We start from the raw sequence: 288,358 nt of genomic DNA, 5'->3' as shown, positions 1-288,358 counted from the left end.
AGAAATGCAGATTCTCAGGCCCCACCCTAGACATGCTGAATCAAAAGCTCTGGGGGTGGAGCCAGCAAATCTGTGTTTTTAACAGGTCCTCTGGGAGATTCTCATGCCCACACAAGTTTGGGAATCACTGGACTAAGGGAAGTAGACCACCGGCCCACCCTGTGTTTTAGATCACTGGAAGATAGCCACCCAAGAGATTGGAACCGTGAGTTTGAATCCCAGCCATGCCGCTACCTCTTTCCAGGGCCCTGAAAGCTTCATTCAAACCATCTAGCTTTTCATTTCCTAAAAGCCACAAGAGCAGTGGTTGTTCCAGGCAGAACACTGCTCAGCATTGGAAGAAGGCACTGACGATTTAAAAGCGAGCACGTACATGTGTGCAGGGAAAGCTCACCATAGTTTATAGTCAACAATTCTTTTCTTTCCTTTCAAAACTACAGCAGTCGTGGATTCAGGACCCAGAGCATGTAGTCGTTTGTAACACATTTGGAATGACTGGGAGAAATGAGAAACAACGTGCAGCAAATTAATAAGGAAAAGATTATTCCATCTGGGGAGCTGGGCTCTGCACCTGCTAGCACGTCCCTCTCTCTGTGAAACAGAGCTATATTGGTCACAAATTAAATAAGCTTCCTGAATTAATCAGCTATTAACATCCAGCTGAGAAGTCCTAGGTTCACCCCTCCAGAATGACCAGATTGTAAACACAAAGGGCTTCTCCAGTGTTTGTGGCAAACCTTTCCCTGACTGTTGGAACTGTTTCTGGAAACGGGGACTGGAGAGTAATCTATTCCCACCCCCACCCCATCTCTGTGTGTATGTGTATGTCTGTGTGTGTGCACATTTCTGCACATGTTAGACTCTGCAAACAGCGTTTGAAGATTTTCTGTTTGTGGGCTGGGGTGGAGGTGTCCAAATATGTTAACCATCTATTGGGCAACGTGGAGACCTGAATTCTGGCAAGGCTGCCTTAGGAGCCAGGAGTCCTCGTAGCTCAGTTAACTAAGTGAAGCCTTTTTCTGGGTCCTGAATTTTAAAGCCCTCATCCGTCAGGAAGTGACTCAACTGGACCGTCTTGGAGGCAAATTCCAGCTCCAAGAATCTGTCATCCTGTTCTTCCTACTAAATCACTTGTGGTACAAAGAGATTAAAGAGGTATCTAAAGCACTTAAAGCCTGGGGAACAAATCTGAGGATTCACTGTCCATCCCCTGTCTCCATCATTGATGCCCTTACTGCTTGGCACGTACCACAAAATTGAAATCCAGAGGCACTTGGGTCCTGCATAGAAGTTGAAGCGGGGACATGCCCCAGGGAAGGTGTTCACTTCATATGTGACTATGAAAATGGTACCAAACTGCTTGACAATCAGGCAGAAAATGCCTTGGAGGTGGTGCCCAAATATTATTCAAGGGGTGAACTTTGTCTAAACTTAATTTCAGAAGCCAGACAATGATATTTGCCTATTTTATGTCACTCCGTATTCAATGGTACCTGGCCAAGAGAGACGCAGGGTGTTCTGTGGAGGCACAGTCAGGAAACCCTGGATCAACCCACAGCATCTTCGTCCTGCAGATCACTGTCGCAGAACTCTGAACAAACAGGGCTCGCATCTCAGTCCCTTTGCTGTCACCAACGACATGTTGCTCTCAGCTTGCATCATTGCTGCCCCAAACATTCTGGATGTGTCCTCTTTCTTGAGACAATGGCGGTGAAGACAAGAGTGTCACGTGATAAACCAGGGCAACACTATACCCAACAGCAGACTTCTTCGGAGCTGACCTTTAAGGAAGGTCATTCTGAGTAGAGCTTAGAAGACAAACTTCACTGGCACAGCGGAGTCTGGAATTCTTCATGCCAGCCTCCCAACTTTGGCTTATTCCCGGCCCAGGGGCCTTTAGGCCTGAATCTCTGAGAAGCCCCTATTTTCTTTCTAGTTCAATGTACTTCTGCTCCCAGTTTATGTCCATCCTCCCTTCCTAGTGACCCGAGGAGTCGTTTCTTCTGGAATCCAATGTCTCACCTCTTGGAGCATAGTATGAGACTTAAAAGTACAGATTCTGGAGCCTGACTGTTGGGGTCTGAATCCCAGCTTTGCTACTAGAGGCTGTGTATCTGTGGGCAAGTTACTTAACTTCTCTTCACCCCAGTTTCCTTCTAAACGACAGGGAAAAATTCTACCACCTACCTCAGAGGATTTTTGTGACGATCAAATGAGTGAATACACATAAAGCACTGAGAAAAATGACGGACCTGTGGGAAGGTGTCAAGATGTTTTTACAAGCTCTTATTCTATTGACTGGTGATGAACTGGGCTCACCTAGCATGGATATCAGAGATCCTTCTCTAACATTCTCTGATTCTTAGAGGAGATCCCATTTCATCGGTGTTTCATAAGCATCCAGGGCACTTTGTCTTTTCTGGAAGACTCAGAGAGGCAGCTCTTGGTTAGCCACTAACAATACTCCTTGGCCGTTGAGCTGTGGCCAATACACAAATGGAGGAGATATACTACAATAAAAGGCATTTTTCTAGACTGTCCAGTCCAAATAAAGCCCATTAGCCTTAAGTGTCCATTCCAGCTGAATGGAAAGGACTGAAGCCAGGGAGAAGTGGATGAACTCACATAGTCGGAAAGAGAAACAAGGAGCCACAGCCACATTTCTAAGAATAGCCATGGCACGTCAGGAAGATCCTATCTCACCATTCAGCCTCGTGTTACCCAGACCATTACACAATGCTAACGGTTAGTGCTCTCTCTATGCAAGCACTGTTCCAGGCACCTCTTGCAGATCTAGGTGGCAGTGTTAGCACTCGCATACTAGAGGTGAGGAAAGGAAGGCACAGAGGGGTCAACGGAGTTGCCCAAGGTCGCGGTACCAGTGAGTAGCAGAGCAGGGACTGGAATCCATGCAGTCTGGGTCTGGAGCCACTCTGCTAACTGCTGCAAAGTGGAAAGAGTGTAAAGAACAAGGAGGGAAACAGAAACAAAAGAAATGGAAAGTACCTATGTATCTAAGAAGATTCAGGCTTCCATCAGAAAGGAAGAACACTAATGGCACCTTCAATGTTTAGCTGTTTGGCTTTCAAGAGAACACTGGCTTTCTCTTTTAAGGGTTAACATGCACAGGCTCATGTTGCATGGAGGCCCTTCCAAAAGCGGACACAACACTGCTCTGCGCCGAACAATCTGAGGGCAGGGTTTCTAGAACTTTGTGCCAGCTGTTTCCAATACCTGGAAAGGGACAGCTGTCACCCCCCTCACCCTCATGGCAGATCAGAAGGGCTTCCTCTGAGTTGCCAGCATTGGATAGACAGCGTGTTCTGGAATCGCTTGCTAAACTCAGGAAGGCCCAGTCCTCCCCAGGTCAAAAATTTACAAAGTTATTCTGTGTTTTAGATTGGTGGAAGAGAAAAAAAGGTCAGGGACCTTGGCCCTGCTGTGTCTGGATGACAGGTCTTGGACGACAGGATGCAAAGGGCATGTGCCACCACCTCTTCACAGCTTTTGTGTATGGCAGACATGACTACTAAGTCCTTGCTGAGCTCAGTTTCAGCCTCAGAATCCTTCTTAAAATTGGGCTTTGTGTAGTCACTGCCAATTGAATGCAACTGACCCCAAAGATGAATTCGGTTTGCTGTCTTGGTTTCCCAGTTTCTCTAGAATAGATCTCAGAGGTAGTGGGATAGATCAGGCAACAAAGTAAAGTGCTGAGGACTGGACATGCCCATCAAGTTGGAGCAGAATTAGGGTGTGAAAGGGTAAAGAATGTTCTATAGACAAGTGCGTAGAGAGTGATATCCATGGGCTGCAGACGGATGATCCATATGTGAGAAGCCCAGTGAGGGGTGATTAGTGTAGGAAGTGGTTGAACACAGGGAAGAGAGTTTGGCCATAGGCAATACTATTACATTACCGAGGTATTTTGTACAAGATGCCATGGTAGATGTTTCACATGCTATCCAAAATACGTGTCAACCATGAGAGATGAGATTTAACAGATAAGGAAACTAACAATACACAAGCCTAAATCACTTGTCCCAAGGGTCACACAGTTAATAAAGGTTACATTCAGATTTGGAAGCCACATCTACATAATCCCAAGGTTCCCAATTTTTAAAAGTATTTTTTTTAATGTTTATTCATTTTTGAGAGAGAGAGAGTGAGCGAGCTAGGGGCAGAGAGAGAAGGTGACAGAGGATCCGAAGCCAGCTCTACGCTGAGAGCAGTGAGCCTGATGCGAGGCTTAGAACTCACCTGAGCTGAGCTGAAGTCAGATGCTCAACTGACTGAGCCACCCAGGTGCCCCACCCCCAATTTTTTTTAAATGAGAAAATTGTTTTATTTTCTTTCATTATTCATATGCTACCTAAAAATCTTAGTAAATTTACTGCTGCCTCTATATTCACAATCTGTTGGCATTCTAGTATAACCTTATATCTTCAGGCATTTTTCTCCTCGCTCCCAGCTTTACTGAGATATAATTGACCAATAACATTGTATAACTTTAAGATGCACAATGTGTTGATTTGATATACTTATATGTTGCAAAATGATTACCACCATAGCCTTAGCCAACACCTGCATCATCTCTCATAATTACCATTTCTAAGAACATTAAAGATCTGTTCTCTTAGCAACAGTTGAGGTAAACAATACAGCATTGTTACCTACAGTTGCCATGCTGTGCATCAGATTGCCCAGAACTTACTCATCTTAGACCTGGAAGTTTATATTCTTTGACCAGCATTTCTTCTTTCCCCCACCCCCTAGCCCCTGACAACCGCCATTCTAATCTCTAGTTCTAGGAGTTCAGCTTTTTAAGATTCCACATATAAGTGAGAGCATACAGTATATTTCTCTGACTTCCTTTCACTTAACAAAATACCCTCGCAAATGCCAAGGCCCCCAATCTTATCCACCAGACCAGTGGTTCTAGACCTTGATCTGTATACATTTGAATCACTTAAGGAATTTTTTAAAAATACCTATGCCCAGGTCCCACCCCAGATAAATTCAATAAGAATCTCTGGGAGTGGGGCCCTGGCATATGTTTTTCTTAAAGCTTTCTAGTAGTTCCGTTGACCAGCCAGGGTAGAATTACTGCCCAAACAGGAGATGTGCCAGCGGCTGCAAGAGGGCTGAGCCCACAGAGGAAGGTCAAGTGGCCCAGTGGTGTGGAGGACAGACCCCATAGACCAGAAGGCAGGCAGATTATCACCTGACCCACCCCCATGTAGCCTGCTTGGAGCCAGCGACAAGCTCCCACACATTGTTTCACTAAGACTTGGCTTGATCTGCTGGACTCCAAAGAACCTTATAAAGTTCAAGCAAAGAGAAAAAAAACAAGTAGTCCGTGTTGTTTGGAACGGTTTCTCTGTTTCCCAAAGTGACCGTTAGATTAACATGTGGCTTTGCCTTCCGCGCCTTCTAGTAGTTTTTCTCTCTCCCCTATCCCTACCTCCAGCTGCCAGGCAGCCAGTCTTGATTGACGGTTAGTAGGGAAAAATATCTCTGTCTCATGGCCCCTTCCTGGAGGCTTCTTTTAGCAGCAAAGCAGGACATGCCCGGCTTAGCCAGGCCACGGGGCTAATCGAAATTGGCAAATGCTCTGCGTCAGCAGACACCGGGGTGCTAATGCCCCAGGTCAGCTGGTTAGAGGGTGAGTGGGCAAGTGCCTGGCTTTTTCCTCATCTTTTCAGAACAGGAATCTGAGTCCCCGTAATCGCAAGGCTGTGGGACCAGAGGCTATTTTGGGCATTCCTTTATCCAATGGAAAGTTAGGGGTGGTGTCATCTGAAACTGCCAGGGGGCATCAGGTTTCACCCTTTTCCGGGACATGTACCTACAGGAAATGGAAGCTGTGTCAAGGAGACCAGATTGCGGGTGTCACAACGTCCCTTTGTTTTTATTTCTGTGTCATTTCTTTTCATCTGGTCCTTTCATTTTCAGCACACCTTGCCACCACTCCAGTTCAGGTCTTCATTAGATTCGTCTGGACTCTCCTACCACCCTTCTGGTGGGCTCTCTATCTCCAATCTGTTACCCCTTCCCCAGTCTACCCTCGTGTGATAGCAGAACGATCTCCCCTAAAAGTTCAACGGAAATAATGAATGTGAAAATGTTTCATAACACATTTTACAAGTAGCAACACCTACCTACACACAAGTTTGCTGACTTGGCAGGAGAAGGGGTGCAGTCCTTCCTCCCTGGTGAACACACAGGGGGATAATGTCCGGTGCTTTTGCAAAAGGATGAAATAGATTGAGAGGAACATTTTAGGGTAAAAAGACTATGAATTGGTGCACACAGTATTGGAACCTGCAAACAAGTCCCCGAAAGGCATCCAAGGTGGACTTGTCTGCTCTGCGATGGTCTCTCATCTTGATATTCCTGATGAGAAGTGTAGGTTGGAGGCCTAATCATGCCCGTCTCTCAAAGAACCCAGGACAAGAGTGGCTAGCTGATGTGCCAGACATCACTCAGTGAGTGCAGAGCAGGCCCAGAACACGCATTCGGAGGACACATGCTTTCCAGGGTACCACACTGACACAGATACCTTGATGTGGATGGTGGATGGATGCATGGATGAATGGATGGAGCATAGTTGCCTCCTTTTAACATGTTGAAAGGCTCTCCATTGCTGACAGAGATAGTCAGACTGGCCTTTGTGGCATTCTAGGATGTGATTTTAGATTATCTTCCTACTTTACTGTCCAGACAACCCCCAACACACCCTACACTGCACTCTCACACCACCCCACCCTCCTCCTCAAATACAGCTTGTACTCTTGCTCCTCTGTGCCTGTGTGCATTTCCTTTTCCCTCTCTGATTGTAGAAGCCCAACCTGACTGTAGCCTCTTGTAGGATTGCCAGATAAGATACGGGATATCCAGTTACATTTCAATTTCAGGGGGCACTTGGGTGGCTCAGTCGGTTAAGTGTCTGACTATTGATTTGGGCTCAGGTCATGATCTCATGGTTCGTGAGTTCAAGCCCCACATCAGGGTCCATGCTGACAGCTCGGAGCCTGTTTGAGATTCTCTCTCTGTCCCTCCCCTGCTCGCTCTGTCTGTCTTGCTCTCAAAAATAAATAAATAAAATTTAAGAAATTCAATTTCAGGTAAATAATAAATAATTGTTTAATATAAGTATATCCAAATACTACATGGGACATACTTATATTAAAAAATTATTTGTGGGGATGCCTAGGTGACTCAGTGGGTTAAGTGTTGACTTTGGCTCAGGTCATGATCTCATAGTTCATGGGTTCGAACCCTGCATCGGGCTCTGTGCTGACAGCTCAGAGCTTAAAGCCCGCTTTGGCTTCTGTGTTTCCCTCTCTCTCTGCCCCTCCCCCACTCATGCTCTGTCTCTCTTTCTCTCAAAAATAAATAAACATTAAAGAAGTTATTTGTGTTTATTTCAATTCAAATTTAACTCTGCATCTTATAATTTCATTTGACAAATGTGACAACACTACTCATAAGATGTTATCTTATATGTATCCTCTGGTTTTATCCTGCCCATCTCGAAGTGGGGTTTGGTGCTTCTTTGCATTTTCCATACAGAATTCACTGGTAAACAACGTGTATTTTATGGTTTCTTAGTAAACATAGAAGATGGGGTTCACATTCCATAATACCTAACATTTTGTCTAAAAAATATTCTTATTAAAAAATGGCCTCAGGGCACCTGGGTGGCTGAGTAGGTTAAGTGTCCAACTCTTGATTTCAGCTCAGGTCATGATCTCACAGTTTGTAAGTTTGAGCTCTGCATCCAGCTCTGTTCTGGCAGTTCAGAGCTTGCTTGGGATTCTTTCTCTCCCTCTCTCTGCCACTTCTCCCTCTCAAAGATAAATAAATAAGCATTAAAAAAAAAAAAAAATGGCCTCATGAGCCTCTGTTCTTGTTCAAAAAGTCACCAAGCATTCTTTTGACCTCTTTCCTATGTAGTATTCCACTCTGCTCCCACTCCTTATTATGCAGAGAAGCTTCCATTTTCCAAACCCAAGCAGTGGCCCAAGGCTCTTTCACACACTGTGGCGAACTTATGAAAGCAACATTTCAATGAAACATACCCTTCCATAAAAAGGAATTGTCTACTAAGAAGATAAAAATTGTTTATAGAATCTTTAAGATTCAATTCCATGAGGTCTTCAGGATTTTCCAAGGAAAACGGAATTGCTCCCTCTCCAGGTGGTAGTTACTTTATAAGTGACTCAGCCCCTTGTTTTACCCAATGCAATTTTAGCGCCATGGATATTTCATTCATGTGTGCACCCACTGCAGTCTGTCTAACCACATCCCAGAAAGCACTCAACAGGTATCCATTAAATTGCACGCCACAGTGTAACACTGCATTTTAAGTGAATTTAGCCCTATGTAGCCACACAAGGAATCTACCCAGCAACCAGGTAATGCTGCTGGACAGTCTAGTTGAGTGACTCTCCCTCCTAGTTACATGTGATACCTGGTGAGTTTCTTTTAAAAATCATTATGTTTAGGGGCACCTGGCTGGCTCAGTCAGTTAAGCGGCCGACTTTGGCTCGGGTCATGATCTCACAGTCCATGAGTTCAAGCCCCGCGTCAGGCTCTGTGCTAACATCTCAGAGCCTGGAGCCTGTTTCAGATTCTGTGTCTCCCTCTCTCTGACCCTCCCCCGTTCATGCCCTGTCTCTCTCTGTCTCAAAAATAAATAAACATTAAAAAAAAATTAAAAATCATTATGTCTAGGCACCATCCCAAGGAAAGTGAATTAGAATCTTTGGAGTTCAGGCATCCGTATTGTTTTCAAAGCTCCCAGGTGATTTTATTGGGCAGCAAGGTTGAAAATTAGGAGTGGTTGCTGGAGATGCTTCTCTGGGTCTGATGCATGACAGAGAACAGAGGATAGGATAATGTGAGGGAGAGTCACGGCTTTCTCTTTGTTGTTTTCCTGTTCATGTGTTTTATAGTTTACACAGTGCTTTCACACATGCATGGACACATACGCACATGCCACACCCACAACACAGTCTGGCCATCTAGCCTTCGCTGCACGTTCACTTTGTGAGTATGAGGGACATGGTGGCTACAGAAGTGCTATGTGGACGTGCAGTCAGTCTTGGTTTTGGTTGGGTTGGGAATTGCTCTGCTAGATCCCAATTCCACTTTCACCCTTTGGGGTTTTGGTCTCACCAAGAAATCAATAGCTGTGATACTTTTTGGGTACGAAAGGATGAAGAACTTGCTAATGAGGAATTGGCCAGCTTTCCACACCTCGATCCCCACCACTCGCCGACCTGAACCAACCAGAGAAAACACCAAGGAATGGTTTCTTTCTGGTTTGGATACATTCCACTTGAAGCTTTTCCAGGCATGTGAAGCAGAATTCCGTTCAGTGTATGTGACTGTAAAGAGATGGGTTCTTGAAATGGAGAGTTTGAAAAGTAAGGATGAGCATGAACAGAGAGAAAACATGGGCCTGGGAGTCAGCAGATTGGAATCCCTGACCTTGCTCTGCCCTTCCTTCTCTGTGATCTGGGCAAGTCCCCCTTACTTCTTTCAGCCTTGTCATGAATTCTACAAAAGGAAGACACTGAATTCGATGATCTGAAGCTTCCTTCCAGCTCTAAATGCTCCATGGATTCTAAGTCTTGAAGCAGCAATGAAAGCTCTGTTGTGACTCTATGAACCACTCTTAAGAAACAACATTCTTCCCCCAAGTCCTGCCTATGTATGTGTTCAGACAGTGCACTGAAATGAGCACTGGATGGGACACAGTTCCACCTTGAACTGGCTCCATGTTCTTGAGAAAGTTGTGCTCCCTCTGTGGGCCCTACTCTTCTTAGCTATAATCTGGTGTTCAAGTACATTCTCTCTATGATCCCTTTCGGCTCTGCCATTTTAGGAACATTGGGGCCCTAGTGACTGAGAGTTCATGTTACAGTGAATATAATATTCAAACATAGGAAAACATCCATAACATGAAGGAGAAATCTGAAATAAAGATGGAGAAGACATCAGTTGTCCAGGAACCAAATTATGAACAAAGGTGAAATGCAAGCAGAAAGAAGGAAGGGAGAGAAGGAGGGAAGAAGGAGGGAGGCAAAAAAAAAAAATCACAAATAAAATTTAAAGTCTAGATGTATTCAGTCAGGGGAAAATACCTATATTTGCGTTTTACTTAGATATGGAAATTATGTCACATTTCAGAAAGAAAACTCTTCAAATGAACAAATGTGTTGTTTGCAAAATCAGTTCCCTTTGCGGTTAAAAAAAAAAAAAGCCTTTTACTTCAGTAAACTAATGTAACTTTTTCAGAAAAGAACTAATTAGATACATAAGCCCATATTTTGTCAATTCTTACTAATTGACACAGGCGTAGGTTCTATTTTTGAGTTTTGTTCTTTTCCCATTTGGTCTTTTTAAGAACCATGTTAGGGATCTTCAACTTTAGATGCACATTATGGAGCTTCATACTTGAGGTCCCTGGTGATGTGGCTTCACTGAGGGTTTCAGTCCTCATCCCTCTCTGCTCTCCTGCACACACCCCAGGATCTACTGTTACTGAAACACCCACTGCCTGTTTCCCTTCTACCTTGCCCTTCCCACCCCAACCCTTTGCTTTTCCTTTCTCATTCCTGCCTCTGCATAAATAAATCCTTCAAGACTCAAATCAAACACCACTTCCTCTCCACAAAGCTTCTCCTACTTCCTGGGTTAGAAGCGATCTCTGTCTCACTTTGGTTCTACCTCCCTAGTGGCACATCGTGTCATCAACCCTGCAATAGTGCTTCTAGAATATGACTTTCTTGAGCGCAAGATTTTGCTTCTCAGGATAGCACACAGCACAGTGGGCATGAGGTCCAGCTGTTAGACCTGGATTTGAGTCCTGGTTCTGCTACTGGTTTCTGGGTGACCTTGGAGGGGTTACTCGATCTCTCAGCTTCGGTTTGCTTCCTCTATTAAAGGTGGATGGTACCTACTTCATAAGGTTGCCGGGACACTCAGTGAGAAAATATATGTGAAATGACACTTAATATAGCACTTACTGTATGCCAGACGTGGTAAGCACCTGATATTTATTAAATTCAGGAACCTTATAGCAACTATCATAAAGCTCCACTTTACACAAAGAACCTAAGGATCTTGCTCAAAGTCCTACAGTAGGTAGTCTGCCTCCATGATCCATGCACTTGGCCACTGTACTTAATTGCTTCTGTTCTGTAAATGTTACCTATTTTTATGAGTAAAATTCATTTCTTTATAGAGTCTAGTACACTGTTGGCATGGAGTAGATGCTCAAGAAATAGTTGAAGGAAGTGACTCAATATTTAATTTGAAGAAATTCACCTGGTTAGATGCATCTTGGCTGTTACGGGATTAGCTACTTGAATGAGGCACCTGTAGTGAGCTGACACATGCGTGATGAGCTTATACTTCTTTTCCGGTTTCCTTCCACCACCTCATTTTTACTATATCCATCAGGGGACCTAGGCTATATGGCACTGGCCTTTGGAAGGAAAGACTTCATTTTAAAAATTGTTCTCTTTCTAAGGAAGTGTCAATAATACTGAAGACATCAAAATGTTTCTTAGGAAGAATAATGACATAAAAGAATTACTATTTCACAGTGTGACCTTAGGCAAGTCATTTCCTGTCTCCTAGACGTAGTCTTCTCATCCATAGAGTGACAGGGCTAAGCATAGTGATCTTTAAGCTCCAACATTTCATGATTCCATGTCGTTACACATTTCTTTCTTCTTCTGATACCTCAATATGTGCCTTAAGCAGCCAGGATACAGAAATGTAAAAATTTGACCTATATAAGATATACTTGCCAAATGCAAAAACCAAAACAGAAGTAAAGGCATTTTCTTTCTTAAAGAGTTATTTCCATCGCTACTCATAAATTTGCATAGTGTTAGTAGTAATAGCAGCTCCTGTAAATTTAATACCTTTGCATTTACTCAGGGCTTTTTGAGATTTTCAAAGGCTTTCACTCTCATTGTTAAGAGGTCTCTCAACTATTGAAAAGCATTGCAACAAAAACAGGAAAGACCAATGCATAGAAAGCCTGAATCCCATGTGTATATCTAACACTTATTAGGCATCCATCATTTCTAAGTTCTGTAAAGAAACTTAGACGACACACCCTAGACTCAAGACTCGTGCCCCCGAAAGGGAAGACATGCAAATATACACAGCTACAAATTAAGAGTATGAAAGTCTTGTGCAAAGAATGGCTTGCCTAAAACATCTTGGGAACCAGGCAATAGGCCAGAAGGTCATTCTAGAATTTTTCTGCCTTAAAAATTGTAATCCTTTCCAAGTGCGTGGTGCCTCAGAGTTTCCAGAACCTTTCGTGTGCATTTCTTAATTTAATCCTTGGGGCAGACACACGTGCTGCCACCACCACATCCATGTCTTTGCAGAACTCTATTATTCTTAGTTGACAGATGGGGAAACTGTGATTCAGAACTACAAAAAGACTTGCCATAGGTCAAGAAATTTGTATAATGCTGACACGAGTCAAATCTTCTGACTCCAAATCCTGCTTTCTTGTCACTTTTCAAACTGTTTCTCTGAGGTCTCATGGAGATCAGAGGGTGGCTGGAGAACTCTGAGGTTTTGGTTACAGTCAGGGAGAATGGGAACAGATGGGCTTGGATGAGGCAGAAAAGCCCAGGTACCTGGAAGAAAGATGTTCTTTGGTTGCCTAGCTTAAACATTTTGAATTGGAAATGTATGTTTATCTCCATTTATAAACGAGGAGAGTCAGACTCAGAGTGATGAGTCCAGAATCACATAGCTAGTGGCAACCTCAAGATTTGAAACCAGGTGTGCCTTACTCTAAATATAATGACTAGACACATGAGTTTTGGTTTGAGCTCTGCTCTCCACAGAGATCTGGGGCCACCCAGCTCCCTAAACCTGTTCTCACTGTGAAATGAGGTTAATAATAACCACTGATATAATCTTATGTGAGATGAGTCCTGTGACACACACAATACAGTATTAGGCACCTAGGAAATGTTCAGCAACTATTTGCTATGGAGATTATTTGGCAGACCTCACTGCTTCTCTTCAGTACCATCCCTTACCTCCTCAATGCCTTCCCAGGAAGGTACAAATGGATGTGAGAAGATGGGGAAAAAATACAATCCAGTAGAATGAACATGAGTATAGCTGCCCAGCTCACATGGACCTCTGTGGACTGCCTTTGATCCATAGATGCAGACATGATGGATTGGGCAGAGCTGATTGGATCAGAGGTCAACACTGCTCTAGATGAAAATAACCAGGTTCTCCCTCTGGAAATTTGATACTGGGATTGGGGAAGGCATGATAAGTGTTGCATTTTTTTGGGAACTATTGCATGGAAACCTGAGAGTGATGGGGTGGCCATAGGAACTGAGGAGACAAAGACGAACATCCAACAGAGAGAGACAGGATGAAGCCAGTCTGCAGAAGAAGGCGGTAATAAAAAAGAGCTTCCTACCTCAGTCCATTCTTAAGACCCAGCTATGTGCCTGTCCTTCGGTTCCAATTCCATATCCTCCTGTTGTTCAAGCTGCTTGAGGAGTCCCACATTGCAGCAGCCACTGTGTCTCTGTGGTTCTGTTACTCTGCCCACACCGTGCAGGAGTCCAAACCCCCAAATCTCCTTGGAGTCATGAGGCTTGCTTCTTTAGGAAAGAGGACATTGAAGCTGCATACCCAAGCACCCAGAGGAACACTTAAGCCAGACTGTGCCTGGATTGAGGCTGTGTAATAAGCCTATTTCAAGTGATTTAGGCTTTAAGAACACCAGATAATATAAAAGACTGACACCCAAGATTTCAGGAGTCTGAACTGGACTGAGTCACATGCATCACTGAGATCCAGTCATGCCTAATGTGGGCAAGGTTTTCACAGAAAACTCAGTCTAAAGGAAGAAGACATTGGACAGACAGTCTTGGTGCAGCAATAAAGCCTTAGTCACCAAAGGAGAGGGGCAGATCCTAGCTCAGTATTGTGCCTCCCAGCCCATTTCCCTGCAACATCTCCCCTGGACCCTGTGGAGCAAAGTAAGGGTATGCATGGAGGCAGAGCAGTGCTGTGATAAACACCAACCAAGCTAAGACTCTCTAAAACAGAAGTTTAGTAGCCATGCCAAACATGAGAGAGAAGCATTTATTCTACCCACCTCGGCAAGGGAACCTGTACGACCTTGAGGCCTTGGTGTCAAGGTGGGAGACCACAGTGTTCAGCAAAAGTGGCTCACCAGGAGCTTTGACAGAACAAGGCAGATGCCATGCAAACTCAGAAGACAGATGTCTGGTACACACGCAACCCCTGCAGGCTCTCAGAAATAACTGAATAACTTTTAAAATAATACCAGAAGTACTGCAAGAGCTACTAAAGGTGGTGGGGAGCGGGAGCAGTAAAGCCTAGGTTAGAAAAGGCAATAACTCCTGGGACGTAAATATGCGTTCAGGCAACTGCAAAGATGGGGACCAGATGCCCTGAAGGAATTTAATGAGGCTGAAAATTCAGGCCAGTGATGTGAAGTGCAGATGGCTGCTGAGTTTCGGGACTGAGAGTCATTCAGCCTCTTAACCTTAATGCAAATGGTAACTTCAGTGATCTGCAAAGCAGGTTCTCCTCTCCTATTTGAAAATCACCACATACATTTCCATTAGGGATTCAGAGAGCAGAGAGGGTGCCAGCTAGGGTAGGAGAAAAGTGAGACTCCGCTTTTCTTCATATCCCATATGGCCATTGATATAATATTAATTCAGGGGGGCCTGGCAATATTAATCTTTAGGTGCCCTGGGGATTTGAGAATTCATGGACATCAGAAGGGGAAAGCAGATTCCGGGTGGGATGGAAAGGCAGAGTGGGATTTTGTGGTTGCGCAGCTTGGCCCCAGAGAGCCCCAAATTATGGTTCTACCACTTACTAAACATGTGATATAGAGCATGTTGATTCACTTTTCTGGTCTCCAGCTTTTTTTTCTGCAAAATCGAGATAACAATATGTAAAGCTGATAGTTATAAAATGTTTTTTAAAAAAATTTTTCCTGTTATAAATTAGCACTCTCTTTTAATTCCAATGTTGTTTCCCTTCCCGTTTCCTCTTTGAAAACTGTAATGCCCAGGGGACCGGACACATAACCTAGGCAAGTGTGGGGCTACCTTGAGACCAAGTCATATAGGAGAGGGTCTCCCTCATTCAAAGAGGCTTCTTTAGATCCAGCCTACTCTTGGTGTGCAAACACCAGCCATAGAATATCAAATGTGACTTTTAAAAAACTTTTTTTTAATGTTTATTTATTTTTTGAGAGAGACAGAGCATAACTCAGGGAGGGGCAGAAAGAGGGAGACACAGAATCTGAAGCAGGCTCCAGGTTCTGAGCTGTCAGCACAGAGCCCAACACAGGGCTAGAACCCATGAACTGTGAGATCATGACCTGAGCCGAAGTTGGATGCTTGACCAACTGGGCCACCCAGGCACCCATAAACATGATTTTTTAAAGAGAAATCAGCAATGTGGAGTTTCATGTGTAGTCTCATTTTAAATGTCTCAAATAATTCAATTTTCTTAAGTTTATTTATTTTGAGAGAGAGTTATGAGCCAGAGAGGGGCAGAGAAAGAGGGAGAGAGAGAATCCCAAGCAGGCTCCGAGCTGTCAGTGCGGAGCCCAATGAAGGGCTCAGTCTCACAAACCCTGATATCATGACCTGAACCAAAATCAATAGATGCTTAACCCACTGAACCATGCAGGCACACCTCAATTTTTTTTTTTTTTTAAACCCGTTATAGGGCAAATCCACAACAGGCTGCACTCAGCCCATGACTGCTGGCCCACCTTGAGAAAAGAGGTAACCAGCCTTAATCTCTCCTCAGAAACCAGTTCAAACCACCAAGGCATCTTTGGTTTCCCCCAAACAGAAAGCCATAATGAGGGAGAAGGGAAGACAAGACTCAGGGATTTTTCCAGTGGCTCTCTGTAAGAGCACTTGGTTATTCACTTTGGATCAAGGGCTCCCATGTCCCACCTGTAGCTCCCAGGAGTCCTAGGGGATGACACTTTCTCAGCTCCCATCTTCCTGTATTTGGACTCAGGTGCTATGAGGCTGAAGTCCCCATATGATGAGATTCTGTAGTCTAGGAAGTGTTCTAATGTCCTGGTTCTCTTCTGGGTGGCCTCATTGCTCCTGAGAGAATAGAATCGTGCCATTAGAGATCTTCCTCTATGCAAAGCTGAGGGATGTATTTACAAAGCTTGTTGGGGGATTGATTGATTTTGACATTATCTCTTAGGCTGCTCAAGCTCAAATGAGGAACAAATCATCTGGGGAATCAGGTAGAGGAGGAAATGTCACTGAGAGAGACAGCCACAAACAAATGCAGATGGAGGTCCCTTGAGAGACACTGGCGTCAGAGGAAGTCAACACATTACAATAAGGTCATGGCCTCGGTGGATTAAGAAGCTATCAAATTCACAAAGAACATGATAGTTAAACAAATCCTAGCACAGAGGGAACACTTCCAAGGGCTTTATCTTCAATGATCCGATAATTTAAAAATCATCTATGGCTAGCACTGCAGGCAGAATGAAAGGAGAGAATTCACATGGGTTAAACACCTACTGTATTCCATGCATTGTGGTTCCGTGTATTGTCTAGCTATGGGACGTGCACAAGGCACTCAACCGTGCTGAAGCTCAGTCTGCACCTGTGCTATAAGAATGATAATGTGCTGTCTTGTAGGATTATACTAGAAAATAAAGCAAAGTATATGGAAGCTGCTGATACTGGGCCTGGTACATATTAAGTATTCAATAAATCATCACTATCCGTATCTCCCTGATTCCTCCCAATAGCCCATGGATATTATCTGAATTTCATGATGAGAACTTCAAGTGCACAGAGGTTACTAGTCCAAACTGCTTGCCCAAATTCTTCCAGCTAATAAGTCAAAGACCAAGATTCCAATTCAGGGTTGCTTGCTTTTTTTTTTCTTTCCTACAAACTTGTTTTTCTGGTTTAGTGACATTAGCAAGTCAATATTCTAAATTTTTCTACCCAGTTATTTTTTTCTCTTGAACCAAAATGGAATGAGGCAACATTTAACACCTGACTAAGCCCCCCGAAGTCCCTTAGGTCATTGCCAATGCTTTCCCCCAACACCCCAAACAGTTTCACAATCTGACATGTGGGGTCAAGCCCTCTCTTGTGCCTTCTTCCCTGGATCTTGGTTTTGGGGTGTCTGTCCCAGGCCAGGTCATTCAGACACTATCCAGCTGTCATCCAACACAGGTTGCCTTCCCAACTGGGTCTGCACCCCTGCACTGGTTTCTCCCACTTTCTTGCTTCGTTCCTGAACTTTGTCCCATTTGTCCATGGTATTTCTGACATCTGGCATCCTGACATCTGCTCATGTTCTGACATCTGATTTGGCTTCTCCATCTTGACCCTCAATGTGGTTTTAATATAGCTCTTCTGTCCCTTTCTTGAAACCAGCTTGTGGAAACCAACTCACCGGAGCTGGCCAGGGCCCACAGCACAGGAAGCAAAGAACCATGCTGCAGTTTATAAATAAACCTGAGTGTTTAATATTCGTTAATCACCTGGTCAACCCAGTCAATTCACTTTTAGGAAGCAATGATTTAAAAAGTAACAAAAACATGCATGTGTGTGCATAATACAGCATTGCTTGTAATGACCAAACAGCAGGGTTTGAGTATCCATCAGTGGAACAAAACCCAATGTCATCAAATACAATGAGGTTAATCTGGAAAGATATTCATGCTATACTAAGTGAAAAAAGTAAGTTGCAACTCATACGTAAAGTCTAATCCTCCTTCCGTTAAAAAAAAAAAAAAAGACAGCTTATATGTACATAGTTATTTGTCTTTATAAGCAAAGAAAATTCTGAAAAGATATTCCCCAAGTAGCAACAGTGTGACTCTGGCTTAATTTTTAGAATATTAACTTACATTTATCCTCCCTGTGTTTCTTCCTCTCCTCCACTGTAAGCAGATGGTCAGGGCTTTTTGTGGCCTCTTGCCACAAAGGAGATTTTTGTCACAGGGCCAGAAGCCAAAGTTGTCTGCAAAACACTTCTGATCCTGGTCTGGAATTTTATAAAACCTAAACCCATTGAGAAGACTCTACTTGGTATCTTGGAGGAAAAGGAGAGAGAAGGGAAGTTCTTTGAAATGGAAATACCATAGAAGTCTGTGATCCTGGAGTACTCCCAGGAAGAGGAAGACCTCAGATGAACTGGTTTAGGGAGTTGGGAATTCTGAAGTCTCACCAAAGATTTTCCTGGCTTAAAAAGAGGCAGCAGAGGAGCCAGACCTGGAAGAGACCATGTGGTCTGAGACCATGAATGTCTCAGCAGTAAATATAGACTAAAGCCAATGGCTGAAGAGTCCCCAGGACTTGGTGATACATAAAACCCTGAGACATTCACCTAATCCTGAGGGTGATCAGGATTAATCCTGAGGGTGATTAGGATTAATAATGGCTGAGATTGAATTTCTAATGACCTGATAGGATGAAGAGAGTGTAGACTCAGAATTGGATTTAATTTATGTAAAATAAATAAAGTGCTATTTCTTGCACATCTGAGTTTGTAAAGTAAGATTCATGCTCACTACACATAATGGGAATGGAGAGTCAGAGGGCAGAACTTCACTTCTTATATCATGTAATTTTCAAGTGGTAGGATTTATGGATAGCTTTTATTTTCTTTTTTTGCCCTCCCGCCCCACCACCCCCAATATTTTTCTGTTTCTAATGTTTGTTAGGTCACCACACCCTCTCAGTCTGATGGCAACCTCTCCAGAGAGTTAGAGTGAATTGCCTAATCATCATTTCTGGTCCTAAGACATGGGTACTATTTATTCACTTAGACATCACTTGAAAGATCCACTTGCTGAAATGGTCTGTGACACTCTTCTGGGTCCTGAATTTCTGCTTCTCCTTGACTCTGAATTCCTCTATCTTCTCAGAAATGAGCCCTCATTCTACCACTTCTTCATCCATCTCCTGACTCAAGTTTTCCCCCAAATGTTTGTCAGATTATGAACTTACCTTCAAACTCATTTATTCTCCAGGTTTCCTGGATGAGATTCTTTTAAAATTTCTTTGGAGGGCTTCCCTCTTAAGAAGAGAAAATGACTCTGAAGTGAGTAGGAAGGAGAGAGGATGATGGCTGGGGACAGCTGTACACAGTCTGTAGTGGGCTCTGCTGTCAGAGTGCTACAGAAAAGATAACTCCCCATTGAAAAACGCAGTAATGCCATCTAAGCCCCCTGCATGGAAGAAAAAGGAAGAGGCTCTTTTCTGCACATCAGTCCTTGGGTCCTATCAATCCCTCTAGTTGTAGGACCCACTGCTCTCCAATATACAACCTCCCGACTATCAGGCCAGAACTCTGCACCGATCCCTGCAAGGGCACAGGTCCAATCTCCAGATCTTCATACAAATTGGTTGCCTTTCATGACGAACCACCTCCATCACGCTTTTTCTAGCTTAATTCTGTTTATCTCACAATGAAGCTTACTCTACCTCCTCCTGGCAATGGTCACCTTTTTTGAACCCAGATGTTACATATATATACCTGTATTAGGGTTCTCCAGTTAGGGTTTCCAGAGAAACACACACACACACACACACACACACACATATATATATATATATATATATATATATATATATATAAGTTTATATGCATGTGTATATTGTAGGGCAAGTCTGCACATTGAAAATTCATATAAGACTTGATGTTGCAGTCGTGAGTCCAAAACCCCCATCTAAAAACATACTTTCACAGCAAAATCTAGACTGGTGTTTGAACAGGGGCACAAAGCCTAGCCAAACTGACACCTAAAATTAACTATTACCATACCTCAACTATTATTTTATGTGTTTGAATTGTATCTCCTCAGTAGGATTTTAAGCTATTGGAGAGCAGGGAACAGAATGACATCATGAGTTCAGGCAGAGATGTGTCTATTGAAAGCTCCATATAGTAACCAGAGTCGGAAATACTGAATCTCAGAATCTTAATTCTGAATGTCAGAATCTCAAATACATTTCCTGTGACTGTGAACTTAATCACTGGGGGACAGAAAATGTGAGTTCTCCTTTTTTCTGCTGCAGACTTTTGGATGCTTGCTGTGGAAATGGGGTTTCCATTGGAGTTTAGTCCAACATGAAGAAAGGAAGCAACTCTCCACTAAGCCCAGAGTTAACAACTGTCATAAACAGTCAGTGGGGGTAGATAGTTGAAAGTTGTGATTTAAATGACATTCATAATTATCTTTGGATTTATTTAAGCCACAATAGCCATGATGGAGAGCTCACAGGTCCAGTTGGTGAACAGGTCAACAGTAGGTCAAACATTAATTGGGCCATTCTCCCTTCCCATACCTCACCTTCCAACACACACACACACACACACACACACACACACACTGATCTGACTGAATTTTTGCCTGAAAATTAACTGAAGGTTGACCAATTAATTATGAGTTAATCCTGAGAATCGATCTTTATGGAAGCTATTGGGAACTGAGTCAGAGAAAAGGATACCAAAAAGGAAGCAGACGGACAAACTTTTCTGCCTCACAGCCATGTTTCTGCTACCCTCCCCAGTTAACCACAACTCACAGTGACATTTCAAAAAGGGTCCCCCCTGCAGTTGACAGTGACCATACACACAACCCCATTTATAGACTATCTCTGGTGTGGTAAGAGTGAAATGTCTCCTAGCAGAATATCTTATTCTTTCCCTGTAGCCTGTCATATTCCAGAAAGATGGTACATGTAATATTATATTTGAATATTTAATGTAAAACACATACAAGTAGTACTTCATCTGCATGTATTATGTTCCTAGAAGTATATTTAGAATTTTAAGCTGTTCCAACTATTACACATTTTGCCAAATTTTAGTCATTGAGAGAGTTGTGTTTAAACATCTGTTGACTGCAGATGTTAAGCAGTGTGAAATAGTCTTTTAAGATGCCAAAATGCAATTAAAATCATAATATTTTTCTTAGGAACATATCATGCTACATCAATGGAAATTCAGAAAGATAACACTCGATGAACAATGAGTGGTAATAATTCTCTAAACAAATCAGCTGTGACTCACGGCAGGGGAGAATTAGCTTTTAACTAAATTATGTTAAATTAGCCATGCCAATTTGCCCAGCTCTTGAAGATAGTTACTTTTTTTTTTTTTTTTTTCCAAACCAAGCAGTGGTCAGGTGGAATAAAATGCAAGGAAAGATCTTTTTTGGCTTGAAGGAGAAGATAATTGGGTAACAAACCTTTCCCTTACTTTTAGCTGGACCACTGAACCAGAGGATGTCAGTATTTAAAACATAGAAATGCCAACTCTTCTCTTGAATGTTAATGTGGGGGTGTCTGGTTTATACCTGGGCTCAGGATTCAGAAGAAGGTATGTGGTACATGGAGCTTGGACAAGCCTCAGCCTGGACGGCTCCACCTCCGATTGTGGAAGAAACACATCTACAACATAAGCAGAGAGGATACTTCTGTGCTTCCCATGACTCAAATCTGCCTTACTTTGGTTGCTAGGTGGGAAGTAGGAGCATTACTGGAGCTTCTAGAAGAGAAGAGAGAGCTATCTCTTCAGTGTGAATTAAGCAGTGTCGAGAGGCCTCACAGTTCAAAATAGCTTTCTCCCCTGCCTGAAATTCTACGGCTAGAGTTTTTCTTTAGGTTTAAAACCTTGAAAGCTCTATAATGTTCCTGAGTAGAACAACAAAGCCATTAGCAGTCAATGTCTCTCTCTAACTTTTTTTTTTTTTCCCATTTCAATTTCAGGTCTAATTCTATGTGCTTCCTAAAAATACGTTTCATATTTTCATGAGGATTGGACCTTCATATGTAATTGGTTCAAACACCTTAATTTGTTGGCTAAATTAGTTGAAATTCTTTTCTAGACAAAAGTGAATTCATCAAATTGGGTGACCCATTATTTCTTAAATTCATCATTGGTTGAGAGCATGGGTTATGTGCCAAGCTCTATGCTAACTCCTGGGGCAACAGAGGTAACGCTTCATAATCCCTCTTTCTGGCACCGTGTCACTCTGCTGGGGACACAAGCACATCACCAGACCATTATTATGTGGTGTGATATGTAGTAGAGGAGGTAGACATAGGATGCTTTTGAGCACATCCTGGTAGTGTATTGATGATGATATCCTGGGCTTCAAATACAGCACATTGAAAAAGTATAATGAGGAGATGCTAAATTAGTAGACAGTATTCATGCAAAGTTCTACCATGTTTTTACTCCTATGCCAAGTGTTTGGTTTGAGTAAGAGTATTGGAGAAGAGAATAGAAGTTGGGAAGGAAGAAAACATCATCTTAGCCATCAAGGAGTTCCCAATTTAGTTGTAGGAAATAAGATGGAAATATTAGGAATTACTAAAAATTAAGGCAATCTACAAATTTACAGAGTATAAACACCAAGTTGTGCGGCAAACAGTAAGTGACACGAGAAAAGGAAAGGAATGATATAGAGTGGGATAGTCTCAAAAAAGGTCCTCCCCGGGAGATGGGCATGACATAGACAAGGAAGGGCTGGTCCAATTGACATTGGTAAAAGTGAAGGGCTCACGCTATCTATACAGTGCGGGTAGCAGGGACAAATGTCCAGAGTTGGCAATGAGGGGGAATGTTTTGTTGTTGTATGGGTGTTACAAGGGTGGATGTAAGGGATTATGCAATTAGGGACCAGAATAAGAGTCTGAAGTCCAGTTTTGTGCAGGGTCTTCAACTCATTATTGAGGGCCATGCACTGGGCTATATACTATAGATACAGGAATTAATAAATTCCTGCCATCTTGAATATTACAATCTAGTCCTAAAAAGAAACTTAGATTTCTTGGAGCCTCACTGTGTTGGTGTCTATGCCCGTTTCATTTCATCCTTCAAATGCTTTCCACTCAATGAAATCTCCCCAATCCGTTCAGCCAAAATAATTTGTGATGACAACAAAACCAGCTAACATTATTAAGTACCTCCTAGACCATTGTACTGTACTGAATAAACACTTCACATACTTATTCAAAATAAGTTATCATCTAAGTGTTTCAATGTAATAGGCACCATGTTATATTTTTTGCAAAGATTACATAATTTAATCCTTACAACAAACCTTAGATGTACTATGATTATCCCCATCATCTGTACAAGAAAAGTGAGGCTCTGAAGGGTTAAATGATTTACCCAAGGTCACCCTTAACTTTTTATGAAAGAGACGATGCTTAGAGAATGAAATGACCGCCACTGTATGCCTCCAGATGTGATAGAATATATAACACATGGCACCATCTATGAAGTAATGTTTGCCAAAAAAAAAGTTGAATGTAAATCTAGTTAGCTCTTTAGATCTAACTTCCAGTTTATTCAAAGTAGAGGGATAAAGAATCAAGATGAATGATGCCATAAAGAAGTAAACAGAAAAACTTTAAATTTGGGAGTGTGGGGACTGCAGGACAGTTGACCTGACTTATTCAATATGTATATTATATATAGAATAGTATAGTATAGTATAGTACGATATAATATAAGTATAATATGATGATAAATGATAGATAGATGATAGAAGAACTTGGTTTGGGTTGAGTTAATTTAATGTTTAAGCCTTGTTTGGTTCCTTACTTTAGTAAACCAATTTTTAAAAATATTTTTATGTTTATTTATTTTTGAAAGAGAGAGACAGAGCGCAAGCGGGAGAGGAGCAGAGAGAGAGGGACACACAGAATCCAAAACAGGCTCCAGGCTCTGAGCTGTCAGCACAGAGCCCAAGGCAGGGCTCAAACTCACGAGCTGTGAAATGATGACCTGAGCCAAAGTTGGACGTTTAACCGACTGAGCCACCCAGTGCCCCATCAAACCATTTCTTTTTTTCAGTGTTTATTTATTTTTGAGAGAGACAGTGCATGCAAATGGGGGAGGGGCAAAGGAAGAGGAGGACAGAGGATCTGAAGTGGGCTCTGTGCTGAGAGCAGCGAGCCTGATGTGGGGCTCGAACTCACAAATCATGAGATCATGACCTAAGCTGAAGTCAGTCACTCAACCCACTGAGCCACCCAAGCATCCCTTGAGCAAAACAATTTTAAAAAGACATTTTTGAGGAATGCCTGGTGGCTCAGTTCATTAAGGATCCAACTCTTGATTTCAGCTCAGTTCATGATCTCACAGGCCTTGTTGCTGCCAGTGCAGAACCTACTTAGGATTCTTTCTCTTCCTTTCCCTCTTTCTCTCTCTCAAAATAAATAAGCAAAAATAAAAATAAAGACATTTTTGAAAAGTGGGGCAGTTTGAATGTGGACTGGTTATTGGTGGTTACCAAGCAAATATTCTTAATTTTCTTGGGTGTGATCATGGCACTGAGATTATGGAAGAAAACACTAATTTTTTTGAGATGTGTACAAGTGAATTAGGAAATGATGAGATCTAGGATTTGCTTAAAAATATTTAGCAGAATAATTACAATAGGAAAGGATAAATGAGGCAAGAATGGCAAACGTTTGCTAGTTATTGAAGCTTGCCGACTGATATATGGGGAATCATTGTATTAGTCTCTCAATTCTTGTGTGTTTAAAATTTTTTTTTTAATTTTTTTTTTCAACGTTTATTTATTTTTTTTGGGACAGAGAGAGACAGAACATGAACGGGGGAGGGGCAGAGAGAGAGGGAGACACAGAATCGGAAACAGGCTCCAGGCTCTGAGCCATCAGCCCAGAGCCCGACGCGGGGCTCGAACTCACGCACCGCGAGATCGTGACCTGGCTGAAGTCGGACGCTTAACCGACTGCGCCACCCAGGCGCCCCTGATATAAAAATTCATTAAAAAAAAATACATGGCTTAGGGGCGCCTGGCAGTCTCAGTCGGTAGAGCATGTGACTCTTGATCTCAGGGTTGTGAGTTCAAGCCCCACATTGGGTGTAGAGATTACATAAAATTAAAAAATAAAATAAAATCTTAAAAAAAAAATACATGGCTTAAATAATCAATCAGGCTGAAAATGGATTCTCCTGTACCACTGGGCCCAGTTTCTTGCCGATAGTAGGTGCTCAATAAGCACATGCTTAAATACACGTCACAGGAATATGTGCTCCAAACCAGCAACCTCTCTTTTCTTCCAGAATGCTGCATGTTGCTTTTTAAATGAAATATCCTCCTTTTCTCTTTGCCTTCAGGGCTGCCCTTGATGTTAATTTTGATCAAAATTCACACAGATAAAATTTTAAAAGTGGGCCTTTGCAGTGCGGTTCACCTTGTGACTCCAGCTTGCTTGATTACAGAGAGCTTTGAATGCAGCCTGGGATTCTGACCTCATCTCTGAAATCACAAACAGCAGCCTCCACCTTTACATGGACGTGATTAAATCAATGCCTTAAGATCAGTTTCCAGCTCCTCCTCCCAGTGTACCTCCAAATCTGTCTTTCACGATGTTATTTCTTCTGTAGTAGGGTAAAAACACCCCTGAATTGTGACTGCAGAGGGATGGGGGCTGCAACAGGCAGAAAGACACTGCCCGTGCTAATCTCCCATTTTGAACATGGCCAGACACTTTTTCCATATCAAATCTGCAGAGAATTGCAAAAATGACGTCAACAAATATTTTTCCGGAAACTGATTTATTATACCAAATATGAAATTACTGATACTTTTCCAAGGGGGAAACAAGACAGTAAGCTCTGCATAGAGCCTGGTTATAATAAGATATTTGTTTCTCAATTCCAGAAGCTGGCGACTGAACTCCCAGAAATGAACTGGCACCAATTCCCATGAATGAAATGACTATGAATCATTTCATTCTTGAAAATTAAACAAAGATGTGACTTAACAGGTGATGAGTTGGGTGGATGTGCAATATTTCCACAAACGCTCAGCCACAATAGGTGCTCATATTATTGGTATGAATCGGAACCCTTTAAACATTTTTCCATCTGAGCCTTATGAGAGAGAGAGAAAAAAAAACCTGAGTGTATCTGTTTGAACATGCTCCACAAATTATTTTTGTGGAAGTCTGTCTTTCAGTGTTTCAGATGAGGTGATGCATAATTTTTATAGTATGGAATGTCCTGCGTAGCTTGGGCATCCTATTAGAAACAAATTTCTGTTTTTGAATAGTTCCCTCTCCTAAATGAGAAATAAAGGGAAAGAGGACCAGAATTAACAGTCACTTCTTGACTCTTACAGATCCAGAATTTCACTCACCCATCGCTTTGAGAAAGTACATCTGTGCTGTGAAATACAGTAGCCGCTGGCCACATGCAACGATTTTAAATGTTAATTAATTAAAATTATAAATTCAGTTTCTTGGTTGCACTAGCTACATTTCAAATAGTCAGTAGCTACCCATGGCTAGTGGGACCATATCGAATAGCCAAGATTTAGAACATTTCCACTGTTGCAAAGTGAGTGAGGAGGCATTGATATGGTTCCCATTTCCTCATTTTTTTCAAGTTAGAAGAGCAGCATTTGTCTCTGTAGCCCTCACAGAAGGATATCGTGGGATTAATAAGAAAACACCTGAAATTAGTTTCTCCAAAATTCATCCTAAAGCTCTGTAGACTCAGTTGAAATAGTATAAGATTTTGACTCTATAGGTCCTGAAATATTAAAAAAGAATGACCAAATTGAAGATTTTTAGCGTTTACTGGAATGGTTAAGTGATTTTTTTTTAATATTTGATAAAATATAGCATTTTGTTAAATCTCATTTGAAACTAGGGAATGGCCCAGTTTATCTATATACTTATATCTTTATCAGTATGTATCTCTATATACCACTGATTGGAAAAACCCTGACATGGGAAGATGTGCTTATGTAATACTTATAATCTTTTGTCTTGTGTGTTGTCCCTGAGAGCAAGGCATGGAATAAGATACCGGTAGCAAATGAGAGTTTCTTCTTATATGTGACATGACAGAATGACTCACTTGTTAGTAAGATGACCAAGGACAAGGAAAGGGACCCCGGAAGAGCTGACAGTAAAGTTACTTCCAGAGCTCTAACATTGGTGGATTATGTCTTTTTCCTTGAAAGCTTCCAAATCTAATGATATGATTTGGATGCACTGCTCTATCCAAAGTTGAAACCAATGTTAGATTAAGTAATGCCTGTTAGTGAATGAAGTTTAGTGAAAACATGCATCACTGTGGGGGAAAAGTATCCACCATGATTCATTCAGCAACGAATGCAGCATCCACTAGAACCAGTCACTGTTTAGGTGCTTAAGTATATTAGGAGAAATAGCTCTAAAGAGGTAACCAAATGAATAATTAATTATAACTGAAATAAGTATCTGTAAAGCTTCCTGTAAAAGCACATAACAGGAGGACCAAATATACTTTTGGGAGTCAGAAAAGGTTTTCCTAAAAACATGATGTTCAAGGTGACACCTGAAGGATGAGTAGGATTTATCAAGGTCAAGCGGTGTGGAAGGAATGTTTTGGGAGGCGAATATGTGGATGGACTCCCCAAAACCAGCAAATGCTTGAGCATTTGCTGTGTGGCAGGGTGTAGTAAGCAAGAAATAGGAGGGTGTGACATGGCTGGGAGGTAGGTGGACACCTGCTCATGGGGGACCTTACACACCGTGATGAATCAATAAGTTAATCAATGAAATATGCATTTATATAAATACTGTTATTGTTTGTATTTTAATGAATAGTTATTAATACAGAGTAAAAGGCATAATTATGCAGAAGCACATAGTTTGGGATGTTACTTAGTTACCCAGATCTATGAAAAGAAGGATTTCTTTTCATAGATGGAAATAAACAGTGTTTTCAAATTTGTGGAGGTAAGAAGGAATCCAGTGTTTTCTGGAAATAATTAAGAAGAAGGGCAAGAGAAAAAGCTAAATTGTAGATGAGGCCAGATTGTTGGAATTTTTTAATGGCAGGATAAGGTGAATGAATTTTATCTGTTATGTAGCAGAGAACCATTGAAGATTTTCATTAGGGAAGGAGCAAAATGAGAACTTTATTTAGGATGATCTAGCAAGTGGTAGTGAATGGTTGGGGAGAGGAAAATTTAAATGGATATTAGAACTTGAATTTGATGTTGCGGCCACAGGCAAATTATGTTAGAGTCTTGACATGAGGATAAAAACTTAAATGAGAAAAATTATTTAGTTGGTAAGTGGAATAAATCCGTTGCAGCAGTGACGTAAGGAAAGTTAAGAGTGTGTGTGTGTTGGGGAAGTGGGTAGGGGAGGGGATGTGGTTATGAAGACTCTGAAAGCCAATGAGAATGAGAAAACTAGGTCTTGGTGGCTTTTCCAGCCTCCATTTCCCTCTTTTCTGTTCAACAGCATCTAAATTTTCCTTTGGAGAACTGCCACCACCTCAGCTTCAAGAAATCTCCAGCTCCTGGTTTTAGTAACTGGCTCAAGAATACACAGGTAATCTTATTTGGGCCAATAAGAAACAAGGAGACATTTGCTGGGACTTCTCTAGGAAAGAAGCTTCTTCATGGTTCTCTAATGGCTATCAGAGGTAATGGTCTTCCTCCTTCTGAAGACAGTAAGAAAAGGATGGGGAGCCTGGAATGGCTGCAGCCTTTTTATAGAAGGATAGGGAACCAGGATGAGAATGAACCTGTCACAGGCAGGAGAGCAGAGGCAAATGAATCACAGAGAAGTGGGTCAATTCCTGATGACACTGAGAACCTCTACACTCCAGTTACAGGAGCCAATAAATTCGCTTTGCCAGTTTGTGCAGGGACTCTGTAGTGTGACACCACCATAATAAGGCTGAATGATAAGAGGAACAAAAATGAGTTCATTTCTACAAAAATAGAAAATTGATGGAGTGCCTGCCTGGCTCCATCGGTTAAGCGTCCAACTCCTGATTTCAGCTGAGGTCATGATCTCACGGTCATGGGATCAAGCTCCGCATCAGCCTCCAGACTGGGTGTGGAGCCTGCTTGAGATTCTCTGTCACTCCCTCCTTCTGCCCCTCCCCCTCAGGGTGCTCATGCGCTCTCTCTAAAAAAAATAAAAATAAATAATTGAAAATGGATGAGAATTATCACCAGGAAGGATTAATTTTATCTCAGCTGTATGATGACAATTGGCTTAATAATCAAAAGGATAGATTATAATCTATAAGTGATACAGTAGCACATAGCATTAAAGCCAAAGATCCTGCTCATAGCATGTGCTTCTGCTTATTTTCCCCAGAATTGTTGGTTGCGATAAAGAACCATGACTAATAAATGAAATTCAAAAATTTTAAGAATATTAAAAAATCAGTTAACATTTCCAGTCATTTTTGAACGTACACAAATTTATTTTTATAAAAATGGGATCCTATTCATGCATTGTACTATAACCCGAGTTTTGCACACGCCGATATGTAAGAGACACATTTCTACGTCAATAAATGATGAGTTACATCATCTTTTTACTAGCAGTTCCCCATACATGTTTTTAGAAAGCATGTCCTCTGGTGGTAAAGAGAGAGGATTTAACACCAAAGTGCGTGCTCAGATCCTGCCTCTGCCTCTTACCTCTCGAACGCTCTCTGGTTCCTCATTTCAGTTTTGCACTTTAAATGAAATCTGCCTCCACAGTCCTTAGTACAATGCCTGGCGGAGGGTGACACTTGGTAATGAGAGTTACTACCATCATTTTTAATATACTGTGTGCTGCAGGGGCCAAGGTAAGGAGATACAGAAAATATATATTAGACTCAAATATAAAATACAACTTGGGCCCTGTCTGTACACGATAGCAATGAATCAATGGGAGAAATAACAGGAGAAACCAAACATTATCCTGTTCCCTCATTACTAATTTGAAGGTCAACTAATGCTTGCAGCATAATCGTTATAAAATTTGAGCAATGAGATTCTTGAAACAACTGAACCCTCAAGCCTTTTATTTGACTCCTCCCCCCCGCCCCCCTTCTACAAATTAGGATGAACAGAAACAAAAGAGTGGAGTTTATGGTCTTTATGAAAAAGTGCTTTTCTCTGTGTCCTTAGGCAAAATGCCTTCAATTGACACAGGCTCCATCTGCACTCCAGGCAAAACTGCACGTTCTTCTTTTTTTAAATGTGTGTCTTTAAAATACCATTTGGCACCCACCCTACGAAGCTTAAAAATTAGCTTTTGAAAAAAATAAATCACCCAAAATGTTGCCTCGCGTGTAGAAGCAAGCAAATCGAATTCATGTAAATGATCCTTAAGAAATATCTTTAAGTCTGTATTCCAACAACTGCATTTTTAAAAATAAACAGTGATTTGCTTTTAAAATTCTAGGCTCCTTATATTTCCCTTCCTCTTTTAGAAAAGAACCTGAATTATTCAAATAGAGCTTGCATTAGAAATCCTAGTAAGTGAATACTCTTATTTGCATCATAGAAAAATTATAGAGTCATTATTTACTCTTCAGAATGATTTTCAAAAATTATTCAAAGTAAAATCCCTTTAAATAAAAAACTTACCAAGGAAATTTATTTTTTTAAGTTTATTTATTTATTTTGAGAGAGAGAGAGAGTGCAAGTAGAGGAGGGGCGGGGGGGGGGGGGAGGGAGAGAGAAAACATCCCAAGCAGGCTCAACACTGCCAGAATGGAGCCCAGTGCGGGGCCAGAACTCTTGAACCCTGAGATCATGACCTGAGAGGAAATCAAGAGTTGGACGCTTAACTGACTGAGCCACCCAGATGCTCCCCACCTATTTTTTTAAGTTAGAAAACTTACCAAAGAAATTCACAGTATGATTTAAATTTCATACAACTTTTCTGTAACTCATCTATTAGGTATAGTAATACAACAATGCACATGAAAAATTTAATATAACCGCCACTATATTCTCAGCAGTATATGTAAGTCTGGAAATATTTTGAGCTAAAATGACTTGGAAGTATCTCTAGCACAAACGACCATAGTGATACAAAGAAATTAATCTAACCCAGTGGAGATTGGCAAATGGTAATAGTAGGAGTCACCTTTCATTAGGCTGACAGATATTCCAAGACAGAGCTGTGTCTTATTCATATTTGTATTAGTGTTCTTTTCCCTATGACATGTTGAGTATTTGCATTCTAAAACTGCCATCTTGTGACTTATTCAGTAAATAATTGGATTAACTGGATGACTTTAGAAAAAATAAAGTGGGATCCCTACCACACTCTTTAATGTTTAAAAATGAATTCCACATGGATCAAAGATTTAAACACAAAAAACCATAGACTTCTATTTCAGCAACATGAGAGACTGGTTCTTGGAGACTTTTTCACGTTACAGAACACCTAAAGGTTTGAATTAAATTGTTAAAATATATTTTAATGCATGGATAAGCTTTCAGGAAGTTAAAGGAAAATATCAAAATCCTTGAGGCCAGAATCAACAGCAAAACAAAATAACCTACTATAAAAATTGCTTATTTCTGGAAGCCCAAAGCCTTGGTTTTTATTGGGCCAGACATGAGATGCAAAGTTGGAAGTGGCCAAAGCAGAATGAGAAAGTAAAGCAAAACTTCTAAAGAGGGAACCCCGCGTCCAAAGGTTGAATAAACTTGCAACAAGCAGAAAGTGTTCGCCTATTCAGACTTGACTCTAAATGGAGTCGAGAAAGAGAGAGTGTGGGGAAGGAAGGACACCTTATCTCAAATTCCTAACCACAGGCTGCCACTCATATTATTGGGAGAGATGAATTAACATTACTTGTGGAACAGCCCCCCTCCTCAAATTTTAGTCAAAAATGTAGTTCAAAATGATAAAGTGTAGTTATTGGACTACTTAATAACATTTTGTTTAAATAGTTATTGGGAGAATACTAAAGAAAATGTACACCTACCTTACACCATACACAAAATATCAGTTCCTGATGGATTGATGACATTTGAGAAAGGCAAAATTTTAAAACATTTACTAAACACATAGAATATATTTTTCAACTTGAAATGAGGAATGAGTTCTTAAACAAGGTATAAAATGTGCAAACCATGAAAGGAAATGTTGATAAATTTGATCATTAAAATTAAGAACAGTTTGTCAAAAAATACCATAAAGAAAGGAAACTGATAGCCCCTATATAAAAATTATGATGAGCTTGGAAAGGAGACTTCCAATAACTGCACAAGAGCCCTTTCTTCAACATGGATCTATCCACCTGTCTTCTTCAGGTAGGGTCATTCATTTGGTTATAAAGCCACTATATTCTTATCACCTTATTTAAAATATTGTCGGGGCGCCTGGGTGGCACAGTCGGTTAAGCGTCCGACTTCAGCCAGGTCACGATCTCGTGGTCCGTGAGTTCGAGCCCCGCGTCAGGCTCTGGGCTGATGGCTCGGAGCCTGGAGCCTGTTTCCGATTCTGTGTCTCCCTCTCTCTCTGCCCCTCCCCCGTTCATGCTCTGTCTCTCTCTGTCCCAAAATAAATAAACGTTGAAAAAAAATTTTTTTAAATATTGTCATTGGAGTTGCTATAAGTGGATCATATCTCGATTTCTTTTTTTTTTTAAGTTTATTTATTTTGAGAGGGAGAGACAGTGCAAGCAGGGGAGCAGCAGAAAGAGAGGGAGACAGAGAATCCCAAGCAGGCTCCGCAGTGTCAGCACAGAGCTTGATGCAGGGCTTGAACTCATGAAACTGTGAAATCATGACCTGAGCCGAAACCAGGAATTGGACACTTAACCGACTGAGCCACCCAGGCACCCCAAAGCATATCTGGATTTCAATGAAGTGTTGTTCTGTTCTAGTTTTCCACTGTTTTTTAGGGAATCCTTCCATGTGTTCATTCAACTGCTTATTTATTCATTTATTCATTGATTTTAATTAGTATACATTCACTGAGCATCTACTTTATGCTTAGCACAGCCCCAAGTCCTGAATATCCTCAAGAGAACTAGACTGGATTTTAAAAATTAACTTATTCATTCACTCAACAACTATCTATTGAGCAACAATAACATACCAGGCACTGGTATATTGAGTGTTGAGATGTAGCGGGGGAAAAAAAATGAAAGAATTTCCTGTCCTTGTGGAGTTTACTGTCTAGTGTTATCTATTAATGTCACATTAACATTAAAATCTAAAGCTCTCTACACCTACCCTTATTTGTTCACCCAAGAATTCCAATCCCTTGCATAACCTCCCCCCAAGCAATATATTTCTGATGGCTACCAACAGCATATTATTCACCCCACAATTCAGGATAGGCTGTCACTTACCACTGGCCTTTGTTCCACCATTCTAAGCCAACCACCAAGACGGAAGGCCTTAATTAGCCCAAGCTCTATTAATGTTATTATTAGAAACACAAATTTATATAGTATTAATAGCTACCATTTAGCATGTGGTGGGCACTAAGTCCCTAATATGCATCACTTAATTCTATGAGATGTTCTGTGTAGTCTTTAACTTTGAAATATATCAGGACAGATAGTAATGTGTGTGTATGTTTCAATCTACACCTTAGGGTAGTTAATTATCCTAGATAATTACCCTAATCAAAACCACTTTAGGGAGATTAATTAATATTCAAAGGACTCTTATCAGAAAAACACACTGAGGATGTCTAGTTAGCCTTTGAAAGACCCCATTAGAATCCCACATTTCAGAGGCAGTTACTACAGAACTACTTTAGTTCTTAGCTCTCATGATCTCTGGTTAACACCCAAATTTTATTAATCAGAATTAGTATAATGGATGTTAGAAATCATTTTTGTGGTTGAAATGAAGAGAGTTCCAGATGCTGGGTTGGCTAGTAGTACTCTCTCTCTCCATTGCTAAAACAGAATGAAAAAATCTAATCACTCAATAACCCAATTGCTTCAAAAAAAGATCCCTAGGTTTCGAGTTCTAAAGAGAAGATGATGTTAACCTGGCTCCTACTAAAAATTTAAGCAGAATTCTACCCTTAAAAATTATCATAGGGGCGCCTGGGTGGCGCAGTCCGTTAAGCGTCCGACTTCAGCCAGGTCACGATCTCGCGGTCCGTGAGTTCGAGCCCCGCGTCGGGCTCTGGGCTGATGGCTCAGAGCCTGGAGCCTGTTTCCGATTCTGTGTCTCCCTCTCTCTCTGCCCCTCCCCCGTTCATGTTCTGTCTCTCTCTGTCCCAAAAATAAAATAAATAAACGTTGAAAAAAAAAAATTATCATAGTCACCTAAACAGAATCACAGAGAGCTGAGATTTTGTCACATTTGCAAAAACGGTTTGTATGACTGATGCTTCCTTATCTGTGGCAGAATCTAAGAATTTGGCCGGACACTTTCTTTCATGCAAAGTAGCACCTGATAGATTTTGGAGGAGGAAACCTACAGCCCTCATCTACCTACCTACCTACCTACCTATCTACCTACCATGTAACTATTACAAGCTACATATTCAGTATCAAAAAGAGCCTAACAATAATAATCCCTGGAGGATTTGATATTTCTGAATAAGCAATAGGCTAAGTCCATTTGCCACAAAGTAGGTATTATGATCCCGTTTTAAAGAGGAGGAAACTAGTAAGGTTTGACATGTTGAATTACTTCATCAAGTTCTTGAAATTAGTAAGTGAAGGAAGTGGGATTTGAAAGGAAGGTCTGTGTGATTCCACAAGCTTTATACCAATCCCTTACCGATTATATTATCAGGAAACTCTGCTTTCATTATCGGACATACGGCCATCTGCTACACTCTAGCCTTTGAGACAAAGCTTGGCTTGCAAACCATGGCGAGTTGCACGCACAACCAGTGTGAGGTTGATCATTCAAAAATATATACTCATCCTATTGAACTTCCTGTCCACATTACCACCCCCTTGACTTTGGGCTTTTCCTGGCACGGAAAGGTTCACGGAAAGGTTCACTTTTGGTTTCACGGATGGACATGGAAGTCTTTTTTAGCTGTGTCTGACTCAGGAAGGAAGATGCAGGGCAACCTAGAATCCCACTAGTTCTCTAAAACACTTCTCTCCAAAGGATTCTGCATGGAATGCTGCAGAAAGAAAAACTGTATGAAGGGGACAGGTTGCTAATCTTATTAAAATAGTCAAATTGTTTGAACTCGGATGCTTGACAGCATATGAATATGCACTGATCAGTTTACAGCCATGTAATCCAATCCACATAATGTTCTGCCTAAAAGAGAGACTGCTCAGACCCACACTGATGGCAGCCCAGGCTGAGAAGTTGCCGCTAAGAGCAGTGAGATGCCTAGGCCAGTGGTCTCTAGGGTTTCATCCCTGCTGGGTAGCGTGGCTAGCTGATACCCATGTGTTGATATTCTGTACATGTTTATAGCCATGCCAGGATGACATTGCCATTCTGTTAACTCTACTGCTGCACAGCTGACTTATGTTCTATTCTCCACCCTTAAGTCTTTGAAGTCACCTGTACAAATAGCCCAAAAGCTCCCTGGCTGGTGCCTGATTGAGGGGAAGGACTCACTTACTTTGGTAATATAAGACTAAGACTAAGACTAAGACTAAGACTAAGGATAAGAATGCAATCATTTTTAGTGTTTATTACATGCCAGGTACTAAAGTAAGTGCTTTACATATAGTACTCTAGAAGAACTCACAGCAGCCCTTTGATCCGGGTATTATTTTTATTGTTTCTACCTTACGCATAAGGAAACTGAGGCTCAGGAAGTTTAAATAGCTTGGAGCCAGAAATTAATCTAAATCTGCTTGACATTTACTCCTTCTCTTAACCACCATTCTTGCAGGCAATCAACTCATAGCATATGAGACTCTTTTTTATTATAGTCACTCTGATTTCATGGGTTTGATGCCTCTTGTGAAGAAATAAGTAGTGATTTACCTCAATATGGTAAAGAGAGCATAGTATTTGGAATAAGGGGATCTGGAATCAATCCTGGGTCTATTATTGGCAAGCCATCTGATCTTGAACAGATTAATTTCCCATAGTCTGCTCCTCTTATCTGTAACATGGAAATGATACAAACATTATCAGTTATTGTGTGAATCAGATAAAATAACAGCTCCTTAAGTATCAGTTCCCTCCCTTCCCCGTATCACTCAGCTTATTATTGACTGTATTAAAATCTATATCTTGTAACTACTATTCCTCTTTGCCTTTTAGTTGACCTGGGTATCTTTTGACTTTCCACTTATTATAATATGCTGAGCCAATGTCTTTGGCTCTTGTCTCATTTGATAATGTTGGAGAAGTCTTAATCACACTGACAGCTGAAAGCCCTCTAGGAAGTGAAGAAACAGGAGGAAAACTATAAAATACAGATACAAGATACGTACACAGAGGTTATTTAGCACTGGGACAAATACCTCAAGAGCTTCTAAGCGTCCCTACTTTAGCACACAGAACTAATTATGTTTGTTCAAAAGTGCAGATAATAGTGTTTTAGAAAGCTATCCACTAACCATGCTCAAATTATAAAATAAAAAGATGTACTGTCTGGTAAAATAGACCTGTTATCTGACAACTCAATCATCCAGAAAAGCCTTCCAAAGTCTCTCTATCCATTTATTCAGTAATTATTGAGACATCTACCAGCTGCCAGACACTGGTCTTGGTGCTAAGACTACAATAGTGAACAAAATACACAACAAATTTTGCTTTTACAAAGCTCATACCCTTGGGAGGACTCAGGCAAGGGATAGGTCAAGTAAGTATGTATGTATGTATGTGTGTGTTTTCTCCTCAGCACTCTCTACTACACTACAGTACAGTGTAGTAGAGAGTGCTGAGGAGAAAAATGAAACTGGGAAAGAAACCAGGAAATCTTGGGGTTGAAGGCTAAAACTTTAGAGAGGGTGACCAAGGAAAGCCTTACCAGAGAGTGACTTTTGAGTAAAGGCATAAAGGAAGTGAAGGAGCTGGATCTGTTGATGTTTGGACAGCATCACCTTAGGATGAAGGAAGAGGAAATGTCCCCAAATGGGAGCGTATCTTGTTGCTTGTTGAAGACCAGCAAGACCAGGGGAGCAGAGTGAGAAAGGGGGACACAGTCAGAGTGGTACTGGGGCAGAGGGGAGAGACGGCTTAAAGTGGTAATGTGGGGGAGGGGGAGGAGATAGTGCAGATAGATTGGGCCTTGTAGGCCATATTAAGAATTTGGTTTTCATTCTGCATTAGATCATTGGAATTGCCACACTTGCAGGATCACTCTGCCTGCTTCTTGAGAATGGACTAGCAAGAGGGACAGGGCCCAAACCACAGAGACCAGTTAGGAAGGTATTTCAGTAAGCCAGGCAAGAGATGATGAGGCTTGGACCAGAGTGGGGGCAATGGGAGTGGTGAAAAGGGTTTGAAAAATAAACAAACAAATTGTCTTATTTTGGAACTGACAGAGTTTGATGACAGACTGGATGTATGGTCTGAGTGAAAGAGATGAGTCAAGGATGACACCAAAGTGTTTTGCCAAAGCAATGAAAGAGTAATACAATGATATCAAGACAAATGCCAAACTCTGTAGAATGGGAAACAGCAGGCTTCACAATCTCCTTCTGCTTTTCTCCCACCATTTTCTGTCTGTGCTCTGACCTGTTTCTAGTGTTCTGAACTCACCAATGCTCTTTCTTGCCTATAGGCCTCCACACAAGGCATTTCTTCCTCCTATAACATTTCTTATTCCCTTAATTCCATGAAAGAGGGGACATATCCTCAGCATGGGGTTGGTAGTGCTAAAAATGTAATTGATTGAATGAATATCTAAATATTCCAGGTAACTGGGGCACCTGACTGGCTGTCAGTAGAGCATGCCATGCTTAATCTCAGGGTCATGAGTTCAAGCCTCGCATTGGGGGTAGAGCTTACTTAAACAAAAACAAAAACAAAAATAAAAAACAAAAAAATGTGCTAAGTATTCCAAGTAACTGATGTTTGTCTCTAGGATCCATGGTGCTGGACAGAAGTTGGGCCAAGGCTGAGAAAGTTGAGGAAGCAGGAGTTGAATCACAAGGAGTTCTAGGGAAGTGGATGCCATAGTCACTAAAGGATCAGGGTGGATGGGGGTGGAGTAGAGGCTGGAGTGCTTCATTCAGATCCCCTTATCAGGGTTGACACATTCATTCCTCAGCTATTGAGGACTGAGCTTGTCACTGGAAATTGTCTCAGCCACAGGGAACTATGTCATCCAAGGTGATGCTTGCTCTCAGGGAGCAGCCTGTGTCCAGTGACAGCTGATGTGCGGACACAATGACTGGCTTTCTTGACTCAATTTGGGACAAGTCTGATGGGACTTCCCAACTACAAAATGTCCAATAGGATGGCTGAGGCCTGACTTGGACCCTCTTATAGGTCAGCTCCCCACCTCTTCCCCACATGACCTTCCTCATTTCCTCAAAGAGCACTATTCCTACCTAATAAACCTTCTCTGTGCAAGTCCCCATCTCAAAGTCTGGCTCCATAGACCTCCATCTTGAACAAGAAACATCTTTCCAAAGGACAGTTCCACAGTGGACTTCAGCAAGCAGGATCCCTCTGTGTTTCAGGAGCTCGGGGAGACACAGTGGCTTCAGAAGGCGAGACAACTCTGAGGCTGAGGCTCTGACCACTGGAAAGGTTCATTAGTGAAACTATGCAGTATAATTTCATAGAAGATTATTCTATCTGGAAGCTAACAGATGGCTCTGAAGCCAAATTCGGGACTCTAATTCAACAGAGAGATTCTGCTGATGTCACCAGCACTTGAGCTGTGTGTTCCAGTGTGGGCTTTTTAAGGGTTTTGGTTGTCTTTTTTTTTTTTCTCTTCCACAAACAGCCATAGAGCCTCGAGAGTTAATTCAGCCTTGTAGTCACTCCAAGGCCATCTGTTGTTCAAATTAAAATACATATTTTTAACTTTAACCTTTCAATCTCTAAAGTTTTAAACCTTTGCAATAGAAACAGTCACTTTGCAACAGCTTTTCAGCTTCCTGATTCAGTGACATCAATGAAAGGGTAATGTCAGTTTCAGGGACGTCAGTAAGGAACGTTGGCAGGACTGACATCGGTAAAGGGACATGGAGAATTTACCAGGCTATTTTCTGTTCTTGCATGACATGGTAATGTGCTGTGCTCTCATTAGCTGGAGTTAATAGAAACTCTGAATAGATTTCATGAAGGATAATTTAGGAATTCATATTTATTCTGAGACATAAATAAATAAAGAAGGATCTAGAAAAAAAATATACTGCAGATTTTAGGTTCCTTTGTTAGTTCCATTAAGCCTTTGGCATATTCTAGCATGGAAGCCAGAATAAAATGTGACCAAAATATTAATGTCTTTGTGAATGATTTGTTTCTTATTGAAAAAGTCATGTGTGCTCATTGGAGAAAATACAGAAAAGGCAGAAAACTCCAAAGATGCTAGTAATCCTGCTGTCCAGACATAAATTCCTTGTACATCTTGGTGTATTACATTTGTATTTTTAAAAGTTTAAATACCCCTTGAATGAGATGAGGGGGTGGTATTATAACCTGTGATATGTTGTCTTTGATATTTGAAGAAGCTGTTGTCAGTCCCTCACTAAGAGGGGCATATGCCTTGAATCTGTTTCATCTTTTTATCTTTTTTCCTCCCACCAAAGCTTAAGTGGAAGGCCATTCCATCCCCCTTATCTGTAACAAATAAATACATCTGCTAAAACTCCTTGAATCTACACAAATCAAAATGGTATATTACCATTCTCAGTTTTATTTAATTTAACCACCCTTTTTATTTATAACAGGTGCTATGTATTCTGCACTGTGCTGGGTGAAGTACAGGGATGAGGTGGGGTAGGGAGATACAAATATGAGGACCACACAGTTGCTAACTCTAGGAGCTCATGTGTGTTCATCTAGGCAACAAATATTTATTGGACACCTATTATATGGCAGGCTTCGTTCCAAGTATTAGCGATATAGTAAAGAACAATAAGGACAAGGTCCCTCCCTTTATGACACTTACCTTCTATTGGAGTAGACAAAAGAAATACATAAATAAATGAGATCATTTCAGGTAGTGTGTATTAATAGTGTTTTTTATTTTCTGTATCTTATCATCTTTTAGATTAATTTTTATTGAGGTATAATTGACGTACATTACCGTATTAGTTTCAGGTGTACAATGTAATGATTTGATATTTTATATATTGTGAAATAATCACCACAATAAATCTAGTTAACATCTGTCACCATATATAGTTACAAAATTTTTTTTCTTGTGATGAGAACCTTTAAGCTCCACTCTTAGCAACTGTCAAATATGCAATACAGTATTAACTATAGCCACCATGCTGTATATCCCCATGAATTATTTATTTTATCTTGAAGTTTGTGCCTTATCATGTAATGTTCTCACATGTCAAAAATCTTGCTGGCAGGGGAGATCTTACCTACCCAGGGCTAACCAATTCTTAGAGATGGCAGAGAGCTCAACTTGGAGCATGCCTTTCCCGTGCAAACCAGTGGACCCTGAGTGTCTTCCCTCCAACTACTCCCTCATCTAATTCTCACACACCAAGTCCATATTTCCTTGGTCACCCAGGGCCAGATAGAGACCACCCCTATAGCCCAAAGCCCGCTGGAACTATTCCAACTAGCCAATCCTAAACAGTTTTCTCTGCCCTGCCTCGAGTCTCCCAGAGAAACCCCAATGAAGACCCTGGCCAGGGCTCTCCCCTCTCTCCTGCTTCTGCCTCCTGACCCACACTGGAGATTTCCCCTGGGCCCTATGTGGTGCCACCTGCCCCCCTTCTCTCAGGAAATGAAAGTAGTACATTCTTCTTTCTTTTCTTTTTTTTTTTTTTTTAAATTTTTTTTTCAACGTTTATTCATTTTTGGGACAGAGAGAGACAGAGCATGAACGGGGGAGGGGCAGAGAGAGAGGGAGACACAGAATCGGAAACAGGCTCCAGGCTCTGAGCCATCAGCCCAGAGCCTGACGCGGGGCTCGAACTCACAGACCGCGAGATCGTGACCTGGCTGAAGTCGGACGCCTAACCGACTGCGCCACCCAGGCGCCCAGTACATTCTTCTTTCAATGTTGACCTCTCCCTGTTGTTCCTCAGTCATCTCCATAAGTTAAAGTCATTGAGGCACTGTGGTAGGTGCTACGAAGGCATTAAAATGGGAGTGCTATGGAGAAAAGCTGCCATTGGGAGGGACAGTAAGGAAATGCTTCTCTAATAAGGTGGCATTTTGGCTGAGACCTACTGGAAGGAACGAGCCATGCAAAGAATCCTAAACAGAAGTAATGGTAAGAGCAAATATCCTGAGGTCAGATGAGTTTTGTTTATCCAAAATACAGGGAGGCCTGGAGGGCTGGAGCAGAGTGAGCTGGGGCAGAGTGGGACAGGAAGAGGTGGGAGAGGTAAGTGGGCAGAGTTCATGAAGGGCCCTGCAAGAGGGCCAAACAACATATGCAAAGAGGCATTGCAGTATATTGTAAACACTGCGTAACATTTGCACTCCTCTCAGATACTGTGAATCCAAAGGTTTGGATCTCTGGTACAATTCCAGGAACTCTGGCACAGCAATGAGAGTGATGCTTCTGAGCGGATGCATTCCGTAGAGCCCCTTAGATTAAGCCCTGGCCTTGTTCTTACATTTCCTGTAAAGTGAGTCTTTGTAAATTGAAGGAGAACTACTTTTATCCAGCAATGTGGAGTGAAATTATATGTATCACAATGTGCATAAAGAGGGCAAGTACCAAGTTCAAGGTGCACATCCCTATGTGGGTAAAGATTGGGGGAGGGGGCGGTTCTTAATAAGTTCTTGTTGAAGCTCAGCTTGCCGACTGTTGGGTTCAGAACCTGCACACGAATCATGATTCACAAGCTGCAGCAGAATCCTCATTAGAATGACAACTAGGTGGCTTAGTCCTCACTGCTTTATAAAATCAGACACAAGGAGACATATTCACCTGTTTGGTTTGATGCAACATAACTGTGTTTTCATTTGTCTGCTAAGTCCATAAGAATAGTTAATTTAGAGGTTCAAAACCAGACTCTAAGTATTATAGGGAAAAATTTGTTTTAATTATATCCTTATATAATATAGTCCATATATAAATTTCCTAATATATTCCCCAAGACAATAGTCATCATAACAATCTATTAAATATTTATTTTGTATATGTTTATATTTATTCCACACCATATTTCAAAAAACTTACGAGATACCTTGAAGAACGTAAACGATTTAACATTATACAAAAGATTATAAAGAAGTGTTTACATAATGCAAAGAAAACTGAAGACAGGAAGTAAAATAGAAGCAGAGACAGGTTATGTTACCCAAAATATGTACTTTAAGGCTCCTTGACCTTACCAGACTTCATGTGCATCATCCCGTATGATTCTTGACATAACCCTACAAAGTGGAAAGGCTGGTTATTATTAACCCAATTTTACAGATGAGGGAACTGAGGTACAAATAGCTAAAATGATCTTCCCAGTAAAGATTGGCTGGGACCAGATCAGTGTCTCCACTTCTAGCCCAGTGCCCATTGCGGTTCCCGAGGCCCCAGGGCAGGGGAGATCCATGGAAAGTAGGGATGGCCCATTGGACTCTTTTTGTCCCCATCCTTGGGTATCATTCAAGTCCCTCCTGCTGTTCGCTGGTTGATGCTGTCCCCTGCTCCTTGGCCCTACCCCCACAGAGTCTCATTTACACTTGCCTCCCTGAATGGCATCAATCTTTCCATGTTATGAAAATCCCCCAATGCACTTTTGGGGTCCCTCGAAGGCTATTGGCCAAGTGAGGACAAGCTCATTGTATACACTGAGGCTTAGACATGTATATTAAGGCAAATCATGAACCAAAGGTGATAATATGAAATAATGATGTTTTGGTCTCAATAAAATAAAAGCCCTTCTCATAAGACTGTCTAAACACAGAGGGGGCTATGTGGGTGAGGGAGGCGTTGATCGGTGGTGAGCTCCCATCCCTGTGTGGCCCCTGCGTGGGCTCGATGCCCACTTGTCAGACAGAGATGGGCCTCTACTAGATGGATTTGATGCCTCTGTCCCTACTTCCAATCCTCCAGATTCCAAGGAATTCTAAGGGGATCTATGCTGATGGACCACTCTAGCCCTGCCTCTCTCCTCTCAGGCAAAGAGCCTGCTGGGAGTTAACACCTTCAATCAAAAGTGTGACTGCAGGAGGGACAGTTCCCCAGGCCTGCTGGGGCTTGAGTGGGGGAAACTGTTAACGCCCTTTAATTACACTGTGGAGAAGCCATGGATCCCATATAACTTTGTTTCCTTTTCAAGTTCATGTTTTGTTTGTTTTTTAATTAAAAACAAATTTTTTTCTGAATGTTTATTTATTTTTGAGAGAGAGAGAGAGAGCACAGGGGAGGGGCAGAGAGAGAGGGAGACAGAGGATCTGAAGCAGGCTCTGTGCTGATCACAGAGAGCCTGACACAGGGCTTGAACTCACAAACTGTGAGATCATGACCTGAGCCAAAGTCAGATGTTTAACTGACTGAGCCATCCAGGCGTTCTTTAGGTTGGTGTTTAAAGGTTTTTGCCTAACATCACTGAATTGTATCTCTATTTTTAAAAGTTTAAAAACATTTCTCAGTGAATTTGAATATCAGGAAACGTCTGAGCATTGAAAGCAGGCTTACACTTCAGTGCCTGCAGATTGCATGGTGCTTGTCCCCACCAAGCAGTGAGGCTGGAATAGGAAGTCAGGGAGAAGAGCCCATGCATCTCCCCAGAGGTGCCCATTCCAGTGTTTTTAAAGCAACATATGTGAATAGTGCTATTATTAAGATTATCGTGAAGAGTGGACAGAGGAAGCAGAGTGAATACAGGATCATGGAACACTTAGCCATGATTGCCAAAGGCTGACCCTGGTTTTGTGTCCCACAGCACCCCAGCCAAGGAGCTGACACTCCCTTGCATGCCCCCTCCAGAGTCATCTTGCCTCCAGCTTAGATGCCATGTGACCTGTGCTTAGACTACATGTGTCATACATCCCCTTTGTGCCAAGCTTGTGCTGGGCACTGCCTTGAAGGAGTTTATGGTCTTGTTGAAGGTGAAAAATATGAATGTATTTATTTATGCTGCGTCCTGTTCAGAAAAGGATTAAAGGCAGTTTATCTACAAACAGAAAGCATTACAACATGAACTGAGGCTAATACAAAATTGCAGACCATAAATGAATGAATGAACAAAATGTGGCATATACATACAATGAAATATTTTTCAACCTTAGAAAGGAAGGGAGGGGCGCCTGGGTGGCTCAGTCAGTTAAGCGTCTGACTCTTGATTTCTGCTCAGATCATGATCTCACAGTTTGCGGGTTCGAGCACTGTGTCGGGCTCTGTGCTGACAGCACGGAGCCTACTTGGGATTCCCAATCTCTCTCTCTCTCTCTCCCTCCCTCCCTCCCTATCTCTCTCTCTGCCCCTCCCCTGCTCTCTATCACACTCTCTCTCTGCCCTTCCCCCGCTCTCTATCACATTCTCTCTCTCTATCTCTCAAAATAAAATAAATAAACTTTAAAGAAGAAAAGAAAGGGAATTGTGACACATCCACACTAACAACATGGATGAACCTTGAAGATATTATGCTGAGTTAAAATTCAGACACAAAAGGACAAATATTATGATTCCACTTCTGTGGCATACCTAGAGTAATCAAATTCCCAGGGAAGAAGGTAGAATGATTATTGCCACTGGCTGCGGAGATGGGGAAATAGAAATGATTATTTAAAGGGTACAGAGTTTCAGTTTGGGAAGATGGTAAAGTTATGGAGATGAGTGGTGGTGGTGGTTATACAGCAATGTGGGTGTACTTCAGGCTACTGAACATATATTTGAAAAAGCTTAAAATGGTAAATTTTGGGTTATATATATATTTACTACAATAAAAGAAAAATACACTGGATTCCAAAGGCTTAGTACCAAAAAAAAAAAAAAAAAAACCTGCATTAGCTCTGGAAATGATAATATTTTGAACATGGCAAGTCAAATAAAACATATTATTAAAAACGTTTTTGAATACACACCCCAGACGAAGAACATAAAATCAAACACTTTCAGAGGGTGAGCAGGTAGCACACACATGTGAAATGACAAGTATTTACAATAGGGAGTGGGTGTGTTTGTAGCAACCAAGAGACATTCAGATTATGTTTTTCAGAAACCTCAACTAAACAAATAAAACACATCCTCAGCTTCAGTTACCTGAAGACAACAGTCAGTGATACTGACAGAAAATGTTACACAAGTGCTAAGAGGGTGTCATGCATTTGGCTTGGGTTTCCTAGCAGCCAGTGTGACAGGAGAAATGTAGCCAGTTACACAGTTTACAGGGGGGTGAGATAAAAACCAAGTAGTTATTCAGAAGCACATGTGCTACTGAAACTGAGATAGGAAAGAAATTTCTCCTGAACATCTCCTGGGAAAAAAACCCTGAAATGTAATGAATTATGCCCTTAGAGGTTGGGACAAGTCCCACAGGAATTTTCTCATCTCATTCCTCAGTGAGGTCCATATCCCACAAAAACTGTTCCACCAGTGGCCAGTGGTCCAGCAAAAGGCAAAGTAGCACTGAGTGAACGGCAGAGACCATGGCTCTCAGAGGAGGGTGAACCTGCTGAGGGGTCATCTAGGTTATGAAGGGCTTTCTAAAGGCATGGGGCAGGCACTGGAGCTTTGGGAAAAGTAGGATTTAGGTTCATGCCTGGCACATAGTGGATAGTCAGGAAATGTTTGTTGCGTGAGTGGGCCAAGAAGAAAAAATACAGGCATCTCATGGCCAAAGGAGTAGACAGAGCATTCTAGGGAGCAACCTGGCTGGAGGATATTAGTCTGGACTTTTTTGGTGGTAAGTGATAAAAACCTAACTTGACCTTGATTTGGCAAAAATAGAAATGTATGGAAAGCATATTGAAGTGTCTCACATAACTAAAATAAAGGGTTGAACATTGACCATAGTGGAGGCAGGCTGAAAGTGAGCCTCTGTGGTGGACATGAGAAATGCTGTCAAGATCACTTTCAAAGAAGGATGTATTGCCCCAGATGCTGGCTATGTGGTCATTAGACAGCCATCAGCTGCCAGCTACTTTAGGATTTGTCTCATCTATAGAGAGCTGCCTTGCCCAAGACCATTCCCTTCTCTGGAGACCCAGATCCGGTGACTGGTCACTGTGGAAGTTAAAGGTCAGGGCATCTCGGGCCATGCAGGACCATTTCAATGAGTCATGTCCACTACAGAGCTCTCTATGAGGTCATTCAAAGATTCATTAGACCTGCGTTGTTCAACTTCTCCCTCTACTCACCCCGTTTCCTTCCTTCCTTTCCACAAGTGTTTCCTAAGAAATATCCTTACCCCAAATTCCATCTCAGAGTTTTGTTCCATAGAACCCAACCTTTGACAGACTAAGAAACATGTCTTAAAAGGGCTCAAATGCCACCAGGATACTCTCTCTGTCTCTCATTCCTCCTCTCTGCATCTTTGCTTCTGTCTCCTCCACTCCAGATGGACCTTCTCCAAATATTGGAAGACCTGCAGAAGACATAAAGATGGTCAACAGACACATGAAAAGATGCTCAACATCATTCATCATCAGGGAAATGCAACTCAAAACCACAATGAGATGGATGCCTGGGTGGCTTAGTCAGTCAAGTGTCTGACTTTGGCTCAGGTCATGATCTCACAGTTCCTGGGTTCGAGGCTGGCCTCAGGCTCTGTGCTGATAGTGCAAAGCCTGCTTGGGATTCTCCCTTTCTCCCCCCCCCCCTCTCTCTCTGCCCCTCCCCACTCATGCTTTCTCTCTCTCTCTCAAAATTAATAAATAAACTTAAAATATATTTTTTATATATAATGAGATATCATCTCACAACTGTCAGAATGGCTAAAATCAAAACACAAGAAACAAGTGTTGGTGAGGATACGGAGAAAAAGAAACCTTTGTGTATTGTTGGTGGGAATGCAAACTGGTGCAGCCACTAAGGAAAACAGTATGGAGGTTCCTCAAAAAATTAAAAACAACAGAATTACCCTATGATCCAGTAATCACATTACCAGGTGTTTACCCAAAGAAAACAATGACACTAATTTGAAAAGATATACACACCCTTATGTTTATTGTAGCATTATTTACAATAGCCAAATTATGGAAGTAGCCCAGGTGTCCATGGATAGATGAATGGATAAGGAAGTTATTATTCAGCCATAAAAAAGAATGAAAGCTTGTCATTTGCAGCAACATAGTTAGAGCTGAGAGTATAATGCCAAGTGAAATAGGTCAGTCAGAGAAAGACAAATACCATATGATTTCACACATACGTGCAATTTAAGAAAAAAAACAAACAAGGAAAGAAAAGAGACAGAGAGAGAGAAACAAACCAAGAAACAGACTCTTAACTACAGAGAACAAACTGGTGGTCACCTGAGGGGAAGTGGGTGGGAGAATAGGTGAAATAAGTGATGGGGTTAAGAGTACATTTATCCTGGGGGTGCCTGGGTGGCTCAGTCATTTAGGCATCCAACTTCTGCTCAGGTCATGATCTCACTGTCAGTGGGTTCTAGCCTCGCGTGGGGCTCTGTGCTGACAGCTCAGAGCCTGAAGCCTGCTTCAAATTCTGTGTCTCCACCTCTCTGCCCCTCCCTTACTCTCACTCTGTCTCTCTCTCTCAAAAATAAATATTAAAAAAAAATTAAGGAAAAAAAATAGTACACTTATCCTGATGAGCACTGCGTAATATATGGAACTGTTGAATCACTAAGTGTACACCTGAAACTAATATAACACTGTGTGTTAACTACACTGGAATTAAAGTTAAAAACTTAATAAAAATGAAAAAGAAAATCTTAAACAAAAGATGTTGCTTTTAAATTTTAGAAAATGGGTGGGGCGCCTGGGTGGCGCAGTCGGTTAAGCGTCCGACTTCAGCCAGGTCACGATCTCGCGGTCCGGGAGTTCAAGCCCCGCGTCGGGCTCTGGGCTGATGGCTCAGAGCCTGGAGCATGTTTCCGATTCTGTGTCTCCCTCTCTCTCTGCCCCTCCCCCGTTCATGCTCTGTCTCTTTCTGTCCCCCCAAAAAATAAATAAACGTTGAAAAAAAAACTAAAAAAAAAAAATTTAGAAAATGGGAGACCTGAACATGAAGAGTTTCTCATAGTTTTTGCCACAGAAATGGACAGATTGTTATTGTTCAGTTTCTAAAAAAAAAAAAAAAAAAAAAAAATGTTTTAAATCTCAGAGCCCAGCTGGGGTCAGGTGACCACCCCCAAGCAAATCACCCCTGGCCTAGATGTCAATACATTGTAATTGGCTACGTTTGAGTCAAAACCTGTTTCTCAGAGATAGGATCATATCAGAACAAACATGGCAGCCCCCATAGGGCCATGGGTTTGCGGGGAGGATTGCTGAGCAAAAACCTTGATGATACCTTCTACATTTTAGGGAGTAGGAAGAATTGCCTTTGGAATATTAATTTGAGATTTTGAATGTTAGAAGAAATAAGACATCTTTATCTATTTGTTGATTTTTAAACACACTTAAAGCAACAAGACTCTTTCAAATAAAACAACTTGCGAATACCAACATAATATGTAGATAACAGTGGAACTGCTGATCTAAGAGGAAGTAGAATCCAGTCTTCTGATCTTCTCAAATTCCATCTCCCAGCATCCAATGAGTCACTCATTCATTCATTCATTTTATAGATTTTTTTACTGGATACTTATTCTGCCCCGGACAATGGCTGAGTAAAAATAAACAGCATATTTCTGGAACATACTATGTATGGTCCTTAGAACACAGTTTGAAACCCACTATTCTGGGCAATTCTGTGGAAGTAGGGACAAGGAGAATAAGGGATTGAGAAAATTAAAGGGATGCTTTAGAAATACAGATCTGGCAGTTGTAGATGTGGTCAGCTTGATTTGGTGAAGACTGGCAAGTTGATTAATTGGGAGACCATTGCAAGAGCAAAGACATGACATGCTGGTTCTAAACTAGAGAAAAAGCAGAGGAAATGAAAAAGAAGCATGGATATAAGAAATATAATGTAAGAAAAATTGATGAGTTTGGGTGACAACCTCTTAATGGATCTGGCTAGTATCTATTAATGCACAATATTAAAACAATCCTACATACATTTATAGGTACTAGATACCCCCTACTTTTCCCACTCAATCAAATGTGCAGTATATTCCAACCCATGTCACTTCACTCACATATTAATCATTCATACATTCTTGACAGCCCATTTCAGCCCTAGTCTTTCAGCACCCTGACCACACACACATATTTCTCATGGCTCCAAGTACAACACTGTCTCCTGACTGATAGCAGTCCTTGCCATTACTTATGTCTTCCTTGTATTCAACTGTAATCAATATTAAATTCCTGAACATTTGCAGATCAATTAATGTCAAATACTCCTTTAGACAAGACATTGTTCTCTAGTTTCTCAGGGGTTTATTTTGGGTTGTATGAAAAACCTGCAATCAATAGACCACCATCCATTCCTCTCCTTTCTTCTCCATCCTACATAATGGAAGCACCTTAAAGTCAAAAGACAATTGGAAAACTGGAAAAAAAAGATTCATAATTTATACCACAGACAAAGGGCTAGTATTTCTAATATATAAATAATTCTTAATAGGGGCACCAGAATGGCTCAGTCAGTTAAGGATCTGACTCTTGATTTCTGCTCAGGTCATAATCTCCAGTTCATGAGATCAAGCCCCACAACAGGCTCCATGCTGGGTGTGGAGCCTGTTTGAGATTCTGTCTTTCTGTCTCTCTGCCCACTCTGCCTCTTCCCTGCTCTCTCTCTTAAAAAAAAAAAAAAGAATTAATAATTGAGACACTAAGGATGAAAGTCAATAAAAAATTAGGAGGGGCAGCTGGGTGGCTCAGTCGGTGCATCCGACTTCAGCTCAGGTCATGATCTCGTGGTCCATGAGTTTGAACCCTGCATGGGGCTCTGTACTGACAGCTCAGAGCCTGGAGCCTTCTTTGGATTCTCTCTCTGCCCCTCCCTCACTCGTGCTCTGTCTCACTCTGTATCTCAAGAATAAATGTTAAAAAAATTTTTTTTTTAAATTAGGAAAAGACATGGACAGGCAATACACAAAAAAGAGATAATAAAAATAGCCTCAGACATTAGAAAAAATGCTCAAATTCACTCATAATTAGAAGAATACAAATTAAAACACTGAGATCTTATGTCCTACCTATTAGACCAGCAGAGTTTTAAAAATATGACAACATATTCTGTTGGTGATGCTGTAGGAAAAAAGTTATTTTTATTAATTGCTGGTGAAAATGCAAATTTGAACAACATTTCCAGATATAAATTTGGCAATATCTAACGAAACTACATACATATTTACCTTTCAACCCAGCAATCCCACTTCTAGGAGTCTTCCCTAAAGATACACTTTCAACAATGCAAAACTACATATACATAAGAATATTTTTTGTTTGTTTGTAGTTGTCAAATACTGGAAACCACCAAATGTCCATATACAAGAGAGTGATTGAAGACACTATGAAACATTCATACAATGAAATACTATGCAGCTATAAAAAAGTGAGAAAGATGTCTATGAACAAATATGGAGTAATTTCCAGGTCATATTGTTAAGTGCAAAAAAGCAAAGCCCAAAAGAGCATCTCTAAAATGCTATCATTTATGGAAGAAGAAGGAGATGTAAGAAAATATATACAGGTATCTGCCTATTAATATAAAAGGAATAAAGAAAACATAAACCAGAAACTAAATAGTAGTTATCTATAGGAAGTAAGTGGAAAAGAGGTAGGAACAGTGGGGAATGGGAACAGAGTAGAAGGGTTCAGTGATACTCTCAATGTATATCTTTTTGTACATCACTGACTTCTAGAACTGTGGTATTGTTTCACAAACCCTTCAACTACCCTCAAAATAAACAAATAGTTAAAATCAACCAGTATATGAGGAAAAGAGGACCCAGAATGGAATAGCTGTACTATAAATGAATAGCATAACCCCACTGAAATGCATGGGGAAGAAAAGAACCAACCCAAGGAAGTAAGGAACAATGTGTCTTGACAGAATACTGTGAGGCTGAAGAAAAAAAAAAGAGCTGTGTATAAATACTGTGATCTGGTTAGCAAAAGTGTTTCTCACAGGGGTGCAGACCAGCAATTCTGAAACTACTTTATGTAAACATTAGAAATGAACAATAGGGGATGCCTGGGTGGCTCAGTTGGTTAAGAGACCAACTCTTGATTTTGGCTCAGGTCATGATCTCACAGTTTGTGAGATCCAGCCCCTCCTCACACTCTGTGCTGAAAACACAGAGTCTGCTTGAGATTCTTGTTCTCTCTCTCTCTCTCTCTCTGCCCCTCCCCCACTTGCATGCTTATGCACAAGTACACACACACACACTCTCTCTCTCTCTCTCTCTCTCTCTCAAAATAAATAAATAAATAAATAAACTTAAAAAAAAAAAGGAATTGAACAGGGGCACCTGGGATGGCTCAGTTGGTTAAACATCTGACTCTTGGTTTTGGCTCAGGTCGTGATCTCATTCTTTGTGAGTTTGAGCCCCACGTCTGGGTCTTTCCTGAGGGTTTGAAGCCTGCGTGGGATTCTGTCTCTCCCCCTCTCTCTGCCCCTTCCTTGCTCTCTCTCTCTCTCTCTCTCTCAAAAATAAATAAATAAACGTTTTTTTTAAAAAAGGAATTGGACAAATAAATAGATAAATTGTGGGTAATAAAAGCTGAATTTCTTATTGTTGAAAAAAGAAATTATAAATAAATAAAGGAGGATGCTATAATGAATCTCATGGTTTTGGAGTGGAATCAGAGGTATCAGTATATATATGCATATATAGAGGTTCATATACATACATATATACACCTACATATATATATTTTTTAGCTCTGTCTGCTGGTAGCAATAATAGCTCAGCAATAATGAACACAATCAGTGCCCAGATCTTGGTCTCTAAACACCATCCTTCAATGAAAAGAACTCCAAGAAGTGGTTGCTTTAAGTAGGGACAGGGTAAACACAAGATGATCCTGGAAATTACCGTGGTGGCAAAAAGTAAGAAAATGCTGAAGATGGGAGCCTGTCAAAGAAAACAGGAGGCAACTGCAGGAGATCCTAATGGCCAAAACTGGAACAATTTGAACAATAAAATAAATAATGGTATCATAAGATTAAAATAAATACCCATGTGTCTATGCTGATATAATATATCATCATGTAAAGAAATGGGGGGAAAATAAAATAAATGGGGGAATGCAATAGCTCTTTCTCACAGCAGATTCTAATTAATAAATCTAGAAGAAAAGAGGGAAGTAAAGAATCATCGTTAGACAAACATAACAAATTGTTGCAAGGAAGATATGCTGATGGAAGCTAAGATTATTGGGCACAAGTTTGAGGAGGAATAGGATTTGCATAATCTGAAAGTATCTCTCCCAAAATATTTATCAATTACGAAGGGAGAAGTGATAACTTTACAATGAAGAAACTGGTCAGAAACCAACTTAACCAAGTGATCAAGGTAATAAGATCACCAGCAATTAGACACATCAACCTCACGAACCCCTTGATATGATGTGCTGAGGCAGATACAAGAGCATTTCCTTAATATTCTAGCCAAAAATGCATAGCATCAATCTAATCATGAAAAAAATGTCAGACCCAAAGTGAGAGAAAGTCCATGAAGTATCTGACCAATGTTTATCAAAAACTTTAAGGTCAGAAAAGACAAGGAAAGACTGAGGAACTCTTATAACTTAGAAAAGAGTGAGTAGAAACAACAGCTAAATACAATGTGGGATCATCCTTAGGATCCTAGTACAAAAAAAAAAAAAAGAAAGAAAAAAGACATTCTTGGGGAAAATAGTAAAATTCAAATAAGGTCTGCAGTTTAGTTGCCTATATTATGCCAATGGTAATATCATGTTCTCCAGCCTTCTACTATGGTTATATAAGATGGTTATCTTAAGGGATGTGGGGTGGGGGGATAAAAGGAAACTGTACTGTTTTTGAAACTCTTTTATAAGTTTAAAATTGGCTTAAAATAAGCAGTCTTTTTAAAAAGACCTTCATGTGAGATAGAGGGCCCTTTAGGTCTTAAGGTGTGAGGAATCCCCAGCGGGGCAGGTCTCCCAATTCTTGAAAGTCTGTGGCCTTTTGTGCCTTTGTGCATACACAGAGCTCCAGCATGAGCCTGCCACAGTGTTGAAAATAATTACAGAGCTCTGGGGCTCCCCTTTGCCATTCTGCCTCTGCACTGACCTTGAATAATAAGAAGAATCTCATAGTCCACTACTAATTCCTAATGAATGACCATCTGACCTGAGCTGAAATTTCATGGTAGAAAGATTTTACTAAGGAAATGTGAAAAATAGGGCATGCTGAGCCTGTTTTTTTTTAAGTTAAAAAAAATGCATTGCAGCATTATTTATAATAGTTAATGTGTGGGGGGAGAAAAGTGTCCAAAACTAGGGGATTGGTTAATAACTTTTGTTATAGTCACACTTTGGAATGCCAAAGAGCAATGAATAGTAATGTTGTAGACTATTCAATGAAATTCCATATCATGTGCACAAAAAGTTACATGAATAGAGTTAAAAAATAACATGCAGATTTAAAAGATAACTTATCTATGTATCAATTTACTTATAGAGAAATTCAAAGGGGGAAAATTTGGAAAAATGTTGTCTAAAATGTTAACAGGAGTCACCACTGATGGGTGAAATTATCAGCAATGTTTCCCTTCATTTTTTTTTTTTTTTTTGGCATTTTCTAACATGTCCAGAATGAACGAACATATATCCCTTTCTAATTTATGAAAATGTTTTAAAAATAAAGGAAGGAGACTTCTGGTTTTAACCTGGTGGAGGAAGGACATCTGTGCCCCTTCTCTTCTCCGAAATCACCCTGCAACAACAAACAGAAGGAAAACAGAAATGTGAGCTCCATCTTTGGCAAAACTAGGAAACAACTAGCAATCTGAACCCCAGGTGAGGAAGGAGCTGCTCAGTGCAGAGGCTGCCAGGGATGCCCATGGGAAGGCAGTGCCCAGACCCACCTGCAAACACGGAGCTCAGGCAGAACCCGCAGACGCTGGTTACCCTAGGACATGGGAGACCCTGAGAAGAGAGACCACCAATTCCATGTTTGAACAACGGTAGCGGAATGCACAGGCTTGTAATGGAAGCTTCTTTGGTCCTCATTTGTCACCCCAGACAAGTGGGGAAGCTGGGGTTGAAAGCAGCACCACACAAACATGACCTCCTAACAGGGAGCAATCCGTTGGTGAGGTGAGGCAAGGTGGAAAAGACCTGGAACTGCCATTCTGCCACCTTCCATTAGCCCTGAAAAAAACAAAGGCAAAAATGGTTCTCTCCACACCCATATACCCACACTCACTCATGCAACCCTGCATTATAAGTTTTATTACTGTGCCAGTTAAGATTAAACTCAGCTATATAACAGAAAACCCCAAAAGTTTAACATCATAATAGATGTTTATTTTTCACTCATTTAAAAGGATTTTTTTTGTAATTTTTTTAAATGTTTTTATTTGTTTTTGAGAGAGTGAGAGAGAGACCAAGACAGAGACAGGATGTGAGCAGGGGAAGGGCAGAGAGAGAGGGAGACACAGAATCCAAAGCAGACTCCAGGCTCTGAGCTGTCAGCACAGAGCCTTATGCAGGGCTGGAACTCATGAACCGTGAGATCATGACTTGAGCCAAAGTCAGAGGTTGACTGACTGAGCTACCCAGGCCCCTAAAATAATTTTTAAAGTTCTTTTTAAAAGAAATTTTCTTTTAAAGAATTTTAAATTTTTAAAATAAGATTTGTATGGTAGCTTCATGGTATCGTCAGAGAACCCAGCTCCTTATTTTCTGTGCTGCTTCTCTCTGTACATGGTTTCCACCTTCAAGCTTACTTCATAGTTTAAGATGGCTTCCGGGGCTCTAGTCTTAACATCCATATTCCAGACTGAAAGGGTAAGAAGTAATCCCTCCTCCCCCATATCCAAGGAGCTTACCCAGAAACCACACTCAACACTTTTGCTTTACGTATTGGTGGATAGAGTTAGTCACATAGCCATAACTAGCTAAAATGAAAGGTGGGAAGTTTAGGGTTTTAGCTGAACACGATGATGAATAGAATCTGGTTTCTGTTGTTACAGAAGAAAAAAGAAATGGATGTTGGAGAATGAGCTATGAACTGGAGAGAATTCTTTATAACTCAGAAATACAATCTTGTTCTGTCTCTATGAATTTCCTACAAATAGCTAGTTCAGGAAGAAATTGTTTCACTCAAAGATAAATAGCAATTAAAAAGGAACCAGTACATAAAGATATTACAAGAGAAAGGAGAAAAGAAACAGAAAAAAAAAACAAAAACCAAATGGCAGTGAAAAACATTTACTTCCCCCCCCAAATGTTGCCACCATAAAATTATGATCAAACATATTGGCATATACCCTAAGAATTTAATAAAATTTCTAACACTCTCAAAGCAGAATACAAGAGCCAAGGAAGAAAGGAATAGATATTACTGAGAATATTGTAAGTCACACAGAAGACAAGGCTTTAAAAAATGAACAAAATGAAATAAATACGAAAAAAGCACTACAGAAGTCAAAGTTAAATGAAAAGCTACATAACTGGTATCCTTGGATTATAGGTGTTCAATTCTGTATACAATCAAAATAGATAAGAACGAAAGAAAGAAGAAAAGAATCAAGTATAGAGTGTTCCAAGAAAATTAATGCAAAACAATTGACGCCAAGATATAGAATACTCGATTTCAAAGATAGAATTTCAGCATTCAGGCAAAAAGGCCAGGTCATTAATGTGGATGAAGGAAGGGTGAATGGGAACCACGATGGCCTCTGAAATCTTCACAGCATCTTTTAACATTAGAAGTTAGAGGAGCAATGCCTAAAAATGCCTTGCAGTCCAAGAATTTTAGAACTAGCTAAACCAGAAATCAGAAAACTTTTTCAATGAAGAACCCAAGTAGTAAACATCTTCCGTGGTGTGGGTCACACACTGTGTTGCGATTCTGCTCTTGTGTTTGACAGCAGACAGAGACAATCCCTAAGTGGGTGGTCAGGACAGTGTTTCACTAAAACGCTTTTTACAAAAGCAGGCAGTTGGCCAAAAATGACCCATGGGCCAGTTCTGCTGCCCCTGAGCTCAACTATCACCTAGGTGTCAAAGCAAAAGGAAACTATTTCTGAGGTGGTGAGGTCTTCAGGGATATATGCCCATAATCTGGCGTTAGAAGACAAACTTCAGTGGGCAAAAAAGATAAATGAAGAGATTGAAGGAAAAATACTGGCAAGTAGTTAAAAAGCTAAAATATGTTCTACTACCTGGAGAACAACGAAGACGACGACGACGACAACAACAACAACAGCCCGGCATACCTTCCGGCTCCGTTGGCAGCAAGTTCTTTAGAAGCCCTGTGACGTGAAAGGATAATTCAAGAAACCAAGACATCTGTTGGAAGCCATAAAAATTATGATCAGTTCTAAATAAAGAAAGTGATGTCACATTCACAGAGCCCTTTTAAAAACATCTCACAATTCACAGGAATATTTGGATTGTTAACCCACAGTGACAGCTGAAGTAAAAGGGCCTTGGTTTCTCAGAAGAAAAATGAAGTAGTTGAATTAAACCAGAGGTTCTCAGTCCTGACTACTCATGAAAATCACCTGAGGCATTTTCCCCCCTGAATGCTTGTGCCTGGGTCCCATCCCAGACCAGTTAAATTAGAATGTCTGGAAAGAGGAAAGACAAAGGTGTTTGTTTGTTTTTTTTTTTAAGCTCCACAAATATTCAGATATGGAGCTGCATTGGAGGACCCCTGGATTAGATATTTTTGAGGTCTGTATCAGTTCAGATATTCTATGATTATATATATGTAGATGTAAAGAATTATTTCAAACTTAGAGATTTAGAAATTGCTATATAACAGAAGTTAAAATATGTAGTCCATTTTGGATGTGTGTTTCTATAACGGAACCTCACAGTCCACACTGGTCCCAAGTAACTGGTCCAAGTAACAGAGGCTTCTCAAGAGAACCTAAAGAACTAATGCCATTCTAATGTAAAGAAGCTGGTAATTACTCATGAATGAAGAAAGAAGTATAAAACTCCAACTGACAGTGTAATCAAATCCTTATTTTGTGTGCGTGTGCCCCTATCCCTGTAAAGGAACTAATAAATGTCAAATGCTCCTTCTTTTTGAAAGCCCAAGGGCCTTGGATGATGTTGGTTTGCTTTCTTAAAAATTTTATTAAATTTAGAAATTTTAATTCCAGTATAATTAGAACACAGTGTTATATTAGTTTCAGGTATACAGTATCATGATTCAACATTTCTTTGCATTACTCAGTGCTCACCATGATAAGTGTACTCTTAACCCCTTCACCTATTTCACCCCTCCCCCCCACCCATCTCCCCTCTGGTAACTTTCTGTTTGTTCTCTATAGTTAAGAGTCTTTTCTTTGGTTTCTCTCTCTCTCTCTCTCTCTTTTCCCCTTTGTTCATTTGTTTTCTTTCTTAAATTCCATATATGAGTGAAATCATACGGTATTTGTCTTTCTCTGACTGACTGATTTCACTTGGCATTATATTCTCTAGCTCTGTCTATGTTGTCGCAAATGGCAAGATTTTGTTCTTTTAATGGCTGAATAATATTCCATTGCATGCATATATATATATATATATATATATATACATATATGAAATGGAATATTATTATACTCTGTATATATATGCACATCTTCTTTACCCACTCATCTATCGATGGACAGTGTTTGTTTGCTTTTATAGAGCTTTTCAATAAGTGTGGTCCTTAACCTATTTCTTGAATAACTCACTTCCAAAAATTAGCAAAGTCAAAGAGAGATTTAAGCATGTCAAGAAAAATAAATGAGTCTCAATTTTTAGAAAAAAAAATTTCATAGATAAACCAATCACTAATAATTAGGGTGACAACAGTTCCAGTCTGCCCAGGACAATCTTAATATATACCTGTTATTCCAGGTATATATATATATATATATATATATATATATATATATATATATTATTCCAGGTATATATTTAAATATAATTATTTTAAAAATTAAAAAAAAGAATTTTTTTTTGAAGGAAAGAGACAGAGCATGAACAGGGAAAGAACAGAGAGAGAGGGAGACACAGAATCTGAAGCAGGCTCCAGGCTCTGAGCTGTCAGCACAGAGCCCAGCATGGGGCTCAAACTCACAAACTGTGAGATCATGACCTGAGCTGAAGTCAGATGCTTCACCAACTGAGCCACCCAGGAACTCCCAGAATAATTATTAACAGTGCTTAATTTCACACTCAAACATTTCCTAGTATAAGCAATACATTGTATGATAACTCTACCACTGATGTTCATAATAATAAATGAGCCATAGATCTTCATTATAGCAGATGCAAAGACCTGTGCTTAAAAATATATTAATTATTAAATTGTACCCTCAAAAGAGGGGACAGAATCTGTAGCATGTGTGTGTAATTGGGACTCAGGCTGTGGTGTGGGAGGTAGAGCTTAACATGTAGTCGAATCACAATTAATAATTTCACAAGAGGATGTCATGAGACATTTAAAGATAAATACTGGAAAGCCAGACTGGAGTTGTTGAGGATGGGATTGGAAGAGTTTGGTTGGGTATCAGACAGAACTTGCTAAGATGCAAAGAGAAAAGCAGGTCTGAAGACCAGGGTCCTGGGGACTGAACCTGGTCAGGAACAGTACGGGGAAGGAGTCCCAAACAGGAAGGGCTTGGTATATGACAACTTTGTTAAGGAACTGCCTACTGTTTCCTCCAGCTTTATCAACCTCATCTCACCACCAGGGCGTCTTAAAGCACTAAGTTTTTTTTTCACACTCAAGTGAAGATAACATTTGTATGAAAAAAAAAGTAAAATAATGTCTATTCTTGCAAAGATTTCCTTAATTCAGATCTGTAATTCAAACTGTTCAATTATTTAAAAAAAACAACAACAATTTTTCAAATGAGGAAATCTGGCTTTCAAAGAAAACTAATCAGATAGTTTGCTAAGATAATTATCCCAAACTGGTGTTATTTCATCTTCTAAGATGTTCATGCATTATATAGAAAATTAGGATCTGCAGAAAACTCAAGGATTAAGTGTCAGATCAGTCAAATCAATTCTGCCAGTCAATGGAGTGTCACTGTCACATCTCCTTTATAGCCAAGAAGGACTACATGACAGCAGCTGAAAAGTGAGGTATAACATTTATTCATTCCACAAACATATAGTCAGCATCTACTATGTACAGGACACTATGCTTACCTGGAAAGTAATGGGGGTTGTGAAAACGTGAAAAATTGACTACAACAACCATAAGTGTTTTTATAAGGGTAATGGCAAGGCATCTAATGGGATCTTTGAATGTTCATTTTAAGAATGATTCATTGCTTATGGCTCCCATAGAAGAGGTAGCCTTAACCACCAAGTGGACCCCACAGGGGCAAAGAGCAGTGAACAACCTGTTCAAAAAAGCTCAACTTTACTTCTTATCCTAGAGTTTTTGCTTAAGCTAATTTAAACTGATTTCTGTTAGTTTCAAATAAAGAACCTTGACTAAAATGGATAACAAAGGCAAATTTGGTATTTTAATGTAAGAAAGGAAGTATAACTCCTAGGTATTCCTGACATTTGGTAGAATTCCTATCAATAATATTGCAACCAAAGGGAACATCTTCTTGGAAAGAAATGGATCAAATACAAAATGAAGGGAAGAATCCCAGGGACAAATAAAGTATAAGATTAGTGGGAGTTCTCAAACTGTACAACATGAGCATAGTGAAGACAGCTTGGGTGAGGACAAAACGGGAATGAAACAGAACTGATAGGGAAACATGCTACAGCTTATTTAATCAATAGAAGTTATAGAGAGTTAGTGCCTTCCTGAAATATCCTAGCAACTTTATGTATTAAAACTCCTAAACTTACGTGTTGAATTTGGACATTCATCCATGAACCTTTGAATAAACACTTCAAGCTATCACTCAGTGGCATCGCCTGTTGGTTGACAGCTTAGTGTCAGCCATGTAGCCACCTTTGTCCTTACTACAGTGTTTGTGCAATTATTTGAGTATTCTACTACATACCCTTTTGTGATTATTTTCTAAAATGTGAGTGGGAAATAGAAAGATTAATATCAATGCTACTACTGAGTAATATATTTCTCCTAAGCTTATTACAACTAAAGCCAAGATTGAAGTCATTAGTTGTGTCAAAAGTAGTGGATTCTTTGCCATCAATTGTGCTCACTGGGATTAAGCTGTCCATTGATGCTTATTTTAAAGGAAAATAATAATATTAAAGAAAATTTATTAGAAAGCAGAACTAGCCTCAACTTTTTTCTCTAAAAGTTGTGATATAATTAAGGATTTTTTAAATTATTATTCTGGAAACAGAGTCCTCCACTGAAATACCTAGTCTACTATTTAATACCTGTACATTTGATTTCCTGCAAGTCTTCGGGAACTATCATATACTAAAATATTGGAGTGCCTCTGTGACGAAATTGGCACAGAGACAAGCTACACGTTGACAGAAAATCTCAACTCTCTTGACATCTACTAGAAGTCTTTTAGAGCTCAAAGTAAAGTGGTTAAAAATTGTTTTACTTACCTTATTGAATATCAGCTCTGAAATAATAGAAGCTGCAGGAAAAAGACTATTTTGGACCAACTTCTCTCTCTGACAAGGAGGAACTGAATGGTTACCGCGTCATCTTGGCATTTGTAATGAGGAAAGGAAATATACTGCAGAGGCTGATATGTGCTGAAGATTTTAAGAAAGCAGATGTCAAGAACTTCAAAGAAAGGAAGGAGTTATAGCACAGGAGTTATAGGAAAGGGGTGGTAAGAGCTCAGACTACAGACTCAAGAAAAATGTAGGTTTGAATCCTAGGTGTGCCACTTAGCAGTCGTGTGACATTAAGCAAGATAGTCAACCTTTCTGAATCTCAGTTCTCCTTGCAGAGTGAGGGTAGTAAGGAAGAGCTACAAACTGCCTGGGAAAGTTACTTAACCTCTCTAACCTTGTTTAAAACACACACACACACACATACAGGGATAGTAATTATGTATGCCGCATAGGTTTGTTGGGAGAGTTGACTATGAAAGGTCACATAAGGGGCATCTGGGTGGCTCACTTGGTTAAACGTCTGACTTAGGCTCAGGTTTTAATCTTGTGGTTTGCAAGTTCGAGCCCCCCATTTGGGGTCTGTGCTGACAGCTCGGAGCCTGGAGGCTGCTTTGGATTCTGTGTCTCCCTCTCCCCCTGCCCCTTCCCTACTCATTCTCTCTCTCTCTCAAAAATAAAAATAAACATTAAAAAAAAAAAAAAAAAAGAAAAGTCACATAAAATACCTAACACTGTTTGGTAAATAGTAAGCATTTTTTAAATGCATGCACACACATTATATACATATTTTATGGTCTCTAAAATTCTAAGAGAGAAGTGAGGGACTCATGAAAGAAACTATGAATAGAAGATGGATTGAATGAAGATATAACTAAGAATCAACACCAAGGACAACCACAGGCCTCTAAGAGCTGAGTTTTAAAAGGATAACACTCGAAAAGAAAGAAATGAAGTAATGTATCCTAAGACAAGACTTTTTTTTTTTTAAGAAGTTTTTCTGTTTATTTATTTATTTATTTATTTATTTTTTTAAATTTTTTTCAACGTTTATTTATTTTTGGGACAGAGAGAGACAGAGCATGAACGGGGGAGGGGCAGAGAGAGAGGGAGACACAGAATCGGAAACAGGCTCCAGGCTCTGAGCCATCAGCCCAGAGCCGGACGCGGGGCTCGAACTCACGGACCACGAGATCGTGACCTGGCTGAAGTCGGACGCTTAACCGACTGCGCCACCCAGGCGCCCCTCTATTTATTTTTGAGGCAATGCGAGAGACAGAGTGCAAGCAGTACAGGGGCAGACAGAGGGAGGCACAGAATTCGAAGCAGGCTCCAGGCTCTGAGCTGTCAGCACAGAGCCCGACACGGGGCTCAAACCCACGAACGGTGAGATCATGACCTGAGCCAAAGTTGGATGCTCCAACCGACTGAGCCACTCAGGTGCCCTTTCAGACAAGACTTCTTCAGCCACATTTTGTGGGAAGAAGAGGAGGCACAGAATACATGTACTCTTTGGGGACTATTGTGCAAAGTTACCAAGTGAAAAAGAGAAGGCAGAGCTACATCATGTCTATTCGAGGTCTACATTTCCCAGCAAGAAGAATGGTCCACAGCTGGAAAAAAAAGAGGAAGCCAGGCAAAGACAGTATGTACCAAAAGATGGGTTAGAAGAGAGAAAGGGAAGACAGAGTTACCACGTTACATGGATTTAAATCTCCAGATCCATAGACGAGGTGGTGTCTCAGATTTTTTCCAAGATCATAAATGCAATTGCTTGACATAAAAAGATTTGTTATAGCAATGAAGATCTGAAATTATTCTAAAAGAAACATTGATATGGAGACAGAGAGATGCTCATTTAAATAAACTGGCCATCCAAATCTTTATAGATTTTATTGGGCTTTATAAATCATACATAGTTTTTATTTTGATGCCTTCTTGTATAGAATATTTAATTATTTAAGCCAAATAAGATGCTGCTAAGGCAGGTCAACCATTAGTAGACATCATCCATTATAAAAATCTGCTTCATCCTTTTGAAGACTGACAAGTAGCTCAATGAAACCAATTCTTAATCATCCAACAAGGATTTGAGCATTTATTATGTGCAAAGAAAGTGAAGTTGATCTCCTCTTTTTGAGCATTTATTATGTGTGCAGAAAGTAAAGTTGATCTCTTCTTTCTATAGAGTGAGGAGGAAGATAATCATGTGAAAAGGTTACAGTTCAAAACATAGTTTGACATACCAAACACAGGTACAAGCAAACTGTTACAGGAACACAAAGAGAGCAAACAATAATTCTGAGTTGAGAGCTCAGAGAGAAGACTGTAGGCAGGGCTGCTACTAAAAACACATAACAATTTATATGATACCACCAATCAGAATGGATCTCTGACAAATCAGAATAGACTCAGGTAGGAAGTATCCACTATAATGACACTGGCAGGTGCCAGTTGAAAACTAGTTGTGGTTAGAGGGAAAGTCTCATAAATGCTAATCCTCAGAAGATTTGTGGAATTTTGACAGATGTAGAATGACAAAACAAACAAACAAACAAACCCTCTAATCTAGAGGAAGAGAATAAACATTGGACAACAAAAATGGATTGCATAATATGTAACCAAGAATTTCAAGTTCATTGGTAAACTGGTGTGGCTGATCAGTATGATTTGTGGAATGATGTAGAAGATATGGCTAGAAAAGTCTTTGAGGCTCATCTATAGCTTAAATACCAGAAACAAGAGGCTGGAATTTAATTCTATGATAACCAGAACGACAGCTACAATTTATTGAGCACACCCTATGCAACAGAAACTTTATATGCATTATCTCATTTTGTTCTTCCAATAACCCTATGAGATACAGTTATGACCTCTACTTTAAAAACTAGGCCTTAAGTTCACACAGCTGGTTAAGGATTAGAATTTAGATCCAAATTCAAAGCCACAGAATGACTAAACTATAATCCTTGATTGTGGAGAAAATGGCAACAGTGAACATTTTTTGAGAAGGAGACAGAATGAAAACTGAGTATCTGGAAGATAGAATATAGTGGCAGTAGATTTCCAGGAGAAGTGAGAAACTAAAGTTGGGAAGTTTAGTTAAAAAGTTGTTAGTTCAGGGGGCACCTGGGTGGCTCTGTTGGTTACACTTCTGACTTTTGATTTTGGCTCAGGTCATGATCCCACAGTTTGTGGGTTCAAGGTCCACGTTGGACTCTGTGCTGACAGTGCAGAGCCTGCTTGGGATTCTCTTTCTCCCTCTCTCTCTGCCCACCCCCACCCCAAATAAATAAATAAACTTAAAAAAATACATTTTTAAAAAGATTCTCTCTAAAAAAAAGTTGTTAGTTCAGAGATTAGGGGCCTAAATGAGACATGAGAACAATAAAGAAAAAAGGATAGATTAAAAAACATTGGAAGGGAAGAATTAAGAGAAATTAATGTATTAGTTTTCTATGCTGCATAACAAGTTAACACAAACTTAGTCACTTAAAGCAACATACATGATCTCACAGTTTCTGTGGATTATGAGTCTGCACACAGTTTAGCTAGCTAGGTCTCTGCTCAAGGTCACACAAGGCTACAGTTAAGGTGTCAGTTGGGCTATGGTCTTATCTGGAGTTTGACTGGGGAAGAATCTACTTACAAGCCCATGTTAGCAGACTTCATTTCTTTGTAGTTGTATGACCAAGTCTCCCCATTTTCTTGGTAGCTGTCATTAGGGAACACCTTTCAGTTACTAGAGATCACTCTCATATTCTTGCTCCGTACTTCCTCCTCTCAAACACTGCAGCTTACATCTTTAAGGCCAGCAAGGTAATCTCTGATGCTTCAAGTCACTGGGGTCAAGGAAGCCTAAATACCTTTTTTTGAGTGACTCATCTGATAACCTAGAGAATCCCCTTTTGATTAATTCAAAATCAACTGAATCACACTTGCAAAATCCCTTTATCTTTGCCACATAGAGTAACCTAATCAGTGGAATGACATCCATCAGGTTGTAGACACAATCAAAGTGGAGACATTATACAGGAGGTGTTACATCAGGGGTTGGGAGCCTGGAGGCTGCTTTCGAGTTCTGCCTACTATATCTAACAGATGGTTCGATACAAAGAGGAGGCAAAGATGACCCAAAATTTTTAGCCTGAGTATTTAAGATGATGTCCATTAATTGAGATATGACATAGAATAGGAAAAGAAGTTTAATGACAAAGATCATGAATCTTGCTTGGGACTTCTCACCTTGAGGTAGGTACATCCATTTTTTAAAAAAAGATGGCATCAGTTCATTTCAATGGTATTTAATGTTTTATTAAATGGGGTGGAGAAGAGGAGCTTCTTACATCTGGAAGCCATTCTATCATAAAGTACACAATTTTTAAAAATGTTACAAATAGCCATGAACTTGAGAAACATTTAGCAAGTTATTATGTTTTAGATTCACGTCTTCCTTTTATCCCAGCAACCAGTCACAGTGATTTTTTTTTTTTTTTAATTTGGGTTGTTTTGATAAATGTTCCTTTCAGGCTCTGTTATTCCTGAGAAATAGCCAAACATCTTTTCTCCCCCATGAATGTTTATCTTAAAATATATCCAGTAATAGCTGAATGAGTTGTTAAGCAAGTAGATAAATGAAATACCCAAAATAACCAAGGAAATATCAGAGTTAGTGCTAATAGAAGTCAGAATAAATAATCTAAACTCTCATTTTAAACTATCTGAATTATCCCATGGCTTTGGGGTTAATACAGATTACATGTTCCCTGGCACACAGTGAAATGCAGAATATTGTTGATTGGTATGTTGTGGAAGAGAAATAGTTACTGGGTTTCTTCCTAATGCCAAGCCCTATACTAGAATTTTTACATATGCTATCTCATTTTATTCTAACAACTCTGAAATAGGTATATATTAGCCTTATTTAAAAAAAAATAATGTTTATTTATTTTTGAGAAAGAGAGAAAGACAGAGTGCAAGCTGGGGAGGGGCAGAGAAAGAGGGAGACAGAGAATCCAAAGCAGCCTCCAGGCTCAGAGCTATCAGCACAGAGCCCGATGCAGGGCTCAAACTCGTGAACTGTGACATCATGCCCTGAGCTGAAGTTGGACGCTTAACTGACTGAAACACCCAGGAGCCACTAGCCTTATTTTTTTTTTTTTAACAGATAAGGCAGTTGAGGCTGAGAAATTAAACATTGCACCCAAGCTAGGAAGTGGGAATAGCCAAATTTCAGACCCAGATTTATTTAATTCTTTAAGAATACTTACCTACTTTTTCCGCTATTAATCTTTATGCAGTTTTCAGATTAGCTGTACCTTCTTCTAAGAAACCTTCCCTGACCACTCTTGGATCTTCCAAGACTACAATGGTTGCAATTCCCACCATGCTGTCCCCTACAACCAAGAGCAAAGTTCTTGATATGTATGACAGCACAGATAGGATTCAAATTCCACCTTTACATTTGCTAAGTGCCTAAACTTGCAAAACTGACTTGGCCTCAGGCTTTTCACTGGTAAAATAGAAATAATATTAGTACCTGGCTCAAGGGGTGGTTAAGAAAATGACCTATGAACATAAATCCTTATCGTCGTTGTCATCATCATCATCGTCATCATTATTTGTTATTCCATTTACTACCCTGGGTTGCAGTTGCCTCTTTACTTTTCTGTATTCCACACTAGATTGTAAAATCATCCCTAGGACAGTGGCTACATCTTGTTAGCATAATTTCCCCAGAGCCTAGTACAGTGCCTATCTGGCACATGGCTGGTACTTAAAAACTTCTGCTGAGGGAGAGAGGGCAGAGGAATGGTGGAGGGCAGGAAGGAAGGGAGGGAAGGAGGGAAAAAGGGAGGGAGGAAGGGAGGGAGGAAGAAGGGTGGAAAGAGAAAGAGGAAGAAATGAGGAAAGGGAGAAAGGGGAAAAAAAAGGAAGAAAGATAGGAGACTGCTCATTACATAGGTGTTCTTGCTTTTCATTGGTCCAGCCCTAATAAAGGCATGAACTCTCAGGTTTGTTGTGGTATTATTCACAACAGTCAAGATATGGAAACAACCTAAGTGTCCATCAACAAATGAATAGAGAAAGGAGATTATATGTATGTGTATATATGTGTGTGTGTGTGTGTGTGTGTATATATATATATATATATATATATATATATATAAAATCACTCAGCCATGAGAAAGAAAGAAATAATCCTGTCATTTGTGACAACATGGATGAAACTTGAGGACATTATGCTAAGTGAAATAAGTCTGACAGAGAAAGACAAATAATTACTAAATACTATATGATATCACTTATATGTGGAATCTAAAAAAGATGAAATCATAAAAACAGAGTGGTGGTTATCAGGGGTGGAGGGGCAGGTAAGAATGGAAATATTGGTCAAAAAGTGCAAACTTCCAGTTACAAGGTAAATATGTTCTGAGAATCTAATGTGCAGCATGATGATTATAATTAACAAAACAGTAAAACCTTGGTTTGCAAGCATAGTTCATTCCAGAAACATGCTTGCAATCCAAAGCACTTGTATATCAAAGTGAATTTCTCCATAAGAAATAATGGAAACTCAGATGATTCATTCCACAACCCAAAAATATTCATATAGAAATGATTATCATACTGTAATCTAATACAAAATAATAAATAAAATGTAAAGAAAAATAAACAAATTAACCTGCACTTACCTTTGAAAACCTTCATGGCTGGTGTGAGGAGAACAAGAGAGAGGAGGGTCACTGTGTAGAACAACTTTCACTATCACTAACAGAAGCATTGCTATCTATTGGCTCAAAGGAATCTTTTTCTGCATGGAGGCCATTGTATATGCTCACACAGATGTTGACTATAGCACAGTATTAATAAGTTCTTGTCATATACTGTATTTAACATAACTGACAATAAGGCAGCAGAGGAAAGGGTCTATATGCAGCCTGACCTAGAATGAAGCAAAGCATTCCTGAGCTTACTCTTGTATGGAAAAGCAAAGGACTGTCCACAGGTGCTTTGAAGTGACAAAAAATACACCAGTGCCCGTTGTGGGCATCTTCAAACATTCTGAAAAATCACTGATTTCTGCCAAACACCATGGCATGAGACTGAGTATCTGAGCATGGGAGACGATCACCCACAATTCCACAGTGAGAGACAGAGAGAGAGAGACAGAGAAGAACCGTTGACTCAGTTGTGATCACGTGACATTCGGCATCATGTACTACTCGTACTGCAAGACATTGTTCATTTATGAAGTTAAAATTTATTAGAAATGTTTGCTCATTGGGGTGCCTGAGTGGCTTAATCAGTGAAGTGTCTGACGTCGGCTCAGGTCATGATCTCCTGGTTCATGGGTTCAAGCCTCGTCTTGGGCTCTGTGCTGACAGTCTAGAGCATGGAGCTTGCTTTGGATACTGTGTCTCCTTCTTTCTCTGCCCCTCCCCCACTCACTCTCTGTCTCTGTCTCTCTCTCTTTCTCTCTCTCTCAAAAATAAATAAACATTTGGGGCGCCTGGGTGGCTCAGTTGGTTGGGCGGCCGACTTCGGCTCAAGTCATGATCTCATGGTCCGTGAGTTCGAGCCCCGCGTTGGGCTCTGTGCTGACGGCTCAGAGCCTGGAGCCTGTTTCGGATTCTGTGTCTCCCTCTCTCTGACCCTCCCCCATTCATGCTCTGTCTCTCTCTGTCTCAAAAATAAATAAACATTAAAAAAAATTTTTTTAAATAAATAAACATTAAAAAAAGAATAAAAGAAACGTTTGCTCATCTTGCAGAACACTTGCAGAGCAAGTTACTCCCAATCCAAGGTTTTATTGTACTGTATTATATACTTGAAAGTTGCTAAGACAGTAGATCTTAAATGTTCTTACCACAAAAAAAGAAATGGTAATTATGTGACATAATAGAGGTGCTGACTAACACTGTAGTGGTAATTATTTTGCAATATACAAGTGTATCGGTTGACTGATTTGACCGGTTTTATACCTTAAACTTATATAATGTTATATTTCAAATATATCTAAATAAAACTGGAAAAAAATTAAGGCATGACTGTGTATATATATATACATATATATATATATACAGATAAAAAAAAATATATATATATATACACACACATATATATTTAGGTAAAAATAAGCTACTACTTCCCTTGAATTATACTTAAGGATCAGAAGCCTTAGAAAGTAGAGTTTGTTATGACATCCTAATGCCAAGTATGATCTGAAAATCCTAATAGTTAAATTCTGCCTGGAAAAGGTCAAAGCCCAGGCATTCTCTTAACAAGTGAGCGTTCTCCCTCCTTGGGAGAAAAGATAGCCACCCTTACCCTTCAGCCTGAGAGTAGTGCACTAAATGTGAATGCCCTGCCTGTAGCTTCAAAGCCGCCCAAAGGACAGTAGCCAATTCCCAGCCGCCACCAACTCCAAGGCTACTATGAAAAATGCCCTGGCTCCTACTATTTCTTTAATGTCAAATAACCTAATTTTTGTATGTAGATATAATTAGATATATTTGACAGAAAACATTGTGTAAGTTTAAGGTACATAACGTGTTGATTTGATACATTTATATATTGCAGCATGATTACCACCTTAGCCTTAACCAACACCTCTATCACGTAATATAATTATCATTTCTTTTTGTGGTGAGAACATTTAAGGTCTAGGTTCTCAGCAACTTTGAAGTATATAACACAGTATTGCTGACTATAACCACTATGCTGTGCATCAGATCTTTAGAACTTATTCATCTTCCAACTGCAAATTTGTACCCTTTGACCATCATCTTCCCAAGTCCCCCACTGCCCAGCCCCTGGTGACCAGCATTCTACTCTCTGTTTCTATGTGTTTGACCTCCCACTTTTTATTTGATCTATCCCAGCTACACCTGTTTCTTTGTCACCTTCAGCTCCCAGCAGGCCAGTGCCTGTTTTTATTCCTTTGATGGAAAGAGCATATTTTTACTTGTATATGTGTATGTGTATGTATGTATATGTGTATGACTTGTACCTATTTAAAGCCCTGCATGCAAGTGAGAACAAAATATCCAAATGAGCATATTTAATTAACATAGTTTCAACCAGTTTGGGCATTTATGGGCCATGGTAAAAACAGGATTGTTTCTTTAACTGACTGAGCCACTCAGGAGCCCTAAAACAGGATTGTTCATATTTTTCCCATTTCTTACAATAAAGTCAAAACCATAGGTAAAAATGCAAATTAGGCAAAAGCAAGCCCAGGAAAGAGGGATGAAATACAAAGATGAACGGCCCTATTCATTTGTGATGCAAAAAAATCCATTATTAGAAGCAAATCTCCTCGGCAGCCTTGTGCATGCTGCATAATTCACAGAGCGCAACTGTACTTAGGAAGTGATGGTTAAATATTGAAAATCTGATTGGAAGACGGCGGTGGCTTCCTGCTCTTTCCTGTAATTGCCTTGTCTGAGTTTTCTCATGAACAATGTATCACTGGAATTTTTGACTATGATAGACTGTACCTTCCTGAGAGCTCTGCCCTGAAGGCCAGGGCTCCAGCTCCACGGGAGTTGTCTGATGGAGGACTTCACATACATCCCCTGCACCTGTCACCTCCCTTCCCTTGTCCAGCCCCAGGTGGTGCATGGAAGTGATGAGCCTCTCCTGAGCCTGCCCCCCTCCACCCGACTGCCTCTTGCACATTACAGCCGCCTAATGAGTTGAAGAGACAGAGCCGGCCCAAGCTTCTTATTACAATCACATTCCATTTTCTTCAAATAAACCCTGCTCGGAACAAAAGCGGGGCCTTCTGGACACAGCCTTTGTTGTGGATGTTTAATCATAACGTTTTGGTGGGACTCAGAATATTATGATGACTGCTTTCAAGCAATTTGTGATATACATGCTTAGCTGATGATGTAACTGCACAATTCTGCTGTGCTTTTTGCTTCGTGGCTTCATGCAGCATAGTTTACTGTGACAGTATACTCTACAAATGCAAACAGATGTGTTTCCCATGACCTTAACCCTGACAAGTAAAGAGATGTTTTATGTATTTCCCAGTTAACATTTTTGAGAGCTTCAAAATGCAGTCTCTTAAGGTCTCTTTGTACTTGTGTATCTTATACTTTTAACTATTTTGGGTATTTTAGGAATGTGATAACACTAATAAGATACTAGGGCAAGAGAAATAATAAAAAGCATACAGGCTCCAGCCTTTAAAAAGTTTGTTTTAAATGCATTGGTTTCGGGGTGCCTGGGTGGCTCAGTCGGTTGAGCAACTGACTTTGGCTCAGGTCATGATCTCGCGGTCTGGTCTGTGAGTTCGAGCCCCGCGTCAGACTCTGTGCTGAAAACTCAGATTCTGGAGCCTGCTTTGGATTCTCTCTCTCTCTCTCTCTCTCTCTCTCTCTCTCCCTCTCTCTGCCCCTCTGCCACTAGTGTTCTGTCTCTCAAAAATAAATAAATGTAAACCCATTGGTTTCCCTTACACTTAGCTCTCAATAAACTAACTAATATGATAATAAAAAGTTCTTTGGAGCATTAAATCTTAACACAAAAATATTCAAAGGAAAGACATCTAAAATAATGTGATGTCTGGGGGCGCCTGGGTGGCTCAGTCGGTTGAGCGACTGATTTCGGCTCAGGTCATGGCACAGCTCATGAGTTCGAGCCCCGCGTTGGGCTCTGTGCTGACAGCTCAGAGCCTGGAGCCTGCTTCTGCTTCTGTGTCTCCCTCTCTCTCTGCCCCTAACCCACTCGCAGTCTGTCTCTGTCTCTGTCAAAAATAAATAAACATTAAAAAAATTTTTTGAAATAATGTGATGTCTGAGTATAGATATGAAAACCTAGCAAGAAGTATTCACAATATGTTATGAGATCACTCTATAACAGGCAAGTGGGATTTGTCCCAAGAGAGTTGATATATAAAATCTACTGAAACCATCCCGCCTCACATGCCATAATTCTCCCATGTTATTTCTTTTGTGTTTTGTTCTCCTAGGGTCAAAGACACACAAAAAAGCTGAGAAGCTGGAAGTGCCTCTTATTTGCGCTTACTTATTTATGTCTATAGCCATTTTTCCAATGGATCGTTACTACTGCATGAGAGCATTGGCTTTGAAGTCCGACAGGCTTGAAACTGGAACATTTAAAAATTTTTGTTACAACAGATCTTTAAAATTATAGCTTCTTATTTTGAATAGTTTTTGGCTCACAAAAAAAATTCTAGAAATAATACAGAGAAATTTCATGTACCTCACCCAGTTTCCTGTAATGATACTATCTTACATAATCACAGTGCATTGTCAAAACCAAGAAATGGACCTGGGTACAATACTATTCTCAAGTACAGACCTTATTTGGATTTCACAAGTTCTGGCATGGACATTTTGTGGGATGTTTGTGTGTGTGTGTGTGTGTGTGTGTGTGTGTGTGTGTAGTTCTGTAGTTGGTGTAACCATCACCCTAGTCAAGATAAAGAACTGGTCTATCACTACAAAGAAATTCCTTCAGGTTACACCTTAACAGTTCCATCCTACTCCCAAACCTAACTCCTGGCTACCATTGATCTGTTCACCATTATGATTTTATCTCTTCAAGAATATTATGTGAATGGAATATACCAGATAATAACCCTTTGGACTGGTTTCTTTTCCTCAGCATAATTCCTTTGATATGCATCTAAATCATTATGTGTGTCAACAGTTAATTTGATTACTGAGTAGTTACTCCACAGTGTGGATTTACTGTAGTTTGCTTATCCATTCACCTGTTGTAGGACATTTGGGCTGCCTCCAGTTTTTGACTATAACAAAGAAAGCTGAGATGAATATTGGTGTACAGGTTTTTAGTGTTAACATAACTCCTCATTTCTCTAAGATAAATACCCATGACAGAGATTGCTGGGTCATAGGGTATGTGTATATTTCATTGTATAAGAAACTGATAAACTATTTTCTAAAGTGGCTAAACCATTTTACATTCCTCGCCAGCACAATGGCACTATTGATATTTTTAATTTTTGTTATTTTATATGTGTGTAATATGTAAATCCTGCATCTTTAATTTGTATTTCCCTGCAGGCTTGTGTGTTCATTTACCATCGGTATGACCTCTTTAGACATGTGTCTATTCAAGCCCTTTGTCCATATTCTAATTGTATTGTTTGGTTTCTTATGGTTCAGTTTAGCGAGTTCTTCATTATCCTAAAGACAAGTTCATTATGAAATAGTGATCTGAAAATATTTTCTTCCAATCTGTGGCTTATTTTTTTATTCATCCTTTTAGCGGGGATTTTACTAAAAGCAACAGATTTTCATTTTGATGAAGTCTGATGTATCCATTTTGTTTCCTCATTAGTGCAGGGCAGGGATGGAAGTCAGGGTTGCAGGCAGAGGCTCTGCCAGAGAAGCACACCCCCTCATTACTTCAGGACGGGATTTGTCACAGACTGAATGTGTCCACTCCTTCATATACCGAAGCCCTAATCCCCAGTGTGATTTTATCTGGAAATAGGGCCTAGAAAGAGGTAAGTAAGGGTAAATGAGGTCCTAAAGATAAGGTCCTAATCTGACAGGACTAGGAAGAGACATATAAGAAAAGGAAGAGACACCTTTGTGGAGAAAAAGTCACGTGGAGATGCAGTGAAAAAGCAGCCCATCCACAAGCTTGAGATCTCACCAGAAACCAATCCAAAGGCAGCCTGAACTCAGATTTCAGCTTCCAGAACCGTGAGAAAATAATTTTCTGTTGTTTAAGCCCCCGGTCTGCTGTCTTCTGCTATGGCAGCTCGAACTGACTAATCGAGAGCAGAAATAACCCTTCTGCAGGGGAGGGTCCCCACCCCCTTACTGCAAAGAGGATGGGTAACAGGGTTCTGCCCCATGAACTCGATCCCTGCAATGCCTGTCAGGGTGAAGGAGGGGCTCATGGTCTGAGCCCTATGAGCCCTATGAGGTATGGATAAAAGTTTCTGTCCCACCTGGCTGTACTTTTCACAAAGAACTTTTCACATTCTGTGTTTAGAGAGCCAAGGCTCCTCTTGTGGCTAATTTTTGGTCTTCACCTCTTTTCAAGTGGTAGGCTTCTCTAGTGTCAGGGCAAATAGGAGGCAAGAAAAAATAAAATAAAACAGGGAATTCACTTCCCGCTAATTACTCAAGCCCTGAGGCTCCTAGTCTATCCACCTTCTCTTTTCCATTTTTTGGACATATGTATTTTGATCAGGTTTCTTTTTTGTTGTTGTGATTAGTGGGAGGAGCAAAATGGGATGTTTCCTTAATCCTGTCTAGAACTGTAAACTACAACTGATTTTTTAAAAAATAAAATTGAAAATAAGATTTTAAGAGTGTAACAGCAGCATTCTCAGGGGTTATGTTTTCTTGATTGGGGGACATACCCAGGATTTATTGAGTCAGTCTGATATAGAAAACACTACTTGGTAGGCACAGTTCTTGTCTCTCTCTCTCTTTTTTTTAAATGTTTATTTATTTTTGAGAGAGCGAGGCAGAGTGTGAGCAGGAGGTGGGGGGCAGAGAGAGGGAGACACAGAATCTGAAGCAGGTTCCAGGTTCCGAGCTGTCAACACAGAGTCCAACACAGGACTTGAACTCATGGACTGTGAAATTATGACCTGAGCCAAAGTCGGATGCGTAACCAACTGAGCCACCCCGGTGCCCTGTCAGTTTTTATGTGACCTGGGGCAAATCACCTCACCTGTCCATGTCTCAATCTCTTCATCCCTCAAAGACATGATTTGACTTGATCTGGGTTAGTAAATAGCTTTCACCTCTTGAGCCAACAGAATGAAATAAGAAAGCTTTTGAGAAGTACTCTAAGACCATGAATAAGCTTGGTGAGAAGGAACACGATATTTTATTAGGAATGTCTGCCTTATGCACAAGATAAGATCATGGTAGCATACCTGCTTTATTTTTATACTTAAACTAGAAGACTTCTAAGAACTTTTCTACTTCAAAAATTCTATAATTCTAATACAAAAAGGAAATTAACTTCAATGTCTGGACATTTTAAATGAAGGTAAAAGAGATAAAAATTATCTTGTGAGAAGGGAAGATAAACCATATTAGGAATGCAGGATGAAATTATTGAGAAAAAAGATTATCTGGGTTTCCTGACAGCCACAGCAAAAAGGGAAATTTATTGATTATCTAGATCTCACCTTTTCTCTTTGCTTCTTTTTTTACCTCTTTTTTTCTACTTTCAGATGAACTGATAAAATTTTTTATATTCTCTTTTTTTTCCTCTATGAATTTGGAAGTGGAGAGAGTATTTCTGTCCTTTTTAGTAGCTGTTCTTAAATTTAAAATATATATACTTTATGTTTCAAGAGGAGTGTAAAGTTGCTCAGCATTAGGACCTCTATCCTCCTCTCAAACAGGACAGAGATGTTGATACACTGAATATTCAGAGAAGGCTCCATCTCCTTTTCTGTTATTCTTGTTCAGAGATTTTGTTTCATGTTTTTGGATACCTTGACACTTACTTTTTCGGTTTCTTTGCTCAGTTTTGCATCTTGCATCACAGTTAAAATTTCTTCTTGCTGGGGCGCCTGGGTGGCTCAGTCGGTTAAGCGTCTGACTTCAGCTCGGGTCACGATCTCGCGGTCCGTGGGTTCAAGCCCCGCATCGGGCTCTGGGCTGATGATGGCCCAGAGCCTGGAGCCTGCTTCCGATTCTGTGTCTCCCTCTCTCTCTGACCCTCCCCCGTTCATGCTCTGCCTCTCTCTGTCTCAAAAATAAATAAACGTTAAAAAAAAAATTAAAAAAAAAAGTCTTCTTGCTAAAGTATGTTCTTTATAATTTTTTAAGTGATAGTTTGTGAGTGAAAAATTCTCTTAGTCTTATATGTAGGAAAATGTTTTTATTTTAATGAGAGTATGTTTTTTGAGAGTATGTTTTAATGAGAGTAATGTTTTTTTTTAATGAGAGTATGTCACACTAGTAGTGATCACAAGTTAGGACTGGCAATCAAACTCACAGAACACAATAGGATTGAATGTGTCATTATATTTATTCACATTTATAGAAGGATAGAAGTCAAGAAAAATAGTATTTTTCCCAGGGGGAAGCCCTAAAGCTATATATGTACACAGCTTCTTATTTCTCCCCTTACCTACCCAGGATGCGTGCAACAAATAGGAATAACTTCAATATGTATGTGATTTGATTTAGCACAGAGAAGCCACTGCTTTAACCCTTTTATATTGTTCCTGTCACGTAAGGCCAAGGCTTGTATGTCTACCTATAGCATCTCAGTGAAGAACTCTCACTAATCAGAAATTTCACGGTAAATAAGACAGATTGTTGTCTCTTACATGTAACATTCCACATTTGTGTAAACTCAGACTGTGTCCAAGGAAATTATGCTGTGAGAAGGAAGAACTGAAGTCTTCTGTATTCCCAGGAAAGCATTTATATGTTTAGGTTCTGGGCCTGATCTCACAGGTGGTTTAGCAAGGCATAGAATTCTAGATTGAGAGTGATTTCCTGTCAGCGATTGGTAGATACTGCTCCATTGTCAACTAGTATCTATAGTTGCTGCTGTGAAGTCAGCTGTCTGCCTAATGGTCATTCCTATAAGAATCTGATTTTTCTAATAGATTTTCATATTTTCTTCTTATTTTTAATTTCATGAGGATGCATCTAAGTATTCGTTTATTTTTATTTATCCTTCTTAAGACAAGGGTTACATTTTTAATCTGAGGATTTGCGTCATCAACTCTAAAAAGTGCTTAGCGAATGTCTCTTCAACTGTTGCTTCTCTTCTTTCCTGTATTCTAACTTTTTGGAGCTTCTGCTAGACCTAAATTTTACCACCTCAATCCATCCTCCAATTCTCCAAACTGCTTTCTTCAGTTCTACTTTATTATTTACTAATTCTCTCTTTGATTGTGTCTTTTATAACGTTTATACAAACTTACCTCCAGAATCTCTAGTAGCTTATTTCTAGATCTGCTAGTTATTGCTTTTTTTCCTACATGTTTTGTTCCATATTTTCTTATTCTTTATTATGAATGTTTTCTTTCCTTTACCTTGTTGGTGAAAGTCTAAATACCTTACCAAATCTAAAAACTTTTTCAGATTGTTCAACTATTTTCACTTCATCTGAAAAAGACTTTCACTAGTTTATTTTGGTAGCTATCTTTTCTTAGCATTTTTTCTTTGTAAATTGTGTAAATTAAATTATATTTTCAGATTTATCTTGAGTAGGAGGAAGGTTTGTCAATCATTTATGGGTTTCTTCCTCTATCCAGTCTCTCTCCTTTCTTTCCTTTCCTGTTGTTTTTTAGTTGTCTTCATCCAATTCAGACAGCCTCCCAAGCTAAAGTTAAATCTTATTTTGTTATATCAGATATCCTGTCCCATAAGGATAGGCTAATGTGGCAGGAATCATGACATTGGAGCTCTAGTCACTGGTTAATATCCTGGCTTCAAAGTTATATCTGGATCTTCCCTCGGATATTCAGTAATAGTAGACAGAAGTTTTGGGTTTTTTAAAAGCTTTCTTTAATGGAATGGTACTGCACCCCATGCTCTAAATTCAAACAATAATCCCAGTTCTGATCCCCACTTGCTTGGCACCTTTAGAACCTGTCACCCCATGGGAACTGAAAACTAGTGGCCTCTGCCTCTTTATAGTGCCAGAGCCTAGCAGACCCTCAGCTACAGTCCCACTTATTGCTTTGCATTCCCGTTTGCTTTTTCGCCCAAAGAAACATTGATTTTGGTCTTTAGATTATTTTTATCTTTTAAATTTTCTCTTTTATTATTTTTTCTATAATAACTGTTACCCAAAGAAGGGGGTAGCTCAAATGTTGAAACTTTGTCTTGAACAGAATTACAGTAGACCTCATTAGACAATATAAAATGTATTCCACTTCCTTAGAAACATTTTTTTTAAAGATACATTTAGTAAGACAATGGAAATATACTTTTAGAGGTGGTTCTTCCCAAGTAGACATTTCTTTACCATTCCTGCACAAAACCAGATAGCATATTACTTAAATGTCATTCAATGATGACATTTCTAATGGTATTAGAGTTGTAGTCTAAATTTTTAAACTTGGTTTAAGGTTAAAATGTAGAGACTGAATGGTTAGCTTCAAATATCCCTCAAATATCACTCTTCTCAGCTAAGCTTTTTGACAGGGCTGAATTTCAGTCAGTCCAAGATTGAGCTCTTTAGAGGAAGTGAAGACATTGTGTTGATTGAAAAGAGATCCATATGCTTTAGGCATATGTTTTAAACTGTCAGGTGGCAAGGCTGACATTCTGTTATAAAAATTCAGGAGCCTGACTTGTATTCTCACCCCAGCAGAAGGCCTTCTCACCCCCCAAAGTGAGCCATAGTAGTGCCTGTGAAAAAGCTAAACTTTTTATTTAAAAAGAGCTTCAAATCCTCTCAAAGTCTTGGTAGAAACCTCACTTGAGGTTTTCGATAGCACAGGAGGAATTTTCTAGGACCCAGAAGGAAAATATTGAATAAAGAAGACCTTAGTTCAGAGGGACTTTTAAAAGGAAGGGACACACATGTCCTCTTTTTTTTCAAAGGTGAATTCAAAAAGGAACCTCCATGTGCCCACCTTACACTTAGTTCTGAGGATGGAGTGATGATGGTGAATTGGTTCCTATCCCTGAAGGATTAGAACAAGACTAGAGGCAGAGATAGAAGCCAGGAAATGACTAGTCATCATGAGACGTAAAAAGACCAAGCTAAGGCAGTAAGAATGTAGAAGAGATAAGGAAGGTTTAAAATGTATTTAAGAAACAGAATTCTGATCTATTGGAGAGTAAGGATACAAAAAGATTTTTATAATTCCAGAATGATTCTTACATCTTTTTTTGCTTATTGACAGAGGTGACTGATAGGACCTTCAATCAGCCCAAAAATATGGGAGGAAAAGAAGGAAAAGGAGAAATAAGGCAAACAGTTCAGCTTCTAGATAGATTGAACTTTAAGTGTTTGGGAGACATCCAGATGGAATAATCTAGGGGGCAGTGTATATGCAGTAGGTTTCAGGACAGAAACTATAAATTTGGGAGTCATCAGCATATAAGGATATAGAATGAACAGAGAAAGAACTCTAAAGGGGACATCAGGACAAAGTTATCACTTTTTATTCCATCAAAAACTTCTCAGTTGGGATAAATGGATAAAAATCAGAGTTGGCATTTTTTAATATCATTAAGCCACAGAACACCCACCACCCTTTTTTACCTTTGTTGTATCTTGAAATCGGCTCAGCACATTTCAAGTGCTGACAAAATTACCAAGTAACCTGAGAAGTTGGATTCGGAACTGCATTCAATCTCTGAAATACGTTAACTGCTAGCAAACAGCTCAGTCTGAGAGAGAGATCATGGAATCCCACAGAGTTTCAGTCCATGATATCAAAAGAGAATGCAAATCCAAGTAAGCAGTATCTTTCATATGTGGACCAAAAAAGGAGATATGGGGAGGTTCTCCAACTGCTTCATAGACAGTCATCAGGAGGTAGCAGGGCCCCAGGGATCAGGCAAAAATAGGAGAGCAGATTAAGAGACGATTCAGGTAGGAGTATCAACAATGGGAAGAATCAGGAACAAGACAGACAATGTATTATCAGAACTGTGGTACCTGGAGCTTTGGGGCTGGATCTCAGAGAAAAGGAATTAAAACACCTTGTAAAATACTTCCTCAATAGTACTCAAATCCATGACCTCTTTTCATTTTCGCTGTTGCTGTTTTGGTTCAGGCCACCATCGCCTCTTGCCTGAATTACTGAAACAGCCTCTTACTGGATCATTCTTCCTCCGGTTTTGCTCTCTCATCTTGAGCCCACTCTTATCACTGCAACTGGAGTGACCCTTTAAAAATATAAATCTGGGGCACCTGGGTGGCTCAGTCAGTTAAGCATCCGACTTTGGCTCAGGTCATGATCTCACACTCCGTGAGTTCAAGCCCTGCATCAGGCTCTGTGCTGACAGCTCAGAGCCTGGAGCCTGCTTCAGATTCTGTGTCCCCCCCTCTCTGTCCCTCCCCCGCTCAGGCTCTGTCCTCTGTGTCTCAAAAATAAATAAAAACATAAAAAAAAATTTTAAGTACAAATCTGATCATATCACACCCACCTTCCATTTTAAAACCATTCCTTGTAACCCTATTTCTCATGCAATAAAGTCTGAATCCGTAATGTGACCTTAAGTTTTTTTATGAACTGGTCCCCATTCACTTCTTAATTCTGTTTATTACCACATGTCGCCAAATATTCAGTGGTCCAGACAAACTAAATAATGAGCAGTTCTCTAAACTTTACCTCTCCTCCAGGTCTTTGTAAACTGCTGCTTCCCCTGCCTAGAATACTTTTCAATTTCTTCATTTGTGGATGCCTTCCCTCCTTACATCTCAGCTGACATATCACATCCATGCAAATCAGAACAAGTTGAGGGCCTTAGCCACATGCTCCCAGAGCATCACATATTTTCTGTCATACATTGTCCTGTACTGTTGTAATTCTCTCTGGCTAGCTCCTCTATGCATTACAAGTTCCAGGACAGTAAGGGCTGTTTGTTTATCATTTGATCCTCAGCACTTATGCTGTATTCTTAAAAATGGTCGGCAGCTATTTGTTGGTTGGATATTTCATTTTCTTTTTCTTTCTTTAAGTTTTAAATATTTATTTATTTTTTAATTTTTTGACACTTACTCATTTTTGAGACACAGAGAGAGACAGAGTGCAAGTGGGCATGGAACAGAGAGAGAGGGAGACACAGAATCCGAAGCAGGCTCCAGGCTTTGAGCTGTCAGCACAGAGCCCGATGCAGGGCTCAAACTTGTGAACTGTGAGATCATGATCTGAGCCGAAGTCAGATGCTTAACCAACTGAGCCACCCTGGAGCCCCTTAAATATTTGTTAAATACTTCTTTATTTTGAGAGAGAAAGAGAGCATGAGCAGGGGAGGGGAGAGACAGAGGGGAAGACAGAGAATGCCAAGCAGGCTCCATGCTTCAGAGCAGAGCCTGATGCAGGGCTTCATCTCACGACCCTGGGATCAGGACCTGAGCTGAAATCAAGAGTTGGAAGCTTAACTGACTGAGCCACCCAAGCACCCCAAATACTTCATCTTCCCACTGAACTACAGAATCACGGTTATGGTTGGAAAGGTATCCTCTCCATTACAGCTGATTTAGTACAGTGACTGAGGTGGAGCTAGGATGGTAACAGTCAGGAGCTCCAGCTGAAGAGAAAGGAAGACTGCCCAAACCCTAGTGTCTTTGTATCCTGTTCTTTACTGTATAGGTTTCAGGAAAAAACAAGTTCGTGTCTGCCTATAGAGGGCTTATATTATCTTGTATGAGGGACCTCTCTTTTCTAGTTCGTAATCTGTGGGATTTGACATGACAGTCAAACTCTAAGGTTGGTCCTTGACCCCCACATGATCAATTAGAATATGCTATTCCCTACATTCTATCAATACTCACATGACCTTAGATGGGCCAAGGAGAGCCTTCCACGGGACTTTCACTGGAGCAAAAATGAAATCTTTCTGCAGACAGTGTAAATTAGTACAAAGAAGGCTACAATTGTGATCTACCTAAATAGAGTAATAGATGACTTGTGACATAAATAAACAATGAAACCATTTAAAATAATGAGATCTCTGGTTGATTGTTCAGTGACTGATGTTACATCATTTTATAAGTTTATTTGTTTATTTTGAGAGAGAGAGAGAGAGAGAGAGAGCAAGTGAACATCCCAAGCAGGCTCTGCCCTGTCAGTGCAGAGCCTGACACAGGGCTTGAAGTCATGAACCGTGATATCGTGACCTGAGCTGAAATCAAGAATGAGGCATTCAACTGCCTGAGCCACCCAGGCACCCCTGAAGTTATATATGTTTATGCACATACTGTATTACACAGATGTATATGTATATGTCATTCAAATTCTGTTTATGTAGATAGAGTTAAGTAACAGAAAAGCTATGAGCATGATTGTATTAATACTATTTCTGGCTCATACATAGAGTACATATAACAAAGTTACCAGACATAAGACTGAATAGCACAGTTTCTAGAAAAATTATCCTTGTATTTTTAGGGTGTGGTTGTTAGGTAGACTTCATAAAGCAAGACCACTACTTAGCAGTGAGAAATAGCATTTCTCCCCCAAGGGAAATGATGTTTCCACTAGGCAGAAGTTAATCTCCAGGCAGGAAATACGGCAGGCCTTAGGATCAGATAAAGGGTTGACAAACTTTTTCTGTAAAGATCCAGATAGTAAATATTTTTGGCTCTCTGGGCCATACTGCCTCTGTCACAGCCTTTCAGTTCTGCCGCTGTAGTGCGAAAGCAGTCATAGACAATATGTAAATAAATGAGTGTGGCTGTGTTCCAGTAAAATTTTATTTACAAAAACAGACGGACAATGGGTTTGGCCCCTGAGTCATAGTTTGCAGACGCAGGACCATGCGAATAAAAGCCTTTCTTTCTGTGAGACCAGTTGGACTGGAATGCTGCATGCGGAGACACTCAGAGGAGTTCCACTGCTGAGAGTAAGCTGTCCTTTACAGGGAGAAGGCAGGATTCTGTGGCTGTGGAAGTGCGGAAGATGATGGCCAGAGGGGAGGGCAAGCTTACAGATGTGATAAGACCACCCTCCAGCTGCAGGAGCTGATGCTGGTCTTCTACTAGAACTAGAAAGCAAGCTATTTACACCTGACAGTAGCCGTGCTGACAGGACCGGTGGGAGATGGGAGCAGTGGGAATGCATAAAGACTGTGGTGGGGTCACAGAAGGTGGCAATGAGCAAAGATGGGCTCAGAAGAGCTGTAAACCATGAGCCAAGCAGGGCAGGAAACAGCACAACGATGAAGATGAAAAGCTCAAGCAGGAAGAACCCCAGAGACCTATTCTGTGCCCATGGAAACAGTCAGAAATAGCTGGATGACACTCTGAGGGGGCCAACGTTCAAGCCCTAACAATCTGTAGAGCGAAAGGAGTTGCAATTGTATTTGCTGTCCCTGGCTAATGAGGCCAGAGACAGTGGGGCTATTTACTTATATAATAGCCAATAGCTTCTAGGAATTCAGGAGTACTTTGAATTGAATTGGAGTCTCATTCATCACAACAACATCTATATTCATTTGGAAAATACTAGTACATAAACATGCAAAACACGTTTTTATTCAGACTGAGATTAGCATGCAGATTCATGGATTTACGGCACCCATCTCCTCCCCAACCCCCACCACCAGGGGTTCAAAGGTTGGTGCCATTTGGGGTAACAAAAGTCCAAAGAAGAGAGAGTGCTGATGCTATTTAGGAAGGAACCTGCACATCTAGCTGAAGAACTAGAAAACAAGCCCTCGATGCCCTTCAGGATCTGCCCTGCTACACATTTAGCTTCATCTCACAACAATGTCCGTGTGGCTTTCTTTGCTCCAGCCTTACTGGCCTGCTTTTGGTTCTCAGGGAGCACCTTTTCCTCTTCTTCCTCAGGGCCTTGCAAGTGCTATTCCTTCTGCCTGGAACACTCTTCCTTATCCCCACTTTCACCTTTGCTTAGTATACTCTGAGGCATCCTCCAGACCAGGAAATGCCATCTTATGTTCCAGTGGCATCATGGCATAAGAAAGCCCTGGTCTGTAGGTCAGGGCAACTTTTTTCTAGTCCTCAATCAACCTCTATTTAGCTGTGTATTTTGGGTTACTTTATCGTCTCTGAAAATTAACTGACGTGTTAGGAAAACAGCTAGAAGTGTCACCTGTACCTAACCCAAAGAGCAGTCAAAGAATTCTAGGAGAAAACAGTGAAGAGTGCTTTGAAGAGTAGAAGGCGCTGTATTTGGAAACCTCCACAAGGACCTTTCTAGTGCTCAGCCCAAAGCTCCCTCTCAGGCTGTTCCTCACATGCTCTTTTCCTCTTCACAATAGGTGCCAGAGATTCAACTTGCTTTCCTCTCCTGTGATGACTGCCACTGACCATGGGTAGACACAGAAAAATGTTCACCTTTAGCCCAGAAGGCTGACCTATGGCCTGTGTAGTTCTGATAAGGACCAAATACAGACAAAATATGATTACTACATTCTTTTTTTTTTTTAATTTATTTATTTTGAGAGACACAGAGATAGTGCAAGTGGGGTAGGGGCAGAGAGAGAAAGAGAGAATCCCAAGCAGGCTCCAAACAGTCACCACAGAGCCCAATGTGGGGCTCAAACCCATGAAGCTGTGAGATCGTGACCTGAGCTGAAACCAAGAGTTGGACGTTTCACCTACTGAGTCACCCAGGTGCCCCTCGTTGCTATGTTCTTAGAGGGTCTCATGACTTCCTGTATATCTCAACAATAGTTAATATCAAGCTGAATAATAAGCACCAGAGAAACTTTATGAAAGTAGTTTTTACCAGTAGAAATTAGAAGACAGATATGATCTAATACTCCTTGCACATCCCCTCCCCCTTAAGCACTAAGCAGATATACAGCAAAAGTGCAACTCTTTCTGCCCTGGGCTACTTAAACCTACGACGTTGCAGCGTACGTCTCATGAATTCTTTCTTGACCATTGTACATGACAACCTACAACCCTGCCATTCACTCAATCCCTTGGAATCATGTTGCTCCAAGGCTGGTTGCTGTCCCTACCCATGATTGTATTTGATGACTGAAACACACAAATTGTTTGACTGATAACTACCTCTGAAAGCCAAAATAGCGAACTTGGTGTTACCAGTCCCAGAGCTGTGGCAATATTTTATATTTCTCCCATCTGCAGTTCATTTCAGAGTAACTGAAACAATCTTGCGCTTCCGTCTTCTAGCTTTCTTCTCAAAGGTGAAGTTCAACAAAACTTCCTTCTCTTTTTGACCCTGATGTTAGCAAAATCCCCGAGAACTCTTCCTCCAGGATGTTCCTCTTTGTTGACAGAGAATGTCATCTGAGAAGAAAGGTTGTCCCCATCTCTTAGGTACAGTTTAGAACCTGGAAGGCTCTAGCCTGGGTGATTCCATGGAGCCTTGGCCCACGTGGGAAATACCTGAAAGGAGAGAGAAAATACACAGCTCATGTGCTGGCACTCCCTGTGCCAATACCTCCATGCACATGGCTAAAGGAGCACAGTGCTCTTTCCAGCTGATCCCAGCCTGAACTCAGAGTTCTACTCAGGCCAATGCTCAAGACAGCCATCATCAATCAAGAGCTGGCAAGTGAGATAAAGCCAATTAGTTGTAAATACCAGGGAGGCAGAACCTTTCTCCCAAGGTTCAGTCTTAAAGTACTCAAGCAACCTTTTATATACAGCCTTCTGTTGTGCCAGAATTGGAAAGTGGCCTTCATTCTGTAAATTTATATGTACTTGGGCTCCCTGTGATGGTGTTCAGTTCAGATTGGTAGGCTGTTTTAAGAAAATATTATTAAATGGAGAAATTCTGTTTTGGGTGAAAATTTATAGGCTGAAATGGTCCGTATGAGGTGATTTTGTCCTTTCTCCAAGGCAATCGTCCACTTTATTTTCTATGTTTGCTGTTTAGGTGCTAGGAACCAAGGTTTTTGCAGCCACCATTGGAGGCCAACACAATTCCTTTCCCATATTTTTCCTTGCTGGTAGAATCAGATTTCACTTGGTATTCCTAGGGCTTTATTTGGTCTTTGGGGCAATGTGTCCATTCTGATTACTTGGTGCTATGCTTTATCTGATGTTGAATATTTTGAATATCACTCTGTAGTTGTCCACCCTCTGTATGGTCCTGTGTTCAGAGAAGGAGCCCCCCTCACTGCCAGAAGTGAATTGCAGTTTTTCTAAGCCAAAGTGACCTCATTCCCCTTGCCAGTGATTGGTTTAGGCATTCACATGTAGCCCCATGTAGTAAGTCTAGTGGGAAAGCTTCTGGGAAAATGTCTTTAGTATTAAAAAGAGAAGTCCAAAGGGCTTCACAATAAAGTTGGCAGATTAGATACATATATTCCCCACTGGCCCTTTCCAAATCCCCAATAAAAAGACAGTAAATGAAAATTCCTTTAAGGCATAGTCTGTAAGAACAAAGAAACTAAGAGAGCAAAGAAGACAAAATTTTTAAAGCTAAAATTTTTAAATGTAAGAACTGACTTAGCAGACCCAAGAATGCTGAATCCTAAGCCATCAGTGCAGAAAGTTGAAAGAAAAAAAAATTTCACAAGAATACCCCAAAGTGGGGCGCCTGGGTGGCGCAGTCGGTTAAGCGTCCGACTTCAGCCAGGTCACGATCTCGCGGTCAGTGAGTTCGAGCCCCGCGTCAGGCTCTGGGCTGATGGCTCAGAGCCTGGAGCCTGTTTCCGATTCTGTGTCTCCCTCTCTCTCTGCCCCTCCCCCGTTCATACTCTGTCTCTCTCTGTCCCAAAAATAAATAAACGTTGAAAAAAAAAGAATACCCCAAAGTATCAGAAAGAAGAAATTCTAGTCATGGGGTAAAGACCAGGCTGAACACAAAAGGATTTTTTAAAAATCTGTTAAAGTGGGGGGCGGGGGTGGGCACGGAAAGAGACTTACAGCCCCCCTCTGCACATGTAGTAATTTCCTCTCCCCACACTAAGAAGTCACATTGCAGAAGGAATCAGGGGATCTCTTGCTTTAGGAACACTGAGCAAAGCTGAGGATAGGTTGGCATACTGAAAACAAGGAGACTGAGTAAAATTCCACACACGGCACGTTAAGATCCTCAGACCTCTTCCATAAGTTGGGTTCCCAAAATGCTGGCACTCAGGATTATTCCCTTTAGGCAGGAGACTGGAGGATTCTTCTTTGGGTAATCTGTTCAACTAAGGGGGGAAAAAATCAATGATCATGTTATCAAGGTTTGCTCCAGTAAGTCTACCCAGCCTGATCACAAGGCAGTGCAGGTGACAGTTGACAATGCCCACACTGTGTAAAGTGTTTCTAGTTAGCTTTTGAGTGGTCCTTTCTTCATTAAGATTAGGCTGCAAAGGATCATCAGACATTTGAGGAAGGCTCTGACATGAAGGGCAGAGTCCAGACAGAATATAGAAATACAGAATATAGAATTCTATATAGAATTCCGTATAGAATATAGAAAATCAATTTGGAAGACACAGCTCTGATACAGGGAGAAAAAATTTCAAAGAACTATCACTGATGTCCTCAGAGAGATAAGAGTACATTTTGCATCTGTAAAATAAGAACAAGATGGGTTTTTGTTTGTTTGTTTGCCTTTTTTGTTTCATTTTTACCAAAGAGGTACGGAAGACAGTCAAAGGACAGGAAAGATCTCTTGAAAGTTAAAAATAAGACAGATGAAAAGTTTCAATAAAAGGGTTAGATGACAAAGCTGAGGAAATCTTCCTAAAAATAGAGAAAAAAGTTAAAAAAATAATAATAGATGGGGGGGCAATAGAGCAAAAAAGATCCAACATCCAAGTAATCAATTTTTTAGAAAAGAGAAAGAAAACCTATAGGGGTAGATATTAATGCAAGAATTTTTTTAGAAGGTCCCAGTACTTAAGGTCATAAGTTTCCAGACTGAAGGGTTTTACTGAGTGCCAAACAATAATAAAAAAAGGGGGGGTTCACACCAAGGCACATCATTATGAAATTTCAAAACACTGGAGACAAAGAGAGTCTATTATAAAGGTGAGGAAAACCTCAATTACATACTAAGGATCAAGAATCAGAATGACACTTGACTTCTCTACAGTAATACAGGAAGCTGGGAAGTTGCCTTCAAACCTCTGAGTGAAAATTACTTCCAAACTATAATCTATACTCAGCGAAACTATCAAATATTAGGATAAAATTAAGATGTTTTCAGGGCGCCTGGGTGGCTCAGTCGATTAAGCGTCTGACTTCGGCTCAGGTCATGGTCTCACGGTTCGTGAGCTCAAGCCCCGCATCCGGCTCTGTGCTGACAGCTCAGGGCCTGGAGCCTGCTTCAATTCTGTGTCTCCTTCTCTCTCTCCTCACACTATATGTCTCTCATAAATGAATAAATGTTAAAAAAAAATTTTTTTTTAATTAAGATGTTTTCAACTATCAATGTCTCAAAAAATTTGTTTCCCATGTACCCCTTCTCAGAAAGGGACTGCAGAATTTAGTCCACCAAAACAAGGGAATAAACCAAGAAAAGTGAAAACAAGAAATCTGGGAAGCAGGGGCTTCAACATAACAAACAGACCCAGGAAACTCCAGGATGACAGAGGAGACTTCAGGGTACCTCCTGAGCAGCAAGCCTTAGGTATCACAGAACCTGCTTGGGATTCTCTCTCTCTCTCCCTATGCCCCTTCCTTGCTCACTCACACGCTCTCTCTCTCTCTCTCTCTCTCTCAAAATAAATAAGTAAACCTTAAAAAAAAACCCTATAGCACCATTCTTTAAGAAAAAACATAAAAATAAATAAATTGCTTTCATTTGAATTTTCTGTTCCTTGTGTCCACAATCATCCAGTTGATATGGAGACTCAAGCTTCTTCAAAAAAGAAAGGCTAGGGTTCTTGACCCCAGTCTGAAAACCCATCACCAATTTACATAGCTCCCTCATTAGTCACATGAACATTTTACTCACTTTCTCTCTCCTGAATCTAGACAATCTTCTGTCTTCCACCACAGCTTCTTCTGGTCACTCACTTGCCTGCTACTTTTTAAGCTAATGACTGGTCACCGCCCTTCTCTATTTCATGGCTGCTTTTCAACTTCCGCTCCCACTGTTAAAATGCATATTGTCTAGTGATTTCTTGAGAAAGGAAATAGGATAGGTCCAGCTCATATTTTAAGGCCAGGCCACATGGTGTCTCTGATGTTTCTTATCGGTTCCCTGCAGTTACAATTCCTATCCTTGGTCCACCCAGCAGGTGTTGGGAGAAGAAGAGAGGCACTGGGGTCATGGTGATATATGAATGGCTCCCTAGACCCATCTACCACCTCACCAGAAGATTACTGAGGGTAGGAAGAAGACACGTCTTTTTAGAATGGGCTATGGAATAGATTGATTTAGTTAATTTCAGATAACTGGTTGCCCTTTTGAAATATCAAAGAGAGAGAGAGAGGGAGGGTGGGAGAGAGAAAGAGAGAAAGAGAATACACCAACTCCTTTAATGGCCCATTCCTTCTATACTACCTCACAAGAAAGGCATTTTGAAGCCTAACCACATCCTCTTGCTACAATCCTTTTCTCTTGCGGCCTCATTGGAAATGAGATATGGCAGCTTCTCACCCCTTCTCTGGTATCCATTCTGGAAATATTATACTCCTGGGGTAGTCTCATCTCCAGGGAAGAGAGATCTCATTTCTTTACATTGTCATTTTAAGGACTAAAGAAAAAATATCTCATTCATCACATTTATAAAACTTATCTCCACAAAATGAATGTGTTGATCAGTTTTTGTTCAACAGTAATGAAGATATTATGCAAATACCAAAGGCATTATTTTAACTTATGGCATTTTTATTCATAGACTGTGTACTGAATACAGTTTAAATATGCAAATCTTTTATCCTTCCATTGATCACAAAATACAGAGTCATTTTCTGTGGGGAGCCGGAAATTCCTGATGAGTAATAGAATAATATGTAAGGTATGCATATAGACTCATAGTACATTTTATATATATATATATATATATATATATATATATACACACACACACACACACACACACACACACACACACACACACAAAACTCATATGCCTTTAAGTTCATATAAATGTTATGGTAACTTAATGTATGTATATCTATTCTAGATAATGTTATTCTACCTTATGTAGAATAACATAAGGGAAGCTTGAGTATGTGTAAATAGATATCTTGGGAGAGGGAGAGAAGAAAGTGGAATCTTTAAATACAGGTATTAATCTGTTCTAAAGACATATTAGCATTTTATTTAATGTTTATTTTTGAGAGACAGAGAGACAGACCATAAACAGGGGAGGGGCAGAGAGAAAGAGGGAAACACAGAATCCGAAACAGGCTCCAAGCTCTAAGCTGTCAGCACAGAGCCTGATGCCGGGCTTGAACTCACAGACCACAAGATCATGGCCTAACCTGAAGTCAGACGCTTAACTGACAGACACCCAGGTGCCCCCATATTAGCATTATATCTTAAATATACATTTTAATAAACCTTTAATACTAACCCTGTGGCAGCCCAGCAAAAATATAATATTGGCCTGGCAGTGGGGTCACGGCTTAGCCAAGAATTTCATTATAAGAGCTAGAAATGTTGTGCCAACTCTATTTTTTAAAATCTTAGATTCCTTTGGAGTAAATGAAAGGAAATTACTTCTGGATAGTCTAATTTAAGTGCTCTGGAGTGGAGCCCAGGCCAGGCACATACATTTTTTTTTTTTTTTAAGTTCTGTAGCTGATTTTACAGTCCAGCCAGGGCTGCAGACCACTGGGACTCGTTAGTGAGCTTCTGGGTCTACCCAGGAATTTTACTTCCAGGGAAGAGGTAACTGAATTACAATCCCATAAACAATTAAAAAAAAAAAAGTAATGACTGGAACAGAAACTTTTTTGAGAGTTGCAACCATAATTCCTCACAAATGAGTTTTATAGAATATTTTCTGTTCATGTGCATTTCTAAGTGCACGTACACTAAATATCTAAGTTACAGCAACAATTGATACAAGGAATATAATGTGCACTCCTTGCCCCGTCACGCCCTTCCTGACTATGGAGTCCACAAGTAAATCTGCAACAAACAAATGAGGTAGGCATTTTTCAGCTTTATTTTGACATTTTTATCTAGCAATTTTTTATAAAGGGATGGATGAATAAAAAACACTGGAAGCACAGCCTCCAACATCATAAATTCTCAGGGGCAGGAAGATGAGAGATCCTACTACTTCCTTTTTCTAAGCTTAAGTCATCTCTCAGAACATTATAATCCCCTCATCATCGTAGAGAAATTCAATCAGCGGCTTACTCATGCTGCTCCCTGAGTCTAAGACACTTTTGCTTCTGTAACTGCTTTCTCCCTGTCCTTTCTGCCTTCCAGTCTCCCCTCCTCCCACTGACCTAGTCTGCTGTGGACATTGATGCCACTTGACAATGCCTGTGCCCTGCCCCCCATTCTCCCAGTATAATGTGCCTCTCCATTTATATCTTTAGTATTGTCTCATCAGTTACCCCAGTTGAGCTCAGGCCTCTGCATTCAACTGTAAATATCTCTACAATTCCCACTGAGGGGCCTGGCCATATCATCTGAAACCACATAAAGATCAATTTACAAATGACAGGAACTATTTGTGTCCAAAAATGTTGGCTTGTATTGTCTTTAACCATTTCCTAAAGAAAAGAGCTATACTCCTAATCTAATTAACAATAAAAGTAAAATCTAGCACTTATTAAACAGTTCATTTACTAAGCCTGGCACTACAGGAAGTGCATATGTATTCTCTTCAGCACTCACATATTACCTATTTTTCACGTGAGGGAATTGAGACTTAGAGAGGTCAAGGAACTTATTTAAGGTTATACCACAGGTAGGTAACTAAATGAATTCAAGCAGAGATACATCATCTAACTTAAAGACCCCCCAGCCAAGCTTCTTGATTATGTTCCTAAACTTAGTCTTGAAGGCCATCCATTCTCCCCTCTAATTTATCTTCCAGCCAAACTCCAGCCAAATTATCCTACTTCCTGTTCTCCCCAAACACCATCTGGAATTATGGCAAGGGAACAATCTCTTTCACTAGAGTAAACGACAGAAACTTTCAGAGTTTTACTAGAGAATTGTAGAAGGATAGTGTCCAGGTCAGAGGATAATAAAGTATCTGTTCAGAGGTATCTGCTCACCCCAATGTTTTTCTGCCAGAGGCCTTGTTTTGTTTTCAATTTCTTAAAAACATTTATTTATTTTTGAGAGAGAGAGTGCAAGCAGGGTAGAGGCAGAAAGAGAAGGAGACACAGAATCCGAAGCAGGCTCCAGGATCTGAGCTGTCAGCACAGAGCCTGACATGGGGCTCCAACTCACAGACCACAAGATTATGACCTGAGCTAAAGTTAGACGCTTAACCGAGCCACCCAGGTGCCCAGGCCTTGTTTTGTTTTCAAAGGCAGTCCAGGGGTGCCTGGGTGACTCAGTTGGTTGAGCGGTTGAGTGTCTGAATTTGGCTTAAGCCATGGTCTCAGTTTGTGAGTTCAAGCCCCGCATTGGGCTCTCTGCTGTCAGCACAGAGCCTGCTTCATTCAGATCCTCTGTCCCCTTCTCTCTCTGCCCCTCCCCAGCTCGTTCTCTCTCTCTCTCTCAAAAGTAAACATTTAAAAAAAGGCAGTCTGTTTCTTTATACCTCTTCTTTCTGTTTATACCAAGTCTACACATCTCTCAAGACCATAGTCATACCCTCTGCATGATGTATTGGCAGCCCATTTACCACCAGGGAAGGTAATTCCCCTTTTCCCATAATTTCTGGTTTACCAACTACACAAATGCATTTAGAAAGGGACCAGATATGAGGTTGTGAGTATTTGCTATATGTGTACTCTACTTGTGGTGGTCAATAGGTTTATGTTAACAGGAGGATTTGGGAGCCAGCAAAATATGGGAAGCAGATTAAGCATAACCTTGGTCAAGTGACTTCATTTCCGACCCTCGGTTTCCATAATCTTTCAAATGAAGAGGCTAGGCTAAATCAACTCAGTTCTTATTCCTTGCACAGTATTTATAGCTTCCATTGTCTGCAACACTGCTCAATTAGCAGGGCTGAAATGACTTACTAATTTTGAGTCTTGCAACAAAAAAGGTGTATCAAAACCCTAAACACACATAACTACTAATCGGCTTCAAGTTTTGCCAGAAATGAAAAACTTCATTGAAATTCTGATTTACCTTGGCTTAGTGATTTGACATGAGAATAATCTTCACACAAACCTTACTCAATAATCCAAATCCAGGGGCACCTGGATGGCTCAGCCGGTTAAGCATCCAATTTCAGCTCAGGCCATGATCTCACATTCAAGCCTCACATTGGGCTCTGTGCTGACAGCTCAGAGCCTGGAGCCTGCTTCAAATTCTGTGTCTCCCTCTCTTTGCCCCTCCCCTGTTCGTATTCTGTCTCTCTCTCTTAAAAACAAATTTAAAAAAAAAAAAAAAATATATATATATATATATATATAAAGAATCCAAATCCAGATAAGCTAAAGCTTTGTGAAAGTACTTTTGTTCCTCTCATTTACTCCTACAACTAGGTCCCTCTGGCTCTTGCCCCCACCACAACCCTAAAAGGGCTTCTACAAAATCACCAGTGACCTCCCAGTGGCCAAACACAATGTCTTTTCAAACCCTGTCTTCTACTTGCCATGCCATGGGGATTTCCACCTCTTCCTTTCTTACTGAACTCTCTTGGCCTGCATGACCCATTTCTCTCCACTAGTGCCTTATTTCTCCTGCTAATCTCCTTCATGAGTTTTTTCTCATATTTTCCTGTAAATATTAGTGTCCCTGGGCTCTATCCTCAGTCCTTGTCTCAATCTATGCATTCTCCCCGAGTGATCTCATCTAAACCCCTAATTTCCTAAACAGAATTTCTCACCTTCCATTCCCTCTTGCATTTCACATGTGTATGTAACAAACATCTATACCAGAAATATCCCACAAATACATTAAGGCCAATATATACAGAACTAAATCATTATATTTCCTCCAAAAGATATGTTCCAATTTCATTAATATGTACATGCATATAGGGGTGCCTGGGTGGCTCAGCCAGTTAAGCATCCAACTCTTAATTTTGGCTCTGGTCATGATCTCATGGTTCGTGATTTAGAGCCCCAGGTCAGGCTCTGTGCTGACAGCTCTCTCTCTCTCTCTCTCTCTCAAAAATAAACATTAAAAAAATACATGTACATGCATATAACCTAATCATGTCCTCCATCACCATGTTCTCTTTTTCTCCCTTTTCTGTAGGTGACAGATGAATATAGGCAATCTAGGAAATAAATGCAACCAAAGAAACAAATGCAACCCAGAAAACCTTATTTCAAGTTCCCACTCCTTAAATCCTTCACACTAAAAATTCCTCAAGTAATTATTTTACTTTATTTTTAAATTAACATATATAATTGCCTTTTCGTATACAATTCTATGAGTTTTAACACATGTATAGATCTACGTAACTACTTACCTCCACAATAAAAGTATAAAACAGTTCCATATTTTGCTCCAAAACATTTTCCTTATGTTATCCCTTTGTAGTGAGTCACTTTCCTTACTCCTTAGCCCTGAAATAACTGACCTTTTCCTTGTCACTATAGTTCTGTTTTTTATAGAATGGCGTATGAATAAAATTATATAGTATGTAAACTCTTGAAAACAGCTTCTTTAAGCAGGTATGATGTCTTTTAGATTAATCCAAATTATTTTGTGTACAAATAATTCATTCCTTTTATTGCTGAATAGTATTTTTTTTTAATGGCTATTTATTTATTTTGAGAGAGAGAGAGAGAGAGAGAGACAGCAGGGGAGGGGCAGAGAGAGAGAGAGAGAGAGAGAGAGAGAATCCCAAGCAGGCTCCACACTGCTAGTGCAGAGCCCGATGTGGGGCTCAAACTCATGAACCAGGTCACGATCATGACCTGAACCGAAATCAAGGGTCAGATGCTTAACCAACTGAGCCAACCAGGCACCCCTGAATAGTATTTTGTTGTACAGATGCAACATTGTTTGTTTATACATTCACCCTTTGAAGGACATTTGGGTGTTTCCAGTTCTTGGTGATGATGAATAGAACTTCTATAAATATTCATGGACAGATTTTTACGTGAATGTAAGTTCACATTTCTCTAGGGCAAATTACCTAGGAACGGGATTGCTGGGTCATATGCTATATATATGTTTAACTTTGTAAGAAACCACCAAACTGGTATCTGGAGTAGCTATTTTCCTTGCTACCAACAATGTATTGAGTTTCAGTTGCTTTACATCTTCACCAGTACCGATCAATATATATTTTTTTTAATTTTGCCCACTCTGATAGATGTGCCATAGTATCTCATTGTGGTTTTAATCCACATTTCCCAAATGGCTAATGAACTTTTTTTTATATGCATATTTGCCATCCTTTTGTAGAAATTGTTTGGGAGATTTTAGTTCCTTTGTTCTCCCGTATAAATTTTAGAATTAACTTTTATATACCTTCAGACATCTGTTGGAATTTTTATTTGAATTGAGTTAAATCTATACAGAAATTTGAGAATTAAATTTTTGCTATGCTGAGCCTCCCAATTCATAAACACAGTGTTTTTTTTTTTTTTTTAAATGGGTAGTTTTCTTACAGTTCAATTATGAAGAGTCCTTTTTATATTCTAGATACACACCCTTTTTTGGGTATGTAATTCGCAAATATTTTCTCCCAGTCTGTAGCTTGTCTTTTCTTTCTCAAAATAGTGCCTTTTGATAGAGCAAAAGTTTTTCATTTTGCTCAAATAGAATTCACCAATCTTTTATGGATTGTGCTTTTAGTATCACAACTCTTTGTCTAACTCCAGGTCACAAAGATTTTTCTGCCTATTTTTCTCTTTAAAATGTCACACATTTTATTTACTATTTTTTAAAATTATTTTTATTTTTTTAGAGAGAGAGCAGAGGAGAGGGGCAGAGGGAGAGAGAGAGAGAGAGAATCTTAAGCAGGCTCAGTTGGTTGAGTGTCTTACTCCTGATTTTGGCTCAGGTCAGATCCTAGGGTCATGGGATCGAGCCCCACATTGGCTGAGCTGAAATCAAGAGTCAGACACGCAACTGACTGAGCCACCCAGGTGCACCTCCATATAAATTTTAAAATCAGCTTTTGTGTGTCTATAAAAATAATGATGAGATTTGATCTGCAGATGAATTTGGGGAGAGTTACATCTTTGCTATGCTGATTCTTTCAAATCATAAAATAGTACATCTTTTCACTTATTTAGGTCTTTTTAAATTTATTTTATTACTTGTCATTTATTTTTGTAGTTTCAGCATACAGACTCTGTTCATGTATTTTTAGATTTACACCTAAGTATTTATTTGGAGCTAATGTAATTTTTAAAATTTTGTTCATTGCTAGTATAAAGAAATACATTTTGTTCTTGTATGTTGGCCTTGTATCCTGCAACCTCATTAAACTTACTAGTTTGAAAGCTCTGTCATGGATTCCTTGAGATTTTCTGCATAGATAATCATGGCATCTGAAAATATGTTTGCTTTTTATTTCTTTGTCTTACTGTACTATACAAGCTGGAAAATCCAATACAATGTTGAGTGGTGAAAGTGGATATCCCTGCCTTTTTCCCAAATTTATGGAAAAAGCATTCAGTCTTTCACCATTAAATATGATGTTAGCTACGTGTCTTATAGATATCCTTTACTGGGTTAAGAAAAATTTCGATTCCAAGTTTGTTAAGAGTCTTTCTCATGAATCAATGTTGAATTTTGCCAAATACTTTTTCTGCAACAATTGATACCATTATGTGATCTTTTTTTTTTTTTACATTGTTAATATGATGGATTCCATTTACTGATTTTCCAGTATTGTACCAATCTCACATTCCCACTACAATCTCCACTTGGTCATGGTATATTATTATTATTATTTTTACATATTGAAATATTCAACCCCTTAATATTTTATTGAGTTTTATTATATTTCTGGTCATGAGCCATATTTGGCTTATAGTGGTTGTTTTATTTTTCTAGTGCTATCTTTGTCTTGGTTTGGTATTTGGGAAATGCTGGCTTCATGAATTGGGAATGCCCTTTCCTCTTCTAATTTCTGGAAGAGATTGTGTAGAATAAGTGTTAATTCTTCTTTAAATATTTGGTAGAATTTGCCAAGGCAACCATCTGTGCCTAGAGATTGCTTTTTTGGAAACTTTTAACTGCAAATTCCATTTCTTTGTTACAGAATTATTGCGTTATCTATTACATCTTGGGTGAGTTTGGGTAGTGTGTTGTTTACAAGGAATTATTCTATTTCAATCTGTTTTCAATTAATATCTTTTTAATGTCTATGGCATTTATAGTGATATCCCCTCTTTCATTCCTAATATTGGTAATTTATGGCTTATCTCTTTTTTCTTTGTCAGTATTGCTAAAGGCTTATCAATATTATTAATTTCAAACAATCAGCTTTTGTTTTTACTGATTTTCTCCATTGTTTTCTCTTTTCATTCCATTGATCTCTACTGTTATCTTTATTGTTTCCTTCTTTATACTTGCTTTGGGTTTATTTTACTCGTATTTTTCCAGTTTTTATTTTTTTTTTAATTAGTTTTTTTTTTTTTTTTTTTTTGAGAGAGAGAGCATGCTAGTGAGAGAGAGAGGCAGAGGGAGAGAGTGAGAATCTTAAGCAGACTCCATTCCCAGCACAAAGCCCAATGTGGGGCTTGATCCCATAACTCTGGGATCATTACCTGAGCCAAAACCAAGAGTCGGATGTTTAGCCAACTGAGCCACCCAGGCACCCTTAGTTTTTCTTTTAATGGAAGCTTAGGTTATTTGTTTGAGACCTCCCTTCTTTTCTCAGACAAGCATCTAATTCTACGGATTTTTAAAAAATTTTTATGGAAAACTCTGTGTGGTAGAAAAATACTCAGACCTGGCATTTGGATGCATCAGATTTAATTTGAATGCAAGACAATAATTAATGAATCCATCACCCCATTTCAGAGAAGGGAACAAATGATTCCAATGTCAACTCTCCAGATGGTTCAGTGCAGAATTCATCACAGGGTAATAACAGGCAAGAGCTGTCAGGGAGCAAAGAATAGACAAAGCATCCTATGCAACAGAGTAGAAGCCTCTTATGCAAGACTCTTGATCTTTTCTACCAAAAGGCACCCTGACAGCTTTATGCATTTTCTGAAGTCACATATGCACCTACTTTTATGCCTCTTCTGCTTGGAAACACCAATATGCATTGTGGAAGTGTCCATGGAATGTTGTTTATAATATACTCAATTGCACCCAATGTGATTCATTCAATAAATATTGATAGATTTTTCTGTTGTGAGGGAAAAAATTCATTTAAGCTCTGTATTTTAACGAATTTAGGGGAGAACACAGTATATACAGATGAAATCTACATCAATCAGTAACAGCTATCATTTATTTAGAACATACTGTGTGCCAAACATTGCATATGCTGTATACTTTACATACACTTAATCTTAATTATCCTATAAGGTATAGAAAATTTGGACGATGGTTTCATGGGAATAATATAGGTTTGGGAAACAGAAACCAAATTTGAATCTCTGCTCTCTCTCTTAACATGACTTAAGCCAGTTATTTAAACTCCCTGAACTTCAGGGTTTTTTTTTTTTTTTTTTTAATTAAAAATGGGGATAAGTTGTTGTGAGGATTAAATGTGATAATATATGAAAAGAGCTTGGTTGGGTAGGGAAAGTAGGGGGTTGGATGTCTAAAACGTTGGCTTCTAACCCAATATCAGCACATATTAGCTATGAGAACTTCAGCAAATTACTTACCCTCTCTGAGTTTTGATCTCATATGTAAAATACGGCATGAATATATGATGGATGAAGGCAGATACATCATCTTCCCCTTCACCACCACAAAACCCCTCTTGTAGGTGTCCCCTTCTCAATGTCAGCAACTCCATCCATCCTCTCAGTTGCTCAGATCAAACAACTTGAGATAATTTTTGACTCTCCCCATAATTCATAATCTGAAAGCAAATCCCATGAGTTCTACCTTCAAATCTATTTAGATGTCTTCTACCTCTCCTACCTCCTCCCTGCAAGTCATGGTCTGAGCCACCTGTCCTACTGTCATCATTTCCTGATTTTCTCACTTCCTACCTTAATCACCACTAGTATCACAGCAGCCAGGATGACCCTTTTAAAGACACATCAGATCAAATTCTCCAACAGCTTCCCATCTCGGAGTAAAAGTCAGTGTTTACAGTGGCGTAAAAGGTCCTTTCAAAGCTCTCCCACCCCTGCTACTCATCCTAACCCTCCTCAGCTGCCCTACAATCTCTTCTCCTACGTGCTTCCTGCACCTGCTCTCCTCCAGGTCCACCAGTCTCCATGCTATTCTGGGAACTCTCAAGGTTCTCTTCCACCTGAGTGACCTTATACTTTCCATTTCTTCCACTTGGTAAGTTCTTTAGCCAAATAGCCTGAAGCCTCCCTACCTCACCTCCGTTGTCTTTGCCCAAATTTCATCTTCTTAGCAAAGCCTTCCCTCCCCACTCCATTTAAAACTCCAACAGCTCTCCAACTCTCCAGGCAGCACTCTACCCCCTTACCCTAGTTATCTTTCTCTATAACAGTGCTTTATTGTACTTACCTACATTTTGATGTTGCTGCCTCACACACCCCCACACATGAGAACTCCATGAGAGAAGGTATTTTTGGTTGTTCTGTTCATTGTTGCATCCCCAATCCTGGAATGGTATCCAGCACATGGTATTCTCTCTCACCCTCTCTTGCTCTTCTGCCCTACCTTATTCTTCTCTACTCTCCCTTATCCTCTCCTCTCTCCCTTCCTCTTCCCTCCCTCTCTCTTCCTTCTCCTCTCCTCTCTCCCCCCCTAAAATATCTATGTACTATACATATCATGACAGAGTTTCTGGATTCATGGAATCCTAGAGAAAGTGGTATAAAGCCAATCTTAGTTTCCTTAGCTTGTTAGAAACAACCCCACCCCCCCTTCATTGAGGGAGAACATAGGATTAGTGGTTTATGTTATATATGTGTACCGGCAACCTATCATGTATCAGGTACTACTTTAAGATAAATAAGAAATAATCTGAGTCCTCAACTCACTCACTAACTGTTTAGTTTGAGAAAGGATCAAGTAAACATGTAAGAAATAAGAGAAAGGTATTCACACACAAAAAAAATATTTTACTTAGTGAGGAGGGAATTGTGAGAGGTTTAAAAATAGGTCTGATGTGGTCAAGACAAACCGGCAATAACAATCAATTAGAAGACTAATGGCACAGTGTGTTTGGTGCAGAAGTTTTGATCCATCTAGGGGGCTGATCAAGATGATTCAAGTGTTCCTTTGACAATGAGTCATCCATAATCTCATGACTGCTTTTGCCTGTGTTTGTGGTTATGAAATGATCCTCACGCTACAATTCCTAATATTAGAAGATTCTGTTCCAACCAGTACAAATTGTTAGGCCAGGGAGTGGGTGTTTATAGTGTGGCATATTTGCTCTCCAGCGGGCAGGGGTTACAGTGAACTCAGCATTTACTGAATAAGAAACACATACTAGAACCTTCACTGATATGCTGAATGGGACTAAACAAGAGGTGCTTGGGGGCACATTCAGGGAAACTCAAAGAGCTGGATGGAGGAATGGAGAAGGAGAATAGTAACAACTGAAGTGTTCCTGTATTAAGAAAACAAAATTGCCCTTCTGAGTAAACATTTAGCAAACTGGCAGATTCATAACTCCAGCATGCAGAGGGCTGAACATGCCAATAGCAATGGCAAAAGGAAGCCTTGAGGACATACCTCCAATTTCCAAACTTTATTTCATTAGCAGAAACTTCTGGAGTGCTGCTTCAGGCCCTGGAGGTCTAACTGTGCAAGGTCGAGGGTGGAACCTTAGACACAGAGAGACATCTGAAGGAAAACACCACACGTCTCTGGGGGACACTTGGGTGGCTCAGTCAGAGAAGCGTCTGACTCTTGATTCTAGTTCAGGTCATGATCTCATGGTCATGGGATCAAGCCCTGCATCAGGCTCTGTGCTGGGCATGGAGCCTGCTTAGGATTCTCTCTCTCTCTCTTTGTCCCTCTGCCCCTCCCCTACTCACGTGGGCACGTGTGCTCCCTCTCTGTCTCTGTCTCTCTCATAAATACATAAATAAATAAATAAATAAGCAAGCTTTTTGGGAATTTGGTGATAACGGTATGGGATTTGGTGATGTCACATAGGTTATCTCATCTAATCCTCACAGCATCCCTCACAGAGATAAGTGCTATCATTTTCTGATTTGATAAAATAGAAAACTGGGACTCAGAGATAAAGTGACTTTACCAAGAGGCAGAAATGGGACTTGAATTTTGGTCTTTTCACTCCCAATCCTATACTCATCTTCTCCTACTTGCTGTGATGAAATTCTGGAAAACTGTTTGGAAAGTTCTGGTCTAGAGCAGTGTTTCTCAACTTCAGTTGCATTTTGAAAGCACCTGGGGATATCTACAAACCCGGATATCTGGTTGCCAACACTAGAGATTTCTACTTAATTGGTCTGGGGTGCAATCTGGACAATGGGGTTTTTTGTTAGTTTGTTTAAAGTAATCTCTACACCCAACACGGGGCTTGAACTCATAACCCTGAGATCAAGAGTCACATGCTCTACTGACTGAGCAGTTGGGCACCCCTGGACAATGGGGTTTTTTTATCCCACCCCCCCCCCCACCCAGTGACTCTTCAGGATTCCCAATTCTGAATTGAGAACAACTATGGGGAAATTATTTTGAATTACAGATTCCCTGAGCTCCAACCTAGGCTTATTGAATTAGAGTCCCACAGGTAAGTTGGGGTAATTGTGTTATTTTATAATCTTCTCAGGTTGTTCTAGTAAGTAACCAGATTTGGGGACTACGGGGTTGAATAATACCTGAAGATCCAGGTATTAGTCCTACCTCTGTCCTTGTTCGTGCTCTAATAGGGAACTAATTTATCGTCACTGCATCTCTGTTGTTTCTTCATCCTAAAATGAGGCTGTTGACATTTGTTCCATCAATCTCTTTGGAATGTTCAAAGGAAAAGTTATGAATGTTTTAAAAGTTGGAACACATCCTACACTTGTAAAGTATTACTATCATTACTCCCCACTGGTGGCCCTGGCTTTTATCTCTAATACTGACTGCCTTCCGAACAAGCCACTTCAGTAGGAGAAGGATTTTAGCCTTCCCTTCCTTTTCTCTCTTTTGCCCTCTTTACAACTCACAAGGAGGCAATGTATGGCTGAGAAAAAGGGTCACTGCAGATTCTCTTTCCCATCAGAGGAAATAATACAGAGGGGAAGCTTGCCCCAGTGAGGGGAAATGGAGAGACAAGGGATTGTATAGCCCCAACTGCAAGCACTTGTCAGAGATACTAATGCAACTAAAAGACTGAAACATTAGCCAATATGCTTTCCCAGCACTCCAATTCAGAAATGAGACTGCCTATTACCAATAACATCTCATCCAATCAGGAGTGGGCAGCTTCTCCACCCGGGCAACGCCAGGGCTTTCTGCATCTAACTCTACGATGGGAACATTAGGAGATACATGGAGGAAGAGAACACATTATACAGATGCTTTCCCAGTGCAGATCTGACCTGTAGTTCCAACAGTTGATACTGCCCCAATTTGCAGGAGGATGACACAAGGGGACTGATGGCCTTCTTAGAGGTTTGAACCCTGTCAACCCTGGAGAAGACTCTGCAAATTACTAACACCTGGGGGTCACCCCTACAGATTGTGACTTAAATGTTTTCAGGTGGCATCATGTAGTAATCTCCAGGGAGGCTGCAATAGGAAGCCAGTATTGAGACTCCAAAGAGAAAGGGATGACAGAGTAAGAGGGACCACTCTGTATCCATTGGCCCTTCCTCTCCCCTAGCAGCTCTTCTGTGGTCTTGCTGCCAACCCACTGCCATCCTGACCTTGACAGAGTATCCATCCTCACTTAAAGCTCTGGGCCAAGTGTCTCAAGTCATGAGAGTGATTCAGCCATGATTTTTTAAAAGACTAAATTTTGAGAGAGAACCAAAGTAAAATGACCAAAAAACACAAGAAATAAATAGGGTTACATGTAAAAAGTTTTGACCATAATCTCTGTCAACTATAGCACTTACTAGCAGCCTGTTCCCGCCAAAAACCCCGATGACCACAACAACCCACTAGCCCATCGTTGCCAAGAGAGTAGTTCCCAGAATATAAATAGGTATTTCAGCCTCTGTGTGTGTGTGTGTACGTGTGCACACACACACACACACACACACACACAGAATACTAGGTTAGAAAATACATATGTGAGACCATTTTTTTCAAGTTATCCCTCAGAAAAAAAAGAATTGTTATATATGCCAATTCTTACAGTCTTTTCTATTACTGGGCTCTCTAATAATTGTTTCAGTTTATTTATTTAATTTTTTAATATTTATTTATTTTTGAGAGAGACAGAGCACGAGTGGGGGAGGGGCAGAGAGAGAGGGAGACACAGAATCTGAAGCAGGCTCCAGGCTCTGAGCTGTCAGCACAGAGCCCGCCACAGGGCTTGAACCCACGGACCACGAGATCATGACCTGAGCCGAAGTCAGATGCTCAACCGACTGAGCCACCCAGGCACCCCTATTTTAGTTTAAACAACAATGTACTGCTTAGGATAGACCCATTAGCTGAATCAATGTGAATTTGAAGTATCTAATTTATAGAGGTTACCTGACAAAACCATTGAATAGAAGGCAAGTAAATTTAACAAAATTTAGTAATTATTCCTGAGACTACAACCTCGCAATTTTAATTGTTTCAAGAAAACATCTTTTCAAGATAATTTAATATAATAAAACAGTCACAAATACATACCTAGAGGGTGAATATTTTAAAAAAAACACCAAACATCCTGGTATTACTCAATTGGGCACTTGAAGCTGGGAATGAATTTTCTGTAGCCAATGATACACATTCAAAATGTGCTGTGCCTCAAACTAGCCAGGAGATAAGTGCTCTAGAAAGCTGTTAGAAGGCCATAACACAATCGGGGTAATGAGGAAAACACTGATGCCTTTCTCATAAAGTGTGAGCGGGAAAAAACTTAAGAAATTTTAGTTCAAGAAAGGAGTAGTACTTCTAAATATGTATATTTTTCTATAATATGTCATTATGAATACCTCTGTTCATTTAAATTTAGAAATTAAATATTATAAGTAAGCATTTTACTATTTCACTCATGTCTGAAGTTGTTATATGTACGCACCCCCAAATATTTTAAAATTTAAAAAAAAAGTTTTTTATTTTGAGAGAGAGAGAGGGTGCAGGCAAGAGAGGATCTTAAGCAGGCTCCCATGCTCAGCACAGAGCTTGATTGAGGGGCTCAATCCCATGACCCTGGGATCACGATCCGAGCTGAAATCAAAAGTCAGACGCTTAACTGACTGAGACACCCAGGCACCCCTGAGACTCCACATCTTTTAAAAAACTTTTTTCATGGCAGGGCAACTGGGTGGCTCAGTTGGTTGAGCATCTGACTCTTGATTTTGGTTCAGGACATGATCTCATGGATTGTGAGTTCAAGTCCCATGTCAGGCTCTGCACTGATGGCACGAAGCCTGCTTGGATTCTCTCCCTCTGCTCCTTCTTGCTTCTCTCTCTCTCTCTCTCTTCCTCTCTCAAAATAAATAAACACTAAAAAAAAACTTTTTTCATGGGGAATATGAAGGAATCACCCATGATCAAGTATGAATAGGAGAAGAGTTGATTCTCACAGTACTTTTAGAGCCTTAAATATCTCACAGTCATGTGGCTTCCTAAAGTGGGAAACCAATATAACATGGTGTATTTCCCATTCTTATTTGACCCTGTTAATGTAATCTACATGAGACTAGAATTCTACATAATACATATGGGGAAACACTGCTCTTGCCCAAAAGGATCCAACCCACTTCAAAAATAGCTTCCTTTCGGGGCGCCTGGGTGGCGCAGTCGGTTAAGTGTCTGACTTCAGCCAGGTCACGATCTCGCGGTCCGTGAGTTCGAGCCCCGCGTCGGGCTCTGGGCTGATGGCTCAGAGCCTGGAGCCTGTTTCTGATTCTGTGTCTCCCTCTCTCTCTGCCTCTCCCCCATTCATGCTCTGTCTCTCTCTGTCCCAAAAATAAATAAACGTTGAAAAAAAAAAATAGCTTCCTTTCCTTTAATCTCTGAGTTAAATACCTCCATGTGTGAGTGCTATCTTACCCACCCACCAACCACACTGAAGCTCTCTCCTGGTAAGCTAGTACATTTAATCCAAGAGAAACTTTTCACTTTGTTCTTCTCTGGGTCCTGCCACTCATTGGGGTTCCAACCTTATTGAATGATTGACGTGACAAATGAGCTCACTGTTCAGGTGTGATACTAACCCCTAAAATAGAGAACACTCTGGTCATTTTCAAACTCAACAGTATGATAGTGCCTTAGCATACAACATCCAAACTTACTATGTGGTAAGTTCTATACTAAGCTCTTAACATATGCTTGTCACTGATGCCCACGAGATTGGTACTGTAATCTCCATTTTGTAACTAATGAAACTAGGGATTAAAGTTGAAATGACTTGCCCCAAATCACATAACTAGTAAATGGCCCAGCCCAATTACTTAGCCCACTATGACACTAAATTTCTCAATCTTTAATTCCTCAGAGTTTATTCTAAGCAATTTGAGATCAAGGCAGTCAAGCTCCATATTCTGGGGTTACACCTTGAACTCTAAGCGAATGGCTTTTATACAGTAGCTCCAGCTGGTGGCAGACCAAAGGAAATAAAATGGATTTGTAAAAGGCCTACCTAATATTAACCCAGAACTTCAAAAAGTCAAATAATTGACTAGAAATGGTTTCTGTAAACATTTTTTATATTATTTTTAAAATGATTGTTCTATTATATTTGTTAACTTTTCTATGAAAAAAATCCTGGGAATTATTTCCCCAAGGAGGAGCTATTGGTATGGTAGGAAAAAAAGAAGCTGACCTAGGTTTGAATCTCAGTCTCCACATGACTTTTGGTAAGATATCTAAGCACTTCCTGTCTAAAAAATGGGGATAATTATATCTTCCTTTTAGAGCCATTATAATATAAGTATAAATATAAATCAGATAATGTCCTTTGTAAAGGCAGGCACATAGTATTTGTCCAGCAAATTATAGTTTCCTCCCTCGCTGAAAAAACAATTGTAAAGGGTCCATCTGTTCATCTGCCCTTTAGCTTCTTGGTGTGGGTACCATTGGCAAGTTTCCACTAGGGAGTGATCACACTGTGCTCAGAGTGGTATTTTATTTTCAAGTGGCTCAGATTTGGCTGAAAAAGGTAACACTAACTATAAGGGAGTTCTAAATCCTGCCTGGGCCTTACCTTGGGCAATGATGATACAACTTTCCTGCCTGTGAAGAGGCAGATATATGTACTGATAGAACTTCAGTGATAAAACTGCAAACCACAGCATAGTCTACACTTAGTGCACTTTGGTCAGTGTGCATGCTGGTAGTTCCTCAGCCACCGGGAAATTTTTCTATCCAGAGAATCCTTTAATTCAAAGAACAATCATGGATACTCTTTACATACTCTATTAAAGCCACATAATGCAATTTGAGGTCTTTGATGCAAGTCATAATTATAGCTGTTACATCTTCATACAATGGCATATGCAGGAACACTAATATTTTATTTTCTCTTTATATCTTGATTATAAATTATTAATAAAATATCTGTATAACATTTTTTCAGATTATATATATATTTTAAATATAACTAAATCTTTACTACTTTGCAGATGGAGGGACACCTTTAAAAAAAAGTCAGACAGGGGTGCCTGGGTGTGTCAGTTAAGCGTCTGACTTCAGCTCAGGTCATGATCTCACAGTTCATGGGTTCAAGCCCCTGTGCTGACAGCTCAGGGCCTGAAGCCTGCTTCAGATTCTGTCTCCCTCTCTCTCTGCCCTTTCCCTGCTAACACTCTGTCTCTCTCTCTCTCAGAAATGAATAAACATTAACAAAATAAAAAAAAAATCAGACAGTAGAGTTTGTCAATGTGGGGGATGTGACTATAATTTTGGAAAGGTTAAATGTTTCAAAATGCAAATGCTATAAACAGGAACAGATAGCACACGTATGTTTACATCCTGATGATGCAACTCACTAGTCTCAATTACTTGTCAATAAAGTAAGGATAATTTTATATATCTGTGGAGTTGACACAAAGATTAAATAAAATGACCTGTGTAAAGAGCCTAGCAGGAAACCCAGCACAACACAGGCACTCGATAAATATTAGTTCTTTTTGCTTTTTCCTGTATAAAGATGGGCTTCACTAGCAGATTCTCATTGCACAGAAGTGGTTTAAATATTCTTTGGGGACAGAGAAGGCAGCTTTTAGCAGGCAGCTTTAAACCCTCAGAAACCTAGAGTGAACACCAACCAAAAATAAAATAAATTAAGAGTCAGTGTGAAAATTATAAACATAGACATATTCAGTTATTTTTCGTAAAGCTTGTAGAAAACATTTAAAATATGTAAATGAAAAAGAAGGAGGTGAGGAGCTGTCACAACTCAGACAACAGTTCTGTGGCTTTGAAGAGTTTATGCTCATCTTTTTGCCTTGGTTTATCCACCTTCCTCACAGAGATAAAATAGAGAAAACAAAGGAATATACTAAAAGGCTCAACGTTCATCTCCTCAAAGCTCATCTTTATGACATAAAAGCAGCTATTTGTAAGGCAATGCTTAGAATTCCTGTTGCGATGTAATTAGAATGAATTACGTCCTCTTGTCCTCTGTTTATTGAAAAGCAAGGGGAAATCACAGTCTGAATGGTGGCCATTTGGATGGAAATGCCTGATCACCAAAAGACTTACAATGTTGCCTTTTATTTCGCAGCAGGGGCAGCCAAATTCAACCTAAATCCCAATGAACATAAATAACATACATAATAATTGAATGAACTACCCAAAATAAAATTTTCTTATATTGATTCATTGTCAGTCATTTTCTTGGGACTTGGAACTGGGTCTTCAACTCACTGGGACCAACAGTTTTCCTTGAAACACAAGGTAGGCTATCCCATGTTAACTAGCTAACAAAAAGCAATAAGGAAATGATGTTAACCATGGCCTACATTTGTAGAAAGAAAGCACTTTTATAGCCATGATTGCATTTGATTGTCAGTAATTCAGACGTGGCAAGACAGGTCCTTCTTATTATCCCCATTTTATTTATAAGGAAAGGACACCAGTTCTCTATGGGGATGGGGCAGTATATAACAAGTGCACGTTTTTAGCCAAGTGGGAAGTGGCTGATATATGACAGCAGTGACATCCACCTGCATGCCACTTCCATGGGTTCCTGGGCTCGAGCCTGGGATGTTTGTAGTTAGTTACTAGAATATAAGCAACGTGATTCATTCTGGCACCATTTAAACTTTAAGTTCAGCTCAGGTGCACCAAAGGAGAATGTGCCACCAACTTGATTTATTTGGGTGAATATAAAAGCAGATTACCCAAGGCTTAAAAAGAAAAAAAGAAAAAGAAAAAAAAAAAAAAAAAAACACCGAAATGGGCTGTCTTTCTTACCCCACCCTTAGGGAGTGTTGGCTAGAAGAACTTACCTATTGTGTTAGATAGCGTGAAAGAGGGGAAAAACAGACTGGGGCAACCCAAAGTCAAAATCAACAACCTTTGTGAATCTGAGCCATGGACTCTTTGCCTAAAGGGGAAGAGGGAGGAACCAAGTTTCCACCCTCTTAATGCAGAAATGACAACAATTGTTGATAGAAAAAGGAAAATCTTTTCCTCTCCTCCCTCCCCAGGAAAAGCATCATTAAGTAACAACACAAGGGTGCCACTCCAAACCCCATGTCCTAATTAGAAACCAAAAATGACATGCTTTATAAAAAATATGCATGTTTCAGATCCAAAATAACAAGAAGGAGAGTGTCTCCAACCCTGGGTGTAATGTGATTACATGCAATAATTAACAATGAATCTGTAACCAGTCTTGTTGGCTCTGTTCAGATGCCAAGGATGGGAGTCCAGTGGATCATCAGTTATGGGTGTAGATCACTAATCTAAAGGCACTGAAACTTGTGGGTGATGAATGATGGATTTCAAATGGTTGCAGTGACTTAAAGGAAAAGAACAAGGCTTTTGAGACTGAAAAACAGCCAGACACCTGGGTTGTTTCCTGAGTGCCAAATGTCATCCCTCTCTGGTCCACAGACCTCTTTGGGACAGAATCAAACTGAAGGCCAGCATATGCAGCACAGCCGAGACCCAGCCCAGCACTTAACTCTCTGCCAGGCTGAGATAAGCCCTGAGGACATCTGTCCCAGCCAGGAAAGGAGGAGTGCCAGAAAGTCTGAATTCAGCCTGCCGTCCTGTGTTTGCTGGGACTTGCAGCATTGGTATTGACAGAGAGAATTTTGATGCTGGATGGCAAATTCCTGTAGAACTTGGCTTTGAACAAGGCCAAGCAGAAAGATGTCCTTAATGAAGGATTTGGATGATAGATTATGGTTCCATGGTGATCAAACCATTTCAGCCATTCCCACACAGAGGGATCACATCACTATCAATGGAAGCAGGCCAGCCCTAGGCCAAATTAAAAAGTAGGACAAATTGGTGGTCCTAGGACAATAGGACAAGTAGGACAATAGGTCTTGGTGTGCTCAAAGCTGGGTGTCCCTACGCGCCTCCCTTCTTTCAACATGCCCCACCTTCTTTGCCTTCTCCCTACTTTCCACTCCAGCAAGGTCCAAACCCTCCTCACTGCCTCTGGTTATCCAAAGATCCCTCTCAGTAAACCGATTATCTAAAGGGAGGCCTTGCCTCACCCCAACAAACATTGTTTAAGTCTTAACTATGGGACAAGCAAAATATGATATATAAGAAAGACAAATATATGAAAAATGCTCCTGAGCCTCAATGAGAACAGCCTTATAAATTCACTCAACAACATGTACTGAGTTTCCTACCGTGAGCAGGAGATAGTGTGTATAGCTAGGCACGCAGGGGGATATGGGGATGATGAATATGCATTTTCTCCCCTCAGAAATCCCTTAAGAGACAAGATAGGTAGAGCCCAGTCACTGTCAAAGCTTCTAACTGCTCTCTCTTCTTCTGCTCCTATCTCCTGGAATAATAAAAACAATAATATAATTACTATAAAATAATATAATATAATATAATATAATATATATGTGTGTATATAGTATAATACACATATACACATACACACACATATATATAGTACAGTATAATACTATATATATAGCATAATAAATATAATATAATATAATATAATATAAATCTACCCACCACTCAGGAAGCAGAGTTTTCTTTGTAAAACATAAATCAGATCATGCCATGTCTACTTTAAAACTTCCCAACTGCTTCTCAGGGCACATAAAATAGAATGCAAACTCCTTCTCCATGACCAGCATAATCCTTGCCTACCTTTCCCTCATACTCACTGCAGACACATTGACTGCTTTTCTGTTCTTCAGACATTCCTGCCTCAGGGCTTTTAGCTTTGTAGTACCCTCTGACTGAAATGCTCTTCTAGATTGTGTGTGGCTGGCCTCATTTCATCACTCAGGACTCAGTTTAAATGCCCCTTTTCAGAGATGCTTTTACTGACAAGTCTAAGGAGCACTTCCCCAGTTCCTCCACAGCTATTTTCTTTTCTTCATGACAAATGTCACCAGCTGAAACTATATTATTTTTTTTAATTTGTCTAACAGAAAACTCAAACTTCAGAAATCCCAAATCAATCTGCTGATCTGCCATCTGGAAACCTGCTCTACTCACTGTCTTCCTTGTCTCTCATAAAAAGTAGCTCCACTCTTGGGGCACCTGGGTGGCTCAGTTAGTTAAGCATCTGACTTTGGATCAGGTCATGATCTCATGGTTTGTGAGTTTGAGCCCCACATTGGGCTCTCTGCTGTCAGCACAGAGTCTGCTTCAGATCCTCTGTCCCCCCCTCTCTCGGCCCCTCCCCTGCTCATGCTCTCCCCTCAAAAATAAAAAAATAAACATAAAAAAAAAAAGAAGTAGCTCTCCTCTTCCAGTTATTCTGGTGGCACATATAAAAACCTAGGATCACCCTGGGCTCCTTCTTTCCTTGACAATCCATCTGGAAACCCTGTTCATTCTATCTTCACTTGTTATATTTCTTACACTATAACTCCTTTATTTAAAAATTTTTTTTTCAACGTTTATTTTATTTTTGGGACAGAGAGAGACAGAGCATGAACGGGGGAGGGGCAGAGAGAGAGGAAGACACAGAATCGGAAACAGGCTCCAGGCTCTGAGCCATCAGCCCAGAGCCCGACACAGGGCTCGAACTCACGGACCGCGAGATCGTGACCTGGCTGAAGTCGGACGCTTAACCGACTGCGCCACCCAGGCGCCCCTATAACTCCTTTATTATCTCTCTCTCTTTTCACCTGCATTAACCTCCTTCCTGAGTTTTCTGCTTCCTCCTTTCTCCCATTTAGTCTATTTTCAATACCGCAGCCAGATTAACCTTTTTAAGATGGTTCAGGGGAGAGCATGGAAAGCAGACATGAAGACTACAAATATGAACAATCTTTAGAGGAGTTCTGCTCTAGAAATGATAAGAAAAATGGGAAGGTAGCTGGGAGGAAGCATGGCATCAAGGGGAGTATTTCGCTATGAGAAATATAGCATGTTTATATGCTGATGGAAATAAACTGATAAAGAAGAAGACCACCTCTCTAAAATAGCTGGACTAAACTTGCTTGAGTAATCTCCTTGAGTAGATGTGAGGTTCTGGGACCTAGTGCATAAGAGGAGAGATGTGCCTTAGATAGGAACATGAACAGTTGTTCATGCAAGATGGAACATGGGTATTAATAGAGGTAGGTTGGTAGAAGTGATGGAAGCACTATGTGGAAGGTCTCTTCTGTTTGCTTCCATTTTCTCAGTGAAAAAGAATCAAGGTCAATCAGCTGAAAATGATGAAGGAAGAAAAGGTGTTGAAAGTTCTAGGAGACTGAAGAAAATATTAAATAAGAATCAATAGATTAGGGAAAGAGTTAGAATTGTTGAGTCCACTTGAGTGTAGTGAGTTTCAAGGAAGGTCATTTTGGGTATTTTCTTCCAGCCAAGTTCAGCAAACAGAAAACAGGTGCAGAGGAACAAAGAAGTGAGAGAAGCTCCAGGGTGTTAACGGGTGTGATAAGTGAATGATTATTAGAATAGACAATAAAATCTAGGATGGATAAAGAGGTATGTAAGGACATGTGGGGTAGGAAGGACAATGAAAAGATGGTAAGACAAATTCATTGTCTGGTCAACAAATGTTAAAGTCAGAGTGCCAGAGACATTGCACTGGAAAGATATGGTCTGGATGTGGTCCTAGAGTACAATGCTTACGATTATGGATGGGTAGCTGTTACTGACAAAGATAAGGTCTACAGTAGGGAGTGAGTGGCCCAACTGTGGGGATAAGTAGCTGAGGTTGGGAGAGAAGGAGATCATTAGAGAAGAAGAGGCCAAGGAAGTCAGATGCCAGAATACTGAAATGATCATCAATATGGAGCTTGAAATTGCCAAGAATTGTGACAAGCATTTTGTTGGAAAGAGTGAGGTTGAGTTTGGAGCTTAAATCCTAAAGAAATGTGGAAGAGTGACTCAAAGTCAACAGACGACTGCCATAATAATGAATTGCTGGTAGTAAGGTTGTAAGCTTCATGCCAAAGTGCTTTAAGAAAGAAAAGAACTTGATCTGGTAGATGCAGTGGAAACCAGAGATATCCTCCCCATCCCAGGTCCAGAATTCTATTCCAAATTCACATTCCAGTTATAGGTTTTTGATGCCATGAGAGTGATCCTCTGTTTCCAAAGAAGCTAGTGTGATTAGAAGCTTCATGCTTTCATTCAAAGGAAACACTCACTACTTGCTGAGACTAGAGGCATTGCACACCACCAGTGTGGGAAAGATGTTTTGGAAAAGGGTCTTTAAACCATCCCTGGGCATTGTCCCATATATACAGCTGTTCCTGTAGAAAACCTTCAGATCAACAGCAACAACAATAAAAACACATAAAAATCAACCTATTAATCATTTATTAATGATTACAAGAATAAAATTTTACCTGATACTCTCAATGAGGGATGTTCATGTCAAATGAATTGAAAACCAGCAGGATGAGTCAGTGGTTAAAATCTGTAGAAGTGCTCTTAATGATTTTTACAATTGTTTCCTTAATAATGGAATCTTAATAAGCAGGTCGATGTTAAATTAATAACATGCAGGCATTCTAAAAAGCATACTGAAACATGATTTTAGCTCATTCACTCAAGGCTTAAAGCCATACTCTGGGTTTTTTTCTTCCTGATAGAATATCATCTATCAGAAGGAAAATTTTAAACTACAAGATGAAGTTTAAAACATAAAATTAATAAGAAGGAAAGGTGTAGTTTTAACAATAGGCATGCAAAGGCGTTGTAGGCCCAGAGCTACAATCTTTCTGCCACCTACTGACCTCAGTCCACTTCATTCAATGAATGATCACTGAGCATGGGGAATATGCCAGATACGTTGCTACCTACTGAAGAATTGGAGAAGAATAAAATATTATCCATACCCTTCCAGCAAATCTAAGGGTAAGAGGGTTCATCTAAGGGCTCATTATCTGATTGGAGAAAATAAACACTTGAGTAAACACAATACGATATTGGTAATTTGTGTAAAGTGCGGCACAAAGAATGGAACATTTGAAGAGGAAGAAGAAATTTACTAAATGGAGAAGAAAAGCACTTTGCCAGGTGGAAAGAAGGGCAGGTAAGCGTGGAATATTTGGGAAGCATGAGCAGTCCTGGGGGCAGGGCTTATAGGACCTGAAAGGAGGGTATGGGAAGTAAAATTACTTACTATGAAGCTTCCAAATCCTTTGCCCCACTTCTAGCCATGATTGCCCCTTTCTCACTGCCCTCCTCCTCTCAACATCCTGTCAACCAAAATATAGTCCTCTTCCCCAAAAAATCCAAATACAAGTATGTTGTGATGTCTGAAAACATAACTGCAGATTTAGAGGCCAGCAGGAAGAATCTCACAGTATAACATTCAATGATGCACTATCTCTCACCCCCTTACCCTTCCTCACCTCCTTACTACCCATCCCACAGAAGTCCACACCATCATCACCACACCTGGTCCAAGTACAGAGAATTTCTCCTTTCTTCTCTGAGGTTCTGGTGCTTTCCAACAATCAGAGCTTAACGACAGACAACACCCAAACAAATATGACTCTCTCCCTGAAAGGAATTTTCTTACTATCTGCTTAAATAATCAAAGCTTCTCCCTTGGACTATAGTTCTAAAATAGAGTTCTAATCTAGTGCTTCAATTTTTAAAATCCTTTGGTGGCTCACTCTAGCCCAAAAAATAAATCCAAGCATCCAGGAGCCTCTACAGTCCACCTCAACCAAAATGTTAGGCTCCATTTTCTGCCACACTTTCCCCATCCCCAGATGCACAACCTCCACCCCACTGAAGCCCTCCTCATTTCCTAAATAAGACATACATTTTCTTCCTGCATGGCTCTATTCACATAGCCCTTTCTCTGGCATTTCTGTTCCCCACTTACCCAATTGTTAAAATTCTAATCATCCCTGTGAAAATGTTTCCTCCTGGCTGAAGCTAGGTTTATCAACCTTGGTGCTACTGGCATTTTGTGATGTATAATTATTTCTTGGAGGGTGGGGAGCTGTCCTGTGCAACATGAGGTGTTTAGCAGCATCCCTGGTCTCTACCCACTAGATGTCAGTAGCAACTCTCACCCCCAACCCACTATCTGACAATTAAAAATGTCTCCAGACATTGTCAAATGTTCTCTTGGCTTCAAAATCACCCCGGGTTGAGAACCACTGCTCTTTAAAGCTTTCTCTGGTTACTCCAATGAGAAATCGTTGCACCCCACTCTACTCCACACCACTTTAGTGAAACCCTTGCAACTAAAGCAACAACAAGAGTATCAACAATAACAACAGTTAGCACTATCTCTGTTTTGTTCCTATGATTGCTTATATGTCTGTTCTCTTTTGTAGATCTGTGAGCTGAGACCAGAGTATCTTCCCTGTATCTCTAGGACCCAGCACAATGTCTTACTATAGTGTGTAATCATGACAAATTTGCTGAGTCAATGTGGTAATGCTGTTGTCATTGTTTGTCTTCTGACTAGCCATTTGGTGACCACATCACTTGCAAGATTGAGAAGCTAATAATTCCAATGGTGTTTCGCAAGATTCTGTCTATACCTGGCAAGTGATAAAAAGCATTAAGAACAATGGATCCTGGAAAGTTTGTTTTTTGTTATTTAATATTTACATTTTGGAATGGTTTATAGTTGAGTAAAGATTAATTTTCAGATTCAGTTTAGGTTAGCAAAGTAATGTGGTTCGTTTCAGTATTTTAGTTTGAGTAAGTTTGCACACTGCAAGATTTTCTTTTTAAGTTTAAGATGTAAATATAAAGTGGTGGTCCAAACCATAAAACATAGTACTTCAATAGATGCTGGTGCATAGCAGTCTGAATTGATTCACTTATATAGGTTTCATTCGCCCAAATCACTTGGAAGTTCCTTGGGGGTAGGAACACATCCAGCATTTCTCCTATCCCTATAGCACATGCTAAGTGGATACTTTTGAGTTGACTGGCGGAAATTTTCCAATGGGGGTAAGTAAATGTATTGACCTAGAACACCCTAAGAACTAAGTCTTGAGATAAGTTTTAGCAGCTATGATAAGGTATGGCAAAGATTCCTAGAGGACTATGTCAGCATCCATTTCCCTCTTCTTCTCGAGGGATAGAGTTGAGATTTTTGTAGCTTGGCACTTTGTTGTTCAAAATGAAAGACTTTATTTACTGGTTCCACTGCAGCAAGATGGAGCCATGTAACTGAGTTCTGACCAATGACATATAGGTCAAAATATTACGTGGGACCTCTTGGAAAGCTGACTTAAAATATGCTGACTTGAGCAGAACCTGGATGACTTAGTTGGCTGAGCAGCCAACTCTTGGTATTGACTCTGGTCATGATCTCGTGGTCAGGGGAATCACTGAGCATGGAGCCTGCTTGGGATCCTCTCTCCCTCTCTCTCTGCCTCTCCCCTGCTTGTGTGTGCATGCCCATACTCTCTCCCTAGAGAAAGAAAATAAATAAATAAACAAATAAATAAACTTTAAGAAGAAAAAGATGCTGACTTGATTGGGAAGGGTGATTGTTACTTTTATGCAAAAACTTACTCTTTTTTTCTGGCTTGCAACTCACACATAATAACTGGAAGTCCTGCAGTTTTCTTAAATTGTGAGTAAATTCGATGATCAAAGCCATCGAGGATGGTGGTACATAATGACAGAAGCTGGGATCTCTAATGAAACTGTGGAGCTGTCACACTTGCCCCAGATTATCTATCTCTGGATTTCTTTTACTTATAAATTATTATTTATAATAATATTGTTTTGGGCTTTCATGCTTTAAATTTTTTTAATGTTTATTCATTTTTGAGAGAGAGAGAGAGAGAGAGAGAGAGAGAGAGAGAGAGAGAGACAGCATGAGTCGGGGAGAGGCAGAGATAGAGAGGGAGACACAGAATCCCAAGCAGGCTCCAGGCTCTGAGCTGTCAGCACATAGCCCGACGTGCTGCTCAAACTCATAGAATGCAAGATCATGACCTGAGCCGAAGTGGACACTTAAACAACTGAGCCACCCAGGTGCCCCTGGACTTTCATGTTTTTATGAAGCTGCATCCAATATTGACTGATACATAAATACTTCATTGTAATTCAACAATATTTTTGAATGACTCATATGTGCTAGGTCAGTAGTTCTCAACAAAAGAGCACATCACAATACCTTCATAATTTTCAGAAAATGAAAATGTTCATGTCATACTCAAGACTTTCTGAATCAAAATTCACATGGTGGACTTTGGCATGAATAAAATTAAATATATACACACACTATTATATATGTCAACAAATTATATAAATATATGAATATAGATAGTTGTATGTAATATATAATTATATATAATATATATTACATTTAGTATACATTATATATATGTAACATATGTATGTGTATATATACACATATATAGTTTTTCATACTATTCCCTTATATTCCTTTTTATTTCTGTAAGGTTGGTAGTAATTCTTGACTTTAGTAGTTTGAATTTTCACTCATTATTTCCTGGTCAGTTAGACTAAAGTTTTGCCAACTTTGTTGATCTTTTCAAGAAACCCAGTTTTAGTTTCATTGATTTTCTTACTTGTTTTTATGTCTATTCTTTTTTTCTATTCTATACTGGTTTTTGTTCTTTAATTCTATTTCTCACTTGAAATGTTATTTTTCCTTCTTTCTACTTGCTTTGGGTTAGTTTACTCCTTCTTGAGTGTCTTAAGATAAAAGTTTAGGTTATTGATTTGAGGTCTTTCTTCTTTTCCAATATAGGCATTTTTTAGCTATAAATTTCCCTCTAAACACTGCTTTAGCTGCATCATGAATGTAATTTTAAAGTTCTGCAGAGAATTCTTGTGTATATACTTGGTGAGAATATGCTGTACTTTTTCACAATCACAAAATTTTGGAGGCTGTGTGTGTGTGTGTGTGTGTGTGTTTCCAATTTCCAATGTGATGCTAAACTTTTGAGTAGACAAAGCTTTTCTTACAAAGCAAAATGCCTTGGCTTGGGTTTGGTTGGATTTGCAGAAATGCCCTTGCTTGTAGCTCAAAGATTCCTTTCACAGCCTAATGTAAAAAGCAAGGGCATGTTTGTTTTTACTTGATTTTCTCTGTGAAGTGAAGATTTCCTAGGCTATATGGGCCCTTCTTAAAGGGCCCTTTCAGTTGGAAGTTTCCTTCACTGTCTGTATTTCTACTAAGCATATTTTTTGGCAGCCCTGACACAATGTTTGTGTCCTGTGAGTAGAGGTCAGCTAGGAGTGAAAACTTCCTGTGCTACCATCAGTGCTTTCCCTTGGTCTGTGTACTTTGCTATTTGCCATGCTTTGTCCACAATTTGGCAGCACTATTACCCACTCTACGTGACAAATGACATCATTGCTATAATGAGAATTCCAAGCAGCACCACTGGATCAAAGCCCATCTGTGTGCCTGCTCCCACACTTGACAAAACAAATTCCAAATTCATTCAGCATGCCGGTGCCATTTAGTCACTGTGACATATCCCAAATTTTGGACTCTGTGCAAAAACCAATCTGTGCCCACAAAATTAATCATGGAACACATTTTATGACGTTTGACAACAACTTAAAAGGTTCTCATCTCTGGCAGGTGGCTCTGCCAATCTGCAAGTATGTGCATGACAAATTCTGAACAATATATTATGTGGCTGAAAATATATCATGCAGGATGCACACCCTGGAGAGAACCAGAGTGAGTCCAAACAATCCTGAGGTCTCAGGGACACATAAGCCAGACTGCTGTCTTGTGAAGGAAGGATGATGGCCCCAGGTACACACAGAAAGCCAAAGAAAAGGCAACAGCTCGTGTGCCAGTAAATGCTGAGAACATTGGCACAATCTCCTGTGTTGGCAGGACCAAGAGTTTGAGATGGCTAATTTAAGCGACAAGATCCTGGCAAACAGATTTATTTAGGGCAAGGGTGCGTCAGAAAGATGCCAGAAAAATACATCAATCTGTGCCTTTACATGTACTGTGGAGTGATGATGAAACAGTTGACATTAAAAAAGTAAACCCTTACACTTTAATATAATCCGCAGCTCATCTTCACAACAAGTAGGGTTTACTTTAGATCTCTGGTACTCCAGGATGGGGTTTTATGTTCTCATCTGAGATCTTCAACCAAGAGAATTTCTCTTCAACAGGTGTTCTTGAAGAGATCTTCCCATATGGCTGGGTTGAATTGATTAGATTCATGTTTTTATATATTGTTTAATTTATTTAAAAATGTAGGCTATTTGGCATTTGACAATATCATTCCCTTCAAATTAAGGAAGCCAATTATCTAAAATTTTACTTTACTGAGGAGCATATGACAGGATCTCCATTAGAAAAAGAAAATTCAGACTTTAATTGTTCTGATAGAACCCTTTGCTTAAGAGTAATATTTTACTCTGTAATAAGACATAATAACTGTTTTAAATATCTATCCTGTATAGTGGTGCATATTTGTGCACTAAAATGATAAAATAGCAATAAAACAGTAAGATGCAAAAAAAGAAAAACCCAAAAAGCAAAATGTTCCACTTGGGGGTGTCTGGCTTCCTCATATTACTTTCCATTTTCCACTTTCCTTCTCTAGACAGCTTCCTACCCCCAATTTTCCCCACCTACTCCCTTTTTTTTTCTCTTACTGGATGCTGGCTTAGTACATTGTATTTGCAACATCTTGGGTTAGGAGAGCTTTCACAACCTGACAGCCTACTTAGGACTTTCATTCCTCATTCGAAGACAAAATTTGCCTAATTTAGCTTTCATGGGGATTTGTCTCAGAGTTCCTATTCTGAGTCTTCCTTTCCATCTCCGAGTCAGGAAGTAATATGAGGAAGCAAAAGGTGAAGAGTTCTTCCATAGGAAGAACAATTCTTGATTAGGAAGCGAGTCCTAATAACCTGGTGAGTCAATAACCTGATGGAGGCATAAAACTAAAAGCAGCACTTCCTTATTTGTGCTCACAACTGCCTCCTTTGAGACTTAGGGCAGCAATCTGTCCCCTCTTCTGGAAAATGAAGGAGCTGGACTCTAGTCTCTCTCAACTCCAGTAGTCAGGGATTTGTGACTGATGGAGTGATGTTTGAGGGGATCTCTCCTTACACAAAAACTGATTCTTCTCTTTTGTGCATTGAATACAAATGGGTTAATTGGCTCATAGTTTCCCTTCTCAGTAGCTCCTAAAACTTTTTTTCTTCCTTTTCTCTGCTTAAATAATGATCTGTAACTGTTCTGATTCCCAATTCTTAGAATGTGACTTTTTAATCTTTCTATTTTCTCTGAAAACTTTTAGGATCTTCTACTTACCGCTGGAATTTTGAAATTTTATGATGATTATGTATGTTAAGAAAGTACCAAGGACAAGGAAAGGATCACTCAAAAGGAGCAAACAATCTATAGTCTCAGTTACTGAGAATTGTTCCTGTTCCTGCCAGTCAAAATAGAATCACATAATTTATGGGGAAGGGGTAAAGAACTTAGAAGGGTATTGACTCAGTAGTGGGACATAATTAGCCATACACAAAGGCTGAACTGGTTCTACCTAACAAAGCTTAAAATGAAGCCTCAAAGGACAATTTTTTTTCAAGTATCCCATCTGCATTTCAAAAAAAATTTCAAAAATATTCATAGGGATACAAAAATATCAAGCACCCAAAAAAGTAAATTTCACAATGCCTGGCATGATTCTATATCTATATCTATATCTATATCTATATCTATATCTATATCTATATCTATATATCACGGGTCATGCGAGAAACAGGAAATTATGATCTGCAATGAAGAGAAAAATCAATCTATAGAAACAGTGCCAGAAATAGCACAGATGGTAGAATTAAGATAAAAACATTAAAATTGTCAACATAATAGCATTCTACATGTCCAAGAAGCTGTGGGAAAGGTTGGGCATGGTAAATAAGGACATGGAAGATTTAGAAACACACACACACCTCCTTAAATCTAACTGCCACAAATAAAAACTATAGCCTCTGAGATGAAAAGTGAACTATTGGGATTAAAAGAATATTAGATTTCAAAAAAAGGAAACACAGGGAAAGGCTTGAAAAAAACAAAATGAATAGAGCACTAGGGAGCTGTAAGACAGCATTAGGCAATAGAACGTACATGAAAGTGGGGTCATCAAAGGAGAGGAGCTGGAGGATAGGGGAAGAGAAAATATTTGAAGAAATAAGGGCAATGTCTGCATTTGTCTTGTTATGGTATTCTCAGTGCCTAGCAAAACACCTGGTAGGTATTAGACATTTAGCAAACATTGAAAATATTTGTGGCATAACCATAAGTAAAAGAGAAGCACATGAGTGTTATTGCAGGGTATAAGGACCATCAGGGACCAAGGGACAACAGTTTGAAAAAAGGGAAGCTTATTAGGGGCACCTGGGTGGCTCAGTCAGTTAAGTGTCCGACTTCGGCTCAGGTCATGATCTCTCAGTCTGTGAGTTAGAGCCCTGCGTAGGGCTCTGTGCTGACAGTTCAGAGCCTGGAGCCTGCTTCCGATTCTGGGTCTCCCTCTCTCTCTGTCCCTCCCCTGCTTGCTCTCTGTCTCTCAAAAAACAAAAAACAAAAAACAAAACAAAAACAAAAACAAAAAAAAAACAAACAAACAAAAAAAAGGGAAGCTTAGAAGTGGCACTTCTTTAGCAGACCTGGGGATGGGTTCAATTTGAAGGTGTATATGGTTTGAAGAATTGGAGGAGATGAACAAGGATATTCCACATGAGAACAACATGAATGAAGACTTGGAAGCAAGAATAAACATGGTTCTGAATATATCACCTCAACTAGAGAGGCGGTTGCACTTGAGGAATAATGAGAAATGAAGTTAAATGGGTAACTTAAGGGTCAGAGTATGCAAGCCTTTAGAAATAGGAAATGGTGGGGGAGAAACAATTGAAAGTTTCTAAACAGAAACTTTTGCTAATGAAATCAGGGTTCAAGGGGGAAAAAGTATAATCATGACATTCATGATGGCTTAGAAAAAATACTAGAGTGGAAAGAGTGGGCTGAGGACAATCAGGAAGTTAAAACGTTCCTATCATGAGGTGTTTAAACTGTATACGAAACCATCTAACACAGTATCAGCAGAGACTAGTGCTTGAATGAATGTCAGTGGAATCTATATACTGGACAAATTAATATTCCATTTAAATTAAGTACTAAAATTTTTCTTGGTTCATTAATTTTCAGAAGTGGCCCTAAGAAATCTGTAATGCATTAAGCAAATTTGCTTCATATCTCATTTACATAAGATTTTGGGTCATCTTTTTAAAATTGTTCTCTGCGGTGCAATTGTTCCTTGTTCTCTTGCTTACCCAGGTGTTTCATGTTTTTTGTACTTTCCATCCTTAACTCTCACACAGGTTGGCAGGGGAGGCTCGTGCCTTGATTTTTGAAGTTAAAACGATGCCGCCACAAAAAGAGACTGTATTCCGTTACCTATTTGTCACAGAATCCCAGAACTTAAGAGTGGAAAAGACCTCGGAGATAGGTAGGACCCGTCATCGCACAGATAGGGAAACTGAGGACGAAAGGGGTTAAGGGAGCATTCCAGACTCAGAACCATTAATGGTCAAGCCCGGAGAAAAATCCAGACTTTCACTTGGAGCCAAGGGTTCTAAGCGAGTGGGACAAGGCTTGAATCTGAGGCAGGGAGCAAGAATCGGGAAAGCCGCTTTTTCCACCTTCCGAAGCCGGGGCATTCGCTACCCTCGGGACCGCGGAAGACGCTGCGTAAGACTAACCTTGAGGGCATAGAGCCTAGGTAGCCTCCACCACTCTCTAAGCCACAGGTCCTACTCTCGCGATACTGGCAGGCCGTTTCCCTGCCAGCTCCTGCTAAGCCCCGCCCCTCCACCGCAGCCCTATGTTGTCATTTCCTGTGGGTCTGCAGGCAAAGGGAGAAGATGGCGGCGCTGGGGGAACCTGTGCGGCTGGAGAGGGGTGAGTGCGGCCGAAGCCGGGACCGAGGTGGGCGGAGGGGGTGGAGGAGTGCCGTGTAGCCGGAGGGGAGGAGGGGCGACCCAGGCTCCGAGATCCGGATCCAGGTGCCCCTCGCGCCAAAGTCGCTGCTCCTGGCCCCTGGGAGGGCGCTTGCGGTCCCCTGACTGATACTCAGACCCCTGCTCTCTTCACATGGACTGTGCCGGGGCACAGCACAGTTAAATACCAGCTGTCCGCCTTCGTAGACACACGCCGCAGACGCGCTCCCTAGGTGCGCACGGCAGACCCGGCGGCCTGAGACAAGTCAACTCCAGAAGCAAACATCACACGCCCAGTTCGGAGAGACTACATGCACTGCCCTTACTTATGCGCGCACAAATCCGGTGTCCCCGCTCTCACCCCCACACATTGCAGACATCCCGGACACACAGCGCATTCACCACAGAGTCGTCCTTATTTATGCACAAACTCCGTCATTACTTTAACCACAACCTCACTTGTGTTTGTTTTGGGCTGTTTCCTGGCTTTGGTGCCCCTCCCAGGTACCGAGAAGGTGCTTTAAATACCATCCTACTGATTTGGTCCTCGGAAGAATGTTATATAACTATTTGGAATAGTGAGCGTTAGGTTGTAAAATACTTGAACGTATAGTCTTATTCCATCTTTACAAACCTTACAACTGCTAACTGTGGCTGCTTGCTTGCATTTTAGAGCAGACTGTCAAGGAAAGTAAAATCTGTTCTGCTGAGTAATTAGATACCGAAGAGCCAGTGAAAATATATGACTGTGCTCCTGTCAGGGTCCCGTTACAGAGTTTCAGCATTCCACCCTTCCCTTCCCAAAACCTTTATTTCAAGGCAATTGCAAGCATGCTTTTGACACATCAGTATTAGATGTCATTGGTAAGTCAAAAACAAACAACATTTTGAGTGCTGGTGGTAAACAAAATATAGGGTGGAGATTGTAGATATCTTCCGAGTATTAACTCTTGCGGTTACAGCCTGAATATTAAGTAACTTCCGCTCCAAAAAGGAAATATATTTTTGGAATTATTGTATTTAGAGAAACCTCTTTCCTCATTCCTTCACACAAATAAATGCTCACTTAACATTATTTTTTCCTGATGGTGTTCACTATTTGTAAGCCTCTTTATAAATGACATTGCTTCCCTCCAGCCCACCAGACCATTAATTAAAGCATCATTTTTGACAGAGGAGTAGCTACTCTGGGAAGAATTACTAAGTTAGGCTTAAGACTGTGACATCTCCCTCCTGAGCACAATGACACTGTGCTTTGTAGATGGGAACAAATCTGTTCGTTGTTAACAGGAGTAGGTGTTTTTTTTTTTTTTTTTTTTTTTTTGAAAGCCAGTCGTAGGATTCTAACATGTTGGCGGTCTTTTGTGTTTTTAAGTGCAGCACAAAATGTGAAACTTCACCTCTGGCATTTAGGTTTGGTAGTCATGGCTTTTTTTGCTTTTTCAGAGTTCTTTACAGTTCCACAGTAGAATGCTCAGCAACTTAGTAGGATGAATTACTAGAGGTTGCCATTTAGCTGGAGAAGAAAGATTACATCAGCTGTTTCTTATTTAGGATTCTCTTTAGCAAATTCTATTAACAAACACTTCCAATAACCCTACAATTTAAAATTAGTGCATATGATCAAGATTGTGAATGTTTTCTAAATCATCCAAATATGATTCAGTGGAATAGCTTTGAGCACATGTTAGGTACAGTTTAGGTTCAGTAAAGAGTTTTTTTCATTTTGTTTCAATTTTTTGTTAATTGGAAATATTTATATAGCTTACATATTGTAACTCTGTAAGTCAAAATAATCAATGAACCAAAAGCTCCCATTCATCAGTCATTCATTCTAGTGGTGCAATAATCAGAAGGGGGAAAGTCTGATTCCATTGCATTTGATTAATATCAGTTTAAGCTTTTATGATCTGAAGTTGAAAAATCTACTTCTTTCTTCACTATATTTATTGCTAGTTTTGTAGTATTATACACAAAGAAGGCCATATTCTATAAAGAAAAAGTTCCAGACTTGTGGTATAATATAAAGTTCAGAACTTCTTCCACTTTATTTTTTTTAAAATTTTTTTTTTTTTCAACGTTTATTTATTTTTGGGACAGAGAGAGACAGAGCATGAATGGGGGAGGGGCAGAGAGAGAGGGAGACACAGAATCGGAAACAGGCTCCAGGCTCTGAGCCATCAGCCCAGAGCCTGACGCGGGGCTCGAACTCACGGACTGCGAGATGGTGACCTGGCTGAAGTCGGACGCTCAACCGACTGCGCCACCCAGGCGCCCCAGAACTTCTTCCATTTTAAAAGGAGGCAAAGAATAATAAAATAATAGGTACTGTAGCCCTCTGGGGTACAAAAACAGTTAAGAAAAAAAAAGTCAAAATACAGAAAATTACAGTGTTTTAACATGACTCGGAATCTTACAAAATATCTTAATTCATAAAATACATTTCCCAATATGCCTAATATATTTGTACAAACATGTACCACCTCTTAAGATTTCTTAGGATTAATTGGTGCCAAGGGAACATAATATTTATGCTTGCTACATACCAGACCCTTTTCCATGCTTTTTTTGGTTTAGTTGTAAAGTAATTCTTATAAGGAAGGTACTGTTACTTCCATTTTACAGTGGAGAAACTGAGACATGCACATTAAGTAACATGCCCAAGATCACACAGCTAATATTGAGACCAGATTGGCAAAACTTTTTATTTTTCTGTTTTGTAAATGTATGTATTTGGTTGAACTTGTCTTTTTTTTTTTTTTTTTTTTAATTTTTTTTCAACGTTTTTATTTATTTTTGGGACAGAGAGAGACAGAGCATGAACGGGGGAGGGGCAGAGAGAGAGGGAGACACAGAATCGGAAACAGGCTCCAGGCTCTGAGCCATCAGCCCAGAGCCCGACGCGGGGCTCGAACTCCCGGACCGCGAGATCGTGACCTGGCTGAAGTCGGACGCTTAACCGACTGCGCCACCCAGGGGCCCCTGGTTGAACTTGTCTTAATTAAAACAGTGTGTTAATGATCCTGAGTTGAAAAGAGGCCACAGTTAATTTATTCCTTTGTACCATTGTTACTGTGTCCCTGCCACTAAGTGCATCTGTTATTGAAAGTTCATATCTACTTATAAAGTGTGATTTTCTTTGGAAAATGAAAAAGGATTTCACTAGCACACAGTGTTTTGTACTACTCAAAGCTTTGATTACTAATCATGATAGGTAACTTTTTTTGACTAACTACTTTCAGATAGAACTGTCTGCTTTTTGAAGCAGTACAATGTTCATGTGTCTATCACATTTGAACCCATCTTTTCCTGTGACATTTAGAATTTTATATTCAGTTTTCCTGTCTCTCAAAGATACTATTTTCCAGATCTTGCATGTGTGCAACATTAATATTTGATCCTAATCTACATAAAAGCATTCTCAGATTTTACATTCCCTCTCTTATATGTGTATTCATGTAACCCCCACCCCCAACACACACACAAGCTCACACTCTTACACATTTTTCCCCTCCATATTCTACATATTTCTAGTTAATCCTTGAGGATTGAATCCTGTTACAAGGCATTTAGAGAATATTCAGAGAAAATATGTGTGTGTGTTTAATTCTAGATATTTGTAGAGCGATTGAATTGTTGGAAAAACTGCAAAGGAGTGGAGAGGTCCCACCACAGAAACTTCAGGCTTTACAAAGAGTCCTTCAAAGTGAATTCTGCAATGCTGTAAGAGAGGTGAGTGAATGGGATTAAATTTACTAAAAACGTGAGTTAATTAGGTAAGATAGTACTCTGAAATTTGGGTTTAGAAGTTTTTAAGAAAACAAACTTTAGAAAAATACTAGAACTGGGGCACCTGGGTGGCTCAGTTGGTTATGCATCCGACTCGTGATTTCAGCTCAAGTCATGATCTCATGGTTTGTGAATTCGAGCCCCACGTTGGGCTCTGTGCTGACAGCATGGAGCCTGCTTGGGATTCTCTCTCACTCTCTCTCTGCCCCTCCCCTGCTTACACTTTCTTTCTCTCAAAATAAATAAATAAATTTAAAAATCCTTCGATCTTATTTAAAAAAAGGAGAAAAAAAAAATTAGACCCTATCTCTCTCTTTCTTGAAAAAAGTATATTGTTAAGTATATTAAAAAAAAGCATATATGTTAAGTATAACATACAATGTTATATTAGTTTCAGGTGTACAGCATATTATCCACCAGTTCTATTTATTATTCAGTGCTCATCACAATAAGTGTAGTCACCATCTGTCATCAAACATGTTGTTACAATACTAAGACTATATACCCTATGCTATACTTCATGTCTATGACTTATTTTATAACTGAAATTTTGTACCTCTTCATTTGTGGGGATTTTGAGTAGAAAAACATTTTACTGGATGCCTGAGTGGCTCAGTTGGTTGTACGTCTGACTTCAGCTCAGGTCATGATCTCATGGCTTAGGAGTTTGAGCCCCGCATCGGCTCTGTACTGACAGCTCAGAGGCTGCAGCCTGCTTCAGATTCTGTGTCTTCCTCTCTCTCTGCCCTTCCCCTGCTCGCACTCAGTGTCTGTCTGTCTGTCTCTCACTCACCTCACTCCCTCTCTCAAAAATAAACATTAAAAAAATATATTAATAATAATATTTTACCGGGATGCATAACTTTGCCTAAAACTTTAACACACTCCTTAACTTGACTTAGAACTCAAACGTGGTATATTCTGAGATTTTAAATCATGATGATAACTTTGGGTTTCACAGGTATATGAACATGTCTATGAGACTGTGGACATCAGTAGCAGTCCTGAAGTGAGAGCTAATGCAACTGCAAAGGTAGTTGTTGTTGTTGTTTTTTCCATTTACTAAAAGAGACTTCATTATAAATGAGAGGTTTAGGGGCACCTGGGTGGCTCAGTTAAGTGTCCGATTCTGTCTCCCTCTCTCTGCGCCTTCCCCACTCGTGTGTGCCCGTACTCTCACTCGCTCTCTCAAAAATAAAATAAAAAAACATAAGTGAAAGGTTTAAAATGTGTAGTTACTAGATATTTGATAGGCTAATTTTGAAAACTAACATGTAGTATTTTTTGAGCCACACTAAACTTCTCAAGTACTAAGACAAGACATTTTTTTATTGGCTTTACAGGAGATATTTTATCATGCAGTTTAGATAATGCATTAAAAATACACTTGCAGGGGCGTCTGGGTGGCTCTGTTGGTTAAATGTCCTACTTCGGCTCAGGTCATGATCTCGCAGTTTGTGAGTTCAAGCCCTGCGTCAGGCTCTGTGCTGACAGCTCAGAGCCTGGAGCCTGCTTCGGATTCTGTGTCTCCCTCCCCTCTGCCCCTCCCCTGTTCATGCTCTCTCAATAATAAATAAATGTTAAAAAAGTTTAAAAAAAACCACACTTGCACACAAATAATAATATACCTGTTGGTGCGCCTGGGTGGCTCAGTCAGTTAAGCGTCCAACTCTTGGTTTTGACTCCGGTCATGATCTCATAGTTCATGAGTTCGAGTCCACCTTAGGCTCTGCTCTGACAGGAGCCTGCTTGGAATTCTCTCTCTTCCTTGCTCTCTGCCCCTCCCGCATGTCTCTGTCTCTGAAAATGAATAAATATTAAAAAAATATACATGTAATACATATTTGTTATATATGATATGCATATATCATGTAAATTTTCAAAAAAATTCTGAGGTATATATTATCCTGACTTTATTGGTGAGGAAGCATTATATTAGGTTATTTTTCTCAAATCACACAAATAGTAAATGGTAGAACTGGGTACTCCCCTAGGTTGCTCTTTGCTTTTCTCCTTTGCCTGAACTCTGCAAATATGGGGTAATGTCACTAATAGGTTAGCTCTTCAGAGCTGCATATGGCAAGTTTTATGTGCTTTTCTGCACCAGTGGTTTCCTCCAATATTTCCAGAATTGACCTCAGTGTCCATCATATCTTGTTTGAATAAACTAGTATCAGCAGTAAGTGACTTATACTAGAATTAGTCATTAGTAGGTAATTTTGCCTTGATAATTACCGATCCATAAAAGAAAATACTGGATTCTCTGTTGAATGTAAACACTTAAACATGTGAGTATAGTTTGGAAGAGTATAAAAAAGACATGGAAACTTGGCTTGAAATTCTAGAGTTACATGACCTCACGACTTCCTGAATTTCTGAGCCTTAGTTCTATTTGTAAAATGGGGCTTCTTTCAGAGCTTGGAACCTAATGGTATTCAACAAATCTTGATTTCCTTCCTCTGCCCCTTCCCATTTTTGCTCATGCACCTTGATCTAGTTACGAAAAATGGTACCAGATTACTTAATTACCTGCTTTTAAAAGCAGAAAGAGGGGCGCCTGGGTGGCGCAGTCGGTTAAGCGTCCGACTTCAGCCAGGTCACGATCTCGCGGTCCCTGAGTTCGAGCCCCGCGTCAGGCTCTGGGCTGATGGCTCAGAGCCTGGAGCCTGTTTCCGATTCTGTGTCTCCCTCTCTCTCTGCCCCTCCCCCGTTCATGCTCTGTCTCTCTCTGTCCCAAAAATAAATAAACGTTGGAAAAAAAAAAAAAAATCAGAAAGAAACCAAAAATCTCAACTTTGTGTTAGAATTAGTGTAGGTTAGTCTAAATTTGAAAGTTTTAAAGAAGATGTGATGTGACTCTGTTTTCATCTTCTGTGGGGTTTTAGGAGTAACTGGGTAGTTGACTAAAGCAACAAAAAAAGTTCACGTTCGTTATATGTATCCTTCTTTTTCTCAATATTGAATTATTTCTTTAATTAGTTATTTAGTATATAGTACAGATAGTAACAGCAGCCCAAATGATTGCATATAAGGACACCTACCTCCTTACAGGTTATTATGTAGATAGGTTGTGCCTTGCACAGACTCCTAAAGCAGCCAGGTTATCCAGCCCAAAGCCCAGGGCTGCTGGCATGCCAGGGAAGGGGTTTTTTCTGTAACATGCACCAGTGTTCATCTGCCAAGCAAGCCCGCACGCCAGTTGCTGCAGAGAAGTTCTGGGTGCTGGATGGACTGAGTGGCCTGAACAGTCTTAACACCTCCTGCGTAGGCCCAGGGTATGCTTTCTGGTCATCATCACCCCATCCACTCAGCTTACCTTCTCTTTCAAACTGCCAGTGAACTTGTGAGCATTCAAACATCAAAAGCGTGTACCTCAAAAGTAGTTTTTAAAAAGAGACAAAAGAACTGAAGCAAACAAAGATCATATTTGTAACTATGTGAAATTCTTTTCGAGGCTACTGTCGCTGCATTTGCTGCCAGCGAAGGACATTCTCATCCTCGAGTTGTTGAACTACCAAAAACAGAAGAAGGCCTTGGATTCAATATTATGGGAGGCAAAGAACAAAACTCTCCAATCTATATCTCTCGAATAATTCCAGGTGGAATTGCTGATAGACATGGGGGTCTCAAGCGAGGAGATCAACTTCTTTCTGTTAATGGAGTGGTATGGATGAATTTTATTTCTACTTGTAGTAATGCATTGTAACCACATGGGGGTATATTTGAGTTACAGAAACCAAAGATGTTGAGGGGAAAACCAAAGCCGCTTTGTAGTTTAGAAATCCCTTGAGGGAATCCTGGGCAGTACTATTTAGTACAGTGATACTTTTTAAAGCACTTTAAGTGTGTTTTGCTTCTTTTCCAATGTAAATTAGCAACGCTTAGTGTGATTTTTATGAAGTAATTAAGCTCTTTAGTAGTTACGGCAGTACATTAAATTAGAGAAGTCCGCCCTCATTTTCGTACAGAATGCCAGCTGCTTAATTTACTTGGGACCTAGTGAGGTAATAGGGCATATATATTGGGATCGGGAACAATTATTTGGAACTTAAAACCCAGTTGCTGGATTTGATTTGGCAGAGGATTTCACACCGATTAAAATGATAGAACCAGGTTATTTTGTAGGCTTATAGTGTTGTGATGATACAACATTAAAATTCTTTTTACTTTTATGTTTTTTAAACATTTTTGCATTTTGAGCTGCTTACAAAACCTGGATACTAATTGTGTGTATGTCTGTTTTTCCCCAGAGTGTTGAAGGAGAACATCACGAAAAAGCTGTGGAACTGCTGAAAGCAGCTCAAGGAAAGGTTAAGTTAGTAGTACGGTACACACCCAAGGTCCTCGAAGAGATGGAGTCGCGCTTTGAAAAAATGAGGTCAGCAAAACGCAGGCAACAGACCTAATGCAATTCAGAACTTTATATTCCATTTTGCTTTTAGCTAGAAAAGTTTTACTTGTGACCTACTGATGGCCGCAGTGCCAACGATTGTAAAAAACAAACAGAAACTTCCCATGAGATCCTCCTTGCCATTTTATAAACACCTATTTTAACATCGTTTATGGTTCCAGAGATGCATACACTTTTTTCTGACAAGAAAAAGTGAAAGGTGATGAGGGCAATTCTGTCCTGCTGTTTTTACAGGCCTTTTTCAAATGCAGATTTTGTCATAAAGTTGTTATAGATTTTTAAAACTGCTTTTTTAATATTAAAATGTACTTTTACATTCTCAATCTTTTTTTAGAAAAAAAAGTTTTCTTCATTTGGCTGCTTATTTAAAAATAACAATTCTCCAATTCTTTTTTTGCTTACTCTATTTTTTTTAACCTGTAAAATTTCTTTACGGTTTTCCAAGAAATTAAACATAACAGTCTCAGCTACAGCAGTTCATTACACTATCAGTGTTAACACCACTGCTGCATTTTGTACTTTGAACACATGCATAATATATATAATCAATGGTAAATCATAACTCAACAGTGGAAATTTTTTACTTTTATTTAAACATAATGTATAATGAATATTCATTTATACTGATTTATAAAAGTTTTTAAACACTGAAACAATCATTGCTAAAATATATATTCTTTCATAATATTTGAGCAGTGAGGCAAGAGGATGTAATTTGATTGTTGGCATTACTGATCACATCTTTTTATGTTCAACAATATATCATAAATTACAAATGCAAAAACAGGTTCAGGTTTCATTTTTTTGCAAATTTTTTTAATGCTATTCATTCTTATTTAAATATATTTCTTATATTTTGGTTTTTCCATTCCTAGGGATGAGCCAGTTAGATTGTGTTGGGAAGTAGCAGAAGCAAAGACGAAAAAGTAATACCTTTAACCTCACTAGCCTCAAGAGTTACACACTCTTTACTAGCTCACCTTAAAGAGGTGATTTTAGATAGGAAGAAGATAGAAGGATATACTTAAAATATAGAGAAATTATGAGGCGATATATTCATAAGAATCTGCAGGCTCTTAGTCAAAATGAGTAGGAACTCATTCATACTGAAATGGTTGAATTTAGAGATGTGATCTTTGAAATGATGGGAATTCTGAGAGATACTTTCATTCGTCCACTGGATGTCACTCTTACTGAAAGGCAGCTACTAGTGTAGGACTATGACTGAGGTCTTTTTAAAGGTGGAAATTAAGAGTTGAGGTTCATTTTCAGTCACAATTTACAGGAACATTTGTACAATTTTTAAGAATTTTATGTGACAGATGCTAAAAAGAAGATAATGGGTTGAAATATATAAGGAATTTAGCCTAATTACTGACCCTGTGTAAAAAGTGGGCATTTTGTAACATTCCTTCAGGAAGAATAGAAATGGATACCTTTTCCTGCATGTTTGTGAGCACTGTGAGTCTTACAAGATTATTCCAGTTTTCAATAATTTTCAGAATAAAAGTCAATCAACATTGTTATTTATCATTTAGGTATTGAACACTGGATTGCATGGTCGAATGTGTCTTTAGTCCATTACAAAACGTGCTTGTATTGGTAGGATCATGTTGTTAAATTGTGTATTTTCAAAATTAATTGATGTTTTTAAAATGTTGAGACCAAAGTAGAGTAGAATTATGAATTTATTTTAATTTAATTGTACAGTTATTAGAGGTATTTGTTGTAGAGCTTTACATATTAAAAAGAGATATTGGTGCATATAAAAACAGTAATATTATTATGCTCGTATTCTTGCATTACAGGGTAAGTAAATCCTGACGAAATCTTATTTTTAGTATAGCTACAGCTGTAGTAGCTTGCAAGGGCGTGTCAACATTTCATTATAAATTATAGCTTCCTGGTTCAGTATCTCCGCTGTTTCAGAACTTTCAGCCAAGTTCAGTCTTTTTTGGTGTTGAAACTTAGTAAGTTGAGTAAGCTATTTTTTTCTCTTCTACAGTAATCCACAATCTGTTCTTTGTGTGGGTTGGCACTTATTTATAATTCTTAAAATAAGGATAGCTTAAAGGAGCCAAATACAGTAGTTTGCTTGCTACTGTTGAGCATGAGTAGCAGTAGTTTGTTTTCGTTAATGCAGTTTTCAGAGTGTATCCCAGAATTTTAAATCTCGACCATAGAAAAATTCGGTCATTTGGTGGCAGAGATGTACAGTACTGGTCTCATATATAGTGAGGAGATGAAGGGAGTTGTCATCTTATAAATAAATGTATGACTCATGAACATAACTAGGCACATAGTAAGTATATAATAGGTGTTTGATTTGTAAATTATAAACTACTCAATTTCCATTTATTTTCTTGGTATTTCAAAATGGGTTGAGTCAGTGATTCTCAGCCTTAGCCGCACGTTAGAACCCCTGCAGAGCTTTAAAAACTATTAGTATATGAGTCCCATTCTGTATCAAGTTAGAGGAGAATCTCTGAGGGTGGGGCCAGATACTTATTTTTTTAAAGCTTTCCAGTTGGTTCTAAAGGACATCTGGGTAGAGAACCACTTGTTTTCCCCTTTATAAAATGCTCGAATCACACTGCTGTCGTGAAGTTAAATTCTAATGGGAAAAACACAGTTAAGTGCATAATATATTTGGAAGTATCAGAATAGAAAGAATTTACAGCTACTGACTGTTAAGTAGTGGCAAATATAATAATCGGTTATCTTTTTTAGTAATTTCTTTAGGAATAAAAGGTACCTGGTATTCATTATTTGGGAAGTGATTATAGTTTACCTTTTATCTTTTTTTTTTTTTTTTAATCTGCCAGTAGTTTAAATGTAAGATTTTAATGTCTGTCATCTTTCTGCCCCCTTTGCATTTAAAACTTACAGAAATGAATGTGTATTAGTTGAGAAAGCATGTTTAAAAACTGCAGATGAGAAATACTGTCATTGGTTATTATGTGCTGTTTTAATATGGCCACTTTATCCATTAGTATACTAGATTATAATGGCCTAGTTCTTTGGAGGTTGAGAATTCAGATGTGTTTTTAAAATCATTGTCTTCCTCTACTAAATTTTTTAGTTATTTTGTTCAAGTACTTAAGTAGTTTGGCTCAAGTACTTTGTTTACAATTAAAATGGATATTATAGCATTTAGTAGAAGAAATGGCTATGGCTTATCTGAAAAGAATGTCAGCATGACTTGGTGTAGACTTAAAAGAATACATGTTGTGAATATTTTATAATGTGGAATGATCACTGAAATATCAAGGACTCTGGTATTGTATTTCCTGAATAAATGTATGTTTATGACTTTTCTAACTTACATTTTGTTGTCTCTCCTAACAATCTGGTTTTACACTTTTTATTGTCCAAAATTTCACTAATTGTGTTTCTTCAACAGCTATTGCAGTTCTGTAATGGTTAAATAGTGGAAAAAACCCAAATTGCTTGTTCATTAATTTTCAAGAACTTGCAAACTAATTTGTAGTTGGACATAGTTTTTAAAAATATTATCAAACAGTATGCTTCTACTTTAATTCCTGACTGTGAAGCAAAGAAAAATACCCACAATGGATTTAACACTTTTTCAGTAGATGACTTCATTTATTACCAACTTAATTCTGATTCTAAGATATATTTGAAATAAACTTGTATTATATTCTTGTTATTTGGATTTGAAAAAAAATTGGTATAACTACACAATAAATGTGTTTCTGAAAACTCTGTATAAAATAACTTAAATAAGGTAAAAACACAATCTGTGGTGGTTACTGGAGTGAAACTTTGAATTCCTATATTTTGCTTTGTCTTTCATAAAATATAACTATAGAAAAAATTCTCTTGTGTTATTTTGGGAGAGGCAATTTGACGTGTGATTGACAGCACAGCATCTGCAGGCCAGCTATCCTAAGTGTGAATCCTAGATCCACCATTACTATGTAATCTTACATAAGTTACTCCTCTATGCCTTGGTACTCTCATCTGTCATGTGTAATAAGATCTTAGTAATTGTTAGGTCATTATCCATAAAACTCTTATTTAGAAAGGTGCCTGGCATAGTAAGTGCTACTTTTGTTTGCTATTATTTGCACGTAAAAGCTTCAGGGACCTTATTAGCTGAAGGAAGACATGTGGCCACATAATTAAAATTGCAACTTCTTATTTTTGATCCCTAGGAAACAGATAAATTATGCTTGAAAACTTTATAAGGAATAAGACTCAAGGAATTTTCAGATTTCTGTCCACTGGATCAAAGAAACTAATGAGATTCTAAAATTTGTCGTGTTTTGGGGTCAGAGGGTTGAGGCCACGTTGAGAATGAAAATCATACAGAGTTCAAGTAAGTGATTTGTTCAATCAGAAAAGCAATTTGTAGGAAGGATATGAGCTAGCTCTAGAGACAGTGGATTGCTGGAATGGGTGTCAGACAAATATAAGGCATGATTCATCATGAATTTTTTAAATGCGTGAAAATGTACCAAGCCACAAGGAGTACAACAAAAAGCATTTATTGTTAGCACTCAGTTTCTTCAAAATATTTGTAAGCCGGAATACCCATTCTCTGAATCTTTACATTCTGGTTTTGTTACATTCACTATCGTTAATCATTCTGATTTTAATTAAAGAAGTGGTGACCCAGTTTTTTGTACATTTTATATATTTGGTGGCAGATAACCTCTACATGCTGGAATTTTTAAGACTTACTTTATATAGTAAGCAAAAGGTAAATTCATACAGAACCCATTTGTAAATTGTATTCCTTCAATTTTAATTTTTTTTAAAGAGGGCAGTGCTTGATGTCAACAAGGTATGTGTGAGATCTCTCCTGAATCTTATCAATTACAGAAGTATATTTTGGACAGTCAAGATTTAGTCCTTTAAAAATTGTGTGTGTGTGTGTGTGTGTGTGTGTGTGTGTGTGTGTGTGTTTAATGTTTTCTCTACGGAAGGAAGTGTGGATGAATTCTAATTTGTTAAGAGTCTCCAGAATTGAAACCAACATGATAAAAAGAAAATTTAGCTATTGGCTGCTGCTAAGCTCCCCTTATTTGGCCCTTATTTGGCAGTTATGGAAAGTAATTCTAATCAGAGGATAACAAAAACCCAAACTTTAATTTTGTTTTTTATTTGGCAAAAAATGGAATCTGAAAGCATGAAATAGGGGCAGATTTTTATTTCTGGTATCTCTTACTTGACCTAGATTTGAGCCCAGAGTTTAGATGCTATCCAAGTTTGACTTTGGGTTTTAAGGTGTTATAGACTGAATTGTGTGCCTCCCAAAAAAGATACCTTGGAGCCTAACCCCTGTACCTCAGAATGTGACCTTTTTTGGAGATGGAGTCTTTACAGAGTTAATTCAGTTAAAGTGAAGTCATTAGGATGGAACCTAATCCAAAATGGCGAGTGTTCTCATTAAAAAAGAGAGAAATTTGAATACAGACACACAGGGAGAACACCATGGGAAAATGAATGGGGTGATGCTTCTACAGACCAAAGAACACCAAAAAAAGCCGGCAAACCACCAGAAGCAAAGAGAAAGGCATCAACAGATTCTCCCTCACAGTCCTTAGAAGGAAACAAACCTGTGGACGTGTTGATCTTGGATTTTAGTCTACATAACTGTGAGAACAAATTTCTCTTATTTAAGCCACATAGTTTGTAGTACTTTATTACAGCAGCCCTAGAAAACGAATACGCAAGAGAATCCTTTGTTTTGGTGGCTTCACCACCAAAAATAGGTACAGAAGCAAAATTAAATGTGACTTCTCCCATGTGTGATAAAAAGGTGTCGAAGTGGTTTTGACTAAAAGAGAATGAGATTCCTCACCTTTGAGGGTGAGGGGAATGCTGAGTTCTTTGTTTTCTGTATTTGAAACACTTCCTTAGACTCATATGCAGCTGTTATTGAGCTTGTATATCCAAATGGCCACCTGGCCTTAACTGACCCCTCCGAACTTCGCTTTTTCCTTAGTTTAAGCTTGCCAGTTGTTACCTGGCTGCATCTTTCTCAATTGAAGGACTTTGCAGGAGTTGGCAGTGGCAGGAGAAGATTTAGCACTGAGGAGGGACTTTGTGCACCAGCCCTTGCTCCAAGTGGAATGTGAAGAGAATTTGCCCTTGGCCTGCGGTATTTCACCCTGTGAAGATTTGTGCTGGCTTCCTTAGTGTCTATGTGCCTGATACGAAGCATAAATTCAGCCCGAACCCATTGTGTTGCTCTCTCCTGAAAACTCTTTACTTTGCTTGGGACAGACTCTAAAAATTTTGCCATTATTGAAAAGGTTCTGCATAATCCATTCCCTACTTCCTCTCAAGCCTCATCTCATCCCACTGCTCCACTTGCTGTACCCCACACCAAATACCCCTTGCTGGAAGGTTCTCCCTCTGGGTCTCCCACTCACTACTGCTCCTCAGGTGTACACTGAAGCCACCACCTCTGTTGAGGCTTCTGTTCACTCCATCTAAAGATAGGTTCCTCATCCTCTTAATACAGCCACACCTTGTTTATATTCACTTAATTTTGTTTCTCCCATTAGAATTTAAGTCCCGTGACAGCAAGAAGGATCACAACTGCGTCTTTACATTTGTACCGCTATCACGTAGCACGGTGATTTGTTCTACCTTGTTGAATTAGCTTACTTTCCGCAATTCCACAGGTGGATCAAGAACTTACACTGGAACTATATAAAAGCAACGGTTTGCCAGCTGATCTTGATGTTAAAACAAATAGTCCAGGAAGGACCAAGATACTAAAGGGATAGTATCTTCATCAATCTTTTATTACCTCAGTCCATTTAACATGCTGGGTCCCATTTGTAGAGGACAACAAATGTTGTTTACTCCTCAATCTTCACTCTTCGTGTGTCTCCAAACATGAGCAGCCTTTCCACTCGCTGCTCCCTCTGTTTGGAATCTCCTTTACCCTCCACTGATACGTATTTGTCTATTTTGTCAGCTCCCTCTCTCCCTGACATCATAAATAACTTGAGGGCAGGCAGGACTTTGTTTTGTTCACTACTGTATATCCAGAGGTGAGAACAGTGTCTAGCATATAGAAGACAATGTTGAGAGAAAAAAAAATGGAAGAATGCTATTTTAGTAAGTGAGGACAGGAAAGGTCTCTGAGGAGATGACATTTGAAGAGAAACCTGAATGGTGTGAACAGCAAGCCACCCCTGTGACTATCTGGGGAGGTGGATTTTTGACAGAGCCCAATAAATAGTATCTCTCTTCCCCACTATGGTTCTGAATATGGCAGGAAGTAAAACAAATGAGTTGGCAATTGGGGACCAAAATGTCCCCTTTATTAATTTTCCATACTACAAATGTTATTGAATGTCTGCCACGTGCCAATCATGTTCTAGGGGACAGGGATACAGAGAACAAAATGAAGCCCTTGTTTCATGGAGCTTCCTTTCTATTAGAGACTGGGCAGGTACACACATCTTAATCTTGAGAAACAAGTATGCTTCCTCAAGTTAGCCAGACTGACCCACCTAGTCTGGACCATGACTCAGTTCTCATCTTTCCATCCTGCAGTGGCAGAGTCTGCTCACTCCCTAGATGGATATGGGCCGAGCCAAGACATAAATGCTGCTGCTTCCCAGATGACAAACCGATCCTCACTCCATCTCCCATAGAGTGGGTGCTTCCATAAGTAGAAGCAGAAGGAGCCACTGAGATTTAAGACCTAGAAAGTGTGGTATCCCCAGAGCAAAATAGAATCATGAACATAGAAATAATTTTATGAGAAGAATGGTTGGAAACAAAATTTTTAAATTTTTTAAAATTTGAAAATATTGGCAAAATAGGAATTTTATTATAACTATTTTCATTTTAAAACTTATTAAGGAGGGAAGGGGTCAACAGCACACACACACACCTTTCCCACCTCCCTCTTTCTGTAAATGCATAGAACCTCAAGGGTTAATTACTGTAGATGATCTTTTTCTCCTACCTTTTTATATTTTGCCACAAGATGGCACCAAAGTGCTGTTGTTTCTATTTTAGAAATTTCTAGCAGTTCTTGCTAAAGATCAAACCAAAGACATAAAAATGTATCTGATCTGGCTCTCGGGTTGGGGAACAGGTGGAAATATGAGAAGACCAGCACCCCTAGAGAGGGCATGGAGACTCCACGCCCTTTCTCCATATGGTGCCCTCTGCATGCCTTCTGTCTGGCTGTTCCTGAGTTCTGTAATCTAGCCCGGCCTCAACACTCCCCTTGCTGAGGTCTTCTGCCTCCAGACCACCCTGATGTTTTTCATTGTGACCCTGTGTGTCGTGCGATAACTCCCTCTCCGGAACCTAACTGCTGTTGTAGCCATGTGATTGCCTGAGGATGAAGCCAATACTGGAAAGAGCACAGAGAAGAAATGGAAAGAACCTCAGGTACTTGATGACATCGCTGAGTGGCTAAATCAACCTGCCCTGAGGCCTGACCTCTCTGCAGACTTTGTGCAGTGAGATAATAACCTCTTTTATTGTTTTGGGGGGGGGGGGGGGGGGGAATGTACCTAATCTTTTCTTTTAAATTCAAAATTAATATTTAAATGTATTTCATAAAATGTAAAGCTTTGTAAATGTGGAAACTCTTTCCAACACACCCTAAAAGAAAACAAAACAAACCTATGCAAATTACCAAATTATACAAATATCTACCCTACCATTCAGTATATATGTTGCCAGGGATTGTGTGGACGGAGGATTCATTTAGTATTACTTTAGGGCTTCTACTAAGTATGAACAACTGTAGTTGACTGGAAATTATCTTTGGCTTTCTGCCTCTTGGTTATCTTCACCCGAGCCCAAACAGGATGTTTGATCAAGAGAAAAGTCCTTTCATAGAGGACATGGCACGTTCCTTAAATAAACCAACGACCATCTGAGGCATTGAGATTATCTTGCTTTGTCTGATACTAAATTTATGAAAAATTTTCTCTTTTCTATAAAAATTAAAAACACTAATTAAACCAATTCTAGAGTGGAAAGAGGAATTGACCTAGATATTAGTTCTAGATGTGCCACTTACTACATATGGCTAATTTAGCTGTCCTCTGTGGGTCTGATTTCTCACTGTTAAATGAGGAGATTTAACATATGCTCTCCAAATTTCTTTCTATTTCTGAGTATTTTAAAGTATCAAGGAGAAAGAGTTTGTCTCCACAGTCGATGGGACTTTCTAACAGCCCGAACTGCTCAAAGATGGACTCAGCTACCAGTGAGGATGTAAATATACTAACCCTTGATGTATCCAAGAGTGACAGGCATGTGTTACACATTCTTCAGCTTCAGGCAGGTGATTGCCTTCGGGTCCTTTCTAATCCCAAACTTTCTAAATTCCATAAATTAAATTGGATTGGAAGCTGCTTGAAGGGTGGGACCCCCTGTCATACCTTCTTTTGTGAGGTTGCCAGGAAACATACCTCTGACTGTAGGGAGGCTAACTGACTGACAGTCCTACTGGAATATCCTTCACCACATTTTTCCCAGGCTGGACCTAGTCAGTGACTGAGTACAACAGCAAAGGCACTAAGGCAAGTGTGCTCAGGAGACATGGGACTCTTCTAATGGTGATTTTCTCTTGGGGTCTCCCCATTGGTCTTGCCAAACCTTGGAAGAACGCTACTTTTGTCTAAGACTCACCCAGTCTCTTGTCCTTCCTTCTCTCCTGACCTGGAGTCAAACCTGCATCTCAGTTTCATGGCTTTAAATATCTCCCTCCGTCCCCTCCCCCATTTTCCCTCGGAAACATTTCCCCTAATAAATCTCTTGTGTGAGCAATCCTGTTATCGGTGTTTGCTTCTCAAAGGATCCAAACTTGCACAGTCTCCTAGCAGAGAGTCATAAATTTGGGTGGAGACTACATCAGAACTAGGAACTTTTTAAATCTTGAGAATCCAGGGCCTCATCCCAGACCTACGATAGAAGAACCAGTGGAGGTGGAATTTCTATTTTTAAAATCTTCCCCAGGTGATTTACATGTTAGACTGACGTGCATTAATCTCACCTTTTTGTTCCCTAGCAGGGTAGATTCTGAGGGGTAGGTACATGGTAAAAATTCCTCCGAAAAAAAATCCAGAAAATGTTGAAAAGCTTGACAAGTTTGTGCTATTTTGGTATAAAAGGAGCAAACTGGCAAAGTTACTATGTTTCTTTATCACCTCCAGGTCCTCCATTTGTTCCTTCATATTGCAAAAATTTTAAACTTTCCTCATTGTGTTCTATGAACTGAATTTGTATATTTCAACACCAACATGAGACCAAAAAAAAAGAAAGAGAGAGAGAGAGTTTAGTAAATAGTACCAGATTTTGCCAACCAGACTCCAAGAAGAGCATTTTTGACATCACCCTAACTTTCAACACCGTTGATCTAGTTTCTGTGGTTTTCTTTGCTCCTTTTTCAGGTAATCTTGACAATTACAGATGGTTGGTAGTTTGCCTGTGTTTTTAAAAGCATTGCCTCTGATTTTTTTTTTATTTCAAAAAAATTTTTAAAATCATTTTCAAAACCCCTAGGATTGTTAAAGTTTTCACCGCGACTGCCACTCCTTATTTTGAAGACAGTCATGGTAACCATCACTAGACAAAAAGAAAGGTTTTGAAATTACCTAGGAGGTGTTTAATAGTGTCTTTCTTGATACACAATATTAGGTGTGCAGGTCAGGAAAAAAAGAAACTACAGAATATGATACCTTCTCTCTCTGTCTACCCATAGCTTGTCTTTGAGTCTGAATTCTCTTATGGCCGTCTTCTGTAGATCTTTTTTAAGTTTATTTATTTATTTTGAGAGAAAGAGGAAGCATGAATTGGGGAGGGGCAGAGAAAGAGAAAGAGAGAGAATCCCAAGCAGGCTCTGCACTGTGAATACAGAGCCTGATGTGGGGCTTAAACTCATGAACCACGAGATCATGACCAGAGCCAAAGTCAGGCAGTTAACCAACTGAGCCACCAGGTGCCCCTTTCTCTAGGTTTCTTTTCAAATACATTCATGCAGACAAAGAAAAGCTTCCCAGGCTATGTCAGGGTCCATAGCAGAGCTACCCCCAAGTTCTGGTCTTGTGTAAGCACGTTTTATGGGACGCAGACATGTTGCATGAAGTTCTTTGAAATATTGTTTCATGCTAGAGTCTTCTTAAAACATTCAAAGTTTTATCTGGAATTCTGAGAGAGTAAAAAGGAACCCAATTCTGTGACTGAACTTTGTGTTAATTCTTTGGTCTGAACAAATTCTCAGTGTGACTAGGAGATAATCTTTCTGGATTTCCATTCTGGTTTTTTTTTGTTTTTGTTTTTTTTTTTTTTTTTTTACTTTTACTTTTCTATCTGTTGCATTGTCTGGCTTCTGTCATGGGTATTTACCTTTGCCTAGTTGTGTTCCTCTTTGTAGTTTATGCGCTTAGGCCTTGGGATCCACGTGTGGTTCTGTCATTCAGAAATTGTTCCCTTGAGGGTCATTCACCTCTTGGGTTAGATTTGAAAGGGAAATTCAGGATAAGCAAATTAGATTTAGAAAGGATTGGGCATGGATAAGAAAACATTTCTGGTATTTATTGAAATGTTTTGAAATTTGGGATCAATATGGGTCTTCAGAACTACCAGAAAGGACCTCTGACCCCAGGATATGCAACCAGGCCAAGAAACTAAGAACTCTTTGGCGATGTCCTGAAAAGGGGTGACTTCCAGAATGGCCGTCAGTCAGTCACACGGGAAGCCTTATGCCGGTCCTCACATCCCAAGATCTATCAGTTCTGTACATGTGGCAGTAGAGGAAAGGGGGTCAGAAGCCCACATTTGGTCACAAGTGCAACTTAAAAGGATGTTTTTAATTTGTCAACAATTTTACATTGTTGTTTTTGTGCTTCAAAATGGTTGCTATTTTAAATTATCCCTAAAAACTAGGTCCTGTGCACAAGAGGACCACTCTAGGGACCTTGAAACACAGAAGAAAAGGACAAGTGGGTGAAAGCACCTATTTGAGACCAAGGTAGAAAGATTGTAAGCCTCTGAGCCAGTGTGGGAGCTCCTCCATCCTAAGGCCCCAGATGCAAATGTGGAAGAATCAGAGCATAGAAACAATAGCATTTATCTCGAGGATTCAAACTGGATACATACCAGATATCTGATGGGTGTGATATGTTTTCTTTATCCCCTGAATTGCTCACAGTTTGAAATGTTCACATATGTATACACACATAAAGATACCCATTTGTATGTTTGTGTGTATATATAAACACATATATATATTTAATATACATATTCAGCTTCTAACTTTGGTGGTTTGGCACCCTTGCTTTTATAAAGTCGGTAGCTATTTTTCATCAGTCATGTGATTGTCTTAGGTCAAAAATATTTGGGGTGCCTTTTTGATGGAGAATTAGATAAACCCTAAGTGCCCCAGGACTCTTTCTGGCATTCATTCCAGAAAGAGGGTCATTTTTTTTGCCTTGCAATTTGTTCTTTTTAGCTCATTCTGCAATATAATCATCAGCACGAGCTCACTCCAGAGACCAGAAATTATAAAGTGCTTGATCTCAATTTGCAAGAAAAGATGGTCACCTTTGAGGTATGTCCCTGTGAATTTTACATAATCCTACAAATGGTTTTCAAAAATAATATGATCTCAATAAGGGATTAGCACCTATAAAACAGGGCTGGTAAACTATGGCCCATGGGCCAGAACTAGTCCAACATCTATTTTTGCCCAAAAAGTTTTATTGGAACACAGCTATGTCTATTTGTTTATGTATTATTTATGGTGACTTTTATGCTACAATGACAGAGTTGAATAGTTGTGACAGAGACCATATGGCTGACAAAGCCCAAAGTATTTACTATCTGGCCCTAAACAATAAAAGCAGATACGAAGGACCCAATAGAAAACAAACAGGCAAAGGAAATGAATAGGCAATGTACCGAAGAACACACTGGAACATTCAATAAATGCATGAAAAGATGCAGCTGTAATCAGGGGAATTCAAATTTAAAGTACACTGAGATTGCATTTCATATGCATCAGATCTGCAAATATTTAAGTCTTACAACATCAGGTGTTGGTAGGATATAGAGTAATGGGAATTTTTATTCTCTGCTGCCAGAAGCACAAGTAGGTACAATCACGTTTGAAAGCAATTTGACAACATCCGATAATGGTGAGTGCATATCATCCACCCCTACACACACACACACATGCACACATATATAAAGGAAATGCATATTGGAGAAACTCTTGCAGGTATGAACAAAGGATACAAGAATATTCATGGTAGCGTTGTTAGAAAAAATAGAAATAAGCTTAATATTAACAATAGAATAGATATATACTGAGTACATTCTTTAAACGGAACACTGTATAGTAATAAAAATGAACTCATAATAGCCACATATTTCATAAAGATCACAGGCTGCATGAAAAAAAGCAAGTTGTACAGGAGTACAGAATGATATTTATATTTGCAAAACAATGCTATATGTTATTTAGGGATACACACATAAGAAAAGTATGAAAATGCTGAAAATATTCATGGGAATTAACTACAAAGTTTAGGAAAGTAGCTGACTTCTCAGGTGGAAAAAGATTGGAGAGAGATACAGAGGGAGCTTTGAATATATTTGTAACATTTTGTTTCTGTTTTTCTTTAATATTTATTTTAATGTTTGTTTGTTTGTTTATTTATTTTGAGAGAGAGAATGTGCAAGCAGGGGAGGGGCAGATAGAGAGGGGTACAGAGGATCTGAGATGGGCCCTGTGCTGACAGCAGACAACTTGATGTGGGGCTTGAACTCACGAAGCAGAATGACCTGAGCCAAAGTCAGATGCTTAACCAACTGAGCTACCCAGGTGCCCCATGTAAGATTTTGTTTCTTAAGCTGATTGCTGTGAATTCTGATTTTTGTTCTTTTTGTAAATTAGAAGTAATTCACAAAAAAAATGAAATTCAATCATTATAGCATTATGGGGGAATCCCCACAATCTCCCTGTTTTTATTTCTGTAATGGGGCACCTTCGCCCAGCAGGCAGAGCCTCTGTATACCCTTATACAGTCTCCATATTTGGGCAAAAATCAATCAATCAATCAATCAATCAATCAGTATAATATACAATTCTCATTTTAAAGCAGCAAAAGAAAGTGAAATCTTGGCAAGAAAAATTCTGTCATCTTTCCATGTTGTTATAAAAGAGCAATCTTGGGGCGCCTGGGTGGCTCAGTCAGTTGAGTGTCCTGCTTCGGCTCAGGTCATAATCTCACGGTTCGTGAGTTCGAGCCCCGCGTCAGGCTGTGTGCTGACAGCTCAGAGCCTGGAGCCTGCTTCAGATTCTGTGTCTCCCAATCTCTCTGCCCCTAACCCACTCTCATTCTGTCTCTGTCTCTCTCAAAAATAAATAAAAATAAAAAAATAAATAAAAGAGCGATCTTAAGAGAATCAACTAAAGAAACCAAATTTACAATTTTGCCTCACTTCACTTGCTCCTGAGAGCTGCTAGAAAATAATGGAAATGATTTAGACAATGGGCACCAATTTAGGGAAGGCTCCAAGGGCATCAGACAAGGACACAGGAGCCCAGGTTGTTCTGTGACGATCTTAGGCAGAGTACAATACCAGAGAGCTTCAGATTTCTTATCTATAAAACCAGAGGGTTGTCCATCTGTCTTTACGTTCTCTTTTAGACCCACAATTAGAGGAAATATGTCATTCCTAAAATCTTGAAGTCAAGGCATGTTTATATTTATTGACTTTCTAGCATATAAATAAATTTATTGTATATTAGTCGCGTGTCCAACTGGGCATTATTTTTTAAAGATAAACTCTCAAATGCAAAGATGATAGCAAGGTTTCATTTTAAACTTCTTAGGTCCGTTATCAATTTATTTCCATTTTCCTTAATTTTACTTAGGTGACATGAATGGTAAACTATAAACTAGTGGCATTTTAAACCCTGTCTGCCTTAAAGTATTCATGAAAAATGTCTCTAAGGTAGAGTAAAATAAATTGAAGGCATAGTGGAAAGTAACAAAGGAGGTGCCCACAAAGCAGAATTTGATGCAAATAATGATTCTATGGGGTCTATTAAGCCACAAAAGTCTACAAGAGAAAGGAATGCTGATAATTACCTGACACCAAAGTTGCTGCTGGCTTCTCAGTGGTAGTCATCTAGCACTCAAATGTTTTCTTGTCTGGAGAAAGTGTCCCGTGTTCAGAAACATCACCTCTTTTGCCCCTTACAAGATTCCTGGGTTTTAGGATTTTACAGTACGTGAGAAAACAGTCTGAATCGAGATCACCAAAGCTTTGTAACGTCGCGGGTTAACCGCTCACATGTAGCCTCCCATACTAACGTGCATATCAACATAGGTATAAAGATCTCAGGTGAAGTGACAGGCTTGTGGGGGTACACCGCTTTAATTCAATACATAGCTAACACCTAACTCTGTCAGATTAAGGGAGGCTTGCCCCCTGCTCTTCAAAATCTTTTTTCCATTTCCACAGCTCCCAAAGTCCTCACCCTTTGGGAACAGTGGAGAGTCATTTGAAACTTAACTGAACGCTGGAGGCAAGTTCTAGCTTTCAGGTCGTCCAATTTAGGAGATCCAGTTTCTGCAGAGGGAAGAAGACGGGTGGGGGAGGGGAAAAAACAGTCTACATACTCAGATCCTTCTACCTTCCATTCACGACCTGCCACACACATCTGGCCAAACCAGGGATTTTTGCCTTGAACCACCACCACCACCACCACCACCACCTTGTCACTCACGCCCGATAAACACGCCCCTCTGGTCCTACTCTTGGCCTGTGGCGGCTCCCCTTCTTGCATAGTAATGAGCTCGAGACCTCCGCGGGCCAATGGCGCTCCGGGAGAAGGGTTAGTTTTGCATGTACCTAAGTGATTTGCATAACCCAGCGGCTGGGGGCTTGGGAACCCGAGCGTGCAACCCTAGAAGGGAAAAGGACGGGAGGAGATTGAGCCGCGGCGGCGAGAGAGCGAGCAGGAGCCTGGGTGTTTGTACGAGAGCCGGGCGGGGGCTGGGGCGAGGGGCCGGCATGGCTGAAGGCTGCGCTCCGCAACCTTGAAGAGCGGCTGCGGCGGGAGGCCGGGGACGGGGCGGCGGGTACGATGGCAGAGCGCGGCCCCCGCAGCTGCGCACGGCCGGGCCGGCTGGCCTGAGCCGCCGGACGAGCGGGGCTGCCTCTGCGCTTCCATGGAGCAGCGGGAAGGGCGAAACTCCGGAGCGCCGCGTCCCTGCGCTGCTGCCGCGGACTGTTGAAGGGGCCCAGCCCGCGCGACCGCCGAGAGGGGAGAGCCCCCGCCCCAGCCCGCAGGCCGGCCGCCCCGGGGCGGCGGGGGGCGTCGGAGGGCAGCGGAGGCGCGCCGAGCGAGCCGCGCCGCGGGAGAGGCCGGCGCAGGAGGCGGCCGCAGCAATGCCGGGCCCGCTGGGGCTACTCTGCTTCCTCGCCCTGGGGCTGCGCGGCTCGGCCGAGCCCAGCGGCGCGGCGCCGCCTCTCTGCGCGTCGCCCTGCAGCTGCGACGGCGACCGTCGGGTGGACTGCTCCGGGAAGGGGCTGACGGCCGTGCCCGAGGGGCTCAGCGCCTTCACCCAAGCGCTGTGAGTGCCGGGGTCCGGGTGCCGGGGAGGGGGGCAGACGGCTGCTGGGGGGGCGGAGCCGGTGGTCAGTCCCACCCCACCCACCCACAAGCGTCCCGAGGACTGGGGCGCGGGTCACCTGTGTGTGGGGTGCTGGGCACCCACTCCTGCACGGCGGGCTTTACAAACTGTGCCAGCCCGGGTCCGAGCCGCGAGTGGCTCTTTTTCCCAGACTTTTAGGGCACAGTCACCGCCCCCCCCCCCTCCCAAGTGCATCTGGGGCCAAGCCGGAGGGTGGAATCTGGAAACGCTTGCCCCTGTCAGCCTTTTCAGGAGACCTTCCCTTCTCACGCGGGGCCCCGCTCAGCTGGCGACAGCTTCGCAACGGGCAGGCTGAGGGCGCCTAGAACTTGGCCTGAGTCTGCAGACCTAGGCACGCTTCGTGGGGGAAACACCTGGAGCCTTCAGGGTTCCAGCATGAGGGGAGAAGACACACCTGTGCCAATGTACAGGGCGAATCCCCTTCCAGTTTGGCCTCGTCCAGGTAGAGCGACTTGGCACCTCGGTCCAGTTCCGCTCTGGACTCACCGACTAACGCCCAGGGTTCCGGAGCGCGCGGAGGAACCGGGTAAAAACAAGACAGGAGGAGGGGGAGGAAACTGCAGGTTTCTTTTGGTGAAAATAGTCTCCTCACCCAACTAGGCCTTTTAAAGAAGGAATGCTGACCTGAAGTACAGGCTGTTGAAAGAAAATCAAAGTTCCGGAGCATAGAATCTGCCCAACCAGAATGGAAGGCAGCAGTTTTCTCTTGTACCTTTCTTTTGAGCTGCCTGAGGCTGGGAAGGCCACTCAGATGGTTCTGACTTCTAAAATCCCCCCTCCTCAAAGGGGGACCTGAGGCTTTAGACATTCCCTCCAGAAAAGCAGAGGACTCTGAAATAGGTGTTGTAGGTGGTATTGGCAAATACCGCCAATAGAGAAAGAATAGGGTAATTGAATGCAGGGCTTGGTGTGCGCACTGGCTCTTGTGTTGTGTGGCCAGAGTGATTCAATCAAGAGCCATGAAAGAGCTGTTTGAGAGAGGACGGGATTCTGAGAGGTCCTTGGGTGAAGGGAATTTCCTTTTACCTTACGACCAAGGAAAAGGAACTCTGAGAAATAAACAATGTTAAAGGAATAACTGACCCTGTGAAGACATCCTTTCTGTGCAGGCCAAAGCATTGCCGTGTTTCCAGGTGGGTTCAGCTTATTGCTGTCTGCCAGTGGGGTTTTATTGAGGATTGCAGTCTGTTGCCTTAAACCTGTCTCATTCTTTGCCTCCAGCTCCCCCTCTTTATTTTTCCTGTGTCATGTGTTCGTTATGTATTTGAAGTCATTTTCCTCCAGTATGGTGGAGCTGAACTTTTCACTGAAAGAAATTAATTTTGCAGTGAAGAGTGGTGTGCCCACAAACAGGTACATTACACCGGCAGGTTTGCGTGGGACCCGGGAGCAGTGAGGGAAAGAAGATTGAGTAGAGGAGATAGGGCTGGTTTTCTTGTTTGTTTGTTTTTTTTTTTTCCTGTTCTCGTGAAACTTAGGGAATTCATGCAGCAGAGATTCCTTACCTGAAACCTCTCAAGCCCCTCTATTCATAGAAAGCCATGTTTTTACTATTTTGACCAGTTGTAAAGACCTCGTTTAGCAGATTTCCCCAGTTTTGATGGGTAGACTTGTCCCATAAGGAGAGGGACTGTTTTACATTAGTGCCTAAAACCACAAAGAAATGTTACATTTTTAAGAGAGCACACTGCTGTGTAGAGCATCTTCCTTTAGAACTCACTGGAGGTGGTAAAATGCTCTCTTCTCGACGTGGAGCCTTTACAGAATTTACTGTTCAAGGCATGGGAAACAAAAATCATTGGCACCTGTCCCCATTAGATCGTCTAAACTAGCACCATCATGGCACTTCCTGAGCTGCTGTGGTAAGCAAATGTGTAACATTTTCCTCTTCCACTTGTGACCTATAGCCAGAGTATACAGATAACTCCTTATTTCATTCCCAGTACTCATCATTTCATCCTCAAAAGTATACGTTGTGTGAGTACCCCATTTATAGGGCATTTCAAGGGCAGTGTGTTTGCATTTTGGGAAACCAGCTAGTCCAAGTGAATCTCAAAGGCCATGTTGAGCATGGGCAGGTACTGTCGGTTTGCACACTCCAATTGATTTGCGATCACCTGGGGTCTTGTCCCAAGTATGTCTGATCTGTTGTCCCACTGTACCTTTAGTGAGCCACCCACACCAAGGGATTAGATCCATGGTCCCAAACTTTTGTTTATCTATTCCTAATTTCTGGAGCATGTACACCCATAAAATTACACAGATACAAGTTAAAAAGATGAGAAAGATTGATTAATTAGATTTTATTTTCTTCTCCTGGCTCCATGGTGTAACATCCTCCCCTCTGTCGGGGGAATGAATGCATCCCACGTTGGAGACCCTGGGCTGACAAAGAGCAGAGCTTTTATTTTACTCGGCTTGGAGTCCACAGAGCCTGGTACACAGCAGGCACTTAAAAATGTTGCAGTGATTAGAGAGGAACTTAACGCCACACTGAGGGAAGAGTCGGGGCTTGGGATTCAGACATCATTCCCACACAAGATTGCCAAATTCAGCATTCTCAGCATTTAGTCTTTTGTCCAGATTTGAGGAGGCCCCAGAGAGAGGATACCTGCGTCTTCTCCTTCAGGCTCGTTTAAACTTGTTCAGTCCAACAGTGTCTATTTCCTGCTGAAAGCTGCTTTATCCGAGTCTGGGGGCAGAGTCAGACATAATCTCAGTATTGTTGATGGGATTCCTGTGTTCACACTATTTGCTGCACCTGTAGTGATTATTTATGTTTTGCAATAGCAGTTCTCAATCCTGTGTCACAATGCACTGGCTTGTCACAATTCACCCCGCGGTGTTTTGAGGGAAGTAACCTTACTAGTATTAAAATTCCAAAGTTTATTTTATCAGAGGGATTCAAGGCTATTCCTATATTAATGGTAATAGGTCACTCTGAATCACCTACACTCCCAGAATCTAGACTGTGGGGAGAGAGGGATGAAATCACAGAGGTGGTGGGGAGGGGTTTGCATATGTGTGTCCTCTGGTTTATGTGTGGTTACCTTGACGTCTGGAAGCCGTAGACCCAGAGCATAGGTTTCCACATCCTAGATTATGTCTGGTGACCAGTTTTAAGACCACACAGGCTGTTTGCGTGGCTTTGATCCCTTGGTTCGTCCTTACCATGCCACTAAATATTATGTGGCCTTGGGCAAGTCATTCTCCCTTCTTTTCTTTTCTTTTTTATTTAGTAACCATTTCCTCATCTGAAAAAATGAAATAATTGGATTCACTAGATTACATCTAAGGCTGCTTGTAGCTCCCAGAAGTTCTGATTTATAATTCTCACATAATTTTAGGATGGCAAGCTGTCGATAATGTTATGATCCTCTCATAAAAGATCCCAGGAGCAGCAGGATTTTGTTCTATGTGAAGTTGCTCAAGCCTCTTCATTACCACTCACTTGGAGGAGGAGTTCTTTGTGTTTAGAAGTGTGTGTTAGGAAATTTGCCATGGAGACTTGCTGCAGAATGCATGACTGGCTAAGGCGCTTTGCTAGGGTAGAATAGCCTTGCTTGTTTCCTGTGGGTATGGCTTAACACTTGGAAAATAAAATCATTCGGTTTCAGTAATTTGGATACTGTACAAAAAGTTACTCAACGTCCTCACTTCCATATAATTAGTCATAATCTCTCCAACCTTCCCAGTGTGTGTACCCTGTACGTTGGGCAGGTTATCGAGCTTTCTGTACAGAATTCATGGTTACCGGAGAGGCTTTGAAGTGTTTTTAAAAATAACCTGTTGCTTTTTTTTTCTGTTGGAAGCATCATCTCAGATTCTTCCTTAAGATGTGCTTTTTTTTTTTCACTATGTGCTTTTTTTTTTTTTTTTTTCACTACATCAAATACGTTTCTTCTTTTAATAGTATCACTTGAAAGTATTTTCTTATGCTTCCTCTGATGTCTACTGTATTCTCAGGCAGGTCAGTCATTAGTGGTAAATATTTGTATCTTTCTTGATGGTAGAGTTTTGATATCCCTCGATACCTGAATTATTTTAATGTTAGTTTGTGTGGTGGGTCTTTCTAGAGATGTATTATTATCTCGTACAATTGAACTTTCTGCTAAATGAGGCCAACACATGAACATCTTTAAGTATAGATCCTTTATTTTTACAAACTAATGAACTACTGGGTTCTCTTTAAATACAAGAGAAGAAAGAGCATTCTGCTGGGCATATGGAGAGCCATTTCCAGACCTGCCCGCAAATCACACAAGTGACCTTGAGCTCGTGACATGCTTAACCCCTCAGGGCCTTGGTTTCTTCACCTGTAGAACAAGAAAATAAACAACTCTTAACTGCCAAGAGTTTTCTTTCTCTTGAATTTGATTATTATTTTTTATACATTTCTTGCATCCTGTCTGTTAAGGGAAGTATATGGTCTAAATCATGGAATCTCTCACCCACCCAGGAAGCTTCTGCATTTATCCCAACTCTCCTGGCATATTTCCATTGAATGGGGAACTCACTGCCTTCTGGAGGCAACAATGTGCTGGGTGTGGTCTGAACAATACCTAGGACTTGAACGCTAATTCTCATTGGGAGCCCCTAAAGGTTTTGCAGTAACCACTAATGTTTTATGATTTCTAGCCGAACCAAATGCTAGTGACAGTTATGGTATCAAGCATTTAAAGTCCAGGCACTTGGCTCCTAACATTAGAATTGTAAGGTAACATTTGACAACTTAATCTCTTAGGGAAGATCAAAGTTTTGTACTGGTAGGTGGATCCAGGCAAGTTTAGGCATTTTCTTGGCCTCTGTCAGTTATCTCTCAAATTCTTATTTTAGTCATCTTTATAATAGCAAAATTACTGACAGCCTGCAAGTTTGGAGTTTGGTTTCTGGTCTCCCTGTTTGCACCTATCCCTTCATTCCCATTTTTCTGATCAGTAAATAGTGGATTTTTGATTAGATGATGGCACAGATCTCTGACTGCTTTGAATTTCTCTGAACCTGTGTCAACTATTAGGCAAGTAAAGTTCTAGGAATCCTTTAGTGATTCATTGAATTTTTTCTAAGACTGTCTCTCACTTTTTCTCTATAAAAAAGATATAAATTTCCATAAAAGTACAATGTCTGTTGGTATACCTGGGTTAAAAGTTAAACCCTGCCAGATGTGCCTTTCACTCTGAAAAATGTAACTAATATAACTCAGAGTGTTCTTGATAAGACAGCTTTGCTCTTTTAATTTTTCAAGCTCGATCTCAAGGTTTTGGCTTTAGAAGGGTGTTATCCAGCTTGCCTTTAGCTGTCTTGGTCAGCCTTCAAGCTTTTGACAATGCTAACAGCTTTTCACATATATAAAGAATATGGATAACTCTTTCCTTTTTGCCCCCAACGTTGTTCAGTGAGCTGCAGGGTTTTTTTTAGAGCTTCACTAAAATGATAAAATCCTCTATTTTTAAGTCCTGCCAGGGAAGAATAAAATGCTAGGGCATTTAGCAAGTTAGTACTCTTACCCAAATGGCTAATTTGTCTGCTTTTCTAGGCATTTATTTTGTGTTTAAGTACTTGATGGTCACACTGTAGGCCAGGTAGCAGCCCTATGGTCTGAAGCTGGGTGAGTTCCAAACTGAGTTTAGAAATCAGGCTTAGCAAGAGACAGATCGTGATTTTATAGTTCATAGACATTTAATAACCTCAATTTCTAAAGACTTTAGCAAGTTTGTACTCCAGTCCCCCTTTTAAATGGCAAGGTATAATTATGTGGTCGTCTACTCTGGATTTACCCACCCATAGACAAGTATTTGTTGTTAAATAGTGTAGATGCCCGGCACTCTGTTTAGCATGGTCCTTCCAGTGTAATGAAGTCAAAATTCTGAAAGTTTGGAGTGGTTGTTTTCAGTCTCTAAAGCGTGTTTTGATACCATTACATCTCTTAATTGTCAAAAGCACTCGCCCTCGGCACTGAGTAGACAGCAAGATTTGGCATTGGGTGTCTCTTTTTTTAGATGCAGGTGATTGAGGTTCAGGAATGCCCTTCTAAGAGTCCATATCCAAGAAATGACCGTCTTTGAAAAATATTTTTTTCTGGGGGCGCCTGGGTGGCTCAGTTGATTGAGCGCCCGGCTTCAGCTCAGGTCATGATCCATTGGTTTATGAGTTCGAGCCCCACATCGGCTCTGTGCTGACAGCTCAGAGTCTGGAGCCTGCTTCAAATCTTTGTCTCCCTCTCTCTCTGTCCCTAACCCACTTGCATTCTGTCTCTGTCTCTCTTAAAAATAAATAAACGTTAAAAAAAATAAAAAAAAATATTTTTCTGGTTCTCCTAGTGTTACTGTACTGAAAGACCTTATGGGGAAGGCATCGAACCACCCCTCTGTGGCAACATGTTGGCCCATAACAATGTAAGAATAGCCTTGTAAGGAAATGTAAACCATAGATATTTTGGGAGGCGGCTGGGCCATGTATCCCAGGCTGGTCTGATGTCTGTGCTGGTGAGAAACTTGTGGAGGAAACATATCTAATATATTTCAAGTTATTTTATGACTCTTTACCCTTCATATTTAATTTGTTTTTACATATTCAGAATCAAGACAAGTAAAAGGTTGTGGAAACCCCATTGGCTAGTTTTTTCTTTTCCTCTATTTTGACAATAGAATGTAGCCTTTTATTTATTTTTTTTTTAGCAAAGTTTTAAATATAAAGTTGACCATTGAAAGAATGAAAATCTTAGTGCACCTTGACAACAAAATATTTTTTGATACTTGAATCAGATTTCAGAAGCCCATATCCAGAAAAATCATGAGTTAGAGTCTTCACAGCCCCATACATTTTTAAGGTTTTATTTGAGGAAAATTTTCCCTCCTAAGAAGAGTGATGTAAATTTGGCTGGGAGATGATACCTTCAGCTTGGAGCTGTACTAGGCAGGGCTGAGGAATGAATCTCACTTCTCCATTCCCCTCAGGCGATGAAGTTCATCCAGGCAGTTTCTAGTAGGAACTGAAGACAGTAACTTAGTACAAGTGGGTGACATCAAAACATCCCTGAAGATCTTGATTGGAACTGTTTTCCCAGGAGGACGGGTGGATGTCCTCATTCTCACTCCTGTCAAGGTTCTTAGGTATAGGGGGTGTGCTTCTAAGTTGGCAGTCCTTTCTCTGAAACTCTAGAGATTGGGTGGTGCTGTTGATTAAATTCTGGGTTTCCCCTATTTTCCTAAGGGAAAATGCTAAGAGGCTCTTGGAGAAACTACATGGATCATAGGAGAAGGGCTCACCAGATGAGATTTTTCCAGGAGGGAAGAGACCTGTGGTGGCCACTCTGTTCTATGTTGTCCCCCTTCCTGTGTGGTGGAAGCCATATCAGCTGCTTTCCTGTGGGAGAATTCTCCAGAGAAGGAGAGCACGAGCTCTTGAATGATTTACACCTTAGGAACTCTGTTTTATTTATTTATTTATTTTTTTAACGTTTATTTATTTTTGAGACAGAGAGAGACAGAGCATGAACGGGGGAGGGTCAGAGAGAGGGAGACACAGAATCTGAAACAGGCTCCAGGCTCTGAGCTGTCAGCACAGAGCCCGACGCAGGGCTCGAACTCACGGACCGCGAGATCATGACCTGAGCCGAAGCCGGCTGCTCAACCGACTGAGCCACCCAGGCGCCCCAGGAACTCTGTTTTAAGGTCTACAGACTCTTGGGGTGCCTGGCTGGCTCACTCAGTAGACCATGCGACTTTTGATCTCAGAGTTGTGAGTTCAAGCCCTACTTTGGGCATAGAATTTACTGTTTAAAAAAAAAGTCTACTGACTCTTTGGAGTTGGGGGGTGTGAAAAAGCGTCAACTAACCTTTAGGGTTCTTACTGTTCTAGAAGACTTTTCAAACACTCTTCTGTTTTAAGCACTAGATCCACCTAGTCTTGGCATATTCCAAAGTGATAACTGCCCTTTAGTTCTCTTCAAACTTTCCTTATGTCACATAAATTGAAGCACAGACAGAATGTGTATACAATATGATCAGAATTAATTAGGCGATTTTAAGTGAATTTAATATACTTCAAATATTTTCGTATCATGTTTTAAAAAAAATACACATTATGGGTTTACTGATATTTAGCAGTTTATAATAATCAGTTTTCATCCTTTCTTTGCTACTTCTGGTAGTTCATTTGATTAGTTTATTCAATTTTTATTTAATTATTTACTTTTTTAAATTTTTTTCATTTCATTCTTTTTTTTTCTTTTTTTAAATCTTAGTATTTTCCTATCTTTGTAAGAAAGAAACTTTTCTTGTTGGCCTTCTGTTCTTTCCAAGGTCATTTTAAGTCCATGGTCACTAATCCAGCTCTTTATGTCACTATTCCAGAGTCTTCTTTTTGTAGGCCTATCTTTATGAACAGGCCTTCAAAAATGACTTTGTTTTTGAGAGTATGGCACAAGGAATCATGACCTCGAGTTCCCAAATCAGTGTGGGCATGTCATGTAGCCACTTTGAATTGGCTTTTCTATCTGCAAAAAGAGGTAACTTCACTTTATCTTCGAGGGTGACATGTAGGAAACTTCGGCATGACCTGTTTGAGTGACGGTGAGGACCCGATTTGTTGTCCTTTCTTTTGGGAGTGACTAAGCCATTGCATGTGTGTGTGAGTCCTATTTCTCTTGTTCTTTGAATGTATACCAGGTCCACAGGCTGTTGTAGACTTCATAAATGAGCTATTGTGCTGATGGAAAAAATGTCTACTTATCTGGCTGATCGTTTTCATTCAAAAAACTGTAAAGATCTTGGAGAGAAAGTAGTGTATACACTTTTGTCAAGATCTCTCTTAGGTGGTGCTACTGCCTTTCTAACAAGAAAGCCTCATTTCTGGGGTGAGGGAAGGAGTTACAGTTTCTCCTGAGGCGAGAACTCGGCGGGGGGGGGGGGGGGGGGGTGCGGGAATCGTGTTGGCTCCCCTGGGTCTCTGTGATTCCAACAGCACTGGTCCAGTAGAAAGGTGCTGTCCTAAAGGGAACACAGTTTTTTCTCCTCACAGCCAATAGGCATGTAACCTTAGGCAGTGTCAGTGTGATCTTTAGATTCAAATTTTCTACTTCCAGACTTTGGAACACAGGATTTTCATTAAACCATGCCTAACTCTTTGGGAAGCCTCATGCCAAAGCATGCCTTCTGTAGTTTCTCAGATCATTTTCCATGTTGGGGATAGATGAGATTTACTCAGGATTGACACTTGTACTGCATTCTTTTTTCTTCATATCACGTTCTTTCTAGAAACATTCAGATGATGAGAGAACTTTTTAAGTACTTTGAAAATGGCATTTTATTGGTTATTTGGATACTTGTATATTCCTTTTTACATTTGAGATTAATGCTTGAGTTTTGTAGATAAAGAGAAGCTTATTTTAAAAGTAATTTTAGAGCCCATATCCATTCTTTAGGATCTTTTGCATTTCTAAAAAGTTAGATGGCATTCTTGTTAAGCAGTTAAATCATTCTCAGAAACTTTAAAAACTTTTCTAGGTTTTGATTCAGACCTGATCTGAAAATGAATGATAAAGCCAGAGTAGCAGCTAACATACGCAGCGGCGCTCACAACCTATTTAGATTGGCTGAATGTTCCAGATACAGTTGTGCGTTTTCTACTCGGGATCTCTTTCTTTAAAAAAAAAAAAAAAAAAAAAATGTTTGGGATGTTTTTCCCATTACCATCTTGACATCTGCCTGGTTACACATGAATAGCTTGACCCAGTCCCTCAGCAGGGAGACTACCGTGGCCTTGCTTTCAATAGCCATGTCACTGACAAAGAAAACATATGGAATATTTCATTCCTGGCCTTTGCAAACAGTCTGGGGCTGTGAGGGCATGCAGCAGAAGGCTTCGTACTTCATGGTAGGTTGGCAAGTTTGTGTGCTAACCACAGGCTGTGCTGCTAGCAATCAGATGTGTTTTCCAAAGCCCTGCTACATTCTGTGGAAAAGGAATCTTGTGTTTTGGATAAATCAGTTTCTACTATCAGTTTAAATTAAGTTTGTATGACCTGATTGCATGGTGGGTTTCCGACTTAATCGTATATTTCACCAAAGGAAACTTGTGTAAGTGAATGTGTGTGTGTGTGTGTGTGTGTGTGTGTGTGTTCATGCGTGTGTGTGTGTGCGTGTATATGTGTGTGTGGGCATGCAGGACATTTGGATGCTGTTCTCCCAGGTTTGATACGTGGTGGGTTTAATGGATACACACATTGGTAATGAGGATGCTTGATTCCCAATAGAACATGCCTTGAGGACTGTCTGCCTCTATGTTTATCTTCTTGTCAGTTCAAGGTCAATTGGTCATTGTCTACTAGCTAAGTACTGCTGTATTGACCTTTATAGGTTTCTCTTGCAAAGTACCAGCCTTCTACTTGGGGGCTGTGTTTCAGTTCAGCTAGCATTAGCAACTTTGCTTTGTGGCATCTGAATCTACAATGTGGAGGCTTATCCGTGGGGCGGAAGCGTCGGGGGGGGGGGGGGGCAGGAGAGGGCCAAGAATGTGAAGAAGGGGGGTAAATCAGTTGCCTTTTTCAGGTCTTCGGTGTTAAAAGAATTTGCCCTTGGCACAACCTTGGCTGAGGTGGCATTCCAGAAGGGGAAAATACAAAAACAAAACTCTATGACATCCCAGGATGAGAAGATTCATGACTTTGGTGAAGGAGATAATGACATACATTTCATCAGGGTCCTTTCCAACGAAGTTACCCCAGCCTGAAATTCTAGTTTTATTGTCTCCCAGACATGTGGGCTGGTTTTGACAGGAGTTGATTTATGGAAAAGGAAATGAGCTCCTGTATTATCCCAGATATAGCCAAATATTTAAATGTATGTATACATTTTTTTTTTCCTGTAACGTATGTATACATCTTATCTAGAAGCTATTTCTGATGGTTCTTGGTGTCATCACTAAACATTGCTGTAAAACAGTGTGCTGAGAGGAATTATTGCCTCTCACATTTTCTCATAAGTATAATTCCCTTTTTAGTTCTTGAGTATCATAGATTTCTTTTAAATTTGTTGGCTCTTGGAAGGTTACATTTTTGAAAGCTTAGATTTTATGGTTCTTCACAAATGAGCCTATTTGAGGTCCTCCACTTTCTTTTAGTGCCTTCACATTTTTATCCTAAAATAACTAGTTTAATCTTGGGTGTTCCATCTTCTTTCTTCGACTGCTTAACTTTCATAGCTTTGAATTCATAAGGAAACTCCCCTCAAATCCCTCAATTCTTTTTTTTAAAAAAAATTTTTTTTTTCAACGTTTATCTATTTTTGGGACAGAGAGAGACAGAGCATGAACGGGGGAGGGGCAGAGAGAGAGGGAGACACAGAATCGGAAACAGGCTCCAGGCTCTGAGCCATCAGCCCAGAGCCCGACGCGGGGCTCGAACTCACGGACCGCGAGATCGTGACCTGGCTGAAGTCGGACGCTTAACCGACTGCGCCACCCAGGCGCCCCTCAAATCCCTCAATTCTAAAATGCACCCTTTTTTTAGTGTATAGCATTGCCAGTGTTGAAGTGCATCCAGTAATGTGACTACTACCACTGTCCAGATCTAGAACATTTCTATCTCTTTGCCTCCACCCATGCCCTTTGTAGTCCTCCCTTGTCCCCACCCCTAGTCCTTGGCAGCTGGTGAACTGTTTTCTACCTTGGTTCTCTTCTGTTGTTTTTCATTTACCAGAATGTCCTAGAAATTGAGTGAAAAAGAATGTAGTCGTGTGCCTGGCTTCTTTTACTTACCATAATGCTTTTGAGATTCTACCATATTGTTACACATGTTATTCTGTAATATTCCTTCTTATTGTTGAGGAGCAGTCCATAATGTGGATGTGCTACAATTGATTTGTCCATTTCCCAGTTGAGGAATACTTGCCTTCCTTTCAGTTTTTGGCAGTTATAAATAAAGCCAATATAATATTCACACAGAGGTTTTGTATGAATGTAGGTTTTCATTTCACTTTTGTAAACACCTAGGAGTGAGATCCTGTGTCATGTGGAAAGTGTAAATAAAATGTTGGTCTGGGTTTTAATGTCTTAGAGCTATAGTGAGGTTTGATATTACTAACTACTTACAGTCTCAATATATTATTAGCATGGTATATATTAGTAATAGCAAAAGCTGTTAAAAACGGATTTTGTTTAAATGGCTATACTTCTTAAAGGAGTGTAATTATTGTTATTATTATTTTAAGTAAGCTCTATGCCCAGTGTGGGGCTTGAACTCATAACCCTGAGATCAAGAGTGCCACACTCTGCCAACTTAGCCAGCCAGGCACCCCAAAAGAGAATTCTTAGCCCCCTTTTTGGCATCTGACGGTTACTCTGATACCTCCAAGGACTTGTGGAGAAATGCTCCCAATGTGGAGCATTTTGCTTGCAGGGACAAAATTTTGAATTTTTAGCGTGTCCATGTCTGGAAACTCTGATTCAAAAAAATGGAAATTTGGTGAGGAATTGCTGGGTTTACTTGTGTATCAGACATGTTACACGTGTTAACTATAATTTCCACAGTAATCATCCTAGGTCACTGACATGGTTCACATTTCATAGCTGTGTATCTGGAGACCTGAAAGGGTTCAGTAACTTGCCCAAACGTCCCACAGGTAGTGGGTGGTAGTTTGTGAAGCTCAGGTGTTCTCTGTTTGTACCTCCTGTAGTTTACTTGGATAGTCGATAGTTTATTAGAAGAGGAGAAGGTACAATGAGAAACAAAATGGTGAGAAGCTGCAGGTTTTTACAGGGGGAGAAAAGATCAGAACTGAACATAAAGTATCCAGCAGAAGCACACAGACATCTACGTGTATGTGCACACGATCGGAGTCTGTGAGTTGATTTAGAAGTAATTTACATTAAACAATCTACTTACTGTGTAAAATTAAGTAATCTTTTATTCACAGCAGAATTTTTTGAAAAGTATGTCAGTCTCTTTACGTTTTGTATTTTGTTTGAAAGCTTTCACATCATTTTCTATGTTAATAGAGTTTTTCTGTGTCAGCAAAGTATCAGTTGTGTGCATTTTGGCTTGCTTTTTCTTTCTTTTGTGGAATTCACTTAGATGTTATATGAGGATCCATTAACATACTGACTTTACTGCTTCTTACAGAGCAGATTTCTGAATGTGCCTCTTTGAACCAAAACGATGAAGTAAATGAAAAAGCGAAGTGTGCACTATGATGGTTTCCATATAGCTGCTCCCTTTCACTCACTGGAATTTCCTGCCTCTCCTGTCGAAGATGTTTTTATAGGGAAGTCAGCATAAAAGTGCATCACCCATGAGCCTTTTTCCCCCCAGGCATTTCATTTAGCCAACTTGGTATTAATTTAGTTGGTACTCTTTAGTTGACTTGAACACTGTGTTTGTTGATTGTGTGAGCTGATGTTTATTAAGCTGTTAATATTTTACAGACTCGATGGGCTCCTATTTGGATCTGTGTGCTCTTTTCTTTAGCAGCAGAGCTGTTCATGATTGAATCTGTGGCCACAGTTTTGACTTTGAATGGGGTGACAGCCAGCCCCATGCTGGAAGGTTACTTGGTGGCTCTAAAGGTTTTCTCCTGGAAGCATTTTCCTTTTTCATCTAATTCACATTGCGGTCTTGGTCTTCTTTATGGTCCGTCTTTCTCTACAGATAAACCATCATCGTCATCTTGTTATTCACTTACATGCTAATAATAATAAATGTTATTGAGGGCCAGGCATTATGTGAAGTGCTTTACCTGTGTTATCTATTTAATACTCTTAATAACCCTCTAAAGCAGATGCTGTTATTCTCTCCATTTTAGAGATGAAGAAACCACAGCGGGGAAGGTCACACAGGTAATGAACGAGGTTTTGTAAATGGGGTATGAGATCTTGGTTTTTCAGATCAGCGTTGTTTGGTTGAGTGGGCGAGATGACAGTATTCTTCCCTGTCTCTCCTAGATGTAGGCATTCATCTGTCTTGCATATCGTGGATGTCGTGAGCTGCTCATTTTATAGGTGAGGAATTCGTTCTAGAGAGGTTAGATCTGTTTCGTTCTCTACTTGAAGTGTCCTCGGCCTCTTAAACTGTAGACTTGGACCCTTCCAAATCTTAAAGGTCATCTGATGCGGTGGTGCTAACACTCTTCTGTGCATTATGGGCCCCTCATTAAAGAGGCTAGGACTTTCTTTCCGTGGGGGAGACAAAAGTCCATTTTTCCCAAGGACATACGTTTACATGTTTCTAGACCTGATATCTATTTATTATTTGCTAAACCTTTCAGTTACATAAACTGGGAACACCAGAGTCTTACATTTTTCAGACCTTCCCTCCCTTCTCAGCCCACTTCTTTTAAGACTGGTACAAAACAGGGGCGCCTGGGTGGCGCAGTCGGTTAAGCGTCTGACTTCAGCCAGGTCACGATCTCGCGGTCCGTGAGTTCGAGCCCCGCGTCGGGCTCTGGGCTGATGGCTCAGAGCCTGGAGCCTGTTTCCGATTCTGTGTCTCCCTCTCTCTCTGACCCTCCCCCGTTCATGCTCTGTCTCTCTCTGTCCCAAAAATAAATAAACGTTGAAAAAAAAAATAAAAAAAAAATAAAAAGACTGGTACAAAACAGTTGATCTGGTTTAAATTCTCCATCAACTGGGCAGAAGTCCAGTTACATTTATTCATATGACTTGCCCAGAACCATTGGTAGCCCTCCAGAGTATGTTAAAAACAAAACAAAGGAGGGGCGCCTGGGTAGGTAGCTCAGTCGGTTAAGCGCTGGACTTCAGCTCAGGTCATGATCTCACGGTTTGTGGGTTCGAGCTTACGTTGGGCTCTGGGCCGACAGCTCGGAGCCTGGAGCTTGCTTCAGATTCTGTGTCTCCCTCTCTCTCTGCACCCCCCCCCCCAAATAAACATTAAAAAACAAAACAGAGGAGAGTAAAACACATTATCAGAAAAGATGGTCTTTTCTTTGATTATATAAACCTTTAACATTTAAAAAGACTTTTGACTTAAGTTGCTTGTCAGATGCAACTTAAGCTTGTCAGATGCTAAGATTATCTGTGCTTTTTCCTGTGTTTTGTCCAATCTTTCATGGGCCCAGTACTTTGTTGAAATTGTAGGAAATGTTTTGTGGAGGTGAATAAAAAGCTTTCACACAAAGTTCAAAACGATTTTTTGAGAGCTACTAATACTGTATTTGTATAATGGTTCATGGAATCAGTAGTCTTTTTTTTTTTTTTTATGTTTATTTATTTTTGAGAGAGTGCAAGTGCAGGGGGAGGCAGAGAGAGAGGGGGACAGAGGATCCAAAGTGGACTCTTGCTCTGACAGCCCTGAGCCTGATGTGGGGCTGAAATTCACAACTCCGCGAGAGCATGACCTGAGCCAAAGTCACACGCTCAACTGACTGAGCCACCCAGGTGCCTAGAATCTGTAGTCTTTCAACTTTAAAGTAATAATTATCGAGGCAATAAGTCAATACTTAAAAAATTAATTTAGCATTTATTAAGTGCTTTATGTGTTAGGAACTGTTGTTGGTGCTGGAGACAGAGTTATCAGAAAGCATCGCCGCCCTCACGTAATTTGCCTGGCCTGGGATAAGGTAGGGGTGGTGGCAGACAGTATAAATACAATAAGGGGCACCTGTGTAGCTCAGGTGGTTAAGCATCTGACTTCGCCTCAGGTCATGATCTCTTGGTTCTTGAGTTCAAGCCCCATGTTGGGTTCTGGGCAGACAGCTGAGAGCCTGGGGCCTGCTTCAGATTCTGTATCTCCCTTCCCCTCCCCTACTCACACCCTCTCTCTCTGTCTCTGTTTCTCTCTCTCTCAAAAATAAACATTAAAAGTTTAAAAAATATAATAAACATGAGGTCAGGTAATAGGAACTGTGAAGAAAAAGAAAGCAGGGTGAAGGGGTCTCACTAAGCAGTGTAGTCAGAGAAGGTTTGAACGGGGTGATTAAGATAATTGCTGATTAAAATAGTACCTATTGGAATATGAACCATCTTAATCAATGGTAAAACAAGATTTAAAAAGTTGCTCCTGGGGCACCTTGGTGGCTCATTTGGTTAAGTGTCCAACTTTGGCTCAGGTCATGATCTCACGGTTTGTGAGTTCGAGCCCCACGTTGGGCTCTGTGCTGACAGCTCAAAACCTGGAGCCTGCTTTGGATTCTGTGTCTCCCCTGCCCCTCTCTCTCTGCCCCTCCCCAGCTTCCTCCCTCTCTCTCTCTCTCTCTCTCTCAAAAATAAACATTAAAAAAAAAAAAAAATATATATATATATATATATATATATATATATATATAAAGTTTCTCCTTACCCCATAGTGATAATTAAAACATAAAAAGAATAAAATCAACGTTCCATAATAACCTGGTATGTCAATGCAGTGGAATAGTACACAGCAATAAAAGATCAAATTATCGATACATGAAACAACATGGATAGATGACGTGGGTATTATACTTAGTGAAAAAGCCAATTTCAGTAGGTTCCATATCCCGTACGATCCCATTTAAAACACTCTAGAAATGACGAAATTATAGAAATGGGGAACAGGTCAGTGGCTGGTAGGGTTAAATAGGTGGGAAGACAGCAGTGTGACTTTGGATGGGTAGCAGGAGGGAGTGGTGGAGTAGCAGTGGCAAGGGGATGTCTTCATTTTATTTTGCTTCATTTTACATATAGGTGTAGTTGATCTAGCAAGGAATGGAGGGGAGAACAAAACTTTCCTTGAGAGTATTTTTTTTATTATTATTTCATGGCAACACACTATGGGAAGTTCCATTTCACTTTCCAAGTAGAAGTTTGTGGAATTGAAGGTGTCTTTTCTTCGAGGAATTGAAAATACTCTGCCAGGAGGAATTGGATGTATTAATTCCACCCAGGGCTTCATTTCAGGTAGAGTAATGTGCCTGGGTTTTTTGTTGTTGTTGTTGTTGTTGTTGTTGTTGTTGTTGTTGTTGTTTGTTTTTTGTGGTGATGGAGCAGTTTCTTATGATTTTAGTGGTGACTGCATGAATCTGTGCATGTGGTTAAAACATGAGTGCATGTAAAAAGTAGTGAAATCTCAGTAAGGTCTATAGTTAATAGTGCACCAAAAGTAAATATCCTGGTTTAGCTAATGTATTATGGTTATGTGAGGTGTTGCTGTTGGGAAAAACCGGGTCAAGAATGCATAGGAACTCTACTATTTTTGCAAATTTTGGTGAGTCCTAAGTTGTTTAAAAACAACAGATACACCAAATCAGTTTAAGGTCTTGAGAAATCTTTGTCTTGGCTTCACTCCTTAAATAAGATGGGGAGGGGCTCCTGGCTAGCTCAGCCGGTTAATAGGTTAAGCGTCTGACTCTTGATTTGGGCTCGGGTCATGATCTCATGGTTTGTGGGTTGGAGCCCCTGCATTGGGCTCCATGCTGGCAGTGTGGAGGCTGCTTGGGATTCTTTCCCTCTTTCTCTGCCTGTCCCCTGCTCATGTGCTCACTCTCTTGCGCTCCCTCTTTCTGTCTCAAAGTAAATAAACTTAAAAAAAGTTTTAAAAAATAATTTAAAAAATAAGATGGGGAAACTGAGTCTCTGAAGTGAGATGATAAACAGATTGCAGAACCAAAGTCTGAATCTAGACTTTTTAACTTTTCAGGTCAACATTATTTTGCTCCCTTAGAACATAACCGGTTTTAATTGCTTTTAAGCAGTTGTTGAGATCGTGCTTGTGTTCTCCATCTTTCTCCCCCGCTTCCTTCCTCAAATCCCCTCCACCTGTGTGTGTGTGTGTGTGTGTGTGTGTGTGTGTGTGTGTGTGAACTCTCTTCTATGTCCTGCAGCCTAGAAAAGTGTAAGATATAAAGTATGCACTGGGTTTATCATTTAAATGATTTTAACCATGTATTTGAATAGAACCCCTATGCCTCTTCTATTATGGAGGCATTTTGTTTCTGAGCACTTGGTATAATCTAAGTAGCATGGGGATGATGTTGGATCTCTGCCTGTGAATTAGTAGCTGAGTGGTGTTTTACTTCTGATGATTCAGTATATTTGCCTTAATTGCTGGATTAACCAATTTCTTGCCTCCCACAAAAAGCACACACATTTGTGTAAAGAGAGGGTAAATGAATGAAGTTTTAGGGACTAATTTTTGTGGTATTTAAGCAACAATAGTCTAGATTACCCACAACCTTAATTTCCTTTCATGAGTCCTATAGATGGGCTTTGTCACCATTTACACTTGATTACTTCATTGTTAACCCCAGTGATGTGATTTAGCGTGCTAAGACTTAATTATTCCTTTCTGGCCTAGTGAGAAATTTCCTTCCAATAATTGCCTCCACTGTCCTTTAGCCTCTTAAGCATTTAGTTTGTTTGGAACAACATGGTTGTTCAGAAAGCATTTCCAAGCTCAGCAGTGCCTGGAGCTGTGTCTGGGCCATAATTTATACCTTTGACATAGGGACTGAGGCCTCAGTTCTCGGGCTGTGTGACTGGTGGATGCTCTTCATTAGAGCAGTGAGGTGATGCGTGTATCTGAAAGTTACAGGAAGAAAAGTTCATGACTGAACAGTACTGAAGAGTTCTCTTGTGGCCTCTCTTTCTCAGTTTAACATTTCCTTATTTTAACTGAACACTTATGCCAACTTCGGAAATAACATTAGGTTCCTAAAAAAAAACAAAAAAAAACAACCCCCCCCCCCCCGCCAACTTTAGTGTTTTAAAGAAGTGTTTTTGTAAGGCAGTCACATGCAGTGATGGTTATAGTGTAGAAGAGGTCACTGGAGAAGGTGTCCCTGTCAACATGAGGATCAGACTTGCTGGATGAAATTGAAATTGATGAAATTTGTCAGGTTTGGCAAAGAGATGTCTTTGTTTTATTTCAGTTAGCTTTTAATATAGGCGTAGTTGCATCTAGAACCCTAAAGCAAGGGATGGAGATGAGAGAAAAAATTTTCCGTGAGAGTATTTTTTATTTCACGGCAACATCACGGGAAGTCCTGTTTCGTTTTCCAAATGGAGGTTTGTGGAATTGAAAGTGTCTGTTTTCTGCAAGGAACTGAAAATATTCTGCCAGGAGGAGTTGAAAGTATTAATTCTACACAGGGCTTTGTTTCAAGTACAGTAATATTCCCGTGTCTCTATAGGCAATTTATAAGGCATAGTTAACATTAGTTTTTGGGGGGAGGGGGGACAGCATAGTTTCAGCGCTTTACTCCTAAGGCCCCTGTCACCCAGCTTCAAAATTCTATCCCTTCCCATGTCCTTAAACAATATTAACTGCTCTGTTTTTCTCAGAGAAGGTCTAGAATAACAATGGCATCATAGGGTAATTGGATATTCTACAATAAAAATACTTACATGCCAGTCTGTTGGAGGTACAGCTACTTCATTAGGCAGTAGAATAATATCACATTCATCACACTAATAAAAATGTTTGGGGCACCTGGGTGGCTCTGTCAGCTAAGTGTCTGACTCTTGGTTTTGGTTCAGGTCATGATCTCCTGGCTTTGTGGGTTTGAGCCCCGCATCAGGTTCTGTGCTGGCAGCCCGGAGCCTGCTTGGGATTCTCTTTCCGAGGAGAAGCTCTCTGCCCCTCCCCCCACTCGTGCTGTCTGTCTCTCAAAATAAGTAAACTTAAAGTGTTTTTATAGGAGGTGTCTTATGTAGCTAGATACTACCTTTTAGCTGCTGTGCTTTAAAGACATTTTTGCCTTAAATGACCAATTTTTAGGAGAAGCATCTCATTTTGTTAACATAAGAACTAAATCAAAGGAATACTTACTAAAGAGAGAGGTAGGTCATAAAACAATTGCAATTATTGAAGAATTGGTCAGAAAGCACAGCAGAAACAATTGAAACCCTTCTGTAATGTGTTTCCTATTTTTTAGAGTTTAAAATACTCAGCATAATCCAGACATTTGCTATTTGATTTCTGTAAGTACTATCTCAAGCAACAGAATTTTGCTCATAAACAGTATTTTCAAAATTTCACACAGTGACTGAAATAGATTTCTGTTAAACTTTATTCTGATACAATAATAAATTCAATATTATCCTTCTTAAACTCTCAGAGTTGTTTTAAAGATTCAGTATATTTAAGTAGGCATTGAGTATTTTACAGACAGCCAGTAAATATCTGGACAGTGTTCAGAGGATGGATACTACTTTCTCTTGAATGAATATTGGCTCTTGACATAGATTGGTTTGTTACCACTTAGTTAACTTATGATCATTAGATATTGTCACCTAGGTGAGATTTCCACCCTCCGTTTGTGTACTTCCATGGAAAAAGAAGAAAAGCAGCCAAAATTTATCATGGTGGATTTTCTTGGTTTTGTTTGAATATGAAATATCCATGGAGGCATGAGAAAAGGTGTCTGTTGGTGATCTAGACCAGTGAGAGGAGGTAAGAGGCAGGGAGCTTGCCTGCTTGCCTTCAGGGAGCTTGCCCCAGCTGCTGGCTTAAGGAGCCAATTTCTGTTGGTCTGTTGCTACTGTCTAAGGAGAAAGGTAGTAAATCTGCCTTGATGTTGTCAAATGCAAATATGTACAGATAGCTTTAACGCGTTATTCAGATTTTCATGAAATGAGTGTTTTGTGACCAAAGGATTGGGGTCATGAACAAATGGGTAGCAAAATCGTTTTGTTTCCGTAACATTCTTTTCAGCTAAAGAACAACTGACACTCTGGATAATTTATTTTAAGTCAGTAAGGGTTTTTTTTTTTTTTTTTTTTTTTTTAATTTTTTTTTTCAACGTTTATTTATTTTTGGGACAGAGAGAGACAGAGCATGAACGGGGGAGGGGCAGAGAGAGAGGGAGACACAGAATCGGAAACAGGCTCCAGGCTCTGAGCCATCAGCCCAGAGCCCGATGCGGGGCTCGAACTCACAGACAGCGAGATCGTGACCTGGCTGAAGTCGGACGCTCAACCGACTGCGCCACCCAGGCGCCCCAGTAAGGGTTTTAAATTAGTTATGATTTCATTAAAGCAGGTCTGACTAAAATTGCAACATTTAAAGAAATAATTCTGTATTTAATGATAATAAAGTCTTTGAAAAGAGCATAATGGAAAGAGTGATTGTGCCACACATTTGTTCATGACCCAGATTTTAAGATTTCATGCGTAAGTAGTTTTGACTCTCGCGGTGCTCCAGAGAGCAGTGACCATTGTCACAGAACCAGAGGGCACGGACCTGGAACCGATGCACGCACTGTATCAATGTGGAGCATTCGTAAGAATTACAGGGTTCACTGAAGTATGTAAAATATAACATCTTTAAACTCTTATTCTCTCTTCCCTTAGCTAAATGAGACCCATTGGTTGTATGTAGCTTTTTAAATATGTGATGAAATGTTTAAGGGCGCCTGGGTGGCTCGGTCGGATGAGCGTCCGACTTCGGCTCAGGTCATGATCTCACGGTCTGTGGGTTCGAGCCCTGCGTCAGGCTCTGTGCTGACAGCAGAGCCTGGAGCCTGCTTCGGATTCTGTGTCTCCCTCTCTCTGCCCCTCCCCCACTTGTGTGCTCTCACACGTGTGCGCTGTCTCTCAAAAATAAATAAATGTTTAAACGTGATGGCTTAATACACTGTTGAGGAAATGCACATTAGTCAAATATATTGTGAAACCCAATCAGCCATTAATGTAATAGACATATATTTCCTGATGCCTCATGCTCAGAATTGCTTGTAAGCTCCCTGAGGGTAGTAATCAATTCTCACTCAACATGTTCTTAGCTATTCCCTTACCTATGTTTGTGCTTTGCGTGAAACTTACTCTTAAATCGTTGAATAGATTGAAGGATATGAAACGATCATTTTTGGAAATTGTTTTTTAACTGGTGACATTTTAATAATAACTTGCTTAGCAAAAGTTGTTACCATGAACATGGAGCGCATGCCTATTATCCTTCCAGCCACGCTACTGTCTTCACTGGGGGAGAAAAGAGGAGGACTCTGCTTCCTGTTCTAACATTGGTCCTACTGTTGGTGTGCCAGGCATTGGGCAAAGAGCTTCACGTTTACATTGTTGCTGGATCATCACATCAACTGTAGGAGAAAGGTACTCTTCCTTCTCATTTTAAGCTGACAACACTGAGGCACAAAATGTTTCAGTAACAGGTCCAAGGTCATATGTTTTATAATCTCTAACCAGGATTGGAACCCAAGTAGTCTCTTCCAGAACCTGTGTCCTCCTCCACTCCGCCATGGGGGCTCACAAGCGTCCATGGGGGATCTGCTTTGGTGGAGAAGACAGACCTAAACACAGAATACAGTGTGGGAGTGCCGTAAGGTGGGATGAACAAAGGCTGTGGGAGCGAAGAGGAAAGGAACTTACTCTGCTTTGAGAAGCTGGAAGGCTTCGCAGCAGAGGTGACATTTGAGCTGGGTCATTCAGTCTTCTGTGGGGCAGCTGCCGGGAGTTCTGCCTTGTTTGAAATAAGCACATTTACAAGAGAATAGTGGAGCACATTCCGCTTGATGGATTGGATTGACAGTTTGGAAGTAACTCCCCAGAATGATGGCTTTGTTAGGTATTTATTCTCCAAGAACCCTACCTGCCACTCCCCTTTGGTGAATTGTGGCAAGAAAGCTGTCACATTAAGCTGTCACTCAGGATATTTGCGAGAGGGGGGAGGGAGGAACAAATTATGGGCACAACTAGATATTTTCAGAACAGCCTAAAACCCGGAAAGATTGTATTTCAGAGCATTTGAAAATGAACAGAACAGCCTTTTTTAAGTTGTGCAAAAAGAAAATCGAATAATGAAAAGTTAATTAGGCTATGGATATTTTTAAAGCTGGACATTCTGATTCTTATCCACCATAATTACTTGAAGCTTTGTGAAGGCCAAGATAGAGAGGAGAAGAAAACTTTAGAGGCAGGAATCTTACAGAACTGTACAAAGTTCTTACAGAGATTGTTTAATTGTGAAAATACTTTATCTTTTTCCATGAGATTTTTAAGGAATGTGTAAGGAGCAGATTCAGTTACGACTCATATTACCCTTTATCTCTGTTGTCTAGTTGTTTGCTTGAATAGCGTCTCACGAGTTTTGCTGTCTCTTTCAATGTGTGTACGTTAAGCTATTGAAAGGCTTGAGAGATCAATCTAGATCTTTCTAAGTTATGTCTGCTAACAGTTTTATTTCTGGGGAGATGGTTTTGCGACCGCTTCTCAAGTTGGCACTTCCCTCTCCTCCCCCAGCTCCTGCTTTCTCCACCTCCCTTCTGAACAACCCCTCATTCACCGTCCACTCCCCAAGCCTGGAATGGGAAGAACTTGCTTTGTTACTGATGATAATATTTAAGCTCTAAAATTTTAACAGTATTTCAGTTGCAAATAAATGGAAATTGTGTATTCTGTTTAATGTGTTTCAGAAAATCCCTGCTATTTTTTTTTCTTTAAATACAAGAAAACAGGCGTGTAATGCCTCATTGAGAAAAGCCTGTGGGGGTGCTTTGTGCAGGTCTTAATTAAGGGCTTTGAAAGACCAAACAAAAGGAGAAAGGAAAATGCTACAGGGTTATTGTTATTCCACCCCCATTGGCTCAGCTAGCTGACCATCCATTGGAGCATTTTGTCCATTTTGAAACTGAATGACACTTTTGTTCGTGATTAACAGAGGTGAAAGAAGCCAATTATTGGGCCGTCTTTTTCCATAGAGCAGCTGCTGTTGGATTTAACTGCAGGCAAATATGGCCTTTTACTACCACAAGGATGTTGTGATGACAGTTTATTTTTATAGAACTATGTGGTGGAAAACAAAATCTGTCTGACTCCTGTTATGAATATGCCCTGGAATTTATCATGAAAGGATGATTTTAATGTTCAGGCTATACCACAGTTCTCCTTTTAATAATAATGGTGTGTGTGTATGTGTGTGTAATACATATTTGTACACATTTCAAACAGTTCTTTATGGGATTCCAACACTAAAGTTATATATTTGTTAATGCGTGCATTTGTAAGCTGCTTCAACTTTTCCCCAATTTTAAGTATACCACGTTCCATTACCTGTTAAAGTTGCAGAGTAAGTAATTTGGTAAGACACAATGGTGTTGCCTGGGTCGCAAGCTATTTTGATATATAGACTATTTAGGTGGGACAAATGGGTCTCAGAGACCACCTACCCATTAGTGCAGACTTCTGGCCTGCCTCTCCAGCATTCAGTGGTAGGAATGTAACTGGAGAGGACGCTCCCATGTGCCTTGGTATTAAATGAATGTGTAATAATGGGGTGTAGCTGGAGGAGGGCCCAGGGGTCAGCTCTCAGGATTTACCCTACTCAGATATGCTTTTAGATAATAGGGCAGAAGGTGGGGTTTTAGGGTCCTGGGGGTCAGCCGTGACTTACCTCAGTAAAATTCTACCTTTTCCTTTTTATCTTTTGAGGCATGCTGGTGTAGTGGACAAAGCTCCGTGTCCAGTCTGCTTGGGCAAGTTTCTTAACCTTTCCGAGATTATTCCCTGAGTAGTGGAGTTTAAAATAGCTGTCTTCAGAATGGTCGTGAGGATTAAATGATGAGCATGTAGGTGTCCAGCACCGTGCCTGGCACACAGAAAACGTCTGATCTGTGTGAACTCCCTTTCTCTTTGGCCGGGTGGCTCCTGAGACCTAAATCCGAAGCCAAGGGGCAAGAGTCTGGCAATTTGGCTTCTTACCCAATTAGTTTTCCTTACTAGATTTTCAAGTGGCAGAAGGTTGAGCTTCCAGGCATAAGTTAACGAGAATAAATGGTTTCCCTCTGCAGCCTTCTCTTCTTCAATGGTCTAGGACGGAACCACCATGACCCCTCTGTGCATTGTAGTGTCTGTCAACAGCCTGGAGTACTGACTTGGTCTTGAGAGCCATTGTTGCAGTTCATCTAAGAGTCTTCCCAGGCCTGGCTCCCTCTTGCTCCACAACCCTGGGAAAGCTCAATTTCTCTGTTTCTTTATTGGCAACATAGTGATAATCCTTAACTCCTTACCCACTTTCAGGTATGTCTTTGAAGATGGTTACATCCTAGGCAGTTTTAAAGAACTCATTAGAAACCACTACATTAAAATGGAAAGGTGAGTTCCCCAAAATTGTAAAACAAAATAAATTTTTGTGACAAGCTAGGTAACTTAGTCGTGTAGCTGCATGGGATTCAGTTTCGGATGAACAAACGGTTTACAGATGTTCAATTTGTTAGGTACTAGAATCTTCGGGTAGCATTTTCATCCCCATGGGCAAATGAGATTGTAGACTTCCCAGAAGACGTGGTGTTGGACTGGGTTTTATGCCTCTTATCCTCTGATTTGATTTCCCACTCCTCTTCTCCATCCCCAGTCCTTGTGCCATGTTCTTTGGAGCTCTCCTCAGGTTGATACTCCTTCCTGCCTCCACAGCCTCTTTACTGGTTCTTCCTTGAGGACGGGGCTTGCCTGCAGCTTTTTGGTTTTCTGTTGCTCATCTTCCCACACCATTAAGATCTTAGCATTGAAGTTCTTGCCACTCCTCATTGCTGCCGGTGGGTCACTAGGCTTCGTTCTTCACTTACAACCCCTGTTCGTCCCATGCTGTGCAACCTTCAGTTCTGATGCCTTTCTGGTAACAGTCATCTATTGGCTTCTCTGTTGGTCCCCGTTAGAAAAGAATTAGGTGTTGAGCTCACGGTCTTTTCATTTCTGCCACCTCTAAGCTACGACAAGTTGTATTATTTACCCCATGTGGGTAATCCTCTCAACGCCATTACCTCTCTCCATCGTACTGGTGAGCCCTGTTTCAATGCCACGTCAGCCATTCCTCATGGCTGCATCCTGGACCTTGCTAGCACCCAAAACTGCCACATACCTGTTGTTGTTGTTGTGGTGGTGGTGGTGGTGGTGGTCAGCTCAGTTTCTCCATGCCTGTCACTAGGTGAATTTTTCAACCTCATCATGCCCTCAGGTCCCTTGATTCATTTAGTTTCTCTCCGTTTATTCATTTCTTTCTCTGGCAAGATTAAGGTTCACGGTCCATTCCTTCACTCTCTTGCCAGTATCCTTAATCTTCTTATCCTGTTGTCTTATCAAAGGTGACTCTTTTGATGATGAGAGCTACTTAGTCATCCTTGCTGCTTTTCTGTGAAAGATCTGGTAGGTCGCAAACTAAGTTCTTACCACACACGCCTCAGGGGAAGAAAAGCAACTCATATGGTTTGAGGAGGCACTTATTATCAGAGGCTCACTGCTCAGATGAAATGGTTTGGTGGAGAATGAGCTTTCCATTATGATGCCCTGTGATCTTATTCAGATCCTGGAGCCTTCTGGGGTTCTAGCTGCCTCATCTATATAATGAAACTGCTTTTTTTTCTGAACCTACATGTAATACTAAAACTAATTTGTTCTAACTCTCCATTGCCTCAGCTTTGTCACTTTAGACAAAGTCCAGTGATCTGGGCCTCAGTTTCCCCATTTTTAAAAAGGGACACTACCTAGCCCTGCCTGCTTCGCAAGGTTGTTGTGAAATGCAAATAATAGCAGGAGTGTGAAAGTGCTTTGTAAGGTCGAGGCAGCTGTGTTCCTTTAATGTGCATTTGAATCACCAGGAGGGAGGCTGAGTAAAACTCAGCTGCCCCTCCCCAAGTTTTTTATTCAGTGGATCTGGGGTGGGACCCAATTATTGGCATGTCTAGTAAATTCCCAGGTGATATTGATGCTGCTTACCCTGAGAGCACACTTTGGGAACCACAGCTTTCAGGAGTTCAAGATTTGTGAAAGATTACCTCATTACCCTTTCCCCTTTTATGTAGTTATGTCAACCATACTTTTTAGTTAAAAATCAGGACAAGCCTAAAGGTCTTTGGGAAAAAAGTTATGCGTTAATTGGAATTCAGACTCTTTCTGAACATCTTGGACCTGTGGTGCCTTAGGTAAGTATGTCAAACTACAGTTCTTTAAGAATTAACTCCTGGAAATGACCGAATTTGGATTGAATACTCAACAGTAGTACCGGGCCCTGTAAAACCAGAATCGTCAAGGTGCATGTAAATATGAAAGCTCAAAAATATTTTGACTCTTTTTCTCAAAGGAGGTGCCACATAGAAAACTCAAAATTATATGGGAATTATGTCTATAAGGTTTCACAGACTGGAGTCAGAGGTAGCTGTCAGAATGGGTTGGGGTGGTGTGCCTGGCTGGCTCAGTCAGTAGAACATGTGACTCTTGATCTTGGGTTGTAAGTTCTAGCCCCATGTTGGGTGTAGAGATCAGTTAAAAATAAAATCTTTTTTATTTATTTACTTTTTAATGCTTATTTTTTGAGAAAGAGAAAGAGAGTGCAAGTGGGGGAGGGTCTGAGAGAGAGGGAGACACAGAATCCAAAGCAGGTTCCAGGCTCTGAGTTGTTAGCACAGAGCCCGAAGCAGGGCTCAAACTCACGAACCGTGAGATCATGACCTGAGCTGAAGTCAAATGCTCAACTGCCTGAGCCACCCAGGCATCCCACTTAAAAATAAAACCTTAAAAAAAAATGGATTTGGAGAAGGGTCATCTACTGGGCATACAGATGTATTTCTTTTTGTTTTCCATACCTCTTCACATCCCTTCACCCTGGTTAAGATGCATTGTAGAAATTGTACCTCAAGGAAAATGGACCGTGACTCTTCATAATTAAAAACTCATTCCCTCAGGTTTCTCTAATGGTACTCCAATTTAAAAAATATTGGTTCACTACCTGCTTCACAAAAGGGCCAAGGTACAGGAAGGAAGTAGAGCAGAGAGAGGTAAATAGAAGTAAACTTCAGAAATCGGTGGTCTTGAAAATTCAAAATGCAATTGAAGGAATATAAAAAGGTGTAGCGACTATGGAAAACGGTATGATAGCTCCTCAAAAATTTATTTAAAGTTTATTTATTTTGAGAGAGAGAAAGAGTGTGCATGCATGTGAGCCAGGGAGAGGCAGAGAGAGAGAGAGGGAGGGAGATTGAGAATCCCAAGCAGGCTCCATGCTGTCAGCACAGAGCCTGATGCAGGGCTCGATCTCTTGAATCTTGAGATCATGACCTGAGCTGAAATCAAGAGTCTGTGCTTATCTGATTGAGCTACCCTGTTGCTCAAAAATTTTAAAATGAACCATAAGATCCAGCAGTTCTACTCCCAAGTATCTACCCAAAGATTTGAAAGCAGAGTCTTAAAGAGAGATTTGCACACACTATCATAGTAGCATTATTGACAATAGTGAAAAGCAGAAGCCACCAAAGCATCCATCAATATAGTTGGATAACGAAATATGAAAAAGGAAAGAGATCCTGACACAGGCTACAGCATGGATGAACTTGAAGACATTATGCTAAGTGAAATAAGCTAATCACAAAAGGAGAAATATTGTATGATTCCATTCATATGGGGTACCTAGGATAGTCAGATTCATAGAGACTGAAAGTAGGTGGTGGCCATCAGGGACTGGAGGCAGGGAAGTGGAGAAAGAAGAATTATTATTTAATGGGTATGGAGTTCCAATTTTGAAAGATGAGAAAGAGTTTTGTGGTGGATTGTGGTGGTGGTTGCACAACATTGGGAATATGCTTAATGCCACAGGACTCTATACTAAAAAATGATTGAAATGATAAATTTTATGGTTTATATAACATAACATCTTTATTATAAAAATGTCAGTATTCTTATCAGAGTTTTTCAACCTTAGCACCTACAATTTGAGCTGGGTGATTTTTTATTATGGGGGGGGGGTCTATATTATCTGAGTTCTCTGGAGAAATAGCACAGTAGGATATATAGAACACATTTATTGTAAGGAACTGACTCCTGTGGTTATAGAGGCTGAGAAGTCCCAAGAGATGTGGTTGGCAAGCTAGAGACCCAGAAGAGCCGTTAGTATGGTTCCAGCCTAAGTCTGGATTCCAAAGCAGGAGAAGATTGGTGTCCCAGCCTTAAGATGGGCAGAGAGAACAGTTCCCCCGTATTCTACCTTTTTGTTCTATTCAGGCCTTCAACAGATCAGGCCAGGCTCACCCATATTGGGGAGAATAATCAACTTTACTCAGTCTGCAGATTCAAATGTTAATCTCATCCAGAAACATCCTCACAGACACATCCAGAATAATGTTTAACCAACTATTTGGGCACCCTGTAGCCCAGTCAAATTGACACATAAAATTCACCATCACAGGGCCTGTCTGTATAGCATAGGAAGTTTAGCCCCATCCCTGGCCTCTGTTCACTAGATGCCAGTAACAACCCCCACCTCTCCAGCTGTGACAACTAAAAATATCTCCAGACTTTGCCAAATGTCCCCCAGGGGACAAAATTACCCCTGTTTGAGAACCATTGCTATACATTCTTTAGTTCTTAGGTAAAGAAAATAGATAATCTTTATAGATTTGCATTGTTTTGCTTTCTTCTATTTTTTTAGATTTACATTTTGTATGTTATACACATTAATTACCGGTTTGTATTTGGAAGAATGCAGGAAATGCTGAGACCTAGATTTTGTTTTGATTCTGGTTATGTGGCTTGGAAAAAAGCAATTGTCCCCTTTTTGGGCCTTAGATTTACTCATCAGTACAAGTTCTCGGGGCAGGGATGGGGATGGATGAACTAGATCATCTCTCTGGCTTATTTTAGCATCAACACACACAAACACACGACTCAGATGAGATTCAGGTAAAAATCTGTAGACTTGAGAAGCAGAAGCATCTTTTTTCCATGCTTAGCATGACAAGGATTGGAAGGACAGACCTAATTCCTGTCCTTTGTGGGAAATACCTGATCAGGTGGCACTCAGCAAAAATAGCCACTCCTCAATTTTAAGTCACTGTTTATTATAAAGCACTTTGCAGAAAGTGTATTATATGGAGATCATTGGCTTTAATGATTACTGCTAGGTACCATTTTGAAACGTTTTTTCATTTCTAGAAAATAGCATGTCATTGGTCTAACATCCATGGATGATTATGATTTCTTTTCAAAATAACAATTTATTAAAAAAAGGAAAAAATTGGCCAAAACAGTAGGGTTCCTTGTCTATTTTTAAGGAAGAAATTACTAAGATGCAAAATAAGTTTTAAAATAAAAACGAGTGTGTGTATATTTGTACTAACTTACATGTTTACATTGGTTGTCCTGGCTCAGCCACATAAGTGGTAGTTTGCACTCTGAGCCAAACATTTTAGCCTTGACATCCCCCAAATTTCAGATCCATTCCAACCTTTATGGCTCATGTTGCTGCCTAAATATTGGGTAGAAACAGCGGAAGAACAAAAATAAAATGGGGAGGGGGGCTGGTATTCGAAATTAAAGCTAGTCAGTAACCAAACAAAACAGGCAGATTGTGCGCCCAGTTTTTTAGTGTCTCCCCCTCAGACTCCCCCTCAACACCTCCCCTCCCCCCATCACCCCCTGCTCCTGGTTTCAGTGCGAAGACTGGCTAAGGTACCGCCAAGCAAGAGGCCCATCCATCACACAGAGACAGGATTTGCAAACACACGATATTCAGGCCTGGAGTTACTTGCAAGTGTGGGATAGTCACATGAGAACATTGGGAACAAACAATATTAACACCTGTGACGAGGGTAAGTGATCTAGTGGTGATTTTCACCACCCTTTTGTAAACTATAATTACCAGCATTGCAGGGCCCTTAGAAAACCTTCTAACTGCTATCGGACATTTTCCTGAGATTTTTCCTTTCTTTTTTTTTCCCCACATACTTGATGAAAAATTAAGGTGGAAAAACAATGCAATACATGTTTTAGTTACATAAATGGCTTCACTCTCCACCAAACCAAGTGAAGCTCCCATTCTTACAGGATAAATTTCCTGGGTAAGTGGATGGTGTTAGAACATTTCTGAAAATGATTTGTTAGTGCCTGACAGGTTTTTTGTTTTTTAAAGCATTATGGTGTAGTGATTATGGAGACAGCGTTTGGAGATGGGCTGCCTGCATGTTTGAATTCTGGCTTGACCGCTCTGCCGGGTCATTTTGATGCAGTTCCACTTCCAGTTCTGTAAAATGAGAATAGCGATGGTGTCTACCTTTTCTGATTGTTGAGAAGATAAGGTATGTGAATCATTTGCTACCGTGCCTGGCACTGAATGCCAGCTCTTTTTGTTATTGAAGGGGTAGTGTTGGTTAGTGGAAGAGGCACTTGGTCAAATGTTATCTAGAAGGGATAATTCTGTTATAGAATGATGGCTTAAGAGAAACTAAAAGAGTTTGTATCCAGTTGGAGCACCATAATCTCTGAGTTTAAAAATTTTTAGTCATCTACTCCTGAAATCATTGTTGCACTGTATGCTAATTTGGATGTAAATTTAAAAAAATAAAAAATAAAATAACTGACATTTTTAGTCAGAAAAGCCATCAGATGGAAGGATGTTGCTTCCTACCTGCCTGTGTGATGAATTGCAGGTGAAATATGAAAACGAGTGGCAATGTCATGATTTTAAGGAAGACTTCTTTTAGTCACCGAAAGGGCCATCTTTTATTCTAAGATGACGCCCTTTTGGCATTAAATCTTTCCTGCCTGCTTTTAAAATAGGTTGATGGATGATGATTGTAAATGTTCTCACATGTCAAAATAAAGAGTGGTCAGCCCTGCACTGGTTTCCCCGGTTGTGTGGGATTCAGGGCTGGGGGTTGGGTGCTTTGTTGATTTATGGTACCAGAATTCTGAGAGTCTTATCCATGGTAGGAATCTTGTCACGGGTCCTTGACAGAGGTCTTCTAGCCACTGCCTAAGTGTCTCCAGTGAGGATGTAGTGGCTTCTCCTACTGAACAGCTCTAAGGCATCGACAGTGTTCTTTTCTGTTCTATTTTGTAATATACTCTACTGCCCAGCTCAGTATAGTGGAAAGACCACAAGCTTCTACTGCAAATATTATTTTACTTTGGGTATGGAAGGCCAGACTTCTAAATATTAAAAGGGGATGCAGATGTAAACACTGAGCATGTATGAGAGTCTTAGGGATTGTTAATTTCCTTTCTTCTTCCTTTCCCATCCGTAGCATCTTGTCACCATGCCTAACTGTCTCATCTGTGAGATGCATCTTCTCTGATTTACATGAGAGCTTCAGTTCCTTCCTTCAATCTCATCTTCTCCAGACCAGATTTCCCATATTTTTAGTGGCTCCTCTAGTCAGCATTTTGAGATCCCTTTATTTCCCAGCCTTCAGTTTTTGAGGCAGACTATGTGAATTTTCTAGGTACCAAGCCTTCTGTGTGGGCACCTAGTATGTGCAGAGAAGTAGTAATAACACCTCAAGTTCACAGAGGGCTTTATTTTTTAAATTTATTTTTTAAATTTTATTTTTTAAATTTTAAATTTTAAAAATGCCTTCCTGTCTTTCCCAGACCTGTGGCAGGGGCAGAGGCTTTTCTATTTGCCTGTGAGGAGCCTGGGAGTCTTTCTAAGAGCAGACAGATATCATTTAATTTTAGAATTCGGAAGACTTTGCATACCATGGCAGCCTCATATCCCAGAAGAGAAATTTGAAGCTCAAAAGAGTCAAGGGACTTATCTCAGGCCACATGGCCAGAGTTTGGCCAGGCCCCTGGGGAATTGGACTTCATTTTGAAGTTTGGTTTTAGTCCAGAAGTTGAACCATTGCACTGTGCTGCCTCTATGTTGTGCAGTGGGTGAAGAAAAGTATAAAGCAAATAAAACAGGGCTCTTTGGCACAAGGAATTTGCACAGGAATAGGGCAAAAGATTTGTTCTGCCATTCTGTTCTTAAAAAAAAAAAAATTCAGCAGCTGAAGTGATGATAGGTACACATTTTGGGAAGAAAGTCCACATTGAGTGCTATTGTTCAGGAAGGATTTTTTTTTTCTTTTAATTTTTATTTTAGGGAGAGAGTGTGTGAGCAGAGTAGAGGGGCAAAGAGAGAAAGAGAAAGAATCCTAAGTAGGCTCCCTGCTCAGCGTGGAGCCTGAGCCCATGACCCCAGGATCGTGACTTGAGTGAAAATCAACAGTTGGATGCTCAACCTACTGAGATACCCAGGTGTCCCTCAGGAAGGATACTTTGTAGAGACTGTGAAGAAAATTAGATTTGGTTATGGGAGGAAACAGTAGAGGGATGTCCCATGTGAGGGGTGTAGGGCAGTATTTCCTAAAATACCTGTGGTGATGGGCCAGTTTAATTTCTGATCCACCGTGGTTTGATACGTTTGTAAAACATAATAAAGATGAACTTTTCATAAAATAAAATGGAAAAAAAATACAGTGGAAAAATACCAACCCAGAGTTTTCATTATTTGATTTTAGACATAAAATGATTTTACCAAGTTGCTAGGATGTGAACTTTCAGTCTGGTCTCATTGTGGCATGTTAACGGTTTATAGAACGACCCCACATTTTGAGTGGCAATGATCTAGTGTGAACAAAAGTGGGGAAAAGTGGGGTATGGTGGCAGGGAGTGGATGGATCACAGGTGGTCTGAAGGAGGTAGACCTACCCAGAGCAGGAGAGTGTAGGAAAAGGATAAGAAGAAAAAGTGAAGGTGATGGTAACTGAGAGAGTATTTCAACTTTGAGGGGGACGGGGAGCTTAAATTTGGCACCATGAGCAGTTGGGAGCCCCTGCAGGTTCTTGAGCAAGGGAATTGGCTTGTTAGTGCCATGCTGTATGATACTCTTAGATATTTGAGGTATTTGCTGCTGCTGTGTAAGCTCTGTGTATATCTAAAACTCCTTTTTTTTCATGTAAAATACTCTTCCATGATTACTGTCTTTCTTCATTTTCCTCTGTTTACATCATTCAACTAGCAGAAATGGCTGCCTTGTATTTGCCGATGGGCCTTGTCTGTGATGGATGCTTCTTTCTTGAGCAGGTTGGCCATTTCCCCACACTCTCCCTCTCCTGTCGCTTTCCCACCTATGCAGTTGCATTCAACTGCAGGTGTCTTCCAGAACACTTCCGACTTTTTAAACCAGTACAGTCGACCCTTGAACAATACCAGCTGTATTTTCATGAAAATGTATTTTCTCTTCCTTATGATTTTCTTAATGTTTTCTTTTCTCTAGTTTATTGTAATACAGTATTCTTACAATATAATGTATATATATATATTATAACATAAAATATGTGTTATGTTTATGTTATTGGTAAGGCTTCTGATCAACAGTAGGCTATTAGTCATTAAGTGGGGAGTCAAAAGTTTTAGTCAGATTTTTGACTGTGCAGGGAATAGGTGGAATCGTCACCCCTAACCCCAGTGTTGTTTAAGGCTCAACTGTCCTTGTTTTGCTTGTGAGCATTTTGAAAGCAAGGTCAAAGATGGAGATTGTGGAGGGAGGTGGTGTTTAGGTGGAAAAGGCTCTGTGTGTGTGTGTGTGTGTTGGGGGGGGGGGGTTATTTAGGGAACTGTAAGGATAAAGTAAGATTGGTGTTCCTAATATATGGAATGCCTTTTGTATTCTTTATCCAAGAGGGAGTGGCAGTGCTTTGCTTTATAGACCAGGATTTGGGTTCCGAACTACCATGACCAAGAATTCGCCCAACACCTGAAGCCAATAACCAGTAGGACATGGACATGATGTTTTACGGCCCACATGTATGAAACAAATGGAGTCCTAAGGAGAGGCGTGGCATGGACTGTTCCATATTTTGGAAGGATTGCTGTGGGTGCTGAGTGCAGGTTGTATTGGAGAGGGACAGTCATGGAAGCAGGGAGACCACCTTGGGGGCTACTGTGGTGGTTCTTGGAGAGAGGGTGGTGGCTTGCATTAGGGATTAGGGTGGGGGAGAATGGATGGAGCTGTTGTTTTGGCGCTTGTCATAGCATTGGGGGCTCCTCATGGAGGCCCAGGAAACAGTTAAGTTATATTTAATATGTACTGTTAAATTTTGTTTAATTTTTATTTATTTTTGAGAGAGAGAGAGAGAGAGACAGAGCACAAGCAGAGGAGGAGCAGAGAGAGAGAGAGACACAGTGTCTGAATAGGCTCCAAGCTGTCAGCACAGAGCCCATCGCGGTGCTCGAACTCAAAAACTGTGAGATCATGACCTGAACCGAAGCCAGACGTTCAACCGACTGAGCCACCCAGGCGCCCCTTTTTCTTTTTTTTTTTTTTTTAATTTTGTTTTAATGTTTACTTATTTATTTTTGAGAGAGAGAGAGCACAAGCAGGGGAGGAGGAGGAGGAGGAGAGAGAGAGAGAGAGAGAGAGAGAGAGAGAGAGAGAGAGAGAGAGAGAGAATGTGCTGTTTGAGAAAGAGAAGGGCAAAGAGCGTTTTTACCAACAAAACAAAACAGCTGTTATCAAGAGGTACTTGAATGCCTGCACCTCCATTGCCCTGAGGGTGAGCCCTCAGCTATCTGGAAAACTCGGCTATCCAGGACGACTCGTTCTCTGAGAGCTCTGGTTTAGCTGTATTAATGTGGAGGATAATCTGTGTGTGTGTCATTGTTTAATTGTTGGCATGTAGTGACTCAACTGGTAATTTAAATTAATAGACTGTGCATATAAGCACCCTATTGTTCTTCTTAGATCTCTATGGAGCTTTGATTGGCACTTAAGTGATGGTGTATTTGAATTAATTACTGTAGCTGAGCAAGAGCTGGGAAAACACATTAGAAACCAAATAGATAGTTGTGATGTAGGGGTGGAAGGAATACACGCAAAGTGCGAGTGAGCCCAGAATAAACGCTCCTGGATGAAGAGAACGGAGGAGTGGAGGCCAGGTGCTCGCAGACATCAGGGCACCCGAAGGAAGCGTGCTCAGCTGGTAGCCTCAGCTGCTCACTGAAGGGGGAGCCACCCTCCTGCCCCTGCCACCCCTGCAGGACGAAGAGGCGTGGTGTGGGTCCCCCTTTCCCCATCCCTCAGGATCCCAGCCCAGGCATTTCCACCTCAGGCAGGCTCTTCCTCACATGTTTACACACATCCTCTTTAAACCTTGTGTTACTTTTCCTTTTCGCTTTTAAATCTTGCCCAGTTACCTCAGGAAATTCTCTCCCTTTCTTTGTTCTATTCCCGGAGCCAAAATTAAGAGGGGCAGAAAAAAAAAAAATTCTAGTTCTGGTTAATATTCATGAGATTCATGCTGTAATAAACCTATTGACAAATGATCTAATTACCAAATCCCATGGCTCTTATAGGTACTGATTATTTGACAGGGTAGTACTTCACCTTGAAGCTTCTTCAGATTCTTCCCTTACCTTCCTGATCATTCCTTCCTCTTTGTCTCTTAAACTGAGTTACTTCTGAGGTTTTTTTTCTCAGGCATTTTCTTTATTACCCTGCACGTCCTCTTTGGGCGATGCCATTTGCTGCTGTGTCTTAATTCTCCATGTTGCCAGCTCGCACCCCCCCCCCCCCCCCCACTGGCATGTCTCGGTTCTGGGCTTCAATTTACAACCACCTGTTGCATAACGCCACACAACCTGAGACCCAGTGCACGTTTCTCTCCTGTCACATCCCCAGCTCATGGTGGCATCACGGTCCCAGCTCTGTGGGCGAAGCACCACGGGGCCGTCTCTAAGGTTCACCTTTACTTTTTTCTTGGCCTCTAATCACAAAGCTCTGCTGGTTCTGCCTCAGAGAGGGCTCTTCTCATCCTTTTCTTCTCTGTCCCTTGTGCTGCTGTTTTGGTTTCCAGAGCTCATTCTCCTTCACAGGTGCCCTCCACCTCAGCCTTCTTGCCTCTACAGTCACCCTTTCAGACCACCACCAGACACATTTGTACATTTGTCGGCCTATGCCAGGCACACAGGGGGTGCTCACAAAATGCTAGCACATTCCACTGTATTCCAAAAAAGAATTTAAGATTGCTTACAAAAACGCGTAACATAAACTACAGAAGAGGTGAACCCCAAACATAAATTGGGACAAGAAAAGATCACTTGCAGACAGGAATTACTGAAGCTACATACCTAATGTATACATTTGGGGAAAGGGGTTGCAGTTTTAGCTTGGAGAAGCTTAGTGCCCACTAGGATGGGGGAGTGGTTCCATACTGTCCATAAGATAAAAAGGGCACATTGTGCAGGAGAAACACAGCTGTTCTTGGAACCAAGGTCAGAGAGAACTTTCCCCAAGGGGCTCTGGTAAAGGGAAAACTGTGTAGCTTCACAAATCATAACGTCATCTCGTTCTTAGAACACCCGTGGCGATCAGTTTCATGGGGCTTCTGCTCCCAGCTTCGCTCTGTGGAGAACGGTAGCAGAGTGCCGACACGGAATTTCAATAAAGGTATAGGGAATGGAAAAATTGTGCTCGTCCACCAGAATTTCTTTGTAAATCAGCCTTGTTTATGTGCCTTTTAAAAAATAGCCTCCCGTGGCTTCTTGTTTCTGTCCTCAAATTATTATGTGGGTAATCAGTGTCCTCTGTGATCTGAGCCTATACTGTCGTTCAAGGTTTGTCCCTGACCCCTGAACTCCATATCCCAGCCAGGCCAGTCTACTTGCAGTTTCATGACTGGTTCTGTCCTTTAGAATCCACCGTCCTGCAAGCTGTTCTTCTAGCTTTGGAGGCCCTTCTCTTTCTGTACTTTTTTACCCAGTTTGCATTCAGCTGTCTTTTTTTTTTTTTTAAGATCAGAGGGAACACTTTATTCATCATGCCAGTAAAGATTTGTAGAACAACAGCCACAAAAGGTGTAAGTTCTTTACGTACAACTGACATTATGCATCAAAGCACCCACATCTTATAAAGGTATCCAGAATTTCACTTCAGCAATTTTATTTCATTTTAAACTTACTGCTTCAAGTAAGAGACTTCTCATGCATTTACTTGGTTAAGTGCAGGTAGTATTGGTTTATTTGTTTCCATATTTTGGTTGTAACAGTTGTTCAGTAGTTGAATATATAGTGAGGGGCTCTGCCAAGCTTAGCCATTAACCTCGGAATCTAAGCACCATTTAACACATAGTTCCTGGGGAAGTTGTTTTCCCAAGTTCCAAAGCATATCACTGAAAACATCACTGCCACTTGCTCCGGTTTAAGATAGTAGAAAGATCCCCGGACTGCGATTTATCTTTTTGATTCTGACCTTGGTTCTTTAATTAATTATTTAACCCCTTTGGGCCTCAGTTGCCTCATTATTACAATGAGATGATGAGGTTAGATGGTGATCAGGCAGTGATAATAGTAAAAATAATAATTGGAGACTTTGATTCAGTTTTGGCTACGGGCTAGGTGCTGGGCTGGGCACTGGCTGGAAGTCATGTCATCTGATCCTCACAACAGTGTTCTGAAGTCAGAAGTGTTATGCCAATTTCGCTTGGGGAAACTGAGGCACAGATAGATGAAGGGACTCGTGCTGGGTTATATAGCTGACGAGTGAGCAGAGCTGTATTCAAACCCAAGGCATTTGCTTTGGCTTCTGGGAGAAGCATTTAACCACTATGCTTTCTAGTTCAGTGGTTCTGTGAGATGCTATTTTTAGGACAAAGCCTGTATTTTAAAATTTTGAGGAAGAAAAATTAGTTTTACTGAAATCCAAATTTACATCATTCCTCCCAAACTATTTTTAAATCCAGGAACTTGTATTTAAATGAATGCTTTACTCTCTGTCTTGCTTTTCCCCAAATGTGTTTGCATGTAGGGTTATTATTTGGTTATAGCAATAGACTTTGGGAGGAAATCTGTCATTAACACTCTTTGCTGTCCATAAGAAATGTTGTGTTCCTGACTGTTCCAGAAATGGGGCAGTTATAAAAATTTGTTTAAAAAAAAAAAAAAGGATATCTTATGTGCCCTTTCTTTCTTTCCTCCCGCAACCAGGCCATTGACTTCCTTTAGATGACTGGAAAATTAAGCCTTCTTTTGAATTTATTTTTTTGGAAATGTTAAGTATGTACTTGCTACCATGACCACTAAAGCATTTAACACAGTGTCTGGCATGCCATTCACTCAACTGTGGCCACACTGTATGCCACAGGCTTGGGACACAGTGGTGAACAAAACACACCCCCCACCCTAATGGAGCATACGGTCTGGCTGGAGGAGCAGGAAGTTGATCAAAGTGATATTTGCAAATGCTACAGATGTTTGATAAGCTGTTTCTCATGTTATTATTATCCATATAGTATTATACAGATGAGGAATTACAGCCTTTTATTTAAACCTTCCCAAGGCAATCCAAACCAAGATTTCCACTTTTTCCCATAACAATTAATTCACCATCATTCAGTCATTCCTCTTGCTGTTAATGGGATGATCATTTAACTTATCCTCCCAATGACTAAGAGGGAAAAGGAATGCCATTAATAATTATGCTGAGATAATAGATATAAACTGGGGTTGTCCCAGGCAGACTGCAGCTTATTGGCATCCTGCGTAATGGTATCTGAACTGACCTTCCAATCTTACAGTCTTTAATGATAGGTTAAATTCTTTTTGGAGAGAGAGGGAGAGAGAAAGTGTGTGTGTGTGTGTGTGTGTGTGTGTGTGTGTGTGTGTGTGTGTGTGTGTAAGTCAGGAGTGTGTATCTGGTTTCACTGGGGGTTAAGGTATTAAATACTTTCTTCCTTATAGGAGTTTATTTGCTAAGATATTATTTCTTCTCTGCTTACCAATTAATAACAAAACTGCCCCAATAAACATTGCCAAGTGCAGAATTGAGAGATTTTCTTAGATAAACATCCTAGGGTAATAAATCTGAATGTATTTTGGAGTTCCTAGAGTGTATTTGTCTCTCTTTTTTTAATAATCAAATTTCAGGGTAGCCCGTTATTTTCTGTCCAAGGTAAGAAACAAAGGACCATATGATCCATGTTGATTGCAAAAATTAAAAAGAATTAAAGTTTTTATTTCTGGAGCTTTTAGAACTTAAAGACTTGCTACAAATGGAGTTGTCCGGGAGTATTACAAAACCAAATTTGAGAGGTGCTTGGGTGGCTCAGTTGATTAAGTGTCCAACTCTTGATTTTGGCTCAGGTCATGATCTCACGGTTGTGAGATTGCCCAGCGCAGAGTCTGCTTAAGGGTCTCTCTCCCTCTCCCCTGCTCGTATGTGCACATGCTCTCTCTCAAAAACAAAAACCAAAAACCAAAAAACAATGACAACAAAAAGACAAATTTGAGAATCTTTGCTCCCAAATACTCAGGACTATCTCAAATTTGATTGCATAGCTTATTCTATACTGAATAAATCATTTGTGACTTTAGTGAGTTTAAGTTAAGTCATTCCCAAGGGAATATCTTGAATGATTTTTTTATAAACCATTGTTATCAATGTCTGTTGTCTTATAATCAACAGAAATTGTTGAGTCATCTTGGTTACCATTTTGAGTCATTCCTTTAGGATAGAATATGTTTTATAAGCCTTTTTAAAAACGGCCATCTGAGAGAAGAAGGGAGAGTGTGTGGTATGTGTGTTTGGAAGGGGTATTGCATGCCTCATAACCTGCAGGGAAGCAATTGCTCCACAAAACCTGCATTAAGGGTTAGTGAAATCTCAGAAAGCCTGTCTCTCAGTTCAGGCCTTGACCTTATCATTAAGATTTTTCATCTTAATATAATGAGGTCAGTGCCTCAGTGTCTTAGACTTTGAAGGTTTTCTTGACTAGGATGATTATTGGATGTACAAACAGTGATTTATTATATACTTCTAGAAACCCCCATAGAAGAATGAATGAACACAGAACTTTAAGAAAGAGGTAAACAATATAAGAAAGTGCCAAACAGAGGGGCACCCTGGTGGCTCAGTCGGTTATGTGTCTGACTCTTGGTTTTAGCTCAGGTCATGATCTCACAGTTTTGTGTTTGAGCCCTGCACTGGGCTTGTGCTGACAGTGCACAGCCTGCTTGGGATTCTCTCTCTTTCTCTCTGTCCCTCTCCCACTTGCACTGTCTTTGTCTCTCTCAAAATAAATAAATAAACTTTTCAAAAAGGTGCCAATCAAAGCTGAAGAATACAATAACAGAAGTGAAAAATACACTAGAGGGAATAAATAGTTGGTTAGATGATACAGAAGCATGGATTAATGATCTGGAAGTCAGGGTAGTGGAAACCACTCAAACTGAACTTCAAAAAGAAATAATTTTTAAAAGTGAGGATAGTCTAAGGGATATCTGGGACAATATGAAGTGTACTAATATTCACACTATAGGGGCCCAGAAGGAGAAAAGAGAGAGAGAGAAAGAGGCAGAAAACTTATTTGGAGAAATAGTACCTCTGAAAACTTCCCCTGACCTGAGGAAGGAAACAGACATCAGGATCCAGGAAGCACAGAGTCCCAAATGAGATGAACCCAAAGAGATCTGCGCCAAAATACATTATAATTAAAATGTAAAAAAGTTAAAGATACAGAACTTTGCAAACATCAAGAGAAAAGCAATTAGTTACATATAAGGGAACCCCCATAGACACAGCCAATTTTTCAGCAGAAACTTTGCAGACCAGAAGGAAGTGGCATGATATATTCAAAGTGCTGAGAGGGAAAAACTTATAGCCAAGAATACTCTGCCTGGCAAGGTTATCATTCAGAATTGAAGAGAAGATAAAAAGTTTCCCGGACAAATAAAAGCTAAAGGAGTTTATCACCACCAACCCAGCTTTACAAGAAATATTAAGGGGATTTCTTTAAGTGGAAAAGAAAAGGCTATAAATAGAAATAAGAAAATATATGAAAGAAAAATGTCTGGTAAATATAATGTAAAACTAGTATGTTTAAAAAACAAAATAGTAAAATTAACTATAATTACAACAAGTCATTAAGGGATAAACAAAAAGGTGTAAAATATGACTCTAAAACAAAACAAATAATACACACCTATCAATAATTATTTTAAGTGTAAGTGGACTAAATGCCTTTTTTAAAGTTTATTTCTTAAGTAGTCTCTACACCCAACAAACTCATGGCCCCAGTATCAAGAATTGCATTCTCTTCCAGCTGAGCCAGCCAGGCACTCGTCTCATCTCGTCTTGTCTCGTCTCGTCTCGTCTCTGTCTTCTCTCTTCTTCTCTTTTTTCTTATTTCTTTTCTTTTATTGCAAGTGGGGTAAATGTTTTAATCAAAAGACATAGGGTAGCTGAGTGGATTTAAACAAAAACACAAAAACAAACAAACAAAAAAAAAACAAGACCCATTTATATGCTGTGCACCAGGGACTCACCTGAGATCTAAAGACACACACAGACTGAAAGTGAAGGTATAGAAAAAGGTATATTTGCATGAAGGTATATTTCATGCAACTGGAAACAAAAATGAAGCTAGAGTAGCAATACTGTATCAGACAAAATAGACTTTAAAACCAAGTCTGTAGCAAGAGACAAAGAAGGGCATTGGATAATGATAAAGGGACTAATCCAACAAGAATATGTAACACTTGTAAATATACGCCCATATATATATATATATAAATAAAGCGATATTAATAGAGACAAAGGGAGAAATTGACAGTAGTACAATAATAGTAGGAGATTTTAACACCCCGTTTACATCAATAGATAGATCATCCAAACAAAATTAATAAGGAAACGTTTGCCTTAACATAGTTATTAGACTTAATATATACAGAACATACCATACAAAAACCAAATAGACATTCTTCTTAAATGCACATGAAGCATTTTCCAGGATAGATCAGGTGTTAGGCCACAAAACAAGTCTCAATAAATTTAAGAAGCTTGAAATCCTATCAAGCATCTTTTCCTACCACAACAGAATGAAACTAGAAATCAATTACAAGAAGAAAACTGGAAGAGACACTAACACGCAGAGACTAAACAACATGCTGCTGAACAACCAGTTGGTCAATGAAGTTATCAGAGGAAATGAAAAAAAAATACCTTGAGGCCAAGGAAAATGAAAAGGCAGTGGTCCAAAATCTATGGGGTGCAGCAAAGCCATTCTAAGAGGGAAGTTTATAGATGAAGGAAGACTTTCAGGGTTACTACTAAATGGTTTGATCCAAACTTGTGCTGGGAAAGCAGCTGTAGTTGTGACTCCATTCGGGTTGAAGAATAAGAAATATTTGGCTTTAATAGCCAAACCCTCGAATTCATGGTTCCGACTATATTTCACAGATAGTATATATGAACTTGAGACTTTGCGGTCAGTAAGACAGAAACACACGTATGCTGAACCAGAATTTCCTGAAACAGTACTTACTGTTACTACATTTGATGTGTTCCAATTTTTTCTATTCTATTCTTTCCTATTTAACTTCTGTTTAAAAAAAAAGTTGGCAATGACCCATTGAAATGATTTCACAACCCATTAATTGGTTGTGAGTTGAAGTTTAAAAAAATACGCGTCTAAATAGAAGTTTTCGTGGGTGTGCGTGTTTGAAGGCAAGGACCATGAAGTAATGTTTTCCTATCAGTGGTGTTAATAAGTGTAGCCATAATAAAACATAAACCGTTTAGTTAATTAGAATATTTACCATAATAAATGCTGTTGGATTGATTTCTTTATGAATAGTGCATTTTGTCTGCTACGATGAAGTAATTGAGTGTTTCCAATCTGCCCAGCTGACAATCCTTACAATACTTCTTGTTGATGTTAAATGGACTATTGAAATACCATTCTGTCTGTGTGTCTTGGCTGGTAATGAGCACTGTTTTGTCATCGTTAGGGTTACCAGAACAGCTGTTGACACCCAAAGAATGCCTGAGAACACCCGTTAAGTAGCAAGAAAACAAGGAATATTAGAGTTTAACCCTTGTCTGTTCCATGGGATGCCAGAAGCTAGGGTACTTAATCAAACTATAGAAAGGAAAATAATGCTCTTTTTCTCTTTGGATTCATTTTTTTCTTTGCCGTTTGATAATCATTACTCCAGATTTCAAGCATTTTATATTTTTCTCTTTAGAGCATGCCCCACACTGAAAAACTAGGCTGTTTAAAAAGACAAAAACAAACAAACAAAAAATCCTCCAAAAACAAGTGGAACTTGTTTCAATGTTAGAAAATACTGGATTAGCCTAACTACTTTTATTTTGTAAAGTTACCCCTTTAAGGATATATAACTTAAACCACACCTGCCTTTCGTCGTGGTATGGTATTTTCACACCAGTGTTTTGTTCTCTACCTTTTCTAACTTGTTGGGTTAGCATCTCCTTGAAGAACACACCCTTAAGTGTCTCCTTGGCCATATTGCTTCATTGAGAGCATAAACAATTACAGCATAAAATATTACCTTTGGAAATGAAGTCATGCGTCTTTCTTAATTACGGAACCCTTGTAATTCTGAAGGGGGTATGTTTTAAAAGTCTGTGCTCATTCACACACTTGCTAACACAAGCAGATGTGCCTGTGAATATAGGAAAAACATGAATCTAAGAGTTGCTTATTTTCTACTGATTATGCATGGAATGTGCAGAATCAGGAATGCCAAAGTAGGAGTCATAATGATAGATTTGGAAAAGACCTGAGGACTAGCAAGTACAAAATATTTTATAGTCGGGGAAGCTGTGTTCCAGAAGGGCTGGATTTCTTCTTTCCCTCCTTTCCTGCCATTGTAATATATGGCTGCCAGAATGATCTTTCTACAGTGAACCTGACCTGCTTAAACTTCCTTTGGCAGCTCGGATTTCTGGAGGTCACCTCAAGGCTTTTGGGGATGTACTTCCTGCTGATCTTGGTAGCGTCTCTCACCACCTGTAGCCATATTGCTTGTAATGTTCAAGTTCCTGGATGGTTTTCTCTCTTTGACAACTCTGGTTTTATCTCATTAGACCATGCTTTCACAAGTGGCAGTCCCTGGGCCTGGAAGGTACCCCCACCCAAACAAACAAGTTATCTCGTTCAGAGTCTTTCAAAGTTTTCTCCCCATGAATCCAGTGAGGACTACATTTTACATCATGAAACAGTATATATGCAAAACCTAAATAATTTTGAAACAATACTGGTTGGTTTTCTATGTGATATACTTAATCTGATTTTAGGTGTTTATTACACATCTTCTTAAATGCCATATGCCACCTGCTAACTACATTTCATCTCCCTCTCTGCACTACCAGCTTGCTATGGGAAGGTTGGACGTGTTTGGGGAATGTTTTTAGTTGCACTAATTAGTGAGCCAAGGGGAACAGGGGTGCCAAGTGCCCTATAGTGAGCAAGGTTGTCTTGAATAATGAAGAATTAATCCTGCTCAACATGCCAATTGCGTCTCTGCTGAGAAAGAGTGCCAACCTCATGAGTGAGAGCACAGATTGAAACAGCAGCTCTCTATAAAGTAATATCTGTCCATTACACCTTGGCACCACAGCCTTTGCCTTTGGAAGCCTTTCTCCAGTTCCAAGTTTGGTTGATCATCTTCCCTGGCTGTGCCACACACATCACAATATTTACTTATCGTTCATTATTGCCTTTCTGCTGTTTCAGAACACTCTTGGAGTAAACACTGTCTTACTTGTCTTTATATACCCAGCGCCCAGCACATAGGCACAAACCTAGTAGGTTTAGTAAAGAGAGAATGAAGAGGTTTGGTCTGATGTCCTACTGCAAGTGGATAGCAGAGGTTGGAAAAACAAAATAAATTAAAAAGCAACAAAACAAAACTGTGTGTTTCCTGATTCTGAAGCCGGCACTGTGTGTAACAACATCCTTTGGTTTTGGGTAAAGCTGGGAAAGAGGAGCTCTTAGCCATAGGATTATTTTTTCCTGTGGGAGAAATGTGAGGGGGTAATATATTTGCTCTTATTTATAAAAACAGCTGTTGAGGTTTAATTTACATATGGTAAAACTGTTTAATGTACAGTTCTAAGAGTTTTGATAAATACAATCCCATAACCCCCATCCAAGTCAAGATATAGAGTATTTTCATCACACCAAAAGTTCTCCTGTGCTCTTCTGTAGCCATCCTGTCTCCCATTGCATCTCCCCGCTGTTGGCCACCACTGATCAGTTTTCTGTCTCTAAAAGTTTGCCATTTCTGGTATGCCGTATAAATGGAATACAGGGGTGCCTGGGGTGGCTCCGTTGGTTTAGCATCCTACTTCAGCTCAGGTCAAGATCTCATGGTTTGTGAGTTTGAGCCCCATATAGGGCTCTGTGCTTGACAGCTCAGAGCCTGGAGCCTGTTTCGGATTCTGTGTCTCCCTCTCTCTCTGTCTTTGCCCTTTCTCCTTCCCTCTGCACTCTGTCTCTCTCTCAAAAATAAATGAACATGAAAAAAATTAAAAAATAAATGGAATACAGTGTGTAGTCTTTTGAGTCGGGCGTTAACTTTGCATAAGGTATTTGAGATTCATCCATGCTCCTGCTTATATCAGCAGTCTCCTTTTTGTTGCTGGGTATTATTCTATTGTATAGATACACCAGTTTCTTTATCCATTCACCAGGTGAAGGGTATTTGGGTTGTTCCGGTTTTTGACAATTATTTATATACCTAGCATTGCTGAGTCATATGGTCATAGGCACGTGTTTATAAGAATTTGCCGGGGGCAATTTGCCTGCGTGGCTCAGTCGGTTAAGTCTCCAGCTCTTGGTTTTGGCTCAGGTCATGAATCTCACAATTCATGAGTTTAAGTCATATGTTGGGCTCCCAGCTGAGAGCATGGACCCTGGTTGGGATTCTCTTTCTTCTCTCTCTCTCTGTCCCTCCCCTGCTTGCGTTTCTCTCTCTCTCTCTTTCTCTCTCTCAAAATAAATGAAAAAACTGAATAAACTTAAAAAAAAAAAAAAAAAGAATCTGCCAAACTGTTTTCCAAAGTGGTGGCACCATTTTGCATTCCTACTAGCAGTATATGAGAGTTCCTCTTGCTCTATATCCTTGTCAGCACTTGATATTTTCAGCCCTTTTTCTTTCATACTTCAGCCATCCTGATAGTTGTGTGGTGTGGTATCTTGTGATATACTTTGCGTTTCCCCACTGGCTAATGTAGAACATCTTTTTATGTGCTTTCAGCCATTTGTGTCATCTTTCGTGAAGTGTCTGTTTAAATCTTTTTGCCCACTTACAAATCTGGCTTATTTTCTTACTGAATTTTGAGAGTTCTTTCTATATTGTAGGTACAGTTCCTTGATCTTCTGTGTTTGGCAAATATTTTCTTCCAGTCTGTTTCTTATCTTTTTTCATTTTCTTAGCAATGACAATGTACCTTTGAAAGTCTTTAATAGAGAAATTCTAAAAGGGCCTGAGGTCGAAGTTTTAATCCAGTAGAAAAGATGATCATAAAATGCATTAAACATTCTTCCCTGTATCTCTTAAGGCAAAAAGTTTTCTTTTTTTTTTTTTTTTTTTTTTTAAGATTTGAAGTTGGCGTTTTCTCCAGCCTTTCTGTATTGTTAGGAAGATTACATACTAGGATATTCAAGTACTTTCAACAGATAATGACTTTACTCTGCAGTAAACTAAAATTTTTTTTTAGTAACTTTTTGGTAACTTTTCTCTGCAGTAAACTAAAATTTATTTTTAAGCACCAATATGGGGCGTTTTAGCAGACATCTTCTTAAGGACTGCAAGGCTGCAGGGAAGCAAGGTTTGGATTCTTCCCACTGGAAAACAGAGTCTTTGCGTTTGAAACACCAAGGAAGGCGCTAGATAACATGGAGCCAATTTCTGCTGCCTAAAACTGTAGTAGAAATGTTGCACATGGTTTTAGAGGGGTGTCTGTTGTGACATCTAGTTGGATTCTAGCAGTGCCAAAAAAACATGTAAGGTCAGGAAAATCTCTCTGGAGCAAAATCTGAGTGAAGTACTATATAAACTGTTTTGGCCTCATTTCTGCAGTATAAAGAGCAGTATCTTCAAATATACATAGCTGCCCTGATTGCTTTCAAAATGCAATAATGAATTTTTTAAAAGTTAAATTTAATTGGATGTTACGACAAAATATAGTGATAGTAAGTGGAGAATAGAGTGATGGATTTTAATTAAAAAAAGAAAAAGAAAAAAAAAGAACTGTGAACGTATCTCTTGACACAGAAGCCTCACCATCTTAGCACTTTGCCTTGCACGTAAGTAGCTAATGTTAAATGGGTGACACAGTATCTCCTTTTATAGGAAAATCCCTAATTAATTTTCCTTTTGGCATAGTTGCTTTCACTGACAAAGAGTTTCTCATCTCATGATGTACAGCCTGACAAAGATAGCATCTAGATAATATGAGATGGTAATACAGTAAAACCTTGGTTTGCGAACATAATTTGTTCTGAAAACACGCTTGTAATCCAAAGCACTTATATATCAAAGCAAACTTCAAGAACCATTGGCTCAGTTGTGATCAGGTGACGTTGGGTGTCACGTACTACTTGTATTGCAAGACATCACTTGTTTATCAACTTAAAATTTATTAGAAATGTTTGTTCATCTTGGGGCACCTGGATGGCTCAGTCAGTTAAGTGTCCTACTTCGGCTCAGGTCATGATCTCGCGGTTCGTGAGTTCAAGCCCTGCGTCAGGCTCTGTGCTGACAGCTCAGAGCCTGGAGCCAGCTTCAGACTCTGTGTCTCCCTCTCTCTTTTCCCCTCCCCTGCTCACGCTCTGTTTCTCTCTCAAAAATCAATAAACATTAAAAAAAAAAAAAAAACAGATGTTTGCTCATCTTGCAGAACAAGTTACTTGCAGTCCAAGGTTTTACTTTTATTAAAATATATTTTCAGAGAAGTTTTTATTTTATTTTGTAAATGAAGAATCTTAGGTGCCAATAGATAAGCATGTTCAGAACTATATGATTTCAGATTTGTAAAAAATATATACCATATGTAGAAAAAATCTATAAGGACATCCATGAAATAGGACTGTGGTTATTTCTGGCTATTAATATTGTGAATGGTTTTCTCTGTATTCAGTTTTTAAAAAATGAATGCAGATGGATCACTTTTGTTATAAAAAGAAGAGTGAGAGAGGGAGAAAAAGAGATTGCTTGTCTAAAGAGACAGAATCCTTTCAGAAAAGAAGTGAACCCTTCATAAGTTTTGACTAGGATTTGGTCTTCTGTGTGTGTCAGCGCAATTGGTGGGTTAGAGAGAACTTCCCTTCAAATTTGTCCCGCCAGAGGCACCTTTCAAATTTAGTTCTACTTTTTTTTTGTTTGTTTGTTTTTGTTCATACTGCATACATCTGTGATTGGAGACCTGAAATTTTTGGCTAATTACGGAAGACCCTAGAAAAGTCATTGGGATAGTATTTATTATCAACAGGTGCTTGTGGAGTTTAAAGACACAACCGTTTCCTAGAGAACAACATGAAAGAACCCAGTGTTCTCTAGAACCTGTGTGTTGTTTAGGGGCTTTAAACCGCTGGGTAGTGTTCGAGATATCATCAACAATGTGGTAGTAGCAGCACACTTTTATCTAGTACAAACAGGAGGACTTATTCAAATTTAGATAACATTGGGTCAATCAGAGTATATTACAAATTAAATAATTCTGTGGCAGGAGGCCCAGACCCAGTGAGCATAAATGGCGGAGTCGAAGGTGGTACACGCTTGGCCATCAGCAAACAGGTTAGTCTTGCTTCTGGAGCATTTTACAGGGGTTTTAAAAAGGAACCTTGTTGAAACACGATGTTCCTTTTTACTCTGTAGATACTTTAGAAGTAGTGAATTTTATGAGGGAAAAAAGATGAGAGTTTAACCACTGGGGAGATTTAGCAGTTTCAATTAAACAATTGTACCCTTTAAATTTTAATTTTGAAACCAGCCACTGCTAGTGTTTGAGGATTCAGCTTCCCCCCTGCCCCCCTCCTAATGAGGTAATGTGATTTTGTATTTCTGATCTCTGCGGTAAAAATTCGGGAGTATTGCATTGTGTCAGCATAATATGCTGACGTGTATTCTGTTCTAGTTGGTGTACTTGGAGAGAACTAAGTGTAAAGAAATCTGTTAGGGAACAAATATGTATAGAAAAGATACAGTCAAGCATCCCTTTAAAAGTTCTGGGTTCTGTTCGCTGCTTGTCACTAAACTATGTGAAGTCATCCTAATCTTTTTGAAATTGGCTCTTGTCCTCCCTTGTCCTTCCAAAAATTTCCTATAAGAATTAATTCCTTTTATTTCTTCTCTTTTCTTTTCTGTTTTCTTTCTCCCTCTTTCTTCTTTTCTTTTTTCTTTTTCTTTCTTTCTCTTTCTTCTTCTCTCTCTCTCCTTCTCTTCCTTACTTTCAAGTGTTTGATTAGCACCTCAATGCCTATGCCTCAACTTTTTTTTTTCTTTTAAAATGAAAAAAAAAGGGCTCTTCTAGCTTAAAACTCTTTGACCCCTGGAGTTCTGGAGTTTAAAGTCTAGTTTTATAGTGGGCAGGACTCCAGGTTCTAGGTCTTCTGTACCATTTAATGTTTCTCTTGTGTAAAACTGGTTTTCTCTCTGAGGAAAAAAGGCCACCAAAGGCAGTGTGCCACTTTGCCTGCTAGCTTTCACTGCACTGGGCTCAGCCAGCCAGCTTCCAGGAGCCGCAAAAGCATGGATGATAGTAAGCTGATACTTTATCACTTATTTAGCTTCTTCTACGTGACTTGACATTTTCTGATCTTCATAGCAGTCTACGAGGTCTGGTTATTACTGCCTCTTTTTTTCCCAAGTGAAGTAGCTGGGACTCAGGAGAGATGAACAGCTTGCCCATGATCACACAGCTAGTCTTGTAAGTTCGTAAGTAGATCTTGGTCTGTGTGGCTGCCAACCCGTGCACTTCCAACTATGCCAGGCCAACTCCAGTTACAGCCATCGGCTCTCTCGAAATTGCCCTCAGAGATGTTTTGAGTTGGCGGTGCTCTGACCTTGTATGATTTTTGGTTTTCTATGTTAGATTTATTTTCTCCATAGTGACCCGGGATGGCAGATCACTGGGTTTAACTTCAGAGGTTACGACTATAAGGTTGTGCTGCTCATCTGAATGTCAAACCACTGATCTTAAGGTTTATCTTTTAGCTGAACATTTTCTATACAAATTTTTTAACTTACATGTTTTGATAATTCATACGGCTTGTGAGCCTGAGATGTTGGTAAGTATGGTGTAGGGCTTCCATTTGTAAATTGTTACAGTTAACTTCTCACCCCCAGCATCCTTTCCAGCTATAAGCTCTCTTGTCGGTGTTGGTGATGTCAGGTCTGGAATCTTCTCCAAGGCTTGTCTGTAGGTTGTTTATCACCATTAGCCCTCATTATTTTAAATGAGTACCCACCCACCTTATAATCTGTAACCACATGTTTCCAGAACTTCTCTGGAGATAACATCTTGTAGGCTCCCCCTTCTGCTTTTTTTTTCTTTCTTATTCTCAAATGTTTTGTTTAAAGCCCCGAAAATATGAGAGAAAACACCTATAAAGATATGGAACCTCTCTGAGTGTGTGGAAATTCAGAACATTGTGGAAGCTAGTGTTGCTTCTGTGTCTAAAGCTTTGAAACAAAACCTCACCACATGTTTAAAACATATTAGTTTGTAAATATAGAGTCCTACTGATTGCATTTATAGCTCACAGCAGAACTACCTGTCATGTCTTGTTACTCTGAGGGGAAAAAATGAGAGAAGTGTATAGGTGTCTGTGTTTTAAAAAATTGGAATGCTGAGAATAGTGTGGTGTAATTTCTAATTATGTGTCTTTTTATGGTGAGGCAAGTAATCAGTTTTTCTGTTACTGTGATGTTCACCTGACTTCAGGTGTGCCAAGCTTAGGGGCAACTGCATGCAGTGCTTCCTTTTGTAAAGTAATAAATTGTGGTCGTCCTTCTTTCTCCATTTATTGGAATGGCTAAAGAGCACCATAGTCGTGTGATATTTTAAGGATCACTGCTTACTCAGATTATTATTTTGCCTTTCAGTGTGACTAAACGTTTTGTTGTATTCTTACGAATGATTTCATTGGGTAAGAGCAAATAGTTTTGCAGTGGGAGTGACTCAGTGGTTTTATAATGGGAAACTAATAGTCTTTAAATTTTGTGTTATGGTAAATTTTCCAGAAACATTCCTTTTCCACAAAATGAACCTCATATAATTTCATCAGGGAGGATGGGCCCCTCCATGAAAACTACAGGAAAAGGTAACTCATAGAAGTATATAGTTTCAGGCTGGGAAGCCCCTCAGTCATTCGGTTCAGTGCTCTCATTTACAGATGAGTAAACTGAGGCCCAGGATTACACAGTGGCTATTGGCAGTGTCAGGAGTTGAACCTGCTTCTTTAGAAGCACCCTATTTTGGTGCTATTTCTCCAGTAAGTTGCTTGAGTGTTTATGAAAAACAAAGAGTTTCCCTTCCCCTGCCCAAGGATAATGATCACTGACTAAATTACTATCAGGGCCTGTGTTTAAAAATAATTCTTGAGGGAGGGACGCCTGGGTGGCTCAGTTGGCTGAGCGTCTGACTCCTGATTTCAGCTCAGGTCATGATCCCAGGGTCATGGGATCGAGGCCCTAGTTGGGCTCTGTGCTGAGTGTGGAGTCAGCTTGGATTCTTTCTCTCTCCTTCTGCCCCTCTCCCCTGCCTGTGTTCTCTTTCTCTCTCTCTGTCTCCATCTCAAATAATAATAATATAATAATAATTAATAATAATTCCTTGAAAAGTGTATTCATTTTGTTTTTCTCATAAGTTAACTGTAGTAGAATTTTAGTTATTTTCAATGATAAAATTTTGGAATGAGTGTGGAATTTTGGAATCCCTATGGACATAGGATTCATCTCTAGAGCAGTTTTATGCTCAAGTTTTTATGAACTTTGGTTTCTCAATTCCTAAAGCTATTTATAATTCTTTTTTTTTTTTTTTTTTCAAATTGTCAGGCAGAAGTTCTCTTAAGATTCACTGATGATTGTACCTAGGTCTTAGAGGCAGTATCCCTTTCCCTTTCACCCATGGTAGGACGGTGAGTTTGCTTTGTATCTTTTTTTTTTTTTTTCAAACTTTTATTTATTTAAATTCTAGTTAGTTAACATATAGTATAATACTGGTTTCAGGAATAGAATTTAGTGATACATCACTTACATACAATACCCAGTGCTCATCATAACAAGAGCCCTCCTTAGTACCCATCACCCATTTAGCCCATCCCCTGCCCACCTCCCTCCATCAACCATCATTTTGTTCTCTATCATTAAGAGTCTCTTATGGTTTGCTTTTCTTTCTCTGTCTCTTTTTCCCTTCCTATATGTTCATCTGTTTTGTTTCTTAAATTCCACATATGAGTGAAATAATATGGTTTTTGTCTTTCTCTGACTGACCTAATTTTGCTTAGCATAATATACTCTAGCTCCATATATGTCATCATCACAAATGGTAAGATTTCATTCTTTTTGATGGCTGAGTAATATTTCATAGTATACATATGCCATGATGGATTTTTGGACTCTTTCTATATTGATGATAATGCTGTTATAAACATCGGGGTGCATGTACCCCTTTGAATCTGTAGTTTTGTATCCTTTGGCTAAATACCAAGTGGTGCAACTGCTGGGTCATAAGGTAGTTCCATCTTTAACTTTCTGAGGCACCTCCACACTGTTGTCTAGAGTGGCTTCACCAGTTTGCATGGCTTTGCTTTCTATCTTGACTACCACTGGAGAGAAGTAACAGGACTCATGTGATACTTGGGAAGGCTCAGTGTGCAGTTAAAATCATGGACTCTGGGATGTACATTTCCTGTTACACCATTTGGTGGGTAGCCTTGGGGAGTTCTGTACCTCAGGAAGCCCCAGTCTTCCCCACTGTAAAAGGAGATGTTATGTGTGGTCTTACCACAGTTTCAGTATTCTCTATACCTTAGCTGCTACTGCTATTGCTGGTTTTGTGTCTGCTGTTGCCGTTATTCCTGAACCAGAAAGGTTTCCAAACTTGCTTTGGGAAGAGCTCGTAAAGAGGAATGTGAATTCCATTTCCAAATTTCAATGAATGGAAAAGATAGGGAGAAGAGATTTACCTACTTTGGTACTGAAGGTGTCATCTTATTTATTTGTTTGTTTATTTCTGAGACAGAGCACGAGTGGAGGAGGGGCAGAAAGAGGGAGACAGAATCCGAAGCAGGCTCCAGGCTCCGGGCTGTCCTCACAGAGCCTGATGAGGGGCTCGAGCTCTGGAACTGTGAGATCATGACCTGAGCTGAAGTCGGATGCTTAACCGACTGAGCCACGCAGGCGCCCCAGGTGTCATCTCTTTTAAAAGAAAATTTCTCCTGACCAAATTAATAAAAGTCTTAGTGTTCTTATTGTTAGCTGATTTGGGTGTTTTATTATTAGCTGATTTCTCTTCTACCCTCATATATCAGTATGTCTAAACTAGTGATGAGGCAGTCACATTTGTGAGTTTTCATGGTGAGTTTTAGAAAAGAGAGGCCTGAGGGCCCAGCCAGAGACAAGAGGCGGAGGAACCTGATTTGAGGCAACTGTCCCAGTGCATGCTGGGGCTTTCCCTCTGAGACTGCCTTAACCTGTCTTTCACAATGTCCATATTAAACAGAGTGTGGAAAGAGAAAACCAACTGAGAAGGCAGTTGCCAGGGAGGAAGGAAATGGTTAATAAAGTATTTTTTAGCTGTTTGAATGTAGTTAATTGTCGAGTTGTATCATCAAGTGAGTTCTCTCCTTTCTGCTGCTTCTTTGAGGAAAAACTGTAAATGGACAGCATACCTGTCATGTAAGCACATGTCTCTAGGCTGCATCTCTTCGTAGGCTAAAAATTAAATCCCCTTACAGCTATTACCTGGAGGACTTTTATAGGTTTTGCAGAAAAAAATGCCTGGAATACAGCTAGGACCTGTTTTATTGTCCCTGACAGTGACTTAAGAAGCCACCTATGCCTGCAAATCTTTTATCATGCCCTGGGGTATTCATTTGTTTATTTTTATCAGGTACAGCATTTGAATACCAGAGCACTGGGAAATCAAACTGGCCCAGTCGTAGGTAGTTTGAGGCATTTTTCTTTTCTTTTTTCTTTTTTTTTTTTTTTTTTTTCTTTTCTCAAGGATATTTGAAGAGGGAAAGGAAAATCCAGGACCTCTGGGTACATTTCTAAATTATGGGACATCATTTATAATAAAAGATTTAACTTTGTATTTGGAAGCCAAATTAGGATTGTCCCTATGTCTGTCTTGTGTGCTCATTTTTCTTCTTTACAGAATGTCAGCAGCTAATTATTCTTCTGAGTTGAGTTCTTTAAGTCTAGTATCACTTAGTTAAAAATTTTCTTAATTTTATGTTTTCCAGGGATATCAGTATGAACAACATTACTCAATTACCAGAAGATGCATTTAAGAACTTTCCTTTTCTAGAGGAGCTGTAAGTAATATTTTGAGAAATATGTTTTATTTGTGTTTTTGTTTCCCCATTCTCTTTGGAAGCTCTTACAAAAGAGATAGTCTAATGTTTCTTAGGGAACATTCAGATTAGCTCAGTTTCAGTGAGCTTTGTGTGCGGAGGAAATCATGTTGTTTTCGGGGAAACAAACTTGATTTTTTTAAGCAGTGTAATTGCTGAAGTTATTTTTGAAAGCCAGAACTAAAAATGTTACTTTCATAGGAATTTTTTGCTGCAATTATTATAACCATGAATGCTACAGTGACACAAGTTAATTACAGTGTTATCCTGAGATAACAAGGCTGGGGTAATTACCATTGTTGCCAAAGGAGTTGCTGTATGGGTAACACAACCATAAAAAAGAATACAAGGCGTTTTAGGGTCATGATGCAGGAGACAATATTGTTGGGAGCGAGCAGAAAACTGAGTGTGGGTCCCCTTGGACGTTTGCACATGACCTCTGGGGATTGGTTGAAGGCATGGAACATCATCCCAGTCGCTTAGAACACCTTTAAGAATGTTTCCGGACTTGTCAGCTGCAGCTCACGTTTCCAGTTTAACAGTTGACATTGTGGAAAATTTCTTTCCATCTGTTTTAACCTCCATTTCGTTTTGCTTTTCAGACTTTTTTTTAAAGTTTATGATAAAAATAGGCACTACTACATTTTAAGGTAATTGGAAACTATATAATAGGAATCCAGGTGAAAAATAAAATCAGATCTGAATCAGTTAAATATAGGTTTTTAATGGCCAGCCTAATGGATTATGTAATACATGTAGGTAAGAAGGGGACAGCTTGATACTAAGAACATCAAAGAGATACAGCCCTGAAGGAATCTAAATTCATATTACAGATTGTATCCTACAGCCCAGCTGTTGAGTGTTAGATCCAAGTCTGCGAATGTCTCCTATCTTAGCTCAGCCTCTCCCCCAACATGGGGAAAAGGAATCAAATATAAGCCATGCAGGTTATGTGTCTCCCTTGCTTCTGACAAAAGCATTGAAATAGCAGATAAGGATTTAATAAAGTTTTGGAGAAATTTTTCTTCCCACACTACTTAGCTGAACACAGTGTTCCCACAGCAAAAACTGAACAGAGATCATTTGCCACTTCTAAGCTTGTGAACTGGGTCAAGTTATTTAACCTCCCTCTGCTCAGTTTCTTTGTCTATAAGGTACAGATAGCAACAGTCCTCCCTCTGGTGAAGACAGAATGAATTAATAGATGTTGAATGCTTAGGACAGTGCATGAAACAGAGCAAGTGTTGTGTAAATAATAGCGAGTATTTATTTTACTATTTTAAAGTGCATACAAAAAAAAGCAGTGGAATGTTTAATACTAAATGTTATCTTTGGGGAAAAGAATTCAGCGTGAACATTAATTATTTTGTAACGTTATTCATTTATTTTATTGAGATATAGTTGACCAGTAACATACTAGTTTCAGGTATACAATGTAATGATTTAATATTTGTATATATTATGAAATGATCACCACAATAAGTCTAGTTAACATTCACCATTAGTTACACATTTTTTCTTGTGATGAGAACTTTTTTAAGATTTACTCAGCAACTTTCAAATACACAATACAGTCTTATTAACTATATTCAGTGTGCTGTATCTTAAATCTCCATGACTTATTTATTTTATAACTAGAAGTTGGTACTTTTTTTTAATAACTTAGAATATTGAAGTTTCTTTATTTTTTTAAATGTTTTTATTTATTTTTGAGAAAGACAGAGCATGAGTGAGGGAGGGGCAGAGAGAGAGGGAGACATGGGATCTGAAGCAGGCTCCAGGCCCTGAGTTGTCAGCACAGAGTCCGATGTGGGGCTCGAACCCACGAACCATGAGATCATGACCTGAGCCGAAGTCAGACACTTAACCGACTGAGCCACTCAGACTTCCCTGGAAGTTGGTACTTTTTGACCCTCTTCACCCATTTTGCCTACCCAGCTCCCTAATTATTCATTTTTTAATTAAAATTTTAAATTAAAAAGGAGTGAACTGTATTTGAAGCCCCCACCTCCTTGCTCAAGGTTTTAAAAGATGCTTCGCTTATTTGTTCTCATTTGTTATTGATGTATTTATAAATATATATGTATATATTACATAAATATATTTATTTATAAAGTTTTAGACTTTAGGATTAGTCTCCCTTTACAGGAGTAATTATGCAATGAAAGGACATTTGCAGGTGGTTGTCCATCCATTTTATAAGCACTGCGTGATGTGTGATGCACCAGATAGAAATGGACAAGTTCTCTTTGCTCTGGGTGGGGCGATTGGGTACCAACCATCTTTGTTGATGCCTCAGATGGCCAATTCCACTCTAAGGGATTTTGTAATGAGGGCCTGGATATGGAATCAAACCTGCTTAGTCTCTGCTTTGTGAAGTTCACATCTTGGATTTCTTAAAATCTCACATGTCAAGCTCATGAATTCTATCAGTTGAGACTTTTCATTGGAACCAAATTGAATTTGAATGCTAGTTCTTTGCAGGTAGGTCACGTTCTCGCCATATTCTGCTTTGGCAAGTGATGGAGCCCATCAAATCAAGCCAGCACATCTCCAAATACTGGATGGGATTTCAAAAATGAATTCAGTTAGGAAAGCTGATGGTTATTTTTAAAGAATACTGCAATATAGTCTTTAATACTCTGGGAATAACTTCAGGCATTTAAAGGAATTATTTTCCATGTTAATAAAACCATGGTAAAAAGCCCATTTCTTTCCTTATAAAACACTGTAGTTGATTTTGACATTCCAAAATGATGCTGCCACGACTATTGTAATATTTCATAAACAGTGTAACCATTTATTCAGAAGTCATCTGGAAGTCATTTAAACATGATTGTGAAGCTGAAGTGCCCTGAGTAGAAATGAATGATTTACTGAAGTTTCTTTTTTTTTTTTTTCCATTATAGTTAATGAGGTACACTTTACAAGATGTGACCGGGTTGGCTAAATTTTATATGATAATCCAGAATGCTTGGAGTGTTGGGTGGAATCACTTCCCAACAATACAGAAAAAGTGTTTATAGATACTTAAACATTTAATTATTCTTCCAATAAACCCTGAATCCTGCCCTGTGCCAGGTTCTCTGGTAGGTACCGGGGGTACAGAGACAAGGAAGTACGGTCTTTGTCCTTGAGTTGACAGTCTGTCTATAGCTGTGTTGCCCAAAACCATAGCCATAGGCCATAGGTGACTATTTAGATTTAAAATAATTAAAATTGAATTAAAAAATCCAGTTCCTTAGTTAAACTAACCATCATTCAAGTACTCAGTAGCCACTCGTGGCTAGTGACTATTGTATTCGACAGCACAGATACTAGAACGTTCCTAACGCTGCAGAAAATTCAACTGTACAACATTCGTCTAGGGGAAGGTATAGGACTACCACTTGGTACGGTGTGATGAAGGCTTTTAACGGAATATGTGCAAGGTCAGTGAAAGTCTGAAGTATTGTATTCACTTGAGACTGTAGGATTTGGGGAAGGCTTCTAGAATAGCTTAAGCAGAGTTTTGAAGGACACCTAGGAATTATCAGATGGGGATGAGGATGGGTAGTAAGACTACTCCAGAAAGAACCTGATAGCAGGTGCAAAGACACAGAAGTAGACATTTCAGACATTTCAGAAGTGTTAAAACACAGTTATTCCTATTGAAACATAGAGAAATTTGAAATACTGAAAGATGGAGAAGTGTCACGATATGAGGCCAGATCATAAAGTGATGTTTTAAGCTGAGTTTAGACTTAATCCTGAAGGAACTGAATTGGATATGAGAGTGAGCAGTAGGGAGGAGACTAGGATTTTTGCCCTGAGTGACTGGATGCCATTCACTGATGTCCCCACCGCACTCCGGTCTCTGAGCATACAAAAACATATTCAATTCAATACCTACAATATCTGAAACCTTGGGACTGTCTCTTGATTTTTGTGCCTTAGTTTCCCTACTCTTTAACATGGAACTCCTCACAGTAGTATTGTAAAGGGAAAATGGGGTAATTTATGTAAAGGTGCTTTGTGACCGTAAAGTGGTACGTCCACAGGAGTAAGGTAAATTTCACTAATCCTTGTACACATTTGCAGTCTTTGTTTTCCCGATTTTCTTGACTTTAGGGAGAGGTTATTTTGCTTGTGGATGGAAGTTGGAATGGGTCAATATAGATTTTTGTTAGCAATGCCAAAGGAAAGCCAGAATTCTTAGAAAATATTCATTTAGCATCCACAGAATCTAGTCCAATGTGATGCTGGCACAACTATTTCTGACTTTCCTTGAGACCTACAGAGCATTGGTAGGCATCTGGGGAATGTCTGAAATGTGGAGCTGTGAAAATGATTTAATTAGAATCAACAGAAGGAATATCCAACTGCTTTTCCATAGGCTACCATGGATGTTACTTTGAGTTTAGATGTCGCAATAGCAGTAGAAACCATTGCCAGCTTTGGCACTTGTACAGTTTATTGTTTAATGCATACTAGAAGATGAGGATAATTCCATTGGTTTCAAAATATACTTTGGCTTTAGAAGACTCACAGTGCTAAAATAAAACTTAGGTCTCTGTGTCCTAATTCAAGCCCGCTCATCCTTTTTTTCATCTTTAGGGCAATTAATTCTAAATTAAGGCATTACTTTATAAAAGAGGACTAGTGAATGATTCGAACAGGGAGATTTCAAATCAGATACAAACAGAGTGGATCAAAACTAAATAGTTTTAAATAGTTTAATTTGGCCAGTACTTACATATAGAACATATTTATATACATACACACACATACATAACATTTCAGACTTACAAAATATTGCAAGCATAAAGACTTTTCACACATACCATTTCTCAGATTCTCCAAATGTTAACATTTTCTCTCCATACACACACACATACACACACACACACTATGAAATCTAAAATATATGTACATTTTTTCCTGAACCATTTGAGAGTAAGTTGCGGTTATAATTCCTCTTTACCACTAAATGTTGCATCGTTATTCCAAAAAAACTCGAAGAATCCATTTAAGTAACTGCAGTACGGTGTCCAAACTCAGAAAAATAGTGTCGGTACGTATTATCATCTGATCTGTAATTTTCATTTACATTTAATGGCTGTCCCATAGATAATTCTTATAGAAGAAGAAAAATAAAATTCTGGTCCAGCATACAATCTGGAGCCACCAGTTGGACCTTGCTATGTCTTGATAATTTATTTTGTTTCGAAAACTATTCCCACCCCCCATGCCCCAGAAAAAGTAAAATAGTTTCTCAGTTGCTCCGGTGATGTTTGATAGTTAAAAATACTCTATTCTTGGGAGCATTCTCTTGTTCCACTTTATAGTGCTCTGTTGGGATGATTTGTGAGCAAAGACCACTGCCCTTACTGTTGAGAAGTACACAGTGAGCTCACAGAGGGGCACTGCTTGTCTGGTTCATGTTAGTTCCTGTGTGTCATTTGGGGAGCTCTCAGATTAGGAAGTAAGGGTGTAAAAAGATAAATGGGAGCAGAGTTTATACCAATTTTACCTGCTATGTATTGGATAGCCACCCCCGCCCCCAGAACAGACATTGTTTTAATTCATATAACATTGAGCTACATTCAGTCCCACCTTGCTGATGAGGAAGCTGAGGTTTTCCGCCGAGTGATTGAGTAACTTGCCCAAGGTTACATAGCATATTAGTAATAGACCTGGTTTTAATCCCAGTCTATGGTCCTGTAGATGTGGAGAGGATGGGGAAAGACATGTAAGACAGTTTACTAATTCAACGAACTTTTGTTAGGTAAAGCACTGTGTTCAGTGTTGGATTAAATGGGATCTTTACTTTCAAGAGGGATGGATGGTGTAAGAGTTTTGGGAGTTCAGAGGCTAAAGGAATTTCTACGTATTAAGAAAGATTAGGGAAGACCTCACCAAGAGTTGGTATTTCTAGAGAGTCCTGAGGGATGGTAGGTTAATTCATGAGGAGATGTGGAAGAAGGAGTGTACGAAAAGATCTAGAGCCTGGTGTCTTTAGAAAAGATATAACGGCTGGTGGTAGGAATGGTGTGGTGTCTGGTTGGGTTGTAGTGTTGAGTTCCTGAAAGGAAGTTATGGGAAAGAAACCTAGAAAGGAGTCTGAGGCCAGACTTTCAGCTCCAGTCCTGTGCCTCTTTCCTGGCAGACTAACAAGGAATTTCAACTTTTGAGTGACTGTTGAAGTGTTTCGAGCTAAGAAATAACTTGACCGAATAGGACCTTCAGTAAAGGTAATTCCATAGCAGACAGTAGGATATTTGGGATTGAGAAATTGCAGGGAGACACTTGAAGCAACACATGTTGCTACCGGCAACAGTCCAGCTGCGAATCATGGGAATTTGAATTAGGGCAGATGAGAGGCAATGAGAGAGGAGGGGATATCTGCAAAAGATGGAAATAGAATCAGGAAGACGTATCAGCTGGCATGATGAAGGTGATGTCCATAACACTTTCATTTAGGATTACCAGGAGTCTGGTGTGTTTTGATAAAAATACAGACATACAGACAATACAGAAAGAGAAATTGTTTTGGAAGAGAAGCTATTATTCTTCAATATACATATGGAATTTTGATGGGATACGGGTAGGGGCCTCTGGAAATATAGGTGTGACGCCCAGAAGAGAGATCCGTGGGTATAGATTATAGAATTAGAGTATTATGGGTATATATTTGGGAGTCTTTTATTTTAAGGTGATTACTGGAAACATGAGATTGAAAGAGCTTGCCAAGAGAGAGAGGGTAAAAGAAAAGGGAAGGAAGCCAAAGACAACTCCTTGGGAAACACTTGAATCCGGGTGTGGGAAGAAGACCAAGTGCCAGAAGAGCAGGAGAACTAGGGCAGAACTGTGCCCCAGGAGCTGTGGGAGGAGAGATTTTTCACAAGAAATGAGGGATCAACATTGACAGGCTGGAGAAAGGTGCCTGTGGCCAGATAGGGACAAAAGGCCTTGAATCTAAGTTTTTTTAAAGAATCACTTCAGTAGGGTTACTTTGGGGTGAAGACGTGCATCATGAGGCAGACATTCGGGGACTGCTAGTAGGTGGTTTCTGGTTTGGGGAGAGTAGTGAAAGCTTGGAATATGTGCTGTATTTGACAGGAGTCCCCAGAGCTTAAGAGACAGAAACCCAGCTGAGACACAATAGAGGATTTATTGTTTCATGTAGAACTAGAAAGTCCAGAGGTGGAGTTGGCTTCAGACGGTACCCGATCTCAAGGTTTTAAAGCTATGAGAGTTTTCTCATGCTCTCCATTTCTTAGCTTTGATTGTCTCTAATTTCGTGTTTTGGCTTCATTCTTTCCTGTTGGAAATAGCTGGTCTCCATATGATGCGAAATCAAATCTTTGGTAGCTCTAAGCACCTCTTTGCATCTTGAGATCCAAAATGGGTATCTAAAGGCTTCCTCGCAGCTTCCAGCAGAAAATTCCAAGGAGGACTCTGGTTGGCCAGACTTAATCTCACGTGCCTGTCCTTGAACCAGTTGTCATTCTGTTTGGAAAGGCATGGTCCAATCTGGGTCATGGATTCATCCCCACCCACTGGGATTACTTGAGGTAGAGAATCCTCTCAAAGGAAGCAGAAGGGGGAAGGAAGAATAGTTATCTCAGCCCACTAGAATCTAATAACTAGACACATTGTAGGAAATGTTTAATTGGGTCCATCTGAAATGAACAAAGAATTGATGAAGAATATAGAAAAGTCTCAGTTAAAACCTAGGTAATATTAATGTATAGTGGAACCAATGGGCCCTGTAACTTTGCCCTGTAGTGATTAGCAGTTTAGAAGTGGAGGTGATGAAACATGGGGTGAACTCAAATTTGGGGGTTAAGTCAGGATTTCATAGGGAACTAGGGGAAATCAAGCAGGAGAATCAAGCAGTTCATTGTTAAAAGGTTTGACTTAGGATTCAGAAAGCATAGAGAGGCAACTGAAACCACAGTTTGCTGGTTCATTTATTTATTTCATTTATTTATTTTAATCAAAGCTAATTATTCTTTGAAAATAATAGTGACTATAAGTAAGTGAACACGTATTTGATTTTCTACTAGCATAATTTAATTTTCCAGCAAGGAAATAGGCTAAGTTATTTCTTCCATGTATTGTCCACTCTTCGTCAAACCATGCTTGTTTAATATATTATTATATGCTTTAGTACAACCTTTAATTCATAATTTGTTTATTGTTTTTCCCTAATAGGTATTTTACTACTTCTTAATTTAGACTATAGGTTTGAAATTGTTTTTTCAATGTTTCTTTTTCAGAGAGAGAAAATGAGAGCATGAGACTGAGTCGGGTAGGGGCAGAGAGGGAATCCAAGCAGGATCTGTGCTGTCAGCACAGTAGGCTCTGCCGACAGCACAGAGCCTGATGTGGGGCTTGAGCCCACACACCGTGAGATCATGACCTGAGTCAAAATCAAGAGTCAGGTGCTTAACCGACTGGGCCATCCAGGCACCCCCTGGCCTATACGTTTATAACAAAGAAGATAATGTTGGAGGTGCTGGAAAGTCTATATCACAGACACACTTAGCTTTTTAAGAAAATGATCATAAAATTAATGGTTACTTGATTTTTAAAAATCTGAATACATAGAAAGATAAGGGAGGAAAAAGTAAACACCCATTATCTCAAACACAAATGGCTTAAACACATAAGGCGTCTACACACACACACACACACACACACACACACACACACACACACACACAAAACTATGGAACTATTATGGTGCATCACAGAGTCAACAGGGACGTAGGCCCTGATATTCTGCACTTCTCATTGTATGGCTACCACGTCAAGATCACAAAACAGCTGTCTACTTAAGCTGTAGCCATCATGACCCAGTTCTCAGCAATAGGAAAGATGAAGGAGGAAAGAAAGAGGGGGATATCTCCCAAAAGTCAGCTTCAAGAAGCCATCTTAAACCCTCCATACTTCTGCTCACATCTCATCGGCTAGAACTTAGTCACATGGGCACACCTAAGAATAGGATGCTGGAAAGTATGGCTTTTGAACTGAGCATATTGTCTGAACCAAAATCAGCATTCTATTACTAGGTAAGAAAGGAAGAGTGGTTATTGGTTAGGCAATTAGTTAAAGTCCTTTGGCTACAAGAAACAAATTCAATTCAATGTAGCTTCAACAGTAAGTAAATGTGTTATCTTATATAATAAGAAGACCTCCAGGGGCGCTTGGGTGGCTCAGTCGGTTAAGCGTCCGACTTCGGCTTGGGTCACGATTTCACGGTTTGTGAGTTTGAGCCCCATGTTGGGCTCTGTGCTGACAGCTCAGAGCCTAGAGCCTGCTTTGGATTCTGTGTCTCCTCCTCTCTCTGCCCCTCCCAAGCTCATGCTCTGTTTCTCCCTGTCTGTCAATAATAAATAAATGTTAAAAAAAAAAAAATTAAGAAAAAAAAAAAAAAGAAGATGAGCTCCATAACAGGATGGTAGAACTCTTCTAGGGATAGTTGATGGAGTTAAGTCACATCCTCAAGAACCCAGATTCTTTCTGTCTTCCTAGTCTGTTCCTTCAGTAAGGGCAGCACCATAGTTGCAGTCGCTTCACTTGGTATGTTTAGACATTATGGCATCCAAAAAGAGAAGAGAGTCACTCCTTCCATTGCCTCCCCATTTAGGAAGAATGCTACCTTTCCCAGAAAGCCCAGCAGATTTCCTATAACCAGAGCTGGGGTCACAGATCCAGCCCTAAGCCAGTCACGGGAATGGGATCAGCATGACTGGTTAAAACCAATCAATAATTTACTCATGGAGCAGCGTCATGTGAAGGAGGTGGTGTTGGAACAATCCCAGGCTCAGCCAGGAAGGCATGAATGAGTATTCGACAGGTGCGGTTCCTCCCTCTCCTCTTCACATCTTACCCAGTTCATAGGGTCCATTTCCATCCCTTTCTGCCATAGGAAGCTTTCCTTGGTCTTTCTTTTTTACCAGTTCCTCTTGCACTTTCTTTGCGCCTCACCACGTCATGCTGGATTGAGTGCCCTGTTATTTTGTGCTCAAGGTGTGTCAGTGTGTACTTATCTCTTCAACCCCTGTGACTTTTCTCTAAGGGCAGGGCCTGCCATGATACACTTCTCCTATATGACCTGGTAAAGGTAACCACGTTTTTGAACTAGAAATTGAGGTAGGGGTTAAGATAAAGGATTTCTTCTTATTTTGAACTTCTTGATGTCAGAAACCTTATCAGACTATATGAAAACTAAATTTGAGGTTTTGTGTTTAATGAATTATCCTTGTTTAAAAGAAATGAAATGAGAAGTGTCTTGGGAAAGCTCATTACTTACTTTGCCAAACCTACGGTGATTGGGCTGTAGTAAAAGGTCAATATTTATTGGTAGATGCTGCTGTAAAACTTTTTAAAAGTTGTAACATATTTCCTCACATGGGTAGATATTGCGTGTTTACTGCCAGAGGTTGTCAGGATAACTTTGCTCAGGAAATGTAACCATTGCCAGGGTTTTATTGATTTACCTATAATATATGTAGGTATACTCAAATAGATATATGAAATAACTTTCCCCTTTTCTGTGAAGGAAGTCTACTTTAAAAACCTTGGGAGTTTCTCTAATAAGGGTTCTTAATACATGTATGTTCTTAAAACATATTCAGTTTTTAATGCACTTACATAAAAGTTATATGAACATGTAGGTGGAGAAATAGGGTAAGCAAAACACTGTTAGCGGACTCAGGACTCGCTGATACATGGTATCAAGTGAGGTTTATTTAACCTTGATGGGAAGAATGTCCAAGGGGAGCTATTTAGTTGTCAGCCCTGTCTATTTACTAAGAAAATAACTGCATCCTTTGGTTCTCCTAAAGTCATTCACAGAAACTAACAAAAAGCAACATTGTTCTATTTCTGGAATGTACGTTATTTTCCTTTATTTACATTGTTTTATTTCTAGGATTTACATTATTTAGCTGTGCTATAGGGCCTTGGGCAAGACACGAAGGAAACAGAGGCACTTTGTTTTATTTATTTTTATTTTTATTTTTTTTAACGTTTATTTATTTTTGAGACAGAGAGAGACAGAGCATGAATGGGGGAGGGTCAGAGAGAGAGGGAGACACAGAATCTGAAACAGGCTCCAGGCTCTGAGCTGTCAGCACTCAGAGCCCGACGCGGGGCTCAAACTCCCGGACTGCGAGATCATGACCTGAGCCGAAGTTGGCCGCTTAACCGACTGAGCCACCCAGGCGCCCCAGCACTTTGTTTTAAAGACAACAGTAGGGGATGGTGTTAACAAGGGCCAATATGGTAGAGTAATGGAAGGAAGAGGGCTACAGTAATCTTCCTTTTGTCACTGTGCGGTGATACTGAATATCCATACCTGGACACTGATGTACCTCCTGAGGTCCTCACTTTTCACAGGGTGCCGCAGAGTTCCCAGCACATAGTAGGGCTTTAACACATAAATAAATACATGTTTAAGGGCTTATACCAGAGGTATGCATTATAATGGTTTTTGCTTTTACTTGAAAATGATAGCCAACATTTTAGAACCTGCTGATTTCAAATTATATTTCATAAGAGAATGTCACTTAACCTCCCGTTAGATGCTTCCCTGGGCCATACTTGTCCAGCTCATTTTCTTTTAAGGTTTGTTTGTTTGTTTGTTTAAAGCACAAGAACAGGGGAGGGGCAGAGAGAGAGAGGGAGAGAGAGAATCTCAAACAGGCTCCATGCTGTCAGCACAGAGCCTGACCTGGGGCTTGAACCCATGAACCACAAGATCATGACCTAAGCCAAAAATCAAGAGTCAGACACTTCATCTACTGAGCCACCCCGGCGCCACTTGCCCAGCTCCGTTTTGAGCTAGAAATGCCTCCTCTGGAGGTAGTGTCACGGGCTGGTGGTTGTGTCTGTCATACTTTGTGTGTAGTGTAACGCAGTGCTGATCCACCCACTTGAGAGAATTTAATGGCATTGAGGGAGAGGCAGCCTGGATGGATTTGGGTACAGTGTGTGGTAGTTCGTGTGTGTGACTTCGGATGGAGACCTGTTGGGTGGGAACATGCAGGTATGGGACGAAGTTATGAGGGGCGACAGAAGATGTTGGTGTGGGGGTAGGTGAATATCGCTGAGAAGGGGAGAGTGGTGCTCAAAGGACCTTTTTGTGGGAACTGGACAGGAGTGTAATGCCGGGCCATCTGTAGCCACCTCTGCAAAAAGAAGGGAGGCACATGATTGTGCCACCCCATCCTGCCTCGTCCTCCACTCCCCAACTTCCCCATCGTGTGGTACAGAAATTGGCATGAGTAAAGCTCTCTGTTGTTTGTGTGCAAGTGTGCTTCCCACCCGGGCCTTACTGCTGCAGTTGCTTTGACTCCTGCTTTCTCTACCCCAGACTCCTCACAACAGCTGCTGGAAGCTACTGAGCCCTCATCAGCCCTCCTCCCGGCTCTGTACGTATGTGTAGTCATCAGCGTGTATATTGTAGTCCTTAGTCCACTGGTCCTTGGCCAGAATTCCAGCTAAATGGCTACAGTGAAATTTCTGTAATAGGCTGGAAGAAGCCTAAATCCAGGCATTTCTTAAGAGAAATAGCACCAACTGGTTTATTATCTTTTTCACACTTGCCTCTCTTCTTTCTTTAAGTTGCCTCCCAAGTGAAGAAACCCTGTCTTAATCAGCACGTTTCATGAAAGTGTGAACCCTCCGGCACAGATTACCTACTGAAATGTGGCCTCCTTGTTCATACACACCATTGACCGGTGCCCATTTCACCAGTGCTGTTCCTGCTTCCCTCGCTGGGACGGGTGGCAGATAAAAAATATCATGTAGCACATGGATTAAGAAGAGAGGATATAATTGAAAACTCTGGCTTCCCCTGGAAAGAGGCCCTCATGTGAATCCATGGACCTTATGAATAATAAATGCACACAAAACAGATTCATAAAGACACTACACACTGAGCTGCTTGTATCCTGTTTCCTGGAATGGTTCCAAATCCAGTGGGAGAGCGGAAGTCTCATGGCTTGCCCTTTCCCTCTCCTCCACCCTTTCTCTGTCTCTCCCCTCCCTGTCTTTGCTCTCTCTGCTTCTCAGACTGTTGTAACAAGCAGCATAAATAGGAGTTGCCTTGAGGTAGACTGTGTCCCCATTTGAAGTCCTGCTAGACTTGTTTTAATTTTGTGTGATCATGTGCACAACCCAGAGTGCATGGAGATAATACTGTTGACCAGTGGACAGGTGTTCCCATGTTTAAGGTCTGCCCTCCCCTTCCCTAAGAAAATGTACTCCCAGAATATGTTAAGAAAGAACATTGTTGCCATGGCACTTTAAGATCTTGCCAAGTAGTTATTTCTTGTCTGGGAGAGTGAAGGGCAGTAGGGGAGCAGAAATTAAACAAGAGAAAACATGCAGAAAAGTAAAGATAAACAGTAAGCTTTCCCCGCTCTTTAAGGAGCAATTGAATCCAGAGCCCTACTGGGGCTTAGCTGAGGCATTACAGCAAATACCAAGTGTCTGCTACACATAGGGTCCCGTGTGAGAGAATACAAAAGGAATATGACTTGGTCCCTGCCCATAAGGGACATATAATACAACTGTAGGAGATGTAACAAGTTCATAGTAACTAGGGGCAAAATAAGATGTGCCCAATGAGAGCTTTGTTTAAGTACCGGTGGAATCAAAGGAAGCTGATATCATGATGGTTTCATATTTGTGGTAGTATCCAACTTGGACAGTGATGATGAGTAATGTTTCACTTGGCAGAGGCTGGAGTCAGGGTATTTCAGGCAAAGGAAGTGTCATGAGCAAAGAGTCGGAGGTGGAGAAGCATGGTGTGCTAAATTATAGGACACGGGGAACATTGGGGAACAAGGTAAGAAAGGAAGAGAGGGATCCAGAATGAAGTTCCAGCTAAGTCAGCAGGGAAAAAAGCCTTTTGGAAAATGCTCAGAGTTGAACTTTTTTAAGATTTAGCTCTCACAGTATTATAATTAAGTGGTTGAGGAGGAGTCTTGTAGAGGTTCATGGCGGTAATCCAGTGGAAGGTGGGGGGGAATTAAGGGCTTAGACTCAGGTGACAGCAGGAAGAATACAAGAGTGGATAGGTTGAAACCTTGCAGTGAGGCTTTCTGGTCTTTGGAGACAGGAGCTAGAGGTGCAGAAGGGAAGGAACTGATGCCTGGGACCCTGTACCCTTAGCATGCAGAAAATTGTAGCATGTTCACCATTCTGTTCACCCTAATGATTTTCCCCCTTAGGTCTTCACAGCCATCAGAAGAATAGTGTAAAAAAAAAAAATTACATATTTTGTATATACACACACATACATATATATACATATCCTCATTTACCACATCAAATCAATTTTAATTGGCTTTGCTATTGTTAAATAATAAATTTAGCAAATTAAAAAGGTTTTCTGGAGCCAGACAGCAGGTCCTCAGGAAGTGAGGTGTTGAGGAAACCGTTGGGTCTGATACAGACAAACCCAGGTGTAGAATAGGGAAGGAACTGGTCTTGGCTAGTTGAGGGCCATCAGTGACTCTTCAAGACCAGCCACCTCTTTTTCCTTGAGAGTTGCATTAAAGGAAGCACAACCAAGAATACTATCTATCCTAAATAAAGTCTCAGTGAGTTTCGGGTCTGTCCATACCCTGGGGCACTCAGGGATCCATCCTTCCCCTCCTTTCCCACTGGTCATCTTTAGCTATGGGAAGGATGACACTGTTGGTCTGTTGGAAATTCATCCGTAGTGACAGTTCTGAGCTCCTAAAGCCACAGTCCCTGCTTGTGAGCTCCAGTCTACTGGGGGAAAGCTGTCGATACTCAGAACAAGGCTATTGCCCAAGTCCGCCCTGTTCCACCTCTCAGGGAATTATTTCCCAACCTTTTGGTGACACACCAGAGGCATTGACATGACTAAGCACTGGGGCCAGCCAGGCAAGAACTGGAATGCTGGCTCCTCCACTTCCCATCTGTGTGACTTATGTCCAGTCACCTAACCTCTCAGGGACTCGGAGAAGCAAGGCCATAGTAATGAAATGACTAACAGAGAAGAAGGTCTGTAAACCATGTATCTCAGTGTTTGTGACTATTGTGGGCTCATTACATAGGTTTTTGTTCTTCCAGAGTTTTGGGGAACTTTGTCCCTAACCCTGTCACTTAATTTACTTTGCTTGCTTCCGGATCTGAGGTTTTGGACATGAAGCCTCCCCAGCGTCTACTATAAGAAATACTGGCTCGTGAAAGAAAGAAAATGGGAAGAGACTTTGGAGCATGTGATTGCTGGATCTGTAGAGCCTTTTCCAAGCTGCCGTGCTTATTATTCATTAACACAGCAGCTTGGGAAGCGTGGGTTGATACATTCCTCAAGACTCCACATGATATGTTTGCTTTAGTAGGAAACGAAGGAATCGCAGTAGCGTGAGGTAGTGTGCCTGCTTGCTCTGCGTTATCACCATTCACTGCGTCCTAGAAGTGTTTATTTCTACAGAGTGTGGGCTTGCATTTCGGGACAAACCACATGCAGAGAGCTCATTTGGTCATTTCTATGAATGATAAGTAGTGGAGAAAAGACACTTTTTGAAGTTAGGTTACTTTAGTTTTTCCCTTGGCTTGTAAAAGGGGGCAGAGATTTGGGAAAAGGGAGGAAATATCTCAGCTAATGTGGTTAAACACTCTTTTCTGTTAACAAGTAAAGGTAATCAGGCACTCTGCATTTTGCCACTTCCTTCATTATTTTATAAAATACTCTTTCATAAGCCCTGGCATAATAGACGAAACTCCTCAAGGAGAGCCCATAGATACAGGGACATTACAAATATTAGAGGCAAAAATTAAGAACCCTGTAACAACTTCGGTCTGTTTATAGTGTTTGTCTTTTGGTAGAACTGAACTTTTTTCTTTTTTTAAGATTTTATTTTATTTTCAAAGTTTATTTATTTATTTTTGAGAAGAGACAGAGACAGTGTGAGCACGGGAGGGGCAGAGAGAGAGGGAGGGGGAGAGAGAAAATCTCAAGTAGGCTTCGTGCTGTCAGCACAGATCCCGATGTGGGACTCAAACTCACAAAACCGTGAGTCTATGACCTGAGCCGAAACCAAGATTCGGATGCTTAACCGATTTAATTTTTAAGTAATCTCTATACCCAATGTGGGGCTTGAATTTATAATCCCGAGATCAAGAATATCATGCTCAACCGATTGCCAGCCAGGCACCCAGACTTGAGCTTTTTAAAGCAGCTCTTTCAGATAACTTGCAGGAGCGGTCATAGTCATGTGATTACTTGCAGCGCTGGGGTTGGGGGGGGGGATGTTGCCCCTTATGGTCCTCATGGTACAATGTGATTTTTTTTTTTAATTTTTTTTTTCAACGTTTATTTATTTTTGGGACAGAGAGAGACAGAGCATGAACGGGGGAGGGGCAGAGAGAGAGGGAGACACAGAATCGGAAACAGGCTCCAGGCTCTGAGCCATCAGCCCAGAGTCCGACGCGGGGCTCGAACTCACGGACCGCGAGATCGTGACCTGGCTGAAGTCAGACGCTTAACCGACTGCGCCACCCAGGTGCCCCAGTGTGATTTTTTTTTTTAAATGTGACATTTTGGGCCACCTGGGTGATCAGTCAGTTAAGTGTCCGACTTCAGCTCAGGTCATGATCTCGCAGTTGCTGGGTTCAAGCCCTGCATTGGGCTCTGTGCTGACAGCTCAGAACCTGGAGCCTGCTTGGGATTCTGTGTCTCCCTCTCTCTCTCTCTGATCCTCCCCTGCTCATGCTCTGTCTCTTTCAAAAATAAATTCATTAAAAAAATTTTTTTTAATGTGACCTTTTGAACACTCCCATTTCAACTGTGAGAATTATCAACTGAATTTTGGTTAGTGAGTTTGGGATATAGGAAGGCCCCTGAGAGGGCTTGCGCTGAGCCTGCCCTAAGGTAGACTGGGGTGCCATGGCAGTGGAATGGCTAGCATTTTGGAGGGAGAAATTCTGAGAAAACAGTTTCTGACTAATGAGTTAACACATTGGTGGGTAGTAACAGAAGTGTGAGGTGCATGCCCTGTTCTGGGCACTGTTTGTACTTGACCTGCAAGACTAATGTACAAGAAACAACCAGTAGAATGTAGCCTGTGACCAAGTTTAATGATGAGTTCTAGGAATTCACACACAGGTCATGTTCATAAGAACTAAAGTCTTCATGGGCAGTAATGCTGGAGTTGGGTATTCAAGGAGAGAAGGCGAGGTTGTGAGGTGAAGACATTTAAAGACATAGTGACCGTCTTAGTGACATAAAGCCAGTGACACTGGCTAGTCTAGAAGCAAGAGGATTTGCTAAGGAGAAATATTTTTAACCTTGAGGAGGTGTTAAAACCATCTTTCCCAATCCCTCATTTTACATATGGTGAATGCTTGGAGGTAAAAGGCCAAGAGACTGATGGCATAAAGTAAGCTATTGTGAGCCTGGATGTGGAAAGCCTTGAAAGGTGCTAGGGTGCTTGTGAGATCAAAATGTGTGGTGTGGCTTTTTAGGAGGAATTTAATTTAGGGGCATGAACCCTGTGTTACACCTGTGGTGTTCCTGAGAAGCCAGCATTGTGATCCTTGCTACTGAAAAAATAATTCTCAGTATTCACTCTTGGTTTCTGAGTCTTCTTGTTCTCTCCCCACCCCCATACACACCTTCTGTATATATCTATATATTAATGCTAGGTAAGGATCAAGTATTATCTTTCCCAGGGATATTTGCATTCTTAAAACTTCCAGAGAAAATAATGCCTTTGAAAACTAGAGTGTCAGGGACACCTGTGTGGCTCAGTAGGTTGAGCATCTGACTCTTGATTTCGGTTCAGGTGATGATCCCAGGGTTGTGGAATCAAGCCCAGCATCAGGCTCTTTGCTCAGTGCTCGCTCGCTCTCTCTCTCTCTGTCTCTCTCCTCCTCTCCCCACTCATGCTCGCTCACTCTCTCAAAAAAAAAAGAATAATAAGTTTCAGACCTCAGTGACTTCAAATGAAGGAGCTTTTCTTGTGTCCCTAAAGTCAGGGTATAGAAGAGAAGCAGATTGGAAGGTGGAGGGACCAGAGGTCTAAGAAGAGGATATTGTACATCTGGCGCTTAGTAGACACTCATATTTGTTAATGAATTAAACTTTTTTGTGGACAAATGAAACTTTTTAGTGAATGAGTGAATCGATGAATAAGACTCAGAGGTACAGGGTGCTTACAGAGAGAAGAAAAAGGGATGAAAATAGAACCTTTAAAGGAGGAGTGAATATGACTTGATGACTATGTGATCCTAAGACATGAGGAGAGAGAGCATGAAAAAAATTAGAGATACAAAATCTTGTTGCTTGGGAGAGTATCCTGATGAAACCAGGAAACTGGGACAGTCCTGTGTTTAACATATGGGCACACAACTATCATTTTTAAGTCAGTGCTTGGAAACCTTCAGTTCACCTGTTTATAAGTTATTTACACGAGTTGCTGTCTTTCTCTCTGCTTCTTCTCCCTAAATTCCTGTTTAACTTTTTCTCTCATTTCTGTATGCCTGGGAAAATGGGAAGGAAAGTGGGGCTCAGTATGAATTGTGGGCCCAGATATCTTATAAAAGGACCCAAAGAATTCTTGTCCTTTCCTTATTCACACTTACTCACTCTTACTCCCACTTAAATTTGTCACTTTAAATTTTCTTTACGAAAACATTTCTTTAAAAAAAAAACAACAAAAACACCCACCTATCGATTGATCGATAGATAGATGCCTTTGTTTGAAAAATTATGCTTACAGTGACTTTCACTTTCTGCCTCCCTTTTGCACAGAACATGTCGCCCTTGGTAATGGATAGATAACAGGTTGACTTGCCTGCAGAAGGCATTCCTCCTTAACAGACCGGTTTGCTCTGATCCGTGTAAACACTCCTGCCTGCTGACCAGTGGTCTGTATTTATGAGGCATTTGGAAAACACTGCAAGCTGCAGAGAGTGACCATGAATAGCAAACTTAATTTGGTTTAATGTGTTTTGGCTTGCTTGACCTCACCAGAATAAAAATGTGCCTGTTTGAATTATTGTATTGGGAGTTAAAAAAAAAAAAAATTCTACAGACATTTATCTCATTGGAAGAATCTTGGGATCACGTTAGCAAAGGTTTAAGTCCATGTTTAATGTCAGATACACTTGAGAAATGTTTAATGTAGAGCTTTAATCACAGATCAGTTTATTGTGAGTTCTGAATTTTAAGAGCCTGAATTACTATTTTTTTTTTCTTGCTACTTTTTTCCCCCTAGACGATTGGCTGGCAACGACCTCTCTTTTATCCACCCAAAGGCCTTGTCTGGGTTGAAAGAACTCAAAGTTCTGTAAGTAATGCAATTTTAGAGTTTCACAGCTGGCTGTGTATTTTCTTTCTGCATAGTCAACATGCTTGGAGCTAGGGTAAGCACAGTTTCTTTTAGTTCAGGATTAAAAGATTTAAGGAGTGGCCAATGGGTAGTGTGGGATGCAAGGGTTCATTTAGGCAACCTTGGGTCTAGATAACAAAAGTTAAAACTCTAAATAATAGGTGTTCTGACCTTCAGTGTATTACAGTTGAATGTATTAGGCTTTTTGTTGGGCTAATGCACTGAATCAAAATCATATTTAAGCTTTACTGGTAGAGCTTTGTTTCTACTTATTGTATACCTTTGAGGACTTTGAATTAGCTGACCCTAAAGGGAAAAAGGCTAACAAAAGCTCAAAGTGTTAAAATCATTTTAAAGCCAAAAGGACTTAGGATGCCTATAATTTATATAGTCTGTTGAAGGACCAGGAAATGAATTCCTGGCATTGGTTAGGCATTTAGAGTATGGCAGATTGGGGAACAGATGAACTGACTGCCAACTCCACTTCTGCCACTACCTTGCTGAGTAACTGTCTGTAAGTCACTAGACCTCTCTGGTTCAGTGAGTTACATGTACCTTTTACTATTCCATTCTGTGGTTGTGATTCATGTCAAGCGGTCATTGTATTAAGATGACTAGAAATGGCTGTAGGCAAAAGTAATAAGGACTTCATTTTCAGTACAGATCTATGCCTTTCTTCTCTGGGTCCTGTTAGATGGTTAAAGCTCTATTTTTGCTGTGGCCCTCCATTCACTGAGGACATGTCTGCTGCTCCCTAAGAACTTAGGGTCTGCTATCTTCTTGGAAAAACTGGCTCTACTGAGTGTCCATGTTTCTGGGCTCTGCTTTATTCCAAATTGAAAAGGCACTAGGGATTCCAATAGGTTTGTTTGTTATACCTCTCCCAGTTAACTTGTTATGCTTCCTAATTAACATTAAAAGAGTGATGAATGTTAATTGAGGTGCCTTAATTCTTGAGAATGAAACACCTCTGGAAATGTGGATTATTAGTAGGTCTGTGTTAAGAGATGGCTTGGGATAGTGGCTTAGGTTTCATTTCTGGCCTTATAGCAAAATGCTTCTTGCTTTTTCTGCAGTTCTCTTTTCTTGGGTGCTTTACACCTTGACCTTTCCTCCTTTCCTGCCATTAGAAATATTTTTTAGATAGAAATGGCTCTGAATTCTTCTAAGAAAAAATAGTAACAATTGCTTGTTATTCACTAACCAAAAATTTCCTTCCAGAACCCTGCAAAACAATCAGTTGAGAACAGTACCCAGTGAAGCCATTCGAGGACTGAGTGCTTTGCAGTCTTTGTAAGTAACTTTTTCGTTTTCTGCATTCTTGAATCATAAGTAGACCACTCGGCTGCTAAATGTGTAAAGAACTGGAATCCTAGCAAAAGGGGAAATTTACCCTCTCATCTGGGATAAAATTGGGGATAGCCAGGTGCTATTATCAAAATGCCATTTGGTGACAGAGAAGCAGGTGGATCAATTTACGCGCCCCCCCCCCCCCCTTGTGTCAGATGCTGGGAGAAAGTTACAAGCATGCACTGCTGGGTCTAATTCCAGGAGCTTGTAAATGGCAGGTGATCATCACCTCTTTAGAACCAGAATTAGATGTGTACAGAAGTTCTGGTGTCTTGTGCCATGGTGATCAAGAGTCAGTCACAAAGGAGTTCCTGTTTTAGGTGGTAAGGATAATCAGAACAAACTGATTATAATTCCTCATCTGTGGACCTTGAACTCACACCTTGAACTTACACTGGGGGTGTAACTTCTTAGTCTCTTGTACTGCCTTCTTCCCAAGGTTTGTTTTTGTTTTTGTTGTTGTTGTTGTTGTTGTTTTTTGAGGAAAGTTTGGTTTTATGTGGAGTGTTCAAGATTTCAACTCTTGGTTTTTACCATGTTCAAAAGCTTGGTTTTTATGAATTTCAAAGGCTTTCTCAAATAGCACTTCACTTTGTTCTTCTTTGCATTCTTTCCCATATGTATGTGTGTGTATATATCTGAACCTGGAGAAAGGTGATCACTCCTTCCATTGTTTTGATACACATACCCCATACATCCCTTCCTCCTGTAGTGGGTGGATCAGGTAAGCAGCAGTGGTATCACAGGGACCATGCAAAATCCACAGAAGATTTTGAAGAAACAACCATTTTTATATTAAATACACATATTTGTTAATGACTACAATGAATGTTATAAACTAGTATTGTTGGGACTACAACTTTTCGTCCTTTTCATCTTTGGGATCGGAAGATCAAGTTCCTCTGTCTCTAGGGGTACCTTAAAGGAAAAAAGTGAGAAGCACTGAGCTGATGTGTGTGGTTATTGCAATTCGCTTTTTGTCACGATTAAGACAATCCCTTTGCATATTTATCTGTCTGAATGTTTGCAATGCTCTCAAAAGAAATTCAGATTAATTAGAATTCTGAAACAGGCTTGTCTGGTTTGGGATCCCCACTTTGTCACTTGCTAGCTGTATAACGTTGTGCAAATTATTTAAAATTCTCCATAGAGTAATGTGCTCATTACTCGCCATGTATTTTAATTCATGAAAAGCACTTATAACAATATCTGACATGTGGTAAGTGTTCAATAAACATTTGTGGAATCTATTAACAGTAATAATGGTATATTTTTATCAGTACCTTTTTTCATTACTAGTTTACCCAATTTACATAACCAGGTGATGGAGATGTCTGAAAGTAATGAGAAAGTATTCTTCAAAACAGAGAACTTAATTTGCTGTTCTACTAGAGTGATGAATACCAATGTACATTGTTTTGCTCACGTCATAACCCCAAAGACAGCGGGGAGAAGGCGTAGTTTATCAGAGTGTGGTACTTTGTCCTCTTGGACCAGAAGCACAAGTGGGGAGATCATGAAAATGTAGACCCCTAGGCCATATCCTGGAAGTAATGGTTTTTTCTCTTTAAAGGTAGGATCTAGGAAGCTATATTTTTTTAAAAAATTTCCCCAGGTAATGCTCATGTACATGGAAGTTCTGAGAATCACTCTGAATAAAAACTCATAATAGTTATCACACTTCGCTATGTTCTGGGTCAAAATTAGGTTTTAACCATATCATGTAGTTGTGTAATCTATAAATCTGTCCCATACATTTTTCTTTTTATTGCCCTTTGAAATAACTTCCAATGTACACTTTTGTAGCATATGCGTATAGTAGACTTGATTGAAAATAATTGAACTGCTTGTCTCATCTGTTTGCTGATATAAAACCATTTTTAACTACACCCAGACACATCACTGGAAATTGGAAATTGCAGATTACCTTTTGATGGGGATTAGACATTCTAGTAGTTATGAGAAATGAATGTGAAAATTAAAAAAAATGTACTAATAAAGCATATCATACTCTATAAAAGTTAAACTTTAAAATATATCTAATGTCATAAAAAAGGAATATCTGAGGTATTCATCATTCCATTTCTAGTTTCAATAGAAGTTTAAGGTAGAAATATATTAAATAGCTAATTTTGCCACAATGCAAGTTTATGGAATATAGGATTTGTTATTTGCCATAAGTAATTGAGTAGACTCTGACTAGACTCTATCAGTGAACCGATTGGAATGAGTCCCTTCACAGATATGTGACTCACCTCTACAGACCTTCTGACTTTGGACAGATGTGCATGGAGGGAGCCATCTTATCTCCCTCAGACATTTTATTTATTTTTATTTTTATTAAAAAAATTTTTTTTAATTCATTTTTGAGAGAGAAACAGAGCATTAATTGGGGAGGGGCAGAGAGAGAGAGGGAGACACAGAATTCGAAGCAGTCTCCAGGCTCTGAGCTGGCAGCACAGACCCTAACATGGGGCTCGAACTACGAACTGTGAGATCATGACCTGAGCTGAAGTCAGCCGCCTAACCGACTGAGCCACCCAGGCACCCCCAGTAGACATTTTAAATAGTTGTTTTCTTTTACTTCTTAAGAATTCATTTTTTTTTTTAAGAACTGCATACAGCGTTGTTCTTATTTCCCAAGACTGATCAAAATATTCCATCATTTTGTCTAGTTGGAAGGCTGAAAAAGACAAGGAACAGAAAAACTACGAAGAAAACATGCAGATAGATTGTGGTCCATAAGCGCAGTAAAGTCCACATGACATTTATTAATAATTTAGATGATTTAAAGTGTTTTTCACAGTAGGTTTCTCCCTCTAAAATAGTATTTTAAAGAAAGCATGTTGTGCTCATCAGTCATTGAGTAATTGCATAGTTTAAATTATCTCCATAATTGGGATGGGGGTGGGGAGTGGAGAGGAGTCAAAGCAAACTATTTTCTTAAGAAAGGCATTGGGATGTTTTTATATGCATCAGAAACACAAGGAGATAAGCCTGTTTTACTTAAGAAGGAAATGTACATGGGTTTGTTAGCATAGTGGGTGTAGCATTCAAGGTAGATACTATTGAAATTCTGTCATGGTGTAAAACAGTCTTATCAGTGCTTGAGTTCAGTTTGCAAATCTGATCTTCAGACCTGAATTACATGAAAGGTTTCCTTGTGGTTTTGAAATAGTGCTTAGAAAGGAGCAAAGTTCGTTAGGGGTTGAAATTGACCAGAAGTGGTTTGATACAAGTGTGTGAGGATGACTATAAAATCTGAAAGTGAATTGTCAATGTTAATATAAACGTAGCATAACAGTTTTCCACAAACCCATGGAAGTGGCTAAAGCGTTGTCCTAGCAAGCTATTAAATGACATGTCAGAATTTGCACCACCGGATTTTTTTGTCTTTAAATTATATCACACTTGGGAGCACCTGGCTGGCTTAGTTGGTTGAGCGTCCAACTTCAGCTCAGGTCATGATCTCATGGTTTGTGAGTTTGAGCCCCACATCAGGCTCTGCACTGACAGTTCAGAGCCTGGAGCCTGCTTCAGATTCTGCTGTCTGTCTGTCTGTCTCTCTCTCTCTCTCTGCCCCTTGCCCCCCCACCCCCCCCCCCCCCGCCTCCTTGCACACACTCGCTGTCTCTCAAAAATAAATAAACATTAAAAAAAATAAAAAATAAATTATATCACACTTGAATGGTAAAGGAGGATTTCAAAGACTGAATTTCCTAGGTTTTCCACAGTAATTGCATCATCTTAACAATTTATACTTGAAACTGGCAATAAAATATAACACTATAATATATATGTTACTGGTAAGTTAGAAGTAGAGAGAAAAAGGGAAAGCTTTTGATTATAGAATAGATGTTGGTAACAGACATTCATCAGTAAAATGTGCATATGGAATTATTATTGTAATTTCATTTAAGACAAAAAAGTATGTGAGTACTCAGTAAGATATAAAACAGGCTTTTGAGAATAGGGAATAGAAACACATTTTAAAGACAAAAATAGTAAGGGAATTCAGTTAATAGAGTGTTAACCCTTTAACAACTAAAGTACACTTAAAATAATAGTTCTCTCTTGATGGATTGAGTTTAAATGGTGAAATACCTTAAACAAACCCACACTTATCTCCCCACCTGGGAGATATCTGATGCTATTTATGCATCTACTGATTCACTTATAGTATTTTCTTGGTCTCTTAGTTAGAACTAATATTAAATGTGTAAGTCCTTGGTACAAAGCCGTGATTCTAAGACAGTTTCTCTGTGAAACACTGATCTTGTTATAGGGGCAAACTCTTTACATTTGTGAGTGTGCTCCCAACATCCGCATGTGAATTGAGGTGTAAGGATTAATTACTGAGTCATCACAAATCCTTTGCCTCATTTAGCTTTGTTTAAGTGTCCCATTTTTCCAGAGTTCTTCTTCCTTTTGACCTCTTTTTTGTTTTTTTTTTTAGAGAGACAAAGAGAGCAAGCACTCCAGTACCTGTGAGCAGGGGAGGGACAGAGAGAGAGAGAATATCTTAACCAGGCTCCATGCCCAATGTGGAGCACATTGTGGGGTTCAATCTCACACCCTAAGTTAAGGCCATCTCTTTTCTTTGATGGTACATAGTACAGAATTCTGCAGGAGCATAAATGGTGTATATAACACTGAAATAATGTTAAAAAGGTACAGATAGCTTTCTCTATAGTATTTTGCCACATCTTAATGAAACCTTTTATAGAGAAGGCTTAATTTCAGTGCGGTGTTGTGTGTGTATATAGGGGAGCCTTTCTCATTATTTTATTGACTATGAATGCACATTATCATCAATATGATAACATAAGCAATTTAAACTTTCAAACTGCGCTAATGCTGAGAAACTGGGAAGGGACTTCAATTTGTACTTAAAATACATTCCAAACCCCTTACCTAGCTTACAAGGTCTACATAATCTGGTCCCTATTTGCATCCCCAGCTATGTCTCCCAGGACTCTCCACACCTTCTTCCTGTGTTCTAATCACTCCTGACCTTCTGGGAGTTGCTGGGACCACGTCCTGCTGGTTTCTGCTGAGTCTTTGCCCTCTGGATCTCAGTTTATATAGCACCTTGTTAGGGAAGCAAAAATAAGATAAAAACAGACAAACCATGAGAGACTCTTAAATACCGAGAACAAACTGAGGGTTGCTGGAGGGGAGGGGAGGTGGATGGGGGATGAGCTAAATGGGTGGTGGTCATTAAGAAGGCACTTGTTGGGATGAGCACTGGGTGTTTATGTGTAAGTGATGAATCACTAAATTCTCCTGAAATCATTATTACACTATATGTTAACTAACTTGGATTTAAAAAAAAAATAACAAAGAGAAGAAAAAGAAAGAAAAAAAATAACACCTTCTTAGAGATGCTTTTCCTAACTAATACATTTTAACTAACTTCCCTCCCCCTTAGTCTCTATTGTTAGTCTTTATCTTGGGACCCTGTTTAGTTGCTTCATAGCATTCTTAAGCACTCTATAATCACTTTTTAAAAAATATTTACTTGTTTTTGAGAGAGGCAGAGTGTGAACAGGGGAGGGGCAAAGAGAGAGGGACACACAGAATCTCAAGCAGGCTCCAGGCTCTGAGCTGTCAGCACAGAGCCTGACCAACCTGGGGCTCGAACTCAGAAGGGGTGAGACCATGACCTGAGCCAAAGTTGGAAGCTTAACCGTCTGAGCCACCCAGGCGACCCTATAAACACTTTTAAAATGTATTATATTGTGGGTCACTCTTCATTAGAATGTCAGTCTCATGAGGACAGGTCTCATGTCTGTGTTCACCATTTTTATCTCTTTTGTGCCTAACAATATGCTCAGTTTAGATGTGTTAAATGAATAGCAGATAATTAAATGGTTAATGCAATTAAATTCTACTTATAGTTAGTTACGTTATATGGTTGATTATATGTTTATATGTTCAGTGTCTCTTTCTCTAAGTGGAAGTTGTACAAGGTTGTAAAGTGTGTGTGTGTGTGTGTGTGTGTGTGTGTGTGTGTGAAAGAGAGAGAGAGAGAGAGAGAGAATACTATCCACACATTAAAGCAAATCTCCTAAGCAGCTCCATGGCCAGGACTTTGGCAGTCTGTATTTAGAGGGTACCTGTTTCTTCTCAGAGGTAGGTGCTAAAAACTAAACAAGCCTAAAAATGTTTGTTTGTTTTTTAATTTTTTTTAATGTTTATTTTTGAGAGAGACAAAGCATGAGTGGGGGAGGGGCAGAGAGAGAGGGAGACACAGAATCCGAAGCAGGCTCCAGGCTCTGAGCTGTCAGCACAGAGCCTGACGCGTGGCTCAAATCCATGAGCCATGAGATCATGACCTGAGCCGAAGTCAGACGCTTAACCAACTGAACCACCCAGGGGCCAAAATGTTTGTTTCTTAAGGCAGCTGCCCGGTTCCCTGTGTTGTCCCCTTTTTTAGCGCTTATCTCGACTTTATCAAAAAGAAGCTACCATCAGATCCTTACCAGGATCAAGGGTCTTTAACCCCTGAGACTCAGACTGGGGCCGGTGTTTCAGAGCAGGGCTCAGCATTTGCCGGAGGGGAAAGGGGCCACTAGGGCAGGCCCAAAGCTGGAGCAGCAGAAGGAAAGAGACAGATGCAAGCATTGCTCCAAAACTCAGAAATTCCTGACCTCGCCGACTGCCAAACTCCAGGGCTTTAAAAATATGCCGTCATTTTGACTTTTCACGTTTTTTGTGTTCTCTAATTTTCACCAGGAGGTCCACGCCTGGGAGGTATGAATTTCAGTAGTGAGGTTGCATCAACATGGGAATTGTGAAGAGGGTTGTCATTTGGCAAATAACTGTCCTTTGTCATATTAACATCAGGGTGTCTTTGGGTTGGAACGTGCTTATTCCAACAATTAGGCCTGATTGTGCCAACAGTAACGTTAGGACATCACTTTCCAGATTTTTAGATGGGGACTTAATTTTTTTCTTAAATGTTTATTTATTTATTTTGAAAGAGAGAGGGAGAGCGAGAATCCTGAACAGGCTCCCTGCTGTCAGCACAGAGCCTGAGGCAGGTCTTGATCTCACAAACTGCAAGATCATGACGTGAGCTAAGTCCAGAATTAACAGTTATTAAGAAAAGAGCACAGTGTTCACAGGAAACATTAAATAGCTACTCTGATCAGTGTTATTGTGACCTTAAGCCTTCTTTTAAATTTTCCCCAAATTCTAGAATTAAAGACACCTTGCTAATAAGATGACTCATACTTAAAATCGAGTCCCCATCAGGGGCGCCTGGGTGGCTCAGTTAGTTAAGCGTCTGACTCTTGATTTCAGTGCCAAGAGAAGAGGCGGTTATTTGACTAGTACATGATACCTATAGTTTTAACTTGCCTGCTGGTAAGAAGGATTGTTAGAAGAATCCCTTGAAATGATTTGTTGCTGTAAACATTTTTCTTTTTTTGTAAATATTTCCTTATGTTTTCTCCTTTGGCATCAAGTTAAAATAGCAAATTTAATATCAGATTTTAGTTGTAATGTAAAATTTTAAGTACAGTAGCTGATTTACTCAGCTTAGTTTCTTCTTTTTTCTTTCTTTCTAGTTTTGATTTATATAGATTCTGAAACATAAACTTCGATCTAGCTTTGGCCTTTGGCGGGGGGGGGGGGGGTTCTTTCTTTTTTTCCAACATTGTTTTGCTATAAAGTCACTCTTAGCCAAAGATTCTTGAAAGATTGTTCTGTAGGAAGGGAAAGAACAGACTTCCACCGTATAGTCTTGGAAAATTGGTGGATTTTATGAGACTTTCTAGAGAAATTGAAGAAATAAGGAATGCCATGGCTCCGGCCGTTTTTGTAACTCCTTTCCGTTTTGAAAACGGAGAGCTGTGTGACTTGGCTGCTTCTGCTAGAATTCGTTCTTGAACGTGGTGGTTTCTGTTTCTGTCAGGCGTTTAGATGCCAACCATATTACCTCAGTCCCCGAGGACAGTTTCGAGGGGCTTGCTCAGTTACGACATCTGTGGCTGGATGACAACAGCTTGACCGAGGTGCCCGTGCATCCTCTCAGCAACCTGCCAACCCTGCAGGCACTGACCTTGGCCCTCAACAAAATCTCAAGCATCCCTGACTTTGCATTTACCAACCTTTCAAGCCTGGTAGTTCTGTAAGTATCCATCCCTTTTAATACCTTATGTCTGTGTGAATCTGGGAGCAAAAGCAGATTTCTCGTGACAGATTATTAGGAAAGTACCTCATTTTTTGTTATGCTTCTGAAGAGAGAGCATTTGGGGGAGCTGCCTCTTTTTGCAAAATTAAATGTGCTGACTTTTAAAAACACAAGCTAGGATAATTACAAAATTAACATCTGATAACTGTTGAACCTCTCTAAAACGTGTGGCCTTTTGTAATCATAACAAGAAATTGGGACATTCAGCAAATGCTTGGACAGCTTTTACTTGTGTACCAGCAATGTATCGAGTGTTAAAAGAAGTAGAGTTGTTTTGAGATGATCACAGAAAATAAGTTTGAGTGATATTTCATGTTTTGAACATCTTATCTTTTCAAAGAATGTATCATTCACTGTGTTTTTAATCTTTAAAAACTTGGACATAATAAAATGGCATTTCTTTTAAAAGCTGTTACTCGGGCACACCTGACTGGCTCAGTTGGTTAAGCTCTGACTTCGGCTCAGGTCATGATCTCACAGTTTGTGAGTTCAAGCCCCACATTGGGCTCACTGCTGTCAGCTCAGAGTCCACTTTGGATCCTCTGTCTCTCTCTCTCTCTGTCTCTCTCTCTCTCTCTCTCTCCCCCCGTCCCTCCCCCACTCACGCTCTCTCTCTGAAAAAAAAAAAAAAAAAAAAAGGGGCGTCTGGGTGACTCAGTCAGTTAAGTGTCCGACTGGCTCAGGTCACGATCTTACGGGTTGTTTGTTCAAGCCCATCTCAGCACAGAGACTGGAGCTTGCTTCGGTTTCTGTGTCTGCCTGTCTCTCTCTGTCCCCCTGCTTGTGCTCTCTCAAAAGTAAATAAACATTTAAAAAAAATTTTTTTTAATAATAATAAAATTAAATCTGTTACTCATTCTCACTGGTGTAAGGTGAGACTCTTCCCTCCATGATGTTTTCCCCCACCTCCTTGCCAAGGGGAGCTCACCACAATTTTACTTCATATAATTAAAAGCTCATCAGAGCTTTTGTTCTGATATGGCTAAATATTAAAGAATCTTCAATGTGTGTACCATTTTCCCACTAGAGATACTTTCTTTTTCCGTGTTCAGTGAATCCAAGTCTGTGCAGCGTATATCAAGAAATACACTATTTGTTTTTCATTAGTCAAGGGTTGCAATGTTTAGCTACACTCCTCCTTTAAGCCAATTTAGGCATATGAAACATTATAATAGTTGCTACTGGGTGATTTGAAAGTCATTGTGATGCTTTTTTCCGTAGACATCTTCATAACAATAAAATTAAAAACCTGGGTCAACACTGTTTCGATGGACTAGATAACCTGGAGACCTTGTAAGTCGATTCAGATTTCGGATGGTTATACTGTGATGTTGGTGATGCAATTTCGTATTTCATTGCAGGAGAAGGAAAAAATAATGGTCTTGAGTTCAGCTCACTATTAACTGACTTTAATACATGACTAAATTTTTGCCACCAAATAACATAGTTAGGAATACTGATCTCAGTTTATGGTTAAAGATGGCACACAAGTTTGAATTTGATATTTCTTTCAAAAGTACACATAAAAAGGCAGCTCAATCTGCCAGACTGTCTACTTTCTCAAAAATTTTGGGTCTGTTAAAATGTGTGACAGTTTTGGAACACCGAGCCTTATAAAATTAATTCTGAAAAATCAGCTTTTTTTGTTTGTTTTTTCCATGATCTCAGCTGCCTTACTAATTATTAACACTGGGTTTGAGTATTATCTCTGCTTTCTTAAATGCTAAATGAAATAAAGTTTTCCATTTTGCTTAGGATACTTTTGTTGTTCCTGCTAGTTAAAGTTTGGGAATTCTGGATGTTTCCACTGTACATTGCACCACTGTTTGAGCAAAAGACCTTGTGCAGCTATGCATAATCAAGAATAGGATCTTTATTTTTGTTGTTTTAGTTTATTTTAGTTGTCTTTATTCAAAGATTTATAGTATTTGCTATTGTGGTGTAATAAATAATTCAGACAATGTCCCAATTAGGTTAGTAACATTTGATTGGAATGCTCAGGGCTTGTGATATTTTGTTTAACTGAATATTCTGGTTAGCCTAATTAGAAGACTTAGAATCTCTTAGTTCTTTATGAATCTACTTTCCTGTCTAAACAATGAAAGGATAGTGAACATCAGTGGACATTGGAAGGTGGAAGCTCTTGAAGAAGATAGTTCCAAGCTCAGTTCTCCTTTACTAAGTATGTAAATACCAGTGTAGCAGAGGACTGGATGGAACTGATCCTAGACCACATATACTCTTCCAATTACATTAAAATGAAACTTCTTCTTCCCAGCTAAATTCTTACTTGCCACTTTTCTTTCTGCGTAGAAAAAGAAAACAAAATAGGTCCCTAAAGAGCTGGACTTTTGATTTTGTGTTACTCTCATTCTAAACCATACTAATCCTATCCCATCATGCTCTTTAGGTTATAAAATAAATTAAACCTTAAACACTCAAATTAAGACTTCTTCTTACATGTCACTGTGGCTTTTCTTACTCCTAATTAATGTAACATTTTCAACAATTTATAACCTGCTTCAGGATGCTAGTGGTGTGAACCCATCCTGGTCCTCGACCTTGTTCGTACTTATCTCAGGTCATCTGCCTGATAGTAGGGCCGAGGTCAGCTGCCCTCATGCCAGAGTTTCAGGAAGCCACTCTAAACCCCAAATGGAAACCGTGCTTTCAGGTTGTTGTCGTTTATAAACAGATATTCCATAAATTCTGTTTTATGGTGAACTTCCTGAAGAATGCCATTCAAATGATTTGTTTATTTAGTGCACCAATAATAGGTGATTAAGAATTTCTTGATCTTTTAAAATTAACTTAAAACCATCATAGAAGAATTATGATTCTTTTTTCTATTCACTATTCTAAGAAAGGATATCAATTCAGTTGAGCTACAGAGTTTTAAATGGCACTATGGTCAGTGGGGAAAGATTACCATCCAGAGGATGTGATTTTTGTTAAGAATACATTTGTACCAAAATGCCTTATAAATTGTGACCGTTCTTCAGTGTTCTTATATATTTCCCCCATTTTTTCTAGGGACTTGAATTACAATAACTTGGGGGAATTTCCTCAGGCTGTTAAAGCCCTTCCTAGCCTAAAAGAACTGTGAGTATTGCTTTGCTCTCTCTATGCGTGCCATAGCGTCCTTAGAACTCATCACTTCATGTTCCAAGAGTGTGATTTTAAAGCCTCTTTGCTCCACTGCACATACCATAATACCCAGACACACACAAACACATATATGATCATACAGACCAGATGGTGTCAGCGCAGACAGTGTGGAGCCTAGATTTCTGTACCGAGCTTGTTTTGTCTGTACTAAGGTGTCTTCCAGAAACCATAACATACAGTCCCTGCCAGTTAAGAGCTTGCAGTCTCCATGGTACTGGGGAAGCTAACCATGTGAGACTTGCAGATAGCAGTTGCCAGGTAGAAATAAGTGCTAAATGCAGAGGGTAAGTAAATCATTCCAGAAAAAGACCTCATTGAGAATCAGGGTCATTAGAAAAGGCAGTGCTAAAGAGGAGGAATTTGACTGGAGTTAAAAGGATGGAGATAATAAAATAAATGAAAAGATGAGGGGGCATTTTCGATGTTAGATTTGTCAAAGGCAGAGACAGGAATGTACATAGCATCACAGAGACCTGAGAGATAGCAGCTTTAAAAAGAATTCGGGGGGCGCCTGGGTGGCTCAGTCGGTTAAGCGTCCGACTTAAGTCGGGTCACGATCTCGCAGTCCGTGGGTTCGAGCCCCGCGTCGGGCTCTGGGCTGACGGCTCGGAGCCTGGAGCCTGCTTCAGATTCTGTGTCTCCCTCTCTCTCTGACCCTCCCCCATTCATGCTGTCTCTCCCTGTCTCAAAAATAAATAAACATTAAAAAAAAAAAATTAAAAAAAAAAAAAAAAGAATTCAGTATGGTCCCGGAAAGGATGAGATGGAATAAAAAATTCGGTTTCCTCACATTTTTGAAATTTTCATGTAGTTGTTCTCAGCTGTGTTTCACATAACACTGAACAGGACTAGATACTCGAGTTTTAACTTATTTCACAAGGGGACATGTATTTCAAAAATATTTTTCTCCTACCTTTTTAGGTTATTTCATAGTAATTCTATTTCTGTTATCCCTGATGGAGCATTTGATGGTAACCCACTCTTAAGAACCATGTAAGTAGTTCTGAAGTCTTCTTTTAATATTTAATCATGTAAAGCATGTCTGTATGATGCCAGACATTTTGATGAAGAATGAGTGAAAATTCAGGATTTTAGATCTATGGACTTTGTGAACATAGGTTTAGTGTTGGAGGGCTTGTGAACATATGAAAACTTTACTTTTTTGCAATATTTTTACAGACATTTGTATGATAATCCTCTGTCTTTTGTGGGAAACTCCGCATTTCACAATTTATCTGAACTGCATTCCTTGTAAGTATTACACAAATTCTAAAACAAGCCTGAATCTTTATGCAATTGCTTTAATGGAAAACTAGAATGTATTATTGTAGCTCCAGAAGACAAAACTCTCCCCCCCCTTCCCCCCACTCCTTTGGGTGAAAGTCCAAAGGGCAGTTCTGAAAATTGATGATGGTTCTTATTTATGTGAACTCTTGGCCAAATTATCACACTCTCAAGTACATTCAAGAATTGAAACTGATTTTATTTTTAGGTATAATAGTGCTGTTATCTTATTTTATTTTATTTTATTAATTAATTAATTAATTTTAATGTTTATTATTGAGAGAGAGAGAGAGAGAGAGAGACATAGAGCATGAGCAGGAGAGGGTCAGAGAGAGAGGGAGACACAGAATCTGAAGCAGGCTCCAGGCTCTGAGCTGTCAGCACAGAGCCCGACGCGGGGCTTGAACTCACAAACTGTGAGATCATGACCTGAGCCGAAGTCGGACTCTTAAGTGACTGAGCCACCCAGGCACCCCAATAGTGCTGTAATTTTAAACTGTTCAAAAAAAAATAAAATGAAAATATCGTGTATGAAAATTTCTTATTTTAAATTACTTTTTCTCTCCCAATTTCCTAGAGTCATTCGAGGCGCAAGCATGGTGCAGCAGTTCCCCAATCTGACTGGAACCGTCCACCTGGAAAGTCTGTAAGTGCGGCTGTTTGAAGAAGGGTAGGGTAGAAATGACATGCTGGCCTGCTCTCAGGGTGCCAGTGGTTTTTGGGGTTGGGGATGATGATGGTGTTGATTCCTGCAGTATCTCTTTGGGCATATCATGCATGGATATGGATATATTGGGTTTGGGCTCAGTCACCTCAGGTAGAATAGAGCCTCATGTATGGAGATTAGATCCAAAAAGCTCACTGAAAATACGAGGCAGTAACTAAACGCCAAATTCCAAGCAGTGCTTTAGGAATTCAGAAGTGGAGCAGTTGATGTAGACATCAGGGAAAGCGTTAGGGAGAAGGTATAGTTTCAAAATCGAATACTGTCAGGTTTTCAGAGCTGGGTCTTTTAATTAGAAAGGCAGGATTTAGCAAAATGGGGAATACTGAAAATTTTCTCAGGGATGATGTAACAGACGTACATATGTAGCTAGAATTGCAGGTCTGTAATGGAATGCGGTGTGATATGGAGAAATTTGGAAAATCGTTTGGGTCACAGTTTTAAAATGGCAACCCTTGAACATTGAACATTTGGTCATGGCACACCTTCCCAGTAAGTGGTCTGTGAATGGGGTACATACGCATCTAAGCCCTTTCTGACCCCAGCTCTCCAGACAGCCAAGAGGAGCCTGAGGCTGCTAAAGGCCTCCAGCCACAAGGAGCCTCACGTAAATGTTACGATTTTCCAATGTGCCAAAATAAAAGAAAAAAGAGGTTGGGAAGCACTGGGCTCAGGGTTAAACTTGACTTGTTAAGGTAGTTTGGATATATCGAGTATGTTGTATCAGGTGATATGAGGAGGGTAAGAGAGACTAGAACTGGGAAGAACCGCAAGGAGGCCATGGGTATAATCCCCTTGCTAAATGAGTGCATTTAACACCGCTGGCATTCCTCCATGTGGACTGAGATTTCTCCACCTCCATCTGCTTCATTTCACATGTGATTCGATAGTGCTAATAAAAATGAAGAGAGGGTCAGATGCTGGAGACACGAAAAAGGAAGGAAGCACAGGAATTGGGACTGACTGCAGATGGGAACATGGGAAGGGAGGGAGGAAGAGAACATTTCATTCATAACAGTGAGTCAGGTTGCCCGAAAACACAGAAACCAGGTTTGGGGGCAGGATGCCAAGGTAGCTTCACATGTTTTGGGGGTGAGGTGGTGTTGCAGGTGATTGTAGTCAGGCGGGAACTATGGATAAGTGTTTTTCTGTTGGTCCACGTGAGAAATCAGGCTTGACGTCTGGACAATATAAACATCTCCTGTCACAAGCTTTTCTGCCTGACTATGAAAATGAGATCCGTAACAGAGGCTTAATCCATCTGAGGCCTAATCCATCTTCCCACATGCCTGACTTTAAGGAGTAAGTAGGCAGTGGGATACAGAGACTCTAGTTCATATGCAAATATGTGAAAAAAATGTTTCTTTTTCTATGCGAGAATAGCATTTTGTTTACCATCTGAACTTGAACGATTCCATTTCTTAGATGAACAATGTTTTCCACAGGACCTTGACAGGCACGAAGATAAGCAGCATATCCAGTAATTTGTGCCAAGAACAAAAGATGCTTAGGACTTTGTAAGTTGGGTCCCTCTTCCCTTCATATACTTTTTCTTTTATGTACTTCACGTATATTGAGTTTTATTTTTGGTCCGCTATTTTCATTAGCTGATTTTAAGGTAGAATTATGTCTTATTTGTTCCCTTTATGGAAATGAGCAGGTGTTTTAGTGACCCAAGGGTAGGTAATGTTTATTTCAATTTGGTTTTTAGGGTTATGTATATGTCATACATCTTGTGACTTTGAACAAAGTAAAACCAGACTAGTCTCTTCCTTGTATTTTTCTTATCTGGGCTTTCTTGCCCTTAATTCTAGATGCCCTGGGACTGTCAGCTCTCCACCTCTTTCTGTTTTATCCAGAACTTAAGCAGAGCCCAAATCTTTCTTGGATCAGGAACCAATTAAGCATGGAGCTTTCCAAAAAATTTCAACTACCCTGGAAAGTAAGGAAGTAAAAATGTCATAAGAGCAAACAATTAAGTTACTAAGTTGTTAATAAGTATTCAGGGGAGAGAGATAGTAACAAAATAAGTGACTGATTGATTAAACAAATCATTAAATCATGTCACGGAATATCAAGCACAGTGATCACTATGGAGGAAACACTGCAGTGGGATTAAGTGAGAGTTAACGAGTCCCTATATTTGGTTTAATATACATTTTTTTGAAAATGTGAGTTATGCATACCACTCCTTAAAGCTTTATAATTAACATAGAAATTATGTATGGTATAAACAAAATTATAAAAATATAAATTAAAAACCACATAAATCCACCACTTAGACATAATTTTGATATATTTTCCATATCTGTATATTTTATATGCTTAATGTTTTTAATAGTTTTATTTTAAAATTTTTAAACATTTTTAAGTGTTTTTAATATATTTTATATTGTCTGTACTCAACATTATATACTTCAGGTTTGCAATCTTAAGCATGTTATATCACTCTAGAAACTTACAAGTCTTAGAAAAAAAATAGATGATTTTTTTTCAGGCATCTGTCTTTATTACAGATCTTAGTGCTGTTTTCAATACTGAGTACAGCTCTTTTAATTTAGTATTCTGATAATACAGAATTAATTTGTTAATTTTCATTGTTTTAAGGGACTTGTCTTACAACAATATAAAAGACCTTCCAAGCTTTAATGGTTGCCATGCTCTGGAAGAAATGTAAGTTGGTCTTGAACTTACTCTTTTTGCTGTGGTTTATGGTTGATTCATTGAACATTTCCTATTTTAAATAATGGCTTTACCATCAGGAAATTAGAAATATTAAAGAAATAAATGCATATAATCAGGTATCCCTGTGAATAAATGTCATATTGTACTAGTTGTGGCCATACAACCAGCATTTATTAGGTACTTACCAGGCATTCTATGAGACAGTACAGCGGGAGGGCTGTCTACACACACAAAAACAAACAAACAAAAACTGTTCCTGGTTGTTGAGGGAAATCAAACCCAGATACCTACTGTGTACCTATAAGTTTTGATGGAATTTGGTTGGGAGATGGGGAGAGGAAGGCACTAATTCTCCCGTCACTGATCCCTTTCTTTACCTTTCCTGTAGCCTTCTCTCCATGGTACTTGGTATGGTTGTACTGTCTTGGGTCCTTTTTTACCATGTTGTCTTCCTGCTCTCCTGAATGGGGTTGATAAGGAATTTAGCTAGTGTACATTAACTCCCAGCATAAATTGGGATGGAATACCAATTAGTCTAACCCTTTCATGTTATTGATGAGGAAATGGCAGTTCTCTTACTTTCACCAAAATCAAGGTTATTTATGAATGAGTATTTAAACTTAGACAAAGTTTAAGAAATGTTATCTTTCAAAATTGAAAATAATTTTTCTTTTTTCCTTCATTTTTTTTTTCCTTAGTTCTTTGCAACGTAATCAGATCCACCAAATAAAAGAAGGTACTTTTCAAGGCCTGATATCTCTGAGGATTCTGTAAGTTTCTCTTTGATTATTAGAAACAACTAAAATTTTTGTCAAGTTATAAATTAATCTATCATTATAATTCCCATGATAGATATACTTAAAGATGTGGTTTGTTATGTGTAAATGTTGTTCAAATTTTACCACGTGGTACTTTATAAATAATCTAACTTTCAGTATTTTTTGCCTTAGCTGATTTATGCTGTTGTACATTGGTAAGTGAAATGGTATAATGTATACAACCTGAGAGATGGAGCTTGTTGGTTTCCTAGTCACAGTGATGAGGTTTGCCAATCCATTAGAGCAGCGGGTAGGCAAACTATAGCCTGTGGGCCGGGTCCAGCCTGCCTTCTGTTTTTGTAAATTAAGTTTTATTGGAACACAGCCATGCTCTTTTAAATGTTGTCTAAAACTGCTTTAACCATACGATGGCAGAGTTGAAGAGTTGGAGTAGAGAACATATGACCTAGAGGTGAAAATATTTACTACTTGGCCCTCTATAGGAAAAATTTGCAGACCCTCACACTGGGGTATATATCATAACAAATATAGCTAATGTGCAACAGACGCACTCATTTGAAAAGTATATTTGTAGTTGAGTGTATATTTGTGCCAAGTTTTCCATTAAGCAGTTGGTGATATAGAGGTGGCTAAGACAGGCCTTGTCCCTGTATTTATAGAACATTAGTGCAGAACACAATATGCTAAAATAGTGAATATTTTTAAAATACAGAACAAATTTGAAAAATTGAAGGCGAAGTGAAATTACATATATTGATTCCTGTCTTCCAGTAGATCCCAGTAAGAAATAGAAAATAATTTCTACTACAAAGTATTTTATTAGAGATTGGGATCTTTTCTTGTGGCTGACAGTCTTACTGTGTGTGGGTCTGGGCAGTAGCGAGGAAGGGATCTGGCTCCTAGCTGCAGTCACTTGTAGAGCACCGATAAGCGACAACAGTGAAAAGCTGGCCTTTTTTTGATTCGAAATCAAGTTTGCCGAATTGTCCTGTTATCTGGGAGATGTCTTTAAGTTTCCCTTAATGCTCAGTTTAAGTGTGGTTGCAGATTATTTGTTTTATTAATTCTGCGATATCAGAATTTCTCAGGGTGTGTTTCTGAATACAGTACAGCTCTGGTGTTGATATGATTTTTATTTCCTGCTTGGGAAAGAATGATATCTGAAGCCCTTCTGGAATGCTCTTGTTGACATATTGATTATTTGTCTTCCCTCAGGGCCTTATCACTGACCTTTGAGAAAGCAAATAGTATGAAACCTGTTTTTATTTTCAGCTTTGTCAGGAGCTGAGTTTTTCCTCACCTACTTAATAGTTCCAAAGGTTATATCATATCATTTATATTTTTGAACTGGTACCAGAAGGATAAGGTGGAGAAAATTCACAACTGTTTTGAAACAGGTGCCAACTAGAATTATTGCTCCGTGGAACCCATTCCAAGAAATAGATTTTTGTGAAGGAGAAGAATTCAACATAAACATGGAGTTGTTGGGCGAGATTAATAAGATTTATTATCTTATCAGGGATACTGTGACTACCTCAAATTCCGAAGTATAGTCAGAGTAACTGCAGTTTGAATTTATTTGAAAAGATTAACATGTTATTCTTATAATTGCAGAGATCTGAGTAGAAACCTGATCCATGAAATTCACAGCAGAGCTTTTGCCAAGCTTGGGTCAATAACTAACCTGTAAGTTGATGATTTTATGCAGTAATGTCCTGAAAGTAATAGTCTACAGAAACTTGTGTTTTGGCATTGTCCTATCAAAATATTTTTTTCTGTTTAGTTGCTCCCTTGTATAAATGCTAAAGCTGCAGTGATATAGTGACACCTTCTAGGAAGGCAAGATGAATGCCAGAACTATTGTTTCGGCATGCCTGAACTTCCTCTTAGAGCTCTAGTATTTATGATGTTTACACATGTACAGAGGTTTTTGTGTCATTTGCATCTTCGGAGTTAATTTAAAAGTCTCATTCACATTTTAGAGATGTAAGCTTCAACGAATTAACTTCATTTCCTACGGAAGGCCTGAATGGGCTAAATCAACTGAAACTTGTTGGCAACTTCAAGCTACAAGAAGCCCTAGCAGCAAAAGATTTTGTTAATCTCAGGTGTGTTTTTGCTTATTTTTCTTTTTTGTTGGGGTTATGGTGCGCCCCTAAAATATAGAGTAGGCTAGTTTTGGGCTGTGGTTCCCAGATTTTCTGGGAGGCTGTAAGTTAAGAGTATTTTCTACCTCAGTCCTCACAAATTTGGTAAAAAAAAAAAAAAAAAAAAAAAAATAGAACATGAGCATTACGCCTTAGTTTTTGAGAACATGAATTTCCAGCCCTTGAGGCTGTCAGGAGATAATGTAGCCATTCATCAGACTGGTTTTTTATACAGTAGATTTGTCATGAACAATGTGGGGAGAACCACATAAGTGTGAACCTACAGAATATTGATACAGTAGTGTAATACTTCATAGAGATATTTGATATAGTAGAGACAAGGCTTGGGGATATTACTGTGGGAGAAGAAAATAAATATTTTTATTATACTTATGTGAACAAAGTAAATTCATTTAATGGTGTAAAGTCGCAAATGATCTGGGACATTAATATGAAATGAAACTACCAGTATCCTATGATAAATTAAGCATGGTAAATTCACGTATAAAGGGAGTCTGATAAGATTTCACTTTAAATTGCGGTATTACTCCTAAATTGTAAATATGATTTGTTTTAAATTCAGCTTTTAAAAGCACATCTTATATGAAAAGAGAAATTCATGGTGTCACCTACCCGAGTTCTTTTCTCAGATGAGGAAACTGAGGCCCAGAGAGGCTAATGACCAGTTTTTAAAGCATGTGACAGTCAGGTCTGACTCCTAGGGCACTTAAACATTGAAATACTTTTTACAAAACAAAAGCATGTCTGTGAAGTTGTTCTTCAATGTAGATTTTGCAATTTTCTCCAGGTCTTTATCAGTACCATATGCTTATCAGTGCTGTGCATTTTGGGGTTGTGACTCTTATGCACATTCAAACATGGAAGATACCAGCCTCCAGGACCACAGTGTGGCAAAGGATAAAGGCGAGTGCACGTACTTTTTAAAATAGAATGTGCTTTGGGGCGCCTGGGTGGCGCAGTCGGTTAAGCGTCCGACTTCAGCCAGGTCACGATCTCGCGGTCCGGGAGTTCGAGCCCCGCGTCGGGCTCTGGGCTGATGGCTCAGAGCCTGGAGCCTGTTTCCGATTCTGTGTCTCCCTCTCTCTCTGACCCTCCCCCGTTCATGCTCTCTCTCTGTCCCAAAAATAAATAAACTTTGAAAAAAAAAAAAGAAAAAAAAAATAGAATGTGCTTTATGGCATTAATTCAAGTCTCTGTTATTGTAATCATTTTTGAAGAATAAATAGGAAATATGTGAGGAAACGGCATAGACTGTGTTACTTGCATCTTTAGTATGTTATTAAGCCTCATGGAAGCTGAACTCAACTCATGTACAAGAGAGAAGATTGCAGGAAAGTATGGTTCTTTTGAACTGCATAAAACTGGAATTAAGCAGTTTACGTTATCTTTTCAGGTCCCACGGGTGCAGCGGGTGTCACGAGCAGTGCAGAGAATGAAGAACACAGTCAAATAATTATCCACTGTACGCCCTCCACAGGTATGCCCAACACATTTTGCTGTAGTGTCTTGCTCTAAATAAACATTAGGCATAGAACTAAAACTTGGGGGCGGGATGTGATTTTTTGTAACAGGAGTGGTGCTAGATGATCTCACAAGGCCTTCTGCCTCAAGCGGTGGTCTGCATACCAGGAGCTTAGGCGTCCCTTGCAGAATCTCTGTCCCAGACTTATTGACTCAGAGTCTCCGTGTTACCTAGTTCCCTGGAGGGTTATGCGCATGCAAAATCAAGAAGCACTTTCTGGATGCTTCTTTAACTCTAGCGACCAGTTCTAGGACTTACTGATCTGCAAGGATTTTTAGTGTTACCTTTTTTTTTTTTTTTAATGCAACTTTGATTTTCCTTTTCTTTCTACTTTATTTCATTGAACTTTAGTGGACTTGGGAAAGTTACTAAAATGAGACCACATATTTGGTTGTGACCATAATGTTGGACTCTGCCTCATCTATCAGGGAAGATAGATTTGGAATTTTACTGTAAAAGAAAAAAATAAATAATTGGCTAACTGGTGTGCTATGAAGTAGAATTTTTTTTAATATAATAACATGGGATGATCTGAATATTGAGTTTATAACTCAGAATCAAAAGTATTATGGACTTTCTAATGATGACTGCTGAATTGTGAGCTTTTTAAGGGGCTGTGTATGTATTCTTTTAATACTTAGCACAGTGCCTGTGTTGAGAATGAGCTTAAAGTGACCAGATGAGCAAATGGAATTGGCAAGAATCATTTCAGCGTAGGCAGTGTATATTATCTAGGTTCTGAATTAATTGTTGGAAGTTAAGAGGGTGGAGCTTGCTCACTGGCCTGATTGGGGTTCTTGTATTAGAGAATGTGCATAAGGAACTGACAACCCAATGAGAAGGGAACAGCTTTGTTAAAGAGGAGACTAGACCTGAACAGGCAGGGATTCCATTTCCTCTACACTGAATTTAATAAACCTTAGCCAGGAAGAAAGTTGGTCTAAGATTCCTCCCCACTCCCCCCACTGCGGTAGAGTTACACTGCGGGCTTGACTCCCCACTCAGCTGTAGTAAAACACAGACCCCCGTGTGCTCACGCAGAAGCAGGGAGTAGCAGAGAGTGGGATCCATCTGTCAGAACTGGAGGAGGCAGCCGGTTTTCAGACAGTGACTGGGTGGAGCCTGCTTCCCAGGGGAGAGTATCTCCACCTACCAGACACTTCCAAAAGGAAGTCCTGTTCTCTCAGGTCAGATGAGCTACTCCTTCTTCCTTGAAGGAAGATGAGTTCAGATACAGAGATAAAGGTGGAATCTTCCTCCTAACATTTCCTAAGGGGGTGGGGGGGGGGGAGGATAAAAATTTTTTTAAGTTTCTTGTGATATTTGGAAGTCAGATAGATATAAATGTTGCTGAGCTGGCTTGTAAGGTCTGTGAATGTCTCAGCAATTTAAAATGTGGGATGTATCAAAGTTCATGACAGTTCAGAAAGATACATCAGAACATGTGTTTTAGGCAATTGTAATACATAGTTTTCTTGAGCTTTGTAAACAAAATTTAGTTTTCCTTTACTAATTTTAAAATAAAATAGTTGTCATTTGTGACATAACTAGCCCGTCAAAGTACATACAATTTAGTTACTAAATTAGTTCTTGCAATTCTAGTTTAAATTTCACAGGGTTTTATTGGATGTGGCTTTGTATGAATAGCTAACATCAGTGTGGTTTTGCCCTCACTCTATTTATTGTCTTATTGAATAACTTTTGTCAGGTCTGTTGAACACTTTGACGTCTCAATTTCTCTGGATGGAAAGTGGGTATAATTATACCTATTTTAATCTGCTTCATCAGATTGCCCTTGAAAGCCACATATATACATGTACATACATACACATACATAATTTCTAAAAGCTGTATTGGGACTGGGAAGGAGGAAGAAAAGGACCTAGGGGCACCTGGGTGGCTCAGTTGCTTAAGCGGCTGACTTAAGCTCAGGTCGTGATCTCACGGTTCGTGAGTTGTAGCCCCGCATTGGGCTGTGTGCTGACAGCTTAGAGCCTGGAGCCTGCTTCAGATTCTGTGTCTCCCTCTCTCTCTGCCCCTCTCCCACTTGTGCTGTTTCTCTCTCTCTCAGAAATAAATAAATATTAAAAAAAAAAAAGAAAGAAAAGAAAAGGACCTAGTATTTATAGAAGTCCACCTCTGTACCTAGTAACTTTCTTGCGTATCTCATGGATGTAATTTTATTTAAGCTACACAATGCTATAAAATAGGCATTATTGTCCACAAGTGAGAAAATGAAATTTATAGAGGTTTAAGTTGCTTTCTTAAGGAAGAGTAGCAAGTTATGAACCCCATATTAAAGCCCTAGTTTATCTAATTCCAAGCCTTCAGTGTATCAAGTACTTATCATATATGAGGCACCATCCTATATATATATATATATATATATATATATATATATATATATATGCATATATATGCATTTGGTATGACTTTACCAAATATTTAATAAAAGAAATTAAAGTCAGTTATTTTTATTTAAAAATTTTAAAATATGCCTCATAGTAATTTTATTATTTTTTAGCTTTATTTATTTATTTTGAGAGAGAGAAGGAGAGAGAGAATTCCAAGCCGTGTCCGCATTGCCAGCACAGAGCCCAATGCAGGGCTCAACCCCACGAACCTGAGATCATGACCTGAGCCAAAACCAAGAGTCTGATGCTTACTGACTGAGCTACCCAGGCACCCCCAAATCAGTTATTTTTAAAATAGCCTAGTCCAGTGACTAAAATATCTAAGAAATAGTCATCTTTTCAGTTTGGTTCAATTCAGTTATAGCAGCAGATTTAATTATGCTAGATTAACCATCCTTATTTTTCTTGCAGTCCAGAGCGTACAGGAATATGGTGCTTTCTAAATTGTCTTTTATTTCTCTCTCTTGTTTTAGGTGCCTTTAAGCCCTGCGAGTACTTACTGGGAAGTTGGATGATCCGTCTTACCGTGTGGTTCATTTTCCTGGTTGCAGTGTTTTTCAACCTGCTGGTCATTTTAACCACATTTGCATCTTGTACATCACTGCCTTCCTCCAAACTGTTCATAGGCCTCATTTCTGTATCCAACTTATTCATGGGAGCTTACACTGGCATCTTAACTTTTCTGGACGCCGTGTCCTGGGGCAGATTTGCTGAATTTGGCATTTGGTGGGAGATTGGCAATGGGTGCAGGATAGCCGGGTTTCTTGCAATTTTCTCCTCCGAAAGTGCCATATTTCTATTAATGCTGGCAGCTGTCGAAAGAAGCTTATCTGCAAAAGATGTCATGAAAAACGGGAAAAGCCGTCGTCTCAAGCACTTCCGGGCTGCTGCCCTTCTTGCTTTTCTGGGAGCTGCAGTGGCAGGCTGTTTTCCACTTTTCCACAGCGGGGAGTATTCTGCCTCACCCCTCTGCTTGCCATTCCCCACGGGAGAAACGCCATCTCTAGGATTCACTGTAACCTTAGTGTTGTTAAACTCCCTGGCGTTTTTATTAATGGCCATCGTCTACACAAAACTGTACTGCAACTTGGAAAAGGAGGACCTTTCAGAGAACGCACATTCTAGCATGATTAAGCACGTTGCCTGGCTCATCTTCACCAACTGCATCTTTTTTTGCCCCGTTGCGTTTTTCTCCTTTGCGCCGTTGATCACTGCGGTCTCCATCAGCCCTGAAATTATGAAGTCTGTCACTCTGATCTTCTTCCCGTTGCCCGCTTGCCTGAATCCAGTCCTCTATGTGTTCTTCAACCCAAAGTTTAAAGACGACTGGAAGTCACTGAAGCGACACATTACCAAGAAGAGCGGATCGGTGTCAGTGTCCATCGGTAGCCAGGCTGGCTGCGTGGAACAGGATTTCTACTATGACTGTGGCATGTACTCGCATTTGCAGGGTAACCTGGCCGTGTGTGACTGCTGTGAGTCCTTTCTTTTGACAAAGCCAGTGTCCTGCAAACACTTAATAAAATCACACAGCTGTCCTGCATTGGCGGTGGGTTCTTGCCAAAGACCGGACAGCTACTGGTCCGACTGTGGCACGCAATCCGCCCACTCTGATTATGCAGACGAAGAGGATTCCTTCGTCTCGGACAGTTCGGACCAGGTGCAGGCCTGCGGACGAGCCTGCTTCTATCAGAGTCGAGGATTCCCTTTGGTGCGCTATGCTTACAATCTACCGAGAGTCAAAGACTGAACTGGTGTGTTTGTAACTGTTTCCCCCATCAACCAAAATCACAGCATTTAGAGAAGAACCCTGGTCTGACCTTTCATCTGGGAAGCACTTCTGGGATCACTGCCTGGTGTGTCACTTAGAAGGAGGAGAAGGGGGGCAGTTGATTTCTGAAGCCAGACGTTCTCAAGGAACAAGTGCCTAACCTCTCAGTCGATGGAAAATGCAACGTGCAAGCAATGTGTGGTCTATTTGGAACAAGTTTATAACTTGAAAAATTTTATGTATATCATAGCAATATCATGTTAGGTTTTCCTGATCCATGAGAAGCAGATTTATACCGATTTCTGAACTAAGCACAAGGTGAGCAACAGCTGTTAATATTTTTTTAAGAATATTTTAAAATGTGATTTTATGTAGCTAAGAAAAAGTCTTGCTAATTTTACCTAATGGTTCATCATTAATCTCAGGACAACTTAACTGCAGGGCCAAAAAAGGGATTGTCTCCCAGGTAAAACTGTGAGAACAGAAGAGTAGGCATCGCCTGATTGCATTTTCTGGTCCCATCTTTCACACAACAGAATCATAAATTCTGTTTAAGTGATTTATAAACCTAAAACCTGAAGATGTTTTTAAAACAATATTAACAACTGTTAGATTTTAAAAGAATAGCTGAACGTGTGTTTTCAGTGCTCACGCTTCGCTGTGGTGCAAACCCAGTAATTTTGCCCTCAGTGTCTTGTGACCACACTAGGAAGAAGTAAAGGACTCATTGTTGTGTGGGTTTGGTAGATTTGGCTAAACTACTAACTGATATGGGATTTTAATAGTATCTGAGGGACTTGATGGCTCTGTGGAATGTTCTTGTTAAAAAACATTTCTTAGTCTCATTGGCTGAACCGACATTTTCCAATTTTGTTGGTATGTTATCTACATATAGTTTGAATTACGCAGAAAATAAACAATGGTAAATTATTGTATTAAGTTGGAAGAAATTGGGAGTAATTATGACACAAAGCACTTATAATTATTTCTTAGTGAGCTGGATTCTCCTGAACCTGTGCTGTTACATGGTAGCTTCCATACATGTTCCCCTTACTGTGATTTAAATACGAAAGAGCCTATGCTACAGTTCAGATACTGTGTCCTTGTGAGATAAAACAAATCTGTCATTTAAGAAAAAGAATAAAGCTTAGGCCTGTGTCTTTAACAATTAAAAATTTTACTTGATTCTTATCTATGAACTTTTGACATGTCACTATGTGGAGTCTTAAAGTTATAAATGTTTTTTGAACCATATGCTAAATCAATAGCAAACCCACTGCCATATTAGTTATTCAGGATATACTAAAAAACATTAAGCTAGTTTGCAGTTTAATAGTTAAACTGTATATAATGTGCATATAATGAATTTTTATCTTATGTAAATTATTTTTAGAACACAAGTTGGGAAATGTGGCTTCTGTTCATTTCGTTTAATTAAAGCTACCTCCTAAACTGTAGTGGCTGCCAGTAGCAGAATGTTAAATTGTGGTTTATATACTTTTTTTTTGCCTTGTAAATAGTCTTGGTTGTACATTGTCAGTGTAATAAAAACAGAATCTTTGTATATCAAAATCATGTAGTTTGTATAAAATGTGGGAGGGATTTATTTACAGTGTGATGTAATTTTGTAAGGCCAACTATTCACAAGTTTTTAAAGTTGCTATCATGTTTGTTTATTTACACATCTGATAAATATTAAATCATAACTTGGAAAAAAATCTAGCTAGAAGTGTTTTTTCTCCAAAATTCAAGTTACCGAAAACTTCACATTTCATTTAAAACATAGAATAGCAGATACCTCAACTATGTGGTAGATTGTGCTATACATATAGTGGGAAACACTATTGCATCTTGAGTCTGAATGATAACTCGTGGAAAACAAATTGTGAAATTTAAGAGACTACCATTAATTAGGTCTTTGTTTAAAAGCAAATGATTGGGGTTCCTAGCTAGCTTAGCTGGTGGAGCGTGCAACTCTTCATCTCGGGGTTGGAAATTCAAGCCCCACCACCTCGGATGTAGAGATTACTTTAAAAAAAAATTTTTTTTAATGTTTATTTATTTTGGGGGGGGGCACAGTGTGAGTAAGGGAGGGGTAGAGAGAGAGGAGAGAGAGAATCTCAGGGAAGCTCCATGCTGTCAGCACAGAGCCTGATGTGGGGCTTGAACTGAACTCACAAATGGTAAGATCATGACCTGAGCTGAAACCAAGAGTTGGACGCTTAATGGACTGAGCTACCCAGGCATCCCGGATGTAGAGATCACTTTAAAAAACTAAATAATAAAAGCAAATGATTAGTAATCCTTCATGATACCAAATGTAGTCAGTTGCCCAAATGCTTAGCTATAAATATTCACAATCATCGAGCCCTAATTTTACAGACGAGAAAATAGAGGACTTGATGAAATTTAAGTGAATAGCTAAATCCTACACAACAGATAAGAAACCAAACCAGTACCCAATTCTTACTGTGAGACATCGGCTTTTGATTTTGTTCATTTGTTTTAAACTTAACTTTGTGTCTGGAATTTCCATAACAAAAAGAATAGTATAATTACCCTTCCCATCACCTCAGCCTTCACCCCAGGTATCCATCACCCAACTGTGGCAATTATCAACAGCACATGGTAAATCTTGTTTCATCTGCGTCCCATGCACTAACTCGCTCTAATCCATCTGCCTCTTGGATTATTTCTTGTCGTCTATTTACTTATTTTGAGAGAGATGGAGAGCGTAAGCAGGGGAGGGGCAGAGCGAGACAGGGACAGAGAGAATCCCAAGCAGGTTCCACACTGTCAGCTCAGAGCCTGAAGTGGGGCTCAAACTCATTAAGTGCAAGATCATGACCTGAGCCGAAATCAACAGTTGGATGTCTAACGGACCGAACCATCCAGGCATCCCTACCCCTTGGATTATTTTGAAGTGAATCTAAGACATGTTTCATCTGTAAAGACTTCAGTATGTCCGGGGATAAATTTTTAAAACTTGCCTAATTATTGCTACAAGGCTAACTGGTAATGGTGTTATTTTTGTAACAAAGTCAGATAGGGATTTTTAAGCAAAAGTTACTCTTGTACGAGGTTACAAAGTCAGCAAAAAATAAAAATTTATCTCAACTGTACCACGAAAGTGAAAATGAGTAGTAAGTAGAGAAGTTACCAAAAACTTAAGGGGGGGGGGGAGGCCTTCTTTTGAGCTTATTTATACATGTATATATAATTCTACCAAACTTGATTATGGCTTCTCAGTCACAGTAATGACAAGGCACTGTAAGAAAGGAGACCACAGGACTCAACTATGTTCAAGCCCCAGCACCAATGCCATGGATCTCTTTGGTTCATTATCTCCAGTGTTGCTACAGCACAATGCAGTAGATGGTCATTATGACGATTCTCAAGACATCAAGGGAAGGACATAATTTGCTTAGTCAAACATTTTGAGGAGGCAGAAACGTATGACATTTTAGATTCCTATACCAAGAGGTCAAAGTGGAAAAGTTTGGGAGTTTAAATGACACAATTTATCATTTTCCGTTTTCTCTGTCAGGTCCTATGCCAGAAACTTTGAGAATTAATGACACACTAATGACTGGGAGATAGGTTACCTCCCTGTTACAAAGGAGTAAGTTAGGAAAGCCAAAGAGCTTGTTCAAGGGAATCTCATGAGTAAGAAGAAAATCACTGATTCAAATCCAGGTCCCCTTCATACTAACACTTTTATGTTTTTTTCCTCCTCTGCTTCAGGGATGTCAGATTATGTTGGGAATAGCTTGTTACCTCCTATGAAGCCCTGAAGTGGCCCGAGGCCTTTTAATGCTGTTACTGATTCTAGGGAGGTTCTCATGAAAGTCTTAACCAGATCTGCCAATATTGAATAACAGAAGTAACTCAAGAAGTACAGAATGTAAACTCCACTAAGCCCTTTTTATTTCTTGATTGACTATATTACACAGTTAAATTGATCTAATTTTCTGCCATTTTCATTGTTTTTACTGAAAATGTTAACAAACTTAACAAAAATTAGCATTCCACTAAAATAGTTTCAACCATGTCATACTTTATTAATTATAGCTACTGCCTTGTGAATTGCCCTTGGTTGCTATTATTTCTGCCGAACCTCATTCTCATGTGTCAAATTTTGCAGGTCTAAATTTCATCAAAAATTTTCTATTACTCTTTGGTCAATAACAAATTTTGTGTGCTATCTTAGCCTTTGTCACTTTTCAGTCTGATATTTCTACTAGTAATATGCATCATGAGCTGGACCAAAGCCATATTTATTTACAAGTGTGCACAGTTTTGTCAGCACGAACAAAGCATCCAGGTTTATTGTCTACCACTTCTTCCTTGCTACCTTCATCCCTATTCCCAGTACCTGAAAAGGACAGTGCTCCTTCCGAGGTCTCACCAAAAAAAATCATAAAATGCAGATCACATAATATTTTAATACGATGATTCTACACCACAAAAGAATGAGGAACGTGTGAAGGCAGGGCTTTTACTCTATCTTTAGTGCTTAGCACAGCCCCTTGTAAATTAGAAGCTTCAAAAAGACCTCAAAATTCACATGCACCGACACACTAGTTACCTTAAGATGTCAGGCAAACGAGGTGCTACCCAAAACAACGGAAGATTGCCCTCAAAGAGCATGCTTGGATACACTTGGAAACTTGGATAAAGTTCGCTCTCCTCTCCCCATAAAATATGGCTGTGTGCGGCAAGAAATGACTGATTCTTAAAACCCTGACCTGTTAAGTATACGGCGGTAGTTTTGGCTTCCGCCTCTTGCTCTGCCTCGCTCAGTGACAGCACATTTCTTGCACTACATGAACAGCAAACGAGGGACGCGCCCGCACGCCGTCAGCGGCGGGCAGAGGGAGGCCCGGGCGCAGCAAGCGGCGCTCCGCAGGCGGGGACAAAGCCCTCGCGGCCTCCACGCGTCGCCATGGCAACGCGAGGTCTGCGCCCGCCGGGATAGGCCGGCCCGGCGCGCGCGGGGCCTGCTGGGAGAGCACGTCCCCGCCGCCACTCTGCCGGTTTGAACTTGGCGGGCCCGATGTGGGCGGCCGGGCTGTGGGGGGCTGCTTCGCCGGCTTCCTCGGCCGGCTGCAGGTCCAGGTCTCGGCCTTCCTGCGGCCCCTTCTCCGACCTCATGGCGGGCGCCCCGGGGCAGGGGCCGGAGACGGTGACGGTCTGCTCGCCGTCGCCGCCGCTGAGCTGCAGCAATTCCACCATGTCACTGTTGTCTCCCCTTGGCCACCAGAGCTTCCCGTTTGACTACGACGATGGCGACGGGGAGGATGAGGAGGACGTGGAGGAAGATGCTCAGGATTTAGAAGCTAAGGTGGCGAACCTGAGAGGAGTGGAGTTACAGGGGTGCGTCAGGTAAACCCTGGGCTACGGGCCGGTACTGCCCCTCTCAAGATCCCTTAGACCCTTGCAAGCGCCTTCTTCTGGCTGCCAGACACCCTCCTGGCGCCCGCCTCGGGGCCGGGGCCGTGCAGGCCCCTGCATTCTGAGGTGCCGCTGCTGTTTGCACGTATAGTTGTGGGCCAGTTCTCACACACGCCTGCAGATTTTCTAGGATTCTAAATCTCTTTAACTGAGAATATGATCGCTACAGTCCCTGTGCAGAAAAACTTACGTAGTCTCAAAAACACAAAATTTTCCACCATTTCAGGAGTTTCCTGAATATTCACAAGTCAGACTGTGGACACCAGAACTCTTGTTCAAACCCTTAACACCAAAATTGTTTCCTGCGCCTTGGTAGTACCTGGGGTTATTTTGAAAAAGATCTGATTGCCAGTGAAGGAGGTTGTAGTAAAGCAGTATTGCTTTGGGGGCCATATGAGGAGCTGAAACATAGATTAGCAATGTCCATCCCGGCATCCAAAGACAAGGCTGGGTCTGGTCTGACCACTCACCGAACAGAATAGAAATCACCGAGTCAGTGCTAGAACCAAAGAGATTATTAAAATCACCTTTTTTTTTTTTTTTTTTTTTAATTTCTACAGTTACTCAGCAAACATCTAGTTTGTGCCACATACTAATCTAGATACGGGGGACCATAAACAAGATAGACATGGCCTCTACTCTCATGAAATTAAAGCCTACATAATTTATTGTACTCATTTTATGGATAACAAAACTGTGGCTCAGGATGCAAGTACAAAGTGGATTCAGAGGCACCCACCTAGCTATTAGCAGAGCCAGGCCTAGCACTGAGGTATACCGATCAGGTTCTGTCTTCCCTATGCGACATGCCTATTATTATGAGCTGTATAGAAACAAGAACAAAGGGCCTATCCCTGCAGGAATAACTTTCTGAGACAGGCTGAGTAATGCAGGTTCCTTCTGGAGTAGGCTCGTGCATCATCTTTAGAAAACACTCACAAGTTTCTGATTATCAAGCTGTGTAAGGCACAATACAGGAGATCTCAGAAATACAGGCCAGAGAACGTATGCTTCATGTGTAAGCAGCAAGGTAGCCCGCTTGAGGGTAAGGCCGTCATACCCAGAAATGCGTGGATGGAATATGGAACCATATGAGATGACTGCTATACACAGTCACAGCAGTGAGAAAGTAAAAGTAAGTACATTGGGGGAATGGAGGTCAGTAAGAGTAACCAAGCAAGCCACTTGTCCAGACTGGTTGTAGCAACAAGAAACAGGCCTCTGATCAACCTGATAGTGGTTCTTGATGATAGAGTTTCGGGAGTCCATTCTCATGTGGGTCATAGGCATTCTTCAGGATTGAGTTGGTCCCAAGGATTTTTGAAATAATTTTAAGGCTTTGGAAACTACCTTCTGAGTCTAACCAACAAGGCTGAGCAGTGTTGACACGGTTTAACAACCTATGGAGGAGCGATGGTTATCAAAACCACAGAGCAGCTACTGCGACCTTGCGTTAGCTTCCAGGAGCCAGAGCCCTAATCAAGTGGAGCTCAGGAGAGGAGCCAGACATGTTTTATGTCTCACTTTAGCCAAAGCCCAAACAAGCTGGTAGCATCCCAGGACTAAGGCTTCCCTCCTTATCGCTGCCATATCACAGCTCATTCCCTATGAACCAAAGGGAATAGGTAGGATATGGCCTGGAAGGAATACACAACTTGCCAGGCCTTGTGGGTAGCAAGTGGCAGATGCCTATTAGGTGTTCAATAAATGTGCTGAATGAATGCCTAATTCCCACTCCTAGAGAACACGTAGGTACAGTTGCTGTCTTCAAATGCTTCAGAAAACCTAGCATTTCCTTTCAGGAAAGTAAGTGTTTACAAAATTTCCTCATTCGTCCTCCCTACCTCCAACCTTCAGTTGGTGCCCTGGACAGTTTGGGGGTGAGGTGATGAGGAGAGCAGGCAGCCCGAGCCATGAGGAGAGCAGGCAGCCCAGCCCAGTTCCAGCAGTGGGCATTCTCTCCATGGACCAGGGAGTACACCCAGAGCTGTGTGGGATTGTATGCCTTGTGCCCATTGTTCATCTGCCACAGGGATAGACTGAGGCATCAGGTGCGCATGGTGAGATGAGCTCTGGGTATTTTAGGTGTTCATAGAGCCGTGCTTAGAGGATGGCTTCGAGCATGTTGGACGGGACTGAGATGAAGCTCACAGTTGACTTCAGAAAAGATACTGAGAACTATTTTCCTGGAGTCTTTCATCATATGCCTTGGGCCTTCTATTTATTCACCTTTATCCTGGTTTTTATATCACTCTGTGCATTAGGAAAACCATGCTTAATAAATGTCTTAGTTGTAAAAAGCTGCTTATTAAGCCTCTTTTGATTATGGGTAGAGGTGTAGTGTATATGCTGTATACACTACATTTTGTAGTGTATATGATATCATTTGTTAAAAATGTTAAGGCAAGGCATTTAATATTTAAAGTGTCTTTTTTTTTTTTTTTTTTTTTTAAGAAAAACACTGATCTCACCCTTTCAACAAATATTTCTTAGGACCTTACTATATTCTAGGCCCTAAGCTAGACTCTTGAAATAAAAAATGATTTAAAACATGCTTTCTGTTTGTAGGGAATTCATAGCCTATGGCAGAGAGGGACAAGTGACAGACAGCCCAAGGCACTTAGTCCAGATATTTTGCAGAGTTAATGCCTGAATTGAATGTTTTTTTTTTTTTCTTAATGTTTATTCATTTATTTTGAGAGAGACAGACAGGGCGAGAGGGGGAGGGGCAGAGAGAGAGAGAGAGGAGAGACTCCCAAGCAGACTCTGTACTGCCAGTGTGGGAGCAGACACAGCACTCCATCCCACGAACCCAGAGATCATGACCTAAGCCAAAATCAAGAGTCCAGACGCTCAACCGACTGAGTCACCCAGGGGTCCCCCTGAGTTGAATCTTGAAGGGAGAGTAGGATTAGCCGAACTCCTCCTCCTACAAAATGACACGCACCAAATGCTCACTGAGTGCCCAGAATCTGTGTTAAGTGCCGTAGCATAGATTGTCTCATGCAGTAGCACCTGTGAGGGAGCCTCTGCTCTCATGTCCATGTGCTGGATGAGAACAGAGGATTCAGTAGGTTCAGAAATGTACTTAGCTAGGAGGAAGCAGGTAGAGATTCATCCCAGATGTTGTATTTCCAAACCAAGCCCCTTGCATGTCTCCCCCTGGGGAGGTGGAGGCATTTCAGTTTTAGACGAAACTGCGGAGCACAGGGGCATGGCGCATTCATCAGTCTGCTTCAGTGCGACGAGACCGGTACGGTCCAGAGCAGCCATTGGCAAAGAGGCTGGGAAGACAGGCGGGAGCCAGTCCCTGGGTGTCAGGCTGTAGAGTTTGGATTTCATCCTGTGGGCAGGAGCCACAGAAGGCCCTTGAGGTAGGGAGTGACATGATCGCATTTGAAGGCTGAATCTGTCCAGAGTTGTGGAAAATGGTTTGAAACGGAGGCAGAAAGGCCGGCTGTGTCCACACCGTGGTGGTAAGGTTGGGAAAGAGGAAAACGGCTTGAGAAAATTGAAAGAAGCAGAAGAGACATGACTAGGTAATGGCGTAGGTGTGGGTGGTGGGGGCACTAATGTGGACAGGGAACAGGAGGAGGAACACGGGTCTGGGTTTCTGGAGTGGCTGGCTGGGTGGCTCTTGGTCCTCTTCACTGAGGTAGGATTTGAAGAGAAGTAAAATTTTTCTCGGTGGAGAGGGTAGAAGAGGATTAGACGTGTTTGCCGCTGATTGATATTTAGGTGGAGCTGTCTGTCAGATGGTTGGAAATACATCTGTAGCTCAGGAGAAAGATCTGGCCTGGGATGACTGATGTGGGCACCATCCGCACCTGGTGGTAGTTGAAACTGTGGGAGCCGATGAGGTGTTTCTTCAAGACGGAGAAGGAAACGCTCATATGAGAAATAAAGAACACATCAACAGTGTCTCTTTCCTGCCAGAATACAAATTGCATGAGGACATGGAAGAATGAATAGCAGGAAAAAAAATGAGTAAGCCGAAGCCGTGAGGTAGAAGAAGTTGTGCAGAGCGGTGGGCAAGGCGGTTGGTTGCCTGAAGCAGGAATGTTAAAGAGACAGAGGCACTGAGTCTATAAACACCTAGTCTTTAGAGCTGCCTTGGGTCCCGAACAACCTTTCTCTCCTTGGGTCCCAATGGTTCCGCTTTTGCTAAGTTTTATGAGGCTTGTGTATCTGGCTGAGGCCCAGTATTTCTCCTCCCCTCCCCTCTTCTCTTGAGCATGAATGAGTACTTATTTTTCCATGTACCTAAAAAGAGACAGACTGACAGAGGTGCATAGTGGAGATGGAGGTCACTAAACTGGGGAGTCATAAACACCCTGTGTGAAGAATGGCAGAAGGGAGTCAACCAGAACATTAAAGAATATAAGAACCATATATATTTTTTGGTAACTTTAACAGAAAAGTTGAGAATTTCTGGGGCAACTGGCTGGCTCACTTGGTAGAACACGGGACTTGATCTTGGGTTGCAAGTTTGAGTCCTACTTTGGGTGTAGAGATTACTTTAAAATCTTAAAGAAAACAAAATTCTGTTTACCCTTCACCCAAAATCCTTAATTAAAAAAAAAAACAACAAAAACCTTTTTTGTTTATTTTGAGAGAGAGACAAAGCATGAGGGAGGGATAGAGAGAGAGGGAGACACAGAATCTGAAGCAGGCTCCAGACACTGAGCTGTCAGCACAGAGTCTGACACGGGGCTGGAACCCACGAACCATGAGACCATGACCTGAGCCGAAGTCAGACGCTTAAATGATTGAGCCACCCAGGCGCCCCCAAAATCCTTAATTGTTAACACATTTGCTTTATCATTCTGAGTGTGTGTGTGTATACACACATAGTCTCACCCCCACCCCCCTGGGACTATTTAAGGGAGGAAAAGGGGAAAGTCTGCTCCAGGATCTGATTAGGATCGTTTGTTGTAATTAGTTGTCCAGATGAGAGATTTTTTTTTTTTAATGTTTATTTATTTTTGAGAGAGGGAGGGACATAGCATGAATAGGGGAGGGGAACAGAGAGAGGGAGACACAGAATCTGAAGCAGGCTCCAGGCTCTGAGCTGTTAGCACAGAGCCTGATGCAGGCCTCAAACCCATGAACCATGAGATCATGACCTGAGGCAAAGTCGGACGTTTAACCGACCGAGCCACCCAGGTGTCCCAAGAGAGATTTTTAAGAATAAAAAAAAAAAAATGTTGTCATTGAGCCAAATGGATTGGTATAGTTATCCCAATGGGTTTTTAAATAATGTGATTTTAGGTGATGAATTCAAAAGCAGTTTGATAGATAACTAATTCCAATATTGGACTTCCTGTTCATGATTTTTCAAGTGTATGTTTATATATAATTAAATTCATATGTATGTATTTATAAAAATCACAGTATTATAAATACATTTAGTATATATTATACTGCTTTTGCTGTGTAGTTTCAGTGATTTTCACTGTTAAGCCAAAGAGGTTTGAATACAGATGCTATAGTGTCCTCTCTCTTGTAGCAGTGTGGTTGGGTCAGAAGATAACCAAGAACAGAAACAGGTGTGCCTACCTGAAAGCCGCCTGACACCATGGGAAGTGTGGTTTGTTGGCAAAGAAAAAGAAGAACGTGACCGTCTGCAACAGAAGGCTCTGGAGGTAAATTAGACAGTATCCTTTTTACTGAATCTATGAGTTCACAAATTAGAGCTGCTGTCACAAGTAAAATGTTAATACTATCCCTCAAAACAAAATTTTTCCGTTTCTTTGTATCAGTTTGCTATTTCCGCTTTAATCTCTCTACTTGTAGAAATAATACATTCATCATACGAACATTTGGAAAATACAGCTAAGTATAATGAAGAACATGAAAATCTCTAATTTTACCACCTAAACATAACCAATGTTAATATTATTGCATATAGCCTTCCAGATTTTCTGCAGTGTAAATTAAAAAAAAAAAAACAAACTACAAGTGTGCATATTAAGACATATAAAATGGAGCTTCACCATATATACATTTAACTAAAGTAAATGCAACTGCATTTATTTGGTAAAATTTTTAAGAAAAAAGAGAAACCAAAATTGAAATAGAGACAGAAACCTACCCCCCTATCACTCAGAGCATTTGGCCTAGGGTGAGTGTGTGTGGGGAGACGGGAATCTGCTGGGCTTTCAGGGTTTTTCAGTTTCTCTGTGCCTCGCTGCCTCACTTGTGAGCATTTCTGTGTTTGTGATTCTCTCTGAACTCTCACTCTCCAAACTCCTAAAATAGCGTGAGATACATTTTCACATGAATCCTTTGAACTCTTCGTATTTGCTGCTGAGAACCTAGCAACGAATTTGGAGGATTTGGAGGATTTGGAGGATTTGGCATCCTGTAGTTATTCACTATCTGGATTCTCCCTATCTGAACCTAGAAACCAAGTAGATCTGAGTGGTAAGGGGTGTGTCTTATTTCTAATGAAACAGCATCAAACTCTTTTGTAACCTTTTTTCCACCTGGCATATTGTTAATATATTTCTGTATCATTGAATGTGTTTATGACATCATTTCTAAATGGTTGGCTAAGATTATTAAAATGTATTTTAAGTGTATTAGATATATACTAGAATATAATTAACTGGTTCACTATTGTTATATATTTAAATGTAATCTATTAGTAACTATGTTGCCATAAAAATCCCTGGATCTAAAGCATTGCTGTCCATGATCTTCTTGTAATAAATTTTCCATATCAGTTTTGTCACTAGTTATTTCTGTGATGGATTTTGAACCGTGTAGGCAGTCACATATTCAGGGGTCGTGGCATGATTCAATGATTGTAGAAACCAGTGTATTCTGCTGTGTCCCTGTTGCATGATGTTTGTAAAACACAAATTTATTCCTGGAGAAGTGCACAGTAGTACTTGTTTCCTCTTAGAAGGGCAAGGGACTTGAGAAAGAGCTTAAGATTTGATGCCAGGTGGGCTTGTTTAGATAGGAATAAAAGTAATACCTATGTCACAGGATTTTTGTGAGGTTTAAGTGAGACAGAATATGGTGACTGGTATTGTTGTATTGGTATTGTTACTGATAACATTGCTATTTGTGGCCTTTCTAAAGCTTTTTCATTTATTTTCAGAATTAATGTGGTTTATTGAGACCCCAGAGTTTTAGCCTCAAATTTTAACATTTCTAATTCCATTATTTAGTGCAGTAGCTTTCAAAATATTTGTTCCTGGTGAGAAATATACTTTGCTTCATGTCATACACAAATGCATACATATACATATCTGAAACGATGTCTTGATTTTGTGCAAAATCTGGTATTCTGTCCTTCCTTCCTTCCTTCCTTCCTTCCTTCCTTCCTTCCTTCCTTCTTTATTTATTTAGAGCGTGAGCAGGGAAGGGGCAGAGAGAGAGAGAGTACCAAGCAGGCTCCGTGCTGTCAGCGCAGAGCCCAGCATGGGGCTCCATCTCATGAACTGTGAGATCATGACCTGAGCCAAAACTAAGAGTCAGATGCTTAACTGACTGAGCCACTCAGGCACCCCTTTATTTTTTGTTTTTAAAACCCACAGATTGGTTTTAGACTCAGTTTGGAAAACACTGATCTAATGAGCCATTGGTAAAGTGGAGTTCAGTTTATGGTATTTAGCTTTATCTCCAACCTAGAGATTCACTTATTACATTAAGGAAAGGAGGAATCCCTTCAAGTTATTTCAGAGTCAGCATACAGTAAAAGAAGTCAATTAAATTACAAAAGATTCAAAAGGGAGCCTGAACTTTGGAGTCACATAGAACAAGCCTAAATTTTTAGTTTTGCCATTCTAACTGTGACCTTGGCAGAGTTACCCAATTTCTCTGAGTCCCAGATTCTTTATCTGTAAACCAGATGTTAGAGAGGCAATAATAGTGTGGTTAAAAGCATAAATTCTTGAGCTGTACTTTCTGGATTAAAAACTTGGGTCTTGGGCATATCCTTAACCTCGCTCTGCCTCAATTTCTTTATCAATAAAAGGGGGAGAATAATATTGACCTCATAGTGTTGTTAGGAGGACCCAAGTGAACATAAGGAGATACCCTAGTATATAGGAAGCATTCAATGAAAGTTAGTTGTTATTAGGTATTAAAACAGATGATAATAATAAATCCTGAAGATTTGTTTTGAGAACAGATGAAAATAATGAGTATAAAGTCCCTACCACAATGATTAAGCAGGTAGCAGGGTATGCTTAGTTGAAAGATTAAAATCTCTTCATGTATTTAGTACTTTGAAGTTTCGTATGGCTACATCATTAACTCTAAACCAATTAAAATCTTTTAGCATGAATCTTAGTGTATCACTCATGCCAACGGTATAAAAACATATAGGCCCACTACTCACTTTATAAGTTTATTTTACGTTCTTGTGATATTCACATTTATTTTCATGCCTTTTCCTTGCTTTGTTTTGTTTTTCTTTTTTTCAAAGATTCTATTTTTTAAGGAATCTCTACATCCAACATGAGGCTCAAACTCACATCCCTGAGATCAAGGGTCACATGCTCCGCCGACTGAGCCATCCAGGCGCCCTATTCCTTGTTTTATTTTCTAAGTGATGCTTTTCTTATTTTTCTGTCCTACTTTATTGCATTCTCTGATTTGTTTACAAGTCATACCATTAAAAGCACAGATTATTAGTCATGAGGAACAATTCATTTCAGATTCTTGTTGAGGACCAGAAAGTAACTTTGCCAACGTTTCAGTTCCTGGCAAAGCTGAGACTGGGTCCTCGTTCTTTCAACTTCCAATTTCTTAAATGTTTTTTCCATAATATCAAGGTGTATTGTAGAAATGAATGGGTCAGACTTAGTATTTAATTTTGAACTTACCCTACCAGTCTTGTTTTTTTCCTTGAAAACTTAAAGGAAAATTTAAAGGAGAATTGGGTCATTAAAAAATCATCTCTTCTCCTAAATATTATTTTAGCAACAGATTTTTAGACAGGCATTTGTTTCAGACATGTCTCTAAGACTGAATTAAAAAACTATTTTAAAAAAATTAAAAATTTTTTATTATTTTTTTTAATGTTTATTTTTGAGAGAAAAAGCGAGTACACACGTAGGTGAGGGGCAGAGAGAGAGGGAGACAGAGAATGTCAAGCGGTCTCTATGCTGTCAGTGCAGAGCCTGATGTGGGGCTCAAACCGTGACCTGCGAGATCATGACCTGAGTGGAAATGAAGAGTCAGATGCTCAACCAACTGAGCCACCCAGACACCCCTAAAATTTTTTTAAAAATTAAAAAGAAATTGCTTTAATCCATCAACATATGGTGCTTATAAAATTGGTTATATTTGTAACTAATGTTGAGTGATAAATATAGTAAATGTTGAACATTAGTATTATGAAAAACTAGCATATTGGTATTATAGATCATATACATTTTATATTTACATTTTTACTATTTAAAAAACTTACTTAGACTGCCCTAAATTCTTTATAACCTTTAGTTAATTCTAATTTTTAACATTTGCTTTAACATTTTAATATAATCTGTTCTAAATTATAAAAATGATCTAGTGTGTGAGTAATCCAGGTGCTTTTTTCTTTTTTTTCCCCATCTTGCCTATGGCCATTTCATTCATTAGCCCTTAATAAAGAAATAGGGCAGGATATATTTAGAGTTGATGAAACTCAAAACTGTAACTTTTCCTGATTCCTACCTTCAGTGATCAAAAGTTCTTCGAAAGTCAGCAAAAGCTATTGAAATAAAAATATACATTTAGGATCCTTTTTGGATTTTGGTTTTCCATAATCCAGTGTTCACTCTGTGGGAAAATAACTATAATTCTGTTGAAACTCAGTGGTCTCCCAAAAGACATCCTAGGGTCTGTGTTGGCGAGGACGCTGGCTGTGTCTGGAAAAGGCATGGCCTGGTGGTAAACAGGTGGAGGCTGTCAGGCTGGGAATTCTGAGAGGGGCCGCCTGTGTGTTTGTTGGGGAGAGGGGATTGTGTCTCAGAAAGGGATGTGTATTCTGGGGTAGCCAATGACTTGAACAGACATCCTGACAGTAGAGCACTGTTTGAGTCAGTTACAGCATTTTGTCAGTTATAGGTACTTTTGACCCTTCATCTTTAATTCTTACATCAACTAAAATTTGTGAAGAATAAGTCTGCTTTTTTCTCTGAGTTTTTAGTACAGTTACGTGAAGAATCTTAAAAGGGTACTTAAATATAATCAATCATATTATTAGTTGTATGTTTAAATGACTACTTTCCTTAAAAATAAAATAAGAGTATTTTGGAAAATTTTGGATATGTGGTTGTCAGATCTGTATCTAGCAGTCACACACACACACTTCTTCTCAGACCTTCTTCCCCTCACTACTCCTACACTGTGGCAGCCTCCCAGTCAGCTCCCTCAAAGTAGTTGTCCTCCCTTCAAATGCAGTCTGCAAACTTGAAGGGTTCAGAATCATTCCCTTTCCCATGTATTCCTGCTTCGTAGTGTTCAATTTACTGTGCCTGTCTCGAAAGACCTTTTGCTATCTAGTTAGTACGACACTCTGATTTTCTAGTCTGCCCCGCCCTTGTCAAGCCATCTCCTCACTGACCCTCTTATGGTACTCATTTCCAACGACCGTGGTTCACACTGGTTCTCTCCTCTTCCCCTCCCTTCCTTTCCACTTCCTGAACTGTTAAACACAGCCCCTCGCTATATGGTGCTTCAATGCTTTCGTATGTAGATCCACATAAGATTGGAGACATCTGGAATTTCATCTGTATCTTGGTTCTTGCTGTCTTTATAGTAGGCACTGCGTAAAAAAAGTATTAGGTGAATAATCAAGGCATAGCATCTGTAGAGGTAATGAAGAATCCCTTTAAAACCAAGATGGATATTTTACTTTTGGGGTGGTGAGGGGTGTATAGTGTTGAAAAGTTGGAAGACTTTCTGAACGAGTGAGGGCAGCTATTTTCTATGCAGCAGAATTTTAGGATGAGAGGTCATGGAAGACAGGTATCCTGCGACCAGTTGTTCTAAAGTCCAAAAGGTATGTTCTTGGTGTCAAGTTTTATCTTCATTTCATGTATCACACTGGAATTGTCTGAGAGTTGAAAAATTGGCCCTCCTACTAGCACCCACGCTCAGGTAGGTAGGTCTTTGGGAAAGGGAGGGCTGGGGAGGAGGACTGAGGTCCAATGAAAGAGATATAAAAGTATCTGATTATTAGTATCTAAGGAGGGAGAAGAAAAATAACCAGTAATTATGGCAGTTGAGTCCTAGGAGTCTAGTTTGAACAGCATTCTCAACTAATGCAGTAATTTAACTGATGAGTGACAGAGTGGTGGCATTCAGCTCGAAGTTTTATTTGGCCATACCTTCTACATTCTTTCTCCTGAGGAAATGCCCAAACGTGTAGATTCGAGTGACAGCAAGGCAGTTAAATAATCTGGGATATGAATGTGGTTTTGTTTTACACTCCAGCAGCTATAAAATCAGTGAAGAAAAATCTGGATTCTTTTTTTTCTTCAAGAAAATTGAATCACTTCTCTACATTTCTTCTTTTGGTTAACTCTGAATTAAAATTTTAATTTAGGGATTATTTAACTCCTGTCCTTTATCTGCATTAAGAATCTAGAAGCTTTTTATAGCTAAAAAAGTTGCAATTCTCTTGAGCTTCTGCCAATAGCATACAGTGATGCCAAAATTTATGTGTGGGAAAGTTGATTTCAATGAGGGTAATTTAGCTGAAGTTTAGTCTAAGAACCTAGTGTTTTGCTGCCAAGCAATTATTTGCATTTCTAAAAAATGACTTATAGTTTTTACCAATGCTTTCTTTTCATCATAGACTAGTTACTGAAGTAAGTTATTGTCACTAATGGTGTACTTTCTATAAAGGAAATTATGTTCTTGTTTAATTTGGTTAATGTCAGACTTGCTTTTAATATGCGATTCAAGTACTTTTATTAAATGTTGCCTTTGTTTGAATAAAAATCTGTAGGAATTAAATCAACAGCTAGAAAAAAGAAAAGAAATGGAAGAACGTGAAAAAAGAAAGGCAATTGCTGAAGAAAAGCACAAGGAATGGGTTCAGAAGAAGAATGAACAGGTAGGGAGAAAAAGAAAATGCACACCCACATACTGACCGCTCTTTTTGCAAAGTCTTTTTCTTTTCATTACTCCTCATAACCTAGGTTTTTGTTATTTTCTCTCAGTTTCTTTCTTCTCTGACCTGATTTTTTTTCCTCTGTCTTCATGGACATTTGCTAAGTCTCTGTCTTCTACCCTTTGTTCTCTGCTTCTCTCCCTTTTTCCCTCCTGTGGCTTCCTTGTGTCTTGCTTCAGGTAGTCATGAAGTCTGTATCTCTAGGCCTGACATGCTGGAGTCTTGGGTTTCCATCTGTTCGTTTGGCAGGCAGCTCTAAGCCTGCAAATCTAAAACAACCCATTTGTGCCCATTCTCCTTTGATTTCTGTTATGAGTACTGCTGTCAGCTCAGCCACGTCAGCATAATCAGAATTATATTCATTTGTGTGTGACCCCCCCTCACCCCACCTTTCCTGTATAGTCCCTACTCTCCTGTTTGTGATCTCTTCCTATCTGGTCCTGTTGTATCTTTCAACTTATTTACTGTTTATTTCCCCACACTGGATGTGAACTCCATCAGACCAGAGATTTTTGCCTCTTTTCTTCAGTTCTCTAGCAGCTAGATCAGTGCCTGGCACATAATAGATACCCGAAAATGTTTGTTGAGTGAATGAATACAACCTCTGTGTCTTTGCCAGACTGATCTTGCTAAAAAGGCAAACGTCATTCCCCAATTCAAAATATATTTTTTATGATTCCCGACCGACCTCTGAATGTTTTCACAATTCTAGCCTGGCTGGTGAAAGATCTTCTACTCTCTGCTCTCTGAGCGGTATCTTCCTCCTGTGGTTCCCTTCCTTCTGTGCTGTTGTTTCTTACTAGCATTCTTCTGGGAGCACACATAAGATTATCGTGGCCCATCTTCTTAGAGTATTAGTTTTACTGGAAATTTTTGAGAGGAAGAGTGTTATTTTCATATTAAAGCAAGCATAGATATTTAATGGAGTGGAATATAACTTCTATATTGTGTTTAAGATACACAATAGATTTCAAGGAAATCTCAATGGACTGTGCTCCCCACTCCCCAGGGATATGTAGTCATGAGAAGTTTTGAGAACACTTCCATTCTGTTTCTTCCTTATTTTTTTATATTATACTTCATCAACATGGAATCTCATCATATCCTCCACCCTACCTTTCCCTTTATTATCCAACTTGAAGTATTTCCTGCATGAATCACTCACTGATTACATGCTTGAAATAGAAACTCTTTCCTTCTCTGAATCCTTGTTCAATTTGTATCACTTTGTCATACACTGCCTTGTATTATCTATATATTTTGTTGCTATTTTGTATTATGCATATATCTTCACTTCCTTATAATTTAAAGACTCTTAAGGATAGGAATTATTTTTTACATTATAACTTTTTAATCCAGTATAAGATCTAGCATCATTCTTTGTAATATAGAAAGCATTTTTTACTGGAATGTATGAGTAAATCTATTATCTTTCAGTTTTATTTTATTATTTTTCGTTTCAAATTTTTATTTAAATTCTAGTTAGTTAATATATAGGGTAATATTGGTCTCAGGAGTGGAATTTAGTGACTCATCACTTACATATACAACACCCAGTGCTCATCACAACAAATGCCCTCCTTAGTACCCATCACCCATCTAGCGCATCCCCCCCACTCCCCTTCATCAACCCTGTTTGTTCTCTATAGTTAAGAGTCTTATGGGGCGCCTGGGTGGCTCAGTCGGTTGAGCGTCCAACTTCAGCCCAGGTCATGATCTCGCGGTCCGTGAGTTCAAGCCCCGCGTCAGGCTCTGTGCTGACAGCTCGGTGCCTGGAGCCTGTTTCAGATTCTGTGTCTCCCTCTCTCTCTGACCCTCCCCTGTTCACTCTCTGTCTCTCTCTGCCTTAAAAATAAATAAACATTAAAAAAAAAAAAAAAAAAAAAAAGTCTTATGGTTTGCTTCCCTCTCTCTCTCTTTTTTTTTCCCCCTTCCCCTATGTTCATCTGCTATCTTTCAGTTTTAATACATTCTTATATTGGCTCATAAATTAGACATTTTGAAAATACTTATATTTTCTTTGTTTCCTATTGTGATTTTTACATATTTAGAATGGTACTGCTTTTCTTATTTGATCCAATTTTATGAATTTAGTCAAATATTTAAGTTACTGGACAGAGTTTTAAATTTTTCATTCTAGTTGTCCTTAACTATTATTGAATCTAATGCTCAATGGAATTAATAAGAGTACCTAACCAATAATTTCAGTAAGTTGAAGATGACATAGCTTTCTTCATCCAGATATTATAAGAAGGAAATTGGCTGGACGTGTGTGTGTTGTAACCATAAACATATTTGATCTTCAGAAGTAAGTTATTATTTTTAAGTTGCTTCATTCCATAATATAACAAGAAAGAATTCTTTAAGTCTGTGTGACTATTTGCAAGCTCTGGGTGATAATTTTGTGAAGTTTTTGGCTATAAAACAAAACCGTTTTACATGTACAGAATAGTATTCTCTCTCCTCTAAAAGCTTCTCTTATCTTTTAGCTCCATTAAGCTCATTTTACCATGCCAATCAAACATAGTTGTTGTTTTTCTGAGAATGTAAGATACCGCTGAGAGATGATATATTCTCTATTTTAATTAGTGTCAGTAGATCTAATCCAGTTATTTGAGAAAAAAATTGTTTTTTCTTTTGGAGGGAAATGGCTTGTCCTGACATAAATCACCAATTATTGAAAGCAAGAGTCCATAAGTATGAGAATAGTTCAGAAATGAGCCCTGAGAAATTAAATTTATTTATTCTGCAGAATTCTTGTACAAATGAAGGAATAATTGATTACTCTAATTTTTTTTTTTTTTCTTTCAGACCTGTCAGATTTCCTAGTTCAGTCTTAGTTAGATTTACCTCTATTTGTAAAGACTGCTCTCCTGGTTCTTCTCTTCCCGTCTGGCATCTAGCTTTTTTCTCCTCTGTTTACATTTCATGGTGTGTGGTCCCCCACTGCCTCTAGCTTCATTCACATTTTAGCTATATCTGTGGTGTAATTTTCTCTAAGTCATTTTCACTGTGTTCTATCAAGTAATCAGACAAAAAGAATTTATGTATCCATTAGCAAAGTTGGTTCTTCTAATATGACTGTAAATTGTTAAGTCCTTTTCAAATAAATGGCTTATCTCATCTGGTACTCTTAAATTTGTGTGGCCATACTAATTCATATTTTTAGATTTATTTTTTTTTACAGCATGTTATCACATATTTTGTAAAAGGGCTTTATTTACCTTCATTGTTTTAAAAAGATTAAAAATAAAATTACTTTTAACTCTTAAGACATGGAACTGATATTTCAATGTAAAAAATTAATTCGGATCAATAAAGCAGATGATTGATAACACTGTTATTCATGCACTGAATACTTTTACACTGTGGCAGATACTACTAGAGGAACCAAAATAGAACTTCCGAAACTTTAAGTAACCAGTTATTTTGTTAGTTTCCTTTAGTTACAAAAAACAAAGGTTCTCTCAGGGCCCCGTCCTGAAAAAGGGAAGATTTATTATTGTGCTCTGTGTGGTATAGAACTGGAGTGCCAGAAAACCTGAAGCCACTTAGTAACGGGCTGCTCTCTCTTAGTCCATCTCTCTGAGTGCCTGCTCTGTTCTTTTGCTAACAACTAAAGGCATTCCATTCTTTCTTCTCTGGCATAAATTCTACAGAAAGTCTTTTTGATGTTTTAAAAGAAACATCATTGAACTATAATTTACATACAATAAGATACACCTTTCTTAATTTTGATGAGACTTGACAAACTTGTATACCTGGATAAACAGTGCCATAGTCGGCACATAGAACATTTCCATCACTCCCAAAAGTTCCCTTGCGCCCTTTTGTAGTCAGCCTCTGCTCTCCACCCACAGTGGGCCTCAGCTCCAAGGAAACCATTAGTCTCCCTGCTGTGCCTTTGGATTAGATTTACCTTTTCTAGAATTTCATATAAATCGAATAATAGAATATATATTCTTTTGCATTGGGCCTCTTTTGTTTTTAAAATTTCCTGGTATTGATTTTGCCTTCTTTTTTTTCAACAATAAGTATTATATTCTATGTAATTTCACAAATTGTCCATCCATTTGCTAGTTGATGGGAAATTGGGTTATTTCTGATTTTGGGGTATTATGAATAAAATTCTCTGATCATTTATGTACAATTTTTTTTAAGTTTGTTTATTTTGAGAGAGAGAGAGCCCAAGTGGGGAAGGGGCAGAGAGAGAGAATCCCAAGCAGACTCCATGCTATCAGCACAGAGTGCAATAGGGGGCTTGAACTCACAAACCATGAGATCAGTATCTGAGCCAAAACCAAGAGTTGGACACTTAACTGATTGAGCCACCCAAGGCGCCCCTGTACAAGTCTTTCTGTGGACATTTGTTTTCATTTCTTGGGTAACTGCTCAGGAACTGAATTGCCAGGTTGTATGGTAAGTATGTGTTTAAAAGAAATTGCCAAACTGTTTTTTAATATGCTTGTATCATTTTACATTTTTTATGATTATTGTATAAAAGTTCTAGCTGTGCCACATCCTTACCAAGGTTTATATTGTCAGTCTTTTTCATTTTAAGTCATTCTGGTGCATGTGTAGTGGGGTGTCATTGTTTTCATCTCCCTGAGATCTGAAATTTAGCATCTTTTCATAAGCTTATTGTATTAGTCTCCTAGGGCCGCCATAACAAAATACCACAGGCTGGGTAGCTCAAATGACAGAAATTTATTTTCTTATCGTTCTGGAGGCTGGTCTAAAATGAAGGTTATCAGTAAGGTTTGGTTTCTCCTGGTTTGCAAGATGGATGCCTTGTCTCCACACCATTACATGCCCTTTTCTCTGCATGAATATCCCTGATGTCTCTTTCTCCTCTTATAAGGACATCAGCCCTACTGGATTAGGACCCTATCCTTATGACTTTAACCACCTTCATTACCTCTTTAAAGGTCCTATCTCCAAAGACAGTCACTTTGAGGGTTAAGGCTTCAACAGAATTTTGGGGGACACAATTCAGTCTATAACACTACCAACCATTTCTACATCTCTTGTCCTGTTTTTGTCTTGTGTTGTGCTTAAATTTTTGCCCATTTTGTGGAAGGATTGTATGTCTTATTCATAAATTGTAAGAGTTATTTATATATTCCTTTAATTCATTCATATATATCTATATATAGATATACAGATATAGCAAATATTTCTTCCCATTTAATTTTCCTCAGTGGTATTTTTTAAAGGGAAGTTTTAAATTTTCATAAAGTTGATATTTTATTTTTTTATAGCTTGTCGTTTTTGTGTCCTGTTTAAGAAACATTTGCCTAACACCAAGGGGGTAAGAATGTCCTCCATTGTTTTCTTCGGGAAGTTGTATAACTTTAGCTTTTATCTATATTTTAAGTTACTTTTAAATTTCTTTTTTTTCAACGTTTATTTATTTTTGGGACAGAGAAAGACAGAGCATGAACGGGGGAGGGGCAGAGAGAGAGGGAGACACAGAATCGGAAACAGGCTCCAGGCTCTGAGCCATCAGCCCAGAGCCCGACGCGGGGCTCGAACCCACGGACCGCGAGATCGTGACCTGGCTGAAGTCGGACGCTCAACCGACTGCGCCACCCAGGCGCCCCTATTTTAAGTTACTTTTAATGTGTGGTAAGAATTAAGCATCAGGGATTTTTTTTTTCTTTTTTTTTTGCATATGGATGCTAAATTGTTCTAACACTATTCGTTGAAAAGATAATCTTTTCCCTATTTAATTACCTTGGCACTTTTGTTTAAGATCAATTAACCGTCTAAGCATAGGTCTATTTCTGGACTCTATTCTCTCCCGTTGATCTAATCCTGTGCCATTACCACCCAAGCCTATTACTGAAGCTCTATAATTCTTGAGTTTATAATTCTTTTAATCAGAGAGTGTAAATCCTCCATTTTTTCTTCTACAAAATTGTTTTAGTTACTCTGCATCTTTCCATATACAATTTAGAATTTCTCTGATCATGTTTGCTTTAATAAGGCCTGCCACAGTTGGGATTACATTAAAAATATAGATCATTTTGGAGGAAATTGACATCTTAATAATATCAAATTTCAAGTCTGTAAACATGATTTTTCTTTCTATTTGCATCATCTTTAATTTCTGTCAGTGATTTTTTTTTTTTTTTTTTAGTTTTCAAGGTACAGTGGTATTACACATGTTTTGTTAAATGTATCCCTAAGAATTTCATGGTTTTGGTGATGAGAACAGTTATTTTGCTTATTCCTGATACTATGTTAATGACTTCCATGTCTGGTTTTGATATCAGAGTACTACTGGGCTCTTAAAATGAGTTTGAATATTTACACTTTTTTTTTCTGTTTTCCAAAATAATTCATGTGGTGATTGGTATTATTTCTTCCTAAATGTGTGATGGAATCCGGCAGTGAAGCTATTCAAGGCTGGAGTTTTCTTTGTGGGAAAGTTTTAAATTCCGAATTATTTTTACAGATAGAAGGTTATTCAGATCCTTTCTTTTGTTTTTGAATCAGTTTTGGAAAATGGAATATTTTAAGGAATTTGACATTTCATTTAAGTGGAATTAATTGGCATAAAATTGTTTTTAACATTCATTCATCTCTGTGTCTGTATGATCTGTGATCTGCCACTTATCTGTGTGACCTTAGGCACATGGCTTAACCTCTTTGTGCCTTCATTTCCCATTTGTAAGGTAAGATCATAATAGTGCTCACCTCATATTGCGGTCATAAGAATTGACATAGTACAAACGTAGAAAGTATATAGAAAAGTAACAGGAAGAGTCAGCACTCAGTAAATGTTAGCTGTTATAATTGAAGACAATGTAGGGACTGGGTGACTCCTCGTTGATGAGTTGTGGAAAAGTCTCATGCGTCAGTGAGCCAGATATGCTACAAGATCCTTTTCAATCTCATAGCTTTTCTGACAGTAGAGTAGTTAAAATCCAGTATTGTTTCCGTGGAAATCGGATTCTTAGCAGGAAAGGATTCCTTTTTGGAGCTATCATCTGGCCAGCAAGACAGAAGTACATTTAGCAACTTGGGGAATGACTCAGGCTTTGATTTTTAAGACTCGCTTTTCCTGCATAGGACTGGACATATGTTGTATGTAACTGATGTTTGTTACTTGGGTGTTAATTGAATTGCTTATATTAAAGTATTCTACAAGATGCTTTCAGTGGAAGAATTTTGTTTCTTAGCCCATATTTCTTTGCTCCGTGAAGGGTGATGCATCTGGCATCTTTATTGCATATACTTATGCCTTGCATGTTGTTTTCTACACCTTTGATAAAGAGAGATAGCCATGTCATTGGCTTATTTAGAATGTGACTGCGTTGGTAAATTGTATTCTGAATGAAAAAGAAAAAAACATTGAGTTATAGTCCAATTTTTTTCTGTAAAGAGCCAGATAAATAGTTTAGGCTTTGCAGGCCGTACACTCTGTTATAGCCATTCAACTTTGCTGTTGTGGTACAAAAGTAGCCATAGACAACAAATATATAAATAAATTGGTATGGCTCCATTTCAATAAGACTTTATTTACAAATATAGGTGGCTAGTGGACCATATTTGGCTTGGGGACCATTGTTGGCCAACGTCTAATCTGTGTAAGACTTACAAGAATTGTATAGCTAGAGATTTGTCTGTATGTACCCTTATAGCAGTATCTAATGGTCCAAAATGTTATTTTTTTGTTCTCTGTAACTCACTGATGGAGAAGATTTTATCTAAGTGTTCATATTGGCAAACTGTCCAAGAAATGTAGGTATATCACTCCTATTTTAGAGTGAAGGTCAACGTTTATTAAAACATACAAAATTCAGGATAGTCTAACAGGTTGTAATTTCAGTTCACTATCAATATATCTGTATTGAATACCTACTATTTACTTAGCACTGTCACAGGCTCTGAGTTTACTTTCATGAGCAAGGTCTTTGCTACTGTTGTCATGAAACTTACAGCCCAGTTGGTAGACTAAAATTGACCAGGTGTGTTACATATTTTCATAAGCCACATTGTGTCGGTCGCTATGTTTCCACCTATTTTAAGAAATAACTGAAGTTTAAAAGATTACTTCATATAACACTCATTGCTTGTATGAGCATAATTATAAATATTCCAATTAAAACTCCTTCATTTTTATTTAAGAAAAAAAAAGAAAGGGAACAAAAAATTAATAAAGAAATGGAGGAAAAAGCAGCAAAGGAGATGGAGAAAGAACATTTGCAAGAAAAGGCAAAAGAAAAATATCAGGAATGGTTGAAGAAAAAAAATGCTGAAGAATGTGAGAAGAAGAAGAAAGAAAAGGTATTTTTATTAAAGTGACCAGTTGAGATGTATGGCTTTGGTGTTCATACATGCCAACTATATTGTATAAAAAGTTTCTCACAGAGGGGATGCTCTCGGGTGGCTCAGTCAGTTAAGTGTCCGACTTCCACTCAGGTTATGATCTTGCAGTCTCGCGGTGGATTTGAGCCCCACGCCGGGCTCTGTGTTGACAGCTCAGAGCCTGGAGCCTGCTTCAGATTCTGTGTCCCCCTCTCTCTCTGCCCCTCCCCTGCTCACGCTGTTTCTGTCTCAAAAATAAATAAAAAATTTTTTTTTAATTTAGTAAAAAAAAATTTTTTTTTAAGTTTCTTATGGAAAATTGGTACCATCTTAGCATAAAATAAATATATGAAGCTATCCCTACTTATTTATATTATGTGTAAGTTTCAGAAATGAATATGAATTGTGGTTTTGTTAGGTTGACAAATATTAATAAGCCTGTTGGTATATTTTCAGTCTGGTTCAAACTTTATCATTGTTTATGTTTTAAATATTTTTAATGTGTTTTTATGAAAGCCTTATTACATTTTATTAATTACTGTTCTATTTTAAAACAACAAATTGTTGGCGCGCCTGAGTGGCTCAGTTGTTAAGCATCCGACTCTTGGTTTCGGCTCAGGTCATGGTTTTACAGTTCCTGAGTTTGAGCCCTGTGTCCAGCCCTGTGCTGACAGCACAGAGCCTGCTTGGGATTCCCTGTCTCTCTGCCCCTCCCTGCCTCCCTCTCTCTCCCTCTCTCTCTCTCTCTCAAAAGTAAATAAACGTTAAAAAAAAAAAAAAAACAAACAGAAAATTGCTTTTTTCTTCTTGGGTTTGACGTCTTACTGTTGTTTAGAGGCAGCCATCTTTAGATCGTATCCCTGATCATGTTAAATTTTGCTCTCAAATTATATAAATATGACTTAGTATTTATGATCAGTAAGCCATTGGGGTGGGGAGCTACTGGGGAAAAGAGTCAGTGCAATTTGAATAGAATTTTTAGTTATAGAATATCACTACAGATTCTTTGGTCTTGTCATTTTAAGGAAAAAGAAAAACAACGGCAAGCTGAATTACAGGAAAAAAAGGAAATAGCAGAGAAAAAGTTTAAGGAATGGTTGGAAAATGCAAAAAATAAACCTCGTCCAGCTGCAAAGGGCTATGGTTATGCCAACGGAAAACTTACAGGTTGGTTTTAATGTTATGTGGCTTACATAAATATGGCTTGCAGGAGCAAATATTATACATTATGTTTCCTTTTGACAGAAATAGAAATGTGTAAAAATCATTTTTCTTTCAAATTACTATTTTCTGGAAGATTATAACACACTGTGTTCCTATAGAGATACAATAAATTTATTGTCATTCTCTATAAATCAGGTATATTTTAAAGGCAGTAGTTGCAAAAGTAATGATTTGTAACATTAAGAAACACATTGAAACTTTCTTATGTTTTTGGCTTTTGAAGCCTTAAGGAGGATGCATTTAAGGGGCCTTTTTTTCCTCCCCTTCCTGTAACCCTCCCTGAGGCAGAACTTGCAGCGTCTTGGGCACATTTGTTTTGCAGGGCGGAGTACTGCGCGGCGTATGACCCCGACACAAAACCGGTGGGCCTTCGGGCCTGCCCTTGTTGGAAATGGCGCTGCATGTTTTTCTTTGTGCCTCATGTTGGAAGCTCAGGCCTTGCTGACAGCTGCCTTCACTTGTTTAAGTGATTTATTATTAAAAAATACTCCCATTCTGTTCTGTTCACACAATAGAACATATTCCAGACTTTGTTTTGACCATCTCGGTGAAGTGTGTGTTGACATATCTCTGCAGTCAAAGTGGGTTGCCAGTGTCTGAACGACACATTCCTGCTGTCAGGGTTCAGGCCTCTCCCACATGTCATAGAAGTCATCCATTACAGCTAGTAGGCACCGGGCATGGTCTGCTCTTTTTTCTTCTTTTCCTGTCTGAAAAAAAATAGTAATAAGCGGTGGTTTTGACCGAAGGATTGGATGGGAAAGTGAAAACTTTAGGTGGGAATATACATATTTACTGGAAGTTATTTGCTAAAATAATGGATTATTTTATTAAATTTTTTGCAATTTAAATGAGTTTTGTTCAAATAAACTTTTGTTTGCAAATGCTCTACTGCTTTTAATAAGCAAAATTTTAGTGATATTATGAAATCTGATCAATTTGAGTGATAGTAATGTAGAATTTCAGTCATTATGAATAAGAGTTTTGTTCACTTTAGCTAAATATGCACTATTGCAATATACTTTTTTTTTCTCTCTCTCTAAAGTTTAGTATCTGACTAGGGAAAACTAGTACAGAATCAGTGGTTTCCCAGACTGAGGTAAGAAAATGAAGATTTTGTTCAATTTAAGGGTTCAAAAAGGGATTTCCTAGTAAAATTTTTATATGAGGTTTTATTTATATAGATTTTAAGAACACTCTTTGGACTTCTAGAATTATCGTTTATATTTTAATTTTTACTGCAATACTTACTGTATTTGAAAAATGTTACTTGTTTGAAAATATTTTAGAGTTCAAGTTTTAAATGGATTAAGTTGGCTTCTCAGTGATATTTTTGCCCTTTTGATACTGTAACATTTTTCTAGGAATTTAAAAATAAGTAGTTTCTTTGATCTTAAGAAGTTTTTTCTTGTTTTGTTCTGACTTTTTAATAATTTTAGATTTTTACAGTGGAAATTCTTATCCAGAACCAGCCTTTTATAACCCAATTCCATGGAGACCCATTCATATGCCTCCTTCCAAAGAAGCTAAGGACCTATCAGGAAAGAAGACTAAAAGGCCTGTAATAAGTCAGCCACACAGGTCATCGTCTCTGGTGGTTCAGAAAGCTAGAAACAATCTTTGCCTTGGAACTCTGTGCAGAATACAAAGATAGCAGATATGGGAAATTGCATGCTTTTACCTGGAGCTATTTAATTTTAAAATTAGAATAGTTTTTTTACTGCTCAGGCAGCAGCTCAACATTTGATGTGATTATTAACAAGTTCATGTTTTTGCATTTGTATATGTTGTCCTTAGAGTTAATTGAGGAAGACGTTTTATACATTTTCATTTTTATAAGTGCTTCAAGGTAGATCTTGGCCTATTGTTTCACAGGATAGGTGACTGGATATCTAACAATTGTGTTTCTATTTAGCTTGTATTAAAACGACATTGTAATACCAGTAAAACCAACAATTTGTATGGTGTTCTTTCATACTCTGTGTTTATTTGTGTTTATGTTTATCATAGTAAGATTAAGCTTAAATTGTTCAAATAAGCTTTTGTAAACTGCATGCTCAAAATAACTCTTAGGAGAATCTAAATGGGTTAGACTTCTAGAATAATCAAACACAGTCTTCCTTGATAGCTTTTGGTGTATTTTTCCTTATGTATATATTTTTAAATAACTAGAGGCATGTTTTTTATAACAAAGAAATGAGGGTTGAGTTTTTGAAAGGGAAACTTAAAAGCATTGTTATAGGCTCTGGATCTTAGGTTAACATGTAGCAATCTTGAGACACTAATAGTATTTTGCTATACTTCGTACAAATACTTATACATTCATTATAATTAGGTAGTTAATTTTGAAATTAAGGTTAGCAGTACTAAATTTTAAAAGTCTATCTTTTTTTAGGGACCGTCAAGAAATGAAGATTTGTTGTGGCAATATAAAGTTCAGTAAATTGATTTAAAAGTGATTCCTATTTAGAATATACATATTCCATGTTTCTGCTAGGTTAGTAATTTGCCAAGTTTCTAGTGACTAACGGGCAGTGTTGTTGACCAACGCAAAGGAGCGACAGTAGAATCTTTGAAGGGCATTCACGTCATCAGAAATCTAGGAAAATTCACTTCTAAGCAGGAAACAGTTTGGGAGGCGCCAGTAGGGTTTGTTGGGACAGAATAGTGGTCAGATTTATAAGCCTGACCATCCTTCTCAGAACCTCTTAGACATAGTGATATTTTCAGACAATCATTCCACTTGAACAAATTCACCTCTGTAGAGAGAACGTGCAATTTGCCAGTGTAGTAATAAACTTGTGTGTCGCTTATCGCTAAGTATCCATAGGCCTGAATTCCTGCGAGTTTTAGATGTATGTTATATTTAAGAAACCTTCAATTTCACACAGTAGATTCAGGTGTTTAGGCAACTTCTAGCTATAACCGTAATTCTAATAATACTTTGCTCAATCAGTCATTAATTAGTTTGACCAGTATTACAGCAGTCTCTCCTTGTCCCCGGTTTCGCTTTCCATGGCTTTAGTTACCTGTGGTCAACCACTGTCCCAAAAGAGGGTAATTACAGTACAATAAGGTATTTTGAAAGAGAAGCCACATTCACATAACTTATTACAGTCTATTGTTATAATTTGTTCTGTATTATTGTTAATCTCTCACTGTGTCTAATTTACAAGTTAAACTTCGTCATAGGTATGTGTGTATAGGGAAAACCAGTATATCTAGGGTTTGGTACTATCTGTGGTTTCAGGCACCCACTAGGGAGGGGTCTTGGAACCTATCCCTACAGATAAGGGGGAACTATTGTAATTGAACATTTACTCTGTAACAGATGTTTTGCATACTGATTTAGGAATTTAAATGACATATTTCTTTAATTCAGTCAACATTTTCGGCCTAACCAGGAAAACCTATAACAGACTAAATGCTATAATACACTGCTTAAAAATGAAGTACAGGGGCATCTGGGTGGCTCAGTCGGTTAAGCATCCAACTTTAGCTCAGGTCATAATCTCACCGTTCTCGTGGGTTTGAGCCCCACCTCGGGCTCTGTGCGGACAGCTCGGAGCCTGGAGCCTGCTTCAGATTCTGTGTGTCCCTCTCTCTCTGCCCCTCCCCGTCTCACACTCTGTCTCTCAAAAATAAACATTAAAAAAAAATCAAGTTCAAAGTTCATCTGGGAGCATAAATGAGAGGTAGTTCAGCCTATGAAGGGATTAAGAAAGACTACAAAGAGAAGGTGACATTTGAGCTGGTAAAAAATAAGCAGGAGTTTTCTGGATGGTCACGAGCTGACCATACTCATTAACATGCGGCAAGAAGTATCTGGGAGAGAAGTAGGGGTCAGAGTAAAAAAGGTTCTGTGTATGTTGCAGAATTTGGACCTGACCCTAAGGATGTGTGATGTCCTTTTTTACTTCTCCAGTGATCCACTGTAAAAAGATTTTGATACCAAACTTATTTACTATTAAAATCCATTTTTTATTAATTGGAAACTTCAATCAACATATCTGATCACCAGGAGGTTAGTGTTTTTAACCTGAATCCATTTTTCTTGATGTCCGGATACTTGATATTTTAGGCATTACAGATGACATTATAACATTTGAAATTTCTGTTGAGGTTTTTAAAATCTGTTTGACTTTTACTACCACTTTGGAAGTGTTCTGAAATATCTAGGTAACCTATAATGTCAACAAATTCATGATCCAATGGAAAGAACACAGGTATTGTAGACCTAAGTCTGTGAGTCCTGGTTTTATGTCTGTTTACCTGGAAGATGCCTCATTTTTTAATGTTTAATACCTTATCTAATTTAGAAACTTATGGGGTTATAAAATAATAAGTGGGAGTATGTAAAAATGCAAGTTTCTTTTTTGTATGATAATTCTGATAAGATATACCAAAGATATTCTTTGTCTTTAGTGATAATTGATTTACATAATAACTGGCTTCAGTTAAAGATTTACCAACAGTAAGTTAACTGGTCAGTGCTTGGGATGGACTTTCATTTACCCCTACTCTAAAAATAAAAAGGGAATACTGTGTTCATTTCTTTCAAATCGATTCAGTAAATATTTGTTGAATATCCAATATATGCTAGTTAATATTCTAGATGCTGGAGGTTCATCTGTGCATAAGAGAGCCCCTGCATGCTGCCCTCATGGGATCTTATGTGACTGGGATGGGAAACATACTAAGCACGTAAACAAATAGCACTTTATCTGGCTCTAGGTGTTGTAAAGAAAATAAGACAGAATATTGTGATAAATAGTTAACAGGGTAGAGGAGGGAGTCCACTACTTTAGATGGATGGGCTTCTTTGAAGTGGTAACGTACAGCCAAGATAGCCTTGCCAAAACCTGGGGAAAGAGATATCCAGTCAGAGGAAACAGCCAGTACAGAGGTCCTAGAGCAAAAATGAATTTGCTATATCTGAAAAAAGGCCAGTGTGGCTAGAGAGGAGCCAGTGATGGGGAAAATAATAGGAGTTAAGGTTGGAGGGTCAGAGTATATATAATCCTGAGTTCACTAGATCAGGTTTTATTCTAATTATATTGAGATGCCTCTGGAAGATTTTAAGAAGGGGACTGATATAATCTGGTTTATACTTTGAGATTACTCTGGCGGCTGTGAAGAAATTGGCTGGTTGGGGACAAAGAATCAAATAAGGGAGACTCATGGGGAGGATTTTGCAGTATCCAGGAAGAGAGCTCATGTAGTTTGGAGTAAGATGGCAGCCGCAGCCTGGTAAGAGGGAGAGGTGGATTTGGGTTATACTTTGGTGGTCGGGCAAACAGGACTGCTAACATTTGGATGTCAGGTTGAGGGAAGGAGGAAAAATCAGATATGACTTCTAGTCATATGCCTGATCAGCTGGATGAATTTCATATTACAGAAATCAGAAGACGTGGTAGGAGCAGGTTCATTGCTGAGATGGAGGAGAGGAGTCCTGACCTAGATCTCTTAGGTTTGCAGTACCAACTTAATAGCCTGGTGAAGATGACAGATATTTTGTGTCTGATGCTCAGGAGACAGCCAAGATTAGAGAGTAATTTAAGTGACATTAGTATGTAGGTGGTATTTAAAAGCATAGGGACTGGATCACATTACCTAGGGAGAGTTTAGATAGTAATTTAGAAATTGAGCAGCCAGCAAGGATCCTGCAAAGAAGCATTTGGTGATGTCGAAGGAAACCCAGTAGGTGTGATCCAGAAGCAAGGAGTTGTGAGGTCTGTCCAATGCTGCTTGAGAGATATGAAAAGCTGGAAAGAGCCTTCATAATTGGATGTGGTAAGAAGAAGAAAGGTCATTATTGACCTTGGTATTGAATACTTTCTGCATGCCAACAGCATTCTGTGTGCTTTTACGTGTACTAACTTTTTTAGTCCTCATGACAACCGTGAGACAGTTGCCTTTATTATCCCCATTTTCTAGCTAAGGAAATTGAGTCATAGAGAAATTATGTTGCTTTTGTACCTAGTGACTCACAGAACAGGGATTGGAACTCAAGAGGTCAAAGTCCAAGCCTAACAACCATATTCTGTTTCCCTCCTATGTAATATGTATGATGAGAAAAACTGGTATGAGGGGCACCTGGGTGGCTCAGTCAGTTGAGCGTCTGACTCTTAATTTCCACGCAGGTCACAATCTCATGGTTCATGGGATCCAGTCCTGTTTTGGGCTCTACACTGAGTGTGGAACCCACTTGGGATCCTCTCTCTAACCTCTCTGCTGCTCCTCTGCGCTTGTGCTCTCTCTCTCAAATAAGAGAAGTAAGTTGAAGAGAGAGTTGCAGGTGAGAACATGGAGACTATACGTGAAGACAACTCTTGGGAGAAGTTTTATTGTGGAGAGGAGATAAATGGGATGGGAGCTGGAAAAGGACATAAGGTCAAAGACAGTTTTTGTTTGTTTTGCTTCAAGATGGTTGATAGGAAACATATTTCTGTGCTGATGTTGATAATCAGGGCAAAAGAGGGGACTTGAAGAGTTAGGAGAGATCAAGGATGATTGTAGGAATGCTTACATAGAAGCAAGGAAATTTCCTCCACGTTGACAGGAGAGAGAGAACACATAGTGCATCGGTTCAGATGTAGCTGGATTTAAAACATTGGTGGTAGGAGGATGAGAGAGGTAGTTCTTGTCTGGCAGCTTCTGGGTTCTCAAGTGTGAAGGGAAGCAAGTAGAGGGATAGAAATTGTTGCAAGTAGGAGAGAGAAGGGAAAGGTAAGAGAATGAGCATCTTACTGGAGGTGGGGGAGGAATAAATTTACCAGAGAAATTAATGGGATTTACTGATGAGTGATGCTATTGCCATTTGATATTTTTGTTCCCAATTGGGACCAATGAGCAGAACTCTGTCATGTTTTACTCCATTTCTGGAGAAAAGTTTAGCTGTTTGGGATTAAGAGCAGAGCTGGGCTTAATTGGGGTTGGACAAAGAGGGCAAGTAAGATGGAGGGAGAACAGAATAAAGCATTTAGAGAGTGTTTTCCGGGAGTGATCAGAGCACTGAAACATGGCATCTAATAGGGATGATGGCGGATGGTGAGGAAGAGGTTTTCAGCTGGTGAGTGTCTCCAGTGCTCTTGCAGAATGCTAGGTTGGAGGTGCTGGAGGGAAGCTGGAGAGCTAGGAGCATGTTGTCAGATGGTGATGATGACAGGATCAGACTATCACCATGGCAGTGGGTGGCCCAGATGGAGTCTGTCGATGGAATTGAAGAAATTAAGAAACCAACAGGCCAGGATTTGAGGGGGGGGGGTTATATATGGTTACAATTGTCAAGAATTATGGCAGTAATGTTAGAAGATGGTGAGCTGGGTGCTAGAATTTCAGTAACCAGGGTGACTTGGCCATGAGACAGAAAGAGCAATATTGGCTAGTGTGGTCAGCTGACATATCCTTCAGAAGAACTGAGAGTGTTGAAGGGGGTAGGAAGTGAAGCAGTTTGAAAGTGGCAACGGGGATCAGTGCTATCTCCACTAACTCCCAGCCTTGAGGTATACCCTGAAAGTGGGGGGCTGTAAAGGAAGAGCATTTTCAGGAGTCCACTCAGGCATGAAAAGCTTTTAAAACCATGGCAATAGCAGGATGGCTTGGGCCAGGTGGGCAGGGAGTAGAGACTAAAGACAGAGCCACCAGTAACGGTATTATGTAACCAGTCCCTGGAGAGGTGACAGAATCAGATGAGGACAGTGGGATTGAGAGGAGAAATGTGTGAAAAATCTATCAAAAGTAGAACTTGGAAAGGATTGTTTTCAGAGCTAACTGATGTTGACAATATTAGTGGAGAGAGAGAATACAGAAAAGGACACATTTGAAACAGGGGTTTTCTCTCCTATTAAATTGCTAATGAATAATGAAGGCAGTATATATACATGGCTTCAGAATCAAATCATACTAAAAGGTTTTTGATGGAAAACCGCTTTGCCTCACTTCTCTCTGCCTTCAGGGTCCTGCTCCCTTGGGGACATTTACTTGCATTATTTTTTGTTGCTTTCCTCCCACTATCCTCTGCTCCCTTTTTCTGCCATTTGTTCAGGCAGTTATTAGTGTTCCTGAATCAATGCTCTATTTTTCTTTTTAATTTGTCCCTTCAATCTCCACCCCCTCTCTAGGAAGAGGGACCAAGATCTCTTTGATGTTATCTTCTAATTTTTTCTTCTAAGTTTTTTTATGGCTACCTCATTTTAAATTCCAAACATGCTCTTTTTCCTGTTTATTCCTTTTTCATGCTATCCTATACTTATTTTATGGTCGTAATATCTTTTCTGATCTCTAAGGACATTAATTGCACTTTTTGCCTTTCTTAATTGGCTGTGTTTCCTCCAGGTGCCCTTTTTTTCCCCTTCATTTTCTCTCTCTCTCTCTCTCTCTCTCTTTTTTTTTGGTCCTCAAATGTTTGTTAATCCCTGTCTGACACTTATGTTCATAATATGAATCCCTGTCTGTTCAGACTTAAGAATAGGGCATTAAAAAGCTGAGTGGAAGCTGTGTGGGCACAGGCAGGCTTGTTGATGGTGGATTTTGTTTGTTTTTGAGGAAGCTTCCAAATACTTGGAAGTCTTCTCCTGAGGCTATTCAGTTTCTTAGAGAAGAATCTTCTAATCTTCCTGGGAGATACAAGCCAGCTGCCAGTTTTCCTGAGTAGAGTCTGGGAAGGTGGCTCCACGTATCACCATTCATAATGTAAACTATTATGTCACCATGTTTCAGCCCAGCCAGTGCAGGAGCTCTGTCTCCCTGGTAGCTGGGGTCTCCGTGTGCAATTTCGGTAGGCTGCATCAGTTCCTCTCTCCACCCCCCAGTATATATTTCAGGTTTTAGAGACCTTTAAACAGTAAAAGAGAAAAGGAAGGGGAAAATGCACCTGGAGGAGACAGAGCCAATTTAAAAAGAAGGAAAAAATGCAACTATCATTAGTATTTTTAGAGATGAGGGGGAAAGAAAATGCTACATCCATATTCTCCTAATTCGATTATTTTACCTCCATCCACTTTCTACCTTCTAACAATGCGTTGAAATCTTCAGTTAGCTGTTGTGTTCTGTTCTCCTTGCCCTTGTGGATTTGTACTTTTTATTTCCCCTTAAATTCCTTTGCCATTTTAGCAGAGGTTGGAAAGGGAAAGGAGAAATTTGCATTTTATTAACCTGCTGCTTAATTGAAATCCCAACTTTAGTTGTGAGCAGATTGACATACGGGTGCTTGTGGAGACACAGGTTTGTTGCCCAGGTGAGGAATTCAGTTTAGGGATAGATTTTTAGACCTCCTTGGTTTAACATAATTATTGAAGCTATGGAGATGGGTAACACTTCCCCAGGGGAGTTTGAAGCATGGCATCCTTTGATTCATTCGACACATATTTGTCAAGTGCCTACCGCACGCTGGCAGGGAGAAGATGCACTAGGCCAGAATGTAGGGAACTGCTAGAAAGATAAAGAAGAAGGAAAGAAGGCACCGGAAGAGCAAAGGGAAAGGTGGAAGGGGATGAGAGGAGAGTGCTCCCACTGGGGAGGGAATTTTAGGGAAGGGAGCAGAGACGTTTTGCATAATGTTAAGTGCTACGAAGAGTTCAGATGGGTGAATGAAGCCTTCTCTTGATTATTCCACTCATACTTATTGACTGTCTAGCACAGTGCTTGATTCTGCGATTAGAGTGGTCAACAAGACTGACCTGATATGGACCTGTTAGAGCTTCCATTCTAGCCAAGACAGGGCGTTAAACCAGGACCAGGACCTATCTTAAAGCATGAGCTGTGGGGGCACATCAGGAGGAAGCTAACTTTGTGGGGGGATGGGGAAACGCTTCCAAGTAGAAGTGATTAAGCTAGGACCCAGTTTTGAGTACCTGAATAAGTGAAACTTAGCATTTAATTACTTTGGAGGCTGGAGAGGAAGGAATAGGCTTAGAACAGGGATGGTTCCACGGGCAACTTTTTTAGAGACCAAGGATTGGTAATGTGACAGCTTTTGAACACCAAAGAACCTTTCAGATGGCTTGTATACATTAACACACTCTACAAAGTTACGAGGGAAATCTCGAAAATCTTAGTCATTTCTACAGAAAAAAATCCTTAATATTCCACAGGAAAGTAAACCTTGAAGTTTGATGGTTAAAAATAGACCATCTGTGGCTTCAGGTTCTGAAGTAATACAGATGGGGCTATTTACTTAAAAAATAAATCACTGGTGATCTAATTAGCAATTCAAAGGTTGGCCTCTCACAGACTTGCTTAGTGTGATGTCCAGGACCCAGAGGAAGGACAAAGTATGGAGTAGTTTACATTGCACCAGCAAATTACGCTTTATGACTTAAACTAAAAACTAATTTTTCTTTATTGAAAAAAAGAAAACAGAGCAAATAATATTCAAGTGTTTACTGTGCCCATTAGTATTCCAAATTAAATTCATATGTTGGCTTGACAAAAAATAAAACACACAAAGTTACTTTGCAGTGAATATTTACCTACTGTTGATAATGGCAGTCTGCCTGAGAGAAAAAAAATTTTTCAGAAAGGGCAGTGGTATCTTGAAATTCCTTTTAAAATTGGAAGGTGGTAGGAACACTCGAGAAGGGAAAATATTCAATTATCTGTCAATAGGGAGAAAGTTGTACCTTATGTGTGAGAGAAAGAAGTTGGCCAGGAACACTGTGCTTTTCTTTCCCAGAAACCACAGAGCCTCCTCCTTTCCCCTTCTCATTCATGTGCTCTAGGCTGATGGAACTAGCACAGAACTTGGAAAAAAGGGGAGCCTCTCCCTTCCCACCAGCTTCATGGTCCCGGGAACCACCTGAGAGCCATAGGGAGATGGAAGCAATCTTGGTTTCTCTTTGGTGGCATGGGAGTGGAATGTTTTCAACTTTAGTTTGAATAAATTTACCAAAACTGCCCAGCACCTCCCAGTCTATGACTCCCACCTCCCTCAGCCCGGGGGCTTTGCTTTGTTGGTGTGGGCTGAGATGCAAAGTGCCCACATAGGTAAATCTATAAGGCAAATTTTAAAAGATGTTTGTCTCTCAGTAAAATAGAGGAAAGTCTCACTAATTTATTTACCTGTCCAGTGAAGACATTAGCCTAGATGATCGTGAAGGCCCCTTTCTGCACTGTTTCTGTTATTCTGTGTGGTTCATTTCTGCATTTGTAGGATGAGGACTGCTTATACCTAGTAGGGATGGTGAGGGCGACATCATCTCCTTCTTAGAGTGTGACATAAAAACGACTGACTTCAGGAATGCTTCCTCTGGTCCGTGCCCAGCTTCTGCCAGGAGGCAGCCTGGCTCGGGAACAGTAGTCTGGCTGAGTTTGAATATGTGCTCTGCTACCTACACTGTGGGAACTAGACAAGTCTCCACCTCTCCAAGCCTCAATGTATTCTAAAAAAAATTGACTCAAAAATACTTTCTCCAGAAGATAGTTGCAAAGATTAACATACCATGTAAAGGATCCGGCATCATGTGTGACACATAGAAGATGCTTTATTTATCATTTTGTGTCTTTTTTGATGATGGAAGTAGCATTAGATTATATGAGGATGCACATTTTCCAACAAGTATCATGACTTGTTAAGGAGAATTACTCATGCTACTGGCATGTTTTCTTCATCGTGATGCCAATTTGTAATCTTTTCATAGAACATTTGGCCATTGAAAGTTGCAGTAGCATTTTCAGATAGGTGTATGCTTTATGGGAGCTTTTAACGTAATGGGTTTCTTTGTTAAGATTGTGCAGAAATCTTCCACATGAATGTGATGAGGGACATTCAGGCATATTTTGGCTTTCAATTTGAAGCTTTGCTAATATGCTTCTTGGAGGCTCATTTAAGTTATCTTTGGCTGAAATTATGGAGAGTTGCTCCCATATTTCATACAAATCAAATAGAAAAATTAACTTAAAAAAAGTTCAAGCTGTGTTATGTTAGTTTGGATCCTCTGAGCAACAGGCACCAAGACAGGATAAGTCATGCAAGAGATTGGTTGAGTAGTAGCTTGTAAGGGAAATGGGGAGGGAGCCAGAAAAGTCAGGAGAACCATCAGACCATGATGTAGGTCTGATGCATGTGGAGGAGAGAGGGAGGGAAGAAAGGCTGCTAGAAAGGGCCTTAGTTGCAGTGAAGTTCTAAGAAAAATTCAGCATGGCCGATGAGGCTCCCAACCCAAGCTGCCCATCAAAGAAGTCCGCATCTTATAGCTATGGATCTGTGCTCAGTCCCTGGTTGGGAACAGCATGTGAGAAGAGTGGTATTGGCTCGAACACAGGGGTGGATTCAGAGCATAGCATCTGGGGCCCTTGGTCAATTATGCTTCTGACAGTGAATCTGACAGGTCATTTCCATGGCCTCCAAACTTCCAGGCACTTCCATCACCTGTGTTACAAGGTCTCATGACCTACATAGTTAATGTTTTCCTCAAGTATTAGTGTCACAAAATGATTGAAAAGGAACATGCTATGCCTCACTGAGATACACCTGATGGTATTTTCCAGTGCTAGAAACCCAGGCTTCGTCAATCCTTGACATCCTTCCACATTTTCAACTCCAGCCAATCAGCAACTGAGTTCTGCTGATTTCACTCCCTAGCTCTGTGATTCCCTCCATGTGTCTGCACATTAGAACCATCTGGAGATCTTTAAAAAATTCCAAAGGCCAGGCCACATCCAGATCAATTAAATCACAGCTTTATTTATTTATTTTTTTGTACCTTCCCAAATGACTCCAGACAAATTTGGAAACCAGTTTCTTCAATATTTTCAAATCTGACTTCTCTCCATCCCTACCATGGCCCTAGTCCTTTCTCATTTGGATGACTGACCAGCTCCCTCTTTGGTCACTGTGCTTATAATCTTTTCCCTCTCATATTTATTCTGTCCACAGAAACCCACTGACCTCCCAGAAATGCAAATCTGATTATGTAACTACTCTGCTTCCAGCTCTCCCACAGCCCCCCACCCCCACATCTAAAGCATCACTTCCCAACCCTTTCTTCCCCCTGCCCCCACGGCATCCACCAGCATAACACACATCCTCAGCGAGTCTTATACATGGCAATTTTCAACCCTGGGGGAGGAGCGTCTGAATATTGGAGAAAGACCCACAGCTTGTGCAACTTGCAAAACAATTTTCTCCTCCACCTCCTTTTTCTTCTTTCCCCCTTCCCTCATTCTGATGTGTGCTCTCCAGCCAAAGGGATTAAACCTTATGTGGAATACAGGAACACCTTTTTTATCTGCCCTATCTCCATGATCTCATCATCTGCCTTGTTACTTTTGCTACTTAGGCTCCCAACTTCTGAAAGTTCCTGGTATAAATGATGTTGTTCCCATCTTTTATGCCTTTTGCTTATTTCTGTTCTTTCTTTCTGGAATGCCTCCCCTTTAACCTTTTTCTGTTGTGCTTTCCCTTAAACTAACTTGACATTTTGAAACCAACCATTAAGTCAACCCTGTGGTCACCTCTGCAAAGCCTTTTCTGACTCACTACTCCAGCCAGGTTGGGACCGACACTTCTTTCATTATCAAAGATCCTGTGTACTTGTTTTATTAATTTTGCAATGTTGTACTAGCAATACCTGTTTTAAGGGATCCATATTCACCGTTCTCTTTTTCTAGAATTGTAATTTTTTTCTTTTTAAAAATAATTTTTATTTTTTTAATGCCATTATAATTAATGTACAGTGTTATATTGGTTTCAGGTATACAATACAGTGATTCAGCAATTCTATACATTACTCAGGGATCACCACATAAGTGCACTCTTTTTTTTTTTTTTTTTTTTTTTTAAATTTACATCCAAGTTAGTTAGCATATAGTGCAACAATGATTTCAGGAGT

The 288,358-nt window shown here is 39.9% G+C and overlaps 3 protein-coding genes and 1 long non-coding RNA gene across 8 annotated transcripts; 3 read left to right on the top strand and 1 right to left on the bottom strand.

The window, feature by feature from the left end:
* The first annotated feature begins 121,892 nt into the window (after positions 1-121,892).
* On the top strand, positions 121,893-133,558 carry LIN7C (lin-7 homolog C, crumbs cell polarity complex component). Its single transcript, XM_045484825.1, has 5 exons — positions 121,893-121,995; positions 125,647-125,765; positions 126,784-126,855; positions 129,277-129,486; positions 130,073-133,558. Exons 1-5 carry the CDS (start codon positions 121,959-121,961, stop codon positions 130,226-130,228), a joined length of 594 nt encoding a protein of 197 aa, XP_045340781.1. The 5' UTR covers positions 121,893-121,958; the 3' UTR covers positions 130,229-133,558.
* A 12,571-nt stretch (positions 133,559-146,129) lies between these two features.
* On the top strand, positions 146,130-249,133 carry LGR4 (leucine rich repeat containing G protein-coupled receptor 4). The gene is made up of 18 exons (XM_045484818.1): positions 146,130-146,840; positions 201,869-201,940; positions 221,233-221,304; positions 222,568-222,639; positions 230,618-230,833; positions 232,118-232,189; positions 233,930-233,998; positions 234,986-235,057; positions 235,244-235,315; positions 235,926-235,994; positions 237,518-237,589; positions 238,680-238,745; positions 239,456-239,527; positions 241,151-241,222; positions 241,519-241,644; positions 242,492-242,607; positions 243,098-243,181; positions 246,114-249,133. Exons 1-18 carry the CDS (start codon positions 146,656-146,658, stop codon positions 247,388-247,390), a joined length of 2,856 nt encoding a protein of 951 aa, XP_045340774.1. The 5' UTR covers positions 146,130-146,655; the 3' UTR covers positions 247,391-249,133.
* On the bottom strand, positions 237,899-252,408 carry LOC123601521. The gene is made up of 3 exons (XR_006714147.1): positions 252,160-252,408; positions 239,135-239,217; positions 237,899-238,007 (listed from the first exon to the last, which is right to left on the bottom strand). It is a non-coding gene; the product is annotated as an uncharacterized LOC123601521 (long non-coding RNA).
* Positions 252,409-252,411: 3 nt separating this feature from the next.
* On the top strand, positions 252,412-276,501 carry CCDC34 (coiled-coil domain containing 34). 5 transcript variants are annotated; one of them, XM_045484824.1, is made up of 6 exons: positions 252,412-252,796; positions 258,375-258,510; positions 264,822-264,929; positions 273,123-273,281; positions 274,328-274,469; positions 275,966-276,501. In XM_045484824.1, the coding sequence occupies exons 1-6, from the start codon at positions 252,468-252,470 to the stop codon at positions 276,178-276,180; spliced, it is 1,089 nt and encodes a 362-aa protein (XP_045340780.1). In that variant the 5' UTR covers positions 252,412-252,467; the 3' UTR covers positions 276,181-276,501. The 5 variants fall into 5 exon arrangements, with proteins under 5 accessions (XP_045340780.1, XP_045340779.1, XP_045340776.1 ...); XM_045484823.1 differs by lacking the exon at positions 273,123-273,281 and having other exon boundaries at positions 252,413-252,787; positions 258,378-258,510; XM_045484820.1 differs by lacking the exon at positions 273,123-273,281 and having other exon boundaries at positions 252,413-252,796; positions 258,378-258,510.
* The last annotated feature ends 11,857 nt before the right edge of the window (positions 276,502-288,358 follow it).

The sequence above is a fragment of the Leopardus geoffroyi genome, chromosome D1, assembly GCF_018350155.1.
Source record: "Leopardus geoffroyi isolate Oge1 chromosome D1, O.geoffroyi_Oge1_pat1.0, whole genome shotgun sequence".
Lineage (NCBI taxonomy): Eukaryota > Metazoa > Chordata > Mammalia > Carnivora > Felidae > Leopardus > Leopardus geoffroyi.
This window is presented reverse-complemented; position numbering and strand designations above follow the sequence as displayed.

Bases quoted from the DNA above. Each gene is read 5' to 3' on its own strand.
- CCDC34 (XM_045484824.1), top strand. From the start codon at position 252,468: ATGTGGGCGGCCGGGCTGTGGGGGGCTGCTTCGCCGGCTTCCTCGGCC. The intron at 273,282-274,327 runs GTATTTTTATTA...TGTCATTTTAAG, and splicing joins AGAAGAAGAAGAAAGAAAAG to GAAAAAGAAAAACAACGGCA. The intron at 274,470-275,965 runs GTTGGTTTTAAT...TAATAATTTTAG, and splicing joins TGCCAACGGAAAACTTACAG to ATTTTTACAGTGGAAATTCT.
- LGR4 (XM_045484818.1), top strand. From the start codon at position 146,656: ATGCCGGGCCCGCTGGGGCTACTCTGCTTCCTCGCCCTGGGGCTGCGC. The intron at 146,841-201,868 runs GTGAGTGCCGGG...TATGTTTTCCAG, and splicing joins AGCGCCTTCACCCAAGCGCT to GGATATCAGTATGAACAACA. The intron at 233,999-234,985 runs GTGAGTATTGCT...CTACCTTTTTAG, and splicing joins CTTCCTAGCCTAAAAGAACT to GTTATTTCATAGTAATTCTA.
- LIN7C (XM_045484825.1), top strand. From the start codon at position 121,959: ATGGCGGCGCTGGGGGAACCTGTGCGGCTGGAGAGGG. The intron at 121,996-125,646 runs GTGAGTGCGGCC...GTTTAATTCTAG, and splicing joins ACCTGTGCGGCTGGAGAGGG to ATATTTGTAGAGCGATTGAA. The intron at 129,487-130,072 runs GTATGGATGAAT...GTTTTTCCCCAG, and splicing joins TTCTTTCTGTTAATGGAGTG to AGTGTTGAAGGAGAACATCA.